At 38.7% G+C, this 216354-nt stretch overlaps 2 protein-coding genes across 15 annotated transcripts; one reads left to right on the forward strand and one right to left on the reverse strand.

Moving 5' to 3' along the window:
* Window positions 1–323: 323 nt before the first annotated feature.
* Window positions 324–176268, forward strand: ANO4 (anoctamin 4). 13 transcript variants are annotated; one of them, XM_064419859.1, is made up of 28 exons: window positions 324–947; window positions 55448–55654; window positions 71682–71792; window positions 77181–77314; window positions 82029–82187; window positions 106763–106863; window positions 107120–107221; window positions 109962–110006; window positions 114534–114665; window positions 124254–124360; window positions 126202–126257; window positions 126771–126892; window positions 133169–133303; window positions 134041–134137; window positions 134659–134719; window positions 141975–142057; window positions 147321–147461; window positions 149536–149700; window positions 153284–153320; window positions 155720–155831; window positions 156896–156953; window positions 159562–159659; window positions 162040–162182; window positions 163182–163334; window positions 164599–164746; window positions 167172–167291; window positions 169827–169932; window positions 172573–176268. In XM_064419859.1, exons 2-28 carry the CDS (start codon window positions 55585–55587, stop codon window positions 172762–172764), a joined length of 2988 nt encoding a protein of 995 aa, XP_064275929.1. In that variant the 5' UTR covers window positions 324–947; window positions 55448–55584; the 3' UTR covers window positions 172765–176268. The 13 variants fall into 13 exon arrangements, with proteins under 13 accessions (XP_064275929.1, XP_064275928.1, XP_064275930.1 ...); XM_064419858.1 differs by having other exon boundaries at window positions 71685–71792; window positions 77178–77314; XM_064419860.1 differs by having other exon boundaries at window positions 71685–71792.
* SLC5A8 (solute carrier family 5 member 8) lies at window positions 176240–205189 on the reverse strand. 2 transcript variants are annotated; one of them, XM_064419868.1, is made up of 15 exons: window positions 204646–205187; window positions 202508–202573; window positions 198514–198565; window positions 196960–197027; window positions 195937–196091; window positions 194398–194538; window positions 190268–190397; window positions 188787–188875; window positions 187359–187471; window positions 185970–186037; window positions 185565–185651; window positions 184234–184427; window positions 182953–183056; window positions 181147–181232; window positions 176240–179675 (listed from the first exon to the last, which is right to left on the reverse strand). In XM_064419868.1, the coding sequence occupies exons 1-15, from the start codon at window positions 204976–204978 to the stop codon at window positions 179544–179546; spliced, it is 1818 nt and encodes a 605-aa protein (XP_064275938.1). In that variant the 5' UTR covers window positions 204979–205187; the 3' UTR covers window positions 176240–179543. The 2 variants fall into 2 exon arrangements, 1 of the variants encoding a protein (XP_064275938.1); XR_010362312.1 differs by lacking the exon at window positions 176240–179675 and adding an exon at window positions 182546–182651 and having other exon boundaries at window positions 204646–205189.
* Window positions 205190–216354: the final 11165 nt, after the last annotated feature.

A 216354-nucleotide genomic window follows, 5' to 3' on the forward strand; every position in this document is an offset into this window, starting at 1 on the left:
GGGAACTTTGTTCATGTATTTTCTGTGGATTTGATGTCATGTCAAAACCAGCACTGGCTCTAACAAGGCCATTCACAACAATGGGACAGTGCTGTAAAATTTCATACAGACTTCTTTTTTCTTCAAAAAGATACCTTTGAAGAGGAAGCAACATTATATATAGATTATTATATGTTTTAAATAGGGAAGGTACCGGGTGATAAAATTACAAGGTGAGTGACGCTGATATCCAAACCTCCAAACTTTTCTTGCCTCTGTAGGACTGCAGAGAGGTGGCAAGCAGCCTGTCAGAACAGCAGCCAGGGGAGCTGTGCCTTTCTGAGCGCTGCTGCTCGGAGGAGCAGGCACAGAGCCCGAAGGCACTGTGTTTGCCCGTGGCTGCAGAAATCCCCGCGGGGCTGGGGATTTCTGGCCCCGAAGCCGCTCGGTGATGCCGGGCGAGGCAGGACCGTGCCGGCGGCTGTGGCGTCGGGCTGCCCTGCCTCGGACAAGTGTCACGCTGCCACCCCTCAGGTCCTCTGATTGGGTGCTCCCAGCGACTGATTACAAATGCTGATGCCGCTTCTGTGATCCTTTCCATTCGGAGGAGAAATCTCTTATCCCCACCCCCAAGCCCACCTCTAGGATGTAAGTGATGGTGAGAAGATGAGGATGAAAACAGAGCGGTGTGAGTGACTGGAAACCCAGCAGCCTGCTTTAGCTGCAGTGTTATGTAGGAGTCGCCTTCAGACTTCTTGCCTTTGGTTTTCCGGCACAAACTGCTCGCAGGTTTTCGGAGGCTGTGAAAGGACTTATCGTTTGTGTGTCAGTGCTTTCCGTGTATCAGCACATTACCTTGCTTTTCCCCTGGACAGCTGTGTTCAGAGCTTCATGTGGGAATCTTTCTGCTGAAGAGAGATAAAATAGGATCCTTAATCTGATTCTCTTTGGATCTTTCTATTTTTATGGTAAGTGCTGGCAATATATTGGCTGAGCGTAGCTTCTTTGCTGCAGTGCTCGTGTTCTCTCCCTCTCCCTCCCCCTTCCCCATCTGTTTTTCTCCCCCGGTAGTCTTAGATAAGTCTCGTGACCTTCACTTAATATCTAGTCATAATTTTCAGCATCTTCATAGCACATACTGGCTAAGTAAAATACAAGTTTTCCCTTTATTTTGCTCTTTCCCTCCTCTGACCCGCAGCTCTGAAGTACTGACTGCAAGCTGAGCACTGCCTCTTTGTCCTTGAAACGGGAGGCTTGAGCATTGCTCCCGACTGCCTGTGGCAGCAACGGGATACGCTTCTGGGCAGCTGGAACAGACTGGGTAAAGGTGGCAGACTCGCCTCTCTAGGTCTGCACCCTTGCACTGGGGGCACAGATGTCCCCTGCTTGACCAGCCACAGAAAACTCTGAAGCCCCTCAGTGTTCAAGTGTGAGCATACAGGAGGTTTGAGCCGGGATTTGCTGTCGTTGGCATGGGACAGATGGGCTCTTTCAGCATTTTCTGTATAAGCTTATGTCATCAGGTGTTTTTAAGTTGGACCTTTTGCATCTTACAAGTGCAGACTAGCTGGGACAAGAAGTTACAGAATAGGCAACCTAATAACCCTCATCCCTATCTAGTCCTTACAGTTGCAAATTCTTAGCTTTTTGAAGTGCTTTTACATCTCTGCAGTAGAAAAAAAAAGTGCTTTTAAATGTCTGAAAATCTGTTCTGGCTTAATTTGTGCTCTAAGCTACTTTAACAGCTCTGATTTTATAAATAGTAAAGGTTGTTATTTAGACCACAGTAAACTGTGCCCTTAGTTTTGGTTGATTTTTTGTTTTGTTGGGTTTTTTTTCTTTTTTTTTTTTTCTTTTCTAGTTTGTTGCATGAGATTTAAAGTAAAGCAAATATACAGTTTCTGATAGATAGATGTTTTTCTTTGCTTTTGGTACGAGAGAACTATGAAAGTATTTCTCTTAACTTGAATGTGTTTCATGCTGTGGATACATTATGTAGATTTACTATGCATAGCCCTTACAGACTGCAGGAGTAATAAAGACTCTGCTACATCTTCAAAGGTCCACTGAAGGCATAGATATAACACTGGCTCAGACTTGTCACAGGGTGGTCTGACTTCAAGCAGAGCAAAGAGGAGATGTGTTCTTGTGCCTTTGTTTTACTGAGGTAGGATAAGAATAAAGCTTTTATTCTGTCTCTGCATTGCCTTTTCTGGGTTTAACAAGAGATGTGCTGGTGTCTGGGAATTTTTTTCTTGGCTTAATGTAGCTTACATTGTGACTTAATAAAACAATTTTGTTCCTGATTTGTCCTGTATTTCAGAGAGTTTTGCTTCACATGAACTGATCAGTTGAACAGAGTTTGTGTACCTCCCTTTCCCTTCCTAATGAGTAAAAACTTTAGAACACTGCTGTTATTTTCAGTACCCTTAATTTCTTTTCCGTACTTGGGTGTCATGTCCTGTTTTATTGATAAGCATATATGAGTGTGGTGGAGGGGAAGCCAGGTTAGGCAAGAGGCACTGGGAGAAGGAGGAGGATCTGCAGGTAGAGGACTTCATGGTGCAGTGAGGTACCTGCTGCACTGCCCTCAGAACAAGCAGCAAAGGCCACCACAGAGCCCAGATCCCAGTGCTCTGAGTCATCTCCCCCATCAGATCTTTGTTTTGGCATCATGAAGAACCCACTGGTGCAGTTGATCCTGTGCTTGGTTTCCCTTCTCACTGATGCAGTGAGGACGTGCTGCAAATATCCTACTCTGGTAGGGAACAGGCAGTTTTGGGAATTGTGCAGCTTAAGGAACTGCCAAAAAACATTTACCTCTAGGGCAGCCTTCCCCATGTCTCCTGCAGACAGGTTTTGGCACTATGGCTGGTCTATCTGATACTTAACTCTTTGATATCAGTAATGAAGGTGCCTGAGTTTGTTCTCTTCCAGTTTCAGAGAGTGCTGACAAAATGACAGCAGCAAAGAAACTTTTTGCTGGAAGATATGCAGGGCTCCTTGTAGCACACACAGCAGAGAAGCAGTCCTGAGACCCTGCACAACCTGCAGGTTGTGATATTGCATTGGAGGAATTAGGCTTAGGCTTTTTTTGATTAAATGTAAAAAGTAATTTTGTGCATGCATTTGAACTTGGAGTTTTTTATCATTTTCTCCATATAAAATTATTGTAAACCTAAAAACCAAGCAGTTTTGCAAAATGCATGCACCACTTAAAATATCGTGAAGACCTCGCAGTTAATTACAGAGCTGCATGCTATTGTTTTAAAATATTGTTGTAATTTCAGATATTCCTATGCCCAAAATAATCTACATTCCCACCCAACAATTTATCAGAAGTGTGGTTGTCACTCAAAAATTACTAATGTTTGAGTAAAATAATCTTGTAAAAGCTAATTTTGAACACAAGTGCATAATCATATCTGTCTTTTCCAATAAAAGCTTAAAAAGCAAAGTGCATAATGTAATGTGTTTTTTCAATAACCTTGAGGCAAAAAGAAGAGAGGAAAATGATCCTGAAGTATTTTCTCCAGTTTAAACTGTATGAGCTTGCAATGGGATGTTTGCATTTGGAACCTAACATCTTTGTACTGCAACAGAGAAGTCTATGCACCTAAAATCCTTGCCAGCACATCTTGTTGCAGGCTAAAGGCTTGAAAAATAAAGATGCAATCCTCTGTAGTAGTCTTGAGAGGTATAGAGAAGAGTGAAATTCCCCAAATTACATGAAATTCAAGTAGGTAGATGTGCTGTTCATTTCTTGGGAATTCTATGAATGCTCTAAAAGGGAATGCATGCATAGTACTTCCTTGTTTCACAGCATGGTGTCATGTTAATTCCTTTGCAGAGTGGCTGAAGACTGCATAGAAAACAACTGCAGGGAAAGGGAAAAAAAAAAAAGCTCTGTTCCTTAGCCAGCCAAAATCACCCAATGGTCTGATGAAGTCATTGCAATTTTTTTCTTGTATATGATCAATATGCATTATTCATCCACTTGTCTATAGAAGGAAGTTTTTAAAAGCTTTTTATTCCACAAATACTCAAAAATATACATTTATGTTGGGAATATAAATTGGTATGATTTTACAGAAATCTCACTCATTTATCCATACTGCCTCACTAATTTTATGCTTTCCATCTGCTCATATCCTTTCTGACAAAACTTGTGCAGTCAGCTATTGATTATCACTGGCTGAAGAATTCAGGCAGTGAATTAGCCATGCTCCAACTTCCCTCTCTGCTCAGACTGGAAAGCAATCCTGAGATATGCATGTTGCAGAGCTGAAGTCATCAGTACCAGGCAGCACTCTGGCTGGTGATTTTTTTCATGCTGTACCAGTTGTGCTTTTACCTGGCTGTTTCTTCATCCATCCTGACCCACTAATGAGCCCACATGAATAATCAAAAGCTGACTGCACCTTCCAGGCTTTCTCCCTTTTTCATAGAACTAACTTTAAAGGTGCTCCTGGACATATTATCCCACTTAGTCTGCAGATTTTGTCCAAGATTATTTCAAGGACTTTGTAACTTTGATGTTGCAGGTATTACAAACCTGTCTCTATGTTTTGCAGCTTTAACAGGTGAGCTCTCTTCAGTGCAGTTGCTACTTTTGCAGTATATGGATGTCTGGAAACCCTGTGTGTGAGCATTGTGCTGCATAATCTGTCAGAAGTTCAGTGCTATGGGGAAGTACAAGGCAGGGTGTGTGTGCTACGTGCTGTCTCTATGTCAGTGGGGAAGGATTAGCTTTCAGACATTGTTATGTGTGTTCTGTGTCTCCTGAGCATACTCTGCCTTCTTAATAAGTGCTTGCATCCTGTGCCTGTCATATCTCAGGAGGGGATTGAGTTTTCTGCTTTTGTACAAGTGCATAGTGCTTTGTGTAGATCTGTCTGTAGATCATGGAAATCACAGTCTTTCACTCCATGTCGTGCAGTTTGTTCTTACGTAACTTCTGCATAGGAAACACTGGACAATAAAGTGAGAGGTGCTCTGTGTGTTACAGAACTTTCTCCTGCATAGCAAAAGTCACAATTGTGTTATTCCGGACTCAATGTGGTAACAATGGAGCAGCACTGGGCCTGTTTTTTGACTTGACCAACATTAGGTGTTCGCATTCTGGTAATGTGAGATTGGTTTAGAATTGAGAACTCCTCATTGTATAATATAAAGACAAATAACAGTTTTGTTAGGAGTTATGGGTTAGTTCTTCAGTATTCTAGTAAAAGGGATCTTGGAACTGGAGCAGGCAATGCAAGTGTTTTAATCTTTATGAAAAACACCCTGAGCAGGATGAATAGCACTAAAGCTGCAATTGGATCCCCAAATAAGGGAGCTAATGGTGTGCATCTCTCTGCACGTGCATGGATTTTAGTCTGGGAAAGCACAAATCTGAGAGAATGTTTTCAGAAAAGCCTCATATTTCTGAGAGCTGTATGTAGATACTAATCATGCTTCAAGACCAATCCTTGAAAACACTTTTCCTTTATGACCTCAGGAGGAGTTACAGTAGTCTGGCCACCAGATTCTGAGAGAAGACTAGTTCCCACCAAATGGTGAACTTTGAACATAAATCCAGAGATTTCCAGACTTAGTATTTGCAATCTGATTGTACAAAGGGAGGCTTATTGTCCATGAATTCCAGACAACTTGGTCCCTCAAAAGCCCATATTACCATAGATAAGTATTTTTAAAAACATAAACAAATTAAATCTTCTGAATGGATTCTCTGGACATAAGTGAGTTCTAAGATTCCAGGATAGTGTAGGTGTTGATGATGATCATAGGAGATGAGTTTCTCGAGCTCTCCACAGAGGTAGAATACCAAAAGTTTGCACTTCCAGAGGCAGGTTGGAAATATACCTAAAAGAAATATCCTAATCTTCCTCAGAAAAATTGTTGCTGTTTAATATGAAGCTAGGAAGAGCAGGCCCCTCTATAATTTATCTATAGGGTTTATGTCACTAGTGCTGGGAGATTATTAAAATAGAGCCTGCATCAAAACAGCTTTTCTACCTTCATCCATTTGGTCTTGCTGCAACCTCCTGCAGTATTGACGTTAATTTCCTATTTTATGTAGTATTTACAGCCTTCAAATATAGAAAAATTTTTGCCGCCTCTCTTCATTTTTGGATAAGGAAGTTAATTAACAAAATCATTTGAGAAGAGAAAGACAGAATCTCCTCTGAGCTAGTTTGCTGTATGGAAAAGCTGGTGATTAGCTGGCTTGGTGATTAGCTGTTTTGGATCAGCAGGAGACATATTCCCATTTCAGATAATTTTCTTTGAAGAAACTGGTTTTCATTAAAATGAAGCATAATACTTTATACATGATGTATTAAACGACCAGAGACTTTTTCTAAATGGGATTGATACTTCTTGGGAAACCACTCCCTGAAAAATGCCAGTTAAAATCCAGAGCTTTGTGAAGTCCTTTGGTATTTGTCTATGTATCCTGATAGACATACAACCTCTCTACCTGTTGTTCATCTATCCTCCAGCCTCAGTTCAATTCTTTTCTTGCTTGTGCACTGTATCACTCTCTTTCCACTGTTTTCCCTTTGTTTGTACTTTTCTGCTTTTTTACATATTGATTTGCCTTCACTTTTTCCTTAGTTTTGGTTTTCTTTTGTATTGGGGGCTGGAGATGGTTAAAACCATGCTAGTTGCCATCCTATGCTGAGTTTCATTTAGGCAGAACACTGCTCTGATTCAGTGCCTAGGGAAATGCAAATATTGTTATTTCAGTATTTCTAAGGGCTTGCTCTGCAGTCCCAATATATTGTGAAACATCCCATAGAAAAATGGAGCGCAAAAGGCAACAACAAACAGGTTTGGCAGGATGAACGGTCTGGAACTTAGGAGTCAAGTAAAATGTCAGCCTTGTTAGTATGAATACTCTTTTCCTTAATCTAGCAGGAAAATAAAAATATTTTGTAGCTGTGGAATCTGAGATCAAAGAACCATAACAAAGAAGAATTAGGCAGGTGATACAGGTCTGAGTTATTTCAACCTTGTAGTTTCGTGTGGACATTGCTACTTTGGATTATGTTTAGCTAGTTTTTGACGCTATTGCCATAAAAATTCTTTATTTTAGATGAGGGGCAGAAAATGAAATAAGTTGAATTCTCCTCTACCCTCAGGGAAAGGAAAAGTATTCCCTCTTCTAATTTCTTTGCTCCCAGAGAAACATCTGCAGCATTTGATTTTCTAGCCAATGCCATTTAAATGAACTCTTTCAGGCTGGTGAAAATTCCTGATCTCATTTAAATTAAATACAGGGTAGTCAAGTTTCTGCCCACAGACTTATTTTTGTTTTGAATGATGCTGAGTGCTGCTAACAGTTGTTCTAGTCTCTGCCTCTATGATAACCACCAGATGAGCCTAGGCATAAGAAGTTCTTTCTAACTGGTCACACTGAAATTGCTGTTGAGCCATAGGCAGAATTTCCCTATTTTCCTTTATAATATAGGATTTGTGATTTGGATTTCAGAAATGCCTTGGTTAATGATTGGGTAGCCTTCTACTTCAGCATGCTTCATGAAGTTTACTTGGTTTATATTTCTGATAATAGAATCTGAACTATTCTGATTAATATATTATGGTACAATTCTGAGGATACAAACAAGTTTCCATCAGTACTCAGTTTCCCATGATGAAGTTGTTGCTGCAACTTCTCATTGCACTGTTGTCACCTGGAACAGTTCTGCAAAAAATATATTCATTCTTATGTAAGAGAAATACTACTTTATTTTCCTTCTTTACCTAAAAACTAACATGACTCAATAGTTCTGTGATTAGTACATTACGTTAATATGCCACAACTTTTGTGACAAAATTTAGGTCTAAATTATCCAGTTGCTTCCTGTAAAGCCCAGTGAGATCAGCATTCAGGTAACTCTCTTCCTGCAGTTTTAATTATGCTTCTTATATTTCAGCTTCTGTGTCTGATCTTATTTCTCACAATTCTGCATTTTGTGCTTCTGCTTCTTGCTGGACCTCTTGTCCTTTGACCCTCTTCCAAGCTCTGCTCCATTCCCCCTCCAGCATTTCTCTGTCTCCTCCTTCTGTTCTTTACCTGCTCCTCCAGACTGTGTCCAGGTGTCCCACTCACATACTGTGTTTGTTTTTTGTTTAAAGTTTTGAGCCTTAATGAAAATATGAACTGAATTGTGGTACTTCAGCAGCACTTTTTGTGCAGGTCACCATTCTTTGCAACAACAACCAAAACTTTCTATGGATTGTTTGTAAAACAATGCAATGGGTGTAAAACAATTGCAATGCAGAAGTGGGGGCTCAGATTTCAATATTATTAAGCCATTTCCTTACCTTAAGGTACACTGCTTGAATTGAAATTTAATATATGTTGCAGTGAAGAGGCATAGTAGGTCTGTGCCTGTCCTGATTCTCCTTGTGTGAGGCTGGTTGCTAATGGATATCACCTCTGCCTCTAAGTTGAGAAGGGAGATATGTTCAGGACACATACTCCCTTTCAGTTCCAGGAGGGACAAGGGAAGAAAGAAGAGAAATGGATGTGGCACATATCCACTGGTGTTTGGGGTGGCTTTTTTGTTTGTTTGTTTGTTTGTTTGTTGGTGTGTTGTTTATTTGGGGTTGTTGGGTTTTTTTTTTGACATTTTGCTGCAGGATCAGATTGTAATGAAAGAAACTACATTTGGGAATTTCTATGTGCTTTCAGCTATCATGTGATAGCATGGCAATTATTGCACAGGAACTTGTTCAATGTCAAAAATTTAAGTGCCTCACTCAGGATCACAGAGAAATATACGTTTGGGTCAACCCATGACTCTTGAAACCTGTGCCAGTACCCTGCCCGGCTAGCCTGTTTTCCCAGAGTGACAATATAGGGGAAGTGAAAATTTTAATACTGACAGATAATTCTAAATAAGCTACATTCAAATACACAAGGTAAAAAAAAAAAATTCAGTCTTCTAGTTTCTAAAACAAGTAAAGGACCTCAAAGAATTTTTTTTTTTAAATGAAAGGGGTTTTTTTAAATAAAAGCTTTTTTAAAGACAAAATCATATTGTTACAGAGTGTGGAGAAATATTTAGGATATTTGCCAAATAACTTTGATAATGTTGCAGCTTGTCACTGCCTGTCTAAACATTCCAGTTGTTTGTTTCTAGGGCATACCATGACGTCTGGCTAGTTTTTGATGTGCTCTGATTTCAGTGCACTCCAGGCTAAGTAACTTGCAATTGGTGTGTTTCTCTTTCACTGTTTTCAAGCATATGTGGTTTTTGCAGAATGGAGTCCAGGGGAAAACGTGTTCTGAGGCCACGCTGTCAGCACTTACATCTTTTGAACAGCACTTTTAGGAACTTCTGTAAGCCTGTCAATCAGCTTTAAACCTTGGGTATGGCTTTGTGAGTACTTCATTGCACTCTTGGGTACTAGCACTGCTAGTTTTATTTTACTGAATACCATGGGAGGAGGCAGCTTTGAGCATTTAAGAATTATTAAACACCAGAATATTGGCTGGCTGTATTTATGCGATATCCTGGAGACTTTAGTCGTATGTTCACATGCAATGTTTTCCTTGAGTTATCTCGGTTTCTTTTTATTTTCCTTGTGAAATATTTCATTCTGTCTATTATCCAACCCAGGCTCCAAGCAAAAACCAAACAAATATTTCCTGATATTTGTATTTTTATTGCAATCACCACAACTTCTGCTAATGTCTAGATGACAAATAATTATCTTTCATGGAAACTGTGATGTAAGAAGATATTATTTCCGTTCTTGGTGTCATCTATTCCTATTACTTCATAAATAAGGAGCTGAGTTTTTTGGTATGAAAGGGAGAAATGCTCATTAGCTTAGGGTCCTGAATGTGAAACGTCAAGGGCATGATTTTTTTCATGTCTTTATCACATTGTAGCATTTTATATAATCAAAATAAGGCTTCAGTGGACACTGACTGAAGCTATGAGTACCGTAACTTTGGTGTTGTCTGCTGGGTGCTTGGACAGTGACATACCTCTTCTGAAGTCTCTTCTTTAGCAACATAGAAAACAGAGGAGGGTATGCAGTTGAGTACCTCAAATTAAAACCCAAATTCTTTGATCCTGAGACCAACCTTTGTCTTCATGCAGTTTCATTTTGTTTCTGTATGGCTTTTCCTGAGCACAGAGACTGGGCAGAGGCCAGGTGGAGCTGATGCCTATCATGGAAATGTCCGTCCTAAGTGCACACTGAGGATAAATTTCTGTGTGGTCTGAAATTAAAGCATATCATGTTGCATAAGCACAGAAGTGCTGAGTGTATTTCACAGATGCAGCCTTAATCCTGGCACTTCTTAGGCTCTTGACACTGCAAACTCAACAGCCTTCTGATACAGTTGTATTATATGTCAACACCTAAATATTTTAAAAGACTTCATAAAATCCAGTATTTTCATCCCCTGATATTGAGGAAAATGTTGGCTGTATGCGTAAGATATTTGAGAGCTTCAATTTTCGTCTTCCTTGTTTTGAGCATAATGAGGCCATGGTTGACATTCCAGGGCTGGTAGAACTGTCAGAAGAGGGAAGTACATCTTTTGCTACAAAACTCCCTGTTGATAGCATTTTAATGGAACTAAGTGTCCCCTACTGCCACAGACCTTTTTAAATTGACATTCCTCCTCCTTCATGATGTGATGTGACTGCTGCCGTGAGATCATGGGAGAGAAGGTCTCTACTCTTCTACCGTTACAGTGATGCCCTTGAGCTGTAAGAGGGGAAAAAACACACATCTGTTGCTGACAGGAAAAAAAAAAATTAGGCAGCCTATAATTTTGGGTAACCTTATAATTTTTTTACAGTAATAACTATCTCTCAGAGATAGATAGATAGATAGATAGATAGATAGATAGATAGATAGATAGATAGATAGATAGATATTCACAGATTCAATTATGTTGGAAAAGACCTTGGAGATCAAGTCTAACCTGTGACCTACCACCACCTTGTCAACCAGACCATGGGACTGAGTGCCACATCCCATCTTCTCTTAAACACCTCCCACCAGCAATGGTGACTCTACCACCTCTCTGAGCAGCCCATTCCAATGCCCAATTATTCTTTCTGTGAAGAACTTCTTCATAATGTCCATCCTAAACCTAATGTTCTCCCTCTGATTTTCCAATGAAGTTTCTTTTAAATTTGCCTGAGCAGATTTCCCAAGTCAGAAATGGCATTTTAAATCTTGAGGCATCTGTGTTTGTATATGCATGGTTAGTGATTTTATAGCATATTCATTGAAGTGGTTAATACTTTAAAGCTGCTTTTTAAAATGAAAAATTGATGTTGATTAACTATTATGTGAGCACAAATTCTATCTTTACAGTTTCAGTGTTGTAAGTAAATCCAGTTAAATTGTGGAAGGGTTTTCATTCCTTCTCATTAACATAGTTTTAGCAAAGGGCTTTACGCAAGTGGTAAAATTGCAATTGATCAAGTTAAAAAAAATTTAAAAATCTTCTGTCCTGTTTTAAGTGCTGTGAGTAAAGCAACTAATACTTTGGTCATGTGCCCTTGAAAATAGCCTGAGCACTGTCCTGTTTCAGAAGCTTTGCCAGCATCTGGCCAGTGAGCCAAGGTTACAGGAATGCAGATTTTGAATCAGCAATTGCCTACTAAATGCTGCTGGAGAGATGTTGGCAGGAAGATGTCACAGCATGGCATCCTACAGTGCCTGTGGCTTTGTGGTCGTTTGTCACCTGCATTTTGCTGTCCCAGGGCAAGAACAAGTATTCTATTTAATGCATAATCCCAGGAAAGGGCCTGAACCTCTTTCTCTGTTGGGGTCTAGTATATACCTTACTCTGACTGCAGCTGAAGGAAAATCATGAGCTAATTTTTCATACTTTACAATAATTTCTTTTAATTACTTTAGGGATTGAGATGTATCAGGGGGAATATAATGGATTGAATATACTCTGAAGCCAAAACCAGAGAATTGCAGAACTCTGGAAACAGTACTAAGGACATTCCTCCAGTCATTGTTTATCACTTAGAAGTGTAACTTGAATGCATCATTTAAATGTTTTTACATGTAATCACACTAACAATTGTAAGCTAAAAATGCTAATGCTCAGGAGGTGGAGGGAGCCATTTGTATAAATAGAAGTATGCAGAGCAAGATGGTAGGTTTATTTACTCTATATAGCAGTTTTAAGGCACTAAGTATCTAATTCTGTGTCAAGGAAATTAGAGACTTATTGATTTTCTCTAAAGGATATACATAAAATGCTCATTTTCCCACACAGACCACTTCCTTTCAGCGTATGCAGGCATTTATTAGTTGATTTAGGACAAGCCAGGCTTGCAGCCTTCAATAACTCAGTCAAGGGTCACCTTTGTGTTGAATTTCGTGCTTTGTGAAAGTCTGGGGAAATTTTTCCTTACTCTTCATATGAAAAGCCTGACACACCACTAATATTATACCCTGTTAACCGCCAGATGCTGAGCACTTTGGTGCAATGTTAATCCTCTGGGTCCAGTGCTGCCATTTTGCTGAGCAAGCTCAAACTGCAAGTGCGATAAAATAATTCAGGCACAGGTGCTTTCAAAAAAATGGAGTCATGCAAGACACGTTGCAGATCTTCTGTGTGTCAGTAGGAATTGATGTAATTGAAAATCTTTGAAAAAGTGAGAGAGAATCCAGTGCTGCAGTTTGTTGGGAAATCAATTATGAGTAAAAATGCATGCTTGCCATTTTCGTTCTTGTGAAAGTATTGCCTGGCTGAGGCAGAAGCTGCTGCTAATCTGTAGTCAATAGCACCCCAGTAGTTGAAATTTACAGCATACAGTGATACCTGTCTGGCTGATTTTAGAATAAATTAACAACAACAAAAAAAGTTTAAAATTCAAACCTAGCTTGGTGCAATATTTTTGATTGTAGTCACAATTTCCTTAATGGATGGGTATCAGCTTTTATAAAGCATAGTATATAATTTTGAAAGTTTTAGTAAATGATCCATACAATTAACAGTATGAGTGAGTGAGTGAGAGCAAATGAGCTTTGTCTCATTCCTGCTTGGCACATTAAGTACCCCCTAGTTTCATTCTTTTGGTCAATTTGTCTCTTTCATACAAAGACAGTAAGCATTTGAGACAAGACATTTTTGGTTTCTTTAAAAGCATGTGGTGCCTAGATATGTTCCTCCAATCATTGTTTACCCCTTAGAAGTGTAACTTGAATGCATAATTTAAATGTTTTTACATGTAATCCCACTTGATATTGTGGGATCTTGGACCCTGTTGGAAACCTAATAATTTTTGTGCCTTGTACAGATTTCTAAGCTCCTAACATTCTTTAGGTCTGTTTTGGGTAATGTCAAAGTCCTGACAAAGAAATCTCCATTCCTTATGGAAAGTCCCATAAAATACTTAGGTCAGCACAGCAGCAGTAGGGACAAGGACTGAGCAACTCTTTGTCTGGTTTGGACAATGAATGGTTGTCCTGAGTAGAATTTCTTTATGGAGCTGAGACACAAAATATCTCCTCATTTCTATGCAATTTTTTGACTAATTCTTATTTCTGGTGTTTGAAGAGGAATGATGTTGCTAATGCAGCAGGAGTGAATGGCAGTAACAAGTGGAAGTGTGAATGATGAGGAGCAGCAGGGTCAAGAGTTTTCTCAGCACAGTTTGCAGCTTGTGAGCAGCACAGATGTAGAGAACTTGAATCTGGATCTTTCTGTGGGCGTTCAAGTCAGGTACCTGGGAAACAAGCAGAGTTGTTTTTTTAAAATTTCTCTTGCCTGCAGCAGAAAGGTCACTTAGTGATGTTAATTAGCAGTTATTCATGGTGATGATTTAGTCTAACATAGATCATCCAGCCTCCTGGAGACTCTGGAGGCCAGAGGCAGGACACCTGGTCCATAAAGGATAGTCTGAACAAGCAACCTGATGTAGGAACAGTGTATAAGGCTATAAAGATCAGTGATGTGTCATTTTGTGTTTAAACAGACTTTTATATTCCTCAGGGTTGAAAAATAAATAACAAGGTGAGAAGGGAGGTTTTTTTCCCTTTCTCTTCCTTTAGGAAAAAATGTGTTTTATTTTAAGAGGGAATTGAAGGCAAAGAATAATGAAATAAAGTAGGAAGTATATTTTAGATATAGAATTTGTACAGAAAAATTGTGGAATGTGTGAATGAGGATAGGATATAATGTAATGAAAACTACATTTTTCACTGCTTTAAAGCTCTAACTTTTTCTTGATGTACATTTTTTTCTTTCAGAGCCATACTCAAGTCAGCACAAAAAAAAATAGGTAATTAGTCAAATAAATGGTCTAAATCTTCATGTTATAATCACAGAAGACCCATGGATTTTATGGGCTCTAAATTCTACATTGAGTTTGAAGGCTAAATTGCTAGAAATTAACAATTTCTTGCTTAAAGTCTATTGAATAATCAACTAAGAAAAGAAAAAAATACTTTTCTGCTTTAATAGTATTATTTCAGGATCATTGGATAGAAATAGCCCTGAATTGATCAACAGCTTAATTTGACAATTCATTTTTATTGTGAAGCATTCACTTGCAGACAGAAAGAGTGCCTTTGTTCTAGCTAGGAGAATTACTGGATGTGTGTTGTGGTCATTGGAGATAAAGACCCTGACAGTTTTGTTCACACACTGCTAACTTTATTGATGCTGTCCTCTGTGCTGTGGCATACACCCTATGCTGTAATTTTTGATGGAAAAGAGCAATTATTCTGTTTTCTCTGGACTGAAACCTACATGATTCTGGATTGCTAAAGAAAACCTTAAAAGTTTTCATGCAATCCTGGCCTTGGGCACTTTCCCAACCAGAAGGAATGCATTTTAGTGGGCTTAAGTCAATGTTCTTCTACTGCAGAAATCTCAGGTGTGGCAATTTATTAGAGATTATCTAATTTAGCCCATAATCATTCATTTTTTCAGTTTCCAGAGATGAACAATGGGACAATGCTTAAATCAGGATTGAAGTGGAGAGTGTTTCTTGCCATGGTTGTATCTATGAGCTTGTAAGAGTGGGGTCTATGAGGAACATTTTTGAGGAAATTGGAAGGGAAAAAAACAGATTATTCTACGACAGCATGAAACCGAGAAGAAAGATTTCCATCTCTAGACCTACTGATGCTGACCATGCTTAGCTGGGACAGTCCTAACATTTGCTGACAGCCCACAGGGGATGACCTTAGCATGGGCAAAAACACCATTCAAACTAGGCAGGCTCAGTGCAGATCCTCCGTAAACCTGCACAAAATTTGCAGGTTCAATTTGCACAGAATTAATTTGAACATAATTTAAATACTGTCATAAAGAAGCTAAGATCTTTTTAAAGTTTTTTGCTGCATAATAATTTTTTCAATGTTGTCCTAAACAAGTTTTGGATTACCTCTCTTATTTATTTTATACTGGTGTGAAAATAAATACATAGGGGCAAACCTGACACTAAAAAATTGTAATAAAGATAGTAAATAAAGACCCTTTACTTCCCATAAATTTCTTAAAGTATCTGGACAGAACTTACATATTTTTATATCTCCCTTATGCAGTGAATGAACTAAAATAAGGAGAAAAGTAGAAGACAATTACAGAGTTTTAAAAAATACTGCAGTTCCCACGCTGACCTATCCACAATCATAACAAGATGGTATAAGAAACATAAAATATGAATGCTAGCTTCATGATGAAGGATCTTACCAATTTTTAAGGGAGTGTTCTTGAAAATCTAGATTGACTTCTAGTTCTCTATCTTTTCACGGAGCACTTCTGTTAGAAACTGCTTTTTTTTAGACTTCTTTCTGACTTATGAAATAATTTGGAACAATAATTTTAAAACAAAATTGCCATGTATATGGCAACTTTTGGCAACTGGTTTGCAACTTTTCAAAGAAAGAGAAAACAAAATATTGAGATTTAGGCAAGTAGCGGTGAAAGAATTTTTGAGCTGCGTAATGCAGTTTCATGTGGGGCATATATGGATATATAGGATTTTAGAGGGAAATCCTACAGCCATTAGGATGTATATATGGAACAATCAAGGTGTCCCACCAAGGAGATCCAGCTATAGGTACAGTAAATTCTCTTTTGTTCAGAAATCCATTCCTAATTTTAGCAATAAATTTCTACTATTTGAATCTGTTTCAATGCATTTTGCAGTGTGTGTTTGCTTCTGAAAAGCTGCAGTCCAAAGCAACCAGATTCCTTACCCTGCTCTTGAAACCGAGGTCTGCACAGGCTGCAGACTAGGGGAGAAAAGCATTGGCTTGTGGACATCTGCCCACTCTGGCTAACTTGTGTTGTGTTGAGATAATTTATTTGAGTGCTGTTTCCCAGAGACAATGAACACAGAGACAGTCTACATTGCTGTAGGTTTCATCATCAACTTGAACAAAACTTCTTCACTAATACCACAGTCATACGAAACAGCACAAAACTGTCAGGAGCAGGATGATGACAAAAACATCCTAATAAATCAGTAGATGCAGGAAGATATGTAAATTTTAAGTATGAGCTTCTTTGGGCTGCCTTTTCAGCAAAATGCATTGTTGGTAAATTTCTTTAGATCAATTTCCTATTACAATGAGATCAGTATTTGAAACTTTAGTGAATCACTGAGGTTCTCTTTAATTATTTAATGGTTCATTTATTTTAATCTTTTTTTTCTGGAGAGATACAGAAAATTAGGTAGGGGGCTGATCTCAGCACAGCATATCGGGAAGATGGGAACCTTCTGTCTGATTCTGCCAATATTTTGCTATTTGAGTTTTGGTGAAATCAACTGGGCCTTACTACAGTTTTTTGCTGATTAGGCTCAGTAACAGACTCTGCTATAGATACACCACATCCATATAAGAATGAGCAGCACAGGCAGGAGAGATGCAGCTTTTCTTGTTCTACTTGTGTGGATTCACAAGAAGAACACATTCACCACTAATGATGCTACACTGATGACTGGAGCATAGACAATCCTTCATATCTTCTTGTGTGTAAAATCTTGTGGGAGAGGTTTGAAGGATGGATCAGCCAAAGTTTGAAAATAGAGGATAAATGTCTAAATTTGAAGTTGCAAATTTCCATTGAGAAGAACTTGGTTCTAAGTTGCACAGGAAATAGCACAAGTTTGCTTAATTTAAGTATCTGCCTACAGGCATGTTTGTCTGAAATAGCTGTACCTGATCAGAATTTAACATCTGCAGTGGGCTATGGGAATGAGAGTCAGAAGAAGGTCACTGGTGATGCAGCAATATGTAGTGTGCAGATTCAGCTCTGGATGCTGTGCCGAGCACAATCCTTGAGGTAAACAGGAGTTTATCACCTCGCTTTTAGTGCATTTTTACTTACGTTTGCAAGTGAGTTAAAGAAATGCTCTGCCATGCTGTCAAACCAATGACATCCAAGACTTACTGAGCTTCTGATAGAAAGAAATTGAAGGTCACTTAAGATCAGCAGGTTTATCTCTAATCCAGTGCAGTAAACTAAATTGACTGTGTATTTTGCAAGAACAGCAGAAGTTTCAGAAGAGCTGTGAATGTGGTGTCTCATCCATTGCTACAATAATTCGCATTTGAGAGAATCATAAGGAAAGGCCACAAGATTTTAATGATGTCTTAAAACTAATGAACCTCCAGAAAATGTGGTTTTGTTTTGACTTTCAGCTTAATGTTTGAGTTGTTCTAACAAGTTTACTCATTCAGGTGTTGTTCCTGTCCATATTGTTGCTAAGACCTCCATTACTACACTATTTTTGCTGAGGAAGATATGCAAAGCTCTGTCTTCATGATGTTGTTGTATTCTGGAGAATGTATCCAGAGAAATGCACAAAACAAGTCTTTTACAGCTGAAGCCTATTGCTAAATTGTAAATGGATTCCTGTCTTTACAAGGAGAAATATTCAAAGTATTAGTCTGGATTTTCTCAAATGTTGTTCTTTGCCTGGAAAAAGGATAAAAATAGTCAGAGCAACAGTTCCCAGTTCTTGTACTACCATCTTGATACCTGACTTAGCAGATGCCTCTGCTTGGTCAGCACCAGCAAAGAGCAAGCAAGGGTTTCTGCCTTCTGCTTTAACCCCCTGCCTCTGCCCACTCTGCAGGGCACAGCAGTGGCTACTTTCCTGCCTGCTCAGTGCTCCCTGCCATGGCTGCTGAACTCCATTTGGCAGCCAGCACCGAGCTATGTCCTATTTGTACTTTTCAGATGATGTAGAGGTGAAAGAACTGACACTGCAGATTTATGATTCATTTGGTCAAGACCACTGCAAAGCCTGGCATTTCTGTTAGTTGACATTTGGCATTTCTGGTCAACAGCGCAGATGACAGGGCTTTATTCCACAGGGTAGTGCTGCTACCCTAGGGGATAATTCAAAACATTACTTATTCATTCCCAAAGTCAATTAAACAATTAAATTCAGGACTCTTATCAGTGCATGCACACACACAAAAATAAAATCGCTTAGAATGTGGCACAGTTAACTGCTAGCTGATTTCTCTTTATATACTTACAAGGGTGAGCAAACAAAGAAGCACATCTTCAGCTTCTAGTTGCATATAGTATATGTGATAAACATATGTTTCAGTTTTGGATAACAGTTGGTGATCTTTGTATTTGTCTTTCTGAAGTCTTGCTTGCTGATCAGTAAAGAAACGCTGGCAAAATTTCCAAACAAAACATCTTCCCTGGGAAATGATTCCTCTTGTGTCAAACATTGACAAGGCATCAAGGAAAGTGAGTTATGGGCAGTAAAGAGACATTTACTCAGTTATGCTTTAAATCCTTTTCCTCCTACATTTAGTTGTGACAAAAAAAAAAAAAACCAACAACAAAAAAAAAAAAAAAAAAACAAAAAAAAAAAACCAAAAAAAACCCACCCAAAAACTGTGTTGAAGCTCCAGGAAAAATGGCACAAGATTTTTATCCTCCTGCTTTTTCTGATTTGGAGGTTTAATATGTTATCCTAAGGCAAAGATAGTTGGAGACATTGTGGCAGTACTTATGAAAGCATCCACAGTGCAAAGACCAGTTTTCTAAGCCAGTCCACAGGAGTGAGTTGGCCTAACAGAGTAGGTAACTTATCACCACATGTCCACTGGTTTCTGATTTAATTTTTTTTTTTTTTTTTTTTTTTTTTTTTTTTTTTTTTTTTTTTTTTTTTTTTGCTGCTTGATTGATTATTGAAGCCTGCCCAAGGCTGGAAGTCAGCTTCCTAGTGGTAGAAGAGGAATAGACTGATGGTTTTTATTCTGCTGCAGCTATATCTAAACCAAGAACTGATGAGCTGCATGGATATTGGCATGTCTCAAGAACTTGAACATTGTTCAAATCAAGCTTTGGTGCTTATGTTGCAGTGCTTAGTCTGTGACAAGTTTGATATCACTGGAAATTCTGACAGCAGGAGGAAGCAGAAGAGTGTGAGGAAGCCCCATCTATTTCCATCTGGATTGTATGGCTCTTCAGAAATGCAAGTGTAAGATAACAACAACCCCTTTTTCTTCACAGGGCATTTGAACCTGCTTGTAAACTCTGGGAGTAAATTCTGCAAGCACTTGATAAGGCTTCAATTAAGTGTTCATCTTGCAGCCAAGCACTAAATTACCTGCCTTTCCAGGTCATTAGCTATTTGCTGATTAAGCTCTGATCTCCATTTTGAAAGGATTGCTGTCATTGAAACAACTGCTGTATCACCTCGCAGCTGACATAGCATCTTCTCCTGTCCCTGTGCTCTGCTCAGCTCCCAGCAGACAAACCACAGGAGCAGGAAACACTGCTGGGAAATGAGAATGCATCCTCCCAGCTATTTAAATTCCTGACTCCTCTGTGTTTGGTGAGGTGCAAGGAATCACTTCCATGTAATACAGCTTGTGCTTGCTCCGTAATTATTGCAATGTGCATAAAAATTTTACACAGGCATAAATTTAAAAAAAAATCATTTTGCTAAATGAGAAGGCTGCATCCAGTTCTGTCATAGACAGGACAGCCACAGCTGTGCTGGGAAGGCAGAGCTTGTGAGATATTCATGCAGGAGAAAACTTAATGAAGAAGAAGAGTCAGCACCACTGGGAAACAAACCATATGTGGAGGGCTGTCCAGTGCAAATAGAATAAAACTACTCATCAGACGGAAAATACCATTTCCTTCCTCTAATTCTGCACATTTTCAGGAATCCCAGGCACTGCTTAGGGTAATGGTAATTTAATACACAACAGTGTAGTTACAGAATATCTCTTTACTTTCAAAAACCACTGTCCCGATGGAAAATTTGAGATTATCAAGTCAGTACTGTAGATTAAGCAAATCTGTGAATGATACAAAGTGGAGCAGAAACTGCTAAATCAGACTATTTCTTCATCTACATCATTGTGGTTGGCAATGCACTGCTCTTAATGCTATAAAGAGTGAAACTTCTTCAAAATAAATTATGGTTATATAATAGATTGTATGATTAGCATCATACTATGGTGATACTTGAGAAAATTAGGCCTTTTTTACTCTTTGAGATGAATAGTTTTTTTCTCTGAAAGACAAGGTCTATTATCCCATGTGGCATTCATTGTCAGAACTTGCAAAATTGCTAACACATTGGTCCAGGACATGTAGGAATCATTTTGTGCTCTTGTCGTTGTTGGTGCTTGTTTCTCAGAATATTGTCCATGTAATGGATCTAAAATGGGCCAAAACTCTGTTATTGATCCAGTGGCTTCAAGCCAGCAGTTCTTAATGTCAGAAGGGCAGGAATCAAGACCGAGGAAGTAGAAAAAAATAGCAAAGCTTTTATGAACTGTCTTATATTTGCGTAAGCTTGAACAACTCTTTTTTACCTGGAGTCTTAGCTCTGGGATATTTCCTTCCTGCTACCTTGCACTGAACAGAAAATAGAAACCTACAAGCTCCTGAGTGAGAGACAAATGGGGTGTTCCTTTCCCTCTGAAAATCAGCCACGAGGTGGGATGTGACCCCTCCTCCCTATCAGCGTTGCAGAGAGCCAGGAAAATGGGGACACAGTAGTTAATTAGTAGGAATTCAGAGTAAGTACTTCTGTGCAGGAAATTATTTTAGAAGGAGCTGCTCGCCCTTGGTAGAAGAGCTCCGACAATGTGTGTTTGTGGAAATGATCACCCAAAATCTGTGGGGGTACTTTTAGAACTCTTCAGCTGTGAACGTTTAGGCTGTGCTATTAATTTTTGACTAGTAGCTCTTGGACCCATAGTCAGTCTTGCATTAGGTATATTTTGTTGATTTTGCTTGCCATTATGTTCCTTGTGTTAACTTTATTCTTTGAGCACCAAAATGGAATGTTGTGCTGTGAACAGAATAAGGTATTCTGTTGCAAGGAACTTGTAGTCTAATTCAGGCACAGTGACGCACAGGCATATATAATATGCATGATAAGGATGCAAATTCAAAGTAATAGAGGTGTCTTGGGAAAAATCAGTGCTGCAGGCTAATTTACTACTTCTGAAGAGCTACTAGACTGCAGAACATAATGAAAACATCGAACAATTCAAAAGATGTCTTTTCCTTCTCTTTTCTCCTTTTTTCCAAAATGCTAATTGCTGATGCATCATCAAATGGAGGGACAATGCCAAAAGAAAACAGAGAGATAACAAAATTGGGATCCTCTCTATGTTCCTGTTTTCTGAACTGGAGCCCAGAAAAGAAAATTGGGGATTTCTTTACTTTCTCAACTGGAGTATGTCTTGTGAAATTAGAATATCATTAAAATAACAAAAAAAAAAGAAGACAGGTTGAACCTTGATTACATCCACTATTGATGTAACAAGAGTCCTGTTGGCAATGTTCTGTAAGCTTCTCAGAAAATATTGAGTTTCTACTTGGCTTTATGTGCACCTGTAGGATTGAGACATTGGACATTGCTTTTCTTGCCAAGTATACATGCACATGAGTATACATCCTTTTAGGATCATAAGGAAATGATCCTAAAAGGTAGATAGATACCAGGAGTACCCAAAGCAAACAAATCCAGATTTTAATCTGTTTCCCAATCTAAATGTCTAGTGGACATCCACACAGTTACATGCACAAGCAAAACTTGGGAAGCAGTGATTCTATTGAATTTGCTGGCAGTCTTTTACTTTGCATTTGGCCTCTTGATTTTGTGCCATTTGTGGTGGTTCTTTTTCAGGAGTGCCACCCAACATTTCTTATTGTTTGTGGGTCTAATCACATTTCATTTAAGTGTTCAGTGATGACAGTGAAAGACCTGGTTTGTATACCAAACTCATTAACATAATGTAGCAATTTTGTCACTGATATTGATCCTTCAAACCACATCTGAATCCAGAAGTAACTATAAGGTCAGAAGAAGCAGAAGGAACACAGCTAAAATGTGTATGGACAGAGAATTTCTCTGCAGAATTGCAAGTGATGGCTGCAAGTCCTGACAGAAGTTGCATCCCTGACATGTAGTGTGTTCTCAAGTTGAAGAAAAATATGAAATACAGGACAGTTTTTGAAAGACAATGATGAAAAATTCAAGTGGAGTTTTGCACACACAGACATACAAACACACATGTACCTATGGGTTATTTGAACACAGAAGCACCAATAAATTTAGTTAATTTCAGAGAATTAACTAAATATTTCTAGTGAGATCAAGTGTACTTGTTTATTAGCACTTTGATAACACTAAAACTGAGAGTCAAGAACTGCTTTAATTTTGTAGGTGGGTCTGTGACTGACTCTTGTGGTAGATGAGCTATTAGCATGGCAATGTTGAATTTTTCTACTTTTCTGAATATATTTATTTTCTCTTTGCTGTGTCTATAGGAAAGTGATACATTTAACAAAGTTGTATGGACAGGTCTTCACAGTAGATGTTTCTGGACTGCTCATATTCTTCTAGGGTGACCAAAGGGGGATCACTGAGGTTGTGTGCAATTAGCAGTGTAAGTAAGCAAGGAACTTTTCTGTCTCATATTTTCTTTATAAGGGTAAACCCATTAAAAACTCTAAGGTATTCAGTTCCTGTGGGGGGCTGAGTCAAATACCTCTCTAAGACTGATCAATGCTAGGAACAAAAGCAGTATGTCTTTCTATGGCATAATTTCATGAGGTTGAAGTAATTCGTTGATGCCTTTTAAAAAATGTGATTACCACAGGTTATTAGAAACCTCACAAGGTATCTCACCTGTTCATATATTCTTATGTTCACATTACACATATATTGTGTTGTCAGTGAAGTACTCCCATCTTTTCTCAGGAGTAAGAATTTTTTATGACTGGTCAAAAAATGCCAGATACTGATTTGAAAGTATTAATTTTCATTTGTACTTCCAGCAAAAGGATCAGCATCACACTGCAGGGTTTTTCGCTGAATGCACTGGTATGTTAGCACTGTAAAAACTATAGGTCAAAGAACAAGTGGATAAATGTTTACTTTGGTAAATGCCTTTGAAAACAGCAGAGGTGTCTTTTTTTTTTGTTGTTGTTGTTTGTTTGATTAAGACAGCATTCTAGAAAAACAATGTTCTCAGGTCTGTATCTTTGGAAATTAAGTAAATTATCTGATTCTCAAGAGAGACAAGCATTAAGAGTTGTCCACAGACTCCTGCAAGAGAGAGGTTAACTGTAATGAGGGTATCAAAAACCTAGTTTATAATCTGACATGAAGTACTCATGCAAGTTTAGGCTGAAAAAACTGTGCCCTAAATATTAACAGTTTCTTAATCAAAAGCAAGAAAAAAAACAACTACTGACTTTAGCAACCAAACAAATACCCATCTGGTTCTTTGCATTGTGTGAGAGCAACATGCTGTAATTTTACAAACAGAACATTTTTATTATTTAATTAGTCTCAAAAGCTAAGCGATTCAAAGAAATAAACTGAGTCCATGAAAATTAAAAAAAAAATAAATAATATCAGCAGGCCTGGTGCTCAAGAGCCTTCCTCATAAATGTAAAAATGAGTGATTTTGTTACCAGCTGTGTACTCTGCTAAATAATGGGCTTGAGCTTGCAATTTCCTCTACATGTGACTATTTTCTCTGCTTTGTTGTTAGCCAAGATTACTGATGTGTCTATGAGTTTGGAAGACCAAGCCTATTGAAAGATGAATGTGATGGGAGATAATATACAGAACTCTTGCTGCCTGGCACAGTCAATGGGAATTCTGGGTTTCTGCATTTTGTTATGGTGCCTCTTTTGCTGTAGGCATTGGTCTGTCCTGCTCTATGCACGAAGGCAACACTCCTGTGGGGAGTTACTGTGTTGGAACAGGTTACCCAGGGCTTTATCAGACTTGTAGGTTTTAAGCTGAGAGTCAGTTTCTAAGAAAGAAAAGTTTGACTTATGAATGTGTACGGAAAATGCGCAAGGCTAGAGGGTCATGGGGTCTTAGGGGAAATGGACCATTGTCTTCAATGCAAATAGCAAGGTGAGGCTAATACCTACCTGTCTACTTTGCAGCATGTATTGGGAGAGCAGCATCAATTCCTCTCACAGACAAAGAATCCTTCTGGAAGTATTTTTTCATTTGCTTTGCAATTTTGGCATCAGTTTCAGGGTCTGGTGTAGCAGATCCATGTTCACAGAATCACAGAATCTGCTAAGTTGGAAGGGACCCACAAGGATCATTGAGGCCAACTCCTGGCCCTGCACAGAACCATCTCTAGGTCAGGATGTCATACTGCGTGCCTGAAAATATTGTCCAAATCCTTCTTGAGCTCTGTCAGGCTGGTGCTGTGATCATTGCTCTGGGGAGCCTGTTCAGTGCCCAAACACCTTCTGAGTGAAGAACCTTTTTCTAATAGCCAACCTAAACCTCCCCTGACACAACTTCAGGTCATTCCTTTGAGTCCTGTCACTGCTTACCATGGAGAAGAGTGCCTGCCCTTGCTCTTCCCCTCTTGAGGAAGCTGCATGGTCTGCCCTCAGCCTCCTCCTCTCCATGCTGGACAGAACAAATGACCTCAGCTTCTCCTCATACGTCTTCCCCTCAAGGTAATTCACCATCTTCGTTCTCCTTATTTGGATGTTCTCTTATTATATTTTTTATTGTGGCACCCAAAACTGCACACAGCACTAGGGGTGAGGCCAACCAGTGCACAACAGAGGGGACAATCCCCTCCCTTGCCCAGCTGGTGATGCTGTTCCTGATACCCTCACGACATGGTTGGCCCTCCTGGCTCCCAGGACACTGCTGGCTCATGTTCATCTTGCCATCAACCAGGACTCTTGGATCCATTTCCTTGGAACTGCTTTCAAGTGCCTCATTCCCCAGCCTGTCTGGACATGCAGTCTGTCTGTCCCATCCCAGTTGCAGAATCCACCACTTCCTCTTGTTAGACTTCATATAGTTGGTGATGCCCAGCCTTCTAACTTGCTGAGGTCTCTCTGCAGAACCTCCCTGCCCTCAAGGGAATCAGCTGCTTCTCCCAATTTTGTATCTGTTTGCTTATAGAAATGAGCTTTGAATGTGCTGGGTTAACTCACCAAACCAAGCTGTAAATTAAGAAGCAGAAAAACCAAAAATACAAATGTGTTTTCTGTTTGGCTGCTCCTGCTGTAAGATGCTGCAGGCCTAGGCTAGTTGGAAAAAGCCTGATGCTTTTTGTACCAAATATTCATTATGTCCTTTGTCCTTGCTACCCATGTTGAGTGAGCTGACCTGATGCCTAAAACACATCTCTTTTGGCGACAAAATCAGCAGTAGTTGGGACAGCACAGCAGATGGAATTTCCTTAGCCTTCTGTAGCAAATGCTGCTAGGACTACTTTCTGAAAGTCCTACCTCTTATATGTGAACAAGAAATCACTTTCAGGTCATGGCTTTGAGGGTCCAAGTGTGGCAGCTTCTGTCAGCAAGGATTGTGACTCAGGTAGTCAGCAGTCCCACCAGTGAAGGCAGAAACAGGGCTGTTCCCAGGTATCCCCCAAGAGTAGGACAGTGCATCAGCTGCAGCTCCTACTGACAGAACCATGGGTTGTAGATTGGGTTTTGACCTTCCCCTTTGTGTTAGTTATCCTGTACTGCTCCAAAATGCCTTCTCAACATTACTTTATCTGGATGTTTGACTCAGAAGAAACCCCCAAAATAATAGGAAATTTGGATAAAAAAGAGAAAAGGTGGCAGTAAAAATTCCAGGCAAACTACAAATAAACACTAAGAATACTTGTGCTATTGTTAATTTTGAATATAATACTCAGTGCAGAAGTTCCCACAGCTGGAAACACATCTAGATAGCAATCATGGAGGTGCTTAAAATGATGTTATTATGAGTAACTTAGCAGCAACTACTGGAAAATAGACGTTTTTCTTAATGCATAAGAGATTATTAGATTTTGATACTGCTTATATTTTCTTCAGTACAGTATTTTTGAATGCCAAGTCACCCTACTGTATACTCTGAGCAGATCATGTATTTGTGGCAGGATTGAGGAAAACCAGTAGCAACTTGAATCAGCTGGAAACTGAAATAAATTTTAATATTTATTTAGACCATAAATATGTTTATATCTTTGGAACTCAAAGCAGTGGCATATAATTCAGCAGAGGTCCCTCTCACCTCTACTCAATTGCAAAACAAATGCTGATCCATGAAATGTGCTGAAACACAGTGGAAAGAGAGGTGTTTCATCACTGTGTTCTCCCTCTGCTCCCCTAACTACAGCAGTAGGGATTTATCTTGGTGCTTCCTCCACATTTTTTGCAGTAAGGGCTTCCTGACATTGCCTTTTTAGTTTTTTCCTTCTAAAATTTACAACTTGCTCTGGTGAGTAACACCATTTGGCAAGGGAGAACAGTGCTTGCAGAGAAAGGCCACAGGTTATAGGGGAGAGAAGCCAAGGAAAGCTTGGCACTGCTGATGTTTCTCTTTCACCTACCAGCTGGTCCTTCCATTTTTTTCTCTGATTGCTAAAACTTATATTGAAAATTCAGGCATTTTTGCAAACATTTTATTTCTCTGATTTCTTTGTGCAAGTGTAACTGTTGAAAAATAGCATCATCCCTCAGAAGCACCAATTTCTATTACAGTATATATCCTCTTAATTGACATATTTATCTTTTTTTTAAATAAATGTGAATAATTCAATGCTATATTCTTAGCCTATCACAAAGGTAATCATACTGCTCTTAGACTGTATCTGTTATTTCTTTCTTGTCTGGCAAATGATTCATCTACTCTCATTCATTGTTTTTTTCCCGTTCACCTTCAGTTTGGCTCCCCCAAACTCCCACACCAAGGAGTTATCCACGATCAATGTAAGGCATACAAGGTTCATAATATCCTGGCTATACTGCAATCCATTTGTGAAGATTTTTGACAACAGGGCTGAGTATCAGCCAAGTCTACATCTCCTGAAAGAACATATTACTTTTATGAATTGACACAAAAGAATTTGTTCTTCTACAAGCTGTTCCAAGGAAATAATTGGAAATACTTAGAAATTATTAAATTATTCATTGTGGATGGCCAAAGAAAACATTTATAGGGTTTTGACAAAGTCCTGAAAACTTGTAATTATAGTAGTAATTTTTTTCATTAAATAGGCCATGAACTGCAGGGAGCACATATATCTTACTGGGAGGAACAAGAATTTATTTCCTCAGGCAGCTTGGCTGTAGATAAATAGAAGGTTACATATAACATTTCAGAAGGCAAACAGAATCCAATTTAGTTAGTGAGAAGTAAAGTAAATAAATAGGGAAGACCATTATCTCTTTGGCAATAGATATGTATAATTTTAAGTTAATATAAGATAATGAGAATAGAAGCTGTGCAAAACCAGGCACTCTCAGATCACAGAATGAAAATGTCTGGTGGAAAAGATTAATGCAAAATATCTAAGCTAATCCAACATTAGGAAAATTCAGGTCAAACCTGGGATTAGGGTTTTTTGTTCTCTACTGATAACCTTGATATTTCCATACTTACCTTCCTCACTCTCATACGGTTACTTAAGCCCCATATTCTCGATGTAAAAAACCCAAAATGTGCCTGTTACAGCTCCTATCTCTTCTGTTAGGAACAACAGAACAGTGCTAGCCTACTGCCTTGAAAAGCTGCAGATGAGTAAGTATCAGAGATGGCACTGAACAGCTGTTTCTCTGGGCAAAACTCACTGTGCATCTGTGAGCAGTTGGGCTTTTTGTTGTTTGATATGTGAGTGGCAGCAGCAAAGTGAGGGTGAAGGAAGAGGGCAGATTACATTAAAAAATCCCTCCAATTTTTTTTCTGCTAGATATTTTTGCCTCTCGGAAACATCTGCTAAAGTGTTTAGTTATTTTTCTATACCATTTTAGAAATGTTGTTCTGCTAATGTTAACAAGATCTTAATACAAATTCTGTTGAATTGTTTTTGAGAATCTTTTCTTTGTAGCAAATTTTTAGTTTGTAACAAATACTTTTTGACAGATTGGTATGTCTTTGCTGCTTTGATTGAAAACTATCCATGTCTTGTTAAAACACAAAACCTTAAAAATCAGAATTAATTCATAGGCAAAGGAAAAGTTACAAAATTGTGCTTTGAGAGAGGAAAAAGAGGCAAAAAGCAAACATTTCAGAACTTATTTGCCCAAAACTAAATGACAGCATATGTAGTTTTATGTTGATTTAAATTATTTGCAAATTTAAGTCCAATTCAGCAGTTAGATCCTTGTGAAACAAATAGAAAATAATTGAGGAGATTACAGTTTGTTGAGATCTTGTTTCAAGTGAGACCCTTCAGCCTGTGCCCATTCACTTCAGCAGCAAAATGTTGCTGTGTTCTCTAACAGAACAAAGATAATTTTTAAACTCTTCCCTCCCCCACATCCCAAATTCTGGTTACATTGGAGGGCAATGCATTATTCAAAGGAAACATCTCTGTAAGATTTCAGAGTCTCAGTATTGTGGCACTTCCAAGGTAAGGGGTATGGGCCAGATTTGTATGTAAGTAAAGACCCCTTAGAAGAGCAAAGCACTTCTAAGCCAGGCTAAAATGCCTTTTAGACGTTTCAAACCAAGTGGTTTCCAAGTATGGAGTCCTAGTAGAAAGTGAATACATTTTAGCAGTTAAGAGAAAAACACTTTCAAAGGCAGAAAAAAGAGAAAAAGGAGAGACTGGCTTAAAAAAAGCTGTTTAGTGCAATGACGGGGAAAGCACAGTACTGTCAAGGCAGCTTGCCTGTTCTACTGTTCAGACAGAGGAGCTAATTTGATCTTAATATCTTAAAGAATTATTGATCCATTGATAAGTTACAGGACTGTTATACTGGTAAAAGGAAAAATAAACATGGAAAATAAATAACACTTTTGTGAAGGAAGAAAAAGAGAAGCCTGGAATTTGTTAACTAGTTAGTTTGGTATTAAATAAAAATAATAATAAAAAGTGGGGAAAGTTATTGAGCAAGTAAGCTGTTGATTCATATTTAGAGGGTAACAAGGAGATGAGCAGCAGTCTTTAGATTATGTAAAGAAGAAAATTCATGGAAGCCATCTGATTTTCTCACGTGAGAGAACATCATGTTTACTGGATATAGGAGAAATAATAGTTGACAGATTTCTTGGCTCAGTAGCGGTTTTCACAGAGGCTTTCATTACATTCATTTGGAAACTACTGGAGCTTGATGCTCATGAAACTCTTACAAGGTGTAATATTTTACTAGAATCTTCTGAAAAACAACAGGCACAGAACAGATGTCAAGCCAGTTGCCCTGAAATGCTGTGCAGCACAGAACTTTTACAGAGGTCACCTGGAGTTTGGTGCTATACAATTACTGATAGAACATCACAATCTATGGTATAGGTAATTTGTTATATGTTTTATATCTATTCAATTCTAAGTACATTTACACATTACACAAAACTGTTAGATATGCTGCAGGAATGTTGAAGGGCAGGAGTCAAACCCAGATAAGCCACGATAAACTACAAAAACAGTCTGGAAGGAAAGTGGATGCTATTCGGTTGGGATGACCACATTTAGGCACAAAAAAATCAGCTGCAAGTGTGGAGGATGGGGAACAAGAAGTGGCTGCTTTCTGGAAGAAGATCTGGGGGTGGGGGAGTTAGTGATACAAAAACGGAGTGTGAGCCAATAATGTTGTGCTGCTGCAAACAGGCAACATACTGGAGTGTAGGAGGAGGATAGCTGTGTGGAAGATACCTGGAGAAATCCTCCTTCTGTTGCTGGCACACAGAAGATCTCAGCTGTAGTATTTTGCCTAGTTTAAGGCAGTCCCCTTCTAGGAGGAGGTGGAAAAGCTGATGGAAGAAATTCTGGGAGAGAGCAGCTGAAAATCAAGGTGTGCAGGAGTTCAGCCAAGGAGCTGCTGGTGCTGAGTCTGGCAGAGCTGAGACGGAGAGGGAATGTGTTTGTCCCTTCTGTAATGTTCCAACAAAGGTGGTGGCAGACAGGAAAGGAGTAGTCTGATCTCTCTGTTCACAGTGAGTAGGTCAAGGAGAAGAGACCTTTACCTGCAGTAAAGGAGCATCAGACATGAAGGAAAACTTTCTAATCATGAGGAGAGTGAGATGATAGAGGACACTGCCTGGGAACAGGCAGTGGCCTGTGCAGTCTCTCCTGGAAGATTTCCAGGGTGGGTTAAAGTAGCTACATGAGCTAGGTCTCCCGGTAGAGAAGGCAGAGGACAGGCTGGGTGATCTTGCAAGTTCCTTTCCTCCCTGTTTCCTGTGTTGCTCTGGCCCTAGCCCTGGAAAAGCAGGGTTTGTATTTCCCTGAAAAGCTGTCACCTGCTTAACTCCACAGCAAGACAGCTCAACACAAACATCACCCACCTGGTGCTGTTGGGGCACCATTACAGCACCAGAATTTGGGCACCATTTAAAAATCATAATAGGCTCTTGCTCCTGTTAGACAAACAAGGTCTCAGAGTATCTTTTATGGTGCAGCAGAGCAGCTTTATGTCAGACTAGACGGTGACCTTTTGAAGCCAGGCAAGCTGTCAGGCTCTGAGCTAGGTATGCTTTCATGTCTGTGGTCCTTGTGATGCTTTGTGTCTGCTAGGGTTAGTGCTCTAACTCCTGCTAATGTTTCAAGTTTGCAAGGTGCGAGGCTTCTTTAGGGTGCATGTGTCCAGGTAGTACTTTAAAAGAACCCCAGTTACTATGTAACCTTATTTCATATAATGAGTTTGGTCTTTCTTATGTCTTACTTTAATAAATATCCCTTGCTATATCCAAGAACAGTTGTGGGCTCAGAAATTGTGTTTTCCTGAAAGGTTGCAGTGGAACACCTCTGTGAGAGTTTGGCTGCACCTGCAGCCACTCATGCTGTCACCACAGCACTGTACAACAATCTACTGTCTTTTGAGCAAATGTCACTCAGTGTTTCAAAGGTGCTTCTGTGCTATACAGTGGTCACATTTTCACTGATAATTTCAAAAAGGTCTTCATCCATTTAAAGCTGGTGAGAACTCAGTAAAACCAAACAGGTTTAAGTACAATTATTAGCAATGCTTACATGCTTTAAACAAGAAAAGGGGTGGATTCTAAGGGTATAAGGTGGTAAATTACATAAAACTCTTTGCAAGGAATCTCTAATGACATTTTAATTCAGATCTATGTTGACAACAAAAGGGTTGGTTCACTTGGCATCTTTTATCTGTCTTCAGCTTTTGTATAGGCTCAGTATCATCTATTACCTCTGCCTTGCTATTGTGAATCTGAAGAAAAGTTTTATAACATGAGTAGAATTGGATAAGCAATGCACTGACATTTTAAAGAACTGTATAGCAAAATCATTCTAGAAGCATCCCAGGTGGTAATTATGTAGTCAAAAATCACTCTACTCAAATTAAAATGAATCTTCCTCTGTGAGATAGCTTATGAGTGAAGAAGGCTCCATGAGTTCATTGAGTTTCATAGCCTACAGGTAACAGAATTTTTCACAAGGAAATTTGAAGCTTGTTACAAAGGATTTGGGAATAGTAATTTTTACTCTATTTGCAGGAAATACAATAGTGCTAGAGAAAAATATGTGTTCAAGAAAGGATGTAATGTAAAAATGGTCTTTTTTTGTCAGATTTCTTAGTACAAAATGAGTGGATTTTTATGTCATTTCAAGTCCTACATTTGTCGGAAGGCTCCTAATTTTGTCAAGAGACCCATCCTGCACTTGTCTCTTAACCCTGCTTCCCTCCCTGATTTCTCTTGGACTTTATATTTCTATTAACTTATGCAAGCTTATTTACACACTGCATATTTTTCAGCCTTGAAATGACTTTTATTGCAGTCAGCTGCTCAAAAGCTCTGTGTTGAATGAACCCATGTCACTAGAAATGGTCTGCGTTGCCAAGGGCCATGCAAATTAACAAACTTATGGGTAACCTTCAGCTCTGAGATGAGCTGTAGTTTTGTTTGGAAGTGTTGATCTACCTTCTTTGTCATTATTTATGCAACTTTTTTTGAAAAAGATTACCCTGTGTTCTACATTTTGCTGTAGTCTGGCAGATCTTCCTTCTTGCCATAGTGTTCCCTAAGGAAATCAGGAATGTTAATGTTGTTTGGTGTAGAATATCACTGTGACTATAATTTGTAGAGATGGCAAGTATGACTGCTACTGTAGTAATACTTATGATGACTGATGACTTGTTAAAAAATATATATATTATATATATATGTATATGTATGGGTTTTTTTCAAAGGTGTGTAAGGGTATATACACAGATGGAGAGAGGCAGAAAAAAATCCTTGTTCTGCATATTCACTTCAGTTTCATTTTCTGATTAATTTCCCATGGGTATGACAGAGACTTTTAATAGATTACTTTTGTTCTCTATATTTGTTTTTGTTGTTGGTTTTGTTTTGGGGCAAGTTCTTTGTTTGTTGGCTGGGTTGCATGGAAGGGGGTGTTTAGCATGAGTTTTCTCTGGAAACCAGGCAGCCTGAGGTAGAAATATGTTGTGTATAGATTTGGTACCTAAGGATTTCCCTGCATATCAGGAGAGGAGTGGGTCACAAAGGCTTCAGAACAGATTTGTCCTCTATTATACTCGTCTCAGAAGTGCTTTTCCCAGGGGTTAAAGGAGAAGCAGGCATCTGCTTTCATTATATATTATACCTAAATAATATTCAGCATACTGAAATATTTGTGAATAACACAAAGTTTACCACCTGCTAGAAATTTTTTTTTTTTCCAAATTCTGATTTTAAAATGTAATTAAGAAATACTTTTACTGAAGGCAATTATATGAGGATGTTTCTGTTCTTTTTTGGAGTAAATTGTTTTTGCTATGAAATTTATATTCATTGGCACTTAGGTGTTGTTTGTATCTGGATGTAATAACTGAAACAGTGGGTTAAATCCACAGCATATTTCAGAGGTACTTTCCAATGACAGCTTCATTTCCAGCACAATCTAAAAACCTTCCTATAATTATACGATGTCCTGTAAATAAGCTGTCTCCAGAAGGCTTTAGAGAATTAAATAACCAAGGCAATAGACATCAGAAAAAATAGTGCTACAAAGATATGGTACTGCACTTGAACAAAGGCAACCAGATTAATTAAAAGATCAAAGATAGAGGAAATGGAGGAATGTACGTTTTAAGGAATCTGAAATGAAACAGAGAACAAGTGAAAGGCAAGGCTTTTTTTGAAAAAGGCAAATCTTTTAGTGATAGCTGAGACTGGGTGGCAAAAGGGTATCAGGTTCCCAAGAGGCAGAGCTGCCCAGGAAGCCAAAGTAGCCCCAGAGATGATGCAGTGTGAGTTAGAATTGAGCAAAGAAGAGTGCCAGGAGGACAGGGCTGGCTCCGGACAGAGGTGCCTTGGCAGTCACTGAGGACTGCAGGATGGAAAAACCAGTGTTATTTTCTGTGCTTCCATCCAAGCTCTGGACAGGTGGCCTTGGGCAAGACATGGGGACATGAAGCAGCACCACTTCAGGTTGAGATGTCTTCTCAGAAATAAGGTTGCACTCCACCTCTTCATCCCCTGGGCAGAGCAGCAGACTCCAGCTGTCCCCATTTTGGGACTGATTTGGCCCTCTGTTGTCTCGGCCCAAGGTCACAACACTGGTGGCATCAGCCTGAATCAGGGCGGCCCCTACCTGTCAGCAGCTCCTTGCAAGGTCTTTGCTCATGTGATGGCATATTTCTTCTGGGTAGTGAGACCTCCAGGATGACACGGCCAACTTCCCATTTTAAACACGTCATTTGGAACTGAGCTGGCTAACAGGATGTGTCATTAACAAGAGCAGAGCCTCTATGGCAAACAGGGATACTTGCTATTGTGGTCACTTGTCAGTGATTTACTTTCTTTTTTCCTTATATAAACTGCAGGTCAAGATTATTACACCATCAGCATGAGGTATGTTAGTGTGATACCATAAATGTCTGCACTGAGAGAAAATTACAGCATGTCAGCAGTGCTGCATCGTCTGTTACAATGTGACATTGCTTATGGTGTCACTCTGCTGAGGAAAAATGACTCTTTGGGAATGAAAAACTATTAATAGGCTCCCAAACAAGTCTCTTAATAAAACATACATAATAATTGGCAGGGACCTTTCCTTCTTTTTCTTTTATTTTCCCTCTGTTTCTAGGGAGGGAGTCTGCCCCTCATCTTTACAGGTAGATGTGTAAGACAGACAAATCACCACCTCCACTGTTGTTTCTTCTTGTGCTGTTTGCTAAGTTGCCTTGCAGTGATTTCTCATGATTTCAAGTAAACTTGGTGAGAAGAGTCTGTGGTGAATGGATTCTACATCTGTTCTTACCTTTGCTTCAATGTATACAGTAATATTAATAATAATTTTAATATTTAATATGAGAATGTTTATTCTTACTCTCCCTGACACTATATATTGCAGGCTCCATAACTGGTAAATACATGACTGAATTTTAGAGGTTACATACTTTCTATTGTCTTTGATAATTCATTAGTAGTTATAAAAGCAGGAAAGAAGAATTTTTCTTTTACTAAATACCTGGGGAGGAAAAATGAGAACTAGAGAGAAGTAAGAATGACTAATTACAAAAGTGAAACACAGCAGGGGAAAATTTAAGCTCACTTTTCTTTTAATAACTTCAAAATTCATTGTATTGTATATGTAGAAGTAACGTTCTCATCTTTCCCAGCAAGGAAAAAAAAATCATTATTGTTTCTGAGTCATGTAAGAGTGTGCCCCTTAATTAGCTGTTTGCAAGGGTGTGGGATGCATAGCTGCAGTGGCATCCACTGAGATATATGTAGAGTGATCAGTCTTCAATCTACTTTTTCTATAAGATCTATTTCTTCCTTCAAGTGGTATGCAGGTTGCTACAGGTTTCTATTTTCATTTTTGTCGTTGCTGAATGGGTGGGGTTTTTTTGAAAATGTTTACTCTTTTGTTGAGGCCAGAGGTTGCTAATGTTTCACAGGTAAACCCAGACAAAATGCTGGCTTCAAATTTCTCTAAATAAGTTCTCAGCAATCTACCACTGCTAGTTCATTGTTCTGAGAGATAGTAAAATTCTGTCTATGATCTTAAAGATTGCGTGAAAGATTTCATGCTAAGTTGCATGAAGATGGGGAGCTTCCCATTGGCCCTCCATGGGGCTGAATTAGAGAACATCCAAAGGAGGGCAGCAAAGATGTTGAAGGGCTTTGAGAGGAAGGTGTATGAGGAATAGCTGAGGTCACTTGTTCTGTTCAGCCTGGAGGAGACTGAGGAAAAAACTCATTGCAGTAAAAACTTCTTGTGATGGGAAAAGGAGGGGCAGACACTGATCTGTTGTCCACGGTGAACAGTGACAGGACTCAAGGGAATGACTTGAAGGTGTGTTGGGGGAGGTTTAGGTTGGGTATTAGAAAAAGGCTCTGTCTACACATGATATTTCTAGCTAAAGGATCAGAATGCATTTGCATTGGCAGGTCTTAGAATGTGCAGGAGTCACCTGTTGTGTTACATGTCTCCTGCCACTGAAAGTGAACAGAGCCTCTCTGTCTTTTCCCAGATTGGTGAAGCCCCCCTCTGCTCTGTTCCTCAATTTGCACTGTATGATACCAGCATATCTCATGCCCTAGGGCAGGTAAACTGATATACTACTTTGCTTTTCCCTGTCTTTTCTCATGAGATGTTGTTCATCTTAGGATGTAATTCCATAATTCTGCTGGGACAGTGCTCAAGTCCCCTCAGACAAAATCCAGTGTTGAGGGAAGGCCTCATCTCTCAGCAGATGGAAGGAGATACAGGATGTCAATTTTGCCCCTTGCAATCTGCATAGTCATGCAGGGAAAATTTTTGAGTACCTGTTAGAGCGCTTAATTTTTGCCATTTCCCTAGGTTACCTTTAGCCTTCAGCAAGACATGATAAGTTATTGAAAGAGGCTCAGTCTTTTTCTTCTGTTCCAAGGACTAATGGTGTGGCAATGTAGAAAGTTCATGCTGCTTGGTATTTCCACTGCCAGCAATGAGCAAGAAGTTTCAGTTTCTGTATAAGGCCTTCTGTTTCACCAGGACTGCTATCAGGTGTGCTGAGCTGGTGGCTCTGGGCTACGGCTGCCATGGTTGGCCTCTGGCACAGTGGTTAGTACTGGTCAGTTCATGGGTGAGCTCTTCACCAGTATAAATCATATGATAGGATTGCTGATTTTCATAGTTCTTTATCAACCCAGATAAATGTCTGGTGCCAGGTCTTGGACCATCCCCACTGTTCACTGGCATGTGCTAGGTGCCTTGAGCACCCTCAGAGGCTGCTAAGCTATGTGAAGGATACAGTGGTGTAACTGATTGTTATTTGAGCCCTTTTGCCTCATTGGTCTGAGCATTTCCTGGATGACTTGGCTGGAGTCTTTCACATGTCCTCAGATACCTGATGTCTGATGGATAGACAGACCCACCCCGCCCGAGTTTCTCCAAATACCTGTAAAGAATTGACTGTAACTTAATGTCATGCTCATGAGTTGTCTCTACCTCAGCTCCATTTCTCCTGCAAGTGTCCTTGCTGAAGCTTTGACACTTGATTCAGTTTACACTTCACCTCTAGATCCTGGCTAGTGTTTAAAACAGGTTTAAGTCAGCAGTACTTATGAAATCTCTGTCAAATATACTGATGAGCCTCATTGCCTTTCTCAATATGATGGGACTTCTCAATGCCACAGGAAGTGATAAATTTGCCCTAGGATAAACAGGGTGTTGTGGTTTTGATAGGTTCTGGATAGGAATTTTCCCTACTAAATAGGAGTTTATATTCAGAACTTTGTTCCCTGATTTTTGTACTGTGAAGCCTTCCAGCCAGAGGGTCTCCTTCCTGAAAGTAGGCTGTTGGCTCTCTCAGTAGGTGTGATTTTGTTACTGTCAGACCAGTCCTAATGTCTCCTCTGTGGTTAATACAATCAAGGGTTTCAGGAAGCTTGAGCTGCATAGAGAGAAAGCAGAAGACTTATTGCTTGAGTTCTAATCACCCAGCACCTTGAGGGCACCATCTTGCTGTCATCTGCCAAAACTGCTCTCAGACCTTGGCTTACCCTGCATTTCTGCCATGTGGAGGATGCCCCGCATGTCTACTTCTGCAGCCACTGAAAGGCAGCCTGCTCTTTCATGGCTATCCTAGGGGCCATATTTTTGTGTAGCAGTCACAGATTGCCTCCATGGCATATTAATAATGCTTGGCCACCATTCTTCAGGCTAATTGTGCCACTTAGCAGTGCTGCAGGAGATTACATTTCAGTGATTCCTCCATCCAGCTAGAAAACTAATTGGTCATACTGGTCTAATAGCACATTTGCAAATTTAACAGCTGAATTGCTGTCAGCTTGCTCTGGTAGTGCTGAATACCTTGTTCTTTGCTACATTCACACTGCAGCTCACTCCCTTCTGGAAATGATGAAGTAGGTACAACTATGGTCTGGATGGGAAAGGAAGAGCTTGACCAGTCACACTGTCCCATGCTGGTGAGGAAACACTGGCAGAAGGGAATAAGCTGTATCTTTCTCCCTTGAAAGGCAAATTCATTCCTCTTTTCTTTTTTCTGGGTTCTCCCAGTTTAAGCCTAGTCTCCTCATCCTGTGCCATTAACACTCCTCATTTTGAGTTAGTCCTAGAGTGGCCTTCCTATCTGGAAGTATTTATGTATATTTAGATTGTGTATCTGCAGTGCTGCCTTGTAAGCTGGAAACATCCACAAGAGTTTTGTCTCTGAATAAATGATTCCTTTGTTTTTCCAAAGTTATCTATAGCAGGGAACTCCCAAGTTTATAATGTAAGTTTTTATTTCTCGTGCTGAGTCTTTCCCTCTTTTTTGAGAGTAGGGTCTCTTTTTAGTCCCATTCTTTGCAACAAAAATTGTCCAGAACTTCTATTGTGTGTTCAAATGTCTCAGACAGTGTGTTCAGCCACTGTGTCCTCACTTGCTTTGTACCTTCATGTCTGGGTGGGCAAGCTCCTGGGAAGGCATCAGATACATCTTAAGGAGGGGAGGGAAATCACAATATGATGCTGAGCTGGCATATGTGTCTGCCTGTGTTGGCCCAGGGATTTCCCAAGCTGGTTCTCCAGTCACAGGCTCCAAAGAAATTCCCAAACACTCTATTTAAGGTCTCTTGTTCTGCAATTTGCCCATGTTGAGTAAAAGAGATGGTAAATAATGGCCTAAAGAAAATGCCAGTCACAAGAAAAGGACAGAGACACCAGAAAAATAAAGGAAAAATAGAGATGAAAAAGAAAAGGTACTAAGCACATGAATGATGCTTCACTACACTTTGTAGCTTAACTTACTCCTGAATGTAGAATTAGCCTCAGCCTTCAAAGACACATCATGGAGTGATTTAAGTGTGGTCAATCTCAGCTTTGTTCTAAGCTATAAAGCGTTCTGTGGAAACCTTCAGCAACTTCTCTGCTATGAGTACATAAGGGGGTTAAAACTCCTAAGGATGAATTTCTGGAGTGTGGCTTCTCTCCATAATTCTTACAAAGACCCTTATTCAAGAGACAGTATAGAGAATATTTGCAGTGTAAACTAACTACATTCTCTATAAAGATTAGTGGATGAATGTACCTGTTAATGACAGAGAAGACAGCCTTGAAATGTTTATACCATACTAGCTGTCTGCACATTGAACTACTGTTCTCCCCTTGCTCAGAAAATTGATTTTTCATTGCTTAAACTCGGTGTGCTGAAAAACACAGATCTCTGGGACAGTAAAAACAAACTAGATTTTCTTTAGAGAGAATGCAGTTGCCAATAAGTGTGATCTGTCCCTGCAAGAGGAGGCAAAAAATTGTGGGATCACTAATTTAGGAGTAGCATTGTTGCTCTGGAGTCTGGGGAATGAGATGGTGACTGTTTCCTACTCTGTTTGCATTGTGTTCATACCTTAACTCTGATTCCATGCATCAGAGAATTTTTTTCCCTAGAAGTCTTAATAGGTAATTACAAAGCATATAGATTTACTAAACCTTATTATAATGGCAAAGAAGAAATAGTAATTATTTGTGTGTTCAACCATTTTTAAAAGGTGTTTTCTTTTGTTATCATCATGACCATGTGTATTGAGTGTAAAATAATTCTATATAACTTAGACTGTTTAACATTTACCATGGGATCTTATCACTAATGTGATAAGATCAAGTAAAGAGGCTTTCTTGGGTAGTCATTCAAGGTAAAATGAGTAATGTCCAGGCACTGCACCACATAAGTCTCAGCCTGGTTTTCCTTCTATTGATTTAAACCATAGAGCATTAAGGTCAAGCAGGTCTCTGGAACAAATGTGATGCTTTGTATTAAAACCAGCTCTGTCTACGTCAGACATTTTAATTGTGCATGTACAGATACTTTTGCCTAGAGAGATAAAATATTAAACGCATAATGAATAATGCAGCTGTCTCACAGTACTGTGATCTTTATGTGAATAAAGAAGCTATAAATTGCTTGGGTATTGAACTGGCACAACATTTCCCAGTTTAATTTGCCAGTGATTTCTGCAGTGACAGCTTATGCAGGGGCAAGTTGGATGATGTAATGTTGAAAAGTGTATGTTTTTTAGAGAAGAAATGGTACTTTTCCATCTCCCAATGCAGGAAGAGAGCTGTGCAGTTGTCTGCTCCCTGACAGCTAACACAGCTGTGTAGACAGCCAAGGTTTAATGTAGTTTTGCACATCACTGAGGAGAGGAGAAGTTGATAGATGGAAACACCCATGTGAAATTACATCTTAAGCCATGGAAATAAAATGGACAATGCCTTAGGTAAAGAGCTTTTCAGTAGTGACCTTTGGTTTCTAGGCTTTTCTTTGGGGATGCATTTCACTTCTTTCTCTTGCCACACAATGTCACTATCCCTAGATGACTGCCAGTTTTTCTATTTGACTGCCATATTTTCTATTTTTCCTATTGAGTATCAGCTACCCCAACCATTCCTTCCTTGCCTTTCCTCCATCCTATCACTAGTATAACCTAGCCTGATGGCTGCAGTCTGACCACTTGAAAATGTTGCTTTTTCCTTTCAACTCTTTCGCCTATGGATGTACTTTTTTTTCATTTTTAGGTAAACATAGATATTTCCAATTTTTTTTCTAGAAACATCTTTGCTGCTAAGGTTGGAGTTACACAAAGGTTATGTCCTTTAATCTTCGGGATTAAGGTGGAATTTTTATTCCCATTTGTCTTGCTGAGAACTGAGCGCTAGCACATTTCTTCTTTAAAGAAAAAACTTTAAAAAGGGAGAATTTCACTTTTAAAATTAATCACCATGGCAACCTTTACAGTGAGTTTCCAAACATAGGAAGTTGCCTTTAAGAAGCATTCTCAGCTAAGAGAAAGGTGAGTTTTTACAGCTTCTAGCAATGTTACCATAGAATATAAGGTTTTACAAGAATCAGTTAGAGGGACTTTTATATGCAAAAGGAAGTTAAATTGACTTGGTGGTTTTAATTTTATTTTTATAAGGATGCTGCATGCTAACTAATCTCATCATAATGCTGGCTTAAAATAGACTTGGAGAACTAGATAGAGCCTGGTGGTAATACTTGTGATAACACTAGATTTCATCTAAGTAGATATTTAGTTAACAAATTGCCAACATTTCTCTCACACTTGAAATATTATTTTTCTTTCTTCTGCTTCTGGACTGCCTTTTCATGCATATTCAGAATCTTAGTGAGAAATATTTTTAAAATTGGAAAGTGAGGTAACAGAATTGAGAGCGGGAGAAAACCAGTTGTTTATGCATTAAAAGAAGAAAATCCTTCACACATTAGAATTCAATGAAATGTAACTTTAACAGTCATATCTTATTTCTCTCTGTACTCAGCTTGATTATCTTATATCCTATTTTTGGCATGTCTTAGATCCAAGGAATGTGTAATTTCTTTTCCCACTGGAATTTCCCCAGTGAACATAATGTGCATCAGATAGAATTTTGACGTTTTTGCCTGAAATGGTAACTCGGTGTGTCGTTCCGAAATCAAAATAAGAGCCTTTTAGAATTAAACTTCCTATGTCCAAAGTAGTTGTGAGACTGGGAGAAGGAGCTTACATCCAGAGAACTTCAGTCTCTGGGCATATTTCATATTTTCAAGTAGGAGGCTGATGGACTGGCAAGAGAAAGCCACTTTTTATCAAATTGCAAAAATACCAAGGAAAACAAAAAAACCACCACCATCCAGTTGGTTCTACCAAGGTTGAATATAATGATCCAAAAGTGTACCAAGGTGTGTGGGAGTGTTCCTACACTGCTTGTAGGAAGCAGGAGGGCTGGTCAGAAGAGGACTTTCTTTTCTCCTTTCATGCAATCTGTAATTGTGAGGTCTTGAGCTGCCCATGGGAGGCTGTCTGAGCCACACGGCCAGAGTCTGGGGTAAGTACTGTGGGCTTCATCCTTGAGCTCACCACCCAGGTTTATTTATTCAGCTATATGGCCACAGTTGTATTTCTCTGGTCTTGTTCCCTGCTGGAAAAAAGCAAGCTGGTTCTGCTGGGATTAGGGCTAGCTGGTGCTGTAAACACTCCAGTACTTCTCCATGCACTACATATCTGGAAGAAACAGATTATAAAGCACGTCTAAGACAATGAAAGTTTTAGAAAGACTTAAAAAAATGTATTACATTAATGTAGCGAGTCATTTAAAGGTGACAGCCTTAAGTTCAATACCTGAGTAGCTCAATTAAAAATAAGCGCAGATAAAAATAAGCTCAATTACTGCATTACTCATGTTATGTAATATATTCCGAAAAGTTTAACTTTTAGAGAAAACTTAGCAATAAAATTATTAACACTTATCTGAAATGCATGTTCTTTTGAGATATTCTGCCATCATGCAGGGGTACTTTTATTTCATGTGAAATGTGGGGAAGTAGAAGATTGTCTTTTGTGCTTTTGTAATGGAGGATAGGATCAGTGTGATCTGAGGGGCTGTTTTTTCTTATGTGTACAGGATCCTGTGAAGAGCTTTATGTTCAATTCCAAAGTCAGCTGAAGGTGTTAGGTCAGCAAGCAGTTCAGTAAGCAGCACATTTGCAAAATACCATTGAGGCATGGGATGGTGTCTGCAAGAAAGCTGATAGTGAGTCATGCCAAGTGACTGCAAGCTGAACAAAAATCTTTCAAAAAGGAAGTGACTGTTGTGAATTACTGTGGCCAAGTTTGTGAAAAATTGGCAGATGGCTTGACCGTAGGCAGGTTGGCAGATGTTCTCCTTCCCCAGCCCTTCTGATGGATGGGATTATAGCTGGGTCACAATCTTTCTCATAATATCAATCAGCACATAGTAAAATCTAATGCATCATCATCTTTACTGAGACAGTAATGTTGTCCTGCATTTACAGACAATACATGTTCATTTCTATTGGAAGGATGAACAGTAGACCTTGTGCATCATAAATAACAATTACAGTTTTAGAATAAAGGAGATGAGATGAAATGAGCTGTGCCCTAGCACATTAAGAGAGGAAAAAAAGAATTTTCATACATTTATAGTATCTTGCACTTGTAAAAATAAGAAAGAAAGCAAATAGAGATTTATAATTTTGCATGAATTAAGAACACATAGTCTTTGTATTCATTGAATGTGAATTTAGAGTCAGTGAAAATTATCACTGAATTCTAAATTGTAGATATTCAGAGGCTGGATTGAAGTAACTGCTTTGAGATATTTTCTTTTGATTGAAGCTAATACAAAAAACATTTTGACATATACAATTAAATTCCAAGAAGGAAAAAGCAGTTATGGAACTGATAGGAGCACTAAATATCTCAAGCATATTTGGAAAGCAATCTTTAGGACTCACAAATATTTATGCATTCTCTTTGTATTTGGCCTCATCTTTTGGTTCTGATATATTTATCTATAAAATGGATTGTTAACTGGAAGACTTGAAAGAAAAATAAAGAAAGGCTCAGTATTGTCAGTGGTGGATCTGTTTTTATCTTGACTGTCTTAGATTCACTTTTTAAAAAGGCCCCATAATGGAAAAATGCATTTTGAGTGGAATAGGTTTGCAGAGTTGCAAAGGCAGAAACAAACCCAAAACCCAGCAGTTTTGTCACAATCTTGTTCCTTGCCATGGCTTCATCACTGAAGGTGTTATTGTCAGAAGTCATTAAATGAAGACAATGCCCAGTTTTCAACAAGGAGAGGTGCCACATAAGGAGATGGAAAACATCATGAACATTATCCAGAATAAGAGAAAGTGCTAACAGATTATATTCCTATCTAATATAAATTTTCTCACACTTTTATCTTCTTCAGTTCTAACTCATCTACATATTTGACTTCTAGACAGACAGTATGCTTTATTGATTGAAGCATTAAAATCATATATGGAAATTTATTCCCAGATTTCTGTTCATGTAATTGTAATTATGACTGCCGTGATTCATCAAAAGCCTCTTGTTAGCTGGCTCGTACTGCTTTGTAAATGAAGAAAAATATTTCTGGTTGCTGGTTAACTATTCATAGCGATTGAACAAGATTATTGTTTCTAAACCCAGACTTTTCAGGATTTAGAATTGTGTTCATAAAGGATTAGAAGGAGGAGATGAGTCCAGTAGGACCCATGGTTTTCAGTGCCATTTTGATTCTGTAGATCAGATACAATGCGAAGAGGTACTCTTGGCTCTTTCTTTCAGGGAGTATATAAAACAGCTTTATGGAGTTATGTCTAACCAGGCATCTCTTCTGGGAAGGAATGAGACAGATAGATTGTTTGGGGGTTTTTATGCTGTTGGGACTTGGCTGTTTTGGTGTTTTTTTACCAAAAATGAATTTTGCATGTAGAAGGCTTGGTGTTATATTTGTTTGGGTTGTTTTTTTTTCCACTCATTAGCTGCCCATCAGTTTCTTTAAATTTAATTGCCCTAGTGGTCGACTATTCTCTTCGTTTCTCAATAGACTGCTGCCCACGTATTTGAGTTTTCTTTTTGTAGATGTTGTATCATCATAGGAGCAGAGTGCACAACCACTTTTAATTGTTCAGATACTCTGTATTGGTCAAAGACTGACTCAGTTACGACATGTTAAGATCTTCTCAGAATTGCTTCAGGATTTTATGGGCAATTTTGGTGATGAAATTTCAGTTTAGGATTTGTTCAAAAAGACTGTGTTCTATACATCTTTTGGTGAAGCTACTCAACTATGGACAAAATGGTACTTGTGAAAAGAAACTGACTCCCTGCCTGAACTGGCTGTTGGTTTGAACCCTCAAAACCACTGTGACATTCCGAACAAATTCAGCATCCTTGTCAGTCTAAAATGGTTTAAAATATAATTTTCAGTATACTTACAATACTTGTAAGTGCAATTTAGAGGTATTTGTAATATTTTTACATATACAGTGAGATTTTTTAAAATATTGTTTTTTGCTTTCACATGGTGGTTTTTAAAATGAATGACATTGAGTGTCAGGGTTAAGAGTGAAGAAAGGAAAAGTTTTATGAAAGAATATTCATTAATGCCCTTTCACTGAGAAAGTATCAATCACAGGAGCTAAATTTAAGTGCTGGTTTCTTTTGTCATAGGTTCATTCTATAATCAAGCTGGTTTAGGTGGATTCAGAAAATTTATGTCTCTTCTGCCCTTCCTCTTAAAAAGTAGTAACATCAAATTAATATACAGTGTTTTATGTAGTGCATAAAACATACTTGAAAGTCTATCTTGCATGCTTTGCATGTTTTTCTGAATTACTAACATATTGTTTCATAATCATTTATGAATAAACAGTAGGTCTTGCCCTTGCACAAGGCTGTTATTTAGTAAAGAGTTAGAACATGGACTCTTGAAAAACCAAATCTGTTAGATACCTTACATCCTACAATGCAGCTATTGCGTTTTTGTAGTGTTCTACCATTTCTTCTCATTCTGCTATAAAGAGCTCAAGGAATTCAAACTCTCTATTTATGAATAGAGAGCTTTTTTCCATGTCTGTGGAATCTGCCAAATTCAGATGATCGTTATGTAGCTGCTGTTGTCTCTCAGGGTTTATTAGTCTTCCATGAGAAATACCGTCTAGCTCAGAAGAATAAGCAAGACCAGTGCTTTGTTCTATCCAGATGAGCATAAGCTGAGAACAATCAACTGGATGCCTGTGAGGAACAAATGTGTAAACATGGCAGGTTTACTTATTCTTTTAAATGGTATTTTGTTACTGTTAATGGTCTGAAGCATTGCCAGAAAGATGAGGTGGCAGATGAGCACAGACGTTCATTGGCATCTGCTGCACACTACATCTGCCACCTCTTCTGGGGATCATCTTCACTTTACGGCCATTTAGAAAGCTTGGCACCATAGGCTTTATTGCAACCAAAATCATTACTTGCCAAGAGGGAGTGTGCTGAAAACTATTGATGCACAAAAGAACGACAAGTAGTACACATGCCTCAACATTTCTGGTAAAACTGGCCCTTGTTGATATGTGTGCCATGGAAGAGCCCAGTCCAGACACAGGTGCTGCAGCAAGCAGGGCTGTGGAGGCTGGTGCTTCTTCCTTGCAGAGCAATGCCCATCCAGGCTCTGATGGAACCTGCCACAGCACATCCTTCCAGCCCATAGGAGAGCCTCCCCCGGGAGGGGTGGGAGCCTCCTCCCAGTGGGGACCCAGCATCAAATCCTGCACACGTGGGATGCTAGAGCCTGGGACATGCCCACGATGGACAGTAGCTTCAGAGGCCAAAAACCCTCTCAGGCATTGGACTTGACCCAACACAGGATCAGTTGATCAGCTTGACATGGTCATGTTTGACGCAAATGCTTGACCAATTTACTCAGATACATATGTGTCCAGAGGCTTGTTTGCTTTAAAAACATTTTAGCAAAGTTTATACTTTGCTGCAACATTATCTGTAAGGTCATTTTTTTTATTTGGCTGAGGGAGAAAGTAAATTTTGTTGTCTTAAAGCCTGCTCCTGAAGACATTGGCTGTGTAATTTCGATGATAATATACCATCAAAAGTAAAAGTCAATTGATAGTTGAAAAAGCTAATTGTGAGTGTGGAGGATTTAGACACCAAGCCTGTAAAAGGCCCCATATCCAGGGCTATAGCACAGGCTGGGTGAAGGCAGGGAAGTGCACTGCATCTGCTGCTTGAGGGCCTGACACTGGAACAGCAAGAGGGCACTGATGGCAGACCAGTCCCCTGGCATGAGATGCAAAAAGAGAAAATTAAATTAAGCCTAGTTGCTGTGCTGAAAACCATTACTATCTGTGCCTTGGAGCAGACACATTCAGACATATCCTCGGATACCTTCTTTTCCCATCTGTGAAGTCTCCTGAGGTGTTTATCCTGTTTCACAGATGATGTCTCAGATTGATTGCCCTGTTCTGCATTATGGAGAATATCCGATTAAATCAGATAAAATGAGACTTGTGGTATTTGCTGTGTAGCAGTTGACATTCAGGCAGCAAATTAAAATGGAGGGAAAAAAGAGAATTCTCTGCTTTTAAATCTACCTACACTTAGAGTACATCTGCACAGTTAGTGCTGCTTGTCATTCCTCAGCCAGTAAAAAGCATCTGGGACCTGACTTGGTGTTTCACAGAGCATTGTGGTTTGTCCCTCTATCTGTACCACATATTACTGCTGTGTGTGCATTTACCTTTTATTCTATGGGTAAAAAGCTCAAAATCAGCACAAACAGATTTAATGAGAATGCTCTTGGTTTTCAAGATCAGAATAATAGCTATTTGCTAAGAAAGAAAATTATCTTAAATGCAGTGCTTACCACAGGTGAAAATAAGTTTTAAATCATCCAGTGTTGAGTCTATTTTCAACTAGTAAATGCTGTGCATGTATAATAAAATTAATAAGACAAGATTAACTGCCTCTTATAGTTTCCAAATCAATAAGAGGTACTTAAGGAGACAGATTCAATCTTCAATTATTTTTTTTTTTTAGGAAAAACTGCCTCAAAGAGAGAAATGTTGACATGATATTATTTGTTGTGACAAAAACTGAAATATGAATCTATTGGTTTTTGTATGATCCTACATTTAGTGCAAATCTATTTCCCTTGATTATAGAAACAGTGAATCAAAACCTGGAATATCCAATCCACAGAAATTCTAATATTCTTTCTTACTGTCCCCCACTTTGAATTTATTTTGAGCACGTTTTTACATAATGCTTAAAATATTTCTATTAGAATTTGCTTCTGGACAGTGAAATATTTTATCTTGGTTGGACTTCTTGTATTTGTTGTATTTTGTTATATCATTTTGATTTGTTTTACTCTCTGGTTTGGATGTTTATGGTTTTAATTATTTCTTACTATTTGCATATTAAAGTAAAATTAATTGGTGATTGGCAATACAGGCAGTGCTTCAGTAATTGAAATGACAAATGTTTTTCTGGATTGCTCAATAACTGATATTCTACATTGTCATTTGTATTCTACTCAATTTGTTAGATTACATTTTACAAAGCATCAAGTAGATTCAAAAAAAAAAAAAAGGCAATATATTCCAGTCCATATAAGTTCAGAATAATTTTCTAAACAAAACTTTTGACAGCAATTGTTGACTTTGGGGTTTTCTTTTCCTGAAAAAAAAAGTCAATTTTTTGATAGAAAAGTACTTTACTCAAAATGTTTTCTCAGCCTCAGTTTTTGATTTCTATTGTGTTTATCAGATTTCAAGACACAGTGTTTTTCCTCACTGTAATTTTCATACTGGGCCAAAGTATGAAAATTACAGTGAGGAAAGGAACTTTTTAAATTCCTTTTTGTGGTTTTTTTTTTAATTACTCTTCAGCATGCATGTGGTTCTAACACTACTGGAAGTCCAATAGGAACAACAAAGTAAATCAAAATAAATATTAAACAAACAGAACAGAAAGAGAACAGTAAAACTATAACAATAAAAATGCAGGCAATCTCCAGAAGAGTTCAGGCAGCTGGGATGGTGACAAATGACGCTGGTTTCAGGTTGCTGGGTGAAGTTAAGTGAGGCACACTTTGCACACAATTGTTAGACATTTATTCTAGCAGCCTTGCAAATATAACATATATGCACTCTACAGTGTGTTTGTTTTTTATACAGAGGAACTAAAGAATGTCAGAATTGTCAGACAGAAATAAAAGTACAAGACTTAAAAATTAATCAAATCAAGCACCTTGGGGATGGAAAAAAGTTCCATTTATTCACTTGGGATCATACAACTTGCATAGGCACCACCTTGTGTTCAGTACCATGGCCCCATGCTTGCAACAATCACCATTAATTCAACAGCAACTCTAAAGAGCTTTATATTCACTTAGCTAAACTTTTCACACCAAAGGAAGACAAATGGTTTTTCAGTGTCACGTAGACCATTAAAGAAGGACTATTATGACTCTCTCCAAGACATTTTCATGATTTCAGGTTGTAATCTTGCCTCTCCTTGAGCACATTGGGAGTTTTTCCATTATGCTAAATAATTACTGTTGAATGTTAGCTTGTTGTAATTCAATAAATCATGTTCAGGGCTATAAAAACAACCCTTTGATGGCAGGCTTAAGGTGAGCATGACTTTTTTATTCAAACACTGGCTTTGGATGCAGTTTTACCACAGGTAATGTAGCCACTTTTGTAAGGAACAATAACATAGGAACCTCAAGCAAATGGTTAGAAGACAGAGTCCTGAGTCACTGAAAAATTGCCCAAAGAGCTGTCAAATATGACAGGGAAGCAGAATCTATCTACAAATCTTGGGGCAATTGAAATTACAAGAGAAAGAATACAACAAGAATCTTCATTGTGTCACTGTGTAAATCCTCAGTGGAATCACAGCCTGAACATCATGGTATTTCTGATGTTGCTTCTTGAACCTTTCTTAGCGTGCATTTCAGGTCTTCATCCTTTGAAAAGGCAAGGAACAGAAGAGTGACCAAGGATGATTGGAGATATACAACAGTTTATTAGTAAGGAGCAACAGTTTCAACTAGGTCTCCTAATCTCAGGAAGAGAGACAATAGAGCAGGGGGCATGATAGAGCTCTTTCAATACAATACTTCCTTGGATAACACGTTTCAAACAACAACAACAAAAAAAAAAGTTATTCATCCACCAACTGTTTCTCTAAGCACTGTGGTTTCTTTCCATGGAAAATTATATATGCTAAAAATGGATGTAAATTCAGATGCCAACTGGAAAAAAATTGATAAAAAGTAAAAAATGTAACATTTAGGGAACATCACCTGAAACTACTGCTACAGATTTTGGAAATCCTGTAATATCTCTAATACCTGGGAGGAAGAAGTCTGGAAGGAGCAATCATGCAAAATCTCAGAAAACTGAACACATAACTTGTCAAGATGTAAAGTATTAGTCCTTCTCTCCAGCCAGTGCAGTTCCTGGGAAATTCTGTAAGTAGTAGCCTTTCTGTTTGCTTACCTGAAGGCTTGCAGTTGTGAGGTGTTTTTTACATCTGATGTAGTCACAAGTATTTCAACATTTCCAAAGCTATACTTGAAGCATAACCTGATCTTAGATATGATTTCATAATTACATGTTAACAGTGGCAAGGGACTTGATGCTGTGTTAAAGAGACGATATTTAAACTTTTAAGAACTGATTTAATCTCATATGGGGATCCTAGTGATGTTGTAACATTTTTCACCAAGTTAAGGATGCTTTTTGGATGTATTTGTTACCTAAAGGTGAGAAAAAAAAAAGGGAACTGCCTTCAGACTGTGCTTTTAGGCATGTATACAGAGGACAGCAGGAGAATTTTTCTCTCATGTTTGTTCATTTCCACCTAGAATTCAGAGCAAGCAGAAGAGTCCATAATGGCATCAAGTACAGCTGTTTCTCTGCTGAATCTCAAATTGAACTGGGTTTGCATAAGAAACATTTTACATCGCTTTCCTTTCTGAGATCCCCTTTATCAAAGCTGTCTTTCAAATGTGAAAAAGCTGAAGCTGTCTGCAGAGCATCATTGGCTTTAATGGGAAATGTGGCAATTTGCACAAGGAAAGGAAAGAGTACTTAGCTTATTAAGGTGGACAAAATTAGCTCACTTTCTCCTTCCCTGTGTGTAAAAGTTGAAAGGAACTAAATATCTAATTTTCCCATTTATATACTTCTCCTTAAAGCCTCATTTTCTGCTCTCTGGTCATGCTTACAAAGCGTTTCCTTATGGTCTTGCTTATCTCTGCCTTGATGACTGCAGACTTTTCAGAGCTGCTTTACTTTTTGTAGCCATGTGTGATAGAGTAGCTGAGATTTTCTTCCTCACTTCTTTGTGCTCCCCTGTACTTGGTCTGCTGTGAAAAGTGCCTTGAAAAAGGGCCTACCTCAATCTGCTCCTAAGGCCCTCTGCACAGGGCTGAAACAAAATAAAAGACACACAAAGAAAAGAGAAATAAATGGAGTAATTGGTCTTCAACAGGAGCACTGACACTAATGATACAAAACTGAAAGGACTTCCTGCACCTGCCAGAACTACTGTTATCCCAGGAAAAATCTACAAAGCAGGCCAGGACACTTGAAGCTAATCAAACACTGTTAGCTAATGGATTGTTTGTACAACTTTGTAACTCTGCACTGTCTTATTGCCTATTCATGTTCATATAATCTTTGTCTAGAGACCAACACTTCAGAAAAGAACTTATACATAAATGCCCGTGACCCAAAGTGGTACAAGATGGAAGAAAACTGGGGCTGACACAAGCCTGACAGTCACTGTGAGGATGCCTTCCCAGGTGGAGAGGTGTCTCAGTCCCTGCACAGTGTAATTTGGACACATGGCCTTTCTGACCCAAATTCAAGTGCAAGAGTCTTCTCCATCGGCACCAGAGCCATGTCACTGTGCTCAGTCACACAGCAGAGGTGCATGGTGCACAGCCCAGCAGAGGTGCATGGTGCACAGCCAAAGCAGATGTCCATCAGATGCATAAGCAGAGTGATTTCTGAGTAGTGCAGGATGTTGTTGTTCATCTTTGTAGCATCTGATGAGCCAACAAAACAAATAGTCACAAAAAACTTTGCATGCAGGCACACTGTAGTGTTTCAAATAATTAATAATTTCTCCCTCCTTTTTCTTTTTTATGCTTGATTTTATTGCTTCACAACTTGGAAGTACTTCATTACTCCCTTTTAATGTTCTCATATGCAGGTTTTATCTGGAGCATTATAAATCCCTAAGCGTCATAAGCATATTACCACTTTATAAGAGACAAAATATGCTCAATGTGGAAGGATTGATGGCTTGAAAAATTCTATAATAAAAAGACTTATTGTGGAGCAATAAAATTTATCCAGAAGCAGGATAGAATCTGCTCTTCTCTGCTGGCAAACTGCACAGCTGAGAGGTATTGGCAGGAAGGTAGTGAAGGTGTTTGTCTTATATGAACCTGCAAGCTCAAAGCCAAGGGAGAACAAAAGGTCAGTAAGAAGAGTGGCTCCTCAAGGAGACAAAAAGCTTGTATGAGAAAAAAAAAGAGATAGAAATACAGGTAAGGAAGGGAAAGGCACATGGAGATTTGAAAATACAGAGAAGGATTTTTGATGCACGTAGGAAAGGAAAAGAGCTAGTGCTATGTATCATACTTAGAGGCTCAAATCTCATCCAGCTTCAAAACACTAAACTACTTCCCAATGTTACTGCAGCCAAGTGCAGGTGGCTGAGCCCTGTCCAGGAGCCAGTCCTCCAAACTGAAAAGTCAGCTGTGTCAGTAATTATGTCTTTCACTTGCATTTGCACTGAAGCCCTGGCTCAAAGTGGTGTTTATGAGCATTACGTTAAGCCAGAGGATAAGGCAGGAGAAACCCCTGATCTTTTTAACATCTGTGCTACTTGTCAGAGCATACCAGTGTGATTGCACCCTGCTACTGAGCATAAATGCCAAGCTCACTTAAAAATCACCTTGCTGCAGGGACAGGTACAACCAAAGGCCATACAGCCAGGCATGCAATAGTAAAGGGATTTTGGTGTCAGCAGCTATATGGCCAAGCCTAAAGACAGGAGAAAAACTCCACCAGATACAGTTAGTTGAAGACCCAGACTGCAGTGTGCTCCTGGAGAACTTCTCTTTCTTTCTGAATGTCTTGAGTGGGTATTGTCATGCTGCAACAAAGTAATTGATGTCAAGTTTAACATCCACTTTTCAGAGACTTATCTGCTGTTTTCTCACATCTCTGATCCACACACCCTGGGATTCATCAGCAGCATGGGTTATTTGCAGGAAAAACAGGGAGAGCTTTCTTTAGAGTCTGCTTAGTGTCAATAATTCACCAGGTTCTCATGTGCCATTAGCTACATGCATTGTTCCCAATCTCTTTTCTACTTCTGATTCCCCCTCCCTGTCTGTGCTTTTCTGCCTGTTATCTGGGGATGTATTTTTGACTGCCAATATCTCTTAAAAGAACCTTTGCTCACATGAAAACAAGGTAATGCTGCAGCTTGCGGCAGTGTTACTGTCTTACTTTTTTTAGACTTGTAGTTTAACAAAAGAAATGAACATAGTAAAGAAAGACCTGGTCTTTAACTGGAAAAAATCTGAAGTTATTAAATTATTATATTTTATAGATTATTAAATTATTAAATAAGGACACTTGCATCTTTGTCCTGTACCTCATTCTCAGGAAAATAATGCAAATTAATTATCCTATTAAGGAGATAATAAAGTATATATTCCATGAAAAAATAACTACAATACAATGAGATTGGAGTGAAAAACTTCCAAATATATTTTTACATTTGTGATACTCTTTGTATCTTTGTGTGGTTGGTTTTGGGCACTTTTAAATATGTCTAAAGAAAGTTGTAAATGTAAAGTTTTCAGTGATGCTGGAACATCCTTCTTCATATAGTTTGGAGGTAGGATTTATCATCTTTCTTTAGTGGAAAATGCAAAAGGTTGCATATAACCAGCAGCAAATTGTTGATGGAACCTAATTTTGGATGTGATCAATCTGCAAATTTGCAGTTCTTAGGAACAGCAATCTGGCAGCAGTATCCTTTATTTTGATGTCTGAAAAAAACCCACGTGCTGCAGAAATAGTTTAGGAAGCTCAGTCACAGCTGCACAAGAGTTTATAGACCATTTTCAGAATGTGAAGAAGCAACTTAACTTGAACCTCCGAGTAATGTAGCAGTCAGTTTATGTTTGGAACCAGTTCCTAAAATAGATCTCTATTTTCATGACCAAATGAAAGCACAGCCTTACTGAGATCCAGCTAGAAAGCTCAAGGCTCAAGTTTAGTGCTGAACGTTGACTGACTCCACCATAAGCTTCAGAGGGATGATTGTTTTAAATGATGCAGCAACCTGTGGTGATGCTTAAAGAAAATGGTTGTAGTTGATTTGGTAATACCTTAGGGGTAACAGCTCAATATTTTGAACATCACAATGTTCTAGTGACTGCAAAACAAGTAAAGAGCTCATTTTACAGCTGGAGCTTAGCTTCTCATCCTTTGAAGCCATCCTTATATATATTTAATTTTTATAAACCTTTGAAGCCCATTACAGCTGGCATGGTCAAAGAAACGTGTTGTCCAGGCAAGCTCATTGTCATTCTGTTCACATGGATTTATATGGTTCCTTTCACAAGAATAAGGTGTCTGGGATTTGCTCTGTATCCTGAGGATGTGATTTCAAGTCTTTAGAAGCTGGCAGTTACATTAGCCCTAAAATCAGGAAGTAGGTGAGCAGTTGCTGCAGGAAACTCCTCATGCCTTCACATTTCCTGCAGGAGATCAGCTCTGGAGTCAAGAAGCAAAGACAAGTATTGAGTGCACAGCTTTGATTCTGAATGCACAAAGCCATCATAAAAGAAAGCAGTTTGCACAGCCTTTGCTCCTGTGTGCAACCCCACTGTTTTCACCAATTGCCTACGGAAGTGGTAGCTCTCTTCGACTTGGTAGTATATTATGGATCAAAGTGTATTAATATTTCAGAGATTCTAAACCTCTTCCATGACCTGGAGGTTCACATACATTGACTTCCAGGGGAGATAGAAGAGCAGAGTCATTAACGCATTCTTGGACAATTCAGTTCACAAAACTGAGCAATCAAATCAATAATATCTAATCAATTTTGAGTGACTGCACTTTACAATGTGCTTACAATATCCACGATTTCAGTTTTTAGAGTCTGCTTTTCCATCTGCTTTTTAGTTTGCTTATTTATGTCTTGTTAGCGTGTTTCATTTGGTTTTTTTAAAACCAAAGATAGTTTGCTGACAGAAGCAATAAGAGTCACAAGTAAATTAAGCATAAAACAATAATGTAGAACTATAATTCAGCCTTCTTGCCCAAAAGAGATTGGAGGTTTTCAACCAGAGTATACTGAAAAAAATTCAAGTGGGTTTGGAGCAATTGCATCAATGTGAACAGGAGGAAGTCAGAATCAGCAATTTACTGTAAGATCACACTTCTTTCTAAGACATTAGCCACATAGGAAATTTCAGATTTGCTTTTCTCTTTGGAAAATTAAAGCCTGGTTTTTAATCACAACTTCAGTGTAAAAAAATGATTATGTGATAAATTTGAGAATTTTGGTGTGAAAGACAATTTCCAGTACTGATGATAATGTTTCACAAGACAGGAAACAGTGGAATTTTTTCCAAGCTTAAAGTCTTACTATTGTCATATGTAGCTTTACTGCTTTCCTCAAAACAGACCTTTATTTTTTCCTTAAAAGCTAGCTAATACCTCACTTGTAACATCTTTTCCATGTGATGAGACTTCCTAGTATTGGTAAGGCTCAGAAGAAAAGAAATAATTTCTGACAAATTCTAATCCATCAATCAGAAAACTGTCATTTAATAAACTCTGTGGTAGCTACCTCATTAATACTGTCCTTTGTGAGCTGTGTGGATATTTTGAAGGAATGGAAGATATTTCTTCCTGCAGACCAGTAAATTGATAAACCATGACTGTGTATTAATTTAAATATCTATTACTGTAGCTGAATCTGATGCCTACAATGCAGAAGAAAATGTGTTCAAATTTTTAATTTTCCAAGAAAGTTAATCTTTTAGAGTTCTCTTTTTGCTTTGCTTTTTTTTGTTTTTTCTTTAAGAAGGTTCTTGCAGCTCCATTTTGAACCCTGACAATTTATATTTTAGTTATTCCATATTGATCTCTTGTAATTCTTATTCCTGTCAGGTATAAATTTATCTATTCATGGGGCTGAAAAGTGTGTGCAAGTCTGTCAGAGGAGAACTGCAGCAAGCTACCCAGTGTCACAGCATCCCCCTGTGGATGGGCATCCCCGGATCCCACAAGCCAGAGGGTCAATAAAAATGGAAGCCTCATCTTCTGGATCTACGATTTCATCAGTCACTGGTGGAAAAGCAAAAACCCATCAGCCAGGTAACAGATTTGCCTTGATACCTTTTCCAGTCCCATTTCACATGTGATGTGCCATGACATGGCAAAGCTGGTGTTAATAGCACAGGTCGTGCTTGCGTGGAGATTGTCAGAATTACCGACTGACATTTTGCTCACATTTGATGTTTTTGTTGATTATAGACTGTAGGGAGTAACAGCAATTGGGACAGCTGAAAGCAGGAAATAAGTTTAATCACAAAAACCCCTACGATGTGTAGTGATATCCAAAATGTTAATGCAGAGAGATTTGGGATATTGCTTTTTAAGACTGCTTACCTTATATATATTTAATTTTTATAAACCTTGAGCTAATAGCTCTAGAGGCTACAGGCATCCCCCATGGAATTCAATAATTGACACTAAAATTGATTTTTACCAAATACACAATCCAGGGTGTAGATTAAACTCTTTCTTGCTATAATACCAAAAAAACCTGTGGATCTGCACGAGGTCTTACAGCATAGATTAACTGGTTAACAAAATGAAACTTTTCAAAAGAAAGTCAAAATCTCTAGGGAACCATCAAATTCTAATTGGCATCATGAGTTCATTCCTTGTTATGATAATTGAAAGTGCTATTTTAGAAATTCCTTTTCTCATAGCAGAGAAGTACATTTGTACTGGCCATCCTCAGTCATTCTTCGCAGTGAAAATTAGACACTAAATTTCTTTCTTGATCAGAGCAAATTAAAGCTGCCCATTAATTCAGTTTTGTAGCATATTTATTAAAGGGTCTCAATAATCTTCCAGCGTTGCTGCCCAGAAAAGAGCATGATATATGGTGTATGCAGCTACTTGGGTGCTGGGAGTCAGAGTCTATTTGTGTGAGACAGACAGTTCTGCCTGCAAAACCTTAACTTGCAAATCTAGTAAATGGCATCATTTTTATAGAAGTTTAAATTTTAGATTATCTATTGTAAATTGCTATACAGGTCTATTGCCATGAGTTTCATGCACTCATAGTATTCAGTCACCATAATCTTTGTCAACACAGATTAAAGAATTTACAGTGACTCATAACCATATGTTTTGTTTATTTTAGTTCTTCTGTTCACTTGTTTGTCCTGTTTTTTCAGCTTCTGTCTTCTTCGTTCAAGTAGAGAAATTGCTACTACTGAAATGTTGCTGTTGCTAAAGATGTATAGTGATGTATGCAGCATGTTAAGAGATTGACAAAAAAGTCCTGCATCACAGTTTTAAAAAAAAGTATCCTCACTGTGCACAATAACACTCATTTTGAAATGCTGCATATTCTACAGCTATCTGTTGATAAGCAGGGCCTGTGCTTTAATATTAAACAATGTTCATGCAGCATGCATGTGCACAGATCTCTGAGAAAAAGTTCCCTTTTTAGGTAGACCCCAGAGGTTTCCTAAAATGGAGCTCATTAGTAACCATTTGGATAATTATTATCTTTCAGTATATGAGATTAGTTTTGTCTGTCATATTCTCCTCTTAGGACAGTAGGAGCATCTATGACCTACTGAGAACCCTTTTTTGTATGACAGGATTCTTCTCGTGACTGACTTACAGTCCCATTTTTTCATCTGAAATGAAGAATTATTTCTATGATTTGTGTCTGCCTTTTCAATTATATTTGAGACCACAATATTTGTGTTTCTGTCCAGGTTAAACTGCAACCATTTGAGCTGTATGCAAGCAGATATAAGAAAGATTATGGTTGGCATCAGCAGCAATAAATAGCACTCCTAACAGGAAATTTTAATTTAAACAAAAAATCATATGTTCTTCACTCAAAGCCAGTCATAAATTAGCAGGTGTAGCTTCATAATCAGATTAAGACATCAGTTGTCCAGTGGCAGTACCTTATCTCAGATATCATAAGCAGCTTGATATTTTAGAAAGATGATGTTATTATGCATATTAACTACTCAGCTCTCAGATCTTACAGCATTCTTTTCTAAGCTGTCATCCTGCTACTGCATACAGTAAGTTTGTAGGGTTTTGTTCTATCTAATTTTAAACAGTTCATGTAATTTGGGTTTTTCCTTCTGTTGGACTGCTGTTATCACAATCAAGTAGCTCTCACTGCTGGAGCAGTGTATGCTATACTCTGAAATTTTCTTTGTCCACTTAGCAAATACTCCAAACATGAAGGCAGTCTAGCATAATAGAAGATATTTCTAGGACTTAAAATGACATTTTAATTCTTATCAGTAAAAGAGACTAGGACCACGGAAAGAAAAGATCCTTGATAAAGCGCAGGTTGACAGTATTTTTCTTCTTTGATAGCATACTGCTACTGTTTTCTTCACAGCACCTTTTTTCCCTTTGCACCGTTTCTTCTTTCAAGAATGACAACTTTTATTACCTATAATGAATTATATTTTTTTGACAGTAGTTTCCTTTGAATGAAATTCATAGGTAGTCATATGCTAAGGACAAGAAACAATAGATACTGTTCATTGTTCCAGCATTCCCTTCCAGTTACTTCCCTACCAGTTTTATTTCTAACTGGTAAGGAGCCTGAGGCTCATGACTTCTATTATTAATCTGGGTGTTAGAGTGGCTTGGGAGCAGTGGGTTTTCTGTATTGTACCTTATTTAAAAAAAAATAAAATTTTAAAACTTCTTTTTGTGCAAGCTTGCAAAGAATCACTGCTCAGCCATGAGCAGAATTACAACTTGCACTCTTGGATTTTAAGCAGATATAAAAGTATCAACAAACTGAAACAAAACACAGAGGAAAATGGAGAAAAAAGGGGAAGAAAAAGGCTATTAACGAGGAAGGGAAGGCTCTTGACACCTTTGCAAGTGCACTCATCCAAGGGAACTTTCTCTTAAAAGAAGGAAAGCAAAGATGAGTATAACAATCAGATGATGAATTTAGATGTAATGGCATTAAGGCAAATATGCATTTCTTTCCAAAGTCAGGGACAGCGTGTTTTTAGTTTTGAGCAACATCTAGTTATCATCTTCCATCTAGATGGGCAGTTGTGGTGTGTTGTGGCTAGTGGGGTACAAGGCTACTGAAGTTGAGAGCTCAAAGGCATTGTTGGCTGCAGTGAATTGGCACAGTGCTCCCAAAGACAGTGTAGAACAGTCGTGTCTGTGCTGCACACAAGAGGCTCATTTTGAAAGCAATGGTATCATCATTTAGGCTCTCTGTAAGAGCAACAGAATGAAGCATGAAACAAGCGTAGAGGGGGTTAAGCTGTCATGCAGTCCATTCCCTCAATGTCATGGTTAGGCAAATCTGGGGACAGAAAATGCCTTGCCTCCCTTCTGACGGCATTGTGCCTTTGCTGTGCAACAAGCAGTACTTTGGTTTCTGGGCTTCTGTCTGCTCTTTCCATTATTAATCTATTCCAAGTCAGGACAATGTTACATTGCCTCGTTCTCTTGGTGACAAATTCCTTTATTTTCAGATTCTCCAGAACTTGTCAAACCTCATATTTCTAGGAGTCCTTAAATTTGCTGTGGAAAAAATGTCTTATTTAATATGTCTAAGCAGCAGTAAAGTAAATTCTTTCATTGTGCCAAACTCTGGAATCTTCTTGGTCATTCTCTCCTTGCAACATTTCCTAACAATTGTTATCCATTTTGTAATAACAGGAATTCAGAGGTTCCTTGGCAAGATTTTCTCTCTGTCCTTCTAGTAAAACCTTAATGCATTTTGAGGTTTAGATATATTAGTGTATATACAGTAATATAGATTGTAACTTATATCACTTATACAAATTAGTACTGCAGGCAATCTACAGAAGCAGAAGGAAGGGTTGTCTTTGAAATAATTGATCTCCAACATTTAGGTAACATGGGAAGATTTTTCACTCTGGGAAACACGTAAAAATATTCTAGAAAATTCTGCTTTCAAAAATTTACTGTTCAATAAGATCTCTTTTAAAGCCAAAGAACTATACATTTTGGAAAGGACATTCCTTGCTCCCTGAAATTATAGAGGCATATCCATGATACTTGAAAGAACTTTATGTGCTGAAAGGACTGGTTCTGGCATTATGGTGAAAGTCTGCTGGGGTCATTGGAATTCACGGAGAAACTTTTCTTGTACTCTCTTGCTTTTTGTGATAATAAGTATTTGATAAATTAGAAGTTTAAAAGAAGATATGTTTGCTTTGGACAAAAAATCTTTCTAAACATTTGGGTCCTCTTCTTTTACTGCTTATCAGTCTGTAGCGTTTTTATTGATGACTGTACTTACTGAGCTTCTAAATAAGAAAGAAGAACTAGGGGGCTTGGCCAACAGGAAAAACTGACTAGGGAGAGAAGTAAAAATTCATAGTTCTTGAAACTAGCAGCAAAGGACAAAAGGAAATGTGTTTAATAACCTTGGTCACAAATTAATTATCATTGAATTAGCAAAAGATGTAGGACTGAAGCCTTCAACAATGATAATTTACTGTGCAAAATATATCCTTTTCTCATCACAAAATATGTTTATGCTCGTTAGCATTCACATTTGATTGTAAATGGTTTTTAGAGGATCTGTGTTAGTTAGATGTGACTTGCTGGTTAAATCACATTTTCTTTTCTTTGCTGACTGGCAGGACATGTGGCATGCATCTCTCCTAGATTAAAGGACTAAAACCCTGCATATAATTCTGCCAGGAAGCTCTGTTGTGCAAGTACTTCTTGGCAGCAAATGCATGCATGGCAGGGGATGGCTGATGTAAATTCATCTGGAAATTTGAATTCACACCGACAGTAATGCTGTTATCTTACTTGTCTAACATTATTAAGGGAACAATCCTTTTCAATATGCCTTCTGCTGGGCGTACATGGAACTTTCTGTCATGTGGAATGAAGCATAGAAAATGCAAGCAGATTTCAAAAAAGTTTAGTATTCCCCTCATTTAGCTAATTTTCATATTAAAACCTCCACATGTTTACAAAAATCATTCCTATGCAGAAGGACTTTAATTTGGACATTAATGTCAAAGAGACCAGCCTGCATATTTAACTTTTCCCTTTCTCTACAACCTGTGTTCAAAGCAATGTGAGTTTGATGCAAGGAGCAGCATTTCCCCCATATTGGTACTTCAAGCATGACCTGTGAACACTCCCTGCTGAACAGAGACTGTTCATTCTCCTGCCTCTGGGTGCTCTGCAGCCTCTGCAAAGCTCCTAATGAGAGGAACAGTTTGCCTCAATTACCACGAGGATCTTTTGTCACCAGACTGAGTGGCAGGACACCACATGGTGATTATGCAGCACTTCGAAATTAAGAGCTGAACTAGCTAGGAGATGATGCAGAGCTTAAAATCTTCTATCACTCTGCTTAGTTATTCAGCCTATTTTATTCAGCCCTTTGCTTTTGTATGACAAAAGTCACTTCTTTGAAAAGTCCTGGTCCTAAGGTATCAAGTCTCCTGGAATGTTCATTCTATCACTTCGGAGAATACTTTTGCAAAAGCATGCTAACAAAAAAATAAATGCTAGCACAAAAAGCACTGTTTTTCAATGCTATCTGTCTTGTTCAATTTAAATGTATTTGATGCAGGCAGAAATTGCATCCCTCTATATCAATTTGTGCTGCATGTGACACACACAAGTACTGAATGTATCTGAGAGGGACCTGTGCATGCCCTCAATAAGGGGCTTCAAAAATAATATTAATAATTTCAAGTAGTGACTTTGAGGGTGTTTTTCTTCTCTGGGAGCTATTTGCCTTTAAACTTAATTCTTTTAAAAGACTTATTTTTTTCCTTTCTGTTTTGATCACTCTCCTGTTCGCTGTTATAAAACAAATTTTCATTCAGCGCTGCAAGCAATTATGCATGGTTACTTGAAAATCAGTACAATTTACCCTCAGATTTCAGCTCTCCTGGCTGTTGTCAGTTTACAAGATGCAATCACCTCACAAAGGCTACAAAATGCCACTCTCTGTGGACGTTCCTGATTGTTCTACCATCAGAGATTTTCCTTTCAAGGGGGAAAAACAGGAAAAGGCTTAGGACTAAACTCACTGATCCTAGAGCAAAGTTATAATGAAGTCCTGAGGCCAGTGTAACATAGCTGTTTTAAAATTACTTGACCATTCTATTCTGAAAAAAAATAGACAATATATAAAATATTGCAAAGTTTCTGAGAAAGTAATGACCCATTTAATCTAAAAAAATCCTTATAATTCAAGGAACAGTGAGAGAGACTTTGAATAATCAGTTATTATGTTCCTGTAATGCTTGACTGAAAAATGGGGCTTTTTCTTAGCTCTATAGTTCTTGCTTAAAGGGGTTTAGTGTTATGTAAGACTCTATTTCTAATGTTAAATATGTTACATATATTCCAAAGAAAGGTTCTTGCAGGAAGACTGTCAAAAGATGGAACAAACTAGCTTCTACTTTGGCAGAGATGCTTTTAAAGTCAGAAAAGGGATTTGACTAAAATAGGGCTGCATAGTGTTGCTAACTTCTACAAAAGGTTTGTATCATTCCAAAGGTAGCCAAGACCTCTTTCCTAAGACCAAATCTGCTAGTTCATTCTGATATCTCAAAATTAAGCCAGACCTTCCTCAATAATTAAAAAAAAAAAGAAAAAGAATAAAAACAAAACCAAAATTACAACAACAAAAACCCAAACAAAACCAAAAGCAACCCAAAGCCAACCAACGGACAAAAACCCAAGATCAACCAAAAGAAAACCAAATCAGTAGGAGAGGCTTATTCCTTGGATGAGTAGACATGCTACAGGTAAGTGCTTCTAGGCTTCTAATGGACCCACTGGAAATTCCAGCCAATGAACTGTGGTGCAAAAAAAGCTCGAAAGCCTTAAAGAGTTGCATAAAACTCATCACAACTTAGACAGGTATAAGGGCAACAGCAAAGCAAAAAGGTGATGTCATTTCTAATCTGTCCTTTGTTTCTGAGAACTTCCTTTGGGTGATACAGACCTCTGACTGTTCCTGTGCCTTGTGTGGGTGGATATCTCAGGAAAGCAAATGTGCCCTCTGTGTGTTGGGATCTTGACAGAGCAACAATATTTGCTGCTCCCATCCTTGGGAGTGCAGTTCTCTACTATTTTATGCTTTAGAGGTCCAATACAGCACAAAGCATATGACTTTTTGAGGTCTTCATTACTGGTAACATTCAGGGTGGTTAAAATAGATAAAGGGAGATGGTACTACAGTTAGGTACTTTATTTAGACCTTACTTTAGGAATGCACCAAACACAGAAAAGGAATTCAGGACCTATTACACTGATGAAAGATTTTTAAGGGTCATCAAAACTGCATATTTTTTCAACTGCACCTTTTGTGTCACCAGAATGCCTGAAAATTATGACCCTTGCTATTCCAATACTCTCCTACTGCTTGTGAGGGAGACTCTGCTTAGTGCCAGTTGCTGAAAATAATCTCTTTTGGGTAGGCATCTTATGTGAACAGCCCAACACTACTCCATGCATTTTAATGTCAAAGTGCTCTATTTCTCCTTTGCAGATTTTGGTAATTATAGTAGATTGCAAGGCTATATAAGAAAGGCCAACTGCACCAGTATGAAGGGCATGATTCCTGCTGTTTTTAAGGTTCTGTTAAAGACAAATTAAAATTTTGAGAAAGAATATTTTTACAAATATTCTATAAATATTGGTCCCATTCTTCCACTCCAGTTTGTAACTGAATGATTGTATTTATTATAACCTCTCCCTAATTAGGTCTCCACACACCCAGGCTGGTAGGTTAGAACCACATCCTCTCCCTGTAATAGACTAGGGTGGGATTAATTGATCTGTGTTAATTTTCTGTACAGGAAGGTATATTAAATGGAGTCGGCGTAGTAGCTCTTGTCTGAGACAAAAGTAAGAAAGACATCACTTTTTGTGATGACAGTGGATTTCTGGGCTTCATGGCCCTAGCTGGGAAAGGGTTTATAATGCTGCAGCTAAGGATCAGGGCCTCTATGTCATGAAAACTGGAAACAAGGTAAGTGAAAAGGGGAGGGAGGGATTTGATGATGACCTGTTAGCTCAAAAGTGACAGAGAGTATAGAAGGAACAGATTTGTGGGAAAAGGGATGTTGGTAGCTGGGAATGTTTATCATGCAAATGAAACCATCCTCTCCAGAAATCTCTAAATCTTTCCAAGTTGGAAGAGACAGACTGGGAATGGACTGGACGTACTTTCACTGTTCTTACTTCCTTTGACTAAGCATTTGGTGTCAGAAATAGGATCCTGCCCTGCACAGACCTCTGTTCTGCTATCCTATCTTCAGGATAACCGTTTTCATAACCCTATGTTATGTCCATTCCTCAGCAGTCTTAGGACAGCTGAAGTTCCCCAAATGGTTTAGCTGCTGGTACTTTCTGCCAGAATTAATTACCAGGTTATGTTCAGACTGTGAAGGCAGTGCTGTGGTACAATGTGAGTATAACTGGTTGTTGCATTAAAACACACCTGAAAGAGACACCTGGGATCTTTTTAAAGCTATCTTGATGTCCCACATTATAATAAAGTAAATCATTGGTGCACTGAAGGTTTCTGTTAGGTTGTTACCTGTGCAGCCAGATTTTCTGTTTGTCTCATCAATAAACTACTGACTTGAAAACTGGGTGAGGGTTTTGCAATAAACTATTCAGCAAAGGTTATTATCTCCTCCCCTTTATGAATTGCCTGGTGATGACTCCTGATATTGGTAAAAGGATTTGTCATTCACAAGTAGTTTGATTTTTCAAACACGGACGAGTGTTTGAACAGACGTGATCGTGATCTTTGATAGTTGTGTTTGTATATGTGTGCTCACAGTGTAACAGGAAAGAGAAGGTAACAATCATTCTTAAAATTATTTTTGTAGAAATAAGGGTAGTAGGAAATGGACTGAATTGTTCAGTGTGTTTAGATCTTGGACTTCTTTCAAGATCCTTATTTGCAATATACAATTGTGGAGAAATGTCTTTGCTTAGTTATACTCTGTGGTTTTGTGCCATTTTCAGAGTATATCTTGTGAATACCCACGTCAGGCACTGTGACACTTGAAGAGGGTAGCTTTGTTCCCCATAGGAGGGACACCCTGGTGCCCTGTCTCTTTGTATAATCACTGAAGTCCTTTCAGGAGGTAATTCCAAAGGCTTGTTGTGCAACTCTGTTCCTATACTTATTGCTGAAGAATCTGAACCGGGGTCAAATAGAGCCAAATGACTGGAAATGTTAGACACAAGGATGTGCTTGTGTTCAGTGTGAACATTTGGGTTCTTTCAATAATCAGAACATTGAGGCATCCTCTGAGCATAGATGGGGAATGGAGCAAGAGGGTGAGGGCTTTTGCAGAGCAGTCAGTAGTTTGCCCATGCAGGTTCTGCCCATGTGGCAGACGTGGATTATCAGCTCTCTGCAGTTGTTGTCCTGTTCAAACTTGCTGCTTAAGAGGTGCCTGCCCCTTGGTGACAGGAGCACGGTGTTGGTGGGTTTGGCTGCATTCATGCCCACAGCTCCTTCTGGGCAGTGATGGAATTGGAAATATTGGAATTGAGGGCAGTCAGGACCCTGTCCCTATAGTCTGGTATTCAGGCTGTTGTGACAGTAGAGGACATTTTCAAGGTATTGCTTTGCACTAAGGGCTATATGTCCATTTTGCCTATGGTTGTCTCTGAAAAAGGCATTCACAGCATGAAAGAGAAAGAACAAGTGCTGAACATAGAACTCCCTGCATCTGTAATTAAATGGCACAAATTGGTTTTGATGCCAGTCAGGGTTTAATGGAGGGGAGAGTGGACACCATATGCCATCAAAACACCACAGTCTGTGATAAATTAGTAATATTATGTGTTCAGAAATCTCCCCTTCACTACTGCTGCTTCTGGAAGATAAGAAAAAGAGTTTGTTCTAACAATAATTAAACCTATGTCGTCTTGCGTAAGTCATGTATTACAATGCAAAGGGAATATATTTTAAAATTTCTCTTCAAAAATAATTCCAGTATTTTTGTTGCTGTGCCTTTGACATGACCATGCACAGACAGCTGTGGTATAGGTGTCTCAATTTAGCCAGAATGATTTGGGGTTTGAATTTTTTTTCCTAATATCCCTTGGACTTTCTTATTGAAAATGAAGAAGACCTGTATTTTTATTCTAATAATTTTCAAAACTAAAAAGACATTTTTGTGCTTTTCACTCCACTTAGATGCTAACAGGTAGATGCATTATCTTATTCATAAACAATGTGAAAACCATTGAGATAAATGGTGTTTTCTGCATACTAGAAAATGTGTTTAGCTATACCAAATAGTGATAGAGTATACACTTCTCTGTTAAGGTAATTGATAAACCAGTTAAGGATATCAAAAGTTATATGAAAGTTCTTATGTATTTATAGACATCTGTGGCAATCTACAAGGTCAGAAATTTTTCAAAGGTCTGCAAGAAATTCCACAGTGTACCCAATCTTTTCAGTCTTGGAAACACATTGTGTATTAATGCTATTATTATGGAGTACTTTGCTTTAAACCAGAAGTCTCCAAAGGCCTCTCAATGTATATCATTATCAGCTACTTAAAATTTTTCCAAAACTGTGGATGTTTGTACCTACACAGGGCAAATCCTGTGACATGCATTGGTAAAAGTAAGCACCTTGTATTGTGAAAAACCGTGAAAAATATGTATTTTATGATTGGCTTTTTGCGAGTATTAAAATGAATATTGTATGTGTTATGCTAGAAAGTTATGCTGTATTAATTTTCTTAAGTAGTGTATTAAATATAGTTTTAGGTTATAACATAATGTTAAAATAGAAAGTATGCTATGTAAGATATTTGTTTAAGAAAGGACTTGCACCAGATAGAAGCCACAGGGCACCTAAATCTTTCAGAGAAAGAGAATTTATTGCTCCCTTATCAGCAGAAAACTAACTTCTTCCCACCTCACTCAGATAGGAAGACGGCATGAGGATTAAGAAGAAGAAGTTGACAGTGACCAGACAGAATCCTGTGTTTGAATGGAATTGATGCATCATGTATGAGATGTATGAATATGCAACAGGCAATTGTTTTTAAGGGTTAATCCTCTGTTAACGGGGGTCCTTTTTCGGGCTTGTGTTGCCCAGAAAAAGTTACCCGGACGTCCGTATCTCTTTGTTTTTATTGTCTCATATTGTCCTAATCTCAATTGTTCAAATTTTATTATTCTAATTATATTACTATTTTTATAACAATTTTATTAACATTAAACTTTTAAAATTTCAAAAACAAGTGATTGGCATTTTTCACAAAAACTGACATCTTTAAGATATTCCAGTTTGTCACTACATGTGCAAGTGGAGATGTGGAAGACAGCTCGTCTTACTCTGATGTTACACTGCATTAAATATAAAAATATGCCAGCAAGTTGTCAGAAACAGAGAATTAACATGAGTTTTCCTGTCCTTACCCCCACTGCCATCTTCAAAAAGAGCCCAGAACTGGAAACAAGCATCAAAATGAAAGGAGAAGGGAACTCACCACACACCCCACATCCTTTGTAGAAATCTGAAATTGTGTTGAAGCCGTAAGGTAGAGGAAGCTTAGTGCTGCTGGCAAGGTGCAAGGATTGAAGGAAAGTTCCTGGGTAACAGTTTTTTCCAGCAAGGAGTCAAGTGTCGAGCTTGTGAACCAAAGTTGCAGTTTGCAAACAAAGACTTTTTCTTCTGTGCAGAGAAGAGGAAGCTCAAGGCAGGACACAAGACATGCTTCTGCATCCTGCTCTGAGAACATACTTAGCAATGATAATTTTGTGTTGTGAAACTCTGCACTACTGTACATGAGATAGTTAAGGGCAGAAACAGAAAATTAAATACTTTTAATATATTTAAATCTATCTAATGTAATCACTGAAGTACATTTGATGTGTATAGATTCACCTTATGCTGCGGGAGAGAAAGATGCCTAGCCAGAAAGAATATAGCAATACTGGTTGGTGAGGAGCAAAAAAGAACATGATGTAGGATTTCTGACAGAAAACGCTTTCTGACCAGTGTAGCAAAAGCAGCTCTCTCTGAAAGACTTGTTATGGTACACATCAGCCTTCACTTAATGAAATAATTATCTATCTCTGAGCTACTGCTTTCAGGCCAACTTTATCTTGCTAGGAAGATGTGTGTATTAATATATGTATTTGCATACATTCTATGACTCATAGAACAGCTTGTGATTTTTCCTGAAGCAATAATTGAACCAAAAGTGTTTTCATCAGTTGCAGTTTTGCTGTCCAATGCAGTCATGGGGCAGATCCTGGGAAGGCCAGCTGTGCTGTGCATTTTGTTTCCACATTTGTTTCCTGTCACAGGCATGAGAAATGCTAGAACTGAGAACAGTAAAGCTGTACACACACATACAGACCCCTGACTAACATGTGTAGGAAATGCTCAATGCAGTTTCCCTTTGAAAACTCAAACTCTGCTTTTGACACAGATGACCTGCCGAGAACTCACGGGAAGAAGCCAATAAAAAATGTGCCTGAAGGGATGATTCTTTATCTCGTGTTGACATGAGTTTGCTTAGAGTGAAAAGGGCACCGCACACAGCAGCTCTCAGCTTGCTTTAAAGGGTCTGCAACCCTTTAAAGGAGCAACTTCTCTGTAGAACTTACGTGCAGTACTTAGTGTAGCAAAACAAACCTGCTCATGTTAGAATTATATTTGTTCCTGCTAAGTATGACCCTCTTTGAGGTAAATGGCTCTGTGAAAGCAGTATCCACCCACATGGCAAAATCTCTTTCACTACAAGTTGGAATGCCCTTTTTTAACATCAGTACTGTATTAACTACGTTGGTACACAAATCACTTCTCTGATGCATTTGGTCATTTTTATATTTAGAAGTATGTTAAAATTCTGACTGAGAACAAGCCATCTCATTTAGTCTCTAAAAATTAAAACTCTTTTAAAAATCTCATTTATTTTTCTAACCTAATTAATTGGGACCCTTCAAGACAAATAAAGGAAAAAGTATATTATTTTATGCACATCTTTATGCGTTAATTAATAAATCAGATTAATCAAATTAATAAATTTTAAATTACCATGAAATAATTTAAAATATTATTTCAGTTGAACTAGAAAGTGTCAATAAGCTGAGAAAAATTTGAGACTGATCTTTACAAAAAAAACCCCATAAAACTTTTAAATCTAATATTTACTTCACTTTTATATGTGTTTATTTCTCATATTTCTGTGGAAAGAGAGTCTTTACTGTCCTCTCAGACAATATTGCTTAGATTTTACTCAGTGGGATATATCACTGATAAAACATAAATCAGCAGCTGCTAAAGCAAGAAGGAAATGCTAAAGGCAGGTTAGTTATCCATCAATAGCAACAGTGAAATCAGATACTGCCTTTGCATGTAGTATTGGAGATCTGTGGTAAGGTAAAGAAAATACATCTCTGGAACATGGATGAGGTCATTGTGGCTTTTTCCAAAGAGCTACTAGTTTAAAATCTCTGTCAGACAACAAGCCAGAAATCATTAATTTGGCCAGTCCACAGTCCATCACATAGGTGGTGTTTCTCTCAGCTAAAAAAATGCAGTAGTCCCACCTGAAAAGTAGATGCTGACAGAGAGGGAGGAGGATAGAAGCCCAAGTGCCCTAATTCGAGTCTTTATTGACATCATTAAGGTCATGGGAGAAGAAAGCATTCCTGCAACCCCTAATTTAAAAGCTGTTTTGTTTGTAGACTCATTTTTTCCCTTGTGTTGGTGAAGGCAAGTTTGTAATTAGCTATGTGTTTTATCACAAATGATTGGTAGAAGATTACCCCTACAATTTTGACTGAAATCAGACTTGATGCTGTTAATCTGATACTTGTGCAGTGAGGGCAGATATTAAGGCTACTGTGAATCAGACAGGCATAGAACACTGTCATTTCTGTGGATTGCTGAAAGCTCCCTATACTGCAAGTGGATCAAATACAGGAGAGGAAATTCAAATACAGCAAAATTGTCTTGACTTCATTGTCTGAAATACAGTCAGGTTTAGGCTGGTCATTTTCTGACCCTTTCATAGGCATTTTGGTTTTTGTTATTTAAAGCGGGGCTTTGAAGTCAGCTATGTACATTCTTCAAGAGTTTAATTTTATTAACAGGTCTTTGGTTAGATAGTCCATATCAGCACTTTGGGATCTCCATAGCTGACTGCCACTTCCTTTCTCCCTGGCCCAATTAGTTCAGATCTGCTGGAGTGCTGCAGGGATCCTGCTACCTTCATCTCTTCTGAGGAGCAGTGACTTAAATGTAACAAGGATGGAGGCTTGAGGGAACAAAGGGTATTTGATATTTGTCCATATTGTCATTAATTTCCTCTGACTGGGGTTGAAATGCAGAACAAAGGCTATTGGATGTGAGGATGCAAGTGTGAAATGATATATTTTAAAAGTAGTAGCTGAGTATTTAAGAAGAAACTGAATGATATAATTTGCAAAGATGCTTAACTGAATTGTTGTCCATTGATTACTTTTCTATTTCCATCATATTGTTTGTATGTATTTTTCAGCAGTTGGAGTATTTTTCCTTGGGCCTTAGAAATCCCCTTTGGGGCAAATCTTAGCCTCTCATCTCTGAGGTCATCTGAAGATTTCCTTAGGCTGCTATTTTTTGAATAATCAGTTGTCTCACTTAAGAAAATCTCTTTGTTCTACATCATTAAATGCTGACTCCTGCAGCTGCTATGACAGATCGCTTTGCAGGAATCTACAAGGAGAGTTGTCTCTGATGTTAACAGCGAATCTTTGCTGTGGAACAAAAGAATACGCTGAAGCAAGCACGAGACAATTTGAATTTATAATATTTTAACACTGAAAAATAATAAAGGATGAAGCTGGTCAAAGCGTACCCATTTTGAGATCTGTACTTCCAAAAAGTGAAGAAGGGCCTTTAAACACTTTTGAGTAATTTTGTGCCTAGGTATATTATTTGTTGCTCCCATCAAGGCAGTAGTGAGATAATAATTTGGCAAGGAGAAGGGGAAAATACAATGGGCTAGCCCAGAATTCACAACAAGAGCAGCTTGCTATAGGCAGACTGTTGATGAAAGGAAAATGCTTCTTTCCAAAGCATGAGTGATAGCTTCTAGTGAAGCACAATAATCTAAATGACCTGAAGGTTTCTTCTTCCCCCTCAGCCTTTTTGTGATGAATTCCTTTCCTAGATATCTCCCTGACCACTGAAAGTCTTTGCTAACTCTTTGCTTTAGGTACTCAAGGGCATCATGTCTAACAGATGCCTTTGTGAAAGGTTTTCCTGCTATTCTCCAAAAATCAGAGGTATTCCCAGCAGTTCCCTCTTTCTCTTGGTCTGAATCCAAGTTCCCTGTAGCCAGCATCTTGCCTTTTTGCCCATTTTCTGTCTGCTCTTGATATGCAGACACCTTCCCCTGTTTTCAAAACTTTCTGCTTTCTTTGCTCATGTTCACAGAGCATTGAAATGGGCAAATCTTGTGTCTATTTTTGTGTGTAAATAGGTTTGAAACTGCGACCCGCCAGAATAAGTTTTTTTCTGCAATGCTTTTAAACAGCAACCATTACATACCAATGTGAATCCATTTGAAATGGACTCCAGTGCTGGGCTTCTTCCTAGACAATGTCATGCCATCAGGTTGGCATATGAGATCTTACAGTGTCTTTCATCTGAAATGCTGTCCATGCTCTTTTCGTCCTAATGGTTGTCTTCTGTCTTGCAACTTACTTTGTGTGCATGTTTTATTTTAGTCCGTTTGTTCCTGTGTCATTTGTAGCAACATCTCTTGTTTGTCTTCACATTTGGGAGTTAGTTTTGTAGATGGTATGGTGAGGTGATGTTCATGGCGTGGCAGCATACGGTCACCTTAATGAGGGACTTGCCAGTGGAGACTCTGCATCATTGCTGATAGCGGAGAATGTTGTTGCTTCATTCTATTTAGCTTTAAATCAGTCCATGTTCTATCTGAAGCTCCTTGGTTTGAAGAAAATTTGGTTCTGTTAAGGAGGAAAAATGGAAATACCTTCATTCAATATGTATGTTTCCTCACCTGAAGCCCCTTGGCTGGATTTTCTACTGCACTGTCACAAACCCCATCAATCTCTTCAATTTCTTCAGAAGGAAGAGAGGATTTGCAGGTTAACCAGCTGGAAACCCAAATATGGATAAAACCAGACATACAGAAGACAGATGTGGACTTTTCAGAAATTCTTAATGCAATACAAGAAAGTAAGTTCTTCCTTGGATGCAAAATTGTGTTTATGGTACAAGATTCAATTGAGATGTATTGAAATGATAACTGAAAGCAGACACAAAGTGATGAACTGAATGATAAGTATCTATTATTAAAATCTCTCAGGAAGTTCAATGGATTATTGAATGCTAGTAAGAAATCTTTTTCTATCAGAGAATTCATAGTAAGTTTTGAATTGCTTTGTGCCAAAGGATTCCAGCACTGTATATTTTCTATGCAGACATAATCAGAAATATTAAGATTCCTGGTAGTTTATTCAATGCTTTGCACTCCTGAGTAGCTGTGTGAACCAATAATATTATTAAAATTCTGTAGTTGGGGTTTGAAGACTGGATTTGAAGTTCTTCCAAAGTTTTGGGCTGTATTCACATTTCTGTAGCTGGTATTTTTTGGGAGAGTCATGAGGTTGTCACAACAAGAGAAAGTCCGCATGTCTTAGATGCGGCGCAAAATTATCTCTTTTTATTTGTAATGGGCTGTGGACTAAGAATTAGTTGGTTCACCCTTAAGTCCAACTGTGGAATGATCTCAGCACTTGTGATAGAAGTAGAGCTACTCTTGTTAATAACAGTGGAAGAAAACCCCCCTACCCAAAACTCCATCAATTCTGGAAACCAATAAAATCTGGAATTTCAGAGTGAATTTTTCATAATAGTTTGAAATTCTTATGTAGGCTAACAGTCAAAATGCAAGGGCTTCCTGGCTTCCTTATTTTCCAGTTTGATTTTAAACTGGGTGTTTGGTATAGCAATTTTCTACTGTGAGAAACAGCAGCTTACATTTTAGAGTGATAAAGGATGAATAAGAATGTGTAAAAACCCAGACTCTGCCTGATTTTTGCTACATGAATAAGGAACCACACAGTGGTAGAATCAGGCTGTTTAGTGGTGGTACTAGTTTGGGTGTGGAAGGAAAATGCACAGGTTAGCATAATGATGGGGGTAATAATTTGAAATTGAATCACCTTACTACTTAAGCTACAGGTTTAGAATGAATTCCATGTTTCCTGATTTAAAAAGCTTTTGCCATCAGAAATCTTAATGTGAGGTTTTGTCTTCTCCTTTCTCCACACCAGCACAGCCCAGATTTAGGCCTGGGGGAAGTAGGGATGCAGACTGCAGAGGCTGAAAAGGCACTGCAGAGTCTTTGAGTTGACTAGACAAGGTGGCTAAACATGGATAAGCAGTTTAATCTGGGAGTGTTTCAAGAATTAACATTTTGATTCATGAATTATTCACAAGCCATTAGAGAAGGATGCAGCTTTTACAGCCTTGAAGAGAGTGTTTTTCCTTTATCCAGACCAGACACAGGTGCTGTTGGGAGGTTAACCTCTATGTCCTTTAGCTACATCTCCTTCATCACAGACTCAAGGAATTCTGTACAACCCACTTTGCAGAGGCTTGTTGTGTGTCCAGGGGGGTGTTGTTACCTGCAGTCTGTTGCAACTATCATCTAATTGGAATAAACATGTCTAAATATTCCTTCTAGGGTAGTTGCTCTGAATAGTCAGTGTTACTTTTATTTCCACTTTTTAGCATTGAATGATAATTTGAAACAGACTAATGATGCTTTTAGAAACCAAATATTTTTTTCTTGCTAAGATAAGCTTAGAATATTGATCTTCAGCTAGCATAATCCAAAGTGAGAGAATACTTGTTGATTTGGTGGGACTTCTGCTAATAAAATGACAACAAACAGAAGCGTGATCTCTGAACATGTTTCCATCTTCTCACACAATAGCATGGTCAGGTCCCATTCCTTAATGAACGTTCTTATTTTTAGGCACTTCAGTTTCAGCATCCACCTTCAGAAAGTTAAAGGAGTTATCTTGTTTTTGAGTCCTAACTTATGTCAGCATCGTGATCTGAAGTGACTTGTGGACCCACGGAGATTATGTGTGGCCTCCTGCTCAGAATTTATCAGCATCCAGTTTGCAGAATATGTAGTTCTACTTTATCTGGGATAAAACTATTTGTATAGCCACTTTTTTCCCCCTTTTATTCTTCAAGAGATTTTGAACTATCAAGTAATTTTGATTTTTTTTCTGCAAAACAGAACATGAGGGGGAGAAAAGAGTTTGCATATTTAAGCTGATCTAAAACCAGAGGGAGAATTTTTAATATCTCTGGTAGCAATGCATGTGCTGCTCTGTATTCCTATCAAATTTCACTCCTTAAAAATACATGACTGTACAGTAGCACCAGTCTGTCTCCCAAATAATATTTATGTATACAATAAAGCCATTATATATCATTCTGTTAGGACATTTGTAGGTATATGCATGTCAGGGTCTGAAGGGGACAAGAAAGATGGAGCCCTGATCATCCTTTTAGCAACATTTGGCCATGAGGTGTTCAGTCCATTGAGCTACCTACAAGCAGCAGGAGACTTATGTTGGAAATACCATCACCATTACTAATATAAAGCAAACAGGAATTGCTACATAAATTGTCTATTTATTTTAGTGGAAGAGTATTTTATTAATTTATTTTTTTAAATATAATGAGACTTGGGGTAGAAAAATTATCTCAGCAAATGTTGGGGGCCCATATTTTCTGTAGTGACCAACCAACATGCCAATTATCTGTGTATCTCTGAAATAAACAATTTTCCACTGCAGACAATCTGGACAAGTCCTGGTAGCTAATTTCACTAACCAGATGAGAGTTGCTTCCACAACTTCTTCACTGCTGAGATGGACTGTATTTTAAAGTTATCCTAAAATAAGATTTTTTCTTTTTTGGCTCCTCACAAGTCCTCAGGATAATCCAGTAATTCAGTGTTTCAAGGCTACTGACATATTTGTTATCTTACACACGAGTTCTGTATCTCAAAACATTCACTTTAAAGCTATGAATTTTGCAACCCAAAGCATTACCATCACTTCAAGAAGCAGCAATTCTAGTATCCCAGAGGCCTCATCTTTAATACCAAAGCAGTCTTAATGTCAGAACAAAGATAGTTTAAATTCCCTTGAGTACAGCAAACAGGCAAAACTTTCATTTATACAGCTTTCATTGATGCTGTCTACAACAGATAAATGTGTCTTGAATAATCTTCAGAAAGCTTCACTATTTAATTATTTTTTGGGTTTTTCCACGGTTGTTTTCAGATTATACTGAGATTTTAACCATATACAGATTCATGTGTCACTGTCATGGAGGCACTGATTTGTTTCCATTCAAGTGAAGTTCAAGTAATTCAAAATGTTTTCTTTTTCAGTTGTTCTTTCTGTTGAACATAGAGATTTATTCTTCTCATATGAACATGTGTGCAAAATCTGGTCATGATCTACATCCACATTATTTTCTGATGGGGTGGAATGTTTCTAGCTGTGACTTTTGAAAGGGAGGGACAATGAAGGACATGAAATTAGGCTGTGCTGTGCTTTGTTGTGGCAGTTCACCTCTCTTTTATAAGCATCTCTAGTATAATTTTTGTGGACTGAAATGAATGAAAATGGGGAAAAATCTATAATATTACTGCTGCATGTGCTACAAATTGGAATTTCTTTGTTGCCTTTTAAACCTCCTAAAGCCTCTGTGGTTTCCCCTAGGACAAGTTGGAGGCAGCCACAGTGACACTGAGGAGCTGCAGGCTCTCATCAGATATAACTAAACAACACCAGAAACTCAGAATCTCTCTTACAAACTATGCTGCTTAGGTTAGCACATTAGCCTAGTATTTAGAGTGGATTAATTCGGACATGAGGACCTCTCTGTTGTTTCTGAAACTTTTAGTAGTTTTCCAAACAAAACTCCTGTAGTTAAGAATACAATGTGTTTCATTAACCTTATCCCTATTTTATGCATGAAAATGAAGATGAAGGATTCTTCAATATTTTGATAGGGTTTTCTTTTTTTATTACCTACAGATGTAATAATGGACTTTAGATGCTCTAAAAGACATGTACAAAAAGGGAGGGAACTTTTCCCCATGCTCATTATGGACAGGGAAAGAGTAGTATATTTAAATTGCAACATATGTCTATTTTAAGGATGAATATTATGGATAAGGCTCTCCTGCTTGTGAGCATGAAAAATAGGCCACCTGCAGAGACTGGGGAGTTGGTATTATCAGTGATTTTTTAAAAGGATTCTGAAACTGGGCTATGACCCCTGAAGAAGGGAAAGGTGAAAAGGAGGACACAAAATGCTCGTGATCACTGGGAGCAGTTAGTGGCTTAATTTCTGGCAGCTATCCAGTCTCTCCACAGTGGGGGAATGGATTTTTACACCTGCAGCCAGTAGCTAGAAATGGAACTAAGATGCTGCCAGCAATTAGAGTGTTTTGGCTGTTACTATAGATTCTCACCAACAGGAATTACAATTGCCTGTCACTAAATTAGGGGAGTTGAGGACAAGCAAATGCAACAGGAGTTTATTGAACAAAAGAAGAGTGATTTCAAAAGTCAGTCAAACTTGCAAGAGATGTGAATAGGGATAGGGGGTTAGACGAATTTCTGTCAAGACTATTAGATCTTTTCTCCACTGTAGTCAGTGGAAGGGGTTCAGTAGCTAGGACCTTTGGGGGTCCCTTCTAACAGTTATAGCTCTACTTTCATAATTCTGGATTTTGTCTATGAGGCATGAGATTGGAGAGCTGAAGTCCATTCACAGCTGAAGTGTGATCCTCAGCTAAGGCATTTCTCTTCTCCTGGCACACATCTCTTCATCATGTTTTTCACCAGGCCTGTAGTGCATGGAGTGCTAAGTGAACCTGCTCCTCCCATCTGTCAGTCACTCCAGAGCTTAATATCTGTGCTTTTTATTAGGGTTAGTTTACCACAGCTTAAATCTGTAGATGTAAGTGATTGCTTCATGCAAGACTGAGGGATGTGTGGTAGGTGGATCTGAAAGTGTCAGATTTATATGCATCAAAACATGCCAAACTGTGAAAAGAGAAGTAGCTGCCCAGGTTTGTTTACTCAGTGCCTTTCAAGAAACAGTATTTATTTAAGGCTTTCTGCCTCTGGCTGCCCCACGGGTCTGTACAACTTCGAACTCCATACTTTGTATAGCAGGTTAAAATTCTGCCTCCTAGGAAACTTCCAGAGAAAATACTAATCCAGAAGGTAGTCCTTTAAGCCATTTGCCCCAACAGAATCTGAGAAGATAGCTAATGTCTGTTTTATTGTGAGAGCAGATTATTTATTTTTAATCAGAGAGGTGTTGTGGTGTCCTAAATCTTTACATGGCTCATTGAAGAAGAAAGCATTCCAACAGTGCTCATCAGATTTTAAAATTAACGTGGTATATACTTATACCAGACCTAAAAATTGAAATTATTGATGGGTTACAGTTGCTGTCTTCATTGATTCAGTGGTGATTTGAATGTATATTTTTACTTTTGTTTTTTAGTAGCTAAGGATGTCAACATTTTTTTTGATGAGTTAGAAGGTGTGAACAGCCCTTCCAAAGATGATGATTCCCTGCTTCACCATGGTAACTTGACCAGTACTTCTGATGATGCCAGCAGGCTGGAAGTTGTGGGAGAGGTAAGGACATATAGAATTATTAATACAATATTTATTCATGCCCATTATAAAGATGTATTAAATCTAATTTGATTTAAAATCTCATTCTCTACCATCAAATTTTGTCTAATGTTTCCCATGAGAACTGGTTTTCCATTCTAAGATAATAATGCTGAAATATAAAATATCTCAAATTCAAAAGTTTTGATTTCATACACCCTCAGTGAAACACCTGTATAAATCTAAGGCTTCAATGCTTTTGAAAATGCTGGAAAAGTTTCCCCTATATTTATCCTTTAAGAGGAAAGGGTGTGGAGAGGATTTATCTATGACTCCCATGAGAAGCATTGGGTGTCAGTCATGAGACACATTCCCTTCCAATGAAGAACAATTATCACCTGATGGTGCATAATGGTGATTCAGAGAACACACCAGGGAGGAAATATTCAGAACATAGTCTCTTTTAAAATCTGTCCTAAAGCAGGCAAAGTGTCATGAACCCATGATGAAAATTTTGGTCTCAATTTCTTCCTGTGTCTTTTGTGAAGAAAGGAACAATATATCCTTTAATTTTGCCTCCCACTGCCCTGACACCCATGGATGTTAGGGTTGTTTCCTCAGCAAGTGAGGAGACCAGGGACTTCTCTCCTTTCCTCCACCTCAGGAATGGAGCTACATCTAGGCTACTTACTGCACTGGTCTGATGTTACCTGCCAGTTGTGCCTGAGGAATTTTTGGCAGAGGGCTGACTGGAACAGATCAGAAGTAGCAGGGACCATGCTAGTAATTAAAAAATAGTAGAAAACCACAGGACATTGCTGAGGGCCCTGCCCTGACCCTCTTTTGTTTACTAGTTTTGATAGAGTTTAGAAGAGGCAATTAGAGATTTTTTTTTTCAGGAGCTAGAGGGTTTTGTGGTGCAAATTCTTTTGTGTAACACTGCTGAGGAGAGAGATAGAGATTTTCTTTGTTCTAGAAATTCAGCCCATAGAGAACTGCACTCCTCGAATGTTTAGACAGATAATTAAAGCAACAAAATTCAGGGCACCCTGAATATGTTTGACCTTGCTCACAATTTCATCTTCTTTAATCATAGCCCTTCCTTAGCTTCCCATACAATGTACAAAGGACTCTCTTTGCCCGCTTGCACCATAATAGGCTAATCTGACATGACAGTCCCGAGTTGCATTTTGGGACCATGTACCATACAGTCTTTAGCAAAAAGGAACAGGTGAAAGGCACATGACATTTGTATGTTAAAGAGGAAAAAATAACATAAAATGATCAGAAGGACATGCTGCTGTTAATGTAATAATATTGGAAGAACAATACCTCAAAACCTCCTTTTTCTCTTAGACGTGTTCTTTTTTGTTTTTTTAAAGGAAAAGGGAAAACCTTTGAGGAATATAAAAAGATTTAAGGGGTCTTTTTGTAATCATGGCTGAGGAAAATAGCAATGTAGGTCACATATAGGTATTAGATGGTGGAAAAAGATTAAAATTGAAAGTCTTAATGGGACTTAAGGGATGCTGCAGCTTACCAAAAAGAACTTTAAAGTACTTGGTCCCTACTGAACTCTAGAAGGAAAAGATATACTGTTCAGGTGTTGTTTGGTTTGTATAGATATGTGTGGTTAAGTCCTTTGGCCTAAAGCTATCCTAGCATATTCATGTATATGAGTCATGTCTGAATGCTGATGGTTCCCAGCTGAGCACATGAAAATACAAAAACTACTGTATTCTTTGGAAAACAAGTGCAAGTTATGCAACACATATAAGTACAGCCATAAAGATAGACAGAAATGCTGAGCTTCTTGTTAGAGTGAAGTCTTCACTGTTCTATTTTCTTCCAGCATCCCTTTTTAGATGAAAGAATGGAGGTTTGACATACATGACAACACCACTTTTTCACCAAAAAACAGCAGTCAGATCTAGTGCTATATATTTTTTCTTCATCAGTTTAGGAAAACTGAATTTTGATGTTGTAACACAGGTAAGGGAGGTGCGATATCTGGAGGAAGGTAGAACAAACTCATGTCTGGCATAGCATATGCCTGTAATACTTGCGTGGCGCAGAAGTCCTGCAGCTAACACTGCTGAACCAGCCCTTACTGTCTCTGTATCTTGTTAGATCCTCAAGAGTTCTTGCAAGTCCAGACTCAGTCTGTAAATTTGCCTTGGAGTCTAAAACAGAGAGCCAGAGAAAGGGTTCCTTCCCAGAGGCTGTAACAGTCTAATAGGGTTGATCAACCTGGCTTTGACATACAGTGCTCCTAAAATGAAAAGGATCTTCAAGTACGGATAAGGGTGTCCAAGCCGCCTTTCTAAGTGAAAAATTACAATAGTGTAGCTGGTAGTGTTTCACAAGTCCAAGAGAAGTAATTGTCCCTGGCAGTCATATTTGTAGTGGAGGAAATCCAACAAGCCAAATGCATTGGCTGAATCTCACAGGTACTCTTTGATATAAGGTTCTGCATTCACTGATGAGTCAGTGCAGGGCAAACCAATTTTCTTCAGAGAAAGAAGAAGCATAGGAAGGGGCAGATCAATTTTTTCCCATGAAGTCACTCCTGCATGCAGAGAAGGACACATTCCTTATGGTGCTCTCAGGACAGGTCTGAGTTCAGATGAGGAGTGTATATTTGAAGTGCATCTCTCAATTGCCCCTGCCCATGATTTTTTGGTAGTCCAGAGTAGTGCTGGATTTTAAACCTGTATTCCTTATGGATGTAAATCCAATGAGCCCTTTGGACCAGATTCTAGTGGGCCCAAATTGAGCCCTTAAGCCTACATAGCAGATCCTCAGCATGGGTTGTTTTGCTCTACAGCAAAAACCAGCTCCATTCCTATTACACTCAAAATACATGAAATACAAAATACATTGACTCTAACTACTGAACAAGAGGCTTGCCAGGACGGTTAGTAATCACAACAGGACCACCAAGCTGACCCACAGCCTCTAAATCTCCTGCTACACCCTTCCTTTATTTAAAGAATCTTAAAATACCCTTTCGGCTGTTGAGGCTTTTTTTATGTCTTCTTGACAGAGATTTTTAAGGGAAAAGGATAAAATGTGCCTCCTGAGCTGTTTTCACATTTAATGTTGTATGAAAAATACTTCTCATATCTTGATAATACCATTTATCAGCATGATATGCAGTATAGATATAAATAGTTTGCTACTGTTTTTTCCTCAGAGATTATATCTTTTTTCTTGCCTTCTTTTTGGGCTCTAAGAACTGTTCCTCTCAGTTTTAAGCCTGCCCTAACTTGTGTCAGGAGTTAGACACTGTAATGAAAGAATGCTAGAAAAATTTCTTTCTTCCTTTAGGGAACTGGATGTACCAAGGGGATGGGACATTTGGGATACTTTCATTGGTTTTTCTATTTAATCAAAATGCCTGCTGAGAATCAGAAAGATAGCTTATACTAAACTCTTTGAATGGGAAAATTGTTTTGGGGGGGTTTCCTGTAAAAATAATTTTTCTTATTACAGTGTTCACTTTGTAATTTAAATTCAGAAACAATTCTCTCATAGAGAAAGTATTTTGAAAATTCCCTTCTTCCCCCAGATGTGAAAGTCAAAATATTTTTTTTTCCAGAGACTTGATTGTATATTATAGGGCAGGGCTATTTTTGACAGGAATAGCTGAGTGAGTTTTGGTGAAACAGAAGTAAATTAGCTTTACCTTCCCTTCAGCTCAGAGTTGTACGGATCTTGAAGTTCCTGAAGGTCCTTGCCCTTTTTACTGCTCAGAGGGAATGCTGTTTGTCCCCGTGTATCCTTCACAGTGTACATTTCCTGTATGAAAGGCTCCAACCAATGCAAACTGCCATGCAGTTTCAACTTGTCTGAAAGTGAAGGCTTAAACCTGGGCAGAACTTGTATAATGTAGAAGTAGTGTTAAATTGTGAGGAGGATCTGTAGAGAATTTCATCTCATGACTTACTGGAAAAAGACCATCAGTAAGGTCTTTTATATCTCAGGAGAATGACCTGTTTATCCTCTTATTAACAGTGAAATCAAGTGGAGTTTTTCTGTCAGACCAAACATTTGAACAGGCTTTTTTTTTTTTTTTTTAAATAAAAGACACAGTATTTATTGATTTTATGTGTTGCCACACCTAACACCAGTAATTCTTTCCAAATAAATGCAAATAAATCCATCCTCAGCTATTCCTTAAGCAAGGAATATTCAGTAGTTAGTTAGATGAGGTATGGTGAGGTCAGTACAGAACCTTCATGTTGTTGTCTGCATCCTATGGGGCAGACAGGTAATGAAAATCTCTGTGCCAGGTCTTAGTGTTTCTCATTACAGTAAACTATAATCATAATGTTAATGTTCACTCTTTTCACATCTACAAAGACATTCAGCCATATGAAGTTCTTAATTTTAAATTCACACTTCAGTAACATTATTCTCTATTTTATTAGTAAGAAATCATTCCTAACCTTGTGGAGAGTGGTGAGGGAGGGAGGTTCGCTTGTGTTTTCTATTCTCTCCTATCCCATCCCCATATGTCCAAGCATTTTCCTAAGACCTCCTGATGCCCCCTGAGGTCCCCTTCAGTAGGGAAGCCTGTGCTCCTCCCAGATGAAGCCAGAAGCACTGCATGTGAATGGCCTAAAACTTGAACAGCTTGTTGAGTATTACTGAAAACCAATGATGCAAACAGCAATGCAGCAATTATCATGAAAAATTAACATTACTGAATTGCTTGATTTTCTCTTTACAGGAAGTACCTGATAAGAATAAAACCAATGGACTATATTTTAGAGATGGGAAATGTCGGATTGACTACATCCTTGTGTATAGAAAATCTAATCCACAGACAGAGAAGAGGGAAGTATTTGAGAGAAATATCAGAGCAGAAGGACTTCAAATGGAAAAAGAAGTAAGAGATATTCCTTAAAAAACTTTCTCATTGAAGCTATATAGAATCTGGGGATATGATTTGTTTACCCTGAAACTCTTCACTCTGCTGTAGCAGTAGAAAAATGCTTTTAAGCATGCCTAAATATAGGCCAGAGCAGTACAAAAATGTAGCCTAAAGCAAAATCAGACACAGGGATTGAAGGCCAAAACAGGCCATTACAGTCATCTTTTTCAACCTTATGCACAAGTAGGCCACAGAATTTCATCAGTTGTGCTGTGCAATACAAAAAACAAGTACTGGGTTTGAATGGCCTGAATTCTCTCTGAGTGCAATCCATATTTCTGCACCTACCATTTCTTCTAGCTACGTGCTCCACTATTTGCTGAGGCTCCTGGTACTCTTTCTAGAAACCTAACTAGATCCTTGCCTTCCTTTATCTGTCAGCTTAGGCAAAGCAATGTGAGAAGTATTTTAGTAGTTTGAAAACAGCTTAAAGTTTCTCCTTCTGTCTTAACCCTAAGCATTGAAATAATTGGGCAGTATATATGAATCATTTATATCTACATTATTTCCAACATAATGTCCTAAATCAGTAGATCTTTTATGGACAAGAGTGCATAAATTAATGCAAAGTGTCTAAAATGCATTGATATGTTAGGTAGCAGGATCAAAGTTTAAAGAGACCACATCTCTTTTGTCAAGCCTATGATCTTCCTTAAACTTTGGTAATGTGCTTAAGCAGGGCTTAATCCTCACTTCCATCCAGAACAGGTATTGCTCAGTGTTTAGTTTTATTTGTGCCTGGTGGACTCGCACTCATGCTAATATGCATGGTCATGCTGCCAGTGATGGAAACAGAAGAGGAATTTTCAGGATATAGGCTTTGATCAATTATGTAGGTGTTACACATTATAACCCTTTCTTTCACTGAATTCTTGGTACATGTGTAAAGATTCTGTCTGTGCACTTGAAATGCAGACTTTGGAGAACACTGGGGAGGGGGAAAGGGAAGCCTTTACTGAAAAATGAGAATTTTTCTTTTTTTAAAATGTTTTTGATTGAACGTGGGTACCGGTGTATGTAAGTGTATTAAGAGCATTTTACTGGTTACACCAAAAGTTTCCCTAAGCTATTCCTTCAAATAAGCTGGAAGTCATCATCTTCAGTGCTGCAGTATTTGATAGATGTTTTTAATGGCAGAGATTGTTCATTGTTACATTTCGTGTAGACGTGCTACTGCGTGTAGAAGTTATGACCCAACATTCAAGAACATGGGAGTGTTGCTGCAGCTATTCACCTTCACATCCTAGAATTCTGCCCTGCTTCCACCAGGAGAGGTGCTGACAAAGTCTCTAAAATTTGTAGAGAACAAATGGGGGAGGAATCCTCCCTATTAAAACATATGTCCAATGGTTTCAAATACATTTTTTCCTACTTTTTGATTTTTGCAGATTTATTACTGTGCTAAGGTCAGCAGTGAAAGCTATGAAATCACTTTATATTTTAAGTATTATGAAACTTATTGCAACATTCTATGCTGAAAACTTTTTCAAATTGATGATTTAAGCGCTTGCTATAGAGGTTTTTTTTGGCTTTCAAGACCATTTATTTGGACTTTGCTGCCTAGGCTGCATGAATGATCTGCCAATTTGATTATTCATTTCAGTTTCTATTTTGCAAGTGACATGCAGTTTTATTTCTTACTAATCTCATTTGCCCTTGGTGTGACTTCTTGCCAGCATCAATAATTGTACATTTTCTGAACAGAGAATTATCAAAATGAGGTTGTGCTACATGACTCAGGCTAATGTTTTTAAAATCAAAGGTAGCAATCTTTTTTAACATGTAACTCTGACCTAAAACTAAGCTCTAGCATGTTCATTTTATGATCACAATTGTTTCTAAATTAAATTATAATCCTGAAAGAAATAAGTACATTCTTAGTACACTCCCTCCCCCATCCCCAGAGATTAACAGTGCTGCATAACACTTAGCTTTAAACTTAGCTGAGCGATCACCTAGTGTCTAAATTATTTCTCTTTATTTTTACTTCTCTATTTTTGAGACTACACATCATTTTGAGTGTTAATTCTGGAAAATTATAACTGCAGGATTTTTTTAAAGTTGTTCACATGCAATATACTGCTTCCACTGAAAAAAAGTTTGCTCCCAGATGAAACAAGAAAGCTGCCTATTGCTTTGGCCACAGAACACACACAGAGGCAATAGGTAGCAACTGTTGGACTGAAAGGTGTTTTTTTACCTTCTGTGAATTTTGTGTGGTTGTTGGTTCATTCTCCTTTGGCTACCAGCTGTTCATATCTTGGCGTTCGATTGTGTTAGCCCTGTCCTTTTAGCATGAAACCATTGGCAGAGAGGAGAACTTACAGAGCTATCCACACTGCAATTTCAACATGCCTCACTGCAGGGAGGGAGAAGTTCACTGCAGTGGCTCCCTGACAAGTACAGCACGGTGAAATTCCCAGGAAGTGGTGAGTGCAGGGAGCAGTGTTCACTTTGCAGCATGAAATGAGAAAGTGAATCTGAAACGAATTCACAACAGCTGAAATAACTTCAGGCACAATGTCAAGATCATGTAACTGAGAAAGGTCTCAACAAATATATGTTTCTGACTCCAGGAAAAGGTGATAATGTTTTGCAGCTATTCCCCAACAAATTCACACTTACAGTCTTCAACTGTACCACACCACTCTGCCTTGGAAGCTCTGCCAGATTTGGTGCTCAGTACATACAGTAATAAAGAATGCGGGGATCCCAGACCAAAGAACAGATAATTAAAACAATGAAAATTTTAACCAAAAAAAAAAAAAAGTCATAGAGAAAAAATAGAACATATTTAAAGAGTGAAAAAATTAAAAATAGGAAAAATTGAATTAAATAATAAAGTATTTAAATTGAAAACAACACTCTAAGTAAATGCTAATTGAGTGGTGCAGCACAAGTCATTCTATGATACTTTCCCTTGCTTTTCTGTGTCTATTTATTCTGGATAGGATGAGTGTGTTGACCCTGTCACAGCCAGACACTTCCAGACCACATTCAACACATATGATCACATGCAGAGATGTTCACACAAGGTAATCAAATCTGTAGGCAATTCCTGGAAAAGAAACTGTATTTTCTTTTCAGCCATGTGAAACATTTCCTTTGTTGATTTATTCTCTTTTCCAATGTCTCACAAGTGAGATAAGTGACTGTGATATCCTGGCTCTGGGATCCTCGATGACCCTGCTGCTCTCATTTTCCAATAGTTCTTGAAAAAGACTTTTATATGGGGAAAATGGAGAGGACAGTCTCCAAGTGCAGCATGTACTTCTGGGAGATGAGGTACCAATCACACTGTAAGTTTGTAGGCACTGATACCATCTGTGAATATCACATGAGACTCATCCCTTCCAGAGCTGGTGGGCAAAAGGTTAACAGGGTGCTGCTGTCCACATTCTGATGGTGCATTTCAAATTTATCTTAATACAAGATAAACCTGAGACTTAGATCAACCCACTGACATGCAGAATAGAATTACTTGTGATCAGATTTATGTGAGGAGAAAATATAGATAGTGTCTGTCATTCCAAATTAAATGCTCATCCCTGTGGCCCAGCAATTTCTGGAAAACCTCTGTTTTCAAGAGAGAATGAAGAGTCAAAATTACTTTGAGCCCATGATACTTTTCACAAGAACAAGTATTTATAAATTTAACCTCTTAGCCAAAATCTGGAGAAGTACCCTTTTCCCAAATTATTCCTGCAGCATGAATTACTGTTTACCTGTCCTAAATAACCAGGTAGAACTCAGTTGCTGTCAAGAGTATCTACACAGTTCTGGAACAAAAATAGAGTACCACAGAAATATTTCAGTAAGATACTTTAAACTATACTATCATAATAGGTCATGCAGGGAGGTAACCAACATGCAGCAGCAAACTTATATTACTCATTCACTTGCAAACTTTTTAAGCTGCACTGTAAAGTAATGCAAATGGACAATAGAGGTGAGAAGTTTATGCTGGATGAACAAACACAGACCACACTTGCATGAGTAATTTGTACAAGAGAAAAAGAAGAAAGTCATCTTGCATTTGACTAAGAACAAGAGAAAAAGAAGAAAGTCATCTTGCATTTGACTAAGAACAATCTATCCAAAATGAATCTGATGTTGGGTTAGGATCTAATCATGTAGCCCTAGGAACAGACTAGACATTTAATTTGAACATGGCATGGTTTTTTTTGGTTTTTCTGTTTGTCATGACTATACTAAACTGTGTCATGCAGAGTATTTCTACTACTAAATGTACTTGATATATTATGCTTAATGATTGTGTTAAAAGTTTTTTATTTATAGATTATAAGTTGATTTCGTGCAGTTTACTTGTAAAAGCGATTGACAGACAAGTGGAAAGTGAGTGATAGAAGTGTAGTAAATGGGAACTAACCACATGAGTAGTGAAAATAGTATTCAGGCCTTTTATTTTATTTATTTTGTATATTTATGGTAACAATTGTCTCAATATAAAAGCAATTAAATATTTTAAACCAATAGTATTCTTTACTGCCCTGGAAAGCTGGACTCCTCACAGCTATTGCATGCAGAATGCCCTTCAGAAACTAGCATCAGATATTTCACAAATAACAGCCAATGCATTTGGACTTCTGCCAGCACATTGATCTTTGCATCTCCTTGATAAATGATGCCAGTGTAGTGCTAGTCCAGTTTTCAGAAGACGCCAAGTTGTGTGGGTTTTTGTGTTAAATGCCTGATTAGAAATTTAAACTTTGCCACCATAAGTGTCAAGCTGTAACCAGGGCACCTCTAATTGCATTCACTCCCTGCCTCAAGCAACAGCTGACATTTCTGGTGCAACATCTGGCAGCAAAAACACAGCTGGTATATACTATAGGCAGTAGAAATACATAATAGGTGTTCTCTGGGGAAAACCCAAAAGGACAAGAAAGAAAAGCACAGTATAAGCTTTAGTTGTGCTGTATGAACAAATATCTACTAGTAGGTATACTCTGAGTCTTAAGTTATGTTAACATGAAGTTATATTTTGAAATATTTTTCAGTAGTTGATGCAATATAATTACAGAATACTATTATTTCATGACTTGTCAAGTTTGCAAGCAGATGTAGATAGGTTCTTGAAGAGCTAGTAATAGTTGTGTAAAGCAGTTTGTTTTAATGTAGCTGTAACTTCGTGCTTATGGGGTAGGGCATAAGAAGCTAGAAACATATTCAGTAAGATACTTATATTTAGCAGCAAGTTGGAGCCTGCTTTCAAGATGATGAATGTTGAGAGAAATTACAGATGACAGAAAGAGCACACAGAGTATCTCAGTGACTTTTAGCACATCCCTGAGTGTAAAAGGAAAATAGACCTATGACCATGTCAAAGTGAGGTAAAACTTGGAAATAAAGAACAAGAAAAAGCTAAGAACTTCAAAGACTGAAACTTCTGAGCACTAACTGTGTTCAGAGAGTGACGATGTGAAAGAGGCATTATAATCAGCAGCTATTGCTTCTGAACTTAATCAAATACTATCAACTTTCTGGGGAAAAAAAATGACATCTACTCCTTTTTGTTGTTGTTGTTGTTATTGTTGTTGTTGTTGTTAGTACTGCAGAACCAAAACAGTTGAGGGACTGATCTGCTTTTTTCTGGTTTGTGCGTCATCAGTGCAATTGTTCATGAGATTCCTGTTACATAAATGTTTTTTTCTGCTGGTGATTCATGGGTAGAAAAGAATTGAGCTGACTTCCAGACCCCAAGTGGTACTTGCAGATCTGAGATAGAAAAGGTGTTTTATAAATGTAGCTTATGTAATTTGGTTCTCTGAGCCATACACAATAAAATCTGAGTGCCTTTATAGTTGATTCCAAGTTTATTTTTCAGTTATGACTTCAGCTTATACAGTTATTGAAAGAACAATAACTTTTTTGTAGTTTATTGTAGTTTATAGATGTAATTCAAATCAACCAGACATACAGTTTAAACCAGAGTGCTTAGTCTATGGTCAACTGCCTTTTTACAACTTGCCAGGAGAGTTTGTGTCGTAGCCAGGAGCAAGCTGCAGGTCAGCTGGAAAATCTTTTCCTGACTGATAGTTTTTATTTTGTGCTCATAAAAAAAGCCGTGTTGAGCTTACTCTGCATGTACCAAAAGCGCCCATCCACTAGAGAAAAGGTGGCTAATTCCACCACCGAACTTATGTCAGCTGTCCTCTGAGCTTTTTGACAGACAGAAATATAGCTATGAGCATGCCTATGTGAGATATGTACTAGGAAGCACTGGGACAACACTAAGAGTGGTGATTATCCCTACTGTGCATGCATGGTAGGTCAAGAAACATGCAGGATGTCACCTACGGATAACAGGTTTCCTTTAGGCCAAACTGGCACTTGTACAAAAGTAGGCTTTCTTGATCTTTGGAGAAGACGAAACCTTGTATTGGGTTTGCATGGCAAGGTTTTGTTGGTAAGTGGAGCTAGAGGGGTGGCTTCTGTGAGATGTTGTTAGAAGTTTCCCTCACATCTGTCAGAGCCAGTGCCACACAGCTCCAAGATGAGCTCACTGTTGGCCAAGACTGAGCCCATCAATAATGGTAGCTCCTCTGTGAGAAAGTATTTAAAAGCAGGAAAAAGCCTGCTGCAGGCCAGCAGCCAAAAGAGGGGAATGAGAATATGTGAGAGGAACAGCTCTGCAGACACCAAGGTCAGTGAAGAAGGCAGGGGAGAAGGTGCTCTAGCTGCTGGAGCTGAGATTCTCTGCAGCCCATGGTGCAGACCATGGTGAGGCTGCTGTGCCCCTGCAGCCATGGAGGCCCACAGGAGAGCACATATCCACCTGTAACCTGTGGAGAACCCCACAATGAATGCCCAAAGGAGGCTGTGAGCCTGTAGAAAGTCCACAGCGGAGCAGGCTTCTGGCAGGTCCTGTGGCGTCCTGGAGAGAAGAGGCCATGCTGGAGCAGATTTGTTGGTAAGACTTGTGACCCCATGCAAGAGACCCACCCTGGAACCATCTGTTCCTGACTGACTCCATCCCATGAAAGAGACACATGCTGGAGATGTTTGTGAAGAGCTGCAGCTTGTGGAAAGAGCCCAAGTTCGAAACACTGGATCAAGGGAAGAGTCCTCCTCCTGAGGAGGAAGGAGCAGCGTAAAGACCTGACTGCAGCCCCCATTCCCTATCCTTACATACCACGGGCTAGGAGGAGGTAGAGAAAAGTTGGAGTGAAGCTGAGCCTGGAAAGAGGCTTGGGGAAAGGTGTTTTAAGGTTTGATTTTATTTCTTATTATCCTATTCTAATTTGATTGATAATATATAAACTAATTTCTCCACGTGGAGTCTGTTTGGCCCATGATGGTAACAGGTGGGTGATTTCTCTTTGTCCTTGTCTAGACCCATGAGCTTCCTCTTCCATTTTCTCCCCTGTCTTGATAAAAGAGGCAGTGATGGAGTGCCTTTACTGGATACCTGGCATGCAGCCAGGGTCAACCCACCACAGGTGTAATTCAGTGTTATTCCACCACTGTGACCAGTATCAAAAACTCCGAAGCTTTCATGGACTCTAGTAAGTTGTTTCAGTGTCTCACTTTTCTGATCCTATTATTCCATATGTAAATATCTACAGCTAATGAACTTACAGTACAAATTATGCAGCCTGCAGGCTCTGTATTTTCATGAGCAGCATAACTATCATTATAAGCAGGTGCAGCTTGTTATTTAATGTTTTAAGCACTGTGTCTGGTTGCATCCACAAATCAGGGACAGGGACATCAACATGACGTAAACTATGCCTGCATAAAGGGAACCAAACTGAAATGCAAACCTTACCACAAGCATTATATACAAAAGTGCTTCCAGCTATTTCGTTTTAAATGCTGGGCTATTCATTTCATCCCAATTCAGACAGAGCAAATGGAAGTCAGACTGTCTTATTATCTAATTCACATAGCAAAAGGAGTCTCTTTTCAGCAATGTTTTACAGAAATATGTGTTGGTACAAGCAGAACAATGTCCTTTCCCAGGGAGTATTCTGTACCAAAAAGCCACAGTCACTAAACAGTGAAGTTTCCAGCTGCTTGAACTTCTGAGGGAAAAGTTTTAGATTTCAGATGCTATGTCCACTGTACAGCACAATGGCAATTAAAAAAAAAAAAGGAGATAAATGAAAGACTGGATAGATAGGGTCTGAATTCAAATTTCAGAATGCAGTTCTTAAAGACAAATTTCTTGATTATCTGAGGGAGCCCATAAATGAATATGTTTCTGAGTTGACAAGTGTCAGCCTTTAACAAGGCATTGCAAAACTAGTAGACTAAGCAAATGTTGCTGGAAACTTGATCTACTTTTCAAAAAAAGTATGGCTCTTTCAAGGAATAGGGAGGTAATACAGAAAATATATAGATAACTGAATAGGAACTTAAAAACCCCTGACATGCTTTTTTCAGGAACAGGTAAAATTTCTTGTCAAAGAATTTACTGTCATCAACATCTACAAATCAGAACATCAAAATCTTTTGAAGGAAAAAAAAAAAAGGGAAAAGATTAAGCAAAAATTTTCAGGGTGATGTCCCCTATATGTCAAAAGTCACCTTTCCCTTTACAATAGCTGGTCTTACAGTGCAATTATTTTCAAGGTGTTGTTTCACCTGCCAGCAGCATCAGGAATAAGATAATGCACAAGGCTATAGTCACTTAATGCACAGTGAGAGCTATCGTTGCCCAAAGGTGACATGACTAGCTTGCTGCAACACTCCCTTACAGTAATGGCTTAATAAGCAAAAATCTGAAGTTGTCTCTAGGGAACAGAAAGACAGAGTATATAGAAACCCAGCAATAGGCTTTGTGTTCTCATTTTATGTTAATGGTTTTGATGTTGTACTTGTTTTAAGACAGCACGGTATTTACAGCATTATGCATCTAAAGCAAAGAGCAATGATTGGTCTCGGGGACATTTGCATCTTCCCCTAACGCCTGAGGTGGTGTGGGGCTGCCCCCTGAAAGTAGTGCCAAGAGGGAAACATGAACCTGGGAGGGACAGTTCCCTTTCTCACTGCTCTTGGCACAAGGACTCCAGGCCCTCACATTGTCTGATTTTCTTTGTCATACAGGGTTAAGTCAGTGATGGAGCAAGTGGAGCATTGGTGCTCTGTGCCTTGGATTAACTGTATCTCAGTTGTGGGAACAGAACAAAGTAGAACTAATTATGTCAGAGCTCAACTTCCTTGAAAAAGTCCTTTCAGTTTATGGGTCTCTGGGCCCAAATGAAATGCAGAATTATCCACTGCATATTTACATATTTGTTTCTTGCTGCTTGAGTGGTAATGAAATAGTGTTGTAAATGAAGTTTAAAAAAACCTGACCTGAAGGAAAAATGCTTCTGACATAGCTATACAAACTGAAACTTCTGTCAGCCAGTTAGTCATGTCCTCCTGTTTAAAGTCTTATCTGATTTAAAAAACTCTCTTCTGTGCAGAAATAATCTTCTATTTTGTTATCTGAAATCTCTTGGAAGAATCTGGAAGAGTACATTTCAGACAAAACAGTGTGAAAACCCTTCTGTTTCCTCTTGGATCTCTTCATGGTACTCTACTTACTACTCTTCTTAGTTACAGCTTGTTTTCATTAATAGACTCAAATAGACCTTTCCTTTGATAACAAGATTGACTCCAATTTCTCAAAATATAAGAACTTTGTGCGCTTTTTTTTCCTAAAAGCCATCTCTTACACCTTTTTAAACTTTGAAATTTTTCAGAAAGAATAAACCTTCCACAGTGAAAATGTAAATAGGCGAAGAACAAAATGGAGACGTGTACATCTGGAAACCATGATACTCTGTCTTGCAATACACAAAATTCATGTTCTTGTCCTCAAGAAATTTGTCTTTTTGTATTTGGATTTCTGTGTCTTTTTGTGCCTTATAAGTTCATAATCTATACTGTGACCTGATTTTCTGAGGAATCTGGAGAAGCTCCAGGGTGCTGGTGGGAAGACATGTCTGAAGGTCAGCTTCGTGAAGCAGAGCTGTCACCAATGCTAGATCATGGTCTAAAAAGCCGTGGATGGTCATGGCTTTTTTCTATAGAATTCTATAGGTTTTCTATAGATAACAGCCTGGCCCTTCATCACCAGAGTTCTTGAAGTTGTACTGTGAGTGCTATTGCTATTGGAAACTGTGACTTTCTGAGACAAGATTGGGTTAAACAAATGTCCTGAAACAGCAGTTAAGAGAATAGAAGCTGTGATTTTTAGAACATTCCAGGTCAATGTTCTTGTGCAAATTTATGAATTTTATCATCATTAGCTTCAGAAGTTCACAGGAGAGAAGGATTCAAGTAATAGAATACAGAAAGTACTGACCAAATTCAAGAGGACTTTTAAAATACAGAGGACACTGATGGGAGGCTTTGTTATTTAAAGATCTGCATTTCCCTATGTCTTCTCTGCAGGAAGAATGAATAGGATGGGATGGGGGAAATGGATGGCAGCCAAGGCCTTGTAAAATGTTCTGAATCAAATGCTGCTGCTGTGATATGTCCCAGACAGCTGAGCACTGCACTAGAGGCACCCATGAAGGTGCAGTTGTAGGAAGCAACGTGTTTCTGCTACTGCAGAAGTTGATGTGGGTGGTGAGGAGCAGGAGTTCAGGGAAAATAAGGTGGTTTTACTGCAGAGCCTCAGGAGAAAAAAAAACCCCAACATATTGACTGTAGCTGTTGACAATGTACGTAATCTGACTAGGTAGGCAGGAACAAGCCCTTAATATGCATCAGTTCATCTAATTTTGAGGAAAATAGAACAAATTAATTATACCTTGAAGGTGCCTGTTCCTCTCCATTGCAGACATCTAAACTTAGTTGCCCTGAATCACACCTGTGGTGTCTGCTCCTTGGGAGAAAGCCTTCAGGGAACCTCTCAGGACCAGTGGGCTTAGAGACATGATAGTGCCAGTGTTTTGATACAAATATCAGTATCCAGCAGGGAAAACTGGGTCAGACACCTGTCACACACCATATCTGTAAACTACTCAAGATAAGCCTATTTGTTTGCCCTCTGTCCAAGTGGTGTCTATAGATTTGTATTAATAGATCTGTGGATTGCAAAATCATCCCCAGTACTGGTATAACGTAAAGTATGCAACTAATGGAATTGTGTGACAACTGAAAATTTCCATTCTAAAACCCCCAAGGTATGGAATGGATTAATGTTTCTACAGTTTTTTTCAATTGTTTGACTTTTTTTGTTCTTTGATGTTTTGACTGGGAATTGATGACTGCTTGCCATGCTGATTTACATTTCGATCTTGGGCTGGATTTTTGTCTTGTGAAAGGAAACACAATTCATATCTCCTACTAATGTATTATTCCAGCCAAAAGGCACAACACAAAAATTGTTTGGGAAAGGTGAGCACTTCAGAGTTTTGGGAAAGGGGGGAATTTAGAATGGTGGTGAGAAAACATAAAAAGGACACTAGAATCAAAATGTGGAAGCATATCCACATTAAATCATGGCAAATATAAGAGAAAAGCCCCCTTCTCATTGTATAGCTCCCATTATAAAAATATGACTGTGAAATCTCTTTGGAAATACAATGCAAGCCCTTAACATCTTGAAACAATTGTTTTGTATTTATCGAGAACATCTTAACAGATAGCAGCAAAAGAAAAAGTCAAGCAATTAATAATCACTAGAATAGATTAGACTCAGCAAAGAGTTTTAGCTGAGGAAAGGGAAACATTTTGAATATGTGAAAATATTTCATTTAATCAGATTCAGTATTAAATACCTGATATGAAAATGCTGTACTAGGTGTTACAAAGGCTATCTTTACAAAAGAGAAAACAGATATAATCCAGTGAAATACCAAAACATGATATTTTGTATGGACAGTTTTTTAAAGTAAATTAAAGTGAAAATTTTTACCTGTTTCCTGACATATTTTTAGAAACCTTGTCCAATTTTCTCCATTTTCTTAAAACTTATTCAGTTTAGTGTTGCAGCAAAATACTTTCTTACATGGCATGACAGCTGATCACTGGAATGCTCATACAGGACTAACCACGCCTCACTAGCAAAGCTTTTATATGCTATCTTCTTAATTAATTTCATAGATTATTTGTAGAGCATAAAGGATATTTTCCATTAGATAATATGTCAAATAAAAGAAAACCTCATTTCTTAGACTCATGACTACATTCTTGATGCAGAAATTATCTAACAGAAGCCTTTGCAATCAGGATGTCTGGACCAGATCTTTGTTTCATATGACTACTAAAAAATAAAATTAGATCAACAGCCTGGGATGTAGAAGTCCTGTCTTCAGAGATTATCACAATCAGTTCTTAAAACTCCTAAAACTAAAATGGGAACACGAGTATGTACCAGGTTTTCTTGAACACCTAGAATTTGTATCTACTAAACAGTGCCTATGCACCTCTCTAAACAGCTGACAAACATCGTAAATCCACAGCAAAGTCCTGGAGCACTGTCAAAAAACTATTACCGATATCCAAAAGCACTGATCTCTTTCTTTGTGTCACTCTTGAGTTCCTAGCCTCTTGTAGATTGAGTTGTTTTAAGTGTATGCCTCTAAAAAGGGGAAGATTTGGTTTTGGTGCCCTTAACAGCTAAATGCTGATCTTGAAGACTATAAAAATGAACATCTCAGAAAGCAATTTTAAGTAAAATAATAACATATTCCACAGTAAGTGGAGCACACAGATAATGTTGAAACTCTGAAGGATATTGGATGTGCTTGAAGAAACTTGTGCTTTTAATACCACTTTTGCCTGAGTCCTCTATGTTTTTTATCAAATAACCCTTTATTGATTTTAGCATGGTGAAAGCAAAATATGTGTGTGTGGATGTGGACAAAGAGTTTAAGTAAAGAACCATTTCTGCCTTCTTTACAGGGTTTATTACAGTAATATCCACATGAGAGCATAATATAGGGCTTCTCCTTTTATCCCAGGCTAAGCACCCTCAGCCACTCATATATTCCTTACAGCCCCACATGCCAAGTCATAGAAATTCTTGTCTGGTGTTCGATAGGATCTGACCTAAACCTCCTTCGCTGCAATTTAATCCAGTCATTTCTTGCCCAATTGAGAAGGAAAATGGAGTGCAGTGCGTTCCCTTCTTGCTCATAACTATTTCTTACTTATTTTTAAAATGTTACTGTGGTCTTTGCTTAGCATTTTCTTTGGTGTTTTGAATTCCATCTGTGTTTTGAACAATTTTTTTCCCCTAGGTCAAGTTTCCCAAAACTGTTTATCATTCTAATTGCCCTGCTCTGATTTTTCTTTAATTAATCTATCTATTTCTTACTCAGGCTGTACTTTGCACCCTGCTGAATAGCCATACAAAATAAAAGACTAGGAAATTTGAGTCCTGTATGCTATTAATTTGATTTTTTTAAAAAATTTCATGCACATTACCCTGTTCTAGCTTCTCTTTCTGGCTTCTCTTCTTGATTCATACAGTGATATATTTTGTGTTCATCTTTTCTGCATTTAATTCTCAGCCAGCTCACTATCTTTTGTTCTACAAGAATGTGTTTGTCAGACACTAGAGTGGAGCATGAGAAGTCATTTACCTAAGCACAGAGCATGGTTTCCCCCTCCCCCATTTTCCTCTGCTCTTCATTATACATTAAAAATATTCATATGTTAGATAAGTGCATCACTTTAGGCACTTGGTGACATTTCCAACATTAGACTTTCTATTTTCTTGTCAGTGTTGCTGCCATTGCACTTTCCACCAACGATGTACAGTGATGATGATTGCTCAGTTGTTACCCAGAGCTCTTTCCTTATTAGTATTTTGATATTTTCCTGTTAACCTTTCATGTCTTAAAGGGGATATGATATCTCTGTTAGATGAGTTCTTCTCTTAAAATCTGCCAGAAAAAAAGTATTTCACAGATTTCAGTTTTCTCCCATTTTGTGCTGAAATACCATCTGGGCAAAGCAAGAATCCCCACAATCTTGTTGCCTTTGTAGTTTGGGAAATTTAATATATGTGTATTTTATACAAGGTTCCTCCAATTCAAAAGCTGAAAATACTTCCTGTTACTTTTTCAAACTGAAGTTCTAAAAAATAGAGCTCTGTAACTGACTGTGCTCCAGAGGCTGCTGTTGGCAGGGATCTGATATTGGGAGATCTGGTCCATGGTACACGACACGCAGCCAGGCTGATGGGCAGGACTGGCTGCCCTCTGTGGTGCTGAGAGGAACCTGGCCAGAGAAATGTGACTTTGGCTGATGAGGAGATAAGCAAGCAAGATGCCGATGGGATTCTGGAGGAGGAAACAATTACAAGGAGGAAGGAAACACTGAGAGAAGTACTTGTCAGTTGTGTTTCTGTCTATGAGTGTGTAAGACAGACAGGGGGAGGGGGAGTTGCTTTGAAATATTGTGCTGGAGAAATTAGTTAATTTTTGTAATTTTGTAACCTCTCCTTTTTTGAAGAGCAATATGACAGTGGTGGACAGTAGGGTCACAACATTATTTTAGAAAAGAAATTCACCCACTGTGCTACTGTGATGATAACAATTCAGTTCAAAGCTTTCAGTCCCTAGTACTAAGAACTAGGGGAGGTATGTGCCATAAAATTTTAATATAATTTCTTCCCTAACCAATTCACCACTTTGCCCTGACATTCAAAAGAGGTTACACATGATGGTGTATGTGTGTTGCTACAGCACAAGTAATTACAGTGACTCTGCAAAGTTACATCAAATGATGCAAAGCACATTCCTACACTACATTTCTCTGACACACTGGATGTTATATTTTGAATATTTGACAGCAACAGCAGCCTGCAGTGTATGTGTGATTATAATACCCTAAGAGGTGTTTTGTTGAGATAGTATTCTGCAATTTACAAAATTTTCCCTGTTTTCTAGTGATGTAACACTAATAGAATTTCCCTCCAATTTTAAAATATCTTTTGCAATATTCATCGGGCCCAAAATGCCATGCTTTTAAGACAATTCCTTTCAACAAAATTATTATTATCTATAGAGCTATTCATGTATGAACCATATTGACTTATTTCAAAAATCATCTAGTGGAATTATAATTTTCCTGTCAGAAAATCTCTGTAATAGAAGAAAATGTCTATCACAGTGCATCTATAAAGAGCTTGAAAAACTGGCTTATTAAGTGAAGTGAGATACTGATTTTATTTCCATGTCGTGTTTCTCTACTTCCCTGTAGAAGAGAACGAAACAAATTGCTGCAAGAATACATGTTCCAGAGGTACAAGAGATGAGAATTCCAATTCTGCTTCAAAATTTTGCACTGAATAAAAGGATCTGAATAGTACCACAGAGCTAAAAACTCTTTTGTAACTTCTGTTTCACTTATGGATTGTGAATTCTCTGCTGCAGCTCTGAGAGGCACAGCCCTTATAAAAAATGGACAAAATGCAAAAAAAAACCAAACAACCAAACAAAAAAAAAATCCTAGAACTATTTATCTCTCAATAGATAAAAAAGACATTTTTTACTTTCCTTAGCTGAACAAGCTGCCTTTTGTAAACTGGGGGCTTCTTAAAGAACAATATTTTTTTTTTTTTTTTACTAGAGAAGGACAGTATGGTCTATTAAATAAAGAATCTTCATCTCAGCAGTTTCCATGGTACAAGGGAATTTGGAAAGGGGGATTCTTTGTCAGCATATGTGTTACTTGTGGCCTTCATTTCACACATCATAGGCATCTCAAAACCCCAAATTTTTTTTGCAAATAAGTGCAGGATTAGTACCACTTCTTTGCAACATATGCAATCAAATGAAACCTAACATTATCTCATGTGATAGTGAAAAAGAGGACTGGTTTGTTTTCTGCAACTTCTCTCATTAGATCTGCATGTCAGAGCTCTGAACTAGGAGAGGAAATCCTCTCTGTGCTCTATCACATTTATCTGAACCATTAAGATACTGAGCTCCATCTGGTGCTGCTCTGCTCTTCTGTGTCATACAGGAGATGTTTTCATCCAGCACCTTATGTCAGTAGGCACACTGGGAGCAGCAATAATTGATCAATAGCACGGCTCATGTTTAGGAGTCTGCCTTGACAATTCATTGTGCCATGCATGGGCACTGCTTTATCACAACAAAATAGAACATTCTGAAGGAAATGCATAATTTGCCCTTGTCAAACCTCGACCTTGTTCCATTTAAAGCATGTCTAACAAATGAAGGGATTTGTACACAGTTGCATAAAGGATCCAGAATTTTGCCTTCTTAGTTTTAGAGACATTCTGTATTTCAATTTCACCTTGTCTCTTTGTCTAGATAGAGCAAAGGTAGAGCAATTAGATTCTAATTGCTCTATCTTTGCTTAAGAGAGTGGGGGTTTTCTCCTGTGTGGGTTTTTATCAGATGATCTAGTTACATAGAGGTCAAATTACTTGGAGCTTAGCTAAGCAGACAGATGAAAAATAATGCGCACCATCAATTATTAGAAATTTCCACTCTGCACTAAACTGTGAGATTTCTTTTTATGATCAACATGAAACTGTGGTTTGCTGAAGACAACACATTAAAATGGATTTGCCTTTATCTCTTGGGGTTTTGTATTTAATTTTTTGTGGGAAGTCCTATACAGTCTTAGCATGGTTTGGGATTTAAAAGAAGGTCAATCTATCTAATTTTTTTAGTACAAATTGTGAACTGAATATTGGTAATCAAGTCTATTCCCACCATCACATGATTTGGAAAGAACTTCCCTTTCATGTAGTATGATAGTATACCTGAAGAGATGGCTGCTCTACCACGCGCTTTGGCATATTTACAAGACAACTTTCCTTTTAAATTTTGTTTACATCATTTTAGTGTATCATATCTCTTGAGTACCTTAGGAAGACTTCAGAATGCATTTGCTCAGAAATTCATTTTGTCCATCTTATTAAAGAAATATAACAACTGTATAACAGTTTGTATAAAGTGGAAGAAGAAAGGGAAAATGTCTTGCTCATTAAATGAGGAAGGCAGGAAAGTTTTGCAGCAATGATTAGAACAATGTGAAATGAATTATTAGAAGATGGCTCCTCAAACTCTTTCCAGTTCTAATAATCATTGCAGTAAGATAAGTAAGGCACAGAAAACTGAGATATTAGTTGAGTGAACAAGCATTTGAGTCACCCAGACTAGCAGAGTTTATGGGTAACTCTAACTGGTAGAGTTGTGAGTGACTCACACTCTTCTCATGTATCTTTCCCCTTCATTTAACTGGTCTTGGTTTTCCTTTGGTGCTATTTCTTTCCTGGAAAATGAGAGTCTGTATAAGTCTGAGAAGGAGCAGTGAGAGTGCATTTCTGTGACTTCCCTGCAGAGCAGAGGCACATGTGTGTCCTGCACAGCCAGGAATGGGGCAGAAACCCACCCAGGTGTTTCCAGCCCGTGTTGTTATCCTACTTGTGCCAGCATGGGACAGCACCCAAGACAACAAGCTGTGCTAACAAGCATATGCATTACCCCACTGCTTCTCCTATGGCATGGGCTAGCACCTCTGCCTGTAGTTACTCATGTGGAGAATGTGTAGCTGGCTTGAAGAACTTGGGGCTTGTGTCATGTGGACTGAACTGAACTGACAGTAACCTTAAGAGTAGTCTCTTCCTCAGCTGTGCTCTTGTTGAGCTCATGTGCGTCTCCCTTTAGAAAGAATTTTGAGTTGCACCATCAAATACAAAGGTGTAGAGAGAGCTGCAGGGCAGTTCAGCGCATCCTGGAAAGTGTGGGTGCTTTGGAGGACTTTGGAGTCCAGATTGATAATCATACATGTATTTCTTGTCTTCCCTGATTGTATGAGCTGAGAAATAAAGACTCTGCAGAGGGAGTTGAACAATCAAAGAGCTTCACGCTGCTGGAGCAGGGGCAGGTGCTCAGACCTGGGCTGCTGCCAGCACGTCTCTATCCACATGGAAGTTCAGCTGTAATCTTTCTGTCCAGAGACACTCTGGTGCTTAGAGAGGTTGCAAGGTCTCCAGTCACAGAGATATTCAAGACCCCACAAACCACTCTAGTTGTCCCTGCTTAGAGCAGGAGATTGACTAGATGGCCTGTATTATTCTATGATGCAATAAGCAGTTTATTCAGTTTTCTCTCGTTATATGTATGGAAAATCTATCATAAGCCTGCCTGCTTTTTTTGTGTGTTTCATTAATTATCATGTTTGGGAAATTAACTGTTGGACAAAAAATAAACTGCCTTTTTCTTTACCAAAGCAATGTTTTTCCAATAAGCTTCTAAAAGCAAACATGAATATTTAATGGACAATTCATTAAATGTAAGTATTTTCTACTTCAAAAAATTATTAATGAGAAATAAATCCATATTGGAAAAATATTGGCTTTATATTTTACACTTGGGATAAATCACAAAGGAAGCTGCATTATAAAATGTAGTTCAATTGTGTGATGCATTTTTAATGGCCTGTGATGTCAAAAGAAAAATAATGTACTTAAGAGGCCTTTCTTTGGCCCAAAGAACAGTCAAAAAGATTTGATGATGTCAGATATCACTATATAAATACTATTTTTTTTTAATCTAAAATTTGAGCCTATAACTGATGTTTCATTAATGATACAATGCCAAATACTCTTTCCATAGGTAAAAATGCACTATTCTGCCCAGAGATTTTAGCTATATGCATTTTAAATCTACAAATAATGATTTCACATGTTTATTGTAATTTTCCAGTACAGAGGAATTAAAGGATATTTGTCAGATAAAATCCATACTATTAGCTATTTTGTTACAGAGATCTTACTCAGATGGGTCTAACCTGTATTCATTCAGTATTTGCTGATGGAATTATCAAGAAATGTTTTATCATTTCCTCCCAGTCACATCAACCTTTTCCATTAACATAGTCATGCTGCAGATATTTCTAATTCTTTTCTCTCGGAAGTGCAGTCCAAGTCAGAGGATATTGTTTCCATGGTTGATTTACTACAACTAAGTTACCTTCCTGTAAGACCCATTCTGCAGATTTAAGTGACATTTGTTGGAATTAAAGACTTCCTTCTGATGTCATTTCTTATCTTAAAGGAATTTGTATTTCTCTACTGCAGATTGTGAGCTCATCATTGCACAGTACATTTGAGCAGTGAGATAGTATTTGCATTTTTCTTCTACTCAAGTAACCTACCCCATTCTTGAAGCTGTCCTCCCACTCACATATTTTTGTCTACATAGAAGGACATTGCAAGCATTTCCCCCTGTTCTGTTCCACAATTGAGATCCTGTCATATGCTGCCAGAAACTAAGCACTGTAACAATGACACCTGCTCTGAGCTGGATTAGATGACACATTGCCTGAATGCTGGCAGGAAGCAGCCACCTGCCTGCATCACTAACTTCACTGGAGCAGAACCTCTGCAAGTACTTTGCAAAGTAGAACAAAAAAAGCTTTACTTCATCATCACATTTTGTCATGAGATTTCACAAAAAATCACTCTGAATTGTAATCATGTGCCTCTGTAACCTTAGATCAAGGTATTCTACATTTCACATGTCAGTGTTCTGAGGTCAAAATTGCTTTTATCAACAGCTTCCTATTTTTTACATAGGGCTATCTTTTTATTCTTATTTTCATCCTTGCTGCTTTTGCTCTACAGTTTCTTGCAAGTCAAAGGCTTCTTAATATCCAAATTAAAATGTGAACAATATAGTCCTCTTTTTTCACTAAACCCATGCTTTTGTTGAAGGTACATGTGTGAAAGATATTGACACTGTTATTCGTTAGGGTCCTCAGAAGCATGAACATGGAGGCTAATGTTTGTGAGTATGCAATATTTTCCATGAAACCAGACATATATTGACAGTATCTAAATAATTGCCCAGTAGTAATGTATGCACTGGAAAAGTATTGGCAGAATATACTTTCTGTTTTTCCAGCTCCATGGAATTGCCCATGTGAATTTACATTTACTTTGGTTTTGCAGAGGAAGAACAGTTTAATCAACTAAAATTTGCTGGGTTTTGTTTTTCCACTTAATTCACTCCACATGGCAAATCAATCTGTGCTGTTAAGTAATTCTTAAAAACAGTGGAAAATGTAGTAGTGACTATTTACTACTCTGCACTCAGACATCATACAGAGCTAGTTTACAGAGAGAATTGTAACTGGAAGCATATTGATTTTGTCTCCTATTCTGTTTTTCCCTGCATTATGATCTTACCAGAAACTTGCCAAAATGTAAACTGTTTTTGTTCTGGCTTTTTAACTTGCCTTGTAGGATCTTCCTAAAGTCGATGACATTAATTATACTTGTTAAATCTTAACAACCAATCTTAAAATTGTTTCAAAATCTTACTTATCTCATTTTACTTTCATGAGGAATGCTTTTAAAGGTGAAGAGAGACTCAGCCTTGAGAATTTTTCTCTTAAATGGTGATAGGTGAAACACCTTTATGGTAAATCCTGATTTCTTTTTTTTCTCACCCTATTGTTTTGCATACATGAATGAAAACCTGCCTAGTAGCCTCAAGGCAAATAAACATTGGCACCATTCAATTGGAGCCACTGTAATTTTAACCTTCTGCAAGGTTATATCCTGTGAGTAGGTTTTCTTAAGTTTCTTAACTTTTAGACCCAAGAAATGCTTATATCAAGGTCAGTACCTACAGCTACTTTTGTCTTGAAATGGCTGGACAATATTTTTGATAGTGAACTAAAATTAGCAAGGAGGAGAATGTTCAAGCAGATTTTTGACAAAATATACTAATCTTTAGCCTTGATCCTGGAAGGCAGCCTGCAAATGCAGCAAAATATGGGCTTTTCAAGAGACATTCCATGTCAGCATAACTCTGCTTCTATTCAGACTCACAATGATAAGTGCAGAATGAGCAGAGTCAGGTCAATAGCAAATACAGATAAATTTAAATCCTGCTATCAAAAGACATTAGAATGCTTGCAGGGAGTTTAGTAGCCACAACTTAACCATCAGTTGACACCACTCTGTGCCTGCTTTAGAAGAACAAGGCCCTTAACAAGCTTTCCTTGACATAGTTGATGGCAGTAATTCACCACAGCAGGTGTTTCTGCTTTTGGAGTTACATAAATGGCCCATGCTTTAGTCTCTTTCACTCCTTACATAGTGACACTGGAGAAGAAAATACGGCTTTGTTTCTAAATGTGTTTGCAGTTGATTGGATTTCTTCGGGAAATAGCAATGTTTTTACAAACTTAATGGTAAAATAGACAGGTAGCCTTGCCAGAAGGGGAAGTCTATAATATGTGGACCTATAGTACTGCCTGTATTCTAGGACTGGCAGCAATGATCTGGTACTAATGATGCTTGACAGTGAAGTCAAAATGTGTATTGACTATCTGTAACCCAGACCCTGGTGATCTGAATTCTACCATACAAACCTATTTTAAAGATCAGGTCAATTAAACTAAATAAAACTTGCTATTGCTTCTCAATGAGAATAACAATTAAGTAGAGTTCTTATAATAAATAAGGGTGTTTTTAAAGGAAAACTGATATAGAAAGTGATAGTTTTAAGCCAACATTTCTCTATGGAAGAGAGCAGCTCTTCTACAGAAAATATTCTTTGCTCCAGCCAGTTTCAGTCACTGGATTGCCTAAGGGCTGGCTGTATCTCTGCCTGTAGAGATATTCAGTACTCAATGGGACAAGCTTCTGTCCAAGCAGGCTGATCTAAGTTAGCCCTGCTTTAGCCAGAGGCTTAGCCCAGACAAACCCCAGAGGTCCCTTCCACCCCAGATGAGTCTGCAGTTGTCTGATTCTGGTAAGTCTCTTGTCACCCTGGCTTTACAATGTTCTGAAGACCGCTGAGAATGTTTGTTAGTAACCAGAAGAAAATCAGGTTTTTTAATGGATATCCCTCCTCAATAAATCAGTTCAAAACAACCAATTTATTAGAATATTGGTGGCCTGAAAATTATTGCATTGTGATAGGTGCTAGAGGTCAATTCCAAACATTTATTCCATTTCTGTGTTTGCTAAAGTGTTTTATCTCATTGGTCTGCCCCCTTAATTCCTGTTTTTCTTTCTTCTTTATCTGGACATCACTTTATAGCAGATTGCTCATGTCAATACTTGTCTTATTTAAGTTTCCAGGGGGAGTAATGTTGCATTGATTTTTGTTTGCATGTTCCCATAATGTGAAATTGAGTTTACTTCTCCAAATCATTTAAGGAGCCGACCCTTGAAAGTCAATTACAACAGAAGAATGTTCCTCTATTCTCAGTTGAAACATTTATAAGATGAAAGATACTGAGTCTAAATACTAATCTAACCAAGAGAGTTTAGGAGATTCAATTCACTAAAGTATTTTTGTAATGAAGATGGTTTTCATCCTATTGTTTTTCCAGATATTTTGGTTAGCTATTTAGTCCTTAGATTAGGTCAGTGTGACATCTCATTCAATTCGTCCTCCATCTGGATTTATTATTCTCTTTCTAGTCTTGTTTTTTCCAGCCTTGATTTTCTCAGCCTTGCCTAGTGCTTTCCTTTGTGAGCACTTAACATGAGCAAACCCAAGAGAAATGGATTTTTATATTAATAATTTAGCATTATTATTTCTTTTTTTTCTAAATATAACCAAACCTGTCAAGTGTATTTTGATTAGATTTCCTATTGGTTAGATCTTCTGTTGGCAAAGCTGATTGTCATTTTAAAAACATTTTAATGTGCCAACATTGCAAGATACAGAGTAAAAAAGTATTCTTTAAGCATCTGTATTCAGAAGTTTTCCATGTTTATGCATGAAAATATGTAACACATAAGATACCAAATTTAGATAGTGTTTACTTGTGAAACAGCATCTTCACAAGTCATGTTTGGCTCCCATATCAAGTAAGGCTCAAACTACAATATGCTGGAAAATACCTATAAACTTCCTGTTTAACAACCATCACTAAGTTTAAAAGCTGTTTTTAACAAATTTCCCCCATTTCTCAGTTTTATTGGTGTGACAGTACTGTAGTTTCTTTCTGTATGTCAGCCTTCTTAGATAGTTCTTTTGAGGTCTGGTGGATTTTGTTCTGTTTTGTTTTGGTTTTTAATCCAAGCTATTTAGGACAAAATTGCCAATCCACTGCTGACTTAACCTCACCTTTGAGAGAGCAGTTTGCAGGAGATTTTTAGAGTGGCAGAATTCAGTTTTGGTTTTGTGGTATCTCCTTGCTAAATTCTCATGGGAAAATAAAAGCTAAATTGTGAAATGTACCTATAAAGAAAAACATAATTAAAGCCTGATTTAGAATCCATAAAAGCCAGGGAAAGACTGCAAGGGAATTTATTGTCTTGGAAGCAAGTCTCTTGGGGGCATTTTGTTGCTGTTGTGTCATTTTGTATTGAAATATTTTTCAAAAATTCATCAGCAAAGAAGAACATTTTTTCCTGCAGTTTTTAGCACCATAAAGTCACTCATTCCTTTATATGGTAAATCCATATTTGCACCCCAGTAATATTTTTAGTACAAATATCTCTCTATGTCCATTATGGTCCAATACTGTAGTTGTTTATAAAATGTTAACTTTAGAGTGATTGAGTAAGGTAGAGTTCTTTCCTTAGTTTTTGTTGTGTTTTTTTTTTAATTTGTTTATTTGTTTATTTGGAGTTTTTTGATGTGCTAAATAAAATAATATATTTGTATCTTAAATGTCGGAGTTTTCACTCCTATCATGTCACAAAGTAGTAATAGAATTTTAGCCACTCTAAGGACATGGACATGCAAATTCAATAATTTCAGCATCTATAGTGAGATAGTGGAGGGAGAGTGTAAAAAGTATAAATGTCAGCTTCCCACCCATGTAGTCACAGTAGTCTCCAGATAAACAATACTAGATTTAAGAACTCATAGTAAGTTGTATCTATGTGAGAAACATTGAATATAGGGCAACATCTAAAAAACTACGGAATCATCCCCAAAGCTAACTAACAATTTTCTTGCCTGGTTTGCTGTCATCATATTTTCTTTTCCTCATACTAAGTACACTTTTACCTATTTCTTGGAATGCCATCCACCTGATTGTCTAAAATTGTATTGGATGTAACTTCATGAAAATTTAATTCATATTCATTAGAATTTGAACATTTAATCTTCCAGTATTACCATGTGGCTCTCGGTGTTTTCACATCAGCTTCAGCCAAACCTGCTGTAGCTTTCTTGCAAAGCACTGTGTCTCCTCCTGAGTGCAAACAGAGCTAAATTCCTCCTCTTCTCCTCTTTGCTGCACATCCTCTGGTCTTTGCCAGACAGCTTTCTGTTAGGTAGCATCCATGCTGATGTGCACACCCTGCATAAAGTTCTCTTCATGAGACGTACACACAGCTAACTCATAGATGCCCTCCATGTCCTCTTTTCCATGTAAAGGAGGCGAACATGGAAAAGAGGACATGGAGGGCAGAAGGGAATCACAGCATGGCTTTCAGGACAGCAGAAGAAAAATGGGAAGACAAAATACTGATACAACATTTCAAGAAGAATAAGGGACTGTGACACATCACATTGGTCACTGACTACGGTTTCTTTCTTTTTTTACTTGAAAAAGTAAGCTCTGGTGGCTGTTTTGTTTCTCTTTTGCAGTCATCCCTAACAAACAGTGACATCATCTTTGTGAAACTGCATGCCCCTTGGGAGGTCCTGGGCAAATATGCTGAACTAATGAATGTAAGAATGCCTTTCAGGTAGGTGTAGCTGTATTTTGTCTCAATCTCCAAAGCCACACTATACTGTAAAGTTAATGTGATAATTACACCAAAAAGCCTGTAGAAAAGCTCTTCTATAAGATACTAAACGTCTTTAGGAAGCATAAATGGAGTTCCTTAGATACCACTTGCATTGCTGTTTCTTGTTAAAGCCTACAATTTTGGTACAATACTGGTTTGAGATGATGGTGGGCTGTAGCAGTGCAGCTGTTTTCATGGGGTATTCTGTCCTTAGGCCCTTTAACCCCTTCAGTGCTGGAGCCCCCTGCATACTTGTGCGCTGCTGTTTTTTAAATGGACATTTCATTGAAATCAATGGGAGGTCAAGAAGATCCAGGTACGTAAGGCAGCACAGAAAGTGCATGTCTGTTTGACGTATCTGGTATGCACCTGTAAATTGCTTGTATAGTAAGTAGTTAGTATCCCATAAATAAGTGTAAATATGTATCTCATCTAATAGGAGAACAATTTAAGCTATGAATGCACTTTTTTACTGGAGAAAATAGAAAACTTATATTAAATGCTACTGATAACCAGATTAATTCCACATTGAAATTCAGGTTATTTTTATAATTGATTATCTATTATTTGCACGCTGGGCTATGAAATTTACTATGTAAAATATTGCTTTTACTCTGCTGGTTATCAGAACTTTTAAAGTAGCATAAAGACTTCCACTGGAACTGACCACAACCCATGAACTGAGAGGCCTTGACTCTTCTTTCAGTTAGCCGGGTTTGCAATATAAAGCTCCATTGATTTTAATGGAATTACTCCTGAATAAGAAAAGAATCAGACCGAGAATATGCAACTAGTGAGCTGGTGCCTTTGTAGGATTCCTTATGTTTTTTTCTTACCTAAGTATGAAAAATGCCTCTGGTATGACACCCTGTAGCAGTAGAGAACTCATAAGGATAAATGGATATGTATGAAGGACAAAATTGCAGGCTTATTTTGTATTTATTTTATTTTCATTTTCACAGCAAATCTTCAACTGTTCTTCCTTATGATTTTATTATTAAAGAGAAAATTCTAAAAACAATCACAAATCATTGCAGGATAGTAATATTCTTTTTTTGAAGTGTTTCAGCCGTAGAAACGATCAGACCAAAATTGTGCCTTCTTTGACTTCTGCGCCATTCCATGAGATGGACCCGCTCTGGCAGTAGAGTGAGGTTTCATGACTTAGAAATACACCAGGAATTCTGAATTTAGTAATGGGGCAGCTTGTTCTTTCCTGATCTCCCAGCAGATAGTAAAGTAGGTGTCATACAGATTATATAGAAAGCTTTGAAAATGCTGCGGTTTTCTTGACCTGCTTCAGGATCATGGCTTCATTCTTTCCACATCCATGGAGAGAGAATTACTACAGCATTGTTAAGTGGAAATCATGATAATTCACTAGTGACTGCTGGGCAGGCTCTTTAATTTTTTCTTAAAAGCAACAGTACAGATTGCCATTACAAAAATATATTACAAAGTGTCCACAAGTCTAGATGGTGTGTTCCCAGATGCCTTTGTCTAAGCCCTTGTTTTAAGAGCTGCTGATTGCTTATTGCTCCTGCTTATTCAGGCTGGAATTGTGCAAGATCCATGCATCACTGAATAAAATCCATGTTGTTTCAAAGCAGGAGGGAAAAAGTGGTGGATACCTCTGAATATTGGAAGCAAAACCAAGAAGTGGATGGCATCTTCAGAAACACTTAGCTTTGACCATTCTCTGCTGAGAAAGGTCAAGCAGAGTAAGATATTGAGCATATTGAGTAGAGCAAGATAAATAACACTATCCAAAGAAGGCTGGCCAACATGAAATAGTTTAAAAAATTTCACTTCACCAGCATGATATGGACTCTAATAACAACAATGTTCAAAAGTTCTGAAAATTAACCTGGAATTTTAAATAATTTATAATGCATTAGTATTGTCTTATTTTAGAGGATTTGCTTCCAAGGCACTAACTGCATTCCTATACTCTATCTACTACAGTATTTAGAACATGTGTGGTGTAAGCTTTCATTTTCCAGAAGTGGTGCAGTTCTGCATTACACAATGGAACCTCTCAGAATACACAGAAACCACCTCAATTTAGCAATTACCCTCAGTAGAAGACAAAGCCAGCCTCTGGAGGAGGAAATCAGAGTTTGGTCAGGCACCCAAATTTTCCAGAAAGGACTATGCATCCCAAATCCATGCTCAAGAGCCCTCAGATTTTCTTAACTCTTGTGAAGATGCGATCTCTGTGCTGAAGGCAGTGTGTCAGATCCTGACAGCTGTGGTATGATAGGCATTTATGAGAAGAACCAGAGCGGCCAGCAGGGGAGTGGCCCGGGATGTGGACTCCCAGTCCTGGATCTACACATGATGGTTAGGGGCTGCTCTGCACCGCAGGGCTGGTCAGGAGGCAGGTTGGGAGTGGGTTCAGCATGTGTCTGCTCATGTCCTCTTGTCTGCTCACTTGCTCATTGTTTGCTCTCACACATGGCTTATTGCACTGACAACAGAAACCAGCCTGAATGAGGGGCAGAGGGAATGGCTACACACTTGGCAGGGTGCTGAGCACATGTGCATTTGCTTGTGCAGCTGGTATTTTGTTTCAAGGGATGTTATCCCAACAGGAAACACAGACCCCGCTTGGTACTGCATGTGTTACAGCATATTGCAGCATAAGGTACAGCTTTCCTGGCTTTTCTAAGTGATTCCCCCTTGTGTTTCACCAAATGGAGCTTTAATAACTCACTAGTAGATGTCATATAATTTATCCATACTTGTGTCAGCCCTGTGGAATTCCTGCAGCAGTTTATGAACTCTGAAATAGAAACATCTTCAGGTCCCCAAGTTCCACACATGACAAATAGCAGAAAAGGAGGAGACAATGGGAAAACTATAACCTTCTGGCAATTCAAATGCCACCAGTGTCTGTGTGGCTTCCTGTGACGGTTCTGTTAATCTCTCTTTTAGTCTCTTCCTCCACCTCTTACAGGCTTCTATCTTCAATCTCCTTTCCTTCCTTGCTAGTTCATACTGTAACTGACGATGGGTTTTCTTCTCGACTGGCTTCATTTTTGCTGTTCTTCCAGGAGAAAAATCTATTACCTGCATCGCCGATACAAGTTCATGAATAGGTGAGTACAGTTCTCATGGCAGTTTATGCTCATGTGGACCCAATTACAAAAATAATTACTAAAGTCAAGCTGAAAGGAAAAGTTAATCAGTTGTGTTTGTAGGAATGATAAAGGGAGTGGTTACACAATAAGACATCTGCAAGAAAAAAAAACAAACATAAGTTGCATTTTTAAGGCATCTGCACTGTGAAAGAAGCAATTAATTTAATCAGTTTTGCCTTTTTTAGGAATAAGAAAATATTTTTCAACTGATGGAGTATTTAAACAAATAGCAGTATGTTAGTGCAAATGCTGTATCTCCTTCTTTCCATGTAGCTCATTAGGGAGTTTCTTGGGGTTAGAGTACCACAATTACAGGGTTTTTTAATTTCCATGAACCTTGCTCACTTGTAATACTGATGGCATTATTTATTTATTGCTTCCTCCATGGGGATATTTAGAAAGATGGTGGATAGGAAGCCAATAAACCAAGAGATGTATATTTTCCAAGAATCTTTGAAGTGCTTTCACTCAATTATTAAATACCTTTAAGGTTATGCTTGCTACCCAGGTTATGTCTGACTTCAAGCAATGAAACTCTTTTTCTGCAGCAGTTTGCATTTTCTTTTTGATACCTTGGAAAATGAAATGAAAATATCTCCAAAATGCCAAAAAACTGTGCAGACTCAGCAAAAAACAGATCATTTATATATCTACAATTATCTTTCTCAATTATCTCTCTCACTGTATGTGGCATTTAATGCCATGGTACTCTTGATGAAGTTTTCAAAGGGGGTCTAACTCCTAATTACTGAGGTCAGTGAAATATTCCCAAGAACCTCTAAGAGAGAAAAATTAAATTTGGAAAATCTGCATTTTGGAGTAAACAGCCATACCATTTTGCACATAATGTCAATACATTTACATCCATGGGATGATCACTCTGCAGTATAGCATATTAAAAAACTTTTTGGATATTAAGTTATGTCACAGTGTACTGGTAACTTGACAGCATGATATCACATTATGGAATTTGCCTTTTCATATTAGTAAGAACCAAATGAGCCCTTTGCAGACTTGAGACATTTTATCCCTCTTTGGCACACAGTAATAAATGCACACAAATCTAAAACTTGTTCATGCTGCCCCACTTTCCATTCCCACCTTACAATAGATACTATAGCAGCTGTTAGCTTTGGAATTGGTTTTGCAGAACAGCTGCTTTGACTAAAGCAATAGATAGGAAGGAGAAGGTGAAGGTTCCATCATTTATATGTGTTGTACGAAGTTTTGCTTCACTTTCTTATGAGTCAGGATGCAATTTGAAGTCAGTATGGGAAGAGGTATGATCTTTTTCTGGTATTTAGTTTCTGAGTGATGAGAACACTAGATTCAGTTTTTATGTTCAGGTCTATAAATAGCTGCTTGAGGGAGAAAAGCTGTAACTGAATGGCCCCAGAGGGGAAAAATAAAATATATTCAGCTTTATTTTCACTTATGTGAAACTTAGATATATGGCTTCAATAAAAGTATCTATTTCCTCTACTCATAATTCAGTGTAGATTACAAGTACCCAAAGACTTTCTTCATTTTTTGAATTAATACAAATATTATGTCGACATTTGGCAAAATTTATTTTAGAGAGGAGTTTCATCACAAGGCAAAGCCCAGAGCAGGTCTCTTGCAACTTGTGAACCTGACTTGAATTTTCTCTCTGAAAAGGACTAGTGATCTCAGCACTTCAAATTACAAAACTTCCATACTTTAAAGGAAAGGAGGGATATCAGACACCTTATAGCACCTGCATCATGGTTAAAAACTGAACTAATAAAATAGCTAATGCCACAATATAAATAAAATTCTATGAAAGCTAACCCACTCATAAAAATCAGTCTCAATTCAAAACCATTTTTCTTTTCTTAACTTTCCTTTGAAAAACTTTTCTATCCCTACCCTACTTTATGGTGAGAAAACAGTTTCTTTTAAATTTTTTGAGAAACTCTGAGTGAGTTAAGCACAGTATGTATCTTTAGAAAGGGGATGCTGAGTAAGGACTAGACTTGGAGAGTAGGGCCAAGATTGAAGTGGGAGACACTCTGAGGCAGTGTGTGAAGCCACTACCTCTGTCACTCCATCACCCCATTGTTCCTGCGTAGGTCACACTGCTTTCCAAACATCGTTCCCCTATTCGGCTGGGTGTGCGGAAAGTGAGGCATAGATTAGTCTTGAAGAAATGATTAAAAAAATAGATTTTTAACACTGTGTGTGTATTTGTTAGCACCCACACCACTCTTTCAGCTTTTTCCTTTTGCGAGATGATCCTGTAGAGTACAAAACCTGCACTGCTGACTGACGGCACTGTTGGAATGAGCTGGAGGGAATTAAAAAAATTGGTCATTTTTCTTTTCCAAGGAGATAACTAGGGGGGCTTGCTTTCCTGCAGAAGGCTGTACTGCATGTTCTGTGCTTTGCAGTAAGGTTTTGCAACCTTCTCAGACCCGTTTGCCAGCAGGCTGACTGAGCATGCCAAGTTATCTGAGTCTTGGGAATGGCAAAGCACTCAAATTCTGGGTACACTCAGTGAGAAGCCAGCATGAATAATGCATTGCTGTTAAGTGGGGAAAGCACTGGGTCCCTTTGTGCTGTGCTTGTGTGGTGTGATAAACCTGCAGCAGGCAGTATCTCAAATGTGCACATTGACTTGCAGCATGAATGGGAAAGGATTGCAGAGGGGCAGGGGTGTTAATAGCTTAGAGAATTCTAACGAGTTTAATCAACAAGAATGGGACAGGATATTTAGAAAAACCCTCTTCCTAATTCCTCCTTCAGTTTCCACACCCAGATTCACTAAGCCTGTTGAATATACACAGAGCTTACTGAATTTACAGGAGAAAAACCAGAGGCCAAAAGACAGGGATTTCCCCCGTAGAGAACTTGATTTCCCCTGGCATTTCTGTCTGCCTACACAGACTAGCTCAAGGCTGTCAGGATGCTGCAGCTGGAGAGTTACAATGGACCAGGCCTTTAGAGCCCTGGGATCTGACATCTCACCTGCATTCAGCACAGATATTTGCAAACTGCCTCCTCCTGTGCTCGAGCTGCTGGGTCAGTGCAAACACTGCCCATGGAGAGGTTATGACTAATTAAGTAATTAAATATTATAATAAGTTTACATATATATTCCAGTTTTCCCAAACAGTCCTGATGATAAATTTGCACACATATGCAACATCCAAAACCCCTCACCCCATCATGCTATTCCAGATTGGAAGTCCAAAATTGAGACTAAAACAGGTACAGCTTATTTATTTACAATTTTGAAATGTGCCCATGTTTAAAATTTGCCATTAGCTTCCCTATCCAAGATGAAAAACCTGGTGGAAGAAGGCTGAATATTCCAGGAAAACTGTATGAATTTTAAATGAAAATATGTAGCATTTTCACATCACTTCCCTATATATTCAGCTGCCTGGATATGGGTTGTCCTCCCTCAAACGGACTGTGCAGAGGTACCAGCATTTGCTGGTTTTAAGAGTTCTTATGTTGGCTGTTTCAAAAAAAAAGAACAAATACAAAAAAACCAAACCAAAACAAACAACCCCCTCAACCAAATTTCCAGATTTCCAGTACTTGAGCTTCTTTCGGAACTGAGCTTTAAGTTCAAAGGAAGTAAAGGAAATAAATTCTTGTCCTTTAGCTCCACTTCTGGAAACATTCAGACAGTGACTGAAATATGGGCACACTCCATATTTTGTAGTCCATGATTTTTGCAGGACTCGGTGGTTAGGACTTGGAGCAGGGCTTACTGTGCTAAACATGACTTTCTTAGGTGCTTTTCATTATAATATTTTAGTATGGATTTGAATTTGGTTTAGATTGTCTTCTCCAATGAGCTGTGATTCTTCCCTTCATTTCACTGTGTATCTTTGCATGAATGCACCTGTAGTTAAATCTGCCCTTTCTCCAGCTCAATCATTGTTTGCTTTCACCTTCTTAATGTAAGAATCTGCATAGCAGTCACCTGTTAGCCTATACACCCCGAGTTCTGGTTTCATGGAGGTTGTAGTGTTGCAAGAAACAACGAAATGAACAAACTAGCATATTTTTTAATAGCATCAATTGCAAGGTAAGAATCCATACAGAGAGCAGTAATGTAGCTTGCTGGGTTTAGCTGCCAAAGATCTTTGTCACAATCTCCACTGTTCTAATGTTTAGATGGCTAAAATCTAATGTTGGTTAAGCCTGAATTTTAAACTAACTGTAAATGTGAGAAATAAGCATTTAGAGACATGCCAAGTACTCACTGGGCTTAATAAGATTTATGACAGCATGTAACATCAGCATTGCTTTTCTGATGAGACAAAATAAATGCTCCTCTGCAGAAAGCTGGTTATGAGTAATTGAGTTCAGCATATGTAATGTGGTCTGCCTCAACAAAAGTAAAAAAACATTGCACCTTTCCTGGTTGTAAATATTCAGTGCCCTGTACTTTATAGTGTAGTGAAAAAACCCATTATCACAAATGCTCATACTTATCATGTGCTGCAGGATCGAGAAACAGATAAGCAGGTTCCGAGGATGGTTGCCCAGAAAGCCAATGAAACTGGACAAGGAAACACTGCCAGATCTGGAGGAGAATGACTGCTATACTGCTCCATTCAGCCAACAAAGGATCCACCAGTGAGTATTCTATCATATCTCAGTTGCAAGGTAAAAACTTTTCTTTCTGGATTCACCTTAGAAAAAATTGATTTCTTTGTTCATGTCTTAAGGACTAGTGCCTTCATATTAGCCCTTTTTCACAAAAAGGGACAGAGAGCTAGTCTAGGTTTCTATTAATTAAAAATTCAGCTCAAAGCTAAGGTAATCAATGGGAAAGTGCCTTTTAATTCACTGGAATTTCAATTACATCTTTAAAGGGATCAAATGGCTATTTTCTCTCAGGTCAGAATTGCAGTTGTTCTTTTTCAGTTAAAGATGTGATTGAAACTTTTCTCAGGATTCCTTATGTCTTTAGCATAATCAAAACTAATCCTTCATCACTGGTGGTTGTAATACTGATACTTGCATTTCATTCTACAGTTATGACTGTAGAACAAACAAAACTCTAAAGAAAACAGACAATGTCAATTTGATTGCATTTCTCTTTCAATTTTATGGAAGGAAAACTCCTTGAAAAATAGCAGTGTTCAGACAGTGTTTAAACCTAGCAGTGACACTTTTCCACCAATAGCACCAGTGTTGGACCAATGTCAGAGAAATCACTTGGCTACAAGAAGCCTTTATTCCCTTGCAAAATGCAGAAGAGAAAAAGCCCCACATAACTTTCAGAACTCCTATGGAAGTTAAGGGACGTAATTTTTTTTAAGTCTTATGGGTAGTTACAGTGTTTGTGATATGGGAATCAGTCATTGACTGAGAGCAAAAGCACAAAGATTAGGCAGCAATGTTGAGGGTACTAAAAGAAGACACAGAATGAATTATAGGTCTCTCAAAATTCTGAAATATGTGGTTTTATTCAGGGAGAATCCAAGCTGATAAAGCTCTGAAATACCTCATTTTGAATGAATAATTTTTCAGGGATTTGATTTACTAGCTGCAATAAAAATGAGTAAAATAAACCTCTGCCACAAATGGCATCTTTCCAAATACAGCAGAAAAACAAGAACAGGTGGAAAACTCCAGGGAAATTTCAATAGAAGTCTGTTTGATACCGAGATGGGTCGGTTATTGTGCCCGGCAAGAGGAAGAGTAGGTTCAAATTAGCTTGAGAATAGAGCAGTAATACTAAAAAACTAATAAATTGGGATGTCAGCATCAGTGTTTTTATTACCAGTAATATTAACTGCTAACTTCCTTTAAAATTACTGCACATAGGAAAGGAGTTGATGATTTATTCTGAGAGATTTTTTTTTTGTGGCTGAAAGAAGAATTGACATATATGAACCCAGAGTATTTTTTTTAATTCTTCTGCCTTGCTCATGTTCATGTTGGTAAACTGGCAGGAGAGTTTATTAAGTAGTGTTAGTTTCATTAACACTCCTGCTGTTGTTTGATGCACCTTCTACGTCATTGCAGGCTTGGAAACTTTACTCCCAGGCAGACCTGACATTTTCTGCTTAGCTTTCTGTGTGTAGTCTTCCTATCCTTTTGTGTGGGAGCTTATAAAATGTTGGCTGAGCTGGCCTGCTTCTCTCAAAAGATGCTGGCTCTGACAGCAATGGTGTTCCTATGATGCTTCAGCCTGTTTCCTGTATTTGGCTGGTTTTGTTTCACTAGAATTTTGAAATACAGTGACTTGTTCAATATTTTTCTACTGAGTCGCATGCAGGTATTTCAGTTTTTTAACCCAGAAACCCACAATATTGTTTTAGGAATGTGAAGTAAATAATCACTGAAATTCTTGAGATGCTGAAAAAAAGAATTACCATCTAAAATAATTTTATGATAATTTAGCTTGCGTTTTGTCAGTGGTAAGAAAAGTTCATACATATTGATATTTGGGATGGTTAAGGTTTTGCTACAGTACTCTCACCATACCATATTACCAGTACAATGTAATTATACTGGAGGCTACAAAATTGTCATGGGTAGTTACTTGTGGAGTTCAGTGTTCCACAAGCACATCATCCATCCATAGCCTAGAAGAACAGCAACAATCTCTTTCCTACTCTTGGGCCTTTAGCTGAGACTCTGCCTCCTCTTCCATCAGGCAGTAGAGCCAAAACTGATTCAGAGAGAACAGGTACAGGACAGGAGGGGTCCCAGTACCACACCAGTGCTCAGCTGGCTGACCTGAGTGTTGTTTAAGACTTTTCATTGAATATATAACCATTTTTTGAGCAAAGTAAATGTTTGTAACTCAGTTTTGTAATGCTCAGTTCTCGAAGTCCTCAGAGAATGCAGAATAAATGCAAGTTTTTTAGTCCTTTTGCACTGTATTAAGGTGGTAGCTGAAAAATGCCACTATTGCCAGCTTTTTGTCAGAACTTATGTACAGATTTTGAGTTTTAAGTTTGTAGTAGAAGCCATAAAATTTTCCTGCAAATCTAGAATCCTAAGTGAGGGGAAGAGATGAGTGGGAAGTACATTCAACTGTTCTTTGAGAAATAACCACAGGAGCCTAAAATATAAAATCAGTCTTTTAATTACACTGATGAGGATTTTTCTGGCTATTGTACAAGTATTTCTGGAGAACAAGATATGTACTTTTGGCAGTTGAAAATATTTTGGATTTCTGTGTTGCCATAAATCGCTGTTTGTCTAAAACATGCTCAATAAAGACCATCAAGTAAATCACTCACAATTCCAACCATATGAAAGCATAAAACTCCATATCCTTAGTTTTCAGATAAGATCTCCATGGCCTCACAGTAGATTTTACCACATATCCTACCTGGAGGCTGCCAAAGTCTTCCTTTTTTCCTGGGTTTATATACTTTTCATTTTCTAAAATATTATGCCTTAAATATTCATATGAGCTTGGCTGCATTTGAAATATTGCAATTTGGGTCTAAAATTCCTTATTTCTTCCTTTCTTCATAGCATCAGATGTCTTTCATGTCACCAAAGAACAGGCAGTTTATCTTTTGTGATCTAGCCACACTTTCCACACAGAGGGCTCTAGTCTGATACAGATTTTATAACATGATCTGAGTAGAAACTTCATTTGCGATAGTTTCTTTCAAAAGCATGGAAAGACTCACCATACTTACAATTCGATGTCTGGGAAGGAAAATAATTTAGAAAAAACCTGACCAGACCTTATTTCCATAGGAAATAGTATTTTAAAAATATTGTTATACAAGGAGTGTGTGCAATTTTAGTAGATCATATCAATAGACTTTTTCTTTCTTGCATTTTTTTTCCCATTCAGATGGAAAAAAAACTGATGTGGAGAAATTCAGCTTTCCAAAAAAATTAAGTTTGTTTTAAGAGGCACAGCCAACCATTTGTCCTTCCTCCAAAGAAGAAAACACAAGAATGACATTTGTGAGATGTGCCTAACAACTTTTGCAGCACAGCTTCAGGTTTTCTTTTAAAGGCATTATGGCATACTTCATAGGGTATATCTCAAAACTGTCAGTACAAGAGAAGACCAAAATTCATCTTATTCCTTAAGTAATAGAAAATCTCTTTTTGGAGGAAAGAAGTTCTGCCAAGCACTTTATTTTTTAAATTGTTTGGAATACAAAATTATTATTTTCAAGATAGACTTCTGAGTAGTGTCTCTTTTTTGCAGCCACAGCTTGGAAAAGGTCATGCTTATACCAAAGTATTTCTTCTGAAAATTATCTGTTACAGGAATGCACAAGATATGAAAAATGTTTACCATTAGACACACTTAGATGTTCTTCTACTACATCTTATTTATTTCATGTAGTCAGCTGCTAATCACTTGGGAATAGTAACAGCAGCAATTAGCTGCAAATTCTGAGATAACTGTGCACTAGCTAGGAAAATATGTTAATTGCTGTTTAGAGATATCAAATTATATCAGGAGCTATTTCCTCTTTGTTTTTTCTTTCAAAGGCAATAAACTCCCTGATTGAATATTAATCTAATATATAATTGAATAACCACTTAAAATAAATATTTATTACTTAGTGAAAATAAGATTTAAAATTTACTCAATTAGGAGGACTAGGATAGTAACTTGATTAATTAAGCAAAAAAGGTCCCTGCATAGCAGAGGTTAATGGAGTTCTTCTCACTTGTATTATGTCCCCTTGTGTACACGAGTCTTGTATTTTTTTCCAGATTTCCAAGATATGTGTCTCTCAAAGACAGCATGTTTTTTCAACCTTTTTCTGATGTTCAAATTGGTCTTAACAAACCCCATCTCTACCAAGGTGATCTGTGCCCATGTTCCCTTGAGCCCCCTCACCCCAAAATCATGGATAGATCATGGAGCTGCTGCAAATGGAGACATGGCACAGGGCTGCATGGACACTTACTTGTTTTGAACCAGGATGGTCATTCTGGTGCTCCAATACATCCACACTATAATAACTATACATTTTTAAATGGCTTTTTATAAATGGGGAATCACAATTTTGTAAATCCTGCTCTCAGACAAATCTTTGTGCTGCCAAACTTGGACATGCCCTGCAATGGTTTTTTTGACTCCCTCTGATTTTGGAAGTTTTAAGTGCATGAAAAATAGAAGGAAGGAGGGCGCCCCTGAAAAATACAAAAGGCTCCCTCCTTCTATCTCAGGTGAATATTTCTAAGTGAACTAATTTAAATTAAGAAGCAGTCTGGGGGGAAGACGGATCTGGGGCAAAGGCAGGGGAAGGTGGAGGAGAGATTCAGCTCTTTCATGACTTTCTATTTTACTTTAGCAGTTTTGAGGCTGTGGTGCCAAAGTGGAAACAGGGAGAGCCACTACAACATTCATCCCAAAGTGACCCTGTTTTAGGTCCTGTATGGTATGAAAACCCCCTGCTAACCATTAATAAAAATGTCCTTTTACATAAACAAGACAATTAGCTACAGCCTTAAAAATCAAGCAAAATGAAAATCAGCAAGTGCTAATAACATAGCCATTCTCAAACAAATGAAGTACAGAAATGTGTGGTATTTTTCTCAGGAGAATACTGCAGACTCACGTTGCTGCTTTTGCTACAGCTGATGATTTACTTACTTTATGTTAAATGAGCTATTACCTCAGCCAACAACAGGTTGGCTGTTGGCTCTGTGATTTACCTGGGAGTACAGAAGGTTGGGCACTTTTCCTGTGCTAAGGAATACACTACTCACATAGAGGTCACTCCTTCCAAAGACATCTGTGCTCTTAGTTTGTACTGCTTCCAGCAGAAGGCAATTTTAGATATGGCGAGTGTCAGACATCAAATGTTTCAGTGTCTGTGGATCCCACAGTGCAAAGATACACATGGATCTGTGCATGCATTTGTCCTCCCTTTGTACCTTTTCACCAGGCCACAGGTGTTCAGATTTCAGCTTGTTTATCTTGCCACTAAAGCAAAAAACAGTCTTTTCCCGCCTTTTGCATTCCCAAAATATAAAAAGTAAAATAAAGCAAGAAAAGTAAACCCACTTTTTTTCAAATGTGTATTCAAAGATTCAAGAGCTAAATTTACCCTTTAAGGGTTTGTACAACCTGCAAAATTACCAAAGACAATGTATGAACAGGAATTAATTGGTAATTTTTTTCTTGGTTTAATTTGCACTAATTTGGGTTTTTTCTTTAGACAACAGCTAGCTTTGCTGTGCTTTGCTACCCACAGAAAGATAGTTTGAAATTTCTAGTTCACAGTTTAGTTAAAAGGCTACAAATACAGCTTCAAAGCAATTAACCTTCACTGACTCTTCATGTCTCTTACAACATAAATGTAAAGCAGTATTTCCAGAAGGACATTTTTGAAAGGGACTTTAATTAAGGATCTACTCCGGAAGCTTTCCTTCCAAAAGTACTCTCATTATCTTCATTGGGATTTGCCTTTTGAGTAAGGATAGCTCGCACAAATAAGACTTACAGGACCAAGTTAATGATTATAGCTGTTGTGGAACAAATCACTGTCTTTATCTACCTATACATTAACTTCACAGGTAAAAAAATTATAATGTATTAGTCCTTACTTGTTTTTTGTCTCACAAATGAGGCAACAAAATGATGAAAACCACCAGTGAAGAGTCTAATAAATAAAGAGTAAACCCTTACTGAGCCTGAAAACAAGCTGTATTGCTCTTATGAATATTCAAATCCTTGTGCGTGTTAAAAATCTAACAAGGGCAGCAGAAACAGAACAGCTGAGGAAATTCTTCCACCTAAAAGCAACAAGGGTTAAGAAATTCACTAGAAAGCCTCTGCTTTATACGGTTCATAGCTCAGTAATGTCTGATAAATGTTTATGTGTACCTAGTTTGAAATTGTCTTCAGCTCTCTCCCCTGTGAACTGAAATTTGAAGTGTGGGATTCTTCACAGACTGAGAAAATCTTTCTCCTCTGAATTCTTCATTGGATGCTGTAGAACATGGAATAGCTTTGATGGTTATCCTATGAATATGGATTTGCCACCCACACTCAGAAATAAGACAAACTGAAGCACAAAAATTTGGGGGGAAGAAACGTCCATGAAGCCTGGGAAGAAGGGGTGGTGGCTGAAAGGGGTAAGCCCTACACTGAGCTGCCTCATTCTCACCTGACAAGAGCAACTCCTGTGACTTTTGAGATAAATTGAAGCCTGCCTGACATTGTCCTAATTTATGCCAATGTCTAACCAGGATGTTGTAACACAGATACAAGTACCTGGGATATTCCCAATCTTTTGAGGCCTTCCACTTATGCCTGCCTCTTTTTGCTTCATGTGCCACAGATCCCTGCCCCATTGATTATGGTGATGCTGCTCTTTCTGGGTCTACTTTACAGACAATTTTACAGAAAAAAAAAAATGAGTGTTTGAGTTAAGCAGATTTTCAAAACCATATGACTTCAAAATAAGTGAGGATTCACTTATAAGTTCAAAATTATATATAAGTTAAAAATATATATATAATTTCAAAAATAAGTGAGGATTATTTTTTAAATGTTACCACATGCAATTCTATCCCATAATAATGATATTGTTAGGGATTGTCCAGGACATCCGGAGGACTCATTTTTGGCACTATTTCTTCACCTTTGCTGAACTCTTAACATCTCTTATTTATCTGTGTCTTCATGAATAACTTTGGAAAACACTCAAGGGCATTTTTTTGACCCTGTCTGATCATGGTGAGTCCTTCCCCTCCTCTCTCCCTCCTGCCCTTCTGGCACAAGACTGGGCAGGGCAGAACCTCTGCAGCTCACATTCTCACAAGTGTTTTAGGACTGCTTCAGCTATTCTGGAATAGGCAGAGTTCTTCATGGCAGTTATCATACTGAGGTGTTTACATCTGCTTCACAGACACGTCTGGTCATTTCTTCCTGTCCATGTGAGATCAAAAGCTATAATAAGACAATTACTAACTTTGCAAATGAATGCAAATGACTAAAGTGTTTCTTTAAACAAGTGATTATTTCTTTGTTTTTTAGAGTTCCCGTAATCTTTGATTTTTGTCTTTTTGCATTCATGACTCATGAAAAAAGAAATTCTTAAATACAAACAAAACTATTAAAAAAGTTCTTCAGAAAAGATGTTGAAATGGCTATCTCTAGTTGCAGTATGAGACAGTTGTGATAACAGATGGGCAAAATAACCTCGTATTACAAGGAAAATAGATTAAGGTGTTATCTGGTTCCATGTTGCAGTTTCCCAGATAAGGTGATCCAATTCACAGCTGAATCCTACAAGAACTCATCAGAATGATGAGTCAAGCTAAGTCAGAATGAGAATTACTGTGCTGTTTTGATATCTGTGAAGTTATCTTCATAGTTCTTTAACTGTCTGGGAGGTGAAGTCTTGGATAGTCAGGCAATAAAAGAAAATTAAATAAAGAGCAAAAATCTCTAACTATTCATTTCTGTTTTACTCCTGTCTTTTAATTTGTTTCTGCTGCTACACAACCAGCCTAATACAGAGTTCCAGTTTCAGCTGAAAACAACACTGTTCTACTTGCTTCACAGTTTGGAATTTATAAAATATAAAATATAAATAAATATATAAAAAATATATATAAAATATAATTTCTATCAGCATTAAGATTTACATCAATAGAGTAATATTTTTTCCCTCAAAATACTTTTGGTAGTTATTATTTCACATACTGATTACTTTCAGCTGAATTTGATAGAGGTGTAGAGGTAAAGATACATCTTTATTTCCAAATATCTTTCTGTATCTGAAGCAAGCTCAGTCTTGCCTACCTTTTGAGTATTAGCATCTTGAAATGGAATAGTGGCCCAAAACTGTTCCTATACAGAAAAGGCAGTGGCCAGTGGATACCAATTGCATTTGCTGTTTGGTACCAGCCCACTGGTAAATCAGCATGCACATGGTAGTCAGCAATATGCATAAATCTAATTGCCTTTGGTAGGTACTGTAGGGCATGAGTAGGACTTTGGGAACAGCAGGGAAACGAGAGGAAGCCAGAAGTACTGAGTGCAGTAGTGAGACGATTGTAGACACAGAAATGGCCTGTGAGTATCTGGGGTGAAGTAGCAAAGGAGACATGAGATAGTAATCTCTAGAAAACCAGGTTTTATTACTTCTGGTGCTCTTGGAGCAATTTGTCTTACATACCTTTACTTTAGGATTTTTTTTTTTACTGTCAGCCTTTGAAGAAGAACGTGAGGATCTTATGTACACATTGTATTGTATTGAAAATTCAGCTGAGAATTTTGATAATAAAGAGGGAGAACACAAAGTTCTCAAAGTCCAGAAGTTGGACTCCTCATTTTTCAAAATTACTGTGGAGGTGCAAAGCTGTATATTATTTCCCATGGGTAAAGATTGATTCTGGAAAAAAAAATTTCATTTGGGTAAAATTACCTGAGGGGAAAACTGAGCAGTGAATCTCACATTGTGCAAAAGAGAAGGTGAAGTGAAGCCATGCCAAGCTCTTGATTAAGATGATCTCATTTAAGGTCATATTTGTCTCGTGTGCTCTCCTACAGACTCATCTCTCTATCACATCTCTGTGACCTTAACATTTTATTTGGCAGTTTATTCAATTCTGCAGCTCTTCAAAAACACAGATGAGGAAATCAATGTTGCCTCCTATCCGCAGGGTTTGTTGGGTTTTTTGAAATTTATTCCATCTAACCTATTGAACACAGAACCTGTATTCATACTTAACTTGATAAGTGGCCTCTGAGAGCTAATTTTCTACTGTATTTTAGCTTCCAGGACCAAATGTAGAAGTATATGATACTTTAAATTTCTAACATTGTATTCAGTAACAGTTTTCAGTAAGAATGGTTTACCAAGTAAATGTTTACAACTGGCTCTTAGTGGTAAAGCATAACAAAAATCCTGGAACAGATGTGAAATTCTATTGCTGCACTTACAAAGATACACTTTTGCAATTTTTTGTGCAAGAATTTTGTAGTTTTCAGTGGATTATCTAAAAGTGATGCATATGATAATGAGTACTTAAATATCTTTTATCTTTCTCCAGATTTCTCCATGTAATTCTTTGTAAGAGAATGAATACATTTACTGACAGCATCTCACCTGGCATCTCTTAATCAAGTGTATTTTATCCTCCCTGCACGTGCTTACATACTGTAGATTTTTAGTGCTACAAAAGTAATGTAACTAAATATTTGCCTTAAATGTGTTATTACATATTTCTGAGATGCCCTTGTTTTTTATTTTCATGTAGCTTCATAATACACAACAAAGAAACTTTCTTCAATAATGCTACAAGAAGTAGAATTGTACACCATATCTTACAAAGAGTGAAATATGAAGAAGGCAAAAACAAAATTGGTAAGTATTAAGAAATGTGCTTTTAAATGTGTCTTTAAAAAAAAGAAAGGAGAGGTCTGCCTGGCCTCATAAGAGACTATTTTCCTTCCTTTTTTAATCACCTTGATTTTGACTGTTTACATCTCACCCCCTGCTGTGGTAGGGGCTTTGCCTGGAAGATGTGGTCATCTCCCTGTAATATCAGTCAGCTTTCACAGGCATGTCACCACATGGGATTTACCATCTCTGCAAGGGAAGAGATGATTTAAACATGAAATATTAAAAGAATATTACAAGCAGTGAAGCAGAGAGACTCATGCAGGAAAACCTTTATTCTTTCACAAATGTGCTTGGACATTTGTGCTGCTCTAAATCTCAGGCTACTGGGCTTCTCCCTGAACACCTCTCCATCCCTAGGGGAGATGGAGGACTCTCTATCTCTGGTGCTGCTGTAAGTCAAAAGGAAGTTCACCATTGATGTCCCCAGTGCAAAGAATGCTATGCATAACTGTGGCATTATTTTCAATTAGTGAGTGGAGTGGAAATTTGGAGTGGCACACATGCAGGTCCAGGAGAGCAGGCAGTGACAGAGGAGAGATAGAACATGAAACCTTCTGCCAAATCACACAGAGCTCATACAGCTTGAGTACCACACAGAGACAAATTTAGAGACAATCTCCACAAAACTCGGCAGTCTGTTTCATTTTCCTGCTGTTTAAACCTCACCTTTCCTGAAGAGGAAGAGAAATGTCCCAGAACTTCACTTCTTTCTTTCTCAGCTGCTGGGAGGAGGGCAGCAATAGCCCTGAGCAGAGCTGATGTTGCATCTTGCCCGGCAATCCCTGCCTACCTCAAGATCCCAATCTCCCTCACATGTGCTGTACCTGTAGTGAACACAACCTTGCACTGATCACTGAGCAGAGCAAAGCCCAGCTCAGCTGTACAAGTTTGACTTTTCTGACAGAGAGATTAGAATAAAATATATTTTGTCAGGCAGATGCTGATGCTACCACTGAAAGTGTTATTCATGTTGACTTATTGCTTCTCATTGCTGTGTTCTTGCTGCTGCCTGTCCCCTGTGAATTAGGAAAGGAATCAAGACTCTATGCCTCCTGATCGATAGGGATCAAATACCTTCAGGTTCTTAGTGTGGATATTTGGTTTTACATTGCCTGGTAACAGTACAGTCCTATTTTCATGATCTTCCAAATGAAAAGCACTGACACCTCAGCAAATATTATTTCTCCAGGCTCTCATTAAAGAGGGACATGGCCTGAGTGAGTGGGTTGTATGATTACTTTTTTGTGCCACATAGGAATGATTTTATTTTCTGGTCTTGTAATGTTGCAGTTTGTCTTGTTCCTTTCTGCCTGTTCAGCAACTTTCATAAGACACAAGCTGAACACATTTTAAAAATTTGTTACCATATGGAAATTATTAGTTCCTGTTGCTTTAGTGGTCTGCAATTCAAAAATATCAAGACCTATCCTGAAGTTTCTAGCTCTCAAGATATGCAGCCTTTCATCTAAATAGCTTTGTTAGACCATGTTTTATAAGGTCAAAGTTTAAACTTGGTGTAAAGTCTCTAATGTCACTCTAGTTACACTGAAGATGGATTTGGCAAATGAATCTTTAAGCCTCTAGCATAATAAATTATAGATGCTGATTAATATTTGAACAAGTCTTTCTCTGTATTATTTCTTAGTTATCAAAATGTATAGAAGATTAATTTTTCTACATGCATCATGTACTGTCAGTTGGCTTCCTTCTTCATTTAGCCAGTTTATGAAAATGTATCTTGCTTTTTACTTAGCCATTTTTCTGCTCCTGTTGGTAAATAATCGAATACTTTTGATTCTCAGGTCTGAATCGATTGCTCAGTAATGGCTCCTATGAAGCTGCATTTCCTCTTCATGAGGTATTTTGCTCTTTTTTTTTTCCTTTTTGAACAGACATTTCCCACAAAATGAATTCTTAGTCGTGTAATTATTTATCCTTAACCTTATTAATATCTGCCTCTGACATGCTTCCATTTAGGAATGCTTTTTTTCCTTGGGGAAAAATTAGAGGCATTTCTTGCAAAAAGAGATTAGTAAAGAGAGTTGTTCTGTATCTGTTTGGTAAAAACTCTTTGAGTTGATATGTTTTCAGAGAGGAAAAACATCACACTCTGGGGGGCTTTTTGAGATTCTCCAAAGATTTTGTTAGCATTTATAGGCTATGACTTGGATATAACTTATTATAAAAATCTTAGGAAGAATATTCTCAAATCTTAGTGACATCAGTTGATTTTTTTTAATGCCATATTTAGCTTTTGGAGCACAAGTATGTAGTTTGCATAAATTGCGTTATCCATGCTGCTAGTAAAAGAGATTTCTTAAATATTCGTTTTTGCTGCTGTTATTCATTAATGTCCAGATGTTTATTTTAGGGAAGTTACAGAAGTAAGAATTCAATAAAAACCCATGGAGCAGAAAACCACAGACACCTGCTCTATGAGTGCTGGGCTTCCTGGGGAGTGTGGTATAAATACCAGCCACTGGATCTTGTAAGGTAAGACTTACCTGCTTTTGCTATGTCACATTATAGATGCTTTGAGCACAGGTTGTTTTACTTCTGACAAAACCATGAAAAGCTATTTAATTTATGTGGTTTTTAAAAACTGATCAAGTCATGGGAAATAATTTAGTTCATTGTGACACTACATCCAAAGAAATATTTATAGAGGAGTTTGTAGAAGGACATGAAATTGAAAGAAGTTTCCTTCCAGAGTTTCCTGACACCATAATTTGTAATGAAATGTTTACAGGATGTTTAAGAAAGTAAAAAAGGAAGCGAGAAATCTATGGAGGCTGGATATACTTGATTAGCCATCTGTCTACAGGAGCAGTTCTTCCTCCTTGGAGCATGGCTTTGGTGAAAGATAGGCTCTCACCAACTAGATCCATTCCAAAAAAAAAACAACCACAGAATGAGCTCTGGATGAAGTTTCGTGATGCTTACAAATGCCAGAGAGCAGAGCTTACAGTTGCTGAGTGTGCTACTGTGTTCACAAGACTGGTGGTGGAAGTCTCCTCTGTACCACTACCCTCTAACTCAGACCAGCCACATCACCACTGTCCAGATTTTTATTCATCTTGGAAGCAGTCTGCAAAGAAAAAAATGCTGAGAAAGCTGAGGTGTGATTCCAAGTTCTTACAGTCCTTTTAAATAATGTTTTCTAATAGTCTTGCGTGCACTAATAGAGGATTACATATTTCTTACACATATAGAGAGCCAGAGCCTTTACTGATCATGATGGCAGAACTAATATTTGACCTTAATGGGATTTTTCTACTTGAAGAGAGGGGAACATGGAGCTACAAAAGCCTATTAATAAAGTCCTCAGATATATCAGGAGCACTGAAGATAGATCAGCCATCAGGAAGGGTCATCCACAACATGCAATTGGTCCAGCTTATTAATTGCCTCTTTCATAAGTCCTGTAACTAATAGAAAACTTTGCTTTTATTTATTCTTAAAATTGTTTCCAGATGAAAGATTTGTAGAGGGTAGCTCTGGAGACAGACAGTGTTACTGATTAAGGCCATAAAAAACCCATCCATTTCATAAAACATAGTTTCATTTCCATGGATAAAAAGCTAACTAAGAAATACAATAAAAAGTTTTACTGAGTCATGTAATTTTTTTAATGCTTTACAAAATAATTTATAAAATCTCATCATTTAATCCAAATTTATTTCTTTTTTTAATACACTGGATAAAATTTGGAATTTTTTGTCAAATTACACAATAGAAATCGCTGATTTATGGAAGAGCCAACAGTTATACTGAAGGGGTTTTTGGCTTTTAATTTCCCAGTACACAAAAAGATATTATTATCACAGTACAAACAACTTATCTCTATAGAGTTTTATAATCATTTTCCCATAGTGGTCAAGGCTATGCTCTTCATCAATTCTTGTTTGTGGGAGTACTCTTGAGGCAATATCTGGTGATCGGTTTAATTTGATGATCAGGCATCAGGTTTTTTAAAATACGAGAATAAATGGTTACAGAATGATCAATGTTAGAGGTATGATTATTCTAGACCTTTATAGAAGCCTTCTTTCATAGCCTGGATTTAAAGATTTTTTAAGAAAGTTTATTTTTCATCAGACAGATTTTTCAAAATCTATTTAAAAAAAAAAAAAAAAAGGCTATAAGCTCCCTAGCTGAAGTCAGGAGTGTCCTGGTGTTGTTGAATAGGTGTTTACCCAAAGAGGAGAGGGGCAGGGGGGGTTGTGAGATTCCCTGAGCATTGGCAGCAGCCTGAGTCACAAGCCACCAAACTCAGCAGGTCCAAAGCTGCAGCCCCAGCTCAGCCTGCCATGTGCTGCCTGGAACACATCCACAGCTGTGGTGAATTCACTGAAGAAGGGTAACAACAAAGAGAAAGGAATGCCTTTTCCTTCTCACTTCACAGATGCTGGATTACTCACATTTCCTCAGCTCCTGCTGAGTTTTCAGAGGATTTGAAGATTTGGGAGGAGCTAAGGAAATGTGAGTAATCCAGCATTTGTGAATGAATCTTCCACGTGTACAGCCACTCTCAGCAGTTCACACGTTTATTGAGCTGGAGACTTTTCCTTGCAGAGCTGATTACACCAGCAAGACCTGCCGTTCACTTCACTTGGAAGTATCTCAGTGGGCATACTTTAAAAAAAAGCTTTTTTCAGTGCCAGGTCTACAGCAAGAAAATCTTTCCCCCCACCACAAAAAGAGTTATGTGGGATTGTGCTTGAAGCTTGTAGCGTGGTCATCTGTCCAAAAGAAGTGGCTGGATGTTGATTCTTCCACAGACATGGCTCAGAACTTACACTGCTAGTTGACATTATGCTTTAGAAAGGCTAAGAAATAAATTAGATGTAGATAGTACATTTATGCCATCAATAGATGTGCTATTTCTACCTTAAAGTCAAGTTACCACAATGGTAAGTGAAAATGTTCATACTCCAGTGCTGTTTTATTTTTTCCTTAGATGTTAAAGTGAGGTTTTTCCTCCTGTGCTGCCACTTTGGCAACTCCCAGATTGCATTTCATCTCATCAGCTGGCTGTTATGGAGATACTAGTTACTAAAAATAAATGAGAAAAAGTCATTTGAGGGAAATTGCATGATTCTGCTTCCACTCTGCTTTGAAACATGTGGCAATTCGATGGCACTGAGTTGGCATAATTTACAAAGCCACTCCTATTAGTCAACAGATGTGGTACCATGACTTCAATTATACATCTCTTGGAATTTAGTGTCCATAGATACTTTGCAATAATAATTTATGACCCTTAGAATTTATTATAATTGGAAAGAAACAGGTCTCATTATATTTATGTGCTCTGGGACCATGTAAATCAACAGCAACAGTTGCAGTGATTCCTGGGGACTTTGGATCACCTCCTTCACACTTCTGTGCCTTACTGCTTCTCTCCTGATTGTGCACAAATTGCTCCTGCTGCTGCTTGTGCATGTAATTGACAGGACAAAAATGCAGGGAGAAAAGTGGTTTTTAAGTTATTGTAAATGTATCTAAATGAACTTGGAAGCAAAAACTGATGCCTGAGCAACCTGCATTTTGCTCCATGTTTCCATTAAATGTCTTGACTGCAGGCTGACTACTCCCCTTCAGTCTCTCCTGTCAAGCCTTCCTACCCACCCCATTGTTTCTGACATGAGAGCTTCATATGTCCAAAACACTGCTGGAAAGCTCGAGTTTCTTTGATGTAGAAAGTTCTGTACAGAATTTCATTCTTACCTGCAAAAGAGTTAATGAAAATAGATAGGTCCTTGGCTTGAGCCCTGATATGTCTACATTCTAGATCCATTACTTCCTCCTAGGCATGTGGAAAGCAAAATATTTTGTAGTGAGGATCATTAAACATAGGATAATCCAATATCACATTTCATAGGTTGGAAATTAGACTTTGTAGCTTAATAATTTCCAAAAATGTGCCTTATTGATAAATATGGATATTGAAATCTTGACCCAATTAAGTCATAGCTCTACCACTGGAATGGGTAGAGGGGATATACAGTTCACCATTAAGGCAACTGGTATTGAAGGGCTAGTATATAGGCTAGCTTACAACTGAGAAGCTGAAATTACATTTTTATTGTTATTTTGATGGTACAGAATATATGAGGGTAGGAGAGATTGATTGGTCTATTGGGTGCTTGGGGGTTTTTTATGTTTCCACTTTTTAGGTTAATTGTGGAGAAAATTTTCTGTTAAAGATTCAAACAATTTTTTTCTGTCCATATAATTAATCTGAAAACCTGGATAACAATAAATTAGCAAAGTTAACAAGAACACAAAGATGTTATCAACAATGGAAAATTTCAAAGAGGCCTTGAAATGTGTAGAATGATAACAGGTGAAATTTAGGTATAAGTCATGCATAGTGATGCATTCTGGAAAGAAACCTCTGGAATTCTTTGCATACATTGCTGAGCCCTAGCTCAGAGAGAACTGCCATCACTGAAGAAAGCCACGTGAAATTTCTGTTCTTTACACAGTGACAGAAGAAGAGAAGAAACAAATTTGTTCTTCAAACAAATACATGGGGAAAATTGAAGGGAGTGACAAAGGCGTCTACATGTTTGTCATCTCCTGAGGGTGTGATGGTCCAGACTAGCTGAATTACATATTGGAATAAATGTGGAACTGCTCTGAATATGGCATCTAGGAAGGCCTCTAAAGACCTTCTCACTGGCACAGTTTGTTTCCATAGCATTTAACTGAGTGGTAGCACAGACTAAAAAGAGAAATTTCAAACTCTGGGGCCAGAAGACTTGATATATTAAGTTGATCCGGATGCAATTTACAGTAGTACAGCCTGTGCCTGTAGAATACCAGCTGTGTTGCAAAGGGCAATAATGGAATATCGAGGCTGTTTATCCATATTTAAGCCAATACGTATGAAAGTAATGTCAACCTCCTTCATTTATTTTTAAAACCTGGCTCATATGCCTTTTCCTTACTTTTCAGAGATGAGTTGCTCCTCATCAGGGACAGTCTTTATGCACACACTGAACTTTGCTTGGGTCTTCATCTAGGATGAAGGTGTTTGATTTCTAGATCAAAAAGAATACTATGATTTGCACCGTTAGATTGAAGGGCTCAACAGGGTAGGAGATTATTTTTGCCATTAATACTTGTTAGCGAGAGGGTTGGAACGAGGAAGCATTCATCCTTGAGTGTAGGGAATGAAGTAAAAAATAAAGCTTGATGAAAGAGGTGGACTTCACTACTTTGAACTATGTACATGGAGAAAAATAGGTCATCCATACTTAGTGGAAATAAGCTCAAATGTGAGTTTGCATTTTTGGAGGTGCAGGCGCAGACTGACGTCCTAGGTGTCAGGAAAATCATCAGGCCAAAGGTTTCATTTACACTCATAAGTCAGGTCTTAAAAAGCAGTTTGCAGTGTGTTTTCTACAATCGGTCCTGCTGCCTTTGTCAGAACTGAGCATATTGGTGTTAGCTTACCATCTCTTTAGTCTGTGAATTTGAGTCTCTGTTGAATGACAGAAGAATAAAAATAAAATGACAATCCTTGGCGTCCTGTACAGAGTAGGTAAACTCAAATGAAGATAGTCACTGCAGATCAGTATCTTCCATCAGAGCATGAGCTCAAGCCAGAGAGATATTTCCCACACTGGATATTTTTAATAGCAACTGGAAAACTACTAATTTTATGCAATCCAAATGAAGTGTTCTCCAGTGCACCCAGCCCTAGAGACAGTCCTAGGGCTTTCCATTCTCACTGAGAAAGTTTGGCCAATTATGTTTTCTGGTAGAGTAGAGGATCCAGCAGTGCTGGCTCACTACACTTATACTCTGGATTCATCAGAAATTCCATCATTAGAGTAAAAGAGAGTTTCCAGTAGCAGCTATTTTCAAATTGAGTGGATGTGCAACTTTAAGTTGTCTACAAAATGTCTGAAACACGAGCATATCATCTTGCATCATTCTTTAAAACCAATCTTGCAAATAATCCCCTAAAATCTACTATGCACAAATCAATAGAACAGTACATGAGCCTCCTCCTCTGCTGATGAGTTCAGCAGGTTTTTGTGTGCTTGATGTATTGTCTAATATATAAACAAAGGTTTGGTTGTGTTTAGGAGGAGGAAAATTGCTAATGAATATGTATGTAGCAAGATAAAACTTTCTGGCTACTTTGCTGCTAGTTTTTGAGCAATATATCTAATAAATTAGGATCAATTCAGACTGCTTTCCTCAAACCAATGCAAGATGATGGACCTTACACTTCACTTTCCACTGCAGTAGAATCATGAAATTAGTTTTGCAAGAACTGAGCTAAGAAAATAAATAATCAAATGAAAATAAACTTTATTCGAGAATGAAGGCTGGTTAATTAATTTCTTAGAACTAATTTGAGCTCAAATAATTTTTGCTTTTATACAAGCTTTAGGGATAAAATTTATTTCAATGCAGTTATTCAGGCAGTAAAGTCAAACAGCCAAAATAAAAGCACACCATCAATTTCCCAAATACAAAGAACTAGCTTTCTAAAAGTATCTCAGTGTTTCCTTCATAAGGTCACCACTTAGCGAACTGCAAACTGTGGTTGTTGAATTTTCAAATTAATGTTTTAAATTCATTACTGAGGCAGGTCCCTCAGTGTGCATTTAGAAGCTTAGTTGAAGGCTGTTTCACCTCTTTAATATGCTCTTCAGATATGATAGAAATATTTTTTCTACTAATGAGTAAGATTAAGTAGATTATTCTAATTAGCAGGTAACTTTGCTGTGTTTTGTTTTAAAACAGACGGTACTTTGGTGAGAAAATTGGGTTGTACTTTGCCTGGTTAGGCTGGTACACAGGGATGCTCTTCCCAGCTGCCTTCATTGGATTGTTTGTATTTTTGTACGGAGTCACCACTTTGAACCACTGCCAAGTCAGGTAACGTGGGAACTTTTAAAAAGAAATTGCAACTGTGGGTTATTATGAATAATTTGAGAGATCTCCCCACAAGCTGTTAATTATTTCATTTTAAATTGTTGCATGAACAGTCAAGAAAAGACTGCTTAAGGTACCCAGTATCAAACTTCCCATGTTTTGTCCTCCTGAACTGGTATGAAAGGAAATTCTTCTTTCCCAGTTCCAGTTGCTAATGGTGCTGGCAACTCAGAATGAAGTAGGGAAAAGCAGACTCCTCCATTACCCTTTAAGAGGCCAGAACAAGAGTGGAGACTTTTCACTCTCTACAAGGCCTTTCCCAAAAATCCACCACAGAGAGGCATTCCTCAGATGAAGAAACCCCTGGACCTTCTGCTGAGTGCTGCATCTCTAAGTTTTTGTGCACTTAAGTCACAAGAATAACTTTGTCTGAAGTTATCCTCACCCTCCTCCTACCAATGGTCACTGTGACTCAAGGAGAAGCTGGAAATGGTGAAGAGATACTACTAGGTTGTCCCTGGAGAACTGCACTCTGCAGCTATGACTGTAAACTCTGTAGTCTTAGGCAGTCAGCAAATATTAATTATACACATGCAGTTATGAACATCTTGGCTTCAGTTACAGACTAGTTTTGTTCAATAAGTAACTGAATATTAGCAAAGCTTATCAATCCAGACAGATTGTTGTACAGATTGTTGTAATAATCAAGCTACTAATTTTTGTTTTTTCTATTTTTCCAGTAAAGAAGTCTGCCAAGCTACAGATATCATAATGTGTCCTATATGTGATAAATACTGCCCCTTCATGAGGTTGTCGGACAGCTGCATTTATGCCAAGGTATGTTTTAGGCTATGCAAATAGAGATACTTCCTGGCAAAAGCATGAATTTTGCCTTTTGCATTGGTCTTTAGTGAGCCTGGGTAGATGAAATCTTGAAGGGGCAGAGCAAGCTCAGCCAACATTAACATTGTCTTTCATCAATGTTTAATTTGGTAAGAAAATATTTGAATGCAATTTGCACTCAGAGATTCAGCAGTGCCAGAGGTCGTGTTCTAGAGCTGTGTGTTACAGTGTCCTTGATATTGGCCTTTATCTTCTCATCCATCCTCTCTGAGTGGCTCCATAAAATTAATGCTTTGGGTCTGAAATGATGCTCACATCTGGTGTTGGCAGAGGTCAGTCCCAGGCCAGGCTGGCAAATAGTCCTGTCAATTCACAGGTGGATTTCTCTTGTCAAGGGAAGTACCCTCAGGATTGTCAGGCCAGCTAAACTCATGATCACATTAATTTTAGTAGGTGAAAATCAAAAATAAAGTCCTATTATCACAAATTGATCACATTATTAATATATCTCTCAGGTAACCCACCTTTTTGACAATGGAGCTACTGTCTTTTTTGCTGTTTTCATGGCAGTGTGGGGTAAGTTTTCATTTTGATATTGAGTAATTGCACCATCTTTTTCTCAAAGAATATTATGCAACACATGCTGTTTTATTTTCCAGCACACTTTTTATCTGACACTAAAAAAGAGAATATGGGCTTGAGACTTTCCTGTTTCTGCAAAAGAAAGATGCAATTGGTTGAATCAAGTTTTTACTTAATAATAATTTTAATTAAAATAAAACATGAATGCAGTTATATAGTGTCTATGTAGCTTATATATAGATATATCTGTGGGAATTTCTAACCATTTTTAAATCCATTGTTACTAAGATCGTCTCTCTATTACTGCTCAGGGCTTCTCATAGCTTAGGGCAGCTCAGTTTAGTGTCAGCATTAAAATGGAGTAATGTTTTTCCCCCACCTTGCAGAAAGGCAGTAAAACTTAAATCCATGTAAGCTGGTTGCAGTGAAAGCAAAGCTTAGATGAAATAAATAAAAGATTTCATTGAATGGCAAATTGATCCGAGTGTGGTCTAACTGTTGCCATGGAGGCTGAATTTTGCCCATAGAAATGTTCTATTTTTGGCTCAACTATTTTTCCTAGTATTTCATGTAGGCAGAATTGAAGGCAAGAGGAACCAGTAATTTCTGTCAGCACAAAAAATTATTTCAAACAATCCCTGAACATACCCAGGCTCTTAGCTGCTACCAAGCCATTGTGAGAGAAAGTTAACAGCTGTAGAAAATGGCTCAACAAGGGGACTCAACTACAGCATCCAAGTCCTTGCACTATATGGATTTAGTCACTGTTCTCCTGTTCTTACTCACACATCTCCAACTGCTTCAGAAAGATGTCCAAGTAATTTTTATAATCTTAATTTTAAACAGCAATCTCTTTACAGAACCACAAGAAATGTTCAAGAGGTAACATGAGAGCCACCAGAACAACATAGATTAGCTTACCTGTCTCTCAGTTCCTTCCTCCAATTAAAGTCGGTCATATACCAATCAAACCTATTTATGCCATTTCACGTAATATTGAAAATATTCAAATATTACAAATCACATTTAAGAAAAACCCATAGGTCATGCAGTCTTTATGTTTCTGCTTGATATTTCACCTTTGTTTTAGAGCTACACAGAGCTAAGAATCACCAAAAGTTTCTAAGCCTTAAAGATTTCTTTTGATGATTACTCAGCTTCTCCAAACTCTTTCTCCATGTGTTCACTGAAGTTGAGAATTTCCAAGACAATGTACAGGCAGGGACATCTTTACCTAGGAAAACTGATGGGTTAACGTTGCTGAACACTTATGGCAGTGTTCCTATCTGCTGGTGAGCATTTCTTCAGAGTGCAGATTTTTACACCAGTACTTTTGTTTCTCCTTAACAATAACAGTGCTTTCAGAAAACAGCTGTGCTCACAGCATGGTTTGTGTGTCTCAGCCGTCCCCAGATCCAGGGCTGTAGGGAAAGTAGCTCTAGGTAAGGGCAGTCCCTCACAGAGGTCACCGTGCCCAGTCCTGCCTTGTGGTCACTGCCTTTGAGAAGCCCGAGGAGGCTGAACATGCCTGCCTGCAAAATGTTGTAGGCCCTTTCCTCTCTCTTTCCTCTCTCCAGTCGACAGGAAGCACATCTGGTTAGTTTGTCCTTCCTCCCCCTCTTTCAGCATCACTGTCAGACTCCCAGACTGGATTCCCTCCAGGAATCTCCACACCAGCCTGCCAGGACTGAGCAATGCACTGCCCACCCATGCATGCACAGCACCTAAGTCCACAATACCTAGAAGTATTGTCCAAAAATACAATAGAAGCTGTCCCCAGATGATTTGGCTACTGGAGAAGAGACCATAGGACAGCAGCTGGGGTGAGAGCTTTCCCCAGCACTTCTGTTGCCTTACGCTGTGCTTGGGAGCTGGCTGCCAGCGGGGAGAGAGGGGCAGCACCAGCAGGAGCTGTGAATGTTGGGTGTGGCTTGGGGAATGGGGCAATCCTCTGGCTCCACACCAACCATACTTCCTAAAGAAGAGTTTGCAGAGAAAACAGTGAGATTGTGGGGATATTTTCCATGCAGGTAGGGCTAAAGCAACATTCAAATAAGGGAAGTCACACTTTCCAGGGATTTTCTGGTACTGTATTTAGGAGCTGGCTTGCTGCCTGTGTTAAATGGGTTTTCAGTCTGCAGCAGGTCTACTGGCAGCTGCAGGCATTGCCATCATGGCAGTAAATCATGGCAGAGGAAGAGAAGAAGAATCGATGATAGCAGTTTGATTGGGGAAATGTTTTTTCTGTCAGCATGAAACAACTGGCAAGCTCATAAAATATTGGCTGTGAAAAGTTCAGCCTTCCAGATGATCCAATTTGACAGACACTGACATATTAAATAATTATGGCAGTGTTTTCACAAAAAGAGAATGAAAGTAAAAAGAAAAGGCAGCTAGGACCATGTTACCTCTTTAGCCAAAGTTTACTGTTTTATTATCTAAACTATTTTTTTCATTGTCTTTAGATCCATTAGTAAACTCCCATCTTAAGAGAGAAGCCTCAGTCATTTGCTTGGGAGTTTCAAAAGCAAGTGTGACCATATGACTTAAGGAAACTAATTTTTAACTGATTTATCAAAGGACAAAAGGTCTCCCTTCAGTGCATGTAAGGAATTCATTATTAGTTTGTATAAATTTTTTCTGTATTGAAGCTTCTGTTGAAAGGAAATACCATTTCAAACAGATTGAAGCTATAAATCTTTGTGGTTTATAGGGGAAAAGCGAGTCACTATAATCACTAACATTTTTAAAAAATGTTTTCATCGGTGAACAGATTGCCATTGATGCTCACTGAGATGTGATCATCTCAGAAGCTGGAAAATAATTTTTTCTTGATGACATTATTCAGGTGTTCAAAGCTTTCAAAAGTAGTGAAGCAATATTGTATTTTGTGTTTCTGTGCTAGGGAGAAACACCTCCACTTTGTTCTTTATGTATGCCTTGAGAAATGTTTGGCTTGATGATAAAGCAACTCCCATATCTAGGAAAAGCTCCTCTCTTTTTACTGCCTAAATTAGATTCTTTCCAAAGACAGAAAATGAGAGAAACATGTTCATTCAAAAAAATATTGACATTTAAAGTGAAGAAAAAAGTAATTATTATTAAAAAAACTAGGTAAATTTGACACTCATTTGACTCCAACCTGTTTCAGTAAAGCCAGATGGAATTGTAGATTTTGCTTTTCCAGTGGAGGTACTGGGGAAAACTATGCCAAAGCTGTTGCTGCCTAGATGTCTCCTGAAACTCTGGAGAAAAATTCTGTAACTGTTCAAAAGGAAAGTCCAGCAATTTATCATTTCTAAAGCCATGCTGAAGACAGGGTAGGCTGGTGGTAGTTTCTCTCTCTGTGCACATCTTTGGGGAGCTAAGGGATGCAAGAAAAATCCTTTTTGAAATTTTTTCCTGTGTAGTATGTTTTCTTTGATAAAGGAAGTAGCTTTAGAACACTTGCTGAAAGGCAAAACTGGGAGGGGAAAAAGAGGACTGGCATGAAGAATTTAACACTTTTTTCAAGCAATAAGAAATGCCAACATAAAACAATTTTTCTGTATGTATCTGTTAGTCTAATAAAAGATATTACTTTTCTACAAATCTTGCCTCTAGCATTAAATGTTCACATTAATCTGCTCTCCAAGGAGATAGAATTTAAGGATGTTCTTCAGCAGTACTCCTGGTATATGGAATATATTCTAGGAGTCAGGATGGATATATTAAATGGTGGTCTGAAATACAATAGAGAGAGGATTTCTGAGAGAAGGTCAGACTAAAGCTATTTCCTACAAGAGGCCATTTGCATTACGAGATAAGATCACAACTTGTTACAGAAGCATCTGAGGAAATTATGTTAAGCCAGCTGCTTGTACAAGTGGATATTGAGGACCCAGCTGCAAGGTTGAGTTCTGAAGTAGGACAAACGTAGTATAGGAAAAGCTAGTAAAAGATCTGGGAGCTAAGGCCAATAAGAAATGCAAAATTCCAAGCAGGAATTTTTGAGAAAAATCAGGATCTGATTTACACAAAAGGGGAAAATACAACGTGTCCTATTGAATGTCAAAGTCAGAAAAGAATGCTGAAGTTTGTATAGGGTTATTTGCAGTTAAAACTACAATTTGAGAATAAGCAGAGAAATTTGAAAATGCTGTGCTTTTAGAAGACCTCAATAGCACAGTGAATCAATCAAAGATAGTTATTTATAGAACATTTTAAAATATCTAGCAAGGAAAAGCTGCATACTGACCTGAATAGAGGGAGAAAAGTGTAACAGAATGAAAGCTAAAACAGCACTGTACAGATCATATTTACTACTTAATGATTAGAAAATAACTCTCTAAAGAAGCTTCAGGAACTTCCCATACTTACTCTGACAGGTGCTAAATGTGCTAAACATAATAGGTATAAATTTCTCACTCCAGGTGTGGGAAAAACAAGAAAGAAAAGAAGTATTGTTCAACAAAGATTTATCTGAGACGTTTAGGGCCGGGACTCAAACACCTACTGGAGTTCTGCTACCAGCAGCTTTCTGGAATGGAAACAAAGTCACAGAAATAAATCAGGCTTCTTCCTCCTAGGTTTCCAAACAGTACAGGACTACCTGTTAGCCTGAAAAAAAATAATTCAATATGAGCTGTTAGAAGAGAAGCAGTTCTACCAGGAAAAAAATCAAGGAATGAACCATGTTGTGGTTCAGTAGCCGCGGAGCCTCATTAGCTCTTACTGATTTTGCTGATCACAACCAATCATACTGCAACTATTACAAACACTTATAGAAGCATTAGGCTCATGACTCTCTATTAGACTAAAATCAAAGTGGTTGTTACTTGATGTAACATAATTCCAGCTTGCAGAAAAACAATTACCTGATATATGAAAATGCCCTCAAACCAAATATCTGCTTCCTTACACATGCTTTTGACACCTTACCTTGTCTGCTTGTAGTGTTCCTTTCCTAAGCATACTTTCACTGCACTAGCTAGTACAACAAAACATAGTTCTTCCTGTCTAAAAATTAACTTTTGCCAAACTGATGCCAGTGCTTAGTATCAGGTCCCATTTTTATCAATATGCTGCAGTCGGGCAAACAGCCCATTAAGGAGAAGCTTTTATGACTGGATGTGAATTATATTGCCAGATGATTGTGACACTTTTACAGCTGATACTGTGCTAGCTCATGAACAAAGAGTTTATGTTCTCTGGTTATCAATCTGCTGCTTCTCAGTGAACAATAAAGGGCAGGCTTCCTCTTCACTTCACAGTGGGAAAGGAAGCCTGCCCATTGATTTGTGGTAACATTAGCTTTTCTCTATTCTTTACACAAAACAAATGTTTAACACCACTGTAACTTTAAGCAGGCTGAGTATTAAACTTTGGATTATGAGCATATTATGCTATTACTGTTTCCTTGATTTTTCTCTGCATCACAAAATGAAAGCACAATTGTCATATTAAAGCAGGAATTTCCTCAAATCCTTTGTATTCAATTGGTCTGTCAGTGCTCCGGGGAAGCCAACACCTTTGTGTCTGATCACTCTGTCAATGTCCTGTTATGGTGACTCTCCACTCAGCTGCCCACTGGGTCAGAGGATGGTTCCACTGACTTGTTCAGGGACACACACCAACAGCAGAAGAGAGACCTCCTCCCAGTTCTTCACACTTTAATTCAAGTATTGGCCACTGCTGGCCACTGCCAGAGCCCTTGAAGGACTCACACCCACAGTTTAGGGTACAGCACTCTTTACTAATATACACACTGTGAGTGGAAAATTGTGACAGCTTAAAATTCAAAGATTGACAGTGACAGTAGCTGACTGCAAAAATGTATCCAAAGCAATATCCAGACAAGGCCTAATAATCAATCAAACCTGGCTCAAGGTGATCATTCAGCGGCATAGAATACAATTATTACCAATTGACATTTCTTTGGAGGAAACAGGTTCAGCCCATCCCTGATTCCAGAAGTTATGATGGAGTCTTCTCTAAATTTTCCCCATTCTTAACTTACTTTTATACTATTTGTTTACATTTAGATGGAGCTTGAGTGGCTCTAGTGATGCACACCTTTGTTATTGATAGGTGCAAAATTTTCTCACTTCTCTCTTAAAGATACATTCAATGAAATGTAAAGTGCATGCCCAGTGAGGGGAGGTCGTACCTTGAAGGTGGGTAACTTTGGGATGGAGGTGTGTGTTAATATTACAGTTAGGTTTTAATGACCCCAGTTCATCCAGGGACAACAATGTCACCACAGCTGCTGGCTCAGCAAGACACCTTCTCCTGTCTCCCCTGGCTGACGGGTGCTGTGCCATTTATCAGCTGCAAAGGACCATCAAGTTCCCCTCTCTGCAAGGATTACATCAGAGCCTGACCTCTGTGTCTCCATTCTGCTCCACCCTCCATTCCATTCCCCTTACCATGTGCTTAAATTTGCAGGCTGGGTATATGGGGAGTCATGGTGGAATAGGTTTTGGGCATGCTACATTCCCTACATTCCATCCAGGCAGCAGCAACTGTATTTTACCCTATAATTTCCATACTGTTAGAACTTCTGTTCAGAATCTGAATACAACCTCCCAGCTTTCTCTTAATTTTACTCCCAGTCATCTTCCCATAGCGGTCATGTTACTCATGTCTGTTACTCCATCTTGAACTCTATCAATAAGGGCTGTAGTACTCAATGTTTAATTATCAGACATAAACACCACACCATATATATGAACTCTCACATACGGTAAAAAAAAAAACAGGGTTGAATTAAAAAGGTGTAAACCAGAAATTCCTATTTTCCCAGTAGTACTCTACAGATTTTCAAATGCACTGGACTGTGCTTCCTCTGTGTTCTGGTTTCTGTGTAATGTAAATGGTCTTCAAAGAAAGAAAGTTACTCCATTATGTGCAATGGCCCCAAGAAACCTTTAGCTTCATCAGAAATCTGCTTTATCTAGCAGTGATGACTCACAGGAACGATTTTATTCTTTGAGAGCACTCCCTTGGTTGGTTAGAAATTAAGCATTCTCATTTAGCACTAAATGAAATCTCTAAAGCCTCAATCATACTTGAAGCAAGCAAACTAATCCTTAGAAAGCAATGCTTTTTGAAAGCAGTTTTGATCATCAGCATGATTTGCTGTTCAAAGAAACCCATTTATGCAAAGAAATTAAAATAATGTAACAGCTTCATTCAACAGTTCTGTGATAGTCATTAACATTTTCTTGACTTAAAAACAATTTTGCATCTTTTTTCCTACTTTCTCTAGCCACTGTTTTTCTGGAGTTTTGGAAAAGAAGGCGAGCAGTAATTGCTTATGACTGGGACTTGATAGACTGGGAAGAAGAAGAGGTTTGTATAAAAACATATACTCCTTAGTCTTTAATACAAAATTATTTGGTTGAAAATGTATGGTTTTATTTTGCATTTATTTTCAGTTCATTCTTTAAATCTTTATAAACCATGAAATAAGGATTTTTCTCCTCAGATGTTTCTCCTCAGCTGGAATGTAAAGAAGCTTTCTCCAGGCCAAACTGTCCTCTTTTTTCACACTTTTGTAAATCTAAACTAATCTGTGAGATTTCAGGGAAGAAATACACTATAGGAGAAATGCATTTTTATTTTGAAAGCTGGAAATTCTTGACAGCCCAGGGTACTGTGAATTTTGGCAAATGAGCTTTTATCCATTCTTTTAGTTTGTCACTGAAGGTGTCGATGGAAGGAAAGACCTTTTGAGGCTTGTACCAGCTTCTGAACCTGCAGGTGCTGGTTATCTGAGAGGGAGAGAGAGAGAGAGGACTTAATTCATTCTGTATTGTAACAAGAAATCCCCTTAGGGAAGACTAAACTTCAGAAAATAGCCTTAATCTTTCCCTCTCTGGTGGTCACCAGAAAGAAAGCACATGCTCTTGGGATTGAGAATTCAGGTCTAAATAGAACTAGAAGGCTTTGTTATGTGGGAGAAAAGCAAGATTCAGTGAGTGTTGAAGAAAAAGTGATACTCCAGTGGGATTTCGACATACAGGTGTCTATAAATCTGCTTTCCTTACTCTACAGAAGCTCTTGGGGTGATGGTAAGAGGCTGCTGGAGTGGTCTCAGTGAAGGTGAACCTCTACATTGCTGCTTTGGTGGAAAATTTTCTTTTTTATCGGTCTTGCCAGCAGAGAAACAGACTTCTGTGTTATGGGATTTTTGTCTGTATGAGGCAAAGTAGCTCAGTGAGGCCATGAAATGGTGGAATTGCTGGAAGGATTTTCTTTTAAATAGAAGAAAACAACCCAAGAACATAACATGAAATAACTTACACAATTGGAAATTTGTATAAATTTCTTTATAACAACAGGAACGTTGTTATCTGTGCACATATGCAGTCAGTTCTGGGTGATACCCCAGGACTATCTTCCTGTTTATAGGAAATACTGTAATAGTGATTCAACTCTTCTGAGATTAGCAAACTGCTCTTGCCAATGCTAGCAAGTCACAAAGGGATTGAGGCAGTCCTGCCTGAGGTTCACATGTGGTCAGGATTGGCTGCAGGGACTATGTCTTCTTATGGATAGTTGCAAAAAAATCCACTGCTACCGATGCTGACAGCTAAGAAAAAGCTGTAACAAATTGCAATTTCCAAGTAACAATTAAAGTTTTCTCTGTGTCCTTGGAATGAGAAGGCGCCATTAAACAAACAAAATACAAAAGTACAGTATGAGACCCTCTTTATGTTTTTCCCAGGAAGCCTGGTCTTGCAGATGTTTATAGTTTGGGATGTTATATATCTTCATCTTTCACCATTTAACCTACCTGGATTTGGGATTATGCTGATTTATAAAGCCATCCACCTGAATCTTCTCTGATCAGTTAACTTACAAATATTGAATTTCCTGGTAAGGTTGTCCTTAAGTGACACTTCACTTTTTTGTTTTTCTTTCCCCCTTTTTTTTTCTTTTCCTTTTTTTTTTTTTTTCTCTTTTTAATAAGACATATTTATATTCCCCTGGCAGATTATTTCAGTTTGGCCTGCAAGATGATGTTTGCATGTTGGTAATTTTCAGAGGATACTTGCTCCCTGTTGATGTCAGCTGGTCTTTTATTCTCACACCAGAGTTTTTCCAGGAAGCTATGTCAACAAGACCTCTGTCAGGAGTAGTGGTGATTGTACCTGTTCCACAGCTATTCAGTGCACCTCCTTTCAGTTCTAGAGGGAATCTTATAAATCTCTACAGCAGGAGGTAGAAGGTTTTTAGGAAGCAGTGTGCCAGATTCTACCTTTCTCAAATTAGATGTTAAAGATTCTCATAGGAACTCAGCAGGCTGCTTCTCAAAGATTTGTGTGTCCAGTAATTAGAACATCAGTACTTCTTTGGCATTTGAGGCATCAGTTCCTCCTTTTCTTATCATGCAGTGGCATCCAAAGAGTAGGAGCTGATTGCCTCCCAGAGATATCTTTTTAGAAGATGCTGCAGCCCCAGTGCCCACACCTACAGCACAGCTAAGCAAGTCCCACCTTCAGGGTCAGCCCAATGGACACTGCCTCCTCTGCTTGAGTATCCAATGCTGCACTTTTTCATTGGAACTGCACTCTCCCCCTGAGAAAGACACAGTTTGGAAGCAGGTGCTCCAGATGGAAGTGTGGAGAAAAAGTGTGGAGATAATTTCCCTGCTCTGTGGTTCAAAGCCCACCTCTTCACTTTGCAGACTTACTTCTGGGGATGCTATACTTGTACCAGTGATCAAGACTCAAATTTTCAACCTACACAATCTTTTTATACGTCTGGGCTATAAAGGACAATATGCTTGGATTAGGAAGGATGGGACTATTTCAATAATGTACCTGTTGAAGGATTAGAAAATTCTTGGGGGGAAAAGGAGATATTTTGCAAAGAAATTTAGAGTAGCTCTTCTAGAGCACAAATACCTGGTCTAAGGCAATTCACATTACTCCATATTTCATATTCCAGAAATCAATAGGGTTTCCTTTATGAAAAAGTTGGAATTATTCATGTGTGAGAAACGGGAAGGAAGGAGAACGGTCTGTTTTATGTAGATTGGAAACGATTCATCCTGTGGAGTTTCATTGGGAAGTTGTATGTCAGTGAGAAGTCAATAAGAATTTTGACTCCAGAAGGTGAAAAATTTTCTCCTAGAAGTGCTACTTTCTAGTAAATTCACTGCTAATTAAATTTCCTCTCTGCTTTCCATTCAGTTATCACTAGACAAAATCAGCTGACTGCTTTTGTTATTTCAAAGACATCCATTAAAGAGTTCTAATTAACATTTTCAATCTCAAGCTTTTGATAATGAAGATTGTTATTTTATTAACAATATGTGTCTAGCCTTTGCTTGCTTTAATTTCCATTGTCAAATTGAAAAATAACATTTTCCTACAAAGGGAATTTTATTAATTCCTAGCAACAATACACTGAAAAACCACCATTTATAAAGCTTCCTATCTTTTTGTTATCACTCTCCTGTTCTAAATGAAAAGGCAAATAAATAAAACAATGAAGATGATGGAAAGAAGAATTGCACTTATTCAGATCTGCAACCTTGTGAATTCCTCACCACTTTAGATTCTCATCCAAGAAAGGCATACTACAACCCCTGCAATGTTCAGGCCTCTCAGTCTGTGGATATGAGCTGAGAGTGTCCTGGCTCTTTCAGCCCTGCATATCTGGATTTCCTGTTCTTGCAAACCAGGTGCAAGGTGGGAGACATGGAGAGCAATGGCCTCTTTGGTGGGCACTCCACAGAAACCAACTGCGTGCAGTTCCTGGCACTTCCAGATGAAATCTGGCTTCTGTTGCTATTTGGAGCATGTTTTTTCTGGTTCTTCAGTGTCACCTTCTTTGTATCATTAACCTCAGCCAGACACAGTACTGTTTACTTGCCCAGGCATTGCTCAGTATCATTAAACAGGTACAAAGTTTCATGCCAGATTTCCAATTTTTTTGAGAATGTCTAAACATAGCATTTACATTACTTACAACAGCTGGAGATTTTAAGACATGTGGATATGATAACAACTTCCCTACACTGCAGATTGTAAAAAATAATCAAACCTTGGCTCAGAGAGGGGTGCAGAGAAGTAAAGGTTTCTTGTCTATGACAAGCCAGCTGGCAGAGCCCTTGCACAATCTACATGGTAAAATTCTCAGGAACCCTGCTTCACTGCTATCACACTCTGTCATTTTTCATGCCCCTGGGCACACAAGAATACTCCTTACATTGTTCCTGCTGCCAGATTATGGTCTGCTCAGTTTCCTTCAACCCTGCTATAGCAGGAACAGCTTGAACAAAATAGAATAAGAGCAAGGTATTACTCTGCCTCCACAGAAACATGCTTAGCCTTTTTGTATAGCTGAGGTAGGGCTGGTTCCCTCAAGCACATAATTAGTTACAGAGGCATTGCAGCTAGGCATACATGCCTCTTCATTTGTTTTTATAACTTGTTAACAGGTTGCTGCCTGAATTTGGAAATTAACTGTGTTGAGAAAGCATCTTCAAAACTTGGAAGGAGGAGAATGAGACATGACTTCTTCCCCCCTTCTTCTGTGGGGAATTTTTAAAAAAGGATGTATGATTTTAGGATATCTCACCTTTATTCACATTCTGAAGACTTGTGTGAGCAGTTAACATTCACTATTTCCATGGAGTCATTTAAGATCTGGGCATTTCAGTCAGTCAAAGTTCAGTTACATGCAGTTGAAGGGCTGGAAGTGACTGAAATTTGTAAGCTGGTTCTTGTCTGCTCCCTTGTAGCCAGCTGTACCAGGGAGCAGCTCTCCAGTATACAGTAGAGTACTACAAACAGTGCTCTCATATCTGTCAGCATTTGTGAGAGTCCATCTGCTCAGCCTGGTGCTTTATCTCACCCTGACAGTGTCCTGGATGCCAGACTGGAACAAGGTGGCACCGGACACGTGGCTCTTTGTGATGTTAGGGCAGAGGGTGCACCAGGGGTGATCCTGTCTTCTGGCAGTGATATAAACAGATATCTTTATAGCAAATCTCTCCCCAGGTAATCCCCAGGTTTCATTTCACAAGAGGGTTTTTGATGGAAAACAGGCTTTGACATTTCTGCTGCTGAAAGTTGTTCCTGCTAATACTATTGTCCAAGTTAAGAAGTAATTGAGCAGCACTAGATGGCATGGATTCTTCTTCAAATGCTGAGAAATTTTGTTAGTAATGGAAGCGTAACCAAATGCCTAACAATCAGCAATTAGGCTTGGGAAAAGGAAGTTTGGTTGTTGGGTTGATTTTTTTTCCTTAGTTGTAAATTTCCAGTATCAATAGGATAATGTCAGACTGAAAAATTCTATGGTATCAATCTTAAAACGATTTGTCTTGCAGCCACATAGTTTTGAAAGAGCATTATTTAGAGGAATAGCTAATTGGGGATTTTACTAAATACTTTCAGTACTTACTTTTATGGGTACAGTAATTTATTCTAGTTCTCATGATGGAGACCTGATTTCCCAGCTCAGCTTTTATAGTAGCTGTGCCAGCTGCTGAATTCGAAGATATTCCCAAGAACAGTGATCTGATAAAAGATCTGAAGTTTCCTACAGAGCTTTTCCTAGCTGTGCTGTATGTGAACATTATCTGTCTGCTCTTTAGGAGGAAATACGTCCGCAGTTTGAAGCCAAATACTCCAAGAAAGAACGAATGAACCCCATATCTGGGAAGCCAGAGCCTTATCAAGCATTTGCAGATAAATGCAGCAGACTCATCGTTTCTGCATCTGGAATATTTTTTATGGTTTGAAAACTTTTATTTATTTACCAGTTGAAAATGAAAAAAAATATCATTATCTCTGCTACTAGAGTAGGTAAATATTGGATATGACTGCTTGAAAGTGGAATAAGCTCTATGCATGTTGAAAATCTACATAGCAAATCACTGGAATTTCTGTCAAGTCCTACACTGGTTCACTCTTCACTGTGTCTCACAGATAGCTAATCCCCTCCTTCAAGGCTACACCTGTGACACTGTATGTAGTGACACATGCCAGAATAGTGACACTATCACATTTAGGCACCAGCTCCAGTGGGCTGAATTAGCTCACTGGCAGCCTTGCCTGTATACACAGTGCAGAGCGATGGGGAAAGTTGCCATAGGAGAAGCAGTTGTTCTTTGTAAACTTCCCAGAGAACATAAATAGGATGCCTAGAGTGCTGAATGATGTTAATAAAATCTAGTTTCTCAGTGTGTTGAGGAGATAAGGAAAGAGACTTCATATTCCTAGTGCAGTCAAAATGGAGAAACCAATGTTCCTTGGCTAAAATGATGCATTTATCCCTTTAGTTATGCAAAACAAAAAGGAGCAGCAAAATCTCTCCTAACAGGGAGCTGCATGCACTTTTGCAGAAACACCCCCATCCTCTAATTTCAGTGAAGCAGATGTGGGCTGTTATTCACATGACAACAGGCATGGTAGTGCTGGTCTTGAAAACACAGTGACGGTCTGGAATCAACAGACTGCCACGGAATTTACCGGGGCTTTTCCAGGAGACAAGAAAATGATAGATGTGTACAGCCTCAGGAGCTGTGGAGAGCCAGGTAGGTGAGCTAACCCAGCAACAGGGCAGAGGACAGTAAGAAACTGATGGCTCCAAAATTGTCCAAAACAATCTAGGTCAAGAAAGGCAAGAGCATTATTGAGATGATCTGTGCTCTGGTACATCGGGTGGATGGACACCCTGACTCAGCCCTTGAGGACATGTACTCAGGACTGCAGTCTCTGCTCAGAATTGATACTACAGTTCTGATATTTTGTGTATTTTCTCCATGTTTTTTTCTTGAAGAGTGGAGGTATTTTACCTTATGCAAACTCCGTCATTAATCTTCTTAGACTAGTGATAGATCTTACTCAAAGCGCCAGAGAGAGTAGCCTTTCTCTGAATTGCATGCACCACAAATTATTGGCCTCATAACAGCACTTAAAACAGGACAAAAATTATTTTCACTGAAGTTATTTTTTATTGTTGGCATAGCATGGGCTTCCAGCAAGTTACAAAGCTACACTTTTGACCATTTAGATAAGAATATTTTTTTAATTACAGCTATAACAGGAGATATACACTTACCAAACTTCCAAGTTAGAGCAGTTCTTAAAATTTCTCAGCATAGACTCTCACAGTATAGTGAATAATACAGCTCAACTGTTACATGAGGAACATTAAGTGACTAAGCAGCCTGGCTCAGCTGTGGTTTTCTCATTCTAAGTGTCACATTTGCTGAAAGTTTCATCAGAGAAGAAATCACAAGTGCAATTGAACTGATTACCTTCTCTAGATAGAAACTTTCCAGAACTTTGTTTCTTTCTTTCCAGAACTTTCTGTAGGAAGAAACACCTGGCTAGGCTGGCTTGGCAGGGCTGGTTTTGGGGCAATGCTTACAAATGTAAACATAAGTGTGAAGTGTGAAGTCCATCAGATCACAAAATCCTATCCCAAGTATGATACCATCGAGCTGCAACAGCAGTTTGCGGCTAGCCTTTGCACCTCATGTGCAGATAAGGAAAATTTCTAATTCCCAGAGCTGGCAATACTGTTTCCCACATTAATGCTAAGGAAGAGGAACATTAATGCTAAGGAAGAGGAACAAATGTTTAAAACTAAAAATTATTTTAATATTTTTCAGTGATTTTTTAATTTTGAGAAATAAACTTATCAAGAAGAAAAATCATCATGTTGAAACCTTCCTCTGGAATCAAAAAGAATGCACTTTTAAAGTCTTTCATTTAATTTAATTTTGAGAGTTTCAGGGAGAAAATAACTCCTGTTCCACTGGAAGTTTTCAGGTTCTTCTCTCTGATTTTTTCTTCCTTTAGATCTGTGTGGTGATTGCTGCTGTTTTTGGCATTGTTATTTACCGTGTTGTGACTGTCAGCACTTTTGCTGCCTTTAAGTGGGCTTTAATCAGGAATAACTCTCAGGTTGCAACTACAGGGACTGCAGTGTGCATCAACTTTTGCATCATCATGCTACTGAATGTGGTGAGTAAAATTAACATATCCAAAGTTATACCTAAGCCACCAAAGCAGTAAGTATCTCAGTCAGCAGGCAACCAAATACTTTCATTTCCTTTTTGAGCAGGAGTGGAGTGTCTTGCTAAGCCAGACATGAAATTATTGTTTATGGACATCATTCACTATTTATATAACGTGCAATTCCAAGTCCAAAATATTATGTAAATTATGTTTGAATATTCCAAAAATATTTTAGGGAGACATGATCCTACCCCTGCTTTATCCTCTCCCACTTAGTTCCCTTTTATATGTATGCAGTTTTCAGTCCACTTCATTAATACTCTTCTTTTAATTGTGTGTTGATATTTGTTTGTTTTTTGGTTTTTTTTTAATATAGTGACAAAGCTAAATTCTTATTTACACTATTTTCAGTAATTCCAATTTCAGCTGTCATGGTAGTTTTCCAGTGAGGATATGCATATACAGACACAATGTCCATAAGCAGAACTCTCTTCAGCTGAAAGCTTCACAAGGCTTGAGCAGATGTGATTTGTTCCAGAGCTGCCCAAATCATTGCCAGTGTGCACCAGAGACATGGCCTGGGGGGCTGCCTGATGGCAGGTATTGTTGTGGGCTGGTTTGGAACCAGACTTGGGACAAAGACAAAAATGGAATTTCTATGTCGCAACAGTCCCAATAAGAGAGTGGATGGGGAATGAGTTCCCTCCTTCCACTGAGATTCTGATACTCCTGTATATTGCTCTGATAAAAATGCGTTTGCTCTTTGTTGCTCTTGGCAAGACGTGTATGGCCTTTCACTATCAGGTTTTGTCAACTGACATTATAAAAATGACTTTGAGGGGAAGAAGGATTTAGCTACAAACCAGACAGGCACTGGAGCCAGAGTGTATCTCTGCCTACTCAATAGCAAGCATCTTCTGCAAACAGCTTGTTAGGCTTCACTCCAGGAGATATGCTGATTTACTTTCTAGGAAAAAGATGAGATGTTATTTCAGGTCTGCTCATTTCCAAGGCTGGCTTCGAGACTTCTTTCTTTCCTATGCAATATCCAAGCATTTCCATAATCTAAAAATTCTTTTTGACTGGTTCTTTTTTATATGGCAGGAAATTCCAAGAGTCTTTGCTGTGGGACTTTGCTTCTTCCTTTGAAGAAGGAAGAAGGCAAGACTGGATTAGTGACTAAGACAGTCTATCCAGAACTGTTGTTTTTCCTATGTTTTCCCTTAGGTGGGACTATAGGCTGAGAAAGGACAGAAAGGAGGAAGCTGGTTTTCTGTCTGAGATTGTACTGAAGGCTTTCTTCTTTTACGTTATTTTTTTTACATTTTATTGAGTTTTGTCTCTAGCTTTTGGGGATTTTCTTTACTCCACCTAGAGCATACAATAAGCATAAAATAAAAAATTGAAAACTATATATATATCTATGCCAGTGCAACATCCATTTTAAAGCTCTCAGTGTGTCCTTGTATATGCAGTGAAGCAGCAACAAAGAAACATTACACAAATGATTTTTTTTCATTCCCAAAGAATTTAACAGCTTTGAGATTTTTATTTTAAATAATAGAAGGTTGCTTGAAGGTGCCTTTTGAGAAACTTTGTTTTATTTCATAAAATTATCGCATAAATGGAGCACTGCTAAGATGGGTTTCTCTAGCCTCATACTCATCACCATTCAAAAAACATCACAACCTTAGATCTGGATATAGCTCATGGAAGAAAAAGATCCCCAAATATGAAACTGCAGGAATTTTTCAAAGGAAGGTTTTAGGAGCATAATCCCTTGCTTCCCATGATGGATTAATGTAGTTTACTGAAGGGCAATCTTGGGATTTCTTCTGGGAGAAGAAAAATCCCCAGAAGCAATTCAGGTAGTAGAATCCTGCATGAATTGTGACTCAAGAAAAGTGTCAGAAGAGCAAGAAAAGATACAGTAATAAAAGCAGAATGGACCAAGAGGTGCATAGCAGTAGAGAATTCACTGCTAGAAACCTTGAAAACCAGCAGTGATTCTGATACAAGTTGACAGCCTCTCAAAGCATCAGGGGAAGGGTCTAGACCACAAGTAAATTCCAGACCAGACATTCTGAGCACTAGGTACCTATTCTGACACATCCATCATGACAACAGTAAGTGAGCCTCAAGCATGATGTCTCCTAGACAATCTTGCAGCCTGACCAGGAAATAATCACTAGCTTTACCTAGGCTATGTAAAAATTGTTAATTCCAGTAATATTGCCTGTGGAAAATACGAACAGTGAACAGAATATGATCCCAAACAGGGCCCCTTGAGGGTAGTAGTGATAAATGACAGTAGCAGAAAATTAGATCCAAACATTGCTAACAGAATCTCTAACATAATCTTACTGTTCCAAATGGAATAGCAACAAATTGAAATTTTAACAAACCCTTTTGTAGAGCAGTGAACATTTGTAAAAAAACCACACTCCCTGGTGGGATCAGGATATAAATGACCCAGACATTTATCATGTTTACAGTTGCCCTTAAGAGATGTTTTTAAACCCAGAAGAAACTAACTTTTTCATTACTTGAAACAAAACCATTTACTCCAAAGGCAGTGGAAAGCTATTCTAAGCATGAAGTGGTTGTTAACACGGATGAGAGATTTCAGGATGACTTCAGCTCTTAAACAGGCAGTTGGATCTGTAAACAATACATAACTCAATTTAAGCAAGAGATTCTAAGGATAACTGCAAATAAAAAGAAACTCTGCTGATATGCAATGTAGGAGTAAGTAAATACTTGAGCCTGAAATATGAGAGCTTTGTATTCCTGCAGGCAACAGTGAGAGTTAAGGGCATTTAGCAATTTGTAGGAAGAAGCTCCAGACTCATTTAAAACAAATGGAAATCATTGTATTACTTTACTCAAATACTGATGATGTTGGTGATGTAGGTAATAGGTTCAAAACTCCTTTGCATATACTGATTGTGAAAACCCTCCAGGTTAGTTTTGTAATCTTAATGAAGTTTGGAGTCTCCTGGAGAGTTTGAGAGCATGGTACCTGAAAGTGCAGAAAGTACCAGCTAGGATTTAGAAAAATGACACTGGGTCAGAGTAAGAAATGTGTCTGGTGGTAGGGATTACTGGAGATTTTCTCTGAAGTAACCCTGTCCCCACTGTGTCTTTCCTCTCAGCACCAAAGTGCCAAGCAAAACCAAAAAGCTCCAAATAACCATCATATCCAACATACCATAGCATGCTCTTCTAGGGTGATTTTTTTCCTTGTGAGGTGAATGTTCCATAAATAACTAAAATAAAAATCTCAGTCGTGCTGTTGTTTCTGCTTTTCTTTTTGGAAAAGTCCCCTCACACTTTTTCACTCTGTATATAAAATAGGGACAGTGACAGCATTTCCTCTCCATATATCACGGATGAGCACTAGATATAAAAACTTTACTTTTCCTTGTTTGATTATATCATTGCTGTATTATTATGTAGTTTTATTGCCATTATCAGAACATCACAGAAATTATCTGCATGTCAGATTTAACATGTTCTCTCCCTAGAAAGCAGTTCTACATTTTTGCGCCAGCCATGTAACTAAGAGGGTGTTTCTTCTCTGTTACAGCTGTATGAAAAAGTTGCCCTTTTCCTGACAAATTTAGGTGAGTAATGTTAAATATAAAATCAAATAATATTGTACTGATTTATTGGTCCATACACCATGATAAAATTCAAAATGTCTGTATAAATATGAAAAATCTTAACTAATTTGCAGTCTATAGGAATTAATGTTTTTCTGAAGTTTCTAATAAGAAGGTATATAAACTAAACTACTATGCCATTCAACCAGGGGGACAAAAATCTTCCATCTTTGTTCTTGTTTCCACCCCCTACCATCTAAGAATGTAAACAAATTGTTTAATATAAGTGCGTGTAAAATTTTTACCTTGGAGGAAAAGGCATGAGTTTTCAGACAGACTTAGCACTCACAACCTCCAGAGTCTGTAAACATGGAAAAGGGGAGTCACTTCTGGAAAACAAATCCATAACTTAAAACTAAGGTGCTGAATGCCTATCAAACGTTTGCCTTTAAGAAGGGCAGTAAGGAGGGAAAATGACTAGGTGAATCATCAACTGTACCTACACCTAAATTTCCGTGATCCTTTCAGCTCACTTGCAAAGGCAGTCTTTATGCTAGAGCGAGGAAACCTGTGTTTTCTAAGGAGAGCATCCACTGTCAATGGGTTAGCAACAGGCTGTCATTCATATATCTATGGCTCAGACAGGATCTGTGGAGATCCTGATATATTTAGAAGATTGCAGCAGTTGGTGGCAATTGGCAAGGGCTCCTTAGTGTCAAGAAGCCTGAAATGAGACTCTGGCTGAAGGCCTATTAAGCAAACCATATTATTGCACATATACAAGTGGTTTGAGGAGGTTATTTTGAGCTCCTGGAAATCTGTGTACATTGGTGATGCTCAGTAAATTATTTTGGACCAGATGGGCAGATTTTGATGCTTTGATGCTCAAAGGAAACAATTTATTTTAGCTACTCGCAGGACTTTTCTACATCCCAGAAGTCATTGGTAATGTGTTCAAAACATATCTGTGTACAATAGAATTTTATTATTTTGTTTCTTAGTAAACTGAGAGTCCTCATTTTTATGCTGTAGTTTTAAAACATTTTTGCTTTCCTGTATCCATGGAGAAGATATCTGCTAGCTACAGTTGAGAAATACAACTTTCAAGTTTGTGAATTGTACAAGCTATGTCCTGACAGCCTGGGGACAGACAGTAAGATATATTCTAGAGACCTTGAAGCTTGATTACTTTCTCTTAGGTTGTCATCAGGGTAGGTCTGCTTTTTGCCGAAAGCACTTGTATAAAAATTCAGCAGGTCAAGTTTTTTCAATCCTGTTCAGACGGTTTTGTAATTTTTATTCTGGTGGCCTAAAGAACTGATTTGATCTGAATTATCTTCATCAGTATAATAAGCTCAAAGAAGGACTGGCAGAAAAACAACATTGAGAACATTGAGGATGTCCTTCTTCATCTTTTACATGACCTTTTTCAGAACTCACATCTGTGCTCCTCCAGAGCATCACCATTGTCTCTGATGGGCATGTGAGCAAAGCTTCAGCTGCAGCAACCTTGTTACAGTCAAACTTGCCCTTCCTGCAGACTGGCATCTAATGAAAGGGCAGCTCTAAGTAAAGAGAATGAAGTTTATTGCCTTTTTGTACTTCTAGTACTTTACTGGAGGCTGTTTTGGAAGCAATATATGATTACTATCATTATGATACTCAGAATCACAATTAGCAACTCCACTTCTCTGATTATTCCTGCTCACAGCAATGGTCAGCTTACAACCAGCTCCTGACAGCTGGAAAGTAGTTCCAGAATATGGAACCGGTGTGTTGGCATGGACATTGTTTTGTTAACTTCTGTCTTGATATTTCTTGAGATTGAGAATAAGGGAACAGTACCTAAAGGCAAGAATATGTGTTCCCCTTTCCTGTTTGCCTTAGCCCATCCACTGAAAAATATTTGTTCTTGGATTTTTGTGACGAGCTCCCTAGGACAAGGAAGGGGAGTCATGCAGTGGCACTCCACTGATACATGTGGGCAAATCCATGAAAGAATTACCAGGAGGATTTTCTTCAGTTCAGTGTGACATCTCTAAAAAAAAGGCATTTAAATAGCTTTGGTGGAATGGCAATGTCATTGTGGTAGGGTACAGAAAAGGAAACAAGACCCCAAGCCCGTAAAGACCACTTAAATACCGGTGGGATGTTTAATATACACATTACCTTGACCACTTTGTTACAGTCTCAGGGGAACATACATATGTATGCAGGCACCAGAATAGATTTCTCTGTCTCTACAAGATCTCTTGCTGAGTGCTGCTTCTGGAAACAATTTCCTCTGCCAGGTTATATTTTGAAAACAGCAGGCTAATTTAAAAATATATTGCCAGCTCTTACAGGTGTGTGCAGCCTTTGTGCCAAGGGAAATTGATATTCTGAATAAGCCTCTGAAACTCTGGTCATTTTCTTCACAGAGCAGCCTCGTACCGAATCGGAGTGGGAGAACAGCTTCACTCTGAAAATGTTTCTTTTTCAGTTTGTCAATCTGAACAGCTCTACCTTTTATATAGCATTCTTCCTTGGAAGGTAGGATTGATGTCTGCACACTCATATGTGCAAAATTAAGTAGAGAGAAGAAATAAAATTGTTTGTAATGAAACAAAATGGAGCATATTATCACACATATCAAAATGCAAATTCCAGCAGAACAGATTGCAGTTTTATACTCCTTTCAAAAGCCCAGAAACAGATGCAGTTTTCATTTCCTATCACCACATGGTCTCAATATTAACTTAACAATTTCACTATTGAAAACAGATGCATCTCACAATAGTATACATGCAGGTCATTTCACTCTGGTTTTATGTGTGTTATTTGAACAGATAAATGTAGGATAGGATAGGATAGGACAGGATAGGATAGGATAGGATAGGATAGGATAGGATAGGATAGGATAGTTCAGTTGGAAGGGACCTGCTCTGATTACATTATCTGAATTGTTAAGAGTGAGTTATGAGCAATCATTTGGGGGGGTCCACATATATATTTATTATATATATTATATTTTTATTTTATTTACATGTATTTTTGTGCATTTATGTATCTATCTAAATATATATTATTTGTATATCTCTTTCTGTCAGTCTCCTAAAAAAAAGACCTTTTTAATAGAGAAGGTTTGAGTAGAAGAACCCAAGAGTATGGATTATTTACATATGGGAAAAACTTTGGGGGAAAACATGGGAGAATAGTTAGAAAATTATGATTTTTACTGAAAACTAAACTTTCCACTGATTTCACAGGAAGGCAGACATCACATGTTGTAAGGAAATGGACTGGCAGTTGAGAGCCATTTTCCAAACTGCTCATTTTCATGAGCAGTTTCAGTCAGATTTTCCCTCTGCTCTGCCTATGTTGAATATCCAACAGCAGAGTATTGGTATTGAAATAAAACTGAAATAAAACTATCTGTAGTCCTTCATGAGGATTATTCCAGGAATACTCATAAAACTTTTTACAGCACAACATATTTTATAGTTATACCAGCCACATTAAGATAACACCAGATTAAAATAAGAGTGTGAGCTTTCTTGTACTGCTGTGAACAGACTGTTTACACAACATAGTTGATCTATATTCCTGTGTTAAAGATTTACAGGACACCCTGGTGCCTACTTAAGGCTGATAAACCGGTGGAGGCTGGAAGAGGTGAGTGTTCCATAACTGCATGCTGATTTAGCTGCTGCCCACAATGCCATGGATGCAAGCAGAGGTAGACACATAAATCTGCCTAGGCAGTTCTGAGTGTGTTATCAGGTTTTCAGTTGCTGTCTAATCCTCACTATTGACACTACCATCTGCTACAAAAGCATCTACATACATATATATATATATATATGTATATGTATTTCCTTTCCAATGCTAGCAGCTCTAGTGTTTGCATCACATTCAAACAGTGGTATCAGATGGTTCAAAGATTCCTTACATTGGAAATATTTTATCCTTGGAATGAATCAAAATCAAACATGAATCTGACAACTTTTTGCTTCAAAAAAAGTCCTTTCTTCTCAGCTTTTCTAGCCTTGCAGACCAGAGAGCTAAAATAATAAAGTAACTAATTAAAAATCCAGACACCTAAAATGTATGTAAAATTTGACTGAAACAACTGAAAAACTTCCTAAACAAGCTATGACATAATGTCTCATTTCTATAAAATCAAATTAATATGAAAAGCAATGAGAGCTTGGATTTGCAAATTATTCAAGGACCAATTCCATTTTATTTATTTTTTTAATAAATACATTCAGAATTCAAAGTCCATTTGACAGTTATAGGAGGTGAACAGCAGCAGTTTCTGGACCAGTCATTTACTTTCCAGTGCTGCTATGTGCACACTGAAATCCCGTGGTTTTTTTCCTGCTTCACAGATGAATAATTGAAACAAGCTTGCAGATAAATGACAAATGGTAAGTGGAAAATGCCTGCCAGCTTGAATTTTCAAACATATCTGGATACATAAATATTTTGGTTAATAAAGGCCATTCAAATATTAGCAAAACAAACAAAAGGATTTGAATTTTAGTAAAACCATCTTAATTTTGTAGAGAATTCTATTCATTTAAAGGAAGAATACTTGATAAATGGGCCCACAGAATTTTGCTTAACATCTCTCCAAAATCTGTCTGTGACTGAGCTGACCTAAAAACTTGCTGGTGTCAAAGGAAAACAGTTTTGATCTTCCTTCCTCACCCTGAGGCTTGCTCCTTTCTCTTCCTCTGCATTGACTCTCACTCATCCAAGCCTGTGAGGAGCCTACTCAGTTCCTTGTATCAGCAGTAAACTTCCTTTTGCTGGCTGAATAGACTTCTGCTGATTCAGTGGGCTGATTAATTTCACAGAGGGATCAGAGAACATGGAAAGAAACTCATCTTTCTGCAGGAGAAGGGATGGAAGGAGAAGAGAACTAGGTTTGTGAGGAAAGTGCAACAATGAGGGGTTACAGGTTGGGTCAGTTGCTGGTGGAAGCTACTCTTAGTAATCCCTATTTAGCTTTCCTCAGAGAAAAAAAAAAAGAGTTTAATAATAATAAGTCTAATAATAGAAAAGTCTTGATTTTATTTACTGTATCTCTGCCAGGTCTTATTTAGAACTAACCTGCTTTAGAATACCATGTTCAGATATCCCTCCACTACCGCTCTCTTCGCCTGTTGAATTTTGCCAAGCCTAAGACATTTAGTAACACTAGTCCTGTGCCCATGGACATGCTCAGACCACAGTTTACATATTATTTATGTTATGGTTGTAACATTGCTGCTACTTCATTGACACTGCATCCACCTCTCTCAGGGTATATTCATTCATGTGACCGATCCCTAAAAACAGAAAGGTGATGATTTAGTAATAATGACAGAGAAGTAAAAAAAAAAAAAAACCCAAAACCCCTCCCCCCCACCACCAGAAACACCAAAAAAACCAATCCTGTCACCCCAATAGTGCTAAATTTGGTCAGCAGAACCCTCAGCAGTGATCCATGTTCTGAGAGCTGGATAATGAATCATGTATAAGAAATTAATGCCTCATTTTATTCCAGGTCATAATTATTTTTTCTCCCTAAAAGTTAGAGAGAAATAATTCCAGTTCTGTGGCAATGATTCATTTGACTAATCTGTAATACCCAAGATTTTAAAATACAGCTTGAACTACACTGTTTGGAACTGCAAAGCCAGTTGCCCAAAGTGCTATTTGAGGGTTGAAAGCTTTTGATCCCTTCTTTTTTTTTTACAATAATAGATTAAAAATTACCTAAATTTGTACTATCTGAATATCTCTCCCAAAAGCAGCACCACAGCTTCAGGGTCTGGAGCCACTGCTAAAGCAATCAAGCACTCAGCAAGAAACACTAAGAACTGTTGCTCAGCAGTAAGAGATTTTTAGCCAGGAGAAATTTTCTCTTCATTCTTTGACTTGATGCACAGCCACCCTCCCCAAAAACAATTCAGATCAATGGAGAAACTTAGTGGCCTTTGCCTCTGCCCTGTCCACAATTGCACAGCACATTAGAAGCACTGCTGTGAAAACTGCATTGGTTTCAGGTGACTCTGACCTCTGCAGAGAATTAGGTGATAAGCTTAAAATACTGACAGTATGATACAGTGTCATCTGTTCCCATGAGGTTATACTTCTTTAAAAAATAAGGAGAATGCATTCAATTCTCTTTTAGTAAATGATCCGGTATCATTTATAGCATTTAATAAATGCTTTAAAACTCAGCATAATTCCTATTTAACATTTTGTTTCTTTTTTTTTTCCCCTGTAGTGCCACCCTAGTGGATGCCTTATTGACCTCTGTATGCAAATGGGTATTATAATGGTGTTGAAGCAGACATGGAATAATTTCATGGAACTGGGATATCCGTAAGTAAATATAATACCTGTGTGCTTCTGTAGGTCACAGAATACTAAGTTTATGTTGTCCTTATCACCAGTTAATAAAAGCAAGATGCAGTAGCCATTACAAGAGAAAATCCCCCCAAAGATGAAGAACTCCAGACATAAAGATGATGCCTGGGGCTTTTTTCCACATTGGACAGTTTGGAAAAGTGAAAGTGTAACATAAATATTAACAAATAAGTAATACATGGGAAGTACTTAATTTTGTTAAATTTTATTCTGTGTTCTAAACTCCCTAAAAGTAACTGTGTGACCACTATGTTGCTTACATGAAAAATATTGTATGTGTCATTTCTTAGCTATACCAGTAAGTTCTAAGTTCTGTTTTTGTTGGGTGATAAAAGATGCCTGAAAGAGCAGATATGAGCTGGAAAAAATGCACTGCTGGCACTTGCACTCTGAAAAATAGAAAAAATGTACTGACTGGTATGTAGACAAGTTCCCTTGTGATCTTCAAGGTAACATGAAGCTGTGCCCTCGTTAAAAGGTTAGCAATTACTCATTTCCAATTGGTTCATTACTTATTGATTACTATTTAATGAGCATGTTTAATATGATTAATATAGGTTTAATATGATCAGTGTAGTTGATGCTAGAGAAAGTGTGGATGGTCATCAAGTGAAATTAGCAAGAGTGAAAATCTAAGAGAGAGCTGACATTGTCAGAAAGTTTGCCCTTGCAAAGTTCAGAGGGATCTGCTATTTCTCCATCTTTCCTGGGCCTAGCACTCCTTGCCAGTATTTTGCAGCTGTTCGGGCTGCAGGGATTAGTTGGGATGGGCAGGAGGGAACAAGAGCAGCAGTATTGATCCTTCCCTTTCCATTCCCTACCATTTTTGCCAGTTTTCATTAGAACTCTCTGCTTTCTATTAATACAGATTTTGAAACTTAACAAAGAGGGCAGAAGAGAAATAAAAGAAAGTAATTGACAGAGATAGGAGGAGATTGTTTAAGAACAAGTGGTTTAATAGGAATAAACTGCTTTAGGTGAAATTAATCTTCACATCAGAGTCACAAGGAAAACCACAACATAAAAGACAGAGTCACAACATGGTGAAATGCTTAACTTATTCTGATGAGAGATGTGTTTGCTCTCCAGACCCTTCAGTTCACCTTCCAGCCCTGAAATGCTGCAAGAAAGTGCATTTCCTTTTTGTGTGAAAAACACCTTTCTGCTAAGAGCTTGATGGCAGCCAACCCAATGTGGATGGCCAGAGGGCTTGGAGGCAACCCTGCAATCTGTATCTGAATTCAGTTGAACTGCACTCAATTTCACCTACACTTCTTCAAGAAAGACAGGAAAAGCTGTAATCTTTCTGATAAATTACATAATTGGAAAAATAATCTCTAAGATTCAAGAAAACAAGCAGCTGTCCAAACCCTTATGCAAATCAAATTACTATTTGCAGTCACTTTGCACCATTCACAGACCAGACCAGGCCACTGTGAGGGCAAAAAGTGAAGCATTGTCAGGAAAAGGACTGAATTATTTGGGTGATCTATCACATTTTTTCTTACTGAGAAAAAGTGACCAACCACAGCTTCAGAGAAAATCTGCCATTGTTATTTGGGGTTTTTATTCACTCTACAGTAACTCTTAACTAGTGTCCTTTGTTGGCCAAATCAGTGCAACTCCCTGAAAAAGTGTTTATCTCAGATGTGAGAATTCATTTCACTTTTGGCTCACTGCCTTTCTCAGTGGTCTCACACATGCATTTCTTTGGGAGCAGTATCTTCCCTCGATGTCCAGTACAGGTTCCCCATTTCTTGAGGTGGAGGTGGCTCCTATATCAGCCACCCATCTCTCAGACACCATGGTAGTTCAGACATTTCTTTCTGCTTCTTTCTCCTCTGAATATTTGGCTGCAGACACCATTCAGGTTTGCCTTTTCCCTTCCAGGGCTGCCCAGAGACTTACCCTGCACACTGTAGAGCCATGCAGAGATGCCAGGTCACACTCAGAGGAAAGAATCAAGCAGCATTAGCACTCTTATTTACTGAGCTCAGCTATCTCCACACAGCATTGCATTCTGCCTCATAAACAAACCCTGAAGTGATCTGGCATTCTGTGCAGAGAAAAATAAGTAAATAAATAATGAAAATATGTCAAGATCCTTTCACCATTTTAACAACATATAGGCTGGGATTACAGCTCATCAGCTGTATCTGTTTTCATACTTATTATGCTGTGTCATCATCCACATGTATTACCAATGCTCTATTTTCCTGTACATCAGGAAATGAATTTTGCAGGATATGTTGTGCCCACTTAACATCTTCCAATTTTGTGATAAATAGCCATTCATATTCTTTACTTTGTTTCCTTTATTTGATTTGAAATGTAGGCTAATTCAAAACTGGTGGACCAGGAGAAAACTACGGCAAGAGTATGGCACACAGGGAAAAACAAGCTTCCCACAGTGGGAAAAGGACTATAATCTGCAGCCTATGAATGCTTATGGACTCTTTGATGAATACCTAGAAATGAGTATGGATCTAACCTTCATTCTCTCTCTTTCACTATATTTTAATGCTGTTGGGGTTTTTGTTGATGTGAGATGGTGAATTCTTTTAATTATCACTATATGAAGCTAAGGAGACTGCAAAAAGGTTTTCATTCTCACAGGTCAGGTGAAGAATGGGAGTCAGTTTTTAAGACCTAAACCAATGTAGTTAAGCATGCTGCTGATAGTTTGCTAACCTCCCATCTATGAAACACTTCCCATTCTGGATTTGTTTTTCCAAACCAGAGCCCAGTTCTTTATCTGCATACATTTCTGAAGAAATTTGCTGTTCTTTTCTAAAGAAAGTTGTCTTGTGTTTTTCCCTTGAAGTGTATGGTACAGACCAGCATGCCTGTTTATGTTTAAAATCCTCCCTCATTTACTACCTCACATTTACAAAGTAATTTATTGCCAAGAAGGCACTGCTCTATCCAGAGGAGAGTGGAGAATAACTGCTCAAAAAAAAAATTAAAAAACATGAACTTTTGCCCTATGTGACTGAACTGCATATGTCATGATTGGTTTTTTTTTCTTTTCTCCCTCACACAATTATTTTCAAATTAATGGGAAATCTGATACTCTGAAAACCTACCTCTAGAAACTTAAACAGAATTTCAAAGTGCTTCCCATCTGAACTACTAAAAGGAATGTATTCATCCCTAATCTTTGCAAGTATTGAGAGATCCCAGTCAATACTGGAGTAAAAGTGTCCTTTTCTAAAAGCACAGTTTGTCCACCTCAGAACTTCATTCCAATTAGAAAATTTAGATGGTGCTGTCCATTCCAGGTTCATTTCATTCTTTCTTCTAACTTTTGACAAGGACTTGCTGTACAACTGCCACTGGACCATTATATAATATGACATAATAAGAATTGTCTGTATACCTTGTACATACTGCATTTTGCATACACTGTTTGGTATCTTAGACCTTGGGATTGGATCCTAAGAGTTTTTCTATGATATTTCCTTTTTTTCCCCCCAGTTCTTCAGTTTGGGTTCACAACTATTTTTGTGGCAGCTTTTCCACTGGCACCACTCCTGGCCTTACTAAACAATATTATTGAAATTCGGCTTGATGCTTACAAATTTGTTACTCAGTGGAGAAGACCTTTAGCTTCAAGAGCCAAAGATATAGGTGAGCTCTTTGTATGGTGTTTGTTATATATATGTGTTATTTGTCAAAGATTTGACCACTTCAAACAAGAGCAGATTAAGGTATTTTCAGTCAGCTACCCAATTAATAGTACACCCCTTGACTTTTAAAAAAAACTTCAAGTATCTGATGCCAATCTACTTATGCAATTAGTAGTCTATATTAGAAAATGTCTTTTAATGATTTTTCTGGGGGACTTAACAGCCAAGATGTAACATGATCAGCGTTCTCTGCAGGTGGTTTGTTGTGGCAGACACACTGTGCCAACACATGTTGCTGCTCAGCTTAAATATAATAACCAGACAGATCAATCAGATGATACATGAAAGCCAAGTTAAAGAGGCCACCATTGTGTAAGGAACCTGTATGTTTTTTATTTACCTGGCCAAAACCAAGCCCCTCTGTGACTCAGGGGCTGTGCCCACCGGGTCCCTGGTGGGTCAGACAGGGTGGGTCTGGATCCCAGCAGACAACTTGCTCTCAGTGAGTCACACCTACATTGCTAAACACAAGGTCCACATAACTCTGAGGTCATCCAGCCACACACTATTGCAAAGGATCTCTGAACTTATTTTGACTACAAATCTCTTCTGTCCTTGCAGTATGCAAAAGCACAACACCTTTAGGAAGAGCTCAAAAACAAATTCATCTGCCCAGCACTGAATCCCTGGTGTTTTCAGAGGGGTAAATAGGAAACATCACTAACCAACTGCATTGCAAAAATGCATAGCCCACACCAAGAAATAGCAGAAGATCAGGCTTTGTGCTCTTAGAATGTTCTAATATGTACCCAAAGTCTGTGTCTGATTAAAGCTTTGAATGAGAACAGTGTGAATATGTGGGTTCTGACACAGGCCTGGACAACAGTCATACATGGTATACACTACAGACATAATTTGTAAAATACCAGTTCTATAATGTAATTAATAGAAGCACAGAAGAATACCTTTTTATGTTGATTCAGATGTGATTTCTCAAAATAAATTGCATTCTAGAAAAATTTCAGGGGCAATTCAATGCCTCATTAAATCAGTGGGTATGTTTAACCTTCCTTTGGTGTGATTCACAGTGATAAGAACAGTGATGAGCTGTTCAATAAGAAAATATATTTTTACTCAGTGACTCTTGGATAACCACTACATAAAAACACCTTGTGCAGTGGGGAAAACTACTTCTGATCATGCAGTATTTCAAGCACTTCAGTTCTGTTTTTTCCTGGAGCAAACATACTGTCCTTGTTGAACAGGCATCTGGTACGGGATCCTGGAAGGCATTGGAATTCTTTCGGTTATCACGAATGCATTTGTTATAGCAGTGACATCAGATTTCATCCCTCGCCTTGTTTATGCTTACAAATACGGACCTTGTGCTGGCCAAGGAGAAGCAGGACAAAAGTAAGGCTTTATTTTTGGTGAGGGGAAACAGATGTGCACAAAAATCACTTATTATTTGAATAGATGCAGTATTACTGTCTGTGTATGTTCTGATTCCACTAAACCAAGTGTATTGTTTGTGTTTAGATACCAGATACCATAGGTACTGATGCTCTGCATATTCACAGAATGGGTTGCTGAGTGACTGTGATCCATGATGGTACTTCAAGGCAAACACGGCAGAGCTATTTCAGGGATTTTGTGTGTGTGAGAGGATGCTGCCCAAGCTGTACTTCCCAGCTGGTAGTACATGGATATAATCCTGGGTTTTTTCTGAAGAAATGCTGATACGAATCAGTAAAGAATTTGCTGAGCATCTTAAACTTGTACACTGGGTTTTCTCCTGATGTAATATTCAGCATGTATTACTTTTAAAAGTAGTGTCTAGCAGGAGGAAGCAATTTCCAACTAATACAACAACATATACTTACAGAGAAAAACAATTTGTTTTTCTTCTAAAACTAGAGTTCTTAGATTAAATCTTCCAGGAGACGTTTGTGTTCTGAATCCCTGCTGCCTAAGTGGATTTTCTTTCAGTGCTGCTAAACACTGAGATTATATGAGCACGTGCACACTACCAGCAACCATGAGATAGTTGCTGCATGGCCACTTGTGAAATCTCAGCTGCTGGGCTCCAGGAAGGTCACTGAATCCAGCCAAACACAGACACAGTTTGCAAATGCTCTAGCAGTGCCATTAGCAAGGAGCCCTGCTGTGGAAAGAAACCCAGGCTAAACAGTAGACAGTGACAGAGAGCTTGCATTCTGCTATTGGACATATGGCAGATCGATTTTTTTACTCCCTGCTGCAGAAAGTGAGTTCATCTGTTGCTGCTTCTTTGACATCTTTGACTGTCAATACATTTAATCATACTGACAGAAGAAGGGCATCTGGTGTGGCAGCTCCCAATTAGCAGATCTGCTAACTCCTGTCCTTCAAGGATTTGGGCGTTTTAGCTGGGGCTAGGGAGGATGTTCTGTTTACTTTCATGAAGAGTTAAAATCCCTTCAGGGGCAAAGTGGTCTGGTGCCAGTTGTTCCTGAGCATGTGCCTCTGCTCGTGCCAGTATAAAGATCTACAGGATATTGTGGCACTGTAAGAAACTCTCATTGTTAAGGAAAGCATAAGGAAGGATTTTCTCAGCACCACTGTGGATGAAAAACAACACTTTTAGAAATATTTCTCTTAAGATTCAAATATGACTCCATGGCTTTGAAACAAGTTCTGCACAGGGGAAGTAGTTTGGCTCACAGTTTGGCTCTTATCTTCTTTTCACAAACCTCTAGTACAATGTTTTCCCACTTCTGCTGCTTCTTTGAGTGAATTTCTAGATGAAGCTGTCAGGTAGTAATATTTTGAAGGAGCTAACCTGTATTTAAACTGTTTATGTCAGCATTCTGAATAATGTTATTAGTAGGTACTGTTACAAAAGCAGGAAGGTGTTCAAAAATCCACAGGAATAGTGAGTTTTCTCAAATTAAGGTGTGAAGACCCTCTGCTATTGAATAGCTAAAAAGAGAGCGGTACTCTTTTCTTTCAAAAAACATCTGTAGGTATTAGATCCATATAACACACAATGATACTAGAAAAATACTGGAATTAAATTAAGTTTCAAATGTAATCAGTTTGGAGACAAAGCCAGATGTTGTTTGAATATAATTTCTCAAAGACTGTAAATTCCATATTTAGAAAAACCCAACCCAAAACCAAAATCCCCCAGCGCTTATTGTGCATTACACTCTACACCAACTTGAGTTGTGTGCCTACACTTATCTGTGTTTGGGCAGTGCAGCATGAACAGCATAACATATTTTGGCCAGATCTCCTTATCTTTACTAACACCAAACATGAGCCTTCTATTGACACCCACAGCTCTTCAATGGGGACATAACTTCTACTCAGTGTTCTCTAAATTTTGCCTGGCCCTCACAGTGTTCAGTCATGCTGGGGTCTTCAAGAATGGAGTTCCTCTGATTAACTGGACATTTTCTAAAAAGCTGTTTCAAGTGTATTATCTTTCCATCTGATTTAGTGTCCCTTTGTGCTAGTACATGAGTGTAACAGTGGGAATATTCTGATTATCTTCCTAACACTCCTCATTATTTTCTCTGCCCCTATTGTTCACCATTTAGGTGACTTTTTCAAAAGTAACCAGTCTCAATCTTCACCATTCCTTCTCCTATAGAAATCTACCATTGCTTCACATTTATTGTTCATCTGACCTACTTTAGCATTTCTTTTATATTGTCTCAACATCCCTTTCAAATATTAATAAGCATCAAAATTGTACTTTTAGATTTTATGAAACCCAAAGGGCATCCTCCTGGGTAAAACAGTTAATGGAAAAACTTGCTGTGTCCTGCTGACAGCATTTTGTCCCCTCTAGGTGTATGGTTGGCTATGTTAATGCCAGTTTATCAGTATTTCTGGTGTCTGACTTTGAAAACCGTTCAGAGCCAACATCAAATGGAAGTGAATTCTCTGGTTCCCCATTAAAATATTGCAGGTAAGTTTCTGGTCAACCTACTTCTCTGCTTTAGGACATCGAAATGGAGAAGCATCATAATAAATCTGGAGTTGACACTGATTTTTAGAAGTTAAAAATGGAAAGTTTTAACTGTGCTGTTCAGGGTCTTGCTCTTCTTGGTGTTGTTTAGTTGTTACCTGAATGATTCCTTCCTCAGATAAAAGAGAAGCCAAAAAAGTTGGTATCTGGAGGGTGTTCCTAATGCAGGATTTTTATGGTGTCATAGCTTGACTCAGACACAATCATCATGGATAAATATGGTATCAAAGGGCCAGTAACAGGTGTCTGATTACTTAGGTACCAGTGAGACCTAGTTGTGATGAGATGATATCACAGGGCATGCACAGGAAATCAAGGTTGCACAGGAGAGGCCACACTGGGGTATGTCACAGGTCTGCCAGACATAAACAGGCTCTGTCATAAGCTGCCTTTATGAAACTTCAAATCCAGCATTTCCAAATTGTCGAATTGGTAATACATTTATGTCATTGCTTACTGGTGTAATTATTAGTAATAATCATATACTTGTGTTTGAATCAAAAGAATATGAGCAGCTAATTATCTGCACATCTTTGTCATCAACAACAGATTGGAGAAATTGCAGTCTGAGAAAAGTCTTTAATGGCAGATTTATACCTGAGTGAATTTAATGGCCAAAAACCTCAAGGGTCTACATAAAGGTCTTAAATAGTGTCCCAACCAAAAATACCAAACAAATACAGCTACCACTTTTTAATTGCAATGTTACATTACAAGCATGAGACCTCGTAGTCTTTAGCAGATACACTTAGTCCCAATATTTTTCACTGTGAAGAATTAAAATATCCTTTTATTTATGAGTGCCTGAAGAAGAAAAGATACTCTGTGATACCACAAAGGTTTGTGATACAGCAGCCCTTGAAATAAAAATTAACATCTTTCTTTATCTGAGTTTATCAGCTTCTTACCAAACTGCATTCTGCTAAAGCATCAGTCATTTTAATTGTACTTTAGGGCAGCTATTTGTAGGCAGGTAAGGAAATAATACATTCTACTGTGTAACAGTGTAAGCATTTTTCCAGGAAGGCAGTTTGTCTGAACAAAAGTCCCAGTTAACTTCTGGTTACCTGGAACACGTAGTGCTGTGCTATTCTGGTTGTTTATAGAAGGTTTCCCCATTTTTTCACGTGTAACAATGGATTCCTAGCGAGTTTAAAAAAAGAAACTATATACTCTACTGGGATTTGGTCCAGGGATTTCTCTTTTTGGAATGCTTAGGATATTGTAAAACATCCTAAACTATGAAGACAAAATGCTACTTGCACAAGGAAAGACCATCTCAGTTTTTAGAACTTATTCTAGAAATACTGCAATTTCTGAGAGATTTGATGCTGACAGTTTATTTCAGTTTGTGTAGCACCCTCTGCAATCTAAGAAGGTGTAGCTTCATGGAGAAATACAGATTGTCATAGAGATTAAATAATGTTTATTTCTTTTATTCATCTGCATTTTCATTAGTTTCTTGAAAATAACTTAGTGATAAACCTGTATTATTTACTATGGTATTTGCAATATCTTTTTACAGTGGGTTTTCTGTCCCATCTAGGAAACAGATGAAGAAGCAAAAAAAATTTATACTACTTTTAAATAAGGTTTCCACAGTTCTATTTTAGAATTAACAAACTGCTAGTAAAATGGATCCAGAATGTGTGACTTAAACAGATTCATGGTTTGTAAATGCAATCTTGGAGTATTCCTGGATCAAACTTTCGCTATAGAAATCTACAGTTAAATTTCGGAGACCTAGTCTTCCAAATGACACAGTGAGAAAAGACACTAGATCACTTTCTCACATGGTCCTTACTTCTTGATATACCAAGAGGTGCAGTGCTGGCTCTGCTGAAGTCAGGATGAGTCATGTTTTACACCAGGGATGGCCAACTAATTGATCAAGGGCCAGGTGGAGTCCATGGGGCATTTTTATGTGGATTTTGGGAGAACTATCAGGTTGACAAAACGGGTTTAAAATGTCCTTGAATAAAGGGAATAAAGTGTCCCTTAAATGAGCAGAGCATCCCACCCTTCTCCAAATTCTGATGAAATGCCTGAAAGGTACATGTGCTGCCAAGGGAGGTGCTGTAGGAGCAAAGCACCCCCCATCCTGTGTATTTGTTTCAGGGGTTTTCTTCAGACAGACACTGGTTTGGGTTCTTTGTACCCAATTTCCATTAGAACTGCTGGAGTACATCTTACTGGTAGGTTTCACCTGAAAGTAAATCCATCTGCATGAAGAAAAGTGTGGTAAGTGGAGGTGATCAGGACACTTGCTCCAAAAGCAAGCACCTGACCTAAAATAAAACACTGGCACAGGCCCAGCCTTAGAAGCAAGCAGCATTAGGGTAACCTGTGCAGATCAGACTGAGCTCATTTTTGGTGCACAGAATGTAAGGATCAAGAGCAGGTGAGTTTTGGTTTTGCCTTGGCCCAGGCAGCAGTGCAGAGCTTCCTAACTCCCACACTGTGCTTGTCTTTCAGGTACAGGGACTACCGAGACCCTCCGCACTCGCCAGTGCCCTACGGTTACACGCTGCAGTTCTGGCACGTCTTAGCAGCACGCCTGGCCTTCATTATTGTGTTTGAGGTCAGTGACCATTCAGGTGGCAGAACAAAACCAAAAAGAAAACAAATTTCCCCCTGAAACTTTGCATTGGGCTGATGGCAGCTGTTGAGGTGGTTTTTGTCTTAGTTTCTTCTACTTACATTCTGCTTTGTATTCTTGGCTTTCTTTTCTGAACAGTCACAGGAATGTAGGTTCTTACAGAAAAGGGAATATAATACTGAAAATTGTAGCAGTGATTTGCAAAGAGGGGGAAATAAATGAAGGTTTTATTTACTTTTTTGGTAACTTGTCTAGGTTGGGAAGCCATATGCTGACTGTTGTGTGAGGATAGGGGTAAAGGAACATGAGAAGAAAATATTAAATCTGAACAACTGACAAACAATGATAATTGAAGTTATAGAATTTATACAACTAGCTCTTTTTCTTTTTCTTTTTCTTTTTCTTTTTCTTTTTCTTTTTCTTTTTCTTTTTCTTTTTCTTTTTCTTTTTCTTTTTCTTTTTCTTTCTTTTTTTAATGACCTTCATTACTCCAGAATAGTTGGCATCACAAAGATGACGACAATGGAAAGGATTCAATACCTTTGTCTATGTTCATATTAGTCTTTACTGTTAGTATCTCAGGTGTCTTTAAGGCAAACCAAATGAGATAATATCAACTTCACATGACTGGTATTCACACACTTATTTCGAAAAAGAGAGCCAGAAGGGTAGAAAAATGGGACAAGATGATTTATCAAAAAAAAAAAAAAAATGCAGCTCTTAAGGCCTAATTTCAAGTGCCTGAATATCCCCACTAGAACCGTGGTGCCTTTTACACAGTGAAGAAGCCAAAGAAGGAACACATGATTTTAAAAAATTCTTTACTCAATCCTCTGCTCTGAAATCATTGCAATGGGGTATTCAACACAGATATGGAAACTGTAGTCACCATACTGGCATGTATGTAATGTTCATGAGCATCTACTGCTTTCTGACTCACAGAAGAGTGCAAATTCATTCTGAACTGAGCTTTCAGCACACCTCTTTGGATAACACGACAGAAGCATTTGTGTTAGAGCAAAGGTGGAGAAGAAGCATTTTCTAGATTATTATTTCTATTATTTGTGGCTCAGCAGAAGCCCAAGGACTTCAGCAAATTCCCCATGATTGCAATTTTCAGACCTTCCCAGGTGAAGGAATATGGCACTGCAGGCTGAGCTCTCTTCTTCCTTTACACTGGATAACTTATTAGCAGCTGGTTTCCAAGGAGGTCATTTCTTCCATCATCTGTTCCACACTCAGGGAAATATTAAGGGAAAGAAAGAGAGAAAGATTTGATAGAGGCCTGCTGGGCTTAATCCCTTCTAGTTTCATGAGAAGTCAGAATTGAAAGTCAGGGTATGCATGTCCAAAAAGGACAGCAAGAATGGTCTTGGCAGGTCAGCCTGAGAATTTTAAAGACTGAAGAGAGTCTGGCCTCTTGATACACACTTGACATAAAGGCAGCCCAGCGTAGGCACAAAGAGAAGTGAGGCAAGAAAAATGAGACCTGTTCAAGTCTCAGTGTCTAACCAAATTTGTGACCAGCTGAGGAATAACTTTTAGTGCTACTGGGCACATCTGAGTTGACTTTGCTTTTTCTCATCCAAAGTCATAGGCTGGCTCATATCTGCCTCCCTCAACATGAGCCACTCTGCTTATTGACACTGCAAACTATGACTATAACTTAACTATATCTATGAAATCAAAAAGGTAATTGCAGCAGAAATCACGACCTTTTTACTGGAAAATATTAAAGGCTGTATTGTGATTGCTGCATGCTTGCAATAAAGATTGCACAAAGAGATGGGGGATTCAAGGTAGGTTTTTTCATAAATTAAGTAACTGCCGAGGCTCAGGCCCTTTTTTGGCACTGTGAGTGTGGTTTGCTTTGAATAACTTAACCTCCTTTGAAAACAAACAAAAGTATTTCCTATCACTGCAAAAGGAATTCTTTGTCCAGGCTAAACAGACAGAAGAGGCTTTTTTTTCTCTTTTTAGGTTTGGCAAAAAAAAAAGGCAAACAATTAGGGTATTGTGTGTTTATTTATCATGAGGGAAGAATACATGGGAAAACATTTTACATTCTCTTTTCAGTCAGCTTTCAAAAGAAGGGTTCTGCTTGGAGAAGAAGAAATACCTTTATTTCTCCAACCTAGAATGTATGTCCTTTCTGAGATGGAGGATTTTTCTGTTTATCTGTTCCTCCTCTTAAGTGAAGTGAGTAAATCTTCAAGCAGCATTTTTGATCAAACAGAAAAGGACACTCATGCAGTCAAACTCAAGTTTTGCTGTGTCATGCTTAAAATAGGAGGGACAAAGGATCAGTCAACTTGTATTTGATTGTGGTGTTTGCTAAACAGGAATATGTCTTTGGATAAGAGACACAGTGTAAGAAAAAATGTTTAGGTTTTATTTTAATCCACCTGCTCATAATTTCTGCTGTGACCCACACTCCATTGACTGGCTGGAGTTTTTGTGGGAAAAAAAGTCATGCTTTTTTCTCTTAAAAATTAGTAATGTATTTAGTTTAAACATATAATCTCTCTGCATATCAGAAAGAGAGGGTTTTCAGAAGATATAAAAAGTACCAGTTTTCTTCCTGAGGTTTTAAATTTTTCTTTCCTTTTTTTGTGTTCACAGCACCTTGTCTTTTGCATAAAGCATCTGATCTCCTACTTAATTCCAGATCTTCCAAAAGATCTGAGAGATCGAATGAGGAGAGAAAAGTACCTGATTCAGGAAATGATGTATGAAGCTGAGCTAGAACGTCTGCAAAAAGAGAGGAAGGAAAGAAAAAAGAATGGAAAATCTTATCACAATGAATGGCCATGAGAGGATGAGGAAGAAACAGCTTAAAAGAAGATAAGAACTCTTGTTTATTAAAAAAAATCCTGGTTTTCTACAACAGGGAGTGCACTGAGAGGAATAGTAAGTAATGTTGTGTGCATTTAGCACATATGTGCCCCTCTTCAATAGGGTGGCTTTTGTCATAAGCCTTTTGAAATTAGAGGTGTTTCCAAGGCTTAGTCATCTCCAGAACTGATGTCAACATGAGCACATCAGACCAATACTAAGTCTCTACACTCTTGCCAGGAAGCTCCCAGGCCCTGACTAAAATTCGAGGCCCTGAACTTCAAAGCAGTTACACAACTTCCAGTGCTTTACAGAACTTGGTGATCTTACAGCTCATTCTCATGAAGTTGCTACTTCATCAGCAGTGACTGCGCCTTGGCAACGTGGCAGTGTTTGTCTGTGTGTGTGGCCACCACCTGCAGCACCTGTGCATGGCAGTGTTGCTCCCTTCCACAGCGGACCCAACCGCGTTAGTTTGCATTTGCCACCAGTTAAGGTCACCTAGGTGGATCATTTCCATTGCTCAACAACACTGAAGTATTATCTAGAAGGAGATGTATGATCATGAGTCTGATCAACTGGCCGAACAAAGCTGAAAAATGTAGGCATCAGAAGTGGAGGCAGACAGCCAAGCATCTAAATGTGGCCAGAGGTATCTAGCTGTAGGGTCATTTATTTGGAAACGACACTGTGAAAAGTTGGTAATACATGTTAAAGTTTTGAACAGTGCCTTTTCAGCTATAGGACTGTCCGGTGTCTGAAGGAATCAAATCAGGTTAGGGCATCGTGCCCAGAACTGCCCATGTATTTGCGTTGCCAGATCACATTGAGGCCTAGTCAGGAATTAGGGTGTACTTACACACGTAACACATGTCAGACACATCTCATAGACCTATCTGCCTAAGTAAAACAAACAAAAAAGGCAGATGAACAAGGTGAGCAGAATAAAACACAGTCATCTGGAATATCTACACTTGTAGCACTTTCTGTATTCATCATTCCATTACCTATGAAGGGGTGGAGGGAAAAAACAGATCAACAGACTGTGATATGAAACAGCTTGAAATCCTTGAAGCAGTGCAATTCTACACAGGCTGCAAATTAGACTTGGGCGAAATAAGCCACTGTTAATATTGTTTAGCAAATTCCTTAATATTGAGCAATTTAAAATTTCTGATTTAATCAAGAAATTCAAAATTTCCAGACTATTAACCCAAAAGAGTGGACTTGTAGCTTTGAAGACATCATAAGTGTTGGATGTAGCAATGAATCAAAATACTGAGTGTTGTGAAAGCTCTTCAATCAGTTGTTTCTAAAAGTTATTCTGGAAGCAATTTGATTGAAGGAGTAGAAATTGCCCTTCTGGAGAGACCACATAATGCAAGATCCTACAGATGGATACCTCAAGCTCCACATACAACAGGACCATTTGCACCAAGACAAATATCACCAAATTAGATCTATTAACTTTTTTCCACTGCAAAGAAGAACTGTGCTATTTGCATGAGGGGGGAGGTTTGATGAAAGGCAACATGACTTGAGGAAGGAGAGGGATGAAGAAGATGTGAGCATCCTCCTCTCTGTAGCCACTGCCTGCCTACACAAAAAAAGCAAGGAACCTCATCCAGTAGCAACCCACCATCCTACCTGAAGAGGATAAATGACATAGCAGCTCCCTTTTATCAGCTGCTCCTGGCCCAAGCCTGAAAGTCCCATGAAACAGCATGAACACTGAAGGAATTTCAGGATTTGTCTGTTCTGTGTTGGCTTGGTGCCAGACTGAGTGGGGAGCACAAGTAGTGGTTTTGGGGTAAATTCCTGACTAATGGGGAAGTGAATTCGTTCATCTTTGCTTCTGCTCACAGCAGCTGTGGACACAGCCCACAGGACAGTGGGGAAATAGGAATATTTCTGTCTCTGTAAATAGGGGGTGGGGATCAAGTAGTGTTGATCTCCAAGACTCACATGCCAGATGGGTTAGTATTTATCATCCACCACCTAGATGCAGCTTGGGAATTCTGGGGCAGGATCACTGTGCAAAACCATATTCAGACCAAATTCTCGTTAATAATTGGATTATTTTGGATACCCTCTGTTTAATGTCTAAACCAACAGATGACCAGAGCTTAGAAACTGTTTACTAAGTAGTAAAGTGAGACATGAGCCATGCATAAAATCAGTGTCACCCCTAGGAGCAAAATGGACCTTTGCAAATTCCTGCAGTAAGGTGCAGCTTTGTCAATTTAGATCTCAGTAACTTCAATAACTGAACTGAAACAAAGTAGAATATAAACTGACTTCCACTCCAGAGAAACCACTGCAATAAAATGTGCCAAAACAAATAATGTGCAGCAGGAATGCAATAGATAATAATTGCTTTTGAGAGTAGTTTTCAAGATAGCTGCATTAGGATGAATTTTTTTGACAACACATTGCTAGAAGATGCATCCCACTCTGCTCTAAATGAGACCATAGGTTGGCTGCTTGCCAAGCTTGTGCTGACTATGATGCTGCTGCAAGGGGCTCTGACCTCCCTGGCAGACCCTGAGTACATCTCTGTCACTTCAGTTTGACCAGCCAACCCATCGAGGTTTCTCTGCTGCTGATCTGATGAACAGATTTCCCTGGAGTCCTTCAGAGCTACATAGCAGAACACTCAGGAAAGACACCCCTTTTTTATTTACTATAAAAATAAAATACAAATAATAGTATAATAATAAATGGAATTTTACTAGTCTCTTGAGAACTAATTTATGTCATTCTCTTCCTGATCTGATGATGGGTTTTGTTTAAATCTCCATGTGACAGTCCTGTATGTTGTTTACTTATTCCAGCTCCACAAGAGCACTATCTTCAAGAGAATGAGAAAAAAAAATGCAACCTCAGTGCATGGCACAAACATTTTACATACCAAGCAGGACAGCACACATCAGTGGATTTACTGTGGTATCATCTTGCAATCAGCGTAGGATTGTTCTCCATAGGCCATTCTTGACAGCAGCATGTACTTCATGAGCAGTTACATGTCAGTTTTTAAAAACAAGGAAAAAATGTATACTGGGACTGTTTTTCAGCCCGTTTGCTAAGTTTTTTGCATTCTGCCCCATGCTGGTTTTACAGATCTTAGAATTAAAATGTAAATGAACAACCTGAATACTCTGACAACAGAAAAATCTAGGAATAGAATATCATCTTCATTCAAGCCACCAAATACTACACAGAAACCGTGTTTACAAATCAGTTCTTTTTTATTTTAAATCTTTCTGAGGGGAGTTACATTATTGACCATATATATATTATATATATATATATATATATATAAAGTATATAGAGAGATTGTTTATTTGTAAATAGAAAAATTCTATGGAGAAGAATGTCAAGTTTTCACACTTTAAAAAAAATCATCAACATAAAGCCATGTTTAATGCTTGTATAATGTGATGTAATAAACTTTAAAAATAAATTATGCATATGAAATATTTACTGCTTGTCATTCATGAGTTTCTTTCTTTCATAAGTTTACCTTATTTGTTCAGCAAGCAAACTGACCAGTCAGATAGAAGTAAAATTTAAATGCAGACCAAAAAGAGACAAAATCTGTCACTATTTTCTCTCTGTGATTCTTTTGTGTATTCGCATAGTCAAATATTGTTACTGTTGAGGTTTTATGGTTGGGGTTTTTTAAAGTTTTTACTTAAACAGGTTCCTAATTGTTTTGTCTTGTGACCCTGCCAGATGCTGCATGTAATTTGGATACTGTGGAGTGCTCCCACTCCTGTGAAATGAGTCAGTTTTGAGCATCCCACATTTCTTTATCAGGTGATCTTTTAGCTGGGAGAGATGAAGGATCAGGGTGCAGGAGTATGGTGGAGACTCCATGAATTATCTTGCTTTTACAGAGACAAGGAAGGCCCTGGCTTAGAGTTCAGCTAGCAGAGGACAGTATATTTTCCCAGAGAAAATATTATTGAAAATCAATTAATTAATTGTTTTAATTAATGATGCCAATTAAGAAGAATATAGGAAAAAATAAAGCCAAAAGAGTCACTTTATAGCTCTGCAGCAGTCATGGGAGGTTAGATAGCAAGAAATGGGGTAACTGCTTAGGTCACCTGCAAAGCGTAAGGGTGTTTGTCCCTAAACTGCTTACAGCAAGATATACTTCCCAGTGAAAACTCATCTTGATGTTATGATTGTGGACCAAGACATATCACCTGGCCCAAATTTCCACTTCATACCAAAATTCAAGTTAAATGACTGCTCAGTGCTTAAATAGTGACTTCAGCAATAAAGGGGAGGTAGGATGGTAATTTACCCATTTCCTCCGTTTTAAACAACTAAGTGAATTCAAAGCATGGAGACGAAAACTACATTTTTAAAGTCTGATAGCCAGGAAGGTTAGTCTTCATGAACAAAACAGGCAGAAGTTACAAATGATCTAAGGGAGCATCAGCTACAGCACAGTAATTTCAGCACAGAGTGATGCAGAAAGGACATGCTGATGCTGTTTCACACAGCAGTGACCAGTCACCCTCTGGAGAAGCACATTCAGGTGGGAATTCAGCATTTGAATTGGAAGGGCTGTAGCCATACTGGCAGGCACACAGATCAAGCGCTTGCTGCAGGCTTCTTTTCTCTGTTCCAGCTTACTCACAAGCACAGGTACACAGAGGCACACCAAGCCCACTCCAGCACTTTGCAGCAGCATGAGGTTAGCGGTACTTACCCTCTTTCAGATCTGTGGGCTGAGAGTACCAGGTAAATATAAATTGTTATATTCCAAGGCTGAAGAAGTATTCCATAGCACAGAATGCAGTATCTGTTTCTGGGTCATGAAGACAAGGCACAAGCGTGAATGAGCTGCACTTATCTTCTGAGACTTGAGAAGCATAGCCAGCTGATTCAGTCAATGGGCTAATTGTCTCAGAGTAACTTGGATAGTCCCAAAATATCTCTGTTTTGGGACTGTCCTGAATCCTAGAAGACTTTATTCAGGATGCTATTGTTTGTCTCAGATCTCAGATTAAGGGGCACAACATAACTCATGGGATCTAACCCACTTGATCACAGACCTTCCACACAGTGGCTTTAGGCACTGACCTGAACCAGAGCTACAGCAGAGGAGTGAGAAAAGGGGCTGACTCTAAACTCTGCACTGGATAATGCAAAAAAATGCTTCAGGAGGCATGGGGGAAATCTGCCTCCATCGCCACATAGTTTTGCGCTGGGTTAGCCAATGGAGTCATGGCCTTGGTGGCACCCATAGAGAGTCTGTCTGGCCTTTTCTTCTGGTCTGTTCCTTGGAGCCCATTTTTTCACCTTTGTTTTCTGGTCCTAACAGTTCATCTTATGCAGTAGATCATCAAGTGCCCTCTGTCACAAGGGCACAGGAAAAAATTGATTTAGATGCTACAGGGCCCCAGTCAAGGTAACTAAGCTAGCACTGTGTCATTTTCCAAGTTACAGCGGCTCAGTACTTGGCACAAATGCAGTATTATTTTTAGAAAGCGTTTAAGGCATGCAGTCAGTTTTTCACTTGATTCCCAAGCATGACTGCCTTCCAAGCATCACAGCTCAGCTTTCCTGCAATGGCTTTAATTTTCCAACTTAATTTTGCTGTTGTAGAAGAACTTTAAACACTCCTGTATAGCCACAGTAAAAGTCTGATTCACAGAAACAACACAGTGGGTCAGTCTGTTCCCCACTGTACCCAAAAGCAAGCCAAAACACATGCACTTGCCTGATCTGAACCAACCATGAACATGAATCCCCAGAGTGAAAACAAGGACTGCAAGAACACAAAGGACTAAGAAAGTTTTAGCTCATAGCTCTGGAGAGAACTGCTGTGGCAAATGCAGACGCAGCCTTCACTCTTGTCCAGTACAACCAAAAGGGAATCTTCTCTATTAACATCTCTGCTGCACTGTGCCCAGCCCAGTGCAAGAACAATCCTAGGCCAGCAAGCTGGGCATGCAGCAGAAGGCTGCTGTGGTTCTGGTCAATGCCACTGAATAAAAAGTGTAAATAGATTATTTCCTTCCCGAGGACCAGATCTGCAAGGGCAAGACAGAGGAGAACAGGGAGATAGGGCATGAAGGGAAAGACAGTACTGATTCTTGCCTCTACCACCACCAAAGTCATTCTTGCAGCTCCGAGCAGTGAGCACAGAGGAGAAGGTGCAGGTAGCCAAGAAACAAGTGGGTTAAAAAAAGCATAGACGACAAAACCAGCAAAATAAATATGCTCTCAGAATCAGTTCTACAGAAGAACCAGATAGCACTAAATATACCTTCTATACACAAAAAAGACCACTGTTTCTTACAATCTGATAAGGTCCTACACCCTAATCTCTTCATACTTTCAATGCCTTACAAAAAAAAAGAAGAAGGAAAAAAACAAGCCAGAAAAACAGCCATCCCTGGGTGAATGGTATTCTTTCCAAATGAAAAATTCACTCTGAGGGTGAAATGAGATAAAAAGCAGATATTTTCCAGGAGGATCAAAAAATATCAGGCAAATATTTCACATAGAAACATTGCTTTAGGCTCTGTCCCCAAGAGCCAGAGAGAGTGTGGAAGTGCAAGAAAAACCTGATTCCTTTCTTGACTAATGTCAAGGTCATGCAAAGGCAATAGTGCCACAAAACTCAGCAGATGCCTGCCCATGACCCCAGCAGAGCTGGTAACTGACCCAGAACAGGAACATCAACAGTGCTTGACATGAACAAAACTGTCCTCATGGGCTGACATGGCCTCGTGTCATATGTGAAGACCATTGACTTTGTTCTTGTCACTTGCAACATCCATTTCAATGTGGCTAAAGGCAGGGTTGTCAGTTCCTTCGTCTGCCATGGTAAATGGTTTCCAGTTCAACACTTCCACTTTCTCTGGCTAAAAAGCAAAAGACAAAAGTCATGCTGTGAAACAGAAGAAACAGTCTTCCTCTCTTTGACCTCTCTTTGGCCAGCAGAGTCAGGCCTGATGTACAGGGTGCCTTGCAGGAAAACATGTTGGCTGCTGACAGAGCACAAATACTTACTCATTGCAGTAGATGGTATTTTTCTAGGGGTATGGAAAGTTTTGTATTGCATAAGGTACTAATTGTGTAAAATGTTCTTGTCCCACAAAACGTTCTTGTCCTGCAAATTGGTTTGGGTGTGCAAAGTTCTAATTGCTGTTTTCATGTCTACTGATATGTCACCATCAGGTCTTTGAGCTATTGACTCCCAACCCTTCATCCTTGCCCCATCTGTGACAGGAAGAGCAGATTAACATGCACCATTGCTTTGATGTTGCATTTCTCTTAAATAGAATGAGATACTGAGCAGAAACTTGCTTAGTTAGCCCTGATTTTTATCTCATCAACTTTCTGCAGTATTTGTGGTATCAACCACTTGTTATTCTGCTCTTAGCCATATAAGAGACAGATACTTGTTTCTGACTCCAGGCATAAAACAGTATGGCTGTGGACATTAGTTTCCATGTGGGTGGTGGATTGTTTTGTTCTTTTTCAAAAGACTTCAGGGATTAAATTCCCAGGTAGTAGAAACATATGTTGACCCATTAAAGACAGTGAATGACAGTAACTGGATAGCTTATCTCCAGTACTGACATTGGCAAATAGCATTACAATAGTATAGTAAAATATTCCTTTCTTTCACTGGTGTTCTTATCCAGAAGCTGAAATACATAGGATCATTTTAAAAGGAGTTGTAAGTATCGAGGAAAAACATTTTACAAGCTGGACCATCTTAAAGATATGATTACTGTCTGAACTACTGAACAAAGATGAGCTTGAATGTTCAGCTGATGATATTGATTGAAAAGTGATCTGTAGTTTATTTAAAAAAATAATTTCCCCATATTCTCCCTTCCAATGGATGTTTTTACCCAATAATATTCCCCCTTTTCTTTTTTCGTAGGATGAGAGCTAGGAAACAGATACACTGACTATAAATGTTTTCTCCCAAACAGTAGCCGAAGTTACAAAAAAATTCTGGCCTTAGAGAACACATGTTCACAAAAAAGGAAGCTTTGCTGAGTCCAAGGCGTGCCTTGGGGCAGCTTCCCAGAGGCCAGTTAGAGAGTATTTTAGCAGAAACATAGAGAAAACTGTCCCTTTCCTCAGTTTCTTCTCTGTTATTGACTGAAGCTAAGCTGTGGCAAAACTGCTTCTTTGCCTGTGGCAGCTGTCTTACTCCCACCTGCCTTGTGCTCTCCTACTGCCTTAAAGCAGATAGTCCTATCAGGCAGCATCAGGTGCTATTCATCCCGATTGGAAAAATGTAAGCCAGGATATTTGTTTGCCTTTGTCCTCAGGAGAAAAGACTGATTTAAATCAGAGATGCACAATTACACTTACTTGCTCAGTTTCAGACCATGAGAAGTTGGACAGGAAATCTTCCTTGGTCAGCAGGAATTTACGATCCGTGTTCTGCTTTAGTCCTCCTACAAAATAGACAAGCTTTATTCAGCCAGCTTTAACACATGCAAACCATGCATCAGACCCCAGCTATGGGCACCAGGCCAGGCAAGCAGGACAGAGTCATGCAGCAAAAGCCATCAAGCAATCACAGACCTTAGGGATCATTTCTTTACAAAAGTGTATACCCTACTTCTCTCAATCTATAAAATGATCCTCGAAGTCTACTTGAAATGCCTTAGCTATTTCCCAGCTTCTTAGATTCTCCTTGGATTTCCTATTTTGGAAAAGAAAACTGAATCTGGCAATCACCAGAAAAGAAAAAATGGCATCTGCAGCTACTGTGCCAGTCCAGGAGCTCTGGCACCAAGTGCTACCCTGAACCCTGAGCTCCAGTTCTCAGCTCCCTATCAGCAAGACTCCTGTCTCCAAACTCACCAGCAAATTTTATAATTAATTATTTAAGGACATCCCCAAGATGGGGGGATGAGGGTTAATGGAATGTCTGGGCACTTTTAAAGGAATGGAAGATTAACTATTCTTGGGTGGGAAACAAAAGAGATGTAGGTGCTGGGAATTATCTCTGCTTGCTACCTGAGGCTTAAATGGAATCTTGTTCCATGAGAAGCAGGATGATATTGTGAGTGAGTTAATTCTTTTGTGCTTCAGTTCTTGGGCTGAGTATTTCTCATCTGGATTTAGTAAGTTGTCTGGTTTTCATGTTCCATAGCCAATAGGTAACCTGATCCCTACCAGGGAAAAAGCAAAATTTGGGTTCAAGTACCACTGTAGCAATGGGAAGAGCATGTGCTTGAAAGGAAGTGTGGAGCAAATCTTCTAGAAACTGAGAAGAAAAAGAAAATTAGATAAATGTAGCTTGTGCTTATTAGTTGCAAGGCAGAGAGAAGATAATGGAAGTGAGTTTGTCTACTGAGTTTGGAGTTTCATAGTCCTAGAGCCATTATGGATCAGTGTAAAAATTTGAAATCTAACAGCCTCAAAGGTGAAGGCTGTTATATGAATCTGGCTGGGGATACCAGAAAAAGCTGTGAGGACAGCTGCTTTTTTGCTGTTTTTGCCATGCATGAGGTGAATGAGAAGTGTAGCTTGCACCTGACCTGGATGCAAAAGTAGTGAGACCATGGGCTGGAACTGAACTCCCCATTCTTTCCCATGGCAAACTGCTTTTTCTCTTTGCACAAAAGTACTGGGAAACTGAGAAAAAAGCTAAAATAGCCATGCAGAGGATCTGCAGCTCTTAGGCATGTTCTGGAGGAATGTGGTGAAAAGCATGCACTCTATGGATGCAGACAACAGCCCTTGAGTGCGCTGAACTCACTCAAAGTAAAACTGCTTTTTTCCTGTAGAAGCATGGGTGTATTTCCTTGCTCGGAGTTGTTGCCATGTTCAGGGACAAATCTTAAACCTCCAGCCCCTGCAGGCATCTAATAAAACAGGAAAGACAGGTGTCTTTTTCCCCCTTCTTTTTATGTGCCTTAGGTTTAAAAATATGCTGAAACTTCTTTCTCCTTAGAGATTTGTAGTAACTTTTGCTGTGAGCAAAGACCAGTAGTGGGACGCAGAAGCACGGAGAGCAGGAATTTTGATTTAGGATCAAATTTGATTTAGGATCAAACATCTCTACACAGTGTTTGCAATAGGTTACTGGCACTTCCTGTGGCTCTCAGGACATCTTAGTTTGAAAGAGATCTGAGACACATTCAATCACAGCTCTGAAACTAGTACCTGTTAGGAGGCTGATAATTATTCCCACAACTACTGTGACAAGTGTCCCAAGCGTGCTGAAGTAGAGATAAGACAAGGAATACCAGTTATCTGCCAGGGCAGGCCTGAAATAAAGCAGAAAAAGTGTTAATCTCTCATTTTCTGTTCCAAACAACGTCAAAGTGTTTGTTTCCCCACAGAGTATAAATACAGAGATACTATCGAACCAAGCAACCTGGTAATCTTGAGCTACCTCTATACAATCATATGTGCACTGAAAATTTGTTCCAAAATTTGCAGAACAAGTTCCTTTGTATGAGACAAGGCTAGCCAGGAGAGTGAGGCAATGCATGAGACAGAGCAGGTAAAACAGGACAGTCCTGTCTCTGCTGTGAATCTAGTGCAGAACTGAACACTCTCGTTATCCGGATGATGGGATTAGTTTCTTTAGCAAGGGTGATGTTATTTAAAGGAAGGGGCACAAAAAAACCCAACAAGCTAATCAACCCCACACAGCTTTAAACAGCCAGAAACAGCAGAGCAACTGTCTTTACACCATTCTGCTGTCCCTGACTATGTGCTCTGTTGCAACAGGTGCTTCCCAGCAGCCAGGAGCAATGCTGGAGGGCTCATGTGAGAGGTGTGGTACATGAAACCGGATGTCGGGCACCCAGTGTGGCAGCGTATCTCTTGATTGTACAATGCTCTAAGGTGGAAGGATTTGGAAACCCTAGAAATGTGCGTTTTCAGCTTCTTTCTGTTCCTGCTGTTCTCTATATTGCAATTGATGTTAAACTTAACTGTGATCATCTAGAGTAAGGCACTTGGCAGTTGCAAAGCAGAGGAAATCCTGTATATTGTGCCCATTCTGAATGTACTGATTAGAACTATTCTGCACAGACAAGTTGCTGTAGGTAGAGTTGCTAACTGGCATTTTGCCCTTTAACTGCCAATTACTCTAATTCATGTGACAGATTGTGGAAGCTAATCCAATAACTATAAATGATATCTTTGTTTAAAACTGTGGCCCACAGTAAGGCATATCCTAGCCTTTGAACTCAAATATTGAACTCAAGCTTTTCAGATCAATAGAAATATTTACTTTGACTTCTGTTGTGGGATAACTTGGACAAACTACTTCAGTCTGAGAGGGAAAAAAATATCAGAGAAAACTGCTGCATCTCAAACAGTGTGGTAGATAAACCAGAGAAGGATCAATACAGTAACCCAAATACTGTGCAGATGTTTGTATTTCTTTTAAAAAATGCATGCTTTGTTATTGCACTTGATGAATTCATATACCTTTCTGCACCTGGTGTGCTGAAAACCGTTGTTAATGGAATTTCTGTTGATGTTAAATTTGCTGAGGATATATTACAGCCCACAATCGAGAGAGGGAGTGGCTTGGTTCTCTCTGGAAGTGGAGGATAAATCTGAGATCCAATTCCAACCCAAAGTGAAATAATGAAGCCACTGACAAGACCCACAAATGCCCCCTGCAAAACAAAAAATGAAGCTTGCATTTAGATGAAAAACAAAAGATATTTGAAAGAAACAACAATTAGATGAATAAGAAATAGTCAAGATAATCTAAACAGTAGTCTCCATAGCAGAAATGAAATATAAAGTTGGGAAGTGCTGGGGAGTTTACTTCATTCCCTTTTGGGGAAATACAGTGTTTTCTCACACCTCCTGAGCACACCTCTTTTTATTTGGCCACTAGGTCTTTGCAAAGGATAACTTTGGTCTTCATGTCATATGGGGAAATCCTGCTTTATTTGAGGCCCTCCTTGAACAAATACAGAAGCAATTTTTCAATTTTCTCACGTGACCTCTTTTAGCAAAAAAGTCTCTCCTACATCAGAGGTAGATGGGGTTGTGGCTGAGAGCTAGTAATTTTTTTATTATTTACTTTAGTATATATATATACAATTTTCAACTGCAAAGAGGTAAAGAACAGTGATTAGTAAATCTGTAAATAGTAATAGTCAAATATTATACTAATATTAATATATTAGTATATTACTATATCATTATAGTAATATTACTATAATAAATTAGTAAACTTGTAAATAGTAACAGTACAATTATTAATACTAAATAGCAATCCTGCCAGACTAAACCATGGACCATATCAACAAAGTTTCTCAAATCCTTTTTTTGATGGAAAAGGTTTTTCATCTGGAAATTATAATTTTACAATATGGAAGCACTCTGAGAATACCCCAATTTGGTCTGCAAGTGCCTAAACCCTATTTTCCTGGCCTGACCCCCTTTTGCTCAGACAGACCAGCATCCTCTGAGCCTACTGGTTGTTCAGCTATATCTCGAGATGCATTGTTCCTGCTTCTAAAAGTGGTTTTAAGAAAACCTCATGAAAGCTTTTTTTTTTTTAATTCAGATTATTTTCCCCCATACAAATGTGTAATTAATGGGATGGAAATTCAAGTTCCTGTACAGCTCTGTTTGTCTTTTCCTTAGGATAAGGAAGAAAGGGAGCAGGGGGAAATGTCCTCACAGAACGTACCAAAGACATCTCCCTTGCTGCCCAACATCAAATTGGGAGAGGGCAAAGGAGAAGCCCAAAATTATCAATAATTTTTGGATGAACAGGTCTTTAAATTTCTACTTACAATTCCATTGGCAAAGGAGCAGAGGATTCCTAAGGTAAACAGTCCTAAAAGGGGGCCACCAACCATACCAAAAATGCTGAGCGCTGCCTGAGGAAGGAAGGAAGAAAGAAAGTCTGCTATCAGGTGCTGTGCAAGGAATGTAAAGCTTCCAAAGTGACAAGAAGAGAAGATGTTCAGAAAGAAATTATGAGACTTTAAATTAAAGTGTGTGTGTACTCAGTTGCCAGGATTTGATATGTGGATGCTTAAAACACAGGCTGAGCCATGGGTGCTTAAAAACACAAGTCATGGGTGTTGTGAAGAAAGAATAAAAACTAATCTCATGATGGTGTTCATCAATTATTTTCTTACATAATTTATTCTGGGTCATTCAACATTGGAATGAAAAAGCTGTCTGGCACGTACCTGCAACAAGGCTCCCAGAAGAGATGCCACTGCAGCCATAGCAATGCAGACTCCACCATAAAACAGGCCTGTGTGTGAAAGGCAGAACAATGTATAAAACTGCCAAAGTTTGAAAATTACTAATGGAAAAGTTTCTGTCTAACCCAGCATGGCTCCAACATCTCCCAAATAAAAGTGTTAACCTCTGAAGTTTTTCTAAGAGAGCCTGAATTGGCCAAAAGGTCAGGTTTCTTTCTACATTAAGAAGAGATCATGCAAACTTGACAAAATCTTCTTTCTGTGAATTTCTAAAGATTAGTTAATAAATATCAGCCATATAAATTAGTCATAGTGGCAATAACCCACTTATTGTTTACATTTCTCAGCTAATCTCCTGTGTCATTGTCCTTATTTTGAGGGAATGATTTTCACTTCTCAGCCTGAAGTCTAGGAAGCAAAAGAGTAAATGCTGGCAGATCCCTGGGAGCTGGCACAGTGACAGAGAACATCCCAGGCCACCAGGACACAGTGTCTCTTTCCAGGAGCTGTAACACTGCCTTACTTGTTTTCCCACCTCTGCCCCTGAGGAGTTTCACTGCTCTAGCAAGAGGTTAATCTCACTATTCATTGTGATGTGTCAGGCAGCTCATGATACCACAAACAACAATTTTGGCATAAGCATTGTTTGCAATGTTTAAAAAACTTCTCTCAGGTGACAATATTTAATCCTTGTTACCCTCCCGCCAGTCTGCCGTGCTCCCTGGTATGGGCTTCAACATGACACCAGGTTGGGAGAGAGGTGTTTTCATTCTTACTGCAAACATTTTATTGGGCTACACCTGCAGCTGGTCACAGACAGTACAAGTAGCAGAGGTGACAATTGCACTTCACAGATTGAAACCATTTGCTCACTCTAGTTCTGATTCTCTTTGAGTTACGTTAAGCAGAGGAGCGAAACAGAGTGACAGTCTTGGGAGTATATCAGAGAAGATGTGAAATTTCTTGTTCTCTGGAATATTTTTGGGACAGAAGGCTACTGCTTGCATATCAATTAAAAAAATTGTCAAAAAACAGCTTCCTTTGCTTCTCTTTTTCAACAGATGAAAGAAAAATCGCAGGTGTTTAAGTCACAGATATTTGGTTTTGTAGAATTGTGAATCAATACTGAACACAGATGCAGTGCATCTTTCCTTATTAAAGACCAAACAAGATGGTTTTCTTTTTTCCTAAAACTCAATTGTTCCCCATTTGTGTAAAACCTACACAGCTGATCTTGTCTCCCCCAAATGTTGCACCAACATAGTCCCACTGGTGTGAGTTACTTACTCCTGACATACACCACCATAAGCAAGGTCTGAATCAAACTTTAGTTTGTAAAGCAAAAGCAAAAAAGATGTTTTCCAGACATACTCATCCCCATGGAAATCCATGACAGCTTCTTTTCAGAGAGAGATTTGAAGTGGGGCTTAATGAGGTCTTCAACAGTCACAGCAGCCAGAGCATTGATGCTGGAGGACACCGTACTACAGAAGGCAAGATTTATGCAATTTTTTTAAATCTTAAAAACTGAAATCATAGATAAGAGGTAGGTTACTGGCACAGAGAAGCTGCCACTGTCTAGAACAGTGCCAAAAACTAATGTAACTGCTGCATAGGTTTAAATAACTTATTATTCCAGAGAATGGAGCTAACAGCTTAGAATAATTGTTTAAAGTAATTATCCTTGGGGAAGTCGAGGCACATACCAATGAAAAGTTGGGCTGGACCTGGAGAACTGAATAGAAATATCTGTTACTTATAGCTAGACTGTAAACTCTACTGGTATACTGGTATATACTGGTATATGATACCTTCACAAATTATCTACAGTATATATCTGGGTAGGTAAAATTCCCATATCACTGTTTACTTTTAATGCACTCTCAGATGAAAATTCAGATAATCTAATTATGTTCACCTAAAAATTAGGCATTGAGTCCAGATCAAACTACTGTAGGTTCCCTGTGGGATCAGAGAAACCAGCACGCCTAGGGCACAAACCAGGTGATCCTTTGTCTGTGTGTACCTTGCTCCTGCAAGCCACCAGCTTTTCTTCAGCATGTGAAAAATATATTTTGGCTCTTCCCTCTATTTATGTAACTACAAATATTCAGAATAATAAAAACAAATTATTCTGGTGTCACATTTATAAGTTTCTTAATTTCTATCTGCTTGCTATTGTTCAGAGGCTTCACTGAGAGAGACAGTGTTTCTTAAAGATACTTCTTGGGAAAGTTGAACAAAACACTCCCCAGTATGGGATAGAAGGGTATCAGTCTCTCCTACAGATTATACAAATACATAGTGATTGTTGCCTTATGGGATTCAGTCAAGACAATTGGAAGCATGGGAACTCTGGAAAAGAAGTCTCTAAAGATCAGGGATAAGGAAAGGCAGATGGCTTAGAAGTTATGCAGGTTTGAAACTGGAAAATTAAAGACGAGCAATAAGAAATTTCCCCAACTGTAGGTATTTGGTGTAACCACCATAATACTCAAAAATTCCTATAGCAGAGGGCTTTAAAAGCACAGAGAAGGATTTGTTAATGTTTTACATGACATGTGGCTGTTTCCTCATGTTGTTAATAGGGAATTCCAAACAGCTTTGAGTCCTGTGACCCAAATATTGGAAACTATGGATTTTTAAGCTGCATCATCAAAGAGGTCATAGTGATTTTTTTTAAGACTAGAAATTAGCTAGACAAAGAAATAAGTACAAAAGTTTTAGTATAAATACAACTTTAGCTCCCACAAAAAAAAGGAGAAAAAAAAGGTAGTAGTTTCCAGATTATTAAATTACCTTAATGTCCCACTGTAGGCACTAGCCACAAAAAGTCCCGGCACTCCTGGGAAATCACGCATGATATCCAGCACTAAATATGGCATTAGCTGAAAAATTCAGATTAAGAAGTATTACCATCTTGCCCTAATTGTTCATCTTATCACTGTATTGCTTTTTACAGCCTTCTCTCTGGCATTCTGTCCAGCAGTTCTAATTTTTAATGTCTGTCTTGCTCTATTTATTGATTTTTTACAGAAAATGAATCCTAAAATGTCCACTGGAGCTACACAGAGTCTGTTGAGATGACCTAACTGGGGTGCCAGGGCCTTGTTTTCCAGTGACAATTGTAGAGAAAGCTAGGGCTGGGCAGCAGGTGGTCTGTACTGTACATCACTCCCTTGGAGGGGCTGGGTGCCACAGATGCTTTTTCTGCTGTTGACTCCACAAAAAGGGGTTCATATACAGTCCAATAAACTCAGACTGAGATCAATTTCCACATAGGAAACTGCGTGCCATTTTTTGACGTTCGCAAGATTTGAATGCTGGAAAGAGAGAGAAATTTTAAGATTTTCTTCCTGTGAACCTATTTTTTTTTTTTTTACAGATGAGTTGATATTTTTAGTATCTTGTTTCCAGCTTCCACCAAATAAATTTGACTGACAGGAAAAACTTAATTTCCCTCCAGTTTCCACCTTGGCTCTTATTTTATTCTACTCTTAAAGACCAAGTGGTCCTGCCTCAGGTGATCCATGGTCTGTGCTTTTCTCCTGCCTTTCCAGCTACTGTCTGTTGGAGCATTATCCAGAGCCTGTGATTATCTTAGGCTTAAACATACAAATAAAACTTATTTGATTTCCTCAGGCCCTGGCTCTGGCCAATCTATGGACTGCCAAGAACTCCTGTTCCTCAGGTAAACCTGCTGGTCAAGGTCTGTTTAGGGAGATGTCATCTGTGGTGAGGTGGTTTCTCTGCAGCAGTTGGATTGCCCATCTCTCCTTCTAAGGAGAGAAGGATTCACCATCACTAGCAAAGAGCTGCCTGCTGATAGCCTTCCTCTAGGTGTGTGCTTTGGGCACAAGTATGTTTTGAATCTGAAAAGGATTTTGCCTTCGTCAGCCCAGAGGAATTTGGGTTGGATGACACAAAGCACTCAGTGTCCTTTGTGAGTGACCCACAGTCACTCACAAGGACACTGCTGCTCTCTTCCCCTCACTTCTCTCCAAAGCACTTCCATGCAATGCTGGCACTCCTGAATCCATTTTGAGTGAAAAACCCACACATTTGCAGAGGTGGGTGGACTGAGCTCTCCACATTGCAGCTCTCCCTGCTCCCCACCTTACCAAGTGCTGAGGGACTTTCAGCTTCAGGAACTGTAGTCTCAGCCTGACACAGGATTCCATCACATCACTATTTCTAACCCACTGACTCTTGAACTGCCTTTGTCTGGTTATTATGGCTGCAGAGGAAGGATACCCTTCCCCCGAGATGTGAGGATGTACCTGGTCAAGAGCCGACACCTGGTTGGCCGTCCATGGGTCACAGTCTTTGTAGATGGAGTAGAGGGCCAGTCCACACAGTGTGGCACAGACCAGGATTGCCCAGAGTCCCACCAAGTTGATGTAGAGGGACCTGCACCAAGACACATGCAAACACCACGTTAGAGCTCAACATCCCACAAAAGACCCTGCCAGGGCCTAGCAAGGAAGCGCTCGTGCCTGCACTGAGGAGAGCCCCTGGTCAGTGGCTGCCTGCTGGCAAGGGAGTCACCATATGACACCCAGCATTTCACCTGGAGAGAGATCACATTTCTAAATGTACAAATGACACTTCAGGTTTTGGTGTCACAGTCTGAGCACTTGGCCCCTGACAATGGAGATGATGGGAGCGATAGAGCAATCCCACATTTCACCATGTGTACAAGTTGCACATTGCAAGCAGCAGGCCAGAGGATGCTCTTTCCCCCATGCCACACCCCTTGACAAACCCCAAGCAGATTTGTAAGGCGGGGTGCCCCAGATCCAAGTGTGGGGTACCTTATAGTCAGCACCAGCATTCCTTTGCCTCTGGAGCTGTAGTATTGTGCTTACACAATGCTGGAGTTGTCCTTGTAAAGCTACAAATCTCCTGTTTCCTCCTGACACAGTCTCTGTGGAAAGCAGCAATGAGAAACTGGAGCCTGGAACCTGGTCTGGAGCTGCCTCTGGCTACCTCTTCCAGATAGTAGGGATTCTCAACATGCCCAGGGCTTCCCCTTTAGTAACTAAACAACTTGGAGTTTGGTATCATCCAGAAACTCCATCACCTCTCAACATCCTGATGCAAGCTTCAGCTTCAGATAATGGTGACACCATGCATGTTTTCATCAGGCAATAATTCTGCCTTTGCCACACAACAGGCAGCTTCTACTGGCAGTGAAAAAGACATTGTTCTCCTTGCTCAGTGAGGGCTTTTGCTTTCCCTCTTAGTCTCTGGTTTTCTCAAATGTTTCTAAGCTCTTTATGTCTCCTATGACTCTAGGTATCTCCAGAGTCACAAAGTTCTTCTTGCCTAGAGTGGTCATTTCAAGCAAACATACCCATTGGGAGCAAGGCCTTGAAAAACAGCGTTCCTTTCCAGCAGTTGCCTCCTGGTTATCTGTGTATCACTGATAGTGATTTAACTTCCTGACAGATCACATACCCTGGACCTGTGCCAATTGGTAAGGCCTCCTCTGGGAGGACATTTGGTTTCTGTGAAAATAAGTCCATGCTTGCAATGCTTCAGGACATCTTTTAGTGCTTTTGGTTCCCAAGAAAGTAAGGAGAAACAGCCTTTGTATTTCTGTAGAGGGCCAGCAGGATGAACAAATAAGTAAATCTAACTTCACAAGCCTTGTTAGACATTGAAATGGACATTTTCAGAAAGGTATAATGTAGATTAACTAATTGAACTATCAGTTTTATACAATAGAAAAGTTATTGGCAAGCACAATGCAAACTCCTAGAAAATACCAATATAAATAAAAGCTGATTTATGTATAGTAGGGGAAACTCTGCATTTTCGCCTTGTATTTGCAATTAGGAGGTGGTCTAAACATACAACCAACATCACTTTAAATGTCTCTCTAAACTAAGTCAGTAAAAATGAAGTAGTCCTCTTCTTATATATGCTTACATATTGATTGGATATCTTGCATCCACTTAGCTGAAGCCGTTCCTGCACTGGCACAATCTATCTTGACATACAACACCCAGAAACTGATTTAGCACAAAATTTAACCAATGAGTAAATCAATCCAACTTTTTTGAACAGATGTAATAGAAGAATTAGCCTAGAGCCTGTAGTAAAGATTAGAAAGTCAAGAGAAACACACAGAAGCAAAATAATTTGTCTTGGTTTTATGCAATTCTTGTTTATAAACTGCGTCAATGCTTGACAGAGAGCTTTTTTTTCCTTCTGATTTACATCCCAGCTCATGGTACACCCTGTGACTAAGCACTAGGGAATAATAATTGTAGCACTGTTAGAGGGAGGCGTTTTCACTAATTCTACATGAGTAACATGGGGTGGAGTTTGTGTGAAGTAGGCATTTTGACTGCAGAAAGCTTATTTTCAATTGTTTGTTTCAGTCTGGCTCTAAGAATTTTTAGCACTGAAACATGCCAGCTGATGACCTTGAAAGGAGAGCAAAATGTGTTAGTAGCCCATATTTTTCTGGCAGTGTAGCTCTCCTGCTCTGAGTGCCTCTTATCATTCAGATACAAACATGTTCAATTTGCCTAGTGGTTGTTCGAAGATGACAGAAAGTGCTCCTACCTACTGGTGTTTCTCAATGGGTGAAATCCTTTCCCAAAGCCTAAGAAAATTCCTGTTCTTGGGAATTTTCTGTTAAAGGCCTTCCCAAAACCTACAAGTTGGGATCTGTGAGGGAATTATTTTCTGAGCTCTGATGTGTTACTGTGCTGTCTCTTAAAAAGCCTTACAGTAAATGGCATGGGGGTAAAAAACCCTATTACTTTGACCTGATGACATTTTGCACTTCTGTGTACAGATTAAATGACAATAAGAGGTACAGGCCAACAACATGACCTGCCAAATATGTTTAATTACACTTGATATGAACTAGATAGTCACCACAGAATAGCAGTGTTTATAGTTGTGACAAGCTGCAACTATTATGCAAAATGATTTCTCCATGCAGAGCAAATATCTTACACAAGCGAGGCACAAGCATGATGCCACAGAATCCAACCACCCATGCCAGAAGGACAGGGCTCTACTGATTAAGGCTGCACAACCATTAATATGAGAGCCTAAATTCCATCCAACCCCCTATATAACCAGATAGCTTCCAGCCCTGGCAAAAGCCACTGCAACAGCTCAGAAAAACTACCCTGAGGCTTCCATGGTATCAGATTCCCTCTGCTTACACTCTGCTTCTGAAACACTCTGGAGGTGTTTCTGTTCTCAAAGAGTGTAGGGAGGGCCCAAGAGAGGGGCACAGCCCTAAGTGGAGCCAGTGCTGGGAAGAGCAGCCTGACTGACACACAAATCTGGCACAATGTATGCATCTGTTCTCCCATACACAGTCATTCCAGGAAGATGCGGGATGTGTCTCCTGCCTCTGCAGTGCTGAGAACCTAGAACCCAGCCATGGGCCACAGACTGCAAGAGAAGTGACCTGGCATGCTGGAGATGTGTCAGGAATGCTGGAGATGTACCTGATAACGAGCATCAGCTCATTCCTGTCTGCAGCACAAATGGCTGAAAAGCAGATTTTCTTTACTGATATAAACAAAATATTTCAGTTGTAAATGGTGCATGATTTTGTGGTATTTGCTAGCTTATGAAGTGAAAGCCTTCATAAAGCTTCTTCTCTGTATGCTACTGTACCATAGAATGACCAAATGTACAGGGACTATAGTTATGATGTATGCTTCTATATTTCTTCTATAAATTATTTTCATGAGATCACTAGTAATTCTTAAATCCTGAGCTGTGAACTAATGGAATGGTTCTACAGATAAAGATAAGATAATAGAGCTAGTAAATATACTCCATTCTAGAGTAAAGGCTCATCAGAAATGTTTACACTCAAGGAAAACATAACCCTCTGCTGGTTTCCACAGTTAAATCCTTAAAAAATATGTCATGATTATTATGAACACAAAATACATGATTGCTCAGCAATTTTATCACTGAATAAGTAATTTCTGGATTTCCTCACACCTATATTCCTTGTTATGGGAAAATATTTTAGTCTTTACTTATGCAAAATCCCCACACAATTATTTAGGTTTCGTAGAGCAGCAATTGAAGATATTGGATTGATATGACTTCAGCATAAGTACTACAATATTTGGTCTTTAGGTTTCACATAAACTTAATGCAGCTATTTCTATATGAGAATACTGGTGCAGTGAAACATTCAGGCACAAAGTTCAGTGTTACAGCAAACACATGTAATTCGTATACCAGTAATTACTGTGCCAAATTTCTTCTACCTGGTTAACAAAACAGAAGGCACAAGTTGTTAGCCTTTATAAATGCAATTTATACAGACAAAATACCCACTCATTCCTTTAAAAGAAATCTCTCTTATAAAGAACAGCCACTGATAAGTTCAGACAGTAACTGCAGACAGACTTACAATTTTGCGTGGAATCTGCTTTTGCATGCGATGTATCTTTGGACTTGAGACTGGTTAACCCCATATATACCAGTCCACGTGAAAGTCCCACCTATAACAATGGTCCAGAAGGTGTGCCTTTGCAAAGGATTGGGATCAAAACTACAATGAAAGGAAAAGAGAAAGAAAATTCAGAGTATGAAAGTCTTCTTCATATGTAAAGACCGTAATGCTTAGAAGAAATAATTTCTCCATGCTTGTTCCAATACAAACTTTCTTAATTTGGCCATATTTTGAACATTAAGTAACTCTAACCTTACATGAAGTCACAGAAAGCAAATTTGAAAACTCAGAGCTGACATCCTGAGCCAGTGAAACACTCTGAACTGTCCAAAGGTGAAGCTGGAGAGCTTTATTTGCCTATAAACTACAGTCTTATGTAAAGTTGTATGATGCTTGTGATGGTTGTGATGAAATGATGCTGCAGTAAAAAGTGTAGTGTTCCTGCTTATCTAGAGGGACATCAGTCTAACACCAGTATAAAGGTGTGTTTACAATCCCATCCTTTGTGGACAAAGCCTCTATAAAACATTTTGCTGGTTTACCTCTAAGTAAACAGCAGATTTTAGGTGGCCGTGAACAATTATTATTTTTAAATCAAACTTTAATATAGCAATAAATTTTATTTATCTTGGTGAATGCTATAGTATTATTTCATCTATTACATCCTTTATTCCTTTTCTTTTTCCATCTGTGAACTCAATGATTGGGAGAAGAATCAATGCAATACAACCACTTCAAATGAGCCAAACAGATTGAAATAAATTACTGTTAATAAGTAGAAAAAATTACCCCCAGATGAATTACTTACTGAAGAATTTGGTGAAGAATTTTACAGAATAACCAGATTAATATTGTGAACTGATAGATAAAGGACAAATAGCAATACGTGTCATACTGAACTTTCACTAATAGCACTGGGAGAAGGCTCTCAGAAGAATATTGTATTCATCAAATGTATAATAACTTTTTTATTTGAAATGGTCTTTGATTCAACATTGTCAAATTGAATATTCTTGAATTTTTAAAGTGATATTTTTAGGCTAAGATTACTTACAATAATGGAGGGTAAAATACTATTAAAACTACTTTTATTTTTTTATTTCAGGGGAAAAAATCCTCCCTTTTTCAGATTAGGCAAAAATTATTATTTTCCCATTTGTTTTGGTCCAGTCACTGAAATGCCAAAACACTTTGCAAATTGTAATTATAAATACAAATGTGCTCTCCTATTTACCGTTCTCTTTCAGTGGAATCCCAAATGAATCCTTAAAATACCTACTTGACAAAGTAAAAAGGTTTTTCTCTTTCCAGGATTTTTCATGGAGTAAAACCTAAAAAAATATCCCTCAAACTAGGGAAGCTTGTTTAAAAATATACAGAAACTGGGTCACAACTTTTGTCGTCCTCCTCCTACAGTAGCAGTTTAATTTCACAGTTAGTCACATGAGCTCTATTTGTAGGAATAGAGAGGCACAGCCTCTGCAAGTACAAACTCACTCCCAGAAGTTTAATCTTCCTCCATGGTAGGAATCATTTACAATGCGTCCAATTCCCTCCTGAACCACCACAGCTCGTATAATCACAGATGAAAATCCAGCAACCATGATTCCAACCTGGAAAACATCTGTCCACACCACTGCCTTCAGACCACCCTGCAAGAGGAAGAGCACATATCAGGTACAACAAGGCAGCAGCACTCCTGCTTTGCACTCACACTCAATTAACAGAAGCATTACCATCTGTATTATGGGTAATAGATTAATTTAATCTTCATCTTTAATGGAACTAATTCTGTCTAACTGATGTCTTTAGGTATTGTATTCTGGAAGCTATTCAGGACATCCTGACCCTTTTTTGAAGTGCACAGGAATTTACTTTGGCCATACACATAGTTTAATCCAGTATTTCCTTCACCACATAACCTGATTCAGAAGTTTGTATCAAAAGATAGATTTTTCAGACAGTGCTCATCTTATTTTATATAAGTACCACTAACTCCAGAAGGTATACCATTCATCTGAATAAAAATAAACATTATTTAATCCACCATATGCAAATAAATTTGTCACTGAGGCTCCATTTCATCATTTCATCTAAACACTTGGTTAATCAATGCTGCATTAAAGACCAATCTTTTCATGTGGCATGCTATTTTCTGTGGCTCTATTCAATAACACACAAAACTTACAGTTTTGGTGTTTGACAAATTGCACAGCAAAACCCTACTAGATCAGAAGTAAAATCACAGGAGAATTTTTAGAAAGGGAAATCTACCTTTTTTTTTTTTGCTATTCTTTCAGCAACAACAGAAGTTTGAGTGTATGATAACAAAAAAGATTTCACTTGCATAGAGGCTGCCTATGCATTCAAAGAGATCCCTGGATGAACATGGTCCTGTGGCTACACCTGTAAAATGTAATTCCATGGAGTAACCTGATTATTAGGCTTCTTTTTAATAAATTCCACATTTGATGTAAGTGCGAAAGGAACCAATTTTTCTCAACCAACGGGCCCACGTACCAGTGTGCAGTAGAATGTGCAGACCACGCCAGTGGCCACCACTGCGCCCCACAAGTCAAAGCCAGTGACTGAAAGAGAGGGAAACAGCACCAGTGTGAATGAGGCATTGGGGACAAAACACTGAAGGCCAATTATTGGAAAAATGTAGGAATAAATTAAATGCAAAAGTAGAAGGTATAAATGGCAATGAAAAGATTAGTGTGTCTAAACCACGGGATTCACCCTAACCAGTTGTAAAACTGAAACAATTGTTACAGATTTGGAAACTGCTAAAAAGTTGAGATTTATTTCAGGATCTAGGAAGCTATTGCCTTTACTGCAAACACTCCCAAACACATCCAGTATGGCCCAACTCAGGAAGGTTTTAAAATACATGTCCTTCCTTGAAACACCTGTGTAGTTGCTGACAAGCCTTTAGGCAGGGATTTAAGCAAGTAAACAGTCTGGGGGTTCCCCACAGAGATAAGGTTATTCAAGCATTGTCTGGAAGAAATGCTTCAAAGCCTTTCTTCTATTCTTCCTTCTCTTAAGGATCCCATGTTCCTGCTATACAACACTCTGCTGTGGCTAACATACAGGTTGTCACTGCCCCAGCTTGGCATGCTCACCTGCTGCCAGCCAGGGTGTTGGGGACTCCCTGACAGAGAGTTCAGGCTAATGAGAAACACTGAAAACTAGTGAAAAACATAAGTTATTCTAAATAGGAGCCAGCTAAGTCATAGCTTGGTTTAGCATGTATTTGCAAGGCAAATATAAATATCAAAGATACAAAACGTGGGATTTATACACTGGAGGAAACCAGTAGAGAGAGAGTTGAGGTTTTTTTCTTCCTTTTTGTTCAATGAATGGGGCAAAAAAATTATTCAATGAGCAGAACAACTGTGACTTGATTCTAGCCAAAATGATTAATTTTTATTTGGATTTTGTTATTCCTTTTTCTTGCCAAATGAACAAAATTAATGGTGTCAGATTAAAAGTTTAATTTGGCTCTGTAGAAAAGCTTTTGCCCTTTTAGAAATAAGTGTGGCTCATTTTCAAATCAAAGAGTCATTGTGAAGTGGAAAATGGAAATATTTAACTTTGTAAATATCACAATAAACATCTTAAGTTAAAAATCTCTTTGCTGTTGATTTGGTTTTCCTGCAAAGAGGACAGACCCCATTAAACAGTTCCAGGCAGCCCAAAATCATATTTACAGAACTTTTGCCTTGCCCTCATCTTGAAGAACAGCACTTAACCAAAGGAATTAAATTTGTCTTTAGTGCCTGCATTGCCTTAAAAATTTACTTAAGCCTTTTCAACTTTTCTGAATAAGCCATTATCTACAGGTATTGCATCAGAAGTAGAGTAAATGAGAGCCAGTATTCCCATAAATCTCTTCTGTAATTCCTTACAGGCAGGGATTAAGGGACTAGGATTACAGAGTTCCCATTAAAAGACTTCACAGTCAAGCCCTGAGCTATATTTTTCTGTGTTACATTACCAAAAATACCCAATGCTACATGAAGAAGAAATAATATCAGTAGAGGAACAGTTACAGTATACTCATTTTACCTTGATTTAGTGCTAAAGCTGGAGCATAAATGACAATACCAGTGTACAAAGTCTAGAGCAGGGAAAAAAAAAAAAAAAGAAATATCAAAATAAATGTAAATTCCTGGAAAGGTGATAACTTTCTGAGATTATTTCTTTTCAAGTATCTATGTAGTCTATATTTTCTAAATTCATAATTGTTGACAAATAACTCCAATTAGAAGACAAATGTCTGAGGCTATTAATCTCTACAGTCTCACAGCCTAGTGAGAGTCCCCTACCAGGGACTCTTAAATATAAAATCCATCTTCTCCTGGCTTTTCTAATTAACTTATCCTATTCCTTTACAATGGCAAAGGAAACAAGAGCAAAAGGAAGTTAATGAGGTTTACACATGATTTGTCAAGGAATCTATTAATATCATTTTCTCAGTCTTGAGATCAATATGTCTTTCAGTATCCAGCTATAATTCATGTGAGTAAGAACACAAAATATGACAACAGTTGGTCATTATGGATAGTGTTACAGGGAATGTAACCTTCAGCCTCTAAAACAAAGCCATACATGATTACATTTTCAACCACAGTAAAGATACAGACAAATCAAGAGCTAGTCCATCTACCTTTGTGGGCACAATGGGATTCATACACGGATAGCCTCAATTTCATTGTATATGATTTTAAATCCTGTTTGCTTCTTTATCACTGTTATTACTGCCTCAAGTTCAGCTCTGACATGGGTCAGGAGAATACAGTTTCCAACGTGCTGACAACTTCTGTGGAGGTCAGTGGTCTTGATTCAAAGCATCTGGATCACCAATAGGTCGTGAGCTGACGTGCATCAGCTGTCCATGGCTGGACTCTTCTGACTTTCTGATTTACAGGAATGGGATTTGGGCATGGAAAAACAGTAGAATCAGATGTCATCCAGGATTCAGCCAGGTTCCGCCCTTCCTGCAAGTGTCCACCCTAGGCACAGGTGGCAAACCAGAGCAGGATTTGTTTGACCACAACTTTCCCAGAAACTCACTTCCTGGTCAAACCACGACACCACTCAATTACTTACCATGGCTTTTGAGCAGATCAAAGCCAGTTCCCAAGGTGGAGCTCTACCACATGACCAGTGGCTATGCTGGGACAGAGCCAAGAGGTAACAGGAGTGAGCAGCTCTCTAGCTGTATGTGGAAATTAGCATGGAGAAGCTGCTTCACCCAGCCTAACCTAATTGCCCTGACCCCCTGCTGCACACCTGCTAGAAGCACATGTCAGAAAGGATAGGGGGGCTATTGGGGAAATTGTTATTCCTACCTGTGTGCTACACCCTGCCACTGTGTGTGCATGCTTGTTTCTCTCAGTGCCATAAGTCCTCTCCAGATTTTCATATGCAGCTTGCATGAAAAGAAGGCTGCCAGTCCTGACTAGTCCCTGGTTAATATCTCCTCAAACGACCTATACCACCTCCCAGCCAGCCCCTGACACCTGTCTAGCCCAGTCAATGTTTGACTTGCTGTCCATACAGTGACTGTCAGCATGTGCTGCTGAAACACAGAATCATAGAATGGTGTGTGTGGGAATGGTCCTTTAATGATCATCTAGTCTAATGCCCCTGCCATGGACAGGCACACCTTCCACTAGATCAAATTGCTCAGAGCCCCATCCACCCTGACTTTGAACACTTCCAGGGCTGGACCATTGCACTTTTTCCCCAGACTACCTGGTCCAGTATCCCACTATCTTTTTTGCAAAAAAATTCTTCCTTCTATCCACTCAAAATCTACCTTCTTTCAGTTTAAAACTATTATCCCTTATTCTGTCACTACAGGCCTTGGTAAAAAGTTTCTCTCCACCTTTCTCATAATCCCCCTTTGAAAGGCTGCAATAAGGTCTCCCCACAGCCTTCTCTTCTCCAAGTTTAACAATTAATCCCACATTTTTCAGCCTTTCTTCACAGGAGAGTTGTTCCACCCCCAAGACCATTCTTGTGGTCATCCTCTGGACCCTCTCCAAGAGGTCCATGTCTTTCCTGTGCTGGGGACCCCACAGGAAGATGCAGTACTTCAGGTGGGGTCACACAAGAATGGAGTAGACAGGGAGAATCACCTTCCTCAAACTGCTGCCCACACTTCTTTTGGTGAGAGACTGAATTGGCTTTCTGGGCTGTGACCAGACTTTCTGGCTTGATCAAATTTTTCATCCACCACTATCTCCAAGTTCTCTTCTGCAAGGCTGCTCCCAATCAGCTCATCCTTCAATCTATACTGATATTTGTGATTGCCCCAATCCATGTGCAGGACCTTGCACACGGGTTTGTTGAACTTTATGGGGCCACTCCTCAAGTCTGTCAAAGTCCCTCTGAATGGTGTCCTTTCCCTTTAGCAAATCAGCTGCACCACTGAGCATGGTGTCATCCACAAACTTGCTAAGGGTGAGTTTATTCTCACTATCTATGTCCTTAATGAAGGTATTGAATAGTATTGGTTCCAGTAATATAGCACTCATTATTGGTTTCCATCAGAATATTTAGCTGTTGACTGCAATCCTTTGGATGCAATCATCAAGTTAATTTTTTTTCCTTCTAATAGTCCATCAGTCAAACTCATACCTCTTCAAGCCTTTTAATTCAAGGGATTCAGCATCAGAACTTGTGGCTTTCTCATACAGAGCGAATAAGTGCCAGAAGACTTGAATCATCAGAAATTAAAATTTGTCACAACTATGATCACATTTTTGTGTCAATTTAAATAGGACTGATATAATCTTTCTTCTTCTTCAGTAGGATTTTTTTGGCTGTATTATTATAAATCCTTTTCTTTACCTTATTTTAAGTATTAATATTCACAGAAGAGTTAAATTGCACCATTAAAATCTTGGGAGGTTTTCTTTCCTCACTAGTACTTAATTTATTCAGGTTAAATTTTAAGTGCTTGGCAGAGAAAGCCACATATAGATCTTTGGTTAATTTCCTTAAGCACATATCTAAGTTGCATATAATTATTTTTCTCATCTTTGCAGGTAAAGAATATGCTTAGCTCTTCCAACTTATGCAACTGTGATATCTTCATATGTGCTGGTGAAACAGTGTCAGGTTTCACACTTGCCAGCACTCTACTTTTTCCATAAGCTTGTGTATCTGTAAAAACCAGCTAAGCAGCACTGCTCAAATCAGTAATGAGCACTGCATTGGGAGCTATCTTACTGGTGCAAGTGTGATTGCCCTGTGACTTCTGGTGTGCCTTAAAAAATACAAAAATGGACAAAAACAAGCGTGTACCTTAAAGAGCTTTCTGATTGCATAGTCATTCTTACTTTGAATTACCCAAAAGTCCACTTCAAAACTGTAAAGAGAACACATTTTTGCTCTGGTGCATTTGACATATGCTCACTGACATTTAGAAGCTGTGGTCCCATACTGACTCTTTGAAAGGGCCAGATGAAGCAAACTGTACCAACAATAATTTAAGAAATTGCTTTAGTTTAACATTCCCCAGGGCAGTAATCTTCTACTTCTCAGTTTGCAGACACCTAAGGTTTTTCCAGTGGTGCAAACCCTTGTGCAGTAAGTAAATAACAGATCCTGACAACCTTTTTTGTCACCTCTCACTGGCCCTTGAGAATTAGACTCCCAGAATCCACGCAGCAGAGGACGAAAACTGCGCTGTAGATGATTGGTGCATGTTTGCATTTTGAACTCATTGTGAGGTTCTCCAGCAGGCAAGTGAATGACTGCTTTTCACAATGCTACCCTGTGTGAAGGGTTGCTCATCTCTTGGCATGGTGCTGATGTCAAGTGACTGCTGTGGGCATTCAACAGCGCCCACAGAGACCCAGGAGGCAGGTAGCCCAGCACCTGCTCCCCACCTCACTGCTGTGCAGCAGAAAGAGCTTTGTTTCTCCTGCTCCCAGCCACCCAGGCACTGTGGGAACCACATCAACTGCTCAGAAAAAACAGCCAGTTACACCCAACTAAATAATTCCGGCAGCCCAAGGACCACAGAACAGCTTTGACGTTTACTTGCCGTTTGTATTATGAAAAGGACCGTTCCACAGAGGCGTAGATATTTATTAAATCGAAGTTCTAAATACTGCAAAAAAGAAGAAAAAACCAAATGCTTATATTGAAATTTGGCACTGTTGATAGGACTAGAATGAAGTGATATGCAATACAGAAAGAGCAGAGTGTAGTTTTTACGTTTTCATGAGTGGCCAAAACTCCTACAGTCTCCTTGTTTGATATCTCTTTCAACCTGGTTTTCTTTACAGACTTCACCAGTGGGCAATGAAACACAAACAAGTGAATCAGATATAAGCTAGTCACTATACAAGGGTGTCTACAGAAAAGACAAGAACATATGATCACAGAATCACTAAATATGCTGAGTTGAAAGGAGCAGAGATACACAAGAATCATCAAGTCCAAATCTTGACTCTGCACAGGGACACCTAAGAGTTGACAAATGACATAGCAGCCAAGAAATAGAATCCATTAGTTTTGTGAAATCAGAGAGAAAAAGAAAACATTGTGACTATTCCTACATCTTAGTCAATGTGGAAACTCTGGCATTATGTGTGTCCATCGTTGAACTGCTGCAAGAGAGGGCAAAAGATTTTCAGTTGTCAGCAGCTTCTTCCCATGTTAACCTCACCTTCTGCACTGCCCAAGGCAGCCTGATATATTCTACTGATAAGTCAAAATGTATCCTTTTGTGAAACAGGAATCCTCACTTTTCTATCAAGGCTGGAACAGCACAACCTCTAAATTAGTCTGTCATACTGTAGAGCAAATTTCTTACCACCATCTGTCCTAAAAACCCTCTCGGTGTGTGATTGTACAAAAGAAATCTCATTTCCCTGACAAATCTGTCTAATCAACACAGATAAACACTGAGGCACCTCTAAGGGCTCACTCATGAACCGAGCATTTAAAATGTGATGCGTGAGCATGTCCCTACAAGGAAGCAGTCTTGAACCCCTGAACAGACACAAAAGGTTGTTAAAAATCTGAACTCTGTCCAGAAACAGAAGATATATCTTTTATAGGTGCATTACTGATTCAACGCCAAGATAATCAGTGAGTTTCCAGTCATGGTCATAAGCCTTTATTTAAAAGAGCCCTATTTAAGTATCATCATGACAGTCCAAAGATTAGTAGATTAAAATACACTGAAAAACACCAGAAATTTCTGTTGGTGAACTCTTATCTAAATTCACTAGCATAAATCTTGTTTTCAGCCTCCAGTGCTGCAATGTCTCTGTTCAGTGTAATAAAATGCTAAAGATCAAAGTAGCCAGTCAAGGACTTTCACCTGCACTGATGCTCCTTTCCCAAAGTCCTCTGCAAAATGAGCAGTTTGCTTCCAAATCTGCAGCTAGGAACTATCTCCATGCAGGATAAACAGATTGCATGGACATTTTGAATCAGAAGAAAGCACTGACCAAATGCTTCCCCATCCCAAAACTGTCAGACTCAACCTGTGATTATCCCACTACCCCAGCTGTCTCCGTGCTGATGGCTGTAACTTTAACTTGCATGCTGTGCTTAAAACCAGCTCAGCCTTATTTTGGTGGAAATAAGAAAACTTTCACAGACAGAGAGCACTAGCTGACCTCCTTGTATAATCATGAGGGAGAAGACATTCAGTAGTGTAAACAGCCTCAGGTGACAAGGGGTGTCTTCAAAATCTCTAGGAACAGCACAAATACATACTCTGCCAAAGGGTGACTTTTGTGGTTGCACCTTAGCTTAGAAACCAATCTGGAGGGAGCATGATGTGATGCGATAACTCTGGTTCTTATAGTAGATGGTTTTGTGCTCTGGTTTGGGTATATTAATTACAGATTATTAATGACATGTCACCATCCAAGCTGCATGAGGATTACTCCACCTACTGAACTGAGTATCTGGCATGAGGAAATAAACCTGGTATGACACTGAGCTAAGGCAGCAGGGTTGAGCATCACCTGCCGGCAGAGACAGTGTGGGCAGACTTGGGGACAGAGTGGTTGCAGCCTGCTCTCAGGAGTGTGAGGACATAGGACAGCCCAGAGTGCAGGGAATTTGGGGGAAGAGAAGGTGGGGGGCAGACATGTAGAAAGTAGGTATGAGAAGCCTCCCAGCTCCCTAAAAGCTGGGGAGGGATTCTTTCCACTCCCTTACCTCATAGGTGCTGGTAATGCCCAGCTTGTAGAAGACGGGCAGGAAGATCTCAGCACTGCACAGCACCACCAGGCCGTAGGTGATGGCAAAGATGCAGAAGATGGCACCATAGCGATAGATCTCAGCAGGGGTGCCCAGCACCGTGACGGCTGACATGAAGCTGGCGGTGAGGGAGAGCGCAACCGGGAGGGCACTCATGCTGCGGCCTGCCATGAGGAAGTCCTTCGATGTCTTCTGCCCACCTCCCACGAAGGCGTAGTAGATGCCAATGATGGCTGAGATGAGCAGCATAGCTGCAAAGACCACATAGTCCCAGACGGTGAAGCGCCCCATTCTATCCGAGGATCTCACCCTTGGAACCAAGGATCAGAGGGGCTGCTGATGCCTCTGCAGGGCTGGCATAAACAGGAGGAAGCAGATGGCAACGGGCCCCCGGGGAGGTGCCCCTCTCCGGGGCTGGGGCAGGCGCGGTGCGGTGACACCAGCGGGACAGAAACGAAAAGGTGCGGTGCGGTGTCCGCCGCCGGGACAGGTGCGGTGCGGTGTCCGCGGGTGGGACAGGTGCGGTGCGGTGCGGTGTCCGCCGCCGGGACAGGTGCGGACAGGTGCGGTGCGGTGTCCGCAGCCGGGACAGGTGCGGTGCGGTGTCCGCGGGTGGGACAGGTACGGTGCGGTGTCCGCCGCCGGGACAGGTGCGGTGCGGTGTCCGCGGATGGGACAGGTGCGGTGCGGTGTCCGCCGCCGGGACAGGTGCGGTGCGGAGCGGTGTCCGCCGCCGGGACAGGTGCGGAGCGGTGCGGTGCGGTGTCCGCGGGTGGGACAGGTGCGGTGCGGTGCAGTGTCCGCCGCCGGGACAGGTGCGGTGCGGAGCGCCCCGCGCAGGTCCCCTCGCGTGTCCCCGGGGCGGGAGCGGGCCGCGCCGGGAGCCGCTGTGCGAGTGCCGCAGCCGGGACGGCGGGCGGGCCTTATACGGTGCCGGTGCCCGCTCCTCCCCGCGGCGCTGAGCGCCCCCGCGGAGCGAGAAGGGGCGGCGATCCCGGGCCAGGGCAGCCCGCCCCGCGCCTCCGGGCTGCGGGATGGAGCCACGGCACAGCCCCGCCTGAACGCGCTTACACCGCAAGCTTGGGTCGTGGTCCAGAGTTTGTGGAGGGAAGACATTTCACACGAGAGTTTCCCAGGATGGGGAACCTACCCTCGCTCATTAGCATATTGCACCATCTCCCCAAAGGGCTCAGGTGAAAATATCGTTTAATATATACATTTCCATGAGTTGTGCAATCTGGAAGGAAACTCACTGAATCAGATTTACCAAGACGAGTTGCTGAACACTGCAGTTGTGCAACAGGGAAACCCTACTACCTGCACTGTGCTCACAGAAGTTTTACTAATCATCTTCATGTTCAGGAGTCAAAGTGCACAGGAATATCACGAATGGAGCTTCACACACCTTACCCAGAGAGGAATACTTCAAAAACACCTATGGGATTCTAAGGTCATGCATGTCAAGTGGTGGAGATGTGCCTATTTCTATAGCCAGCAGTAGACACAGGACTAACAGCAAATACCATATTTGGCAGATGGGGAATGAAGATGAAAGGATGCCAAAGCTGACTCAGATGTGCTTGACAGCAGTGCAGCCACACTCAGCACACCTTGTAGCAGACTTTAGAAGCTTTGCACAGTAGCTTTCCATCTTGAGCTGTACATTGGCAAAGTGCTATGCTGGAAGTGATTACTTAGTAAAAGTCAGAACCAGCCTGAGGATTAAAAATTACCCTGTTTTCCTTTGTGGAAAGTGGAATAATTTTCCTTCCTGCCCAGCCTCTCCTGGCTTTTATCCACAGCTGGATAAGCTGAAAGCAGTCTTTGCTGTAAGTGCTCTAAGCTGCCTGGATATGACCATTCTAAGACATGGTTTTCAGCAGCCTTCTGTATCTTAGACAGAAATGACCAGACAGCCAAGCACAGATGATGGAACTCTCTGCTTGGGAGCTCTGGAATTGCCAGCCTTTTGGAGTTATTTCTGAGTGCATATTGGAAGGAGGGGGAGCAGGTGGAAGTCTGGTCTGGCAGGATTATTAAGTTGAGCTGTGAAGTCATGTCTGTTTTGGTGTCTAGATGCCTGTCTGGGAGTCTGAATATCCTTGAAGAGAGAGAAGCTGGCCATGGTGTGCAAGTGGCATGTCCTAATCTCACCACAGCAGGTTAGGGCACCAGTCTCTGTAGCCCAATAACTCGCTAATTACTTACACAATGAGTAACAGCTTCCAGTTGTCCTGTTGAGGAAGAGCAAGAAAGAAACTTATGCTCTACACCTACCAGTACCTATTGATTTATTGATCATCTGAAGTGGGTGCCCTAAATCAACTTTTGACAACGTGAAAGATGATAAACTTTTCAAGCAAAGTCTCAATGAAAACCAGCACATCCCCACTCAGTGCAATGAACTGGTGTTGTCCAAAAAAAGGTATTTGTTGTCAAAAAGCATTACTCCTTTTTCTTAGGAAGGATATAAACGAGCTCTGGCCCAGACCCACAGCTTGTGCTGCTCAGAGCTTCATGCTCAGTGTTCTTTGTTTGCACTTCTTCAGGAATTATGTTGCTCAAACCACCCAAACAATAACATGCATTTAAAGTATTAATTACACAGGATTAATACAATTTTGATTTGGCTTCTTTATAATTTTTGACATAATGTAAACACAACAAGTGATAACATGTACTGGAAAACAAATCATGTTTCTTAACTGAAACACAAGCAGCTATTAGGAAATGCACATCACTCTGGTTTCACGTGGCATCCTCGGTTCTTTTACCAGTAGCGTTAAGCAAATTGTCTTTCAAATGTCATCATGATCAATATGGCATGAAAGGCTCGATCCTCCAATATGGATGTTTCCATTTTTGGAACGAGCAGCAAATCTGTATGATGGCCATGTTCTAAATCACAGCAAGTGAACCTGGACAACAGGACTAAATGTTTTTCTGGATTTTTCACACAGGAACCAAATTAGCTCTATTGGTTTGTGCTGTGTAACAGAGACAGAACTGCAAGTATTTGCTTTTTCTCATCGCTACAATAAATATGTAAATGGCTTCCAAGCTTCTGTCTTTCATTATCTTCTTGTAACACTTTTGCCCCATCTCCACTGGGCCTTATGTGGCATCTCACCTTATTGTGGCTGTGACTCTGTTTTTGTAAGATCTACTGACATCAGTGGGATTCAGTGTTTAATAGCAAGAGGGGTAAGATTCACACCTCTCCAGCACCCTCTAATTAAAAAGGCCATGGATCTAACCAAACAAACCCCAGACTGCCTATGGGTTCCAAATGGTTCCTTCCTTGTAATTATACTGGGCTCATTTCCACATGGGACAGCTCTGTGAGGTGTTACTGGAAGTCTGTAGGGAAGGACATTCCCTTCCTGTTACTTTTCATGTGGATAGGCCACTGCATTGGAAGATCAGTCAGATGTATTTCTCCTGTGGACGAGACAAATATATTGAGCCCTGAACTTGGAAAGATGCTGCCCATCTTTCTGAACTAAGTTGTGAAAATAGACTTTGAGGGATTATCCTGCTTGTAGACAAATGTGGGCATGGGCAAAACCAACTGTAAGGGAGGGAGGAGAGCACTGGAGGCCTGGTGACCATTGTTCAGTAGTGATGCAAGACCCTTTACATTTTGCTTTGGCAGCCTGGGAGCTCTCCAACTTCCAGTAATTCTTTGCTTCATTTCAGACTGTGTGGGGTTCAGCTGTTCCTACACCAGCTGAGCTGAGTTTGCAGATCAAGAACAGTTCGTGATCAATTTTATTGACCTGTGTAGTGCCAGGACTGGCCATTGTTCCCTGCTGCTTACACAGGGATCAGTTTGGAAATCTTGCCAGAAAATGGCTGGCTGTTGGTAAAAATAAACAACCAAAATAATTTCAAAACAAAATCTGCAAAAATGGATGATTTGTTAGGAAATCAGGGATGTGGGATGATGCCCTGTATATATGTATACATGTGTTCATGTGGAAGGTGTTTGCACTTCATACAATGACCACAGTACACCATCACCAAATCTAGAGAGATTGGGACCACAGAAAGATTAAGGAGCTACCAGTTACATTGAAGTAGATGGGAAAAAATGCAGGATCCCATAAATGTTCCTGTTGAAAGGAACACTGCTGCAGGAGCTGAACCTCTATTAGGGGAATGGTGAAACCATTTGAGAGAAAGACCTTAAAATCACAGAATTGCAGGCAAAGCTTCTCATCTTCTTAAGTTCACAAGCCAACCAACACTAAGACACCATGAAATGAGGAGCTAGATTTAATTTACTTCTCCATTCATGGAGCTATCAGTTAAATTTCCTTTACGTCACAGTTAGTGTTAGGAATAACATATCAAAATTAATAATTTACTCCTAATTAGACTGTCTGATTTTTCTCACAATGCAGTACTTTAAGTAAAAATGCACTTCTTTTACTTTTGGAAAATTTTAATTGAAGCAACTGCTTCCTATACAACATAATTTGTCACCTTGAGAAACCTGTTGCATTTTGGTATAAAGGAAACTCATTGCTGATGGTGTTTCATATTTCTGAACATCAGTTAGGGTCTTTGAATACACCCTAATCTCCTCTACTTGCTGTGCTTTTCACTGCTGTTCTGACTTGCTTGGCATAGTATAGCTAGTTACCTTATACCACCATCACTGGCTTTGCTTCTCCTGGTTTAATGTTCCTGTTGTGGTGTAATCCCAGCCAGCAGCTAAGTACCACACAGCCATTCAATCACCCACCTGTCTCCCACCTTGCAGTGAGGAGGAGAAATGGAAAAAAAAAAAAAGAAAAGCAAAAGTTGTGGATTGAGATAAGAGCAGTTTAATGAGTGAAACAAAATAAAATCTAATAATAATATTTATAATCATGACAATATTAATAATTTTAATTAAAGGGGGTGGAAGGAACCCAAAAGAAACAAGAAATGCATGATCCAATTGCTCACCACCCACTGACTGATGCCCAGCCCACACCCGAGCAGCAATTAGCATCTCCTGGCCAACTTCTCTCAGTTTATATATGGGAATGATGTTCTGTGGTATGGAATATACCTTTGGCTAGTTCAGATCAGCTGTCCTGGCCACGTTCCCTCCCAGTTTCTTGTGCACCTGCTCACTGGCAGAGCATGGGAAACTGTTTGGCTTAGGGTAAGCACAATGTAGCAACAATGAAAACATCAGTGTGTTATCAACACTCATTTTATATTACATTCAGAATGCAGAACTGTACCAGCTACTAAAATAAAATTAACTATCCCAGCCAAAACCAGGGCAGATGTCTTAATCTCCCACAGTCTTGCTTAGTGATTTTCTTAGCATTCTTTTCAGTTACTTTTCTTGTCAGCCCTTTTTCTGCTAATAGTGTTTGGACATGACAGAATTATCCTGAAAGGGGATTCAGAAGAGCATCATCATCATCATCATCATCATCATCATCATCATCATCATCAATATTCCTTCTGAAATTTGGATGAGTTTCATAGAAATAGTCACCTGGCACATGAATTTTGAGCACAGGGATTTTTTTTTTACAGAGATGTCCCATAATTGTTACCTCTTTATTTCCAGTAATATCACTAGGGCACATTTCCAAGCATCCTTTTAGAAACTTCTTTCTAGAAGTAATTTTATAGAAGTGCCTCTTGCACAGACTGTGTTCTGTTTGTGGGCAATAAAAAGGATGCAATGATATTTGCAAATGTCTTATGCCTTAAAAAATCATAAATATAACAAGTTAAATATTTCAAGAAGCATGGTTCCCTAATTCCATGCCTGTCATTTTTCCAATCCTCATCCTATTTGAAGAGGTGTAGAATTGGGAAAGGTCTTTGCTTCAGACTCTAATCATTAGGAAGTCTTTCATAGTAACAACTTTCACTAGAAGTATTTGTCCTCTCATGCTTAGCATGTCTGGGACACAAGGACAGAAAGAGTGACTTACAAAGAAAGAGATCAACAAGGAGAAAGAGTCAAAGAGTCATAAAAGTCATGGTTTATGTTGACATTTTGAATGACACCTTCTTAGTTGTTTGTTTTTTCTATGTTCACATTCCACTGAAATTCGAATGAATGCAGTTTGAAAGGAAAATAATTTAAATGTGAGTACTTAATTGTCTTGAGAAGAGAACTTTGTATTGTGTAATCCACTAATACCAACACACCTTTTAAAATCAATAGTGAGTGCTCCAGGATTGAAGGAAGTACATAAGTTAGCCTTGACTACTGAACATTTAAATCTGAATAATTAGGAGTCTATAATGCAGTGAGATGTATCATACATAAATACTTGCTCATGAGAACAAATAGTATGGGAATAAAATTGTGGTACAGATTTTACTTCTTTAACTCAAATGGATAAATAAGTTACATGTTTGAACTTTATTCCCATGGCTTTGGGATCTTTTGTTTATTTAAGGTGTTCAATTCTGCATCAACAGAATTACAATTCAACTAGTTTGCTTACTCGCAGTTAATGTATGAGAAAAGGCTGTCAAATGTTCACCAGAACGATGAACAAAAAATTGATTTTTTTTCTGAGTAAATTTTTCTGAACTTCTGTATTTTGTTTCTGTTGCTTCCCTCTTTTTTTCACTACCTGCTATCCAAACTATCTCAGATCACATGTTCTAGTTGATGTTATTCTGCTATGTGTTTGCTTTAGGTGTACCGTGTAGGGTACTTCGGTTATGCAGCTTGGCTCCTTGCTGAAGGAGAGAGACAGGTTCTTCAGAAAGAAACTGTTGCTTTGATATGCTCCCTGGAGGAGCCCATCTCTTTGCACTTTCTACAGAGGAATCCTCTGGAAATGAGCCTGCTAACTCAGCCACTTCAAAATACTCTGAAAAATGTTGCCTGCCCCTGCCCCAGTGCCCTAACTAGCTTTTTGATTATTTTGATTTATTTTCCATTCATAATCCAGAGTATCTATCACCAGTACTGACATCTCCCTTATTATCTGCCTCCCATCCTTCTTTGTAATTGCTACTGCTGAATCCTCCGAGCTCCTTTCATCTCCACCCACATCTCATCACATGAAGAAACTTTCTCTTCCTCCTCCCTCTCACACTTCTGCAAGAATCCCCTTCCTTTTGGACCCACAGTCCCATGAGGCATTTCCCCCAAAACTGCTGTTTCCTATCCACTTCATTCTTCCAATTTTTTAATGTATCTAGGTACTGACTGCCTTGCCTCTCTTTTAAACCCCTTTTCGATCATCTTGAGTTCTTCTTACACTCTGCCAAGGCTGCCCATGATGAGATCACACAGACACATACATTGCTTGGAAATGTTTGAAAGCAGTTATGTACATTTATACCAGCTCTATGTGTTTAATTGCTTTGTTTGTCAGGCATCCTCAAAGCAACATCACCAAAAGTAGATAAGGAAGGAGGTTTTTCCCTCAGGTCCAACCATTTGCATCTGTTGACTTTGGCTTGGTTTGTTTCTTCTGTTTTCCTCTATAATGTGAGATTTGTTACACCTATTTCTGATGCTATCTGGATATTTTAAATAGCAAATCCCTGTTTTTTCTGGAGAGTGTAAACACTGCCAGCATCCTTGGTCTCTCCCAAGATGCTGCTGGGACACACTGTAGGTTTTTGGCCTCTTGCACTGCAGTCTTATGGCTGTTGCAGGAAGCTAAGGAGTGATGGGTGGTCTGCGGTGGGTGAAGGACAGCGGATATGTGTCATTTGGATGTTCATGACCAAACTCCATGGCAGGAGGACTTTATTAATCCAGGCACACTAAGACTCTTAAAATTAATGTCTGTTGCTTTAGTGTATTGCTATCCAGTGTTAGCATGTGTTCAAATAGACTACTGAGTGGGGTTTGATGAAAATGTGGATTTGGGGCTAAGGCAATGGGGAAGAAATAATAACTTTAATATGCTTTTATAAATAGGCAAAAAAAAAAAAGATTGTATTGATCTAGCATCATAAAGCCTCCACAGCTTCTGCACAGTCAGGTTAATACCACGTGTTATTGCTAGCAGTTTGGTGAATGATGTGCTGCAAAAGGAAGTGCAACAGTAAATGGCAGTAGAGGAGAAGCATTTTGCCTGCAGTTGAATTTAAGGGACTCCATCTCTTGGTACAGCAGATGCTCTGTATCTGTACAGTACCATTAGATGATCATCATTTTAAAGGGGCTCATTTCATCTCAGATCAAAAAAGGCACTGGTGGGCATCGTGCAAGCGATCTTCTACTGACTCTGAACACCAGATGAAATATAGCCCTCTGTGCAGCCAGCAGCTATAGCCAGAGAGCTGAACTGCACCCCTTGGCAAGTGCTTGCCCAGTTCAAGCAACCAGGACTTCATCTGCTTCAGAGTCTTTTGGGTTTTCTCTCTTACTTGGAGATGGAGGCTCATTTCCTTTTCCTTTATTACTGAAGTGTCAGTCTCCACTTAGATATCATTTATACAGGGATCAATTATTTCAGGATGTTTGTTTTATCAGTTCTTTCAATGGCTCCTATTTGATTTGATCATAAATTAGACCCGCAAATCGATATCAAAAGGCAGCAGCAGTGTTCAAAGTCGTACTTAAATGTTATGAAAAGAAGGGATAGCCTTAATTCTTTTTTTCTTAGTGTTAGCAACATCTCCGCAGTGACAGCATCAATAACATTTTTGGTGGCTTTTTGGTTGGTTGGCTGGTTGGTATGGTTTGGTTTTTTTAGTATTTTTTGGGGGTTTTTTCTGCTTTATATAGACCAATATTGGAAATTTCTCATAAATGTCTGTAATTGAGCAGCTGGTACCAGCAGCTTATGACACAGTGGAAGTGCCAAGAAGGGACGCTTTGTCTCTTGGTGTTTTACAACTTCTTCCACTTTTCTAAGGTACCCACAAATATTTCACTCAACAGAACACATCAAAATTAGACTGCTTCCTAGCACTCTCAGCTTACAGGTATGTATGTTTAAATGTAGTTTCCTTACAGTACACTGCAGAGCTGAGGTTATTAGACCCTTTCTTCGGAGTTTCAGCTTTTGTACACTATGTCTCTTGGATCTATGAGATCAGGAATGGATAACTGAAGTACTGACTCCATTGGAACCTGAAAGCAAAGTTACAGCTGCATGAATACTATGACAGTTGAAACTTCAAATAAGAAAGAAAAAGCTGCAAATTAATTAGCCAAAACATTAAACCTACATACCTAACTTTCATTGCATGAATGAGATGGATGCAGAGATACGAGAACAGTACCAATTGCTTTGTACATTACCTTCTATTCCATGCCAGGAACATACCATTCCTTTCAGTGAACCTGGCCTTATTTTCCCCTGAATGGCATGCTGTAAACAGACTGTTAGTAGTCCCAGACACGACAGACAGCCTGAAATCCAGATGGTTTCTGTCAAATCCAAATGCCCCTCATTTTAATGGTGAGCACGAAATGCAGGACAGCATTCATATCTCTTTTGGGGAACAAGACTCCATCCTGCCTTTTAATTTTCCTTTCCATGCTCCATGATTCCTCTGTGAATCCTCTTCCTGCTGCTTCTATGACAGTTGCTTTCAACAAGGCTGTAGCCAGTTCTGCTGCTGTTGCTGTGGCAGAGCAGTGGATGAGCAACAATAGCAGTAGCCACCACTGCAAACCTCTCCCGTCCTGGGGCTGTCTGTATACATGTGGTCCGTGTAGAAATCAGACCCTTTCTCTTTCTAAAACAAATAATTTCTAAAACTTTCTTCTCCACAAAAAAAAAACAAAAACAAAAAACCCCCAAAAAACAAAACAAAAAACAAAAAAAAAAAAAAAAAAAAAAAAAAACAAAAAAAAAAAAAAAACCACCAAACCCAAACAAACAAAAAAAAACCCACCAAACCCACAAAAAACCGAACCAAACCAACCCAACTCAACAACAACAACAAAACAACAAAAAACACCCCAAAACAAAACAAAATAACCCCAAACAACAAACAGAAAACCAAAGCCTAAAAAAAAACCCAGGTGTGGGTTCCTACTGGGCAGAAAACTGGCATGAATTGTGGCAAAATTGTGCCAGGGATTGTATCTGTGATCTATTGGTGTGGACAATCCCTGTGCTCTGGTGCTGTTCAGTTTTGTTGTTGAGTTGGAGCTAGTACAGCCCACATATTTCAGCTCTGCAGCAGGACCCTGACTTGAAATAGATGAGTCACTAGCCTAGGTGTGTCAAGGGTTGAACCAGGTTGTCAGGGCCCCTTTCAGTGAGGAAAGGCCCTAAGTTCAGAATATTTCAGACAGAAAATCTGGGATCTAAATTCCAGCCCCTTCTTCCAACCCTTTCTGATCAGCAAACCTAAAGGTTTCCCCTTCTCCCCATGAAATTCTCCCCATGACTCAGCTAGCATTGACCTGGAGTTGCATTATTTGCAGAATCTCTATGCTTCAGGCATATTAGAAAAAATGTGGCCAAACAGTTCCACCACATTGCAGAACAGGATTCCAGTATCTTGTCTGCTTTGATTTTGAAGTGCTCTCAACAACATCCTACATAATCTTGTGGGGTTTTCTCCCGCAAGGCAAGGCAAAATGCCAGCTAGAAGCTGAGGAGGAAACTGGCAGTGAAAATATGTCATTGTGTTACAAAGGGCTCATCTTATTTTGCAGACAAATTTAAAAATTATAAATGTTTGCTTCAGTTGAAAGAATACACCAAACTGCATGATACACTTGTATAACCTGCCTTCAACTCATGCCAGCTTCTCCCTACAGGAGGATTTTGAAGAGCTCCTGTGATGCAGTAGTTTATAGCCAGATCCACCCCAGCCCCTGCACCCCACCAGTGTGGTGACTCAAGACAGGCAAAGAGAAAGGCTTGGTTCACAACCAGCTCAGATAACTGTTTAGTGTCTTTAATATTGACTGAGCAACCTAGCTTTGGGCATCCAAGATTGGAAGTTGTTTGGTCTAATTCACAGTTTTTTCTGTTCATCTATTATCCTGTTATATTTCATTTTGAAAGGGAAAATCCTCTCACAATATAATTACCTATGCAGACTCCATGAATATGGTAGGAAAATGAAAATTTGATCTAACACCTGTGCACCTATGCAATCTACAATGTCCTCTGGTTAAAAATAGTTTGACTTGGCTGCTCATTCTCTTGTGTCAGGTAACATGTACTTTAAAAACATGTTAAACTCAGTATCAAACGGGCTTCAGGAGTATGTGCTGTGCTTGTAATTAATACACATAAAATATGACAAAAGTAGGGAAACCTGGTAACACTTTTTGGATACAGTGTATTTAAGTACTTATTGAGCCATGTCATGTGGGGGGCATCCACAGGGGCAGTTGCAGATATGCCCATACAATGGAGTCATCCAGACTTCCCAAGATACCAATTCTAGGATTAATGCTATTCTAATACAGATGTTTCGAGTACAAGAATGTGTCCAGATCTTCAGTGAATAGAAAAGGAGCCTGTAGTTGATGCTCAAAGGCAGACACACACATTATAAACATGTAGGTTATCTGAGATTAATTCTGCCCTGTGAGACCGTCCTGGGTTAAAAACTGAGGTATTTCACCCCAATTACTACTATTAGGCTAAACTACAAACTACCATGAGGCAAGCCTGCTTTGTTCTACATAAAGTGGCTCTGGCTCTTGCTGAGTCCAGAAGTAGATTTAAAACTGCAGGACTAAAAAGCCCAGGA

Source organism: Passer domesticus, chromosome 5, assembly GCF_036417665.1.
Source record: "Passer domesticus isolate bPasDom1 chromosome 5, bPasDom1.hap1, whole genome shotgun sequence".
NCBI lineage: Eukaryota > Metazoa > Chordata > Aves > Passeriformes > Passeridae > Passer > Passer domesticus.

Excerpts from the sequence above, each read along its gene's own strand:
- ANO4 (XM_064419854.1), top strand. The coding sequence starts at position 55,585 with ATGGAAGCCTCATCTTCTGGATCTACGATTTCATCAGTCACTGGTGGA. Across the intron at positions 71,793-77,177 it reads TCTTAATGCAATACAAGAAA|TAGCTAAGGATGTCAACATT; the intron begins GTAAGTTCTTCC and ends TTTGTTTTTTAG. Across the intron at positions 126,893-133,168 it reads CAGCCACTGGATCTTGTAAG|ACGGTACTTTGGTGAGAAAA; the intron begins GTAAGACTTACC and ends GTTTTAAAACAG.
- SLC5A8 (XM_064419868.1), bottom strand. The coding sequence starts at position 204,978 with ATGGGGCGCTTCACCGTCTGGGACTATGTGGTCTTTGCAGCTATGCTG. Across the intron at positions 185,652-185,969 it reads TTCTGGGAGCCTTGTTGCAG|GCAGCGCTCAGCATTTTTGG; the intron begins GTACGTGCCAGA and ends TTCCTTCCTCAG. Across the intron at positions 179,676-181,146 it reads CATGGTCTGAAACTGAGCAA|CCAGAGAAAGTGGAAGTGTT; the intron begins GTAAGTGTAATT and ends TTTGCTTTTTAG.